Below are 288,358 nucleotides of genomic sequence, written 5' to 3'. Positions count from 1 at the left end.
AAAATGCACATGAATCAATTATGAAAAAGAGAAAGTTTCTTTGAATGAGGAAAAGCTGATTGGAATTAAGATAGGCTTTGTTCATATCTGCAAGGTACAAGGAGAGGACTTTTCAGTGGAACAGAAAAGGGGGATTTGGGAGTGTTTGGCTGCTTAACGCTATAGTGCTTCAGAGCCCATGTGAAAATTTGCTGCTAGCTATTAATCATCATTGTGCCCCTGCAAAGAAGCTGTTACAATGATGACTATATGTCATTATATTCCCACTGTAAGTAACGAATCAGAGAGCTGGGAAAGTTGGATAAGAGCGGCTGGCAAACTTTTAAGCGGCGGAATCTATTTAAATAAATTTACATCACATTTGCTACTTTTGCTGGTATGGGAATCATACTTTAAAATGAAACAATATGCTGTGTTCGTGGGCCCTGGTCTTTTATTCTCCTGTCTCTGAGCCTACTTTCCAGGTCAGCCTTTGCCAGCGCTGACAGCACGCTTTTCTCATAGCCTCTCCTTCTCATAGCCTTTGGTTGCTTTCAAGTTCAATTTAGCACAATGAAGTTGTTATGCATGACAGTTTGGAGAGCAGAATAGGTGGTGTCTGAGCCCGCTGTGTCGCTACAAAGTGGGCTCATTCTCCGCAAGCCGGCTCAGTTACTGAAGCCTTGCTGGTGGGACACTGCAGTGGACTTCCAGACGTTCCCATCCTGACGAAAACAATTAGCTTCAAACTGCAAGAAGCCGCGGGGTCGCCCTTTCTTTCAGTGAGACCGCGCCATTTAATATGCTGCAGTGGATTTCAAATTCGTGTTGATTTATCCTGTTGTACTCTTCTTTTATGGTCTTTATTTACAGATGTGTAAAGAAACAGGGAAAGTTTGAGTCTCACACGGTTCAAGAGCTTTATTAGAAATCTAAACCATTGTTTTATGTTTATTTTATAAAGAAATAGAGTTGAAGCATGTCAGGCTTAATTCCATTAGGCTGAACTGCCTAAAAGAGAGCCCTGAGGTCCCTCGAACAGAACCTGAAAGTGTCTCTTCTGCTAACCATCAGCAGCAAGCCAAACAATAAACAACCCCAAAACGTTCAAGATGCCAACATGGTTGTCTGCTACAAGAATACCAAAAAGAGCTAAAAAATCATTTATAAATGGCAAATTGCACAAGTATTAAAAATAAGTTCATGTTGAGCCTGCGTCGAGGTACTGCAAGCCGCTTGTCTGTGCCAGGCACAGCTCGGCATGCCTGGTTGTCTTCCTTGCTAACGACATCGTGGGCCACCGAATTCAACAGTACAACACAGTTGCTACTCCGATGGGACAAATATTATTTTATTTTTGCACGTACTTAGCTATTAACACAATGATATCTTTCTTTTTTTTCTTATCAGGCACTACTAGCCTTGTCATGGCAAAGCAATTCGGTTGCACACTACCTGACTGTGTGCTGTTAACAGATGCGCTCAGCTTCCTAGACTCCCCAGTAGAAAAGAATCAGTCGTCTCGATTATGGATCTTGCTAATTGCTGGGTAAACCCGTCAAACAATTCTCATTCTAGATTAAAAATTAGCTCAAAGAGTATTTCAGCAATCCTTCCGTGAAAAACTGCATTATTAGAATAGTAAGGTGCTCCCACCCCCTTTGCCTCTTCTCTCGCTATCCAACCCCCCTCTTTTTTTTTTTTTTTTAATCTGCAAGAACAAAATATTATCTAAATTCCTTCTTTGTAAACTGCTCGGTTTGACTCTGTGCTGTTGAAAGGTAAAATGAAATTATACCAGCAAGTCTTTTATGTCTTAAAAATGATTTCTGTTTATCTAAAGAACCAGATAATGTAATTAAAATGTCTAGCTTTGAAAAACACAAAATGCATCTATTACAACTGCAAGAATGTCACAAGCTGGTCTGATTGCAGTTTGAGTTTCAGTAGGTTGATTTTTACTACTGCTAATTAACCTTCCTCCAACAATATATGAGTATGCCTTGGTGTATTTAGCAGGCTATAACAAAAATTAAAATAATCAGTACTAAATTTAAGGCCAGATGTAGACTTCTTGGTCAAAAAAGGGAGAGGGAGTTAGAATACTTGCTTTCTGGTACAATTTATACCAGTGTGTCAGACCACCAGAGCTATTCTTAACTGTTAAATACAGAAATTTTCTGTCATTTATTCACAAAAGGCCAAACATCATTATTTTTGCAATATTGATGCAGCTAAACAGTTCCTTTAAACATTATTTTTGCAATATTGATGCAGCCAAACAGTTCCTTTATTAACGAATGGCCTCATGTGAAGAATGTGTGATACATGATGGTTTTTATTCCTTATTTAAGAGGAGTGCAAATAAGTTGTGTCACTGAGAAGCCAAGTTAAATTATAAAAGAAAATGGTGCATGAACCAGCCTTTAAAATCACAAGAAGAACCTTTGCTTGATATACTTTATCCAAACAATATGGCTTTGTTGTACTTCTTCAAACATCAGTGATATAGGCCTCACCGATTCTATCAGTAGCAGATTTAGGTCTGCAAAATGGAAAAGAGACGCTGAAATACAACATTTTTCAGGACAAAATGGAATACAAAAAGAAAAGAAAATAGGAAGAATGAGAAGAGAACAGAGTCTTGAAACCAGATTAGTCCCAATACACAATCACCATGAATCAGGAATGCTCTAAACAAGAATGTACATGGTCACGTCAATCAAAAAATGGAAGCTAATTTTATGCCCATAAAGACAAAATGTTTAAATTCTGTAAGTCAATTTTATCATATTTTTTTTGTGGTCGTGATGGCCTCAGTGCAAGAAGCAAAGTTTACAGGAAGAGTTAATATCTCTTTTGAGGCTGGGATGTTGGGAAGTGCTCATGAACCTGAAAGTGTCCCTGTTTTTTCCAACACGTCGGTTGCATTAACAAAAGATTTTACTCCTCCTATAAACTTGTTTAGGGGGTTGGGAAAATTTTACTCCTAAGTAACCCAATTTTCCAAAAACTGATTGTTGCAACTCCTCTTGATGCTAGTAGGAATTGCTGGTTTTACAGCACATCCAAAACAGGCAAAATCAGACTCAGAAGCCTACTTTTAGGGTAATTCACTCAGAAATACAGATGCTGATGCTAGAAAAACACCCACACATACACTAGTTAAGTAATGCTGTGATGTTGGTGGCATACTTGTGTTTGCACATACATGCATACAAAGTGGTGGAAAATTTGTTATGCAGATAACCTTGCTGTACTACACTGATTCTCTTTGCTGTTGTGTTCTATTATTTCACAGTAATTTAGCACTGGTTTCTCTTTCTTAATTTTCCCAACAAACATAGCACCAAGAGTAGTCAGAGCAGATTTATCTGGGTCTAAGATCATTGCTCTCTCCAGAATACCTTGGAGAGCCACGGTGCTGCCTCAATCATCTCCTGCAAGCAGATCCAAAAGCGCAATGTAGCTGGTGTTTCCATCGCCTTGGGATTCAAAGTGGTGTTCCATGCGATGAAAATGATTTTTTGTTGTTGTTGTTACCTGTTTCAGAGTGGTTTGGGGGTGGATGAAGCATGAAATATCACTTTGGCAGTGTATTAGTATCCTCACAAGAATATGGTATTTACTCCTGGACTTTAAAGGATCCAGGTTGCACTGTAATCCATAAAACTGGAAACTACCCAGAAACACATATTGTTCTAGTTAAACCCGAATATTTGGCAAGGCTGAGCTGCTGAAGTTGACTAACTCGTTCTGGAGCAATGGGAACTCAGTCAATGCCTAAGTTCAGACATTGACTTTCTTGCAAGCTGCAGGACATGCTTGGCTTCATCTGTCCACCAAGAGGCATTGGTTTAAAGAAAACTGAAAGAAGTGGAGAAAAGGCTCAGTTAAACCTTCCCAGCTGCATTGGCATGGTCTGACGTGGTCAAGGTTTACACATTTGTAATCAAGTGGTAACGAACTTGGGAATGTTTGAGTGCATGATCATGACTGACTACAGGAACTGTTTCACTGCCTTGCATGTACAAGGGAAGGATCACACAGACTAAGTGGGATCAAATAGCCTCAATTTTATTTATAAGCACTGTAAAGGAACCACCTACTACCAGAAACCATATGTCTAAGGAACAGCTGGTTTAGCTTTCAACTGCACTGGGTTTTGACAAGTTAAAGCTGACCTCTACCTGAGCCATAACACTTAAAGGAGTTAGGCCTCTGGCTACCACGCCTGTCCTGTCATAGCTGTGAAGGAGGCAAAAAGCCCATCAGCCACAGCCAGACCTTTCTGGACACCCCTCACGAAAATCTCTCCTGACGTCCTTCTAAGGCAGGTTATGAGGTGTCCCGTCTGGTTATTTTAAAACCTGCTAATTGACCCAGTGACGATGGAGAGGTTGGGGTTGCAGCTTTCCAGATTAAATGAAAAAGCCCTAGGTGAGATCTGGTGGGTCAAATGTAAGGCCAGCTGGAGGTAGGTGAGACTCCCAGTGGCAGGGTCAACCAGTGGAGACCTCACCTGGAGACAACCACTGCCCTCCAGGGCCCTCTCACACCACCACCTGAACATCAGCTGTTACCTGCATTGCAGTACCTGTTTTTATGGGCCAAATGCAGTGCTTCACCATTGCCAATGACACACGGCCTTCTTCTTGCACAGCCTAACTCACACCCTTATCAGGCCAGTTCAGATAACTGGCGTGTAACTGGAGACAGTCTTGAGCTGGTGCCTGTTCACTGGTTTCTGTCAAATTAGTTTGGCGGTCTCGGGCTGGTTCCCAATGGACAGGTGTCCATATCAGAAAACAGTGGCAACAATTGACACTAATTGGCACCCCTGTCGACTGTCTCGGCAGCTTGCAGCCTCTAGAGGTGGTCCCTCGCCATCAGATGAGGCACGCTGGTGGGGAGTTTGCTCTGCTGCAGCCTCTGCCGCACCAGCACTGTGACAAAGGAGCTTGGGCAGTACAAGGAAAAGCAGACATGAAAAAAACCATAGAGAAGTAACTTTGTATGGTAAAACTTGTATTTTTGGGTAAAGCATATAGCAACCAGGAGCTTTTGATATGCAACTGATGCAATGGCGAAGTTTACTGTGGTGGTGAGGTCTGGCTGTACACGGTTCAAGTCCTCGATCAAGCATCAAGACAAACACCAAAATAAATGTCTCCTAAGCAAGACCAAAGAAAACAAACTTTCCTCTGGCCTCATTGTGAAAACAGCAGTAAAAGGAGTTTTAAAGTTCCCTCCAGCACATAGTGCCAGGCCTCACATTTTACATTTTATCCTCTGTACATTGGTTTCCCAAAATCAACGTTTTCGATTAAAGAACTGTGGTTACAGGTAAAACACATTTTTGGAATGAAGAATGATAGCAGTCTTTGGAGGACTTGTATGGGAAAGCAGTTAATAAAGACGCACATTTGCTGCTTTCTGTATCAGCAGACTTCACTACCGCATCTCAGAGCAGCACCACAACTTCAGTTGTCTTCCAAAGTTTGGCAAGCTTGAATAGATTCATTAGTGTTTTTTTTCTTTAGGACCAACGAAGCTCAAAGAACCCCTAACAATGGATCTAATCACTGTCTCTTCCCTGACCCAGGCTTATGTTTTCCCCTTTTTTATCTGCAGACTCTATTTCTGAGCAATTGGATTTCAGAACAAATAAATATCTGCTTTTTTTCCCTTGCTTGCATCTTTTGTGTACATTTTTTCTTTGCAGCCGCCTGTATTTAAACCAGCATGGTAAATGGCAGGGTTCTTCAGGTAATCTTTCATTGGACACAAACGGCCTAGCATTAAAATGCAGATAATGTTACCTCAATTAGAGAACACCGTGCAAAACTTTAAAAAGACATAGCTAAATGTTTGGACTAAACAAGCAAGCCCGCGTTGTTAGGAGCGGCGTTGGGCGAGCCGCAATTTCAATGGCTCCGCTAATGAATAAACGTGAGACTGTATCAACAGTGCCGAACAAACGCCCGGTCTGTGCGCGCGGGGAGTGCAATGGTATCAATTGACTGGTTCTTTGTGGCGGCGATAAAGTACCCTTGAATGTGTCAATGGAGGGGAGGCATGCGGACAATGAAGCCGTGACAGCTGAATGTCAGCAGCGACCTTGAACCTCAACTGGTCCCACCATCCCGGTGACTCCAGCTGCAGCGCGGACATGCGCGGAAGGACGGACAGACGGACCTTCGGCACCGCCTGTCGCTTCCTCTGCTCCAGCTCCCTGCACTGAAATGACAATTTCACCACGCAGCCAGACCCTCCTAATAAGCGCCGGGGAGGGTTCACTTATTAGTGATGTTGCTAACGATATGGTCAGCATCCTAATCAGGCCCTCGCTGGCATTTGCACAACAGAAAACAGAGAGCAAAACCAAAGTCAGTCGCTGCTGATCAAATGCTGCCTATCAGCATCTGCAGCCAAAGGAGACACAAGATGCTCCGCTGCAAAGCAAGTTTTTTCCTTCTTGATTTGAGTGTTGTGTTTCAGAGAACACTTCTTTCATTGATGTAAATAACACATGATTGGTTAAAACACTGCAAGGAAGGGACAATTAGCATTTGTCATGTCGTATTTTCTAATGGAAAACAACGGAATCTTCCTAAAGATCAGCCTTGTGGATTACACATTAGTAATATGCCATTGGGCATACACAGGCAGACACGCGCCCTACACAACGGAGACCTGCAAAGCTTTGTGGCAAAGCACGTCAGTACAGACCAGGAAGAGCATCCCTTTGCTATATGTAAATAAGTCGGCAACCTCTATGGAGGATATGCTTTGGCCACTCCTGCCTTCCCCTCCCTTCCAGGAGGGAGGTCAGGACAAACACCCACGCTGAAGAAGGCAAAGTCCACCTCCTGGCTCCTCACTCCCATCTCATGTGGTTACACTGATGACATGGCAAATAACTTTTTAGAGTGGGAGGGGATAATATACAAACAGTAGGGTTCTTCTGTTTGCACTGAATATTAGTTTGTTAAAAAATTGGTGCCAGGAAGACATTTTCATGGCGTAGAACAAAGACATTTCTCCTTTCTCAAGCATCTGGCCCACCACACCAAGCCCACTGTGCAGTCACACAGAATGTCTGTAAGTTAGGATGAAAATGAATCCAAACCTGGTTTTGGTTTACCGTGGCAGTCCTGTCTTATTTTGATCTTGTCCTTTACATACGATGAACAGCAGTGGAGCATGGTTTTTGGAGAGATGGTATAAACGAACACAACTCAAAATGAATCACAGGCCATGAGCAACTTCTGGCTGGGACCAGGTCTTCCATAAAGTAGGAACTAATGGGGGAACTTTTGCTGACTGTTAGGGGGAGTAATCCAATCTCCTCTTTGGCTCTGGACATGAAGAAAACAATAATGGGGAACTCTACAACCGAAAAAAATTCAGACTTGTTTGAAAAAAAGACTTTTCAACACTTGTACATTTTTTCACAGAATCACAGCATCCCAGACTGGTTCAGGATTGTAAGGGCCCTCTGGAGCTCCCCCAGTGCCACCCCCTGCCAGAGCAGGGGCACCTCCAGCAGTGGCACAGGACATGTCCAGGAGGGTTTGGAATGGCTCCGGAGTGGAAGACTCCCCCCCCTCTCTGGGCAGCTGTGCCAGTGCTCTGCTGCCCGCACAGAAGTCCCTCCTCGTGTTGAGATGGATCTTCCTATGCTCAAGTTTTTGCCCATTATCTCTTGTCCTATCACTGGGCACCACTGAAAAAAGAATGTTCACACCCCCCCGGCACCCTCCCTTGAAGGATTTTATAAGCATTGATAAGATCCCCCCTCAGTCTTCTCTTCTCCAGACTGAAAAGGCCCAAGTCCCTCAGCCTTTCCGCGTAAGAAAGATACTCCAATCCCCTCATCATCTCTGCAGCCCTATGCTGCACCCTCTCCAGCAGTTCCCTGTCCTTCTTGACCCGGGGAGCCCAGAACTGGACACAGTGGCCAGATGTGGCCTCACCAGGGCAGGGCAGAGCAGATGGGGAGGATGACCTCCCTCCACCTGCTTTTCCTTTGTTTCCTGTGGAATTTTTATTATTTTTTCAATGAAGAACCAAAGCCAAAATCAAAAAACATTTCCAGGGTTTTGGTTTTTGTTTTGTTTTGTTTTGTTTTTTTTTCTGGCTACAATTTTGTTCTTGTGGGGGACTTCAACTTCCCGGATGTCTGCTGGAAATACAATGCAGCAGAGAGGGAACAGTCATGGAGGTTCCTGGAGTGTGTGGAAGACAACTTCCTAACACAGCTGGTGAAGGAACCAACTAGGGGAAGTGCCCTACTGGACCTACTGTTTGTTAACAGAGAAGGTCTTGTGGAGGATGTAAAGGTTGGAGGTCGCCTTGGGCAGAGTGATCACGAAATGATAGAATTTTCAATTCTTGATCACGTAAGGCGGGGAGCCAGCAGAACTGCCACCTTGGATTTCCGAAGGGCAGACTTTAGCCTGTTTAGGAGCATGGTCGAGAGTGTTCCTTGGGAGGCAGTTTTGAAGAGCAAAGGTGCCCAGGAAGGCTGGGCATACTTCAAGCAGGTGCTCTTAGAAGCACAGGAGAAGGCCATCCCCTTGTCTCGAAAAACGAGCAGACGGGGAAGACAACCAGCCTGGCTAAATAGAGAACTTTGGCTGGACCTCAGGAAAAAAAGAAAAGTTTACATTCTCTGGAAAAGGGGGTTGGCAACTTATGAGGATTATCAAGATATAACAAAGCTATGTAGGGGGAAAATGAGAAGGGCCAAAGCTCAATCAGAACTCAGCCTGGCCACTGCAGTTAAAGACAATAAGAAGAGATTCTTTGAGTATATCAATAGAAAAAGGAAGACTAGGGAAAACGTAGGCCCACTGGTGAATGAGACAGGTGCCCTAGTGGTGGAGGACGCAGAGAAGGCAGAGTTACTGAATGCCTTCTTTTCTTCGGTCTTCACTGCTAAAGCTGTCCCTCATGAATCCCATACTCTGAATGCAAAGGGGGAGGTCTGGAGAGTGGAAGATTTTCCCTCAGTTGAGGAGGACCGGGTCAGAGACCACTTGGCCAAGCTGGACATTCACAAGTCCATAGGCCCTGATGGCATGCATCCGCGAGTGCTGAGAGAGCTGGCGGATGTTATTGCTAGACCACTCTCCATCGTCTTTTAACGGTCATGGAGAACAGGAGAGGTGCCTGAGGACTGGAGGAAGGCCGACATCACTCCAATCTTCAAAAAAGGCAAGAAGGAGGACCCAGGGAACTACAGACCGGTTAGTCTAACCTCTGTCCCTGGGAAGGTATTGGAGCGACTCATTCTGGATGTCATCTCCAAACACGTTGAGGAACAGGAAGTTATTGGAAGTGGTCAACATGGATTTACCAAGGGTAAATCGTGCTTGACCAATCTGATAGCTTTCTACGATGTTATAACTGGTTGGCTGGATGAGGGGAAAGTCGTGGATGTCATCTACCTTGACTTTAGCAAGGCTTTTGACACTGTCTCCCATGACATCCTCATTAGGAAGCTGAGGAAGTATGGGCTAGATGAGGTGACAGTGAGGTGGATTGAGAGTTGGCTGCGGGACAGAACTCAGAGGGTTGTGATCAGCGGCACAAAGTCTAGTTGGAGGCCTGTAACCAGTGGTGTCCCCCAGGGGTCAATACTTGGTCCTATTTTGTTTAATATATTCATTAATGACCTGGATGAGGGGACAGAGTGTATCCTCAGCAAGTTCGCTGATGATACCAAACTGGGTGGGGTGGCTGACACCCCAGAGGGCCGTGCTGCCAACCAGCGTGACCTGGACAGGCTGGAGAGCTGGGCAGAGAAGAACCTAATGAGGTTCAACAAAACCAAGTGCAAGGTCCTGCACCTGGGGAGGAAGAATGCTAGGCACCAGTATAGGTTAGGGGTGGACCTGCTGGGAAGTAGCTTGGAGGAGAAGGATCTGGGGGTTGTGGTAGACAGTAAATTATCCATGGCCCAGCAATGTGCCCTTGTCGCCAAAAAGGCCAATGGAATCCTGGGCTGCATAGGGAAGAGTGTGGCCAGTAGGTCGAGGGAGGTCATTCTCCCCCTCTACTCGGCACTGGTGAGGCCACAACTGGAATACTGTGTCCAGTTTTGGGCTCCCCAGTTCAAGAGGGACAGGGAACTGCTGGAGCGAGTCCAGCGAAGGGCAACTAAGATGATTAAGGGCTTGGAGCATCTGCCTTATGAGGAAAGGCTGAGAGAGCTGGGACTCTTTAGCCTGGAGAAGAGAAGGCTGAGGGGAGACCTTATTATGGCGTACAAGTATCTAAAGGGTGGGTTGAAGGAGGATGGAGCCAGGCTCTTCTCAGTAGCAACCAATGATAGGACAAGGGGTAATGGATTCAAGCTGGAACACAAGAGGGGGTAATGGGCACACGTTAGAACACAGGAAGTTCTGTTCAAAAACACGGAAACAGTTCTTTACGGTTCAGGTGACAGAGCACTGGAACAGGCTGCCCAGGGAGGTTGTGGAGTCCCCTTCCCTGGAGATTTTCAAGACCCGCCTGGATGCAGTCCTGAGTAATGTGCTCTAGGCAATCCTGCTTTAGCAGGAGAGTTGGACTAGATGATCTCTAGAGGTCCCTTCCAACTCTGATAATTCTGTGATTCTGTGATTCTGTGATTTTTGCATTAGTAATGTAAAACATTGACTCAGTTAATAAAGATTGTTGATCACCATCCTCAGTGACACATTCTGGGAAAATGGATTAGTGCTTTTCTAAAAATTTTAGTTTTTAAAATACTGTTAGCGTTTGAAAAAAGTACTATACCGGAACATTATCATAGACCATATAATATTTGTAATTTGACAGAAATATTTCATGTGTGGGTTGAAATGAGTACCTTAAATTCTGGTCTTTTCTGACCATAAGCAACACAAGCTGGCTTGCCATTTGACTGCCAAGTACAGCTGTTAAGAAAAAGAGAATTTGTTAGACAAGGATGTTGTGAACTGACAAATTGGAGTCTACACTTCAAGAAAAGAATTCATAAATACCGCAGAGTAAGCAAATTGTGCAAAAACTTCACACTGCGATCAGGGCAAATGTTTAGTCACAATGAAATCAAAGTATAATGCGCCATTGCTTTTCTAAGTGCATGAAGTAACAAGTCAGCCCGGTGCTTTTCTCCCTTACATAAACACCAAAAAGTAGGATGGCAGCAAGTATGACCAGAAGATTTCCCCTAAAAGCCATATGAGCAGCCTCCCTAAAATGGAAACAAGGAAGGTGGAGGGCTGGGAAACCACACGAGCCTCCACAGCACAATTTCCTTGAGGTTTTCCAGACAATTCTTCAAGGAATTGCTAATTTATCAGTATCAGCTTCCATCCTCAACTTCCAAATGGCCCTATGAGCTGTTTATCATAACACCAGGAGAGGCTTTGCCAGCACGACCTCAAAGCCACTTGTGGTGTTGCGCACCCACAGGACTCTGCAGCCAGAGCGCTTTCTACCTGTCCCTGGTTTGAAGGATCTGATGGACCCACAGCCCTGATCCCATTCCCTCTGCAGGGGATAGTTTGTTCCCTTAGACAAAGAAATGGAGAACCTTATGGCACTCTCAAGGTTCTTCTCCCTCTTAAGTAAATTTTTTTTGTGAACAGAACACCGTAGCTTTGTACTTTTACCCAATAATAATTGCACGTGCAGTGTTGGCACAAAAGTGGTGTGAATAAAGCAAAATCTGCAAATTGTTTTATCATCTAGTGAGAGAGAAAATATTTTATTTGGCTCTATCTACTTTATTTACTAACAGAAAGTCTGGAAAAGAATTATAAAGGGTGATCGTGGCATATAGGTAAGAGCAGTTCTCAACATCTGCGTGCCATCACCCCGCACCTCTCTAGCAGGTAGAACATGAGCTAAGCACAGGGGATGGACAACATCCCCCAGCTCCCCCGCAGACACGGGGATGCAGGGACTGAGGGGTAATTTACTACTGGAGGAGGTCACCTGCAGATTATAATTCTCTGGAGCAAGAGGTGAGCAAAAGAAAAAATAGTGACATCCTAGAAGTCTCTCTGACATGAATCAGAGCACACTACTCGTTGCTCGGGGGTGCTGGGCAAGAAGTTGAGCCCTAAAAGAGGAGGACTCCATTAACAGAAAGGCACATGTGTGTTCCCTTATAAAACGAGAAATTCAGTGAACTACTCTGTGGCTTTGCCTGCACCGGTACCTCAGCAGGATCTCTATTCTTTTTAAGGGGTGCTAGTGCTTTTCATGAGAGAGAGAAGACATTATTAGAACACAATAAAGCGAACGCTTAGGAATACAGGTAACTTTCATCACATAAGTAGTCCCACAGAACTCAACAAAGCTTTGTGTGCTTCACTGTTTGCAATTCGGGCACTTGGTGCTATCTCTTTTTATTTTGAATCATTGAGGTTTACGTGAATTATGTTCGCTCTAGAAATGTATTATCTAAAGATTTCTTTATATTTATATTGACACTTACAATATACAGTTACGGTATAAATTTTATGAATGCCAGAGAGCAAAGTACCTTTTCCAAATATACTGACATTCATCATAAACTGACATCTCTGCAAACTGCTTCTGTTTCTCTCATGTTCACATTTATTGTATTTGGGCTTAGTCCTGCAAACAATTACTTACCTCACTAACTTTATCCATGGAAAGATTCTCATGGTGGGCTGAGGGTCCATCCTTGCCTCTCTTCTCTCCCTACAGAAGAGAGCTTTCTGAGTAATAATTTCCACTTGAGGGACATTCACATGACACTTAAAACTAAGAATAGACTCCTTTGTTCAAATGCGTCACTTACTCTTTCACTGGGAAGACACTTGAGCTAATAAACAGATAAATAAAATAAGAATTAATTGGCGGAGTGTGCAGGTCGCTGAATTAAATTTTAAGTACAGAAAGATTTAGGAATTAAATTCAGGCTAATGGGTCACTGCAATGCCTACAGCTGGAGCGTTCATTTTTGTTAGCCCACATATAGACACAGCGGAGTTGATTTAACACAAATGTATGTGGTCTCGTATGAAAATACACCAGCCTCCATAATATAGTAAAGAAGCATTTTTCATGAACTGGAATGGCGGGTCACCTAGAGAAACCTAGTAAGGCCGCAAAATATCTCACTTTTAGACTAAGAACGCTTAGCGGGGCGAAGCACGTGACCGTGCACAAGCAGCTGAGGATGAGACCCATCCCTTCCCACGCGCAGGGTAAATAAGGTTGGCACCGACGGCTTTAGGTTCGGAGCACACTGCCTGCGTGGGGCATTCTGCCCACGGCATCCGCACCAACAGGAACAAAACAGCCCTTCCTCCCCCCGCTCATTCTCGTTTCTCTGGGGTTCTATGTGAAAAGCGCTGTGAAGAACACAACGCGGCGTCTGGGGTGTGCAGCCCCCTCTGCGTCACGGCTGTTCTGCGCACTCCAGAGGGCAGGCAGCTTTCCGTACGAGCGCGGGGATCCTCGCAAGGGACTTTCACGGAACGTGACTCGCTGGGTTTGGTGACGGCACACGGTGCAGGTCAGCACAGGATTTGGGTCATGTCACGCTTCTAACAGAGAGATATTGAACAACTGTGTTTTTATAAATCACAAGTATCGAAATAAGAGAGTCTGTCGAGTTGAAAGCAGGAAAAAATGTTGTTACAGCAGATACATTGCTCAGAATGTTAAACAGTGTATGTATAATTACGTCTGCGATTAATATTTTGCAAATAAGAATACAGGTGACAATTTTAAATCCACCTTTAAATAGGCTTTGTGGCAAAGCTGGACTGGGCAATTTGAGGGTGGATAAATTCCCAGGGCTGCACGTGGGACTGGTGTCTTCTCTCCACCATCACAGAGCTGCAGTGCATACCACCTGAAGACAGCGTTCCTGTAAGGCAGCCTGCGACTCAACAGCAGTCTTAGGCTACCTAAAGGAAGGGTGGCCTAAGCTCGCCTGATAAAGAGAGTTTTCTTTGGCCCTCTCGCACCCAAAAGAGCAGCCACATGCATCTACGGCACTTCTCCGGAAAGAAAAGTGCTCTCCCAATTAGACTTCAAAGTCCAGAGATTTGCACCACCCGACCGAGTGCCTTATTGCGTCCTGCGCAGCCGCAGCGAAGCCTGGCAGGGCGCAAGCGAGCAAGCCCCGGCTGCAGAGCGAATACCGGGGACCCGACGAGAGCATCGGTGGCTGCGGAGGCAGGACAGCTGAGCGTGGCTGCATGAGCAGGGAAAACTGGAGGGCGACCACAGAAAATGAGAGTCAGAAGGATGGAGGGAGCCTTCGACTGTAGGGAAGTGGGAGAAAACGCAATGGGAGGAAAAGAAGAGGGTAGGGGAGGCAAAACGAAGAACAGGAGAGGCAAAGAATGAGGGGAACACCTCTGAAGGTAAAGCGTGGATGGTGCTGGCAAAAAAACAGCAACAGAGAGCAAGAGGAAACAGACAAATCCATGGGAAGTAATAAATTACATCTGTAAAAATTAGTAGAAACTTAATAGAACCTAATAGAAAGATGAATCATACACACAAAGCTGTGTGGATGGACACGTCTGTCACACCGGTCAGTGTTTAGCACTAATCTTTTTGTAAGAAAGCTGAACAGCAAACTTGAAGTCTCTGCTGGAAGACAGAAGGTCTAGAGACAGATCACGTTACTATTTAGATTCCTCTATTGGTGCCAAATTTGAAGGGGGAGTGGGAAGTAAAGATATTGTGGCCTCCAGTATTTTATGTCTCTCTCTGTAAATTTCTAAACCAACCCTGACAGGGTTGACTTTTATTCCTAGCTCATGAGGAGTGATTGTTTTGCCTGAGGAATACACTAAAAATCAGGTATTTCCAAATACCCTACAGGCAGAAACATTGAATTTCTTCAGGGGACTGCAAAACCTCTCTACTTTGCACATCAATTAATATATTATTTGCTGAGTAAAATACACAGCTGATGCTTTTGGAGTTGGCCACCTCGTCCTGCTTTGCATTGGTTTGAGCGGAGCTCATCGGGCGCGGACAGACCCAAGCCAAACCTTCCCAGCACTGTTTCCCTTTCTTCACCCAGTGCTTCACCTACCCTGTGCAGTAGGTGGGACTGGTGAACAGACCTCCTCTGGATAATATCAGTACTATCCTGTTCAGAGCCTGCCCAGGACATCCTCCCAACCATTGCCTGGTGATCACCAGCTCTAGCTCCACGTGTATGGTTATCCCACCTCATCCCACAGCACAACCATGTGTGGTCATTGTTACTTACATGAGGACTTTCAACGTAATCATAGAATCATAGAATGGTTTAGGCTGGAAGGGACGCTGAAGATCACCCAGTCCCACCCCCCCGCCCTGGGCAGGGACACCTCCCACCAGACCAGGTTGCTCCAAGCCCCGTCCAACCTGGCCTTGAACACCTCCAGGGATGGGGAAGCCACAGCTTCTCGGGGCAACCTGCGCCAGGGGCTCACCACCCTCAGAGTGAAAAATTTCTTCCTAATATCTAATCTAAACCTACCCGCTTCCAGTTTGAAGCCATTACCACTCGTCCTATCACTACATGCGCAAGCATTAACAAATTAAACACTTGGACGGTCTTGCAAGGCAATAAATATTACTGTTTGCATTTGTTTCACTGGGCATTGATCTGATTAACCAGATTGAATCTGGTGTCATAAAGCAGACCTTCTTCACAAAAAGGTCTCTGGCATGGCTGAGAATAAAACCTAGATCCTATATCTTTGTTGAATGATTTTCCTTATTCTTATTCAGCGGGGGGGAGGGGGGGGGGCGGGGCTGGGGAATGTACATGGTATGTACTTGGAAGAAAATAATTTGTTACAATAAGTATTGCACATTTCAGAAAATCCATTTGGAACACTTTCAGCAAAATATTGCTCAAAAACCCACCAAACCAGGGCAAAAAAGTTCTGTTCATTTTCTCTCCCACTCAGCAAAGCACTTAAACCTGTGTATATCTTTAACTTTGAGAACACACTTTAAGTTTATCCTGCTCATGAGTTCATACCAGATTAGCAGGAAAGTACTCAGTATCTTGCAGGATTGCTCCAGTGATTTTGCTAGGATTTTTAATATTCCTTTCAGAGTCTAATTCTGCAATTTTCACTCACCTTACGTGTCATTGACTAAATAAGTAGTGCTGGTGAAGACTACTCACAGGAGTACTAGAGAAGTAAGTAAAAAATGGCATATTCAAAACCTTATTAAATGATTCATTCTAACCAACACAGTAATATTTTATCTTAGTGGGGTTTTATTCTGTTTTATTTATTATCTGTCCTAGTAAAGAAGGAGAAATGAAAACTCAAACTTTATAAATTGTTGCTGGGGGTGTTTTTGCTTAAGCTGTGTAAGAATGAGCCTGTTGTTCTATATTATGCTTGACATTTTGCTGTATATTATTCATTTTTTATAGTAGCAGTGTAATAATACATGAAAACCGGAAAATGTTACTTATAGACACAAAAATTTTGAGGATACTGTGTATATTCATATGCATATTTATATATAACATAGTAAGTATATATCAAGAGATAGGTATGTGTGTATGTGTATGTGTGTATATTCATATATGTACTTGGATACTGCATATATACATATCTATGACTATACAATGATGTTAGTAAGCATGTGTGTGTATATTGGTATGTATATATGTGTTTTTATGTATACGTACTTTCTTTTTAAAAATAAAAAATCTGATTTTTTTTAAACACATTGGAACAGATCTTTTTGACTTCAAAAAACCATAGAGCTAGAAGGGAGACATTATCACAATATTTATTTTGAAAACATTTCAAAAATCTCTTCAAAGGACTTCACGTACACAATCTAATTTTTCTCAAAAGCTACTTAAAGCACAAAAGATACAGTAATTTGGGCTAATTCTCCCTGGGATTTGAAGGCTGCAGTACTGCTGACTGGCCAGCAACAGAGTTTTCAAACAGTGGTTCTCTTCATATTCTCTCTACAGAACTGGCGCCAACAACCACGTACATAAACACATGAAATACATAGATGATAGCACTATATAAGGGCACGACACAAAATATTTAATTTCTATATGACACTAATGTATGTTATAACCTCACGACAGACCTGTGATAGTTAGCATCTGCTAAACAGCGCTTTCAGGTGCTGTTTTTATCAATCTTATAATTGTATATATAACCAGAAACTCTTCAAGGGACAAATAATCACCTATGAAATAACGCAGCTGCACTTTGCATAATTCTCACATATACATGATTGCATTAGCTATAGTTCTAACAATATATTTAACTGCCCTGCAATTGGTAACAAATTTAGATTCTGTTATTACAAAGCTCACTTATTTGTGTGAAGAAAAATGCGATCTCGTAGTTGCAAACTGCACTAATATTGGCCTTATGCCATTGTACAGCAGTACTGGCTTTTAGCAACATCCTTTGGGTCTTTTGCCCTTCCTTGAAAATAACTGAAGGGCTGCTGCTTAGTTTGATAACAACAACAGCAACAACAAAATCATCTATTTTTGGGTGCTGAATGAGCAGCTTCGCAGAAATAGCACAAAATCACAACAGTGGGCTTCTGACTAGTAAACACAGTACCAAATAATATCGTGAGGATTATTACTAAAAGTAGGCGCTTTTTGCCTGTAGTCTCTCTGAATCTGCAGAAGCATTTCTCAAATAAAGATGTTTCATTTCAGTCGGTCCTAAATCGCAAAAACCTGACAAAACACCAGGCCATTATGTGTGGAAAAGGTAATGCTAACCCTCGTAATAGAAAGGTACTTTTTAATTTTTGTGAAAGAAAATAAAAATTACGATGTGTGACAATGACACTAAAAACTGGAAAAATGAAATAAGGCATACATTCTCTGAGATCCCAGGGGGTGGAGTCTTTGTGAAATAGGTATTGTTTTTGCAATTCAAATGCACGTTAAGCACTTTTTCTTCTTTTTGCCACCTAGGCAGGAGAGAGTCTGTATACAGAAATAAATATACTGAAATCAAAGTTTTGGTGAATGTAGCATAAAAACAGTATCTTAGCCTGTTAGGGACTTGGTGTTACAAGCCAGCATTCATAAAACTGTGCGTTGTTGTATACTCCAAATATTTATGCATTTTGTTTCTGTAGCAGAGCATACTTGGAAAGAAGCTGAAGTCTGCAAACAATTCTCAAGCCATCCTTGTACAAAATTTGACTGTCCAAAGCAGCAAATATAAAGGTTGCTTTTGCAAAATACTTGTTTAAAAATCAGTTACTTCTCTATATGAAATACCGTCTACATCCTTCTGCATCATCATCTTCTAGCAGTAGGCTACCTTCATCAAACATGCACCTGAGGTTTCAAAGACAGGGAATCATTATGGATCTTTCTTGTTCGGGTTCTGCACACGCCTTGCAGCTCGGCAAACAGATCATTCAATTAAGGTCCTCGTGTTTTCTTTAGGGTGTTAACATTTAAAATATACTCTACCGGTATCCTATGGTTGACAGCTAAATGCAGCATAAACGAAGAGAAGCTTCGTGTTGGGTCTACGCACAGCACACCCTTCTGCAGATGACTGATTACTTACAACAGTGAAAATAATTATAGCATCATGCCTGTCAAACTTCCCGGCCACTTTCAGGTAAATATGCACACGTGCCTGTGCAAGAAACGCCTGAGAGGTGTTTCCAGTGTTGAACTTCTTTTCACGTATACTCAACTACGAAAACATTAAGTCACCGACACTGAAATAAAAATATTCATATGTACACACATATCTACCTATATCTTCACACTGGTATGCACATATCTTATGAGTTTAAACATTTAAATAACCTCCAGCCTCCAAATTATCTATTGATACAAATTTAGCAAAAAGCTTTATGTGTATTTTCCCCCCAATTCATTGTTGTGGTGATATACATTCAAGCACACAAGCTCCCACAGGTTTAAGTGTACCTTTACATTAAAGCATGTCTAATGCAGGGCCAAATCCCGAGTCCCTGCTGAGGACGTAATTCTACAAGCTACTTTACACAGATTCCCATTGTTTAAAGCCAACCTTCCCCTGCAGACAGTGCAGTTCACAGGCTTGCAGATCAAGGCCTTAATTCTTCGAACTCCAAACCCAAGATTCCTGTTGGCTCCACCAGAGATGGGATATGTGGAAGGTTTTTGGGTTGGGACTGATTAAGGCCACCTTGCTCTGAACGCAGAGGGGTGAAGCAGGACTGGAGGACCTGCCCATGAGCCCCGTGTTCATGCTGAGCAGCCTTTGGACCCATCAGAAGCACTGCTGAAATCAGGAGAACTGCTCACGGAGGAAACCACTGTTCACAGAGAAGACCTCCTAGCCTGGTCTTAGGAGTAACATCACATGCTGGCGTTGGTCTTGAAGAGTAGACTGAGTTTGACAACACACAAAGGCCCACATGACTGTTCATCCAAAAGTGTGCGATTGTATTAGTAGAGTGTGTAAGTGAACACTTGGGACAGGAGCGGTGTGATATTGTTAATATCAACATTTTCAAAGTACACATTTGTGGCCTCTGGCAGTGGCCGTTGGCAGAGCTGTTGCAAATGCAATTTTTGACAATCACACTTTGCTGGGTTACCACTACATCATCGTGGCAAGATGTCTAAAAACCCACAGAAAATACCACTTCGCCCACATCACTCTCTCCCCCTTAAAAAAAAGAAAACAAAAAAAAACCCAACTGGAACGCCCCATGCAGCCGTCCCTCCATGGCGGGACCTCGTTGGGGGAAAACGAACCCACGTGTTAACGAGGCCTAATCTTCCCTTTTGTGTTTGTTTCTTCATTAGGCTCTAGCGGCGCTTCTGCCCCCACACTGAAGGTTTGATGAGAAGATGGTATGACAGGCTTGGCTTCTCCTCGTGCAGCTGGCACCGCCGATGCCAAAAGCCGGAGCCGGCTGCGGCGGGAAGAGGAGAGGCTCCTCCGGAGCGCGGTCTGACCGTCAGTTTCCCACCCGCCTCCCAGAGCCTGGCTCCCTCCCCGAAGCCCCTTAATGAGAAGCGGAGGACAATGCCAGCATTGTTGTTTCTATTCGGGATCGGGTGGAAAGAACAATCGCTGTTTACCCAAGCATCCACGCTGCCCAAACCCTGGCGATAATTACTTCTAGAGCCTCTGATTAACTCTGCTCTCCACTTTGGGCACAAAAAGCTATTGAGCCAGGGGCAGGACAACCTTTCTGTCTCTCCTGGTCTTTTAACAGTTTGCTTGAATAGCGCCTGGGCCTCGTCCCGGGCGCAGAAGTGAGGACGCACTTGAACCCACGCCGGGCTCACCTGCGTTGGGTGAGCAGATGAGGAACCTGCACTGCGGTACGGCGCTGGAAATGTAACCCTTCTCCCCCCCCCAAAAAAAAAACTGATTTTGAAAAAGCGCTCCTCCAGTTTCTCATTCCTGGTTTTCTTTACAACTGTCAGTAATAAATAAAAAAAAAAAAAAAAACAACAACAAAAAAGACGACATTCTAATTAGCACGGGCATCTCCCCACAATTTATCCTCGCTAGATTTTGGTGGCTAAGTGTGCAGCGCAAAACAGCCAGCAAATCGTGAGCACCACGGGACTTTGTTTTGTTTCTGTGAACCAAGCAAAATGGAACTGTTGCTGAGTCTATTTCTATGATGCTGGTATTAATTTTAGTCTGTCAAACCATTCGGTCTTTCCTCGCCCGCCCCCCTCCACAGCCCCCCCATGCAGTCTGCTGCTAGCTCTATGCAAAACACCATCATGAATATGCGTAATTATGGAGATTCATGGTAATTTTTCAGGGTTATCCAATGTGACGTTTATAGGACAGCAGCATACATCAATTTAAACGAGAGTGACAAAGATCTTATCCTTTTTATTCCTATAGTATTTTTAATATTTCCTTGGTCTCTCCTGGGAGCAGTGTGAGCTGGTAGGAATTTGAACAAAATATTTTAAAAATCAAATACTTTACTAGCATGCTACTTTTTAAAGCGCCGGGTTTTTTAATGTACATGTGGTGTGTGTGCATGCATGTAAGAATGTCTTACCTGAGTGCCAATTATTTACGTGAAATGAACAAAAGTCTTCCTGTAGATATTTTACGTGTTATTATTCAGTTAGCTACAGGTAACAATGGACACTAAAACCTCTCTTGTATTGGACTGCTTTCTGAAAATTAGTTTGATCTGTCTAATTATTTCAGTAATCTGATTACCCACCTGATAGAGTGATTTAGCAAGCTTTTCCTCTCATTCTTATTTTAAGCAGAGACTTTTAAAACAATGACATTAAATGAATTGCTGTTAACTATGGCGAACGGCAATTATGTTCCAGATCTGTTGTACTTCCTAGAGGTTTGGCTACGCTGTTTATTAGAGAAATTAATGGCGATCTAGTCTAAAAATGTCCTGTTTGTAATGATTGCTGACTTTGGGCATTTTTCTTCTTCATATTTTGAGTGGCTAGCACATTTGCTAGACCTTCAAATACATGACATAATTTCATTTGAGGTCGGTAAACTTATAGAGGGAGGTGCAACACACCACAAGGCCTCAAAATATCAGTGGATATTCACCACACATTAATATGCAAAAGTAAGACTGAGAAGTCTAGCTTTGTAGGAAAAAATAGTAAAATTGCCTGCTACACTGCAAATTACAATATTGCTGGATATTGCTACAGAGTTAATTAGAAAATTAGAAAAAAAAAAATCTGTGCTATTTACACTGCCACGTGCCTCAAAATATTCACAAAATATGCAGCATCACTACTTTATGAATCCTTCAGTCTTAACAGAAATTATTCTTTGGTTATATACCTAAGCAGAAAAAATGTTGCAGGCCACATTAAAAAGAAAACACAACGCTCTAATTTTAATTGTGTATGTTCTTAGTAGAACTTATTTGATCTTCATAAAATTTCAGAATACATTTCACCCTCTCTCTTAAATTCATAAATACACCACTGCATTTGCACTTAGGAAAAAAAAATGTATTTTTTTGTTTCGTATATCAAGTTTTCAAATGATATTTCTAATGGACGTAGGATCAATCCTGCCCTCCATGAGTAACAATGTAGTGGCAGAGGAGCCCACTGAAAGTCCTGTCCTTCATTGTTGTGCGAGACCTCAGATTGAATTGGGGAAATTAGCCAGAAGGTAATGAAACAGTGTGGGAAGCCTTCGCTTTGTATAGCACAGGGGTGCCAAATCTAGTGGTTTACATTTATTTGTTTCAAGTGACTGTATACACACACAGTGCAAACCTGGCTGTGACGCGCTGCAACATAGCTCACAGCTGTGTTACTGTATGGGATCCACAGGGACCAAATGAGTGTCTTAAATTTTTTTTTTTTTTTTTTTTTTTTTCCCAGAAAACGTGTGTTTGCATAGGCATAAGTGTTTTTTCCGTTTGCTGTGAGTGCGTATTTTGCATTTGGCAGCTACAGAAGGAGCGGCTAAGGTCTACCACCACCTGCCCCATGTTCACAAAGGGTCTATGCCTGGAGACCCCCACACACCCACCCAGAGATGTCCCCCCAAAGGTGCTCAGCACCTGGCAAAACAAACATCGGGGCATGGTTTCTGTTTTGTCTAAATCATCACAACCTCATTGAACGCAACATTGCATGCTTCGTCCCTATACACTCTGCATATTTTTAATGTCAGCGTACCCTAACTCCTGTAGGATCAGCCGTGAGACTGGGCTCGCGTTTGTCCCCTGCTCTCACTGCTCAGACCAAACAAAGTTTCAAAAGCTGCTGAGGGAAGACGGGAGATTTGGGAGCCACCTTTAAGTGGATGTGCCCGCTAAGGCCCTCATCCCGAAGCCGCTAATCAGCTCAGGGGCGGCACCGGCACCCTGCGTCAGACTCACTGGGGGAGACGTCTGGAGAGCAGCAACTTGAGAAAACTGAAACGTCTTCCTTTAAAGTAGCGACAAGTCAAAGCTTTGTACGAGCTCTCATTGAAGGTGATGGCCCGGTTTATTTAAAATTGTATTAAAATACGGGGTTGTGGGGTTTTATCACAACCAGCTATAAGACTGGAGTGCTGAGCGTCACCAAAATATTTTAGGAAGATATTAGGTGGTGAAAACGGGCCAGTGCTGTGTTGTAAATTCGCTACATGCATGCACACACGTAGCAGTTTCTTGCATTTTTCATGCTGCTTGAAAAATACTAATTGATGCGTACAGCAGGTAGAAAATTGCATCTCCCTACGTGAAGACAGAAAAGGTGTAAAATCTTTCTTACGTAGCTTTTCAAGGATTGTTTTAATTTGCCTTTGAAACCGTGATCTATAATTTTATTTATGGGAAGCAAACTTCTGGAATTAAACGGCCAAATTTTGCAAAGGCCACGCGGTGCATGTGATGTATATTTTTCTTTTGAATTGCTGAGGAACAAAATACAATAATTTGGTGGCGAGCATCTGGCTGGTAATCACGTGAGATAAATTCATAAGAAATACAGGAAGGATATTTATTTACTGCCGCTGCTAAACCAGCCTTTATTTATCTTAGGAGATTTTTCATCTATGAGTGGAAAACAAACTTTCCTCCAAGACGTCTGTGAACCGAATAATAAATGTCAGGTCTAAATCCCGTATGGAAATCCATCGGGTTTAATCCTGGATATTCTTCAGGATGCAAATGAGGACGGGAGGTTTCCCCCGGTCCCGCTGTCATACGGGCAGCCAATTTACAGGCGCGGGCGCACACTGTACATGCTGCGGGCTCTCCCGCACCTCCCCCTCGCCCCAAGACTTGGTCTCAGCTGCCTGCCTTTCACAGAAAACCACAGACCAAGGAAACGTATCAGCAATAGCACCCTGTAAATTAACTTGACATTTGATGAGGGGGGGAGAAAGAAAAAAAAAAAAAAAAAAGGAAAGAAAAACAAACAAACAAAAAAAAAACCCCCCACCAAACCCTAAAAAGCTTACAAAAGACATTGAAAACAAAAGCCACTCAGGACCCGCACTACACACCGTGTGGATTATAAGAGATCTGGAAGGTGGTTGTTCTCTTGCAAGCAACACGCTCGGCCCTCCTCGTCTTTGTTAAGACAACTCAGTCACCCTTTGTTAAAGCAGCAGCACCCGTCAAATAAACAAAAAAATACCCTATACTTCCACAAAACAGCCACCGTGCAGCCAAATAATGCCAAGGAACTGCATTGCTAGCTGCGGGCTTGGCTTCGCCTTACGTCCCTAAAACTGTAATTTTAAAAAATACGCTGTTGTTAAAAGTTAAATTGGAACTATTAATATTAATTTACTACTAATAAGGTGTGCTGCATAACTAAGACATAAATAATTTAATGCTAGTATTTTGTGATCGGCGAGCAGCCCGTTAAACATGTGAGGCGTGCAAACACTGCTGTATCTTGAAAATATCATTAAAGTAAATATTTTATTTTTCCCTGTACTTGAAGCTACAAATCTTTTTTCCTCCTTTTTTTTTTTTTTTTTTTTTTTTGTGGTCAAAAAAGTACTTGAATCGAAGACCAACTATTGATGGAGTATTAACTGCTTCTCTGACTCTGCTTGCAATATCGATAGCAGTAGGATGCAGAGAGACGGAGCATATTTAAGCTATTAGACATGCAGGAATGTTATTATGCTTTATTGTGTCTGCCTGTCCCCACCTCCCTCCTTCTCCCCCCTCACCTCTCCCTCCTCCCTCCCTCCTGTCTTTCACACACACATACATACACGCACACATACATACATACATACATACATACATACGGACACACACGCTCCCCCCTCTGCAGAGCTGGCAATACTGCATCTCGCAAATGTCTGGCCTTGTGGTTTACAAGCAAAGGAGTGTACTGGTGAAATGCATAATCTTAGCATCCCTGCTTCTTGATATTCATGGATTTAGTTACAAGTCCCTGTGTTCTACCTTTTCCCCCCCCCTGTTTCTATGGTTTATATCACTGGCGTGCCTATGTTCTTGTGGGAATTTCAAATAGGAATCAAGATATAACTGGCAAATATTTTGTTATGCAGCCTGCATTTCCATAATTTAGCTGTTTGGGTTTGGTTTTTTGTTTTGTTTTGTTTTTTTTTTTTAAAGAGACAATTTTAAGAGGTTTATGGACTTACAGATATATGAAGAGTATTTTGATTGGCTTTTTTAGTACTTCAACTACTTAAGGTTCTGTTTGTGTAAAATGGCTGTAATAAAATGAATTTATGTACACATATATGCTTGTGTATATGTAAATGCATTTGGAATGAAAAAGTTCATAAATCCTAGTCAATTGTGCTGATTAAGCCCCACACTCTGACATTGGGAGTGTTAAGATTCTTCACAAAAGAGTTAAAATGCTAAAGAAAGAGTTATTAGTTTTAGTTTTTCTTTTGGTAGCAAGTAAAGAAAGGATTTAACCAGTTCAAAGGAAGTCATTCATACTTAGCTAATTTTCACTTCTTTAAGAAAGCCTTTCATTAGCACATTTTACAATTGCCAAACGGGCATTTCCATCTTGTAGACAGAATGATATAGTCCATTTCATCAGTGAATTATTTCCTAAATATTACAGACAAAGGCTTGATTCTGCAAGTTCTTGCACACCAGTAACTACACTTGTGTAAACCTCTCAGAATCAATGGTTGCTCGTACAAGCGGTTTCTTGCAAGTAAATTTGCTGAATCAGGCTACAAAATTAAAAAATAATTTTAATATACTTTTCATTTACTATTTCAGTGTATTGTGTCCCCCCCCTTCTTTTTTCTCAAGATCCACTTGTGAAAAAATAATTGACAATTAATACTTTTCCAAAAGCTGATATAAATTACCTTTACCGGGCTACAAAAATAAAAAATAACACATGTACTTGTCATGTGTAGCACCTACGTTTTTCCCCCTTTTTCATTTGAAGCAACACAATATTCCTCATAAATTCACCGTTGGTAAAATACTATTGCCCTTAATGTGGGCAGGCAGTCCATATTATTAAATGAGAATAATATCTTTCAAAAGGACAGTTAATTTGCAGTCAGATGCAAGACAATTCGTATTAGCATTATTCTGTCTGGGGTTTGAGGTTTTGTTTTCTTCTGTAAGTGACTGTAGTGTTTTTGCAAGATGTTGCCTCAGTAGTAAAGCAATTTAGAGCGGAGGATATTTTTAGACTACATTCATTTAAAGGAGGGGGAGGGAAAGGCTGTGCCGTAAGATATACATGTATTTGTAATTCATATTGTTGCTGTGCTTCTATTGTACTCTGAGCTTCCATCATGGCTGAGATGGGGAGCTGGCATCCAGACAGTGCAGCAGGGCAAGAAAAAAACAACGCTCACAGAAAACACAAATAGTGGGGCTTCTTCCTCCATTATCTCCCTCCCGTTATCCCCACTAATTATTACCGCACTGCTTCTATTTTAAAAAATAAAAGTAAATAGCTGTAGGCTAGGAAGGTATATCGGGACAGTCTGTTAAATAGTGTCATTAATCCTTTTGGTCCAAAACACAGATCTTTTCATTCTGGTCTTTCAAGAGCCTCAGTCTACACATTCAAAAAGATGACAGAAAAATGAACTGGAATGTACGAGCATTAAACATTTAAATTCTCAACTCCTTGGTCATTATACTGATAGCCATATTTTACATCTTCCCCTCCCCCACCATACTTTTGCTGATTTCACCTCATTTGCATGGCCTTATCATGCATATAGCCTTTGTTCTTCTGATATAGAGTACAGCACGGTGACAAAGCAAAACCTATATACAGAGATAACCTTTTCTCTTCTTTAAAATAACTCCAGCCATCTGATATTAGCATTCGATTTATCAATATAATTCAACATTAAACTGGATGTGCGTTCTTGCTTATAAAATACTAACAGATTTATTGTTGTTTAAGAAAATGAAAAGTCAACATCTAAACTGCCTCCAGAAACCTTTCACTTTAATAATACATTCAGGTTTTCGGTTGAGCGCAGTTTAAGCGAACACACTAGCTTAGCAATTAAGAAGTACCTCTTTATTTATGACAAGTTAAATATCAGCTATATGTCTAACTATGTGGATCTTGATAAGGTGATGTTATAAAATACTGAATCTGGCAGATAAGGCTCGACATAGACAGCCAGCCTTCGATTCCAAAGGTTCCTGCTTGCAGCACATCTTAAAACAAAGAGACTGGATTCCCTTAAGTGTGTTATTACTTTCTGGTTGTTCTTATGCTGTATCAAGCGTATTTTGATGTTATGGAAATTTGAGGGTGATTCATCCAGTTTTATCCACTGATTTCAGTGGATCTGCCAACCAAAGGGAAGGTTTCAGAATCAGTTCCGTGGTTTCTGTCCAAAAGTAGGTGACAGAGGGTTTAATGTCCTCCCCTTGAAAGGGAAAGGTGAACTCCCGCTGGCTGTGACAGGAGCATGACTGGGCCCAACTTGAGAGAAACATGAATTCATTAAAAAAAAAAAGAAAAAGAAAAAAAAAAAAAAGTCTTTGCCTTAATTTGACTGCTTGAACTTTATCTTGCACGATACCAAGTACCTCCCCTTCTGCGAGATTGACCATTTCTTTAATTTCTAAGATCCTGTGGAAACAATGGAACTAATCAAATACAAAATCATTAAACTTCTTTCTGCACAGGAACGATTCTAGTGGTGCTAAATTGTTACAATACCACCATTATCACCTTCCTGCTAGAAACCAGAAGCCAAAAATTATTCTCTTTCTCAAAGGAGGGTGTTCGCATGCTAGTCTTAAAGAACACAATGCTGTCCTCATCACCTTGTTTCAGAGCATCTTCCAGCAGCAGAATTGGTTATACCTCATCAGTATGATGCGGCATAAATAAAATAGCTCCATAATCCAAGGGAGGAAACGTCCTCAGCATTACCTGTAAGAATGTGTCTGTGCCTTCCTGGGAGCTGCCACCATTACCCGATTCAGACAGCTGTATTCGGTGCACAATTTTGGATAAAATAATGAGCCGTGTGGTGCTTTTAATTGTTACTTTCACTTTGTTCCAAATATTTCTTGCACTGATTAATCAGGTCATCTTTAATACGTAGGAAGTAGCAGTTGTTTCTGTTCTTATGGCATTTATTTTGTATGGGCCGTAGTCCATAAAAACTGGAAGACACAGCCTAGGACTATGCACGTGGGGGCTCAGAGATGTCAAAGCTCTGCACACACGTCTGTGCCAATGCCCCATGTGTTGTCTCTCCCGAACTAAAACCTTGTTCTCCACGCAATAGTTTCGCAGAGTTTATAAATGATATTTAGAAAATATAAGCCTAAAGGCTTTGTCTTTTCATGTGTATTATTATGCTGGCTTTTTGCCTCGCGGTGCGTGTGGTTGGTGGAGCGTCCCTCCACAGAAAACACCACACGGAACCGGCAGCCAACAGACTGCCCTCCTCTGCCGAAGGCTGGAGCTCCTTCCTGTTGGCTGCCTCATATGAGCCCTCACCAAGAACCAAGAGGTGACCCTCAACACTGCCTTGCTTGGCTCTGGTGTCTCCCAGGAAGTCTAGGCGTGTTTGTCATCCTGGGAAAAAAACAAAAAACAAACAAAAAACCCACTTTTTTTTACAGAGCTTTATTCTGAGATGCCTAAGAATCCCTTCTAGATCTCACCCTAGACATTTTTCCTATGTAGGAGAAACAAGACCAAACTCAAGCGTTATGGCTAGAGCTTGTGGGAGTGGGTTTCCAACTGATTAAAGTCAGCAGGCAGGTGAATATGTAAATAACTGCAGAAGAACCCAGCCTATGACAATTTAAATATTGTGATACTTGCCCACCTTCTGCCAGTGGGGGATACACGGACCTTATCCTCAATTGACTACTTATGGAGAACTCTCGCTACAAAAAAAAACTCGGTAAAGCCATGAGGTGTCTTGGCATTGCTCTCAGGGTCTGAGGATCCCTGTCCATCACGTGAGCTTTCCACCAGTGAACTTCCCGCTCCTAGACATTGAAAGAGACATGCTCCAGAGTTTCGAAGGTGAACCCATACTCCATAACACAATGTTTAACTTATGTGGCCTTTTGCAGTGGTGCTGTTTCACGCAAATATGCTGTCCAGGATGGCACATCTGCGAGTTTAGGAGGACCAAGCTCCTGGGAACAATGTCGACAGGGTGCTTTCCTTCCATAGACACTTATGAAGCTGACAGAAATCAGTCAGCTGAGGAAGATTTTTAAAGAAAACATGGCTGTGAGTCATCACACTCTTCCAGGCTGACAATTTTGAAAATAAACCAGAGATGAGGAAAGCAGGCCTAAAGGTAAGCCATGCACTCCTACACCTTGCCTTCCCATACCCATCCCCACCACAAACTTACGAAGTAGGGAAAGCAATTGCCCCTTCCACTAGGCATACGATTATGAAGACTTTCCCAGAAGACTGTCAGGTGTGGGAATGTAGGAACAGAGGGAAAAACATAACCTGTAACAATACACCTGCTCAGGGCTTCACCTGTTTGGGAAATACTACATGTGTGCACAATGCTTAACAAATTGGGTAGCGCTACTACAAAACAAACAGCGAGTTACAGGGATGGTAGATAAAGGGTTGCGCCCAAGGGGGTGTCATCTTTCCTTGCAGGGATTTGAAGGGGATGAGAGAAGTCAGTAGAGTTCATGCAGCCCAGAGTGTAGAGGTGTAGAGCAGAGCAGAACATAAGAGATAAAATTTTATATACATATATATGTTAAAACTGATATAAATAACTATCTTTGCAAAATGTCTTACATCGTCTTTGATATATTAGTTATTTAGTCACTCAACAAATAACTCCAATAATTATTTCTAAAATAATTATTTCTAAATCAAAAGCCTTATTTGGCTATATAAGTAACATAAGGTGTTCCTTGTCTCTAACTGGGCTAATGCTACTTTTGGAATGGGGCTTTTAACACTCATGACAATGAATTAAAAGTTTTCATATCGTAAGTGTTTGGTCATATTTGTTTAAAATGTTCTGTTACAGTGACTGCTTCCTCCAGTAAACTACTTTCTTGGAATATTCACGCACAGGAGAGTGGAGCCAATTACAGTGAATCATTCAAAAATACGAACAAACATTTCTGGACAATGATGCGAGGTATTCGCCAGCCTCTAGTGCAGAAGGGAGGTAACAGCTAGAAGTCATCTCTGAAGCTTTCAGTAGCTTGCAAAGAAGGAGATAAATCTCTTTGGGCTAGGTTTGGTTTATTCATCGGGTAAATTCTTTACTTGGACTGACTGACCTGCTCTGGGATTGTTGCTGTTAGTTTTGGGAGACTCAGCCTTGCAATCGCTTTCGTCCTACCTTATGTTGTTGGCAATAGAGGTGACAGAAGCACTGTTTGAGTTGTAGCTGTCAAAATATGATCTTTGTTTATATATGTAAAAATATTCATCCAGAAGCATACATTTTGACGCGTTACTGTTATAACCGAAGAAATTATTTTCTCTGTTTCTGAAATTTGCCAAAAAAGAAATTTGTACTGCACAATGTATTAGAAAAAATGTTGTATAAAAGCAAATGGTACTGATTTTTTACAAGTAGATGCTAACATTTTTCTAAAGGCAGAAGTAGGTATTTTTATTCACAAAATGCTGCTGTTTCCCTGTAGTGATAAATAAATTGTAGCCTGGTATAAGCTTGAATTCAAACTGGGCCTTTAACACTTCCATTTTCATTTTTCAGAAGTTCAAATTGATGGTGGCTGAGCTATCAACAAAAACATGGTGCCGCAAAACTCAGGTCATTAAATGGGCTTGGAATTAGCAAACATCCATCAATGACTTTTCTACTGCTTTAGCTTTACACCATTTCTTGAGCAGGATATATAAACAACACAAAATTTTTAAGTATCTGACAAAAACATTGTAATACAGAGAAGGAGATAATACTGACAACCGTGTCTCTGGAAATAAGAATCGTTCTTGCAGTCTTCAGACAGAGCTCTCCAAGGGTATTCTTGTAGCCCCATGCTTTAAAATGCACTGTATTCTGTTGTCTCCTAGTTTTATTTCCATACACACACATATATATTTATAACACTCCCACTGTGGCAAAGGGAGTTATATATAGCATCCAAGGGAAAAAAAAAAAAAACAACACAGGCTTTAAAAAGTTGATTTACAAAGGGAAAGCACACTTAGGTGAGATTCAGGAAACAAAAAGTTTGTTCTCATTTCTTTGCCGCTGTGCTCAGAATTCTGCTGGGTTTATAGCCCTTATTTCTCAGTATGATGCTCCTCTCACAGGTAGCCAACAAATACCCACTTTGCAAAGAAAATTCCCATAGGTTTACAGCTCTTGTAGGGCTCCAGAGCTACCAAGCCCACCCCAGCTCAGATCCAGAGCCCAGCAGTGCCCTGCCCTGTAGTCCACCGCTGTCTCTGCTGCGTAACTTGGTGGCAAAATATGTGTCATCTCGCCCTCCCAGAGCTGCCCACGTGCAGAAAGTTGTCTGACCTCAGTTATTGGTTACTCCTCCAGCTCAAATGAAAGAAACCTGCGCTACGGCTTTGAAGATCTTACCTTCAAACTCCCCTGATTGAGTGAGTGAGAAAAACAGTATGTGACAGTATCAGAATGGCTTCAAAGGAAGCTTTAATTCTTACACTTCCAAACTTTCAAAAGCTCGACTGCACAATTCTCTTCTAGTGAAACTTTTGGTAGACTTACAACAGAACTCCCAAACTTATACATTTCCAAGGTTTTCATGCAAAGAGTAGGGCTTGCCTTTTTATCTTTGCTGTATATAGTCCAATGCATGACACATCTTTCCTGTAAAATGATGACAAAAGGAGTGCCTGTTCAAGCAACATGTAGACCCTGGAAGAACTATGATACCATTTACAACTGATAAAACTGAACAGCATTTATGATGTGAAACAACAGGTAGAGAAGTGATTTGGGGTTGCTGCTGATAGGTATTTTACCATTTGCTTTCATCCTGCTTACTAAAACCTACCCCTTTCAGCCCAGGAGAGGCCACTTCATTTTGTTTCATAAAGGAGCACAAAAGCAGTGAGTAGTAGGTTGTAGTGGTGGTGGTGGCAGGAGAGTGGAGGATGCTGTTGACGACCTTTTTCTCATTTCCTTCCTTTTCAAAAAAAAAACCCCATACAGTAGTCTTATTTGGGACACACTCATCTCTCCATACATGTGCCTATCACAAATTCACCACCAGCGTCTGACCTATTTGGCAGAGTCAGAAGAGATGTCAGAACAAACGAGTTAGGTAGATTAAGCTGGCCTGGACCCAGCCAGCCCAAGTGTGCCCCTCATTATTGGCTGCCTCTGGGTCATGTGTCTGCAGAGAAAGTCAGAACTAGCCCCCCCACCACCAGGAAGGGGCAGTTCCTGGGTGAGGGCACTCACTCCTCACTCCTGCTGAACTTGCAAATATCCAAGGTTTATTAGGCCAGAGAGAAAACAACTTAAGAGCAGCTTCAGCTGCTCCTGTAGGCATTTTATATTATTTAAAAAAAAAATAAAAAAAAAAAAATACCTGCTGGTATCATATTAAAAAATCTCTGTTCTTCAGAAGATGAACCGATACCACATCAACTCCAGCCATCTTACCGATCCGAGTCAGCCCAGCTGAACACAAAATTTGTCCTGTCCAAACTCTTTTGCAGGGATAAGGCAACCTAGATGCTCTTAGCTTTGGTGATTCTCACTGTATCCTCAACAGTTAAGGTAGGACCACATTGGAATTCAGGTGAAACTTCATCAAAGCTTTCCTAATGAACAGTTGCATAGCACTGCAAGGTAGCTGGCATTCCTGTGTGTAACCTGTTCTTAAATAAAGGTATTCTCCACTTTCGAATAGGTTAATTGTTATATGAGACAGTCTTTCACCATGTTCTAGATATGCTACTGTGTCCATTGTCTTTAGTTTGTACCAGAAAAGACCAGAACATGAGTTGCATATATTTAAGAAAAGACCAAGGTGAGTAACAAGAGTCTGATACAAAATGATTGCAACCAAAACCTCTTCTGGTGTACACCAGTTTGAAGGGAAGCGAGATTTGTGTGGTTTTTCTAGCAGGAGGCTTAGGCCTGAGCAGTCTGAAATATCATTAATGCTTTCATAGAGTGGTGCTACCATTAATAACGCTGAAGAGATGAAGCATTTTCTTGCATTTTAAATTAATAAAATATTTTTTTTAATTAAGTAAGAAACGGAGAGGGCCTTTGTGTTACAGAATAATGTACACTTTAAGGAAGCAACTTGAAACAACACAAGCATTTCATTTACTTCTAGCATTAGAAAACACCAGAAATTATAGGGGGGTCTGCATATATATGTACATAAATACATAATTATGTGCATAATTCCTCTTAATGAGGACTGTGTATGTGTATTGTGACAAATTTTGACTTGGCAGCAAGTATGCAATTGGGACAGTTATTAGGAAATGAGGCAGCATTTGTCTTTAAGAGATGTTAAGACACCTATAAATCTCACAAGTGTGTTCTGGTACATACGACATTTATTACCTTCACATCAACTTGTATGTACATGAGTTTTGATAACTGAAAGAAATAACTGACAAACTTGTGAAAAACATCTTTGTTCAAGCTTTTTCTTAAAACGTGTTTGATTTTTGTCATCTGTATTTTTGGCATCAGGATTTCTTTATTACTAAGAGCCTAGATTTTCAACCTCCTGTTTACAGAGCTCCCACCGAAATCAGGTCAAACCTTTGAAGTAAATGGAATATCTGAACATGAAGGATTTTTGCATTGTTTGCAACGTGTTTAGGGATATTTTAGTGTGTTATCTGATAATAATTTGAGTGCCCTATTGAAGGTTTTTCAGGTTGCATAAACAGCAGAAACATTTGAAGGTTATTCTTCCTCCCAAAAAAGGCAGCAGAAGCATAATATACCCATGACAGAATCACGGAGTTTCAGAGTTGGAAGGGACCTCTAGAGATCACCCAGCCCCACTCCCCTGCCAAAGCAGGATTGCCCAGAGCACATCACTCAGGACTGCATCCAGGAGGGGCTTGAACATCTCCAGAGAAGGGGACTCCCCCACCTCCCTGGGCAGCCTGTGCCAGTGCTCTGTCACCTGAACCGTAAAGAAGTGTTTCCGTGTATTTGAACGGAACTTCCTGTGTTCTAACTTGTGCCCATTGCCCCTCGTCCTGTCACTGGGAACCATTGAAAAGAGCCTGGCTCCATCCTCCTTCAACCCACCCTTTAGATACTCGTACGCCATAATAAGGTCTCATAATATCATTAAAATTATACTGACTTTGTCTTGCTGAAATTATTAGCAGAAGCAGCAAGTATTTCGTTCTGTACTACAGACATCTTAACAACCATTCATTATCCTTTACTATTGTCAACACAACCAATTATTTAAATACTCTGAAGGGAGAAACAATTAGTGAAAGTTATTACATAATAATTAATATCTTTCCGAGACCAGACTGTTATCCAAAGTGAAGAGGGCATACATAATTTATGTAACCCCGAGGAAGCAGAGTGAGACAGATATACCTCAGACCTGGGTGTATTTTCTGTCGCTTTTAAGCTACGGCCATTTAAAGAAAACATTTCAAAAGACCATTCCAGAGCAAGCAAATTAGTTTTCATGCATATGACTCATCAAATCGTGCTTGCCTTACTCATGTGCGTACGTCCCAGTAGGGGTGATTCTGCCCTCGTTGTGTGTCAGGCTCACCCTGACACAAAATGATTGCCACCAAAACCTCTTCTGGTGTACACCAGGTTAAAGGAAAGCAGAATTTGCACGGTTTCTCTAGCAGGAGGCTTAGGCCTGAGCGATATCAAACTATATAAGGTTAACTGTCTACATTCTCATTTTAATTGTCTGATTTTCCTCTAGTGGAGTCTTGGAGGTTGTAAAGGCTCTACAAATTAACCAAAAAGGGACAACATATTTGCCGTTACACTGGGTATTGCTGGTAAATAACTAGTTAGTTAATCTTCAAGAAGGTGCTTCATCATGGCATAAGTCTGGGCTCTCACTGTTAATAAAACCCACCCATCGCCTAGAGAAGCTTTTGGCTCCCATGACTGACTGTCCCTCAGAAAGGACTTCATGTTTACCATGCCTCATAGAGTGATGATGTCCCCAGGTTTACCCATTTTCCTGGCTTTCTTTTTTTTTTTCTTTGCCTCAGGCATGTGGAACTTTTGCCAGGGTTGACATTGTCAATGCACAGTCAGTTGGACACACATCACTTCGGATTTCTTGCCTTTCAGCAGTATTACCTCAGAGTGGTAGAGGAGACCTCATGCTGGTCTAATTCCAGGAATAATTCCAAACAGACATCTCGGCCATTCTCCTCGGGAAGATAGGTCACTAGCCATACACTGCTCTGAAACATAGAATTATTAAGCGCATTAGAAAAAGGTGTTAGCTGTAAAGCGTGCTCATTTTTCTACTTTAAATAAAACTTTAAAGGGCAAAACCACCTCTCTTTCATTCTATGTGCAATACACTGATGCAGATGTGCACTCATCTACCAAGAGAAGATGAATCATTCATTTTACAGGTAGCATGACACAGAAATAATTACACAATAATGTTTTGTATATTTTGCTCTTTAACATTCTTAACGAATCAATTTATATTAGAGTAAAAGGACAAATAAAGTAGCAATATCAAGCACCCCAAGTGTACGAACAGCACTGGAAAACCCCTAGTTTTAACCTCAGTTCTGATAATATCTGGTAATTGACCTCTAGTAAACTCTTTACCTCTGTGTATACCTCTATGCCTGTGAAAAGGGAATAAAAAGATAATTTACTCTTTGCCACAGTGACTGATTGTGAGACTTATTACCTCAAAGTTAGTATACTGGTTTAAGGCATTATGTAATATGTACTGCTATTAGTGGAGGTTCATGCAAGAAATTTCTTTCTGAAATGTATTTACCGGGCATAAAATCAGCTTAGAGCATGATTAATTTATAAGATAATTTTGCAGGACAGAGCAGCATCTGTTTAGCCCAGAATTTTTTGTACAGGGCTTGTACCATTTTACCATCTGAAGCCCCAAACTACCTGTATCTAACAAAAGAGACCAGAATAAACTCTTTTGAGTGCACAGGTACAAGCAGTCTAGATATTCTGGACTACACTGGAACTGTCCCATTGTGTCTTGAGTTCGTATTTGAGCTCAGACTTCCTTGATCTTTTCCAGGTGACAGTTTGCAGCCTGATTTGGGGCTGAAATCGTCTCATTGATCCATCACCAGAGAACATCACACATAGGACGGTGGCTGAGTCGTGCCTTCAGGCAGCCAGGACATGGCAGATCAAGCACACATAGCACAATATTTAGTTCCACTCTCACTGGGACAAGTATCCATAGACCCACATGAGGCTTATCTGCCTTTAGCTCTAGACCTAAAATATCAATAGTCTTGCAGGCAGCCCCCGCAGAACTGGGAAAAAGGGATGGAGACTTTGGTGCAAGCATATGGGCGCCCAGCTTCAGGCAGCGTGTCCATCTGATGGCACCAAAACTCCTTTCCAAATCTGACTGCATTCATCCCACACAAATAAAGCAGAATCTCATCAAGACACTTTCCAGGTAAATAGAAGAAGGAAGCAGGCTACTGAAATGCACCTGCAAGCTAGCTGTGGTGTTTCAGTGCAAAATACTCAGGTATTATGTAAGTCTTTATATAGGGAGCCGTGAAGTCTGGTAGATATACCTTGCTCCTAGACGAAGTTTTGGTTTCTCTGATTTAGAAAAATCACATGCTTCAATTTCCTTATCTGGAAAACAAGAATGATACCTTCCTCTGGAAAGAAGTCCAAGAAGCAAACTGGAAAGCTGACATAGGAGAGCTAAGAATAATTAATGTCTATGATTTTGGTGTACTGGGGACAGATTCGTATCTGAGTACCAACTTTATACAGGAAAGCACTTGATGCTTTCGGTCCACTGCAGAATTTTTAACACAGGAAAGCATGGAATCACGTATTTATGTAGGATAGATGGTTCTCCCCTGCTTTGTAGATGCAATAGTGTCCTTTTTCCCCCCATACTTTTAATTTTGCCCTTTCTGAGGTCATTTCCTTATAACCGCTAAGTTAGATTAGCTCCATTCATGTATACTGAATCAGCACACACAGAATCAAAAATATCACTGTTAACTGTGGCCCAGCATTGAGCATTAGAAAGACATACTACAGAAATATAAATATGCAGGAAAATTTAGGGTTGAGAAATATTCTTTTCAGAGTTTGGATTAATGTAAGTGATGTGAGAGAGTATATTTTCCCAGCATTCATTAGATAAAATTATCAGGATATGTGACATCACATGAGAATATTGCCTTAATGTAATAATTGTATGCTTTGCATGACTGGGTAAAAAAATGCACTTCTGATACAAGCGGTGCTGAATTATTTTATGACTGTGCTTAGCACAAGTTGCCACTCTGAAGTTGTGACAGAGTTCAGACTGTCTAAAGAAAAAAGAGATGGAAAGACATTTATCATTTATAACTTCAAGATAGTACCACTCATAATCTCAAGACATTAAATGAAGCTATGTAAAATATCTCTTTTCAAATTTCAAAGATATGTCATGTAATATAGGCGATGACATTTCTTGCATTTTAAAATTATGTAAGTATATAAAGTACAAAAGCACATTTTTGCAGAAGTTTCTCAGAAGTGCTTTGCTAATGATTTTAAAAACATACTCATTGCTGTCTTTATTTTTTTTTCCTTAAAAAATAAATCACATCCAAAAACTGCACTACACATTTAGGAGCTGCTAATCCTTCGCCACACTAATTCGTTTCTAGATTAAAGTTTCTTACCCCTTGGCTCTGTCTGTCGGGTTGCAATGCAAGACGCGTTTGTTGCCCTGTGTTAGCAGAACTGCCGTAAGAATAATGCATTGTACATCCCTGATGTAGCTATTCCATAAGGTCACCTCCCCCATTTGAGTTCAATGGCATGACTAATGCACGTGAAGTTCAGCGTGTGCGTTAGGCCTTGAGCCAGCAAACATTAGCACAGGGGCAGGGAAGCGAATCCATGCAGAACCCGGCTCCTTTCAGTACGGGAACGCAGAAACCTGCCGCTGTCGCAGCCAAAGCATTTATGGGACAGGGGCCTTTGAAAGCAATTAAAACACAAAACATTTCAACTCGTCTGATTGCATAACAGTCCCTTAAAGAAACAAACCAAAAAGAAGGACATGGACCTGCTGGAGGGTGTCCAGAGGAGAGCCATGAGGATGATCCGAGGGCTGGAGCACCTCTCCTGTGAGGAGAGGCTGAAAGAGTTGGGGCTGTTCAGACTGGAGAAGAGAAGACCTTATTGCGGCCTTCCAGTCCCTAAAGGGGGCCTACAGGAGAGCAGGGGAAGGACTTTTTACTGGGGCACGTAGCGATAGGACGAGGGGGAATGGCTTTAAACTGGAAGAGGGCAGGTTCAGATTGAACATTAGGAAGAAGTTTTTCCCTGTGAGGGTGGTGAGGCACTGCCCCAGGTTGCCCAGAGAGGCTGTTGAGGCCCCATTCCTGGAGATGTTCAAGGCCAGGCTGGACGTGGCCTTGGGCAACCTGGTCTAGTGGGAGGTGTCCCTGCCCATGGCAGGGGGGTTGGAACTGGATGATCTTCAAGGTCCTTTCCAACCTAAACCATTCTATGATTCTATGATAAGCTGGTTTCTCCATTTTACATGTTTTCCCTGTACTGTCATTGCAAATAATGACAAAACAATCAGATTGCTCTGTCAGTCAGAATGGGAAACGCCAGCTATGCTTTATATTGGAAAACAGAGGACCATTCAACAGGAGCACCCCAGACTAACTCACACTTTGGAAAGCAGCTTGGAAATACAGGCAAAATCACAATCATGGCTTTCTGTTGTTTTGTTATGTTTATCCTTCTTAAATAATCCCTATCAATCTATCAGTCTACACAGACCACCGTCTGTCTGCATCCCTCACCAACACGCTCCACTACTCTACTCCTCAAAATAAATTATTATCTCATTGGAGCAAACGCTTCTTCAGGCCGAGCTGTGATGGGTTTACCCCTGTGCAAGGGCTATCCACAGCGACGCACAGATGTGACCAAAAGGCCTCGTAAGGGGAATTCAACAAACAAGACCTCAGTGCTGCAGTATCTGTGTTTAATGTTATTCATGTGAGTCATCTAACGACCCTGAAGGGGATTCTCGCATGCATAAGTATTTGCAAAATGGGAAATGACATATTTTTTATGCACTAGAACAGAATTCAGTTTATGTCTCAATCTCCTATAGCTGTTTGGGGTTTTTCTCCGCTGCTTCACGTGATGTTACTCCTGATCTTTAGTCTGATGACATAAACTATATGACCAGGACAACAGGGCTGATTTGGGTTCATTCTTTCTACCAAAAATAAAAAGGAAAGAGAGAGAGAGAGAAAAAGAAATTCGGACCATTCAGTAGATCAGAAGATACATACGGTTAAGAAATTTCAAAGCTGATCTTTTATATGCTTATATACATAAGTGTAATGTGTATATGTATTCAGGTTCATACATGTATACATTAGCTGTGTATGCTAGGTTCCAAAATCCTAGAATTTCTATCTCGTGTAAAGGAGAGAAAGATGCATAGAAAAAGGCTTATTCCACTTACTGGCAGTATTTAAGGGATTGCTAACTTTTTATGACATTCTCCTGCTATGTACCAAGTGAAGAAAATTAAGTTTCTAATAATTTTTCTTTAGAGTGTGAAAATCAATTTCTTGAGAAGTTAAATTCTTATTACAACTTCAAACTTCTGAAAACACAGTGCAGTCAAAATCAATATTTTCCCACAGATTGTCAGGCTTTTTAAAGCAAGTGTTTATAAAGCTCCTTGACTAAATATGAAAACAATTTTTACAACTTCATTCAGGGCACCCAAAAAGGCTGTCTTTTATTAACAATTTTTGCTGCAAGTGCCACGTGACAGATCCTAGCAAGAAAGAAATGATAAATAAGCTGGAACCGCGACTGTTAGAAATGCAAGCTTGTAATTTTTAAGACCGATTTAAGAAAAAAAAATGAGTATTTTCCATACCAAAGAAACAACTTTCCCATTTCAAGGAAGACATTAAAAGAGCCCTGTCCGGGCTGCTTAGCAAGGGGCACTCCAAAACCAGCAGGTTCAGGAGAGAGTTACATGACTCACATCTCCATCCCCAGGGCAAAGGCCCCTTCAGCATCCTCCTGTATGTCAACACCCCGCTGCTGCTGCTGCTGGAGTCTCTGAGCCTCCTCTGGAGCTCGTTCCTGCTCTGACAGCAGCCTCAGGCCCTCGCTGAGCTCCCCGTCTCCAGTTTCCACTGCTTTCCACAGCCCAGCTCCTGGTGAGTCCTGTTACCCAGGAGAACCAGCCGTCACGCACCGCGCATCCTTTCCCACCGTGCCCACGCAAAACCACCCTCCTCATACTCTCCGGCTTGATGCATCCTTGCTTTGCCCTCCCTCGAGGCAACCCGCTGCGAGCCGACTAATGACCCCCAGGACATGACGAGAGGCACACTCCCGAACTCACCCTTCCCAGGTGATGCTCACGGGTGTTAGTGATGCCGCAATCATTCCCCCGCCACTACCACAGCCTGCCGTGGGGAACGGCTGTGTGATTAGATGCCCTCCTGGCCCAGCGGTGACACAAGAGTACCACTTTTATCAGCAACACGACCCCTTCCAGCAATTCCATTGAGTTACCAACACCGAGTCTCATTTTAAATATTTCTGTCCTTCCTCCCAGATGCCACGTGAAAACATCCCTCTTTTTCATTCCAGCTTTCCAAAATGCATCTTCAAGGTGGCACAGCAAATACTCATGCAAATAATCCCTGCAAGCACCCGTGCCACGTTCTGCAACTTCGCTTGTCTCCTTTCTCTGAAAATGCAAGAGAAGTGATCTTAAAAACCGTGAAAATAAAGTCTCAGCTCCTACTGATATGACTGAGCTTATTTTTTTACTATTATTTCTACAGTAACATTAACAGCAAAGTAACATGAAGCATAGATAATTGCTGTAAGGAAAAAACAAGCATTAATGTATTAATGCCTGAAAACCAGGTTTCTACAACTTCTGTGTTCTTCCACTTATTTCAGCAGCAAGAAGAAGTACTTATCATTTCTGAAAATATGGATCACAGTGGACAAGAAGTTTGAAGGAAGATTTTCATTGCAATTTGGCAGGAGAAAAGGAAAAAAAAAAAGCTGTGCTATCTTTAGCTTGCCACAGAATGTCATCAAATCACAGGCTTCAGAAGTACGGTGTCTTTTCTGTGTAGGATGGAAGATACTAAAAAATTGTGTGTTCTCTACCAGAAGATTTCAAATAACTTTAAAATAAAGGACTGTATGGGAAAAGGTTATAATATCTCCTGTAAAAACAAGGATTGTACCAGGGAAATCAGACTAAAATTTTAAAAGTTGTAACCACTAGTCTAGGAAAAAGGCTGTTTAGGGATGTGTACTTATCTGCAGTCAAACAGAGAGCTTGTATTTCATAAACTAAGTAAAGTTGGGCCATGTCAGTGACTGAGATAAGAGATAGGTGAGACCAGAGGTTGTTTTTATGCATCAGCACTGGCATGCTTCTGCATAAGTGAGCATTAAATTAAACATTCAAGTGAGCAGCCAGCTGCGCTACCTTGCCAGAAATCTGTCTTTGCTGAGAACAAAATCCAGGTGCTATCACTCTGTTGGTTAAAAAACCCGTAATAATGAGTAATATGAAAGTCACCACCTGGTACGAATATACCTAATACTCTGAATTTTTCCTATTCATCCAGTACTTACATGAATTATAAGCCTAAAATTCATGTTTTGATTTCATGAGAATACGTTTTAAGTCACATAAATTTTCCCATCACAGAGTCCATTGCAAATGCTGACTGGGATTTCGCGGTTCCTCACAGGATCCCACAGCTGACAAATCAGTCCCAATTCTGATCTGCTTCCTAGACTCAAAACATCTTCGGGGAGGGTAAAAAACAATCGGTGTTTAACCCGATAAGGTAAAAAACTGTCCCTTTTTGCCTTGCGATGCAACAGCCTGGAGGAGAAAAACTCTTCAGTGGTTGACGATGAACTCCTGTGCGAAAGGTGTGGATGTTGCATAGACCCATTCCCATAAGAAGAAAGTGGTTGCATGTAGCTGAGTAGTAGCATCCAGTACGTGAAGAAACACAACCACGAATGTATGTGAAGAAAATAAAACAATGTTGTTGCTATCTGGCAATGTAATTGGCAATGGCGAGTGTGTGTGTGCACGGGATTTTCTCATTTTTCAAAGAAATAATATCAATCTGTTTTAAAATAAGAAAGAGCAGTTTGGGATAATACAAACTCGCCTTCTCAATTAAGAGTTTGTAGAAAGGCATTAAGGTAGCTAGGAACTATGGCAAGAGAGGTTTCTCTATTCCATATACAAGGATATCATCACACCTGAAACAAAGTTTATGGAGGAAAGTTTTGATATAAATTTCCTGTAGGCTCAAAGAAAAGGGAAAGTTAAGTAATAAAGGTGCTAAAGTGCACTATTTTGCCAAATTCACTTTCAAGTAATCATGATTTTGTTGGAGGCTGATTTATGAGTGGGTGGATTCGGCAAAAATATCAAAGCACAAGGTCTTAAAAATAATTGAATATTAAAACAATTTTTTTTTTCATCAACCACATAAGCTACCAAATTGTATATTTTGTTAACATTTATTTCACAGTCTAAGGACACGGGAGAATTCTGGTATACAAATAACTGTAAAACAAATTGTTTTCCCTTCTAATAACAGAGGACTCTTTTGCCAAACTGTTAAATGATGATAATTTAAAGATATTGCTCACAGACTGTGGAAGCCATAAGAGTGCATAGGCCTCTGTCCAGAGATAATACAACACAGGCCTGAGGCAAGCAGCAGAAGAAAATTTAGATATCAGTGAAACAAATAAATGTCTTCTTGTAAAATTGAGAGATACTTATGTCAGGTCAAATAAAAAATAAACCCAAGACAGTTCCCAAAGGAGCTGAAGATGGTAATAAAAGGTAGCAACAGAACTAGGGCTAAAACCAGGAGACGATGTTCTTCCCAGATTTGTTTCCATGCAAGATCAGAAAGAACATGGAAAGTAGGCGGGTTCTTTTTCTGATAAATCAAATGAAAGTGGCTCTTGACTGAACTTCCCCTCTTGTCATTCATTCAACCCAGGATCACTGAATGCACCACCGATACTTCTTCTACGTTACTTTCCTCAAATAACCTTTCACAGCAAAGCAGACTCACCTTCAGATTCAATATGCACATCAGCCTGAAGACTCTGAGAATCCTTTCAACAGAGATCAATAGATATACACATATACTTATCTAGCAAACAGCTTTGACAGAGCTTATAAAAAGGCACCCATAACACTTGAGCGAATTACTGTTAATTTGCAGGCGCAGTCCGAAACCCAGCCCAGACTGATTGCAAATACTTCTGTAGTTCATCTCAAACAGGTCAGTCATCGCTAGGCTTCACCATCCTAAAGCATTCTTTGCGCCTACTTTTTCAACTGAGCAGTATTTGCACATACAGGGGAATTCTTGCTGCTTCCTCCACTCAAAATGAAGCCTTCTTCTAATTAATTTCTATTTATTAACTTACTTGAAGCCCAGGCTGCATTCAATGTTGAAGTACAAAGTGTATTGAAAATTGTAAATTTTTCTTCTCTAGTGGAATTTCAGAATAAAACTACTACTACTACTACCGTTTTTCTACTACAAATGCATAATTTCTTTTTTTCAGGTAGGCATTGTACTTCCAAAGTAAACATCTTCTTTCCCCAGAGAAGTTTACTTTTACTACAATCTCAACACAAGTTTGAGAACCAGATAAAAATGAGAGGAGAGACGCAAACCTCATGGCAAAAATTAAATAACTGCAGTTATTTAGCAAAAGCGAGTTTACCTTAGGGCTGATTATTTCAACCTTTACAACTTTTAAAATAAATATACTTCCAACCATCTGAAAAGATCACCCACATTGCCTTGACTGTAATGCTGAAAGCTGGAGTTTAGCCAGCACTCCTGCTGAGGAGTAGGTGGGGGTTTCATCACGCAGTTCTCCGAGGATGCTCTATGAAAATGGAAAGGAGGAGACAAACCGACGCAGGCGAGGAGGGCAGCAGACAGCCAGGGCACCACGGGTAACGCCGTCAGTAGAAAAGAGAGGGCAGAGGCAGGTCAAATGTCTAGGTCAAATAAGGTGGGACAATGTTATGGAGAGGGTTGAATACAAAGGCGAAAGGCTTGAATTTAACCAGGAAGTGCTGAATTTGAGACATGCGCAACACTTTGCAGGACGTGCCCTGCACCTTGCAGAACTGTGTTTGAAGAGTGAATTTTCATCAATGGTGGGACATTGTGCATTAGTAACGACTGCAGAATTAGGGTGCAACCTTTTGGGAATGTATCTGGAAAGACGATACAGTATGATTGTCAGAGTACTATCATAAAATACAAGTATCTGAATCAAACAAAGTAAAGGAAAATGTATGCTGAACAAAAGGAAAATGTTCCTAATGGTGAATTCTATTACACCGTTGAAATGTTTCCCAGGGGAAACAGTGGACTCCTGTTCTTTGCAAGACAAAACACTGAAGAATATACTTTAAGGAACAATCCTACAGTGGCATAGAAAAGCATGAGATAACCTATTAGGTCTTCACCATCTTTGATTTCTGTGGAGCTGAATAGAGCCAGAGCAATAGAGCAGCAGTAAGAAAGCACAAATATTATGCTAGCAAAAAACCTTAATCCATTAATGTTGGTGTGGCCTGTGAAAATGCAGGTAGGTAAGTCTTTGTTACCTTGGCACAAGTGGAAGTACTGTAAATGTTAATATTGGTACTTTTGCTAATATATATTCATGCAAGTGTCTAGTCCCGAACAAACCACACATCTGTTTTGAGAACTCCTACTCTTGTGAAATAAGAAACAAGAGGCCATAACATAGGTAAAAAACCAAGATAGCAAGATAATACTGCACGCCACGTAACACAAGTATTACATCAGAATACAAGGCATTTACATGAAAGTACAATCAAATATCTGAGAGTTAACTTTGTGCAAAATATTGTTTTACATTGATAGTGACCCTGAAGAAAAAGCCCTAACAAAAACCCTATCCAATCATTATTGCGTATGGGTTCTCTCTTGAGTATCTTCTGTGTAATTTTGAAAATTACTTTGTCACAGAATACAATGAAAAAATATTTTTAAAATATGTCTGTGCTAATTAATATCAATTAAAATAGTTGGTCAAGTGATACAACACGAAGCAACAGATTATCCTTGGTGCAAAGCCCAGTAACTGGAATAATGTTATTCTTGCATCTGCGGGTTCGCAACCAGAAGCCTCAAACAGAAGAGCAAAAAGTGTAGAAAGCAGCACCGCTAAGCCACATTTCATCACTGCCACTGTCCTGATCTGTGAGAGGAAAGTTGCACTCCGCCTTCCGTCCTCCAAAAATACAAACATGCAGTATCGTAGGGGGCAAAGAAGTGGCTACACAGAACTATTACCACCCTGTTCTTCAGGTTTTTATTTTGATAACACTCTTCCCGAGAATAATGTCAAGAAGGTGAAGTAAAACTCGTTTGGTCCCGTGCCTGCTCTCAGAACGACAGGGGTACGAGCCGGGAAGGGTTATGATCAATAGGACTAAAAATGTCACACAAACAGCGCAAGGGCCTGATTGCTACTACAGCTGGAAACCTGCACAATGGCACCCCGTGTGCCATTCATCCCGCGCCGGCCTTCTCTAATAATGCTTAGACGTGTCTTTCCGAAGAAAATTTCAGGGATCTTCCCCGTAAGGGGGGGCAGATGCCTTCGCCTCCTGGCACTGCTCCATGTAGTGCATCTGAAAACGGTAGCTGATAATTTGCATTTAATGGGACAAGTTCAGCTCTCTTCCATAGCCACCGAATTTCATTTTCAACACCTTCTTTTAATTAGAATTTTGCAGGTAGCATGGCGGTGCCCTCCTGATTTGCTGTAGTCAATTTGGCAAGCATTAATTTTTGCCCTTGCTGATGTTCTGTTTATATTCTGCATAGTGGCATAGAAGCAGGGGGAAAAAATCACTTAAACCAGAGGCCCAGACTAAATTTTTAACATACTGATTTTCTTATTGCTGTTATGTTCATTGAAGGTATTATTCATGATCCCAGTACAGTCCCATAATAACAGCTTCTGTAGGGCAAAACTATTAAAGAAATATGCTGTCAATTTTAGTTTCTGAATTCCTTTATTGTTGGAGTCTTGTATTTTCATTTCAAAATACTTATCTATGCATTTAAACGTATTTTTGGTTTTAAGAAGAAATACCTAATCCCTATGCATAGAGCAAAACTAGAGGCCAGAAACGGAGCCAGAGCAGTTGAAAGAATTTAAATGGCATATTCTAGTACAACACCTGTTATTGGCTCCCTCCATCTCCCACCACGTAAGTTAAAATGCTTCAGAAGAACATCTTGCATTCAAGAAAAATTATATAGCAACCTAAAAGGTCTTTGGCTTATACTGAGACTCCGTTGGCCTCTGTGGCTAAATGTCTTTCTGAAACTCTTCTTCCACCCTTTTGAGGCTGAGCAAACAACCATCTGTCCACATTCAAATCAAAATGAAATTAACAATTTTGGTCAAGAAAGGATAGTGAATGTAGATAATACAGGGATAACAGATTTTTTTTCATGTTAAAGACATTTTGCTTCACTTTTTTTCTATTACATGACAAGGAAAAAAGGAAAAAAAAAAGAGAAAAGATTGTAACACTCCATCAAAACATTGGGGCGATACCACGCTGAAGCAGGACTTTGGGACTCTTAAGAAAGGATTGGTTCAGATAATGGTTCTGCTTTCTGGTGTGTGCACACTGTATGCATTTGACTGTCTGCTGGGTCAGAGGTCTGAGATCGTCAGCAGACACCTTTAGAAAGAAGCACTCCCTGTGTTGTCATGGAAAACTTAAAGCTATTCATTCCTCTTTTTTTCTTCATTTTTTTATTTAGCATATAATGCAGATAACCCAGATCGAAAAAAAAAAAAACAAAGGTGTTTACTTCTTGATGAATGGGAAGCATATAGTAACAATATTTCTTGGGTCTTAAAATGAGCCCAGTTTATTCTGATACATGACTTTGGAATTTAAGTCTAATTAAGAAAGAGCAAGAAATGACATCCTAAAGCTAGTGATGAGATGGCAATAATGTTCTATTAGTGTGCCTATTTGTGCGTAGGCAGACATGATTAATAAACCTCAGGTTTATATACCTTTTTATTGGAACTGAATTTTTAAAGATTCCTGGGAACTATAACAGGATGTTAAGAAAAGCCTTTTATGACATTGCTACCGATTCATTACGTTATTTTGATAACAAAAGAGCTAAAATGATTTAGCCCGCCTTTAAAATCTCCATATTCTGTAGTTTCAGAATGCATATGCACATGTCGAGATGATCTTGAGATGTTTTATACTATGCAGGGTTGTAAATTTGTCTCACCTTTTACTGCTTCTATGATGGTTAAGCATACATAAAATGCACTGCAATTTTGGTCTTGTGATTCTTGTCGCAACTGGAAAAGTCTTTAAATAATGATTCCAGCAATATACAGGTTTTCCTGTTCACATAAAGAAGGGCGTGATTTTCGCATATTTATGCCAGGCTGTTTATTAAAGGTACTAAGCCAATTTGGAACTGTTGGCTGGTGTGACAGATAACCGTATAACCTCATGGCACCAGCGATCCAGACTCAGAGACACTTCACTAACTTAAGAGAAAGATCATCCGCCAGTACTTGAACGAGAAGAGTGGGAAAGTCAAAAGGTGTGCGGAAGAAAGAGGCAGAAGAGCTTCACTGAGACTCCGGGAGAGGGCAAAATGCATATTGGAAGACATAAAGAAAAGAGCTATGTGAAAATCAGACCAAAAAAAACCCTCCAAACAGTAAAAGATACGTGCAAAAGGCTCGCAGGAGTCTTCCTCTGCCTCAAAAAAGAGTGGATTAAATTTTACAGAAAAGGGCTATAGGTGCACAGCTTACATCAGATTTTACAGAAGAAGGGGCTCTATGCTTTTACAGTGCTCTTACAGATGAAAAAGAAGCTTCATTTTAAAATTTCAGTGGAATATTTGATGTATCAAATAGTCATATTAAAGAAATATGCCTTGAAAGTAGCCTAAAGAAACCTTGCTTCTATCACATTTGCTGAGGTTTAAAACAGTGTCCCTAAAATTATAAAATTATCGATGTCCTATGAAATACTTTAGTTTAAGATATCTTCAATTTTTACAACAGAAGGACCACCCTGGTTTATGTACTCTATATTAATATAATTTCTCTATTTATTTTTTTTTTCATACAAAGCCTTTAATCACAATCCTAACAAATTGCTGTCCTGGATGCAATTTCCATTAGTTCTGTGGGAATTACGTATCCAATGGAAAGAAGAATGGGAACTGATACCCTGGATCACATCAGCCTGGCTCTGTGGCTGGCTAGCATTATTTACACAGAAGAAAAATCATTTATACACAAGAACAGCCCATGATGAAACTACCAGTCCAGAGGAAAAGGGCTTTTTTTTCTTTTACTTCTTGTTTAGTTATCTGTACGTCATACCACTTCTTATAAAACATAACAGTGGCTACTCAAGTTGTCCATAGCATATCTAATATTTTGCTGGAGCATCATCCTGGTTATGGCTTATGAAAGTGAGTTTCACACATCAATTATGCAGCTTAACTTAAGGAATACCATTTCCTCGCCTCTGGTTTAAAACATTCCTTTCAGTTCTGACCATGATTTCATTCATTAAGTGTAGATTGCCTTGCTTTCTGTGGCGGGAGTTACTAAATAACACCTGTGGCTCAGTGTGTTATTCTGTTTATACTGTAAATACTACATCCACTTTGAAAAAATGTCAGTTCTTGCTGGATGCATCCTATGATTTAAATAGAAGATGAATTTTCTTCCTGAAACTTGCTATTTACAACTTCACAGGATATACTCTTTCACTCTTGCAACCATACACGGGTATTTTGAACAAGGTTATTTAAAGGAGCAGTAGAGCAATAGGATATATTAGCATTGCTTTGGAGTTTGCACGTCAGTAGGTTACTTTAAGACAACTATAGGACAACATTAGTGGATAGGCCGAATTGACAGTTTTTACGTGTAAGCTAAGGGAATATAATCATGAAGCCAGGAAAGTAACCGTTGAAATACCGAGTTATACGGACTATGAACTACGGTTCATTCCAAAGCATTTAATCTGTATCATCTATAGGTAAAATTTTAATACCAGAAAAATACAAAAGTGTTGCAAACTGTAACTGAAAGTAATAATGTGAAAAATTATGTTCTACATTTATTATGTAAATAATACAAAATTGGTGCAAAATACATTTTCATAGCTTACAAACAAAGACTTGGGTGCTCGTTTCGGAACCACGTTAAATTGGCCATATGCATTTCAGTAAGCACCACTCATTTTAGTCCCTAGCAGACCCATATTCAATACATATATTGTGTTTTCCTCGATTTCTTTGCTAAAAATCATTCACTTCAAAATACAGAATCCTAAAAGCTGTGCTTGAAAAACATCTCTGAATCTCAACTCCATTTACATTATCATTCTGTAATCCCAGTTCATTGCCAATTGGGTTAGTTGCCATTTTTATCTGCCAGAGCATTTTCTAGGCACTCCCCTTATGTTTGCAATGTAAACCCACTGTAAGCCTAATGCCCCAGCCAGTGACCCTCTCCCCTACAGGAGATTTTTGTTATCTCAAAATCTATAGTACAGTTCTATTCGGGATTATAACTCCCACTTCTCATTTTTCTCTGGACTGCTGTATCTATCAAATCATTTTGCCTCCTCTTTTGAAAACGGTTGCTTCCATATGTTCCAAGAGTGTTGATGGGAATTTTTTTTGTTGTTGTTTCTGTTTTTCTCTTCCTGTAAAATACAGCGCTCAGTTAAAAAGCCTGACTGCTCTCTGCACAGCGAGGACTTGTGTTTACCTTACTAAAGCAAAGACAGGACTCCCACTTATATCTTCTTTTATCAGCACCTACTGCACCTTTGAAATATCTTCCAGGTTCATTTCATAGTTTGGTCACTAGTTCATGATGTCTTACATGCTTGGAAGTCTACTTCAGCCAGCCGTGGACATCTGAACATGTACTATCTTCATTAGTATGTTTCAATGCCAAGAAAAAACACTTAACTAGCATGATAGTAATTTACCATAGAAAAAAAAAATGACATTTTTCCATCCAGGACGAGTGTTGAATAGGTAACAGTTGCCTACCAGAATTTGCTCGTGCTGAGAAGCTCCATACTATGAAACTTAGCTCTTCGGGATCCCGGCAGAGATTGATGGTGGATAAGAAGAACTGGAGTGGGGCTAATGAATCCTCTTTATGAAGCTGCTATTTCAAAAGTACGTAGGATTACAATAATCACAGCGTTGAAGAGGTAGTCTGTTACTATTCCATCATGAGATGGAAAACATTTAAAAAAAAAAATATTCCCAGTTAAACTAACTGAATCAAATTAGGCTCAGGAGAGATACATCCTGTCTTCTGCATTTTACTCTGCATATTTTTGTTATGGAAACACTCCTGGCTTTGTAGATTTTGCTGTGTTTTGTTCTCTGGCACAATTTTCTTCACTGGTATATACTCTATTATTTTTTTTTTTACCCAAAGCCATGGCTATACTAAGCAGAAAAGACATCATGTCAAATCACCTATCTCATTGATGAATTAGTTAAGGCTCGTGCAATGTGGTGACAGACCGTGGTGTAAATGTGCTAAGCATTATTTTTTGGCCATTCCTGTAACTGTAAACAATAATATTTTGGTTTCTTGTGGAGGCTGCATGTGCTCCTACAAAGTCAGTGTGATTCCATCACTTTATTTTGAGAAAACCTGAGAGCTGCATCCTCTGTGTTTTAGGCTTTCATACATTATACCCATGAATGTCACAGCCTCTGCATGCCTAAGGCCACATCTGTCAAAGGCAGACCCATTTTTAGCAGAGCACGCTAGCATATATACTACAGGAATGAGTCTACTTGAGATCCCCGTGCGAAGAAATGAACTGCCATTCCCGAGCTTGAAAAAGGAGTTAATATTTTCACTTTCCCCCCAATACCTCCTCAAATTCAAGGACAGATTATTTTTAAAGAGTTTACATTTGCATACTAATTATAAACCAGTAACTTACAGGAAATGTGTAAATTAGGTAGGCATGCAAAACATGACATGAACGTTGAAATTTGTATCTTTAAGAGAAAACCTGGGTGCCCAAGCATGTAACCTTTACAAGCATAAATAAATCTTATGTGAATATACCCTATAAGCTTTTACTTACACTGCTGTAAATCTGAAGTAACTCCTCTGACCTTAATAGCTTTACTCAAGATGTACCCCTTGTACAGATGAGATTAGAATTTGGCCTTTTAACCTCAATGAAACTCCGTGGGCAAGTAATATCACACCATGAAAGTCAGGATGGCTGAATCAGGTCCTCCGCACAAAACACCATCGCTAGGGAAATGTTTAGACAGTGATTTTCAGAGGAATGTTTAGATCTATAATTGGGCTTAGTTAAGTCAGTAGCAGTCTTAATTATTTACCAGCAGTGTCCCTGGACAGAATACTGAATTTAGAGTAACTCTGGGGGTATAGTTCTCAGAGTCTGTTTAGTTAAGAAAAATAATGGCCTTTTTCTTCTGATCTACCCTATCGCTTTTGCCCAAACAACATTCCTCTAGTTTTTAAAATACATGTTGGAACACAGAACAAGGTTAAAGGCAATGCGCTGTCTTTGAGGCCTTCCTGAGGCTGGAGGAGAAATAGAAAAATGCTGGTTTTCAGCTTATGGCCTGAAGAAGACCCAACAGCCAAAACATCACCTTTAACTCGGCTTCTATTTTTGAGTATCATTTGCTATCAACTCTTCTTTCATTTTCCAGCTTTCATACCGCTGCCACACCATCAGTACTTCCACTTATCCTATTTTTATGAGACACCGGGTTCTTTCTTTCAGAGGAATCTCACAGTGATCCCGATCAGGTGATTGATTTTTTGGCAGAATCTCTTATTAGAGCCAGTGGGGAATTCTAGTTAAAAATCAATGGCGCAACCTGATCCAAAATGAGTGAATAAGACTTTGAGAAGAGCAAGAAATGAATGGCACCTTAATGACAAATTGGATGTTTTGCATAAGCCTGAAAAAGTGGAACACTGAAGCATGCACATTGTCTTCATTTTTTGACTACTTTCCAGTTACACATGGAAAAAAAGGTCAGATTTTCAGTGGATTGCAAAACAGAAAAATTAAACCCATGTCAATTACCTGTTATGAGGTTTTTGCCACATTCCTTTCCATACATTTCTTGGTTAGCAGAAGAATGTAATTATCAATGAATATTCCTTTTTTATTGTTATCATTTTAGAGGTATAGTTTATATTTCTAAATGTTCATAGAACACACTTCTCATTTCAAACAACTCTTACACCATTGGCACACTGACAACATCATATTTACTGGCATTTATATTCATATTGTATCTTTCTATTAACTATCATAAAAACACGACCTTGTTTGAAGTATTATTTTGATTTCCTTTTAAAATTTGAAAATTAGATTTATGCATTTATTTAGGTATATTGCAGTTTCATTTTTAGATTTTTAAGATCATCTTAAAAAAATCATTTTAAGACTACTTTTTAAATTGGAACAACTGTTGATACTTGTGAAAGTTACAAAACTCACAATAATGTAACCACGAACTTTCTATTTTCCGTATTATTAGATTAAATACAGTGAAAGAACCATCAGAATACCTAAACCACTGCTTTAAAAGATGAATTGGGAAACTCAGCTTCGATACAAAATATATCCAGAAGCAATAAATTTTAAAAACGTATGTTTAACTTCTACACTGGAGCACCTATAATTTTAAATTACCTCTATGCTAGACACTGAAAAAAAAAAAACTTACAAAAATATTGTGATCCAACTGGAAAAATAACTCCTATCCTCAGTTTAGGCTAGCACACTTTAGTCTTAGATGAACACATTTCTGATTATATGTTTCCCTTTATTAAGTTAATTGATCAAGCAAATAAGCAGGTTTGGGGGTTTGGTACTTGTTTGGGGGTTGTGGGGTTTTTTTTGTAACTGAGGTTCAGAAGAAGTTCTTTAACAAGTAAAAATGATCACATTTAATTGCCACAGCAATTTCAGACTTGCAATTAAAAAATCTAGTGACGCTGTTCTTTGTGCCAAAGTCCAGTGCAGGGAAAACCAAATGTTCTCAATGGAGGGATGCAAGCTTAAAGCTAATGCAGAAGTTGAGGTCTGCACTACTATCTGTATAGAATAATAGATGGGGTTTTGGAAGTGCAGGCTTGAATTCAATTTCTGCTTATACAGATTACCAGAAACCATTGCTAAAATTGATGGTGATTATTGTGACTAAAATCACTTTTTAAAATAAACTGAGACTTGATCTTGGCTGTTCATTTGTCTAGGCTGAGAATCTGCCAACTTTCTGAGCAGCAGAATCAATAGGATTGCTCAAATTACTCATTGTCATAGTAGAAAGAATCTTGCTTTCCATTACTCAGCCACATTTAATCTACACTAGTCACTGATCTTGATTTTATTTCTATTGTCCAAACTGATAAAAGTGATGTTTGAAGTGGATATGTAAGTTGGGAAAATGAAAAATAGTGCAAAATGGCTCTTAGATTTTTGTTTAACCTAGGCAAGAATACATCTGCTCAAAGAAATTAAGACTGAAGTCACATTTCATAGATTATCTCTAGATAAAGATAATGTTTTCTTGGGTTTAGAGGTTATGATATTACAACTCAGATAAAGCTAGTTATGCCAGCTAGCATGCTCAGTTGTCGCTTAAATTTTTGTAATTTTCAACTCCTGTTGATTTTTTCTTCCGTTTAAATCCATCCCTGATTCTTTTCTCTGTGAGAAATAAGGGTAGTTTCTGTTTTCTAGAACACAAATGCAACCATAAAATAATCTATCTAAATTCAAAAATTGTATACAAAATTTAGTTTCCCATTATTTATTATTTTGGCTTCTTAAAATCTAATTGCAACACCCATATTTAAATCTCGTGCCATGTTTCCTTAAAAGTCTTGTAATTCTGTCAGGGTTTTCCTCCTTTACGCACCAGGTTTGTTTTCAGTGAGCAGGCACTTGCAACTACGCGACCCCAGTCACGCATCTAGGACTTCGTTGGACAGGAGACGATATTGCGCTATTGATATATGAGGAAAGGAATCCCGCCTTCAACACCCATGAAGCAATATTAGAACATAAAGAGATGTAATTCAGTAACAATAAACCCAAACATTTTATTTGGCTTTTTTTTTTCCCCAGAAGAAAATCAAAACGTTTCAGCAAACATGAAAGCTTTCAACAGTAATTTTTTTTTTTTTTTTTCAATCAACTTTGTTCTCAAGCTGTTCCATTCCTGTGTTCTTCTCTTTTGGCCTGATTCAACAAAGACACAGCACATGCCCTCAGCGATAGCAAAAATCCCTCAGTAACAGGCAGGTTAGAACCACACACAGTAAATATCCAGAATATCTGTACTGATACCCTGCCGGTTCTGTGCTTGGTTGTTTTACCATCAACGTTGCAGCAGTTGAGATACCCACACAGCCCATTTCAATCTGAGGAGAAAGAAAAGCCACTGCACGGTTCACTAGTAAGCAACCAAAGAATAATATTTACAAAAACCAAACCAGATGCAAATCTTGCCATTTAGAACATGTCCAGGACAAGTTTATGCACATACAGAACTCAAGTGTGCAACAACAATCACAAATAAAAAGTAGAATTGTTTGGGTATTTTTATATGATGTCTGGTAAATTAAAACGTAAGAGTATTTCCTTCTTACTCTGGCAAGGGTTTACTCTACTGTGCAAGAATTTTTATCTCTCTGTTGTGTTTAGGATAAAAGGTTCAGCGCCAGGAAAGAAACAGGAATTATAAACTTGATTCAGTTGTATGACAACACTGCGCTCTGCCTCCGTGGGGAGGGCACCAGCTAATCCCTCTTGGATTGACGAGAGATTTCACCATCCAGTGACACAGCTGATTGATTGGCCACCCTGTACATATTTGGTCATTTTTGTATAAATCTGCCTCTGCTGACAGCCACCTGCAAATCTCCCCCCTGTCTATTTTCCTGGTCTTCTCCACTGGTTCTGGGGTTGCCATTTGCCTCGGTATTAACGCTCAGAAAGTAACATTCAGGTTTCAGATGCAGCTTGTTCTGTCAGAAATTCCTGATGTCCTACACTACATTTCACTGACTGCTAGATTTGGTTCAGAAAGGGAATTTCCTCAAGGGCACATTGACTCTGTCTTGAGATTTTACTTTCTTGTTCTTTCCTCTGCATTTGAGAAGGAAATGGAAGGTCTTTGAGCTGCTGACTGTCTACTACAAGGTGCTGAAAAACCTCAGCTTCCATAAAAATTAAAATGAGCATATCACAGAAGGCACTTAGCTTTTTGCTGGGTCCTGTGGGGGGAAAAAAATCACCTGACAAAATGATAGTAGTTTCAAGAACTTCAATATCTACCTAACCTCTGTACACCGTGATGTTGGTTGGATTCTTTTCCATTCATTACAGATTTTTATTTAAAAAAAAAAAAAAAGAGAGAAGGAATCCTTATAATCATGTATAAAGTATTTATTATTACTTAATTTAAGAATCTGCTTATGCAGATATAAAACCCTCAGCTGAGTCCATCAAGATTAAATTAGAACACGTCAAAATGGGACTGGCATTAAACTGTCAAACTTGGCAATGAGGCAGTCTCACGCACCATGAGACTGATTCTTTCCTTAAGAAAGTTCTTTCTTGATTCTTGTTTTTGAAGATGAATCTCCTGGATAAACTTGCCATAAGAGTTATACTACATAGGCTTTCGATGAAGGTCAGCTGAATGCTGTGCTCAACCCCAGTGACAGGGAGACCCAGCACTTATTTGCTTTGATATTTAACTTACTGATAAAGTTGTCGCCCTTATCCTGAAATCCAGTTTCAGTTGTGATCTTTACTGAAAGGATGATCACACAAGTTTATATTCCTGAAAACCTCCACTGTATGTCTCAAGTACAAAATCCTTTTCCCAGCTGCCTGGAAGTGAGGTACGCTTTACAACAACCTTCGGGTTAAGAGTTCTCCCTGCCTGCTCCAATAAATTTGCTGAAATTCTCCAGAAAAATTATCCTTTGTAGATTTTTTCATTTAATTAATGTTTTGCTAAAATAAGTGATATCAGGGCTTTCCAAAAGTTGATGGCCTTTCCAAGAATTATTGCAGAAAAATATTTGAATTTAATTTTATCTTTAAGTAAATCAATATCTACAGGACAGTACATTGCCTTCTAAATGGACATTCATCTAATACTTCTTGATGTTATTCAGATCTCCAGTCTTAAAAGATGCTGCTCTGGAATGAATTTCAGGATAAGATGCTTTGAGAAGCCTTAAAAATATTTTTGATCAAATGAGCCACTGACACACAAGATTGGCTTCCATAAGCTTTAGTTTATTCGAAACGTACTGAAGATGATCTACTTAATTAGCAGTCAATCACCGATGCAAATCAGAAGTTTCAATTTCTGTGAATACTTATCTAATAAGCAGCCCTTGGACTGAGGAACACTGTTGCTACAGTTTTCACATTTTACATGGGGTTGGACAACTGCCTCTCCTGTGCCAAAACACTATGACCAGGAGGATGAATATCTAGTTCTCTATAGTTCTGTTAAAGAATCTCTTGAAATGCTGCATATGTCAACTCCTAGTTCAAAAGTCAGAGATGCCTCTTCTTAAAATGTGCCTTAGTTACTGAAATCAGCTGACTTCTCCAAATAAGTAAGAAGGCTGTGTGTAATTGATTAGAATTTATTTTCCTTTCCCAGTTGCCCTGCTTTCAACTCCTTCACCCTTCTAATGTCAACGTGCTACCAGCTGTCAAGTTGCTGTAGGTCTCTCTCTTCCCTGAAGTTAAGCCGGTTGTCACCTAAATGTGCCGCTGAGATGAACAAAAGATTCAGTTGCCAGTGCTCAGAAGAATAAAAGACGTCACCTCAGAGGACAGTCCAAACTGGCTGCCAAGTATGAGTATGCTCTTGGTCCATCTACACTTTCCAGTCATGTCTAAACAGAAGACTGATTTTGGCAAAACAATTAAACCAGACGTGCACTGGTTAAAGCGTACTGAACACCTTCGTTCATAAACAATACTGAACATCAGCTCTTTCTTTAAATATCCCTGTATAAATAAGCCCAAAGTTAGATACCTGCAGTATCAGCTGAGCTGTGCCCATTATTGAGTCAAGCTGATGGCAACGGATAAATTTCCCAGTGAAAATATGGGCATTTGGATTCTTTGGGGAGAGCAGCATTTACAATTTTTTAATCAAAGATCTTTTTAAAGGATAACAATTCTCTCAGGCCTTCTTAAAATATATAATTTTAAACATATATATATATATATATATATATATATAATTCTGGTGAAGTAAGATCCCCTCTCAAGGTCTTGTGAAAGACAATGTTTACGTGGTTGAGAGAATTCCACGTTTTCAAAAAAAAAATCCAAGCAGTCAGCCTTACAATCAAATGTACCTTAATTTAAGAATAATTAATAAATGTTTATAAAGGATTTTATATGTGAAGTGCCCTGTCTCTGTATACCTGTGCCTACAGAGAGTATACATAAACATAAACATATCCACATACACATACATACTGACATACACACATTCATGTGCTACATGATATGACAAAAATGCTGTATTACTTGGAATGTCTTTGGAAATAAAGATAGGAAAATGGTTTTGTTTTCATCCTGATTTATAAGTCAAGATCAACAGGACTGGAATTTTTTTTTTTTTTTAATTTTAGAATACTCCATAATTTTATATTTTATTGATTTACTACTTGAAATTTATATTTTATGGAATAAATAATAAATCATAATGAACGTACGTCGACAAAGAGATCAGAATTCTCAAACCATAACTGGTTAAGGTAGAATTGACATTATTTCCTTCAATAGGTTTTCTGCCTTTGTATAAAAAATAAATTAATTATTTGTTTTGTGAAATATTGATTAAATTATAGCTAATCCTTCCGTAATCTGCCCCAAACTTATTGTAAAGGCTCATTATTAATTCATGCACACATTCTGTATTTAACTTGGAGACAATGTAGCAAAAAAACAAATCACGTCATTTTGTTAAAGTTATTCAAGAAATGGGAACCGATAACTACTAACTAATTAAGCTTCAGACCTTAGTATTTTAGAGCAGCAGTCTCAGAACTCTACAAGCTTTGTTGCAATAGTCCATTTCTAGCTACATTCACATGTTAAATACAATTTCATCTGGAATTTTAACATAACTATGAGAAATAAATTTCACAAATACATAGCAGAATGAGTTTTCATAGTGAAATTGTTATTAAATTTATTTCTTATTGTAAATTACTCTGCTGATTTGCTCAATTACTGTATAAAGTTAATTGTTAGCTTTGCAATGCTTTACATTCTGATTGGCTGAAGAGTTTCTAATTTTCTTAGTCACTGCACAGTTATTTCTCTTTAACTATATACCCTACAAATCCATTGTACTGTTTGGCAGAGAGTTAACCAACCAGAGAAGTAGCATGTACATAATAGCTATGTGGTTATCTTTCAATAATCGTACTTCTACCATCACCTACCATACTTCTTCTTAGGTTGGCTCTGGAATACAAACTTTTCAGCTTGTCAGCCTCAGCTTATCACTTATTTAAATACTGCAGAAATGCTTAGAGGAGGAATCCTTCTTCTGTTCTTATTGCAATGCAAAGGAAAAAAAAATAAAAGGCAAAACAGGGCTGGCAAAAATGGAGAAAAAAAAAAAAATGTTCAATTCTGATCTCATATTAAATCATGGCAGATCTGAATTAATTCTATTAACCATCACTGGAGACAACCAAAGTCAGAAGGTCAGAATATGCTCTGGCTCGTAAAGGTTCAGTTCTAGCACTGACGCCCCTGCTGCAGCATGCTCTTCTCCTACACTTGGCTACCCTCAAGGACAGCCAAGCTCTCACCCCAAAAGCAGCAGCTATGTATTTGCTCTCTGTCTTTACTTCAGATAGCAGAACCCTCCTCTGCACTCGTAAGGAGGAAAAGACGGCAAGGATGGAAAACGGTCTGAGAGGGCAGAAACAAGGAGCAGTGGAGTGGGGAGGAGTTTTGAGGCGTAGGTCCTGTGAAGAAGGCTATACCCTCACCCGCAACAACCCTTTGTGGCATCTCATCCACACCAACACCCAGCTGGGGTCATGAAAGTCGGCGTGGCAGCGTTACAGCAAACATGACCATACGAGAAAACACTGACACAACCCCCAGACCCAGGACTAGACCCAGGTCTCCCCGCCGCATGTCCAGACCCTTAAACCAAAGAGCCACACTCCTCTGTCCTCCCTCCTTCTCTGCCCAACTGAGCTTTCAGTTGTTTCCACAGGCAGTTGCACAGCTTCACCCAACCCGTAGCTGACACCTCTGGCTCCGCACACCCCTGAGCCTCCCCTTTGGATCAGCTAGAAAACGGAGCATCCAAAAAGAAACAAACTTCCCCCAACAGCTTCCAATGAACATGAAAAATTCTTTCCAAAGGTTCTCCAAATGTTTTTCATGGTTTCATTGCCTCATGTCTTTTGCTGTAATTGTCCTCATTTTATAAACGGAAAATTTAGAACACTAACAAAATACTAATGCATCAAACTGCTTCTTCTACATATTTACCCTCAACGTGGATTTAAGGCTAATGTATATTATTGAATGTTGGTTTTATCAGCAAGACGTGACCCACTGACTTTGTCATGCCTAGTCATTATTGGAAATTGTCAGGAAAAAAAAGTTAAAATGGAGTTAGGGTTGACAGTTTATGTTTTTTTCCTTTCATATTTTTTTAAATTTTTTTATTTTTAATGTTTTTTGAAAAATCACATTTTTTTCTCTCTAATCACAGTATCACAGTATCACAGTATCACAGTATCACAGTATCACAGTATCACAGTATCACAGTATGCTAGGGATTGGAAGGGACCTCAAAAGATCATCTAGTCCAATCCCCTTGTTGGAGCAGGAACACCTACATGAGGTTGCACAGGAAGGCGTCCACCAATCTACCAAACAAAGATACCAAGAGATTCTACACTAGGGTAAACTCTCTCTATATATTGTTTATCTGTATATCATATGTATAGTTTACATATATATACATATTTCCGTATACATATATATGTATAACTATAAACTGTGCATAAGCCAATAAGGCACCTAAAACAACTCAGAGACTTCATATCAGCACTCGGGTCATACTGCAAAAGTGCTTGAATTTGGCAGGCTGGGCTACATTCTTCCTATTGAACAAGGTGGCTGAAGGCTTATGCCATGTTCAAACCAAAATTTAAGGATTAAATCAGGACAGGTGCCTCTATAATTAACTTGGCCTGGTGTCCTGCCAGTGTCTGTTCAGAGACAGTAATTTATAAATGATTTGAGACTCAATCGGTTTAACTTCCTACGGACATTCATAAAGAGATCTTGATCTCGCACAAGCACAAGTGTTGCTCATCGTCTTCAATGGGAAGACGCAAGGACAATGCAAATTCTCTACAACATTCTCTAGGACATTAAAAAATACATGTTTTTAACCATTATATTTATAAAGATGTGATATGTTGCTATAGACCGCAATATAATATATAATACAATATATAATATGATATATTTGTACTTCACCTGGTCACAGAATAAAATAATTCAGATACTGTCTTACAGAAAACGGTAAAAAAGGCAAAGGCAGTACGTATCTATCTATGTCAAATAAATGGAAGGAATGTGCCTATATCTAATATAATTATACCTTTGGGATCTTCCGCATAAGGCTGTGCATCTTAAACCAACCTTTTTCATTTCTGATTTTTAAATTTATATTTCAAGCCAATGTTTGTATTCCTGTTACTCCCACGATGGTAGCCGGTAGCAAATACTATCACGATAGGTCTTTATCATGCGCTTCTTAAAACGAGCATGCAAGTGAACTATGGAGATTTATCTTTGGAAAACATTTTATTTGAAGATTTATCTCTAGGCAAATGAATCACCTGGAATCAAATGACTATATAATCATAAAAATTTAGAGATGAGAAAAGATCTAAGAGCTGATCTAGTCAATCCTCTTAAGTAGGCAGGATTCTAACCTGCAATGGGTTCTCTGGAGTATTCTCCACTCTGGGCTTAAATGTCTTCAGCAATGAAGTCACTGTTATTTCCTTTGAATCTGCCCCACCATCCACCTCCTTACTAGGAATTTTTCAAGATATTCAGGCAGCGGGCTCCTGTGCTCAGTTTCTTCTCATTTACCTTTCCCAGGTACACAGACCATCGTGTCAGCACTGCTCCGATATTGCATTCTGTTTTGGGTTACATTGGCCAGGTTTCAGTCAACATCAGAGAAAATTCTGGACGCATACAAAGAATGACCAGTTGACACCATGCAAGCCTTCGGTAGCTGGGATTACTCCCTGTCCAAGCACACACTCACATTTGCTCGTGACCATAGGTTAGTTCAGTCTCTTCTCTCAAGCTTTCCTCCTGAATCAATCCCTCCAGTCTGTCACTTTAATGGTTCTCCCCTTCTTTTCTTGTCAGTTTGACTCATTGCAGGTGGTTTGGGTTTTTTTTTAATGGCATGCCGTATTCTAGGTCGTCTAATACTGCTATGTGGAAATTATGCTTTCCCAACATGGTGCTTTTACATATATGATATAAAAGTCATTGCTGCTATTTTCACAATTTTTTAAACCGTATTTTAACCTTGTAACTAATTGGTTGTTCACTTTCAGTCTTAGGCCTCTTTCTATTACGTAATGTCTGCTTCCACTGAATATTTCTTTCTGTTTCGGATATTTTTTTCCTCCTATATATTCATTACCTATTACTTTCCATGTTAAATCTTCTGATTTCCAGACAATATTGATAACCTGTCGTGATTAGTCTTATTCTTTCACTTTTGCCACAAGTATTTATAGCATCTCCAAAAACACAACTTGAGTTGTTGCATTTGCACCCTCCAAATTATTAGTAAATTTGTATATTCAGATTCTAAGTTCAGTATTCATTGAACTAGATACTAAACTTCCTTAAAATCACTAAAGTGTGTGCAACTATTTAAGCATTTTGGGGCGAAAAAAAAAAGATTATTTTTTAAATTATCAAAACATTAAAATTACACATTCCTTTGCTCATTTTTAGGTGAACTGATCATATTACACCTGGCAGTTCAAATATCCTGTGGTCTTTAACATTCTGTGTAACTGATGGTGAGTTAAGTGCAGGATTTGGCTGCAGCTGAGGGAGCACAACCACAGGGATGAAAACATAGAAAGAACAGGCCAAAATCCAGTTTAAAACTCAAAATACAGAAGATTGCATCCATTAATAAGAAATTTTAATTTTGTGTACGATAGGCCCAACGTAAAGCCACTGTTTGTTTTAGCATCTCTTATTTATGGGAGCTGACTCGTCTAAGAGACACCATAGGAGAGTAACGGCTGCCCAAAACCGGGGACCTTACAGGACTGGGCTCAATACATGGCTAATGGTTTGTGCAACATATTTTGATTTGACAGGCATTTTGGCCTACATTCCTACAGATACTTGAATATTTGCTGCTTGTGAAAACACTCATTAAATACACTGAGGTTTATTTCTTTTCCTAGGTGAAGGTGGAATCGTGTTTTAAACTAAATTAAGAAATTAAGAATTTGTGTTAAATACAGTGTCTTATGTTTATTGTGCGTATAGCAAGGGAAGGTGTCTGCATACTGTACGTTATTAGAAAAACGTGCTCAAATGGCTGACTATCATTTACATTAACTGGCATATCTTTTTTCCTTGCAGTGATATGCTATTTGTTTCGCAGATGTTGAGAGACATGAACAAAACTGATGAATATTTCTAAGCAAAATGCTTCAAAATGGTGTACTTTCAAAGTGACAGAAATCTTTAATTTCACAAATGTATCACATTTACACTCAAAATAGACTATTTCACTGGGAGAATTTACATGTTTCAGCATCATCCATCGAGAGTGTTTAGAACAGGAGTGGCATCTTTCAAATGCAGCATTTACAAGTCAGCACTTGTCATTAAATGTAACTGTATGTTCAAGAGGTTTGTAATAATAGCCTTTAATTAAACTGGGGACTGTTAGAGGGTTTCTGTTGCCCTTTGAAGTTCATAATTATTAGTTGTATCCAGCCTTTTATGGCGCAGTTAAGGTTAAATTAAATAATTAAAATATACCTCCAAGATAAATCTAAAGACTTTACATCTTTTAATTAAACTTCTGAATTTCAAGGTTTTTAAAATAATAACATATGTTTTGATTTTCTCACGTTGGCAAACTAGAATGCTACATACATTAAACAAAAAATCAGTGGCTTTTTATGGGTATAATCACTAAGCATGACGCATGTAAATGAGCTATTTTCTATGCATGGCTGGCAAAAGTGCTAATTAAATAGTTGGTATTCAAGGCTATGCTCGTTCATTGTTTAGTGACATACAAATCCAGCGATGTGTGCCAGCAGACATTTTAAGTTGAATGTTTTCTCCTCTACGCTCTTTGTCATGAAATGGTGGCACCATGATGAGAACACTAGTGTAAGCAAAACACTGAAATATGCTTTAATAATGTTTTAACCATGTAGCGACACTAGTCTAGTTTTCTAATGAATTTTTAATTTCTTTCTTCCTATGAGGATGTTAGGAGTTATCGCTGATGCATATTAAATCATATACATGAGTCATTTTCCCACTAAATTTGCATAAAATGGCTAAATGCTAATGCACCAAATGGGGCTTACTATATATGGTACAGTAAATATGCCCTTGCAGGTTTTCTGCAATCAATCTCCCGTGTTTCATTAGCAGCCAGATAAAGGTCTGGTCTGAAAAGGGGAAAGAAAAACTATTGTGTGTACGCTGCGAACTTATGATGCCTATGATGATTCCTACCTGATGATTAGAACCCAGTCTAGAATTAGAATTTGCATGAGACTGAAAATGAAGTTCCTTGGCAAGCGCGGCTAAATGGTGCCCCTGAAAGCAGCCTAGTGCTGCTAATAACCACCAGGCAGTTCACTGGGACTTTCCACATTCAGCAGTGAACGCTGGGTTTAAAAACCACGTAGCCCATTATTTTAATTTTGCAATGCTGGATATATCTCTAACGCTCCTTGCTAAACCTGTAGCCACCAAAATCTTGCCAGATCCTCACTATTTCTTAGAGCAAGTTAAAAACGATGTTTTTCTCGTATTGTTACATACATTCACCTTCCACCCACGTTAACTGCTCCCTTTTTGTCTTCCTGCTAATAGAAATTACATATATTGGCCAACTTATATTTGAATTGATAGTAAGAATGGTGTCACTGTTGCAATATTATTAATCTAAACAAACCCCTTATATTTACTGACAGAAACTTTGTTCTCTCTTTTTTTGTTTTTGGCATCTGGAACATTTTTGTACCTGGTGCAAAAAAAAAAAAAATGCTACTTAAAAATAAATGTATGCTTTGCCCTACAGTTATTTTGAATTAGTCTTGATAAATAATTAAGTAATGCATAATATATTATTTAGATGCAATGGCCTTAAGAATTTGAGTGGTATTTCAACTACAATTATAGTAATTTATTTATCAGTGAAAAATTTACATAATCACACTTCAAAATCCAGTGGACTGGAGAGATATCAGAAGGACACCCAGGAATGTGCGTAATGACTCTGGGCATTAGATTAACTTAATAATGTAGTGATGTGCAAGATGTTATAATATCTAACATAGCTATATTTGGTGAAACTTTTTTAAATTATGAAAGCTAAACATTGTTTTCTTTTTTCAGTTTTAGTTTAAGAAAACAGCAAATTTTAAACACAGAATGGGAATTAGGCCGCTCCATAGGAAATAAATTACTGTTTCTACTAGAATGGAAGAAAATTTAAAGATCATTTACAATAAAATCCTGTAGTGTCTCTTCTTCAACTGTCAGAGGAAACGTTGATTTTATTACAATGTCATTAAATGGTTACTTGATTTTGTGTAGTTATTTTAGGCTATCCCATTGGTCATCAGTGGTAATGGACACCGCAGGGAAGAAATGGAAGATTTCTGTCTTGACAGAAGGCAATCTGCAGACAGACTGGTGACAAAGGTAACTCACTGCTGGCAACTGTGTCATACTATGGATCTTCCCTCCACCCGTGAAGTCTTTTTGAGGCAAATGAGGTAGAGCTTATGGGTACGATGGAGTGTAGTGAACTCACTTTGTGATGATGCACATGCAGATACAGATCACAGGTTTTCTGGATTCAAAGTTACATGCACAGACACAAATGCACACGCAAGCCTGCATGTGCCAATAGTGTCCGTGTATATGCTACTAAAATAAAAAGAGGATCTATGCAGCTGTCATACGAACCCATTTTATGCCATTTGAGAATTATGGGAATTTAGAGGAAGACATAAAATTAATATTCATATGTTTCCCAACAATTTATTTATGCCCACTGGTAAAATATTTGTAACTCATAAAATCCTCAGTACTCAGCTGAACAGTAACCTATATTACACGTGCTTACACCGATTACCACCATAGAGAAGGAGGTTTTAATGGTCTTTTTGGAAGCAATCTTTTAATATAGAAAAATAAGTGAAGAATTAGCCCTGGCTCCGTTTCAGCCTGTGCCACCACCAGGTTATACTTTCCCATGCACCTATAGCAAATTCTGAGATGCTACAACAGCAATTGCCTTCTGTGACAGAGAACAGCCAAAGACAATAATTCATACTTTATACAAAAGAGTGCTAATTTTACATTTTCTGATGTACCACAACTGCTGCTAAGTTAGACAGGTGAGAAGAAATTGCCTATGTGTGATCTCATCCTTGCTGTGCAGGTTTTCTGTCACTGACTCCAACTTTCTCATGCAAGGTTATTGTGTGTTAGATTCCAATTACATTAAACTATTACCATTATTCTCATGATAATGATATTATTTTATAACACCCCAAACTCTTGTTTCCCAAAGATAATATTCTACATGACAATGAGAGTGGAGTATTTTTCATGTTAATGTCCCTTTCAGAGAACTGAAATTATTAACAGAAGAAATGTGACTTACTTGAAAAGACATCTCTTTAAAACAAATTAAATCAGATTTTAAAAAACAATTATATGCTCTTTTTCACTGGCACAGAGTTTATTCCAGAATTCAAATGATCCCTCTCAGACCATACAGGTCCTTTTAGAAAGCGTGAAACGCTGGTCCTATTTGAGTCTGAAGATAGACTGACCAAGCTTTGCCCCAAAGCACAAGACATTAATTTTTCTCAACAAACTCTTCTTAGACTCTAAGGAAGACAAACTCGTGACCATTTCCCATAGTCCTTTAATTTATGAAGTTCGTTTTGACCTAGCTTCTACCTTCTCCGTGACGATGTACAAATTGGAAGTCAAAAGGCAAAGCAGAAGGTGGTTCCTTATCACAGTCTACTATGCATCCGCAGTTTCCTTACTTTCTTTATGGCATTGGTCTGCTGATCCTGCTCACTGCTGCAAACTTGCTCACATGCCACATGGCTTTTGGTGCCATCAAAGCCACAATAGTCTACAAATCATTAAGCAAATGCAAAAGACCTGTGTTCTTATCACACACCGCGCTTCAGCTTAGCTATTTAAACCATCGGTGTTTAGTAGAACTGATGACCCTTCACCATTAGTTTCCAATGCTACATGCCTCAGATTTCAGTAAGAGCTGAAGGACTTTAAACAGGTGGCAACAAAACACCTATGCCTGGAGGAGCAGAGCAGTTTCACCTGAACTCTGTGCATCCAGTGATTGTTCTCACATTAAATATATGTGTATTTACCATTCCAGTATAAGCCATTTTAGAAATACGTCCTTATGGTGTAGTGCAGGCACAAAAATTTCAAAGGCAAGTGGTGACAGATATAAAAATGAATATCATATCAATGGCTGGCGTACCAAAGAGTGCTTTCCAAAACGTTACTCCTTTAGTTAACAGGGGCCTGGAAGCATCCACGCTTGTAAGCAAGGCACTCAAACTCATAACAGCGTCCAAAAATGGGCCTATCCTTACAGCACCAACATGGAGATGACCACTTCTGATGGGGTGCTGTCCCATCTTGCCAGAAAATTAGTGTACACAAACAACCGATCCAGGATGGAGGGGAAAAAAAAAAAAAAGAAAAAAAAGGCAGGAAAAAAAAAGAAAGCAAGCCCTGGCTACAGGGTGACAGCAGGGCCCTCCAAAGGGCAGCCGCCGGCAGCGACACCACGGTGAGGGGCGAGGGGCCATCACCATGACGGGCGCATTGAGCTCCACCTGACAGCGCTCCGCAGACAACACACTATCATTAGCCCCGCGCAGCGTGATTTCTCCTTAATCCTCTCTGCAATTTACAACAAGTTTAAATGTCCGTGCATGATGTTATTAACTGGCTTTAGTAACTGCTTAAGACCCGGATTTTTTTTTTTTTTCCTCTTTTTTGGGGGGTTTGGTGGTTTTTTGGAGCTTCCCCCAGGGGATGAGCACACCGGAGGACCAGTAGCGATAATAACTCAACTACTCGGCAACGGGGTATCCGGGGCGCAGGGAAGGGGGGGGGAGGAGGGGGAGGGGGAGCGGGGGGCTGGGGACTCATCGTAAGGCACGCAGCGCTAATTAGCTGACAACAATTAACAACCGCCCGTAGCAACGCGGCCCCCGGGGCTGGAAGGGGCGGGCGACGAGCCGGGGACGGAGAGGGGTGCGGGAGGGGACCACAGGCCGGGTACCGACCCCGGCCCGCCGCATCCCAGAGCATCCCGGTCCCCGAGCGCGCCGCCGCCGCCGCCGGTCTCCGGGGAAACACCAATCAGCGCCGCCGGTGGGCGGGGCTGGACGGGCGATGGCCCAACCGCAGGCTCCCAGCAGCCCCCGCGGCGATCGGCCGCCATGTCGGCGGGAGGCGGCGGGGCCGGGCTGGGCCTCGGCCTCGGCTTCGGCCTGGGCGGTTGTTGCCTGTGGCTCCGGGCCGGTGGTCGGGGCTCGGACCGGCGGGGATTCGGCTCGAGAGGAGGCGTGGAGGGGTGGCGCAGGCTGGCGGTGCGGCCGGCGGAGCCCCCGGGCCCGGCGCGGCCTCCCCATGTGCCAGGGGTGTACCCCCAGGCCTGGAGGCCGCAGGGCCAAAGTAGAGGCCTTTTCCTTCCGCGGGGGGGTCGTGAAGGGGCCTTCCCTTCTGCCCCCTGTGTCCCTGTGCTGTGGACAATATGTGCACCACCTCCTTGGCAAAACAGCCTGTAATACTGAATTTTTCCTGTTATTGCTATGGGATAAGGGACAAGATGGACATCCATGAGGCCTAATGATAGTTAATTTGTTGACCTGTTCTGCTTCCAGAATTGTACAGAAGCAGGAGTGGGCAGCTGGGTCTCCAGGTGGCACTTAGGAAGACAAGCACTGCAAGGTTTGTCTCATAGCTTTGCATTAGTTGTATGGAGTTAGGGGGAAAAACTGATTTTTAGCATTAGATTCAAAGGCACAGACTGAACACCCCGTACCCTTCCCCCTGTGTTACATATATATCTAAAATCTGGAGGTCAGCAGCCTGGCACGAGGCTCAGTCCTGCTCCCGGCAAAGCCAATGGGACAAGCTCATCTGTGTTAGACACTGGCCTCTGGCAGCTAGTCTCCATGCCAGCTTTAAACCATGCGCTATGCATGTTTATGCATGCATACATACACATGTGTATGTTTATAATTAGTGCACAAGTGAGGGCTTCATGAAGAACAAAATAGGTTACTGTTGATGGACAATGGCAAAGCCAAAGGTCTCCTTTCTCTTCCTGTCCTACTCCTTCCCAGAAAGGCCAGTAAAAAATGCACTAATTTTTAGCTCATGCAGTTGCCATTTAGTTAAGAAATTTATTTGTCAAGGTCTGATGTTTTCTTTCTTCTAAATTAAAATAATAGAGCAGGAAAGGGGTTATTAACGAGCTCACCCTAGGGTAAGCAATCTATAGAAGTGGTGTAAATTTTAAAAATCTAAATGGACTTTTTTCATCGTGCCTCTGTGGGATGGCTGTGCACCTACCCACCCCCCTTCTGGAGGAAGACCACAGAAATCAGAAAACAACTTTTAATCCATGCAGGAAGGGTGGGATCTGCCCTAACGGCCAGCACGCCCTTGGCTTCTCTGCAAAACGAAATATTTCACAACGTCTGTTTTAATTGAAACAGAAGTAATGAATCTGCCCTATGCTAATGCATATTAATGGCAACTTTAGGGAAGGGGGAGATGTGCTCATGAATATCCCCATTCATACCAGCAGCCCTTTCTGGAGGAGTGAAGGCAGAAAAGACCCATTTCTCTGGCACCAACGCCTGCCCAGCCACCACGCCAGCATCCCCGGTGCCGCAGGTGATGGCCCTGCTGGGAAAGGCGGGCAGTGGAGTGGCTGAAGGGGTGGCTTATTCAGCACAAGGGTGGTTACTCCTTGTTTTGCAGCTTTATGCCAGGAGCTGTACAGCACTTTATGAAACAGACAGGATGGCAGTCACTTCGGTTTAAAACACATTCTAATAAAGCACATACAACTGACTCCTCACAATGTCTTTGAGCTGTTTCTTAGTCTGCACTATGCATGAAAGCTAAGCAGGACTAAACTGAAGAGCAATCACAACAGAAAACGGGGGGGGGGAAGGAATAAAAAACTGAGAGAACTGGAAACATCCCTTCTGGTACGTGGCTCCAGCACCTGGAGAAATACATTTCCCACTGCTTTGCTTATTGGTTTCAGCCGTATTTCTGCTAAACATTCAAGAAGAAATCTTCCCCTAGATTCAGAAGAAGCAACCGGTGTACTATGAAGTGCACTTATTAACATTTTATCAATCCCGAGCTGGAGGGTTGCAGTAGTTGCCGAATACAAGCTTGTTAGCACATTTTATTTTCCTAATTACATAAGAAGCAGTCTGCTAACTTGAACGTCTCAGGAAATGATTAGCCAGTTCTACGCACTGAACCCTAGTTCCCATAAGAAAATTAAAATGTTTATCTGGCTAAAATAACTTGTAAATGAACTCATTTTTTTTCCCTCGCTTCTTTTTCTATTTCGTGTATTGTAAACCCTAGCAATGATATTAGTTCTAGTGTGGGAAAATATTATAATTGAGATCTGGTAAGTTATTTGCAGACTTCAAGTTTTTCTTTACACTGTGCTGACATTTAGTACAGCCCCGGTGAGGAAAACAATGCTGCCATTCATGGCTCTAGACGTAGATTTCAATCGACTTAAGCGGGCACAATGAAACTTGGTCATTCACTGGTTACCCATATTGTGTTCTCAAATTTTCTCTCAGCAAAAGTATAATGACTCAGTATTGTATGGTGGCATAGACAAGGGCTCAGAACAAGAGACACTAGTTTTGTCTGACGGTGTGAGAAAGTCGTGAAGGGATCTTTTCTTCCAGATGGTGTTAAATTCAGCTGCCTTTTTAACATTGGCCTTGCACAGCAATCTGCTGCTCCCTTTTCACAAAGAATAAGCCCGGGTCCCTGCTAGTTAACATGCATACTCACGCAACCTGCAACTTCACTCCAACTGTTTTACAATGCGCTGGTATGCTAAATAAACTTGATCTGGTCTTTCTAAAACTACCTTTCAAAGAACTGCGCCACTGATATTTACACTTTTTTTTTCCCTGTTACATAAACCTGTGTATGGTTATTTTTTCCACAATTTAAGGAAAAGGCACCTAACAGATAGATAATCCTAGGAAGCATTACTTGCTGCGTGAGCCACTTAAAGCATAAACTTGGAGGGCATGCTACCACATTTCCACATTTCCCAAGTCAAAAGTTAGACGTTCAGGACAAAAAGGGGGGGAGAAACGGGGCACTTCGCTCCTAAAGCAGTGAAGGAGTAACAGTAATAATAGTAATAATAGCTAAAAAGTATTTTATTGATTGATAGTCACGTAACATTAATAAGGTACAAAACAATTTAATGTGACAATGGCCAACAAGCGATTATAATACTGATGTTTTTCTCGGGTGTTTTCCTTCACGAATTTACATCAAAGACCAAGACGCAAGCAACAGCTTAAGGAAATTGACCCCATTGAATGCCTAAGTAAACAATGGGTTTCCCCAGAAAACAGCTTATTGCCTTAATTGAAGCTCTTTGAGAAATAAAACCGCGTACTTTGTCATGTAAATGTTAATTGTAGTAGACAATGGCTCTAGGTAAATAGCACCCCTGGACGGGCAGTAAATGAGAGGCGTGCGGGCACTCTGCGGTGAAAGGTTGGTGGCACAAACACGGTTTCGGATGTAAATAAACAAGGGTCCGCTCACCGGTCGCTACAGCAGTAAAACTTTGGCACGTGCAGCGCAGCCAAAACGGGGATTTTTTTTAAAACTCAAAACAGCCTGGCCGGGGTCCCGGCTGCCACTGCCAGCAGCCACCGACCCGAAACTGCGGTGCGATTATTTTTGCAGCTACGGGGAGGATGGGTAACTTTTGAGGCCGAATTCTTTGTGTTTATGTCGACAGCACGCCTGCTGCTGCCAAGATCTGCTCGTATTCCCACTGTAAGCCCCAAAACAGTCTTTTACATAATTTCAAAGTGAAAAAAAAAAAAAAACCAAAACCAAAACAAAATTAAAAAGCAGCGCGCAGAAGGTTGAGAGCCCCGCTCCCGTGTCTCTAATCTTATTTTAATCTGACGTTGGGCTTCTAATACAGTATCATAACGCCAGTGTGCCTCTGGGAAAGATGTTTAGGTCAAGTCCAAAGGAAAACGTTAACCCTTCGCAATTAATCCCGCTCGATTTCACTGCAAGAGGTGTCTAAACTGGGGCAATTAGCACCCCAACTAGTATTTCTTAAAAAACGGGGGTGTTTGCAAGGACAGCCCCCCCCCACCACCACCACCACCCGAGAGCATTTCCCACTCGCAGCCATCGGGGTGGGAAATGCTGTCTGGTGGGGGCGGGAGGGAGCGGGGGAGGGAGAAAGGGAGAGGAGCGCGGTTTGGTACCGGGGGTGGGCCTCCCCCTCGTCCCCTGTCCCCATCCCCGTCCCCCGCCGGGCTGTCTGTCACCGGGCTACCGGGGCACGGCGTTGCCACTTGGCCCCGAGCGTGGGAATGGGAGCGCCCAGCCGTTCACATCTCCTGCACGCCGTTTAACGGAATCAATTAGGCAAGACAGACCCTCCGCTTTCCCCACCCCCCCAACCCCCCCGCACCCCCCCCCCTCCGGTTTTTTGTCAGGTCTATATACGTCCTAATTATTTCGGTTTGGGATGCCAGAGCTGTTTCCTGGATAGATCTGATCATCCTTAAACAAAAAGAGAGGAGGCGCACACGTGGGTTTTGGAGTAAATGTCACTTTCATTTCCAATGCTAGGCGCAGAGTAAGACACAGAACATTTTTTAACACTTTGACAAGGGGGGAGGCGATCTCGTCTCCATCATGTCTTTCTGCTTCAGTAGCTTCCTCAAGGAAACCCTCTCGGAACAGAGAAGCATCTGTGCCCGCGTTTTGAATAGAAGAATAAAAATCGGCCATCACTTTTTTTTTTTTCATCTTTGTGCAGCTCCGCCGAGTTCTCAGTAGATATCAATTATTAAGCTTGCCTAGACTTCAGTGTAAACTTTTTTCTGAAAGCCTGCTTTCATATTATTTGAAATAAACCCCGATGCTTCGTCTCAGATGCACACGGACAGATTTTGGCTTGGTTTGTTAGTTTGGGGGTTTTCGGTTGTGGTGTGTTTTTTTTTTCCTCAGTTCAGTCCACATTGTTTCATCACCACCACCGTCATCTTCATCATCTCCAGCTACCACCTTTATTTTTAAGGCCATTTCATTGCAATCAATCATTTTGCAAAATAAAACTTAGCATTTCCAGGTAGCTTTCTCAGAGAAAAAAAAAATAATCCTCTTAGCCCAGTAAAACGTTAGCTGGTCTGGGTTTCTCCTCATTTATTTATTCAACAGCAGTAGTTGCACATGCATTGTTTACCATCGGTACCGTCCCCTCTGTGCAGCGTCTGGCTATCCGCTCGCTCTGTGCCATCATCTGACAACTTCATATTTTTGGAATAAGTATGCCATTTAATTTCCTGCACTCCCACCTTCAGCTGTAAAAATGTTAGATTCAATAAGCATTCCTGACCTTTCTCGGGTTTTACTGTCTCTCGGAGTAGTCTTTCATTTTCGCACGCTGTACGATGATGATCTTGAAGGAGTTTTTACTTTCGGTTATCTAGCTTTATGAAGACCAAAACACTCATACAGCTAGATAACCAAAGATAACAACTCGCTTCCTTCAAAGCTTTTTGTTTGTTTGTTTGTTTATTTATTTTCCTTGCTAGAATCCAGATTCTTTCTGACAAACAGGCGTGTTGTTTCCTCCAAGAGTACTAGTGCTGCTTTAAAATATTCATCCTTTTATGCAGTTGTGACCTGGTTTGTGTGTCTGTGTGTATGGGCAGCTAATAACATCCAAAAGAGATCTGTTGCCTTCAAAGTTTATTCCGAACTTTTCATTTCAGCCAGTAATTTCCGGTAGCGATACCCAACAATTCGTCTGTTAATACTAGAAAATAAAACCAGCCATTAAGGTGCGTCAAGCTGCGTTAAGAGTGAGAAGCATCCATCCCTTCACAGGCCTCTATTTGCATTGTAAATCGCTTCGTTCTCACGAAAGACTCTTTAGCCTCTATGAAGATGTAAAGCCATCGGCAATTTCCAGCGCAGTGTAAGGAGGAAGAAGAAGGAAAAAGAAAAAAAAAAAAATAAAAAAGAAGAAAAAAATCCCATTTCAGTAGAAAGTGACAATATGATCCGAGGATGCGGCTCCTGATCCCTTTGGATTATGCACGGCACAGAGCTTTTTACCAAATGGTGGCAGCTTGGTTGCAAATATCTTGCGTGCCATGTGTGTTATAGGGGGGAAGATCCTCGCTTTCTCGGGGCTCCTAGAGCTCGGGAGAAGATGCGGTCTTGCCGGCTTGCTGCTGCCCCCGGTCTGAAAGAAGGAGAAAAGGGCCATCATTGGAGGGCTTTCAGTGCCAAAATGTAGACCAGCCCGGCAAGGTCAGAGGTCCTGGACCGCGGGAGACCAAGGTAATGATGATGTCATGAGAAATCTCAAGTACACACGGCTATTGATATGCATGAGTGACCGGCCCCAGCCCCGGCCGGCGGGACCAGCATCGCCTCCTCCGCCGCTCCCGGAGATCCGCCCGCCGCCTTTACCTTCCTCCTCGCCAGCGCAGACCGCTCTAACATCCACGGGATGGAAGAAAGCTCTCTCTAAGGACAGATAAAAGCGTTTTCAGGCCTGGGGAGCGCCTCTGCCCTGCGTTTCTCTTCTGGCAGCCTCCGCTGGTGCGGAGCGAGGCGAGGTGCGCTCCGCCGTGGCCGGGAGCGGGGCCTGGCTGCCTGAGGCCGGGGATCAGGTCTGCGCTACGCAGTGAGTCGAGGTGTAATTACATTGACAATTTGCTCCTCTGTGTTGTGGGGGGGGTGTTGGTTTTGGGGTTTTATTGTTTTTTTTTTTCTTTCTTTCTTTTTTTTTTTTTTTTTTTTTTTTAATGGCTCCGCATTTCGGTGGCGTTTCGCGCCTATCGTGATTTATTTGCAGGTATTTACACCGGGACGGTCGTGCAAGGCGTTTTCCTCTGCCTGTTCTGTTGGGAAAGCTGCGAGCAGCAGGCTCGGCGTATTTTATAGCATCTATACCCTCTCTCTCCCTCCTCCTTCCTCCCTCCCTCCCTCCTTCCCTCCCTCCCTCCCTTCATCCCTCCCTCCCTCCCTCTCTCCCAGCCTCTGTGTGTGTGTCTGTCTCTCTGTGTCTGTGTTAGAATGCAACACAGGTGAACATTGCAGCAATATTTATCTAAGTCTATACATCATCTGGCGAAATGCCTTAATAAAAACGCTGATTTATCGTTTATTTTTATTAACCTCGTACTTAGAGCAAAGAAATGCATGCTGACGTTACTCAAGGAACCGATGGAGGCAAGTCTTTCTAAACTGTTAGAACGCGTTATGTACTGTTTTAGGATTTAAGTCTCACGGTTCCCCCTCCCCCACCCCACCCCCCAAAAAGAACATTATACTTTGAATTATTTAACAGTATAATTTGTATAGGATTTTTCTAAAAGTCTAAAGTGCAAACATTAAAGGTCTCTCGAGTATACGTGATACAATGAATCTCCTCACTAAGATCTACTGTATTTACTGTTGAAATTAATAAATGCACTTCAACAGCTCGTGCATGCCGCAGTCGGTATAGGATGCACACTGAAAAATTCAGCACAGACAGAATATGGACTGCTCTGTGCTCCTAAACGAATTACGCCTCAAAATCCATGCTGCTACTGTTCTTCTAAGGTGCAAAATAAGCCACAACATATCATACTCTATCTTCCAGTCCAGTCATAGTCGACGTACCACACTTCATTTAAGTGCATTTGTCTGTAAATTAACCTGTGTTTGCATATGTTGCTATTTTTAGGGATAAATTTTTAAGCGCACAGAGTTACACTGAAGTTGTTGTTGCTCTGTGTTGGCTACATAGCCCGCTTACATGATAAAGCATACATGTGCTTATGTGTACATAGGGGGACTGTATGTACATGTGTCAGTCTAGATACATGTGTGTGTATGTGTTTGTGTTAAAATACAGATGTAAAATGACAACTGTATCAACCAGTCCATTTTTATCATAAGTTATTATTACAAAAGCATGAAAATGCAGAAGCAATCTCATGTGTCAGACAAGGCCCAAAATGAATACTGCCACCAAGAAGTAACACATATACATTGCTAATCTGCCAAATCTCAAAATCAGCAGCGATATTACTAACAAGGCCACTCAGCTGTGCTTTCAGATTCTCAGCCTTTGAAACCAAGCATTTATTTTTTAAACAGGTATTAGATATCCTGGCATAGAGAGACACGGCAATTTACCACCAGTGCTTTGTACCTGAGAGACATAAGAGCTAATTGTGCCAGTGTTCTTTGTGGAAAATACAGAGCCTGGCACAAAATGGTTATAATTCTTATAATGCTGCATTATTAGTTACTGAGCTTCTTCATTACCTCTCAGGCTGTTCAGGCACAACAGGGATGACCGAATCAGACATCTGATGCATCCAGAGGCACATGATCATTTTGATATTATGTAAAATTCTAATGAGCTTTTCTGAATTGGCAGATCGACAGAAAGATGTTTTTTTCTGGCAGTAGCTAGGGGCAGCAGTGTTGGTGATCAGGCATGTGTTGCACACGACAGGCTTCTGAGCTTTTGCATTAAATTCTTTCAGTCAGAGGCATGAAAATTCAAGTGCTCCTCCTGTATGTGTGTGTGTGTACATCTATGATTATATAGGTATGCGTATATATAATGCATATTAACACAGACACGTGCATACATGTTAATGCATGCATATAGAAGATGTCACCATGTCACCAGATTTACAGTTAAATGCAAGGCGTATTACTGCAAATCGGTATGTTTCAAAGATGCAAGATATATCTTTAAAACACCGAGCCCTGTTCTCACGACCACCTCACTTATTTGCTGACTTGGGAAGTAACTGCAACACACCTGGCACATATTGTTGATTAATTGTTGGAGCCTCTCTAAGTCAAAGGAGCCAACATGACGATGATGACCTAGCTGTTCATTAGCCATATTACCAATTACATTTTCTAACTCTCAGACATCCAGTAGGGCCTCAAATTCGACGGGTGTCTGGTAAGACTTGCTCAAAAGTATTTGCTCATTCCAAGTATCACAAAAATGTACACAGCGGTTATAAAATACATTTCCAAGACTGCAGTGTTGTCTAGCATGTGGCAAGTTTAAACAGTGTGTAGTTCTGAAATTACTGCCAAAACTATCACCTGAACTGTTAAAAGCAGCTGTTAACTCTGCCTGCTTTCTTCCAGTTTACATAATTGTATAAAACTGATTTATTCCAAAATCACTGTGGAAATGGTCTGCATATTGGAAGATATGGAATCCAAACATGTACTTTTCCTCCTACCTCCCTAACAAATTCCCACTAATGGCCTGCAGATTAGTATGTGATTGCCATGCTTGTTTTCTAATCTTTTTATAGGTCTCCAGATGGCTGTGACGTAAAGAAGAAACATCCTGCGTGGATTTCTTAAGAATAAACAGTCTCCATTGACTTTAGAAAGGAAAGCTTATGATTCTCTAATTGCAATCAGAGCCCTTTCCTAATGCCAGCACCCTGTTTGCCGCGGGGAAGACACACAGGAGCCCCCCTTCAGCTACTGTGAGGTACATCAGAAGGGTGTAGCATTACATAAATCCCCTTTTCGCACTAAATTAGGATAGAATTCACATAGATGTAAACCATGGCAAACCAGCAGAGCCCAGGCCAGCTTTCCCTGCAGAGCATCCCTTTCCTCCCAGACAGGTAAGTCACTTGACTGGCTTGTCTTCTGATAAAGGTGCCTCATCATTTCTTTTATGACCACGATGTCATTGTACAGGCAACTGCAGGCTATACTTCTGTTATTATGAACATATGGTTTGCAAAGGAATATCAAATACAAATCCAAATTGTGAAATAAGAAAAGGCAGGCTATCGAGAATTCAAAATCTCGGGGCGTGGGGGGGTAGGGTTGGAATTAAAACCGCAAACAGCCAGTAATTACACATGGAAACACACTGCGTGGTGTTAAAGAACATATATTCATATCTGTCAGTAATGCATATCATACCATCCGACTTTTATTAAACAAAAATAAAATAAAATTACCGTTTCTTGTGATTGTCACTCCCTGAGGTATGTCTGCGTTGTCTAGATCTGAAAAATAGCCAGGAAAAAAGGAAAGGATCATAATTTAAACACTTTCAGTGTTTGGTTCTTGTTCATGATATATATGTGAACAGGTAAACCTACGTGTGTTCAGAAGGCGCTGAGTATATTAACTTTTGAGATTATTAAATGAATCACTAAAATGCTTGGTCTAGGTTAAACTATATATATAACTAGCCACATTTCCTGCAGATGATCTAATGTGACACAAAACAGATATGAGTAATGTACTCCGGTATCTGCAGGGTTAACTCTGATAATCAATATTTGCAGGAAATAAAATGAATAATATAATAATATAAAAAAAAAGGCAAATTGCATCACTATTTCTGGAGAACTATGCTTAAAAAATAAAAGGTTAAGAATATTAGCTGGGGCTGCTGGGCAGAAGTGGCGAAAACTACAGAGACAGATAGAGGATTTGCATACTATAAGCTGCCAGTTACTTAATAAAGGATGGAGGCTCCACCTAGCCTTCAGTTCAAAACATGCAAAACACATTAAGCCAGCGTTTCCCCGCTAGATTTCCCAGCTCTTCCAGACCGCCGGTGTCCTGAAAGGGGGATCACCGGGAAGGCATGCTCTCTATTTACAGCCCTGCCAGGTTCGCGGGGGTAAATAAAGACAACGTAAGCCACTCGCTTTCATTGCATCATATCGATTACATCAGCCTCAGTTAAAAAAAAAAAAAAAAAAAAATCCCCATCCCACATTATTATTATTATTATTTCCCAGGGAGTAGCCCAGTTCTTCTATTTTTGCGGTGAGGCAGTTTCACCCCTTTCACGGACCCAGGCTGGACCGCAGTTACGGAGGGATGCTACTTTTGGGGGGGCGGGGAGGGATATGGATGCAGCGGGGCACCCCTGGACGAGTCCCCCGCTCCAGTGACACCCGGGGCCGGTGACACTCGGCTCATCGTCCCTCCCCGGGCTCCGGGGCAACCGATGGCCCAAAAACCTGCGCTCCTGAGGCGGGCTGAGCCTTGGCGCGGAGGGGAAGAGCGACAGGAGCATGACGGATTTATCAACCATCCCCCGGTCCGAAGGGTGCGTGTTTCCACGGGGCTGTGTTTTGGGTAACCCGGCAAGCGATGGCTGCGGAGGCAGCGGGTGGGATAACTGCAGCGAGCGATCCCTTGCATCCCGGCCAGCTGCGCGATATGCCTTCAGCTTCTTTCTATTTTTCCTTCCCAGCTCTCCTTTTTCTTTTCTTTTCTTTTTCCCCCCTCTTTTATCTCCCCCTCCCCCTTACCCCCCCCCTTTTTCTTTTTATTTTCCTTTCTTTCCTTTTTATTTTTTTTTTAAGCTCGAATATGTAGAGGCCACAGGAGTTACTTCCTATACTCCAGCCCTCTGAGTGTTTGTTCCTGTGCCTGCACAACTTCCCAGGGCACCCAGGCAGTGCCAAAAAGCTGCCTGAAAAGCCTCAGCTCTGCTTTCGCGGGCATCCTGCCGGATAATTAACAGTTCCCGCATCTAAACTACGCCCCACGACCAACAGGTTTAGCATCAGACACACGAAATCCGGCTAACCGGCGTAAGCCGCCGTGTCAAGTCATAAACTCTGCCTTGTTAATCAAATTTCCCTCGCCGTGGGCGAGTGGAATTGGCCGGAGCCCCGCCGAGGCGACCCGCTCCGACTGCCCGGGGAGAGGCGGCCCCAGCCCGGGCCCACACCGACCCGGGAAACCCCGACCTGCCCGGGGCTCAGCTCCCTCAGTTTTGCAGGGAATTCAGGATCGGTCTACCCCCGCCACCCACAACACACACACACACCGCGATACTTACATTTCTTCGTCTTTATCAGAGAAAGATTTGACCCCAGATCTAGAGGGTGAGCTGAGCCTCCGGTGGCAAACAAAGATCCCCACGGCCGAGCCCCCTTGGAGCAGAGAAAGCTCTTTCATGTCTCCAGAAATTCACGTCTTTCCCCTCGCCATCCCTGTTTAAAAGTGCCGCTTAGCTCCACGGTGTCATTCTTGCGCGAACGGCTCAAAAGAGTTAGAAATCTTCCATCCAGGCAAACGGGAGAGAAACGCAGAAAGTTGGCTTGGGCTTGGCGCTTATTTTTTTCGTTTGTTTGTTTGTTTTGTTTTTCCATTTTCTTTTCCCTTTTTCCATATTGCTTCCTACGTCCCGGAGTAGAAAGTGAAGTGTTGTATGTGAGGCTCTGCAAGTTTTTTTTTTGGGGGGGGCTTGGCCAAGGTCTAGTCCAGCCCTCTCTGCTGAGGAGGACGTGCTCTGAAATTCAACCAATTTCCCGAAAGCTTTTGTTGCTGATGAACTGAAGCCCTATTGTTCATCCATTGCCACGGTCTTTTTCAGTTCCTACTATACGTTATGCGTTGCCAGAGATAATGACTTTGCACCAAAACCTCTCACAGTCCCATTCTGACAGACGGAACAAATTAGAAATGTCTAGTCTAAAGAAGAGCAATGGCTACCTTTTCCTACAGAAGAAGGAAGGCGCACATTTCTTTGGAAACTTAAAATAAAATTGCGGCAGAAGGTCAAGTTTTATAAGATGTTTTCCTCCAGCTAACTTCTGAAGAATAGTTTCTTCCCAGTCTTGTTTTTGGGAGGCACTTCCATTTTGTGCAACTTTTGACAAAACCAACCAGCCGGCCAACAGCAGAAAAAGAAGAAGAAGGAAAAAAATTAGAAAAATCACGGTACTAGCAAAAAAGATTCTCTTCCCATCCCTGCTGTCATGCAAACTTGTAGCGTGACCTCTCGTCGCTGGAAGGAGGGTGTCCTAAAGCACTGCCGGTCCCTTCTGTCCCCTCTCGTCCATCGCTCCGGGTTTGGAAACAGCGTGAAAACGCCCGCCAAAGCCCCGGCTGGGTTTTAGGGCGCGGGAGGCGGGCGGGGAGCTGGGGGGGCGGGCTGGGTGAAGTTTGGGTGTGTGCCGGAGCGGGAGGTGTGTGGGGAGGGGGGGGGTGTTGGGAGGGAGGGATGGTGGAGGGAGGGATGGTGGAGGGAGGGAGGGATGCACGGCGGCTGCAGGGAGCGGGGAGGCGCTCCGCGGTACCCGGGCGAGGATTTCGGGAGGAGGGGGGTAGGGTGACGACACAGCGGGGACAGCCCCGCCGCAGCCCCTCGGTACCCCGGCATCCCCCGCCAGCACGGGTCCCGGGGATCCGGCGGACAAAGAGGGCTCTGTGAGGAGTCGCGAACGGAGGGAATTCAGGAGGAGCCCCTCCGGCTGAAAAAAAAAACACCACCAACAAAAAACCAAACAAACAAAAAAAAACCCCCCAAACAAACAAAAAAAAACACACACACACACAAACAGCAACAACAACAAAAAAAAAAACAAACAAAAAAACAAAAAAAAAAAACCCAAACCTGCTGAGAGGATTTATAAAAGTCTGCACCGCCCCCCCCGGCCAGAGATACACTCCCTGCCGGGGGCATTTAAGTTTAGTTGAGGCGCTTTGGAAGGAGAAGGCAGTGCGTGAGCGTGCGGGGGGGGTTTGTGTGTGCCGAGGTCCAGAGAGATGCTCTGGAACATCTCACAGCAGGCTGTCAAATAAATAAATAATAACGCCGGGAGAAAAGGAGAGAAAATCGGGCCCTGACAGAGAACACCCCTCGTTTCGAAGCCGTCGGTTGCATTTCATCCTGCCGCCTTGCCGGCGCTAAAAGTTCTCCGAGCATCATTATACCCTTCGGAGTCTCCAAAGGGAGTGGGAGCGGGGGGAAGAGGAGCCCAAACCTCTCTCCTCCACCCTCTGCCACCCTCCTACTGGTCACTTTCCACCGCCAGACACCCGGTCCCCGCTTATACCGCTTCTTCTCCCGGTATAAATATATTTGGGCGGGGGGGCAAGGGGGGCGGAATATCACTGCAACCCGGCGGAACACCGCTGGCCGCCCGGGGGGATGCTTCGCCTGCAACACCCCTCTGTCATGCAATATTTTGGGAAGGAAGGAAGGTGGGGTTTTTTAAATTTTTTTTTTTTTCCTAATTGCACGGAGTTTTCTATTTCCCGCTCGCCGCCTGACGAAGATAAGCAGCAAATAATAATAATAATAATAATAATAATAATAATAATAATAATAATAATAATAATAATAATAATAATAATAATAATAAACAAACAGGAAAAAAAAAAAACACAAAAAACAAAAAACTGGCAGGACGGGTTCGGCGGTGCTCCGGGGAGGTGGGCTTTGTTTTAGGGCCGCACGGGGGGGGCGGGCTGCTGCTGCTGCTGCTGCCGCTGTTGCCGCCAGTGCTCATTTTATCGGGCAGGGACGCGGAGCGGCGCGGCAAAGCGCGGAGAAACGCGGAGCGTCTCGGCGGCTGCGCCCCCCGCCCCGCGTCCTCCATCCCCGCTTCACGTTCAAGGTTTAACGACGAGGTCACGTCTACTGACGTCAGCTCGAGGCATACTGTACGTCCGGCTACATTTACATACATCAAGGAAATTAGGGCATTAGAAAAAAAAAAAAAAAAGGAATATGCAAATGCCGCTTGCTCGGAGGAGATACCGCGGATTCCCGGAGCGATCACCCCTATTGCGGAAGATCCTAATTAATGGAACAAAGAAAAAAAAAAAAAGAAAATGGGCCGCCCCTCTTCTTCCAGACATCATCATCATCATCATCAACAACAACAAAACAAACATCCCCGAAATGAGCAATCCGGGCCGGGCCGTGCTGCGGCGCGGAGAAGAGCCCGGCTGGAGCGGGCGACTCCACCGCTGCGCCATTCTCCTCTCCTCCTCCTCCTCCTCCTGCTCCCGTTGGCTCCAGCGTCTATTATTTTTAATACTGATGCATATGTAAAGGTATATTTGCATTTTTTTTAATTTACTGAAGGTTACAGGCTATCGTTTTTCCTTTGATCTCTCCTTTCTGTCCTTTTTTTTTTTTTTTAAACCAACGCCCTCCCCCTTTCCCTTTTTCCCATTCCCCCGGCTTTTGGCGAGGCTCTGCTGTGTATGTGTCCTCATATTCCGTTTCCTCTGCTTCTGTTTGAATAAGGTTACAAAATATGCACAGTGCTAATATACCAATCGAGGTGCACCAGATGATTATTGGGCATTAAGAGGAGAGGAGGATCTCATTGCCCTGCTCAGCTATCATACCGCCAGCTCGATACTGGAAGTTTGATCGGCTAATTAACTTCTCATTAGGAAAAAAAAGAAAAAAAATTATTTAAAGGAATAAGGCGGTATAGATAATGCATGTAATGGGGAGTGTTTCCAAGGATTTGGAATATCTCATTGCTGTATTACGGCCTGTAAGTGCATTTGTATCTGCCTTGATTTCAGGAAGCCTTTATTTCAAAATCTTCTCTTAAAATGTGCAGACCCAGGTACGGAGAGCTTTCTCTGAGGAAGACATTTTGTATGTTCTGTCTTAAGTGCTACATTATTAAATCTATTGCATCTCATTTTAGCATAAGTAGCTGTTAAACCCGCTACTTAATTCTTTACAGAAAAAGCATTTTTAGAGGCTATTTTAAAATATCGCCGATAGCGTTACATTTGCTTTATCCGACAATCCGCAGGCCTTGAATTGCATTACAAACAGCGTGAGCACATTTCGGTTTGCCTTAATGGGGAAATTCTTACAAGACAGAAGAGTAGTTTAACTCTGGTTAAAAACAGAACATTACACTCTTTATAGTCCAGGCATGTTATGTTTTTAAACGAGAACGTTATTCCATAAAAAAAGCAACACCCGCCCGTACACGTATATTTTCTTTCTTTTTTTTTTTTCTTAAAAAAAAAAGTCCAAGTGCATGCACAGATAATTAGTTACGCTATGAATTACTTACCTGCATGAACGTATAGGGCAAAAGTTAGCCCTCCCCAAAGACTGTCATGCATGTATTTTTTATTTTTATTTTTTTTTTAAATAAAGATCAGGGTGTCGTGCTCGGTCTGTATTACTCAGTGCCTGTTTCACCACATGTATACTTTAATTCTTTGGCGTTTCTTCGGTATTTCCAGCTCTACCTCTCCCTCCAGTTTCACAAGCCCTACACTGATATGTCACCCAATAAAAAGTGGTCAGATGGCTACACGTAAAACACTAAAAAAAAAAAAAATGCAAAAAACCCACCCCAAAACGGAAACCGACACCATCACCCGTTAGGTTAGCGCTTACCTTGCCACATATAGCAACAATTCATTAGGGAAAACACCATTTCTACACGTTTTTACCAACAGCGGGTGCCCGGCCCGCGGAGGCAAACCCAGCCTTCCCCTCCCCCCCCCGCCTTTTAATTAGCGCACGTGCAGCTCTCGCTCCCCTGCGGACCCGCATTACCGTATGCACAACGCGGAGGTGAGCGTGGGGGCGTATGCCTGTCTGTCCGTCTGTCCGTCCCCTCCGCGCTCTTCCCTCCCCCTCCGCCCCACCCGCTCCCCCCCTCCCCCCCCCCCGCCGGTCGCCTCCTCATTCGCTCACCTCGCCGCCCCGACGGGACGGGGAGGGCCGCCGTCGCCCCCAGAGCACCCCCCCGGCCGGGATACCGGGGGTCCCCACCGCAGCATGGCCCCCCCCGCCCCCAACACCACCCCCCCTCCGCCCGGCGTTACCGTACGGCAGCCCCACGAATCACAAAATTCCCCGAGAGGGGGAGGGAGGGGGAAAGGCGGGGAGGGGGGGGTCGCTGCCTGCGCCACGGGCAGCGCGAGGACCTCTGTCTCCCCCCCGTCACTTGCCACTTGATCGCCAACTCGACGGGTGGAACAGGAACAATAAATACCGCCCCACCCCCCGCTACCCCAGCACACGCGTTACCCAATATCGGCCTTTTCCAGCTAAAAATACGGGCGCGGATATTCCGCGGCGCATCTGCACGGCTCACCTGTGGTATTCAAAATGCCACCAAAGTTGGCGGTTTCACGGATTTCGGCCAAGGTTAGATAAATAAATAAATGAATACATGGAAACGCTAATAATGCTCAGATTTGGGGTGACGGCCGCAGCCACGGATGAGACAGGGCGCCGAGTTAAAAATAAATGCATGGAATAGATCCAGTCCCTCGTCTTCTTATTTCCCCCCTCCGTCGTCGTCGTCTTCTTTTTTTTTTTTTTTTTTTTTTTTTTATCCCAAATCCTTTTAATACCTAGGTTCCTCTAAACCAAATCCAACATTTTGCACTTAAATTTCCTCCGTTGTCTCTCTGCAGCCCTCTCTAGATGTCTTCTTATCAAACTGTAAATACTCAGAAATACGCCGATACGGTCTACACGTGAACATACATGTTTTGGCATTATTTACACATTATTTTAGAAGAGTGGAGATGCAGGTATAGAGGAACGCCTATTTTTTTTTTTTTTTCCGCACAAGATTTAAAGACTGAAACGAAAAGATGTAAAATGGCAAGCATATCATACCAGGTGAAGTAACCGAAATTTGGCATAAGAAAAATAATTTTTCATTTTTCGGTAAGGAAAAAAGCTGAATTTAGAGCTTTCTGCCTACACGCACACACATAAAAAATCACAATTTTAGTTCCTTTCACAAAAGCTTCAAGTGCTCACAGTGCACCTCTTTCAGAAATAATAATAATAAAAAAGAAAACAACAAACCCAAAGCCATACCCTTTTTCTCTGATTAACATAATTTCCCCTGATTAGAGGTAGAAAGGTAGAAACCAAGAGGAGCGGCGGGGGAAGCGGGGACGAGAACTGCAGTACTTTCATCCAGGCTTCAAATACTCGCCAAATGGTGAGATTTCCGGGGAGTGACGTACTGCAAACTCTTTGTTAGGGGCGTTTTAGTTCGCGTGTAGAACGTCAACTTCATCAGCATCCCGGCATAACCGGCCGAGGCAGCCGAGGTCCCACGCACGCCGTTATTTTGGCTTCCAGCACCGGCAGAAGTGTGACCAGCCCGGTTTTCGCGATGGCTTTTCTGCTCTTACATTTTCGTAATCAGTTTACACCTGGTCATAAAACAACCTATCAATAAAGGTGAGGTTTGAAACGCGCGGTTGTTCGGCAGTTTTCCGCAATTACGGCCCCTCGGAGAGGAGGTCAACCTGATTTTATTTTAAATTTCGGTCTGGAGGAGCGGGGTTTATTTACTCCCTTCGCACCCCCTTCGGACCCCACTCGTGAATAGGGGAAAAAGACAGGCAGGTCGCGCAGGGGGGACACCCCACTCGTCAGCGGGGCCTTTCCCACCCCCCGGTCTCCCCGCGGCGGCTGCGGAGGGCGCCGGTGGTCGGCCCCTGTGGCCCCGGTGGCCCCGGTGGCGGGGGGACAGCGACACCTGCCGATGCCCGCCCGCGGGCAGGAGCAGGCAGGACCCCTTGCTAACCCCAAATCCTACCCCTCTCCGCCGCATCTGGGCTCTGCTCCACCAATAAAATAAAATAAATTAAAAAAAAATTAAAATAGATACTAAATAGTGAATACATAAATTAAAAATATTTAAAATATAATAATAATAAAAAATAAATTGAATTGAAATGAAATGAAATGAAATGAAATGAAATAAAATAAAATAAAATAAAATAAAATAAAATAAAATAAAATAAAATAAAATAAAATAAAATAAAATAAAATAAATCCACCTGGTGGGAATAACTATGAATGGCTGTCTGCAGGTAGAACATCCCCCAGGCGATGGGCAGCACCTCCGGCCCCCCGCCCAACCTGCACCCCTCGTCCCCTTCCACACACGAAGGGGGAATAGTGTGTGTGTGTCCCTCCCCGCCCCCCCCCCCCCCCCCCCCCCCCCGTCGTCCCCGCTTCGCATGTTAATTGCCGGGATCAAAATACGGTCTCGCTCCGTGGGTGCCTCTTTGAAGAAAAGCTTACGAACAGCGGGGGGGGGGGGGAGGGCGGCTGCAATACCCCAGAGAACAGTAATATTTCAGCATTTGTCCCTGCAGAACGGCCCCATTCTTTATTTAATTTGTACCGATGCTGCGTGGAAAGACCTTTCTCGGAAGCATTTGCTAGCTGATCACAGGAGGCTTTACCTTTCCCCGATTCTCCCTTCCTTTTTTTTTTTTTTTTTTTTTTTAATAGAAATAATTGAAATGAAAGGTTTGATGTTACCGAACGGCAGTTTTTACGAGCAGGAATGGCGGTGAGGAGCTGTAATCGCGGTAGGTTGTCAGGAGGAAGACGCACTCCCGAGAAGTTGGAGGTTACGTTTGATTGGATTAGCCGCCACTTTTTTTTTTTTTTTTTTTTTTTTGTTATTGTGGTAGTTCATTAGCCCAGCTTCCGCCAAGTCGGTGTGCTTGGATAATTGATTTCCCAGATCTCCTTCGAGGAATTTTGGTTGTCTCGTATCTCAACAAGCTGCGGGCGAGGAAAGCATAACCCGGCTCTTTCGGAGGGCGCCTCTCCGGCACCCGCGGGACTTTATTTCTTCTTGTCCGAAAAAATAACAAACGTGCTGGGCTTTTTACAGTGAGGGAAGGCTGTGTGGGGCACGACTATCAAATATTTTTATTAAATGGTAGCGTGGCTGCTGTACACGGTTGCAAAAGCACGCGTGGCGAACCAGAAAAATTCGGCTGCATCTCCCAGGCCGCAACCCGCGAGTATAAATTATTCCCCCCCCCCCCCCCCCCCCGCCTCCAACGGCACCACAAGCCCGAGCTGTCCTTCTGCACGAAGGTATCTCTGCTAAAGGCCCCGGTGGTTTATCTGAGCACCGTTCCCGCTCGGGGCGGTGGGAAAACACGGATTAAAACCCCCTCCCCCGCCGCACCGGGCCGGGCTCGGCTGCACCGCATCTCCCCGCCGCGCCGTGCGGACGGACGGACGGACGGACGGACAGACGGCCGGTTCCCACGCTCCCCGCAGCACCCCCTGAGCCGTGACCATCCCACCTGCATGAAAACTTTACCTGTTGACAAAAAGTTTCCGAGCTCTCCCAGCGCATCCCCCGCGCCGGGTACCGAAGGCAGCGCTTGTGGGGCAACCCCCGCCCGCTCTCCCCCCCGTCCTCCCCGGGGCACCGAGCAGGGCAGACACGCCGAGCCCCTTGTCCTGAGACCCCCCTCCCGCCCCGGTTTGCTTGCCCAGCTTTTCAGTAGCCACGAAGGGAGCCACGAAACGGAGCTGCGGCTGAACAGAGAGGTGCAAACCCGCCGTCCCCCCGCCGGCTCGGTGCCCCGGCACCGACGGACTGGTGCGGAGCGATGGAAGGGTGGTCACCCCGCCTCCGCCTACCCTTGCAGGACCCCAGTCCCCCGCCTCTTTCCTTTCACACCCCCCAAAAGACCTGTACCTAGGCTGTAAAACCTCCTCTCCCTCGCACGGTCTGTGCTGTGCTCCCATCCCGTCTCCAAGACAGACCCGAGCACCCCCAGCAACCCCCAGAACGCGCTCTCCCACCCCGCCCCCCCCCATTTAGTTTGATTTCTCCCCAACGAGGTGGGGGCACCTCGCTCGGCCTCTCCCCCCTCCATACCGTCCTTCCCCCATGCTGGGTGCCCCACGGACCCCCGTGGGTGTGCGTGTTCGGCGACCCCCTCATCAGGTGATCAGGCTTGTAATCCAATAGCCTGTAGTCGTGTAAATAAGATTTGTCACTGACGGTAAGAATTTGGGGGGGGGGGGGGGGGGAAGAATCCCCCGCCCGGCGGAGACGCCCCCCCATGTCGCCCCGTCGCCGTCCGGGGATGCTGCTCACAACCCCCCTCCCCCCGCGTCGCATCCCCTTCGGCCCCGACCTCAACTTCTCTCCCCGTGTTTTCAGGAGGTCGGAGAGGGGGCGGGGGGCCGGGGGGGAGGTGTGCCTCGCCTCGCCCCCAGCCCCGGACAGGCTTCTCACCCCGGGAGAGCCCCCCCCCCCCATTCCCATCCCCCGCCCAAGGTACTCACCGCGCTCCCCCCGCTCCGCGCTTCGCAGCAGCCCGGGAGAGACTTCTCCAAGCCCATCCCTGCTCGCCCGGAGCCGGGCGCGGAGAAGGAGGGGGGGCAGGGGGGGATGGAGGGGAGGGAGGGAGGGAGGGAGGGATGGAGAGAGGGGGGAGGCCACGGGTGCTGCCCCACACCGGGCTGCGACTTGGCTCCCCCCTCCCCTTCGCCCCGGCATTTCCCACGCCCGCCCCCAAAAACCAGACAGCCGCCGGGGACGCATCCCTCCTTCGGGTCCCCCGTCCGGCGCAGGGGGAACTCGGTTTTTGGGGCCATAAGAGGGAGAAAAGGGACTCGGGAGCTGCCCCACGCCTGGAGTGGGGCTGCTGCCGGGGCTCAGGTGGGCTGGCGGCTGGGGCGGACATCGCCCCCTCCCCCCCCCTCCGCCTGGCTTCACCTCCCCTCCTTCCTCTGGTGGTTGTTATTAATATTATTAATATTATTCCTACTGATAATTAATGAGGAGGGAGGGCGATGGAGCCGGGCAGAGGCTGGCTGCTGCAGCGCCGGCGGTTCCCGGGGAGATGCCATACCGCAGGCCCTCGTGTTTAATTATGAGGCAGGCTTGATGAGCTGCAGCTCCCTCCCTCCTTACGGGGGCACGCCGGCAGCACACCTATGTCCGAGGGGCTGGGGTCGGCGAGGGGCTCGCCCTGGACCCCCTTGGAACTTACACTGTAGCAGAGGTACTAATTGCCCCTCTGAGTCCATGGCTGAAGATTTCTTTAGGGATTTTCTTCCGGAGGTTCACCGAAAATGTGTTCGCGCTGGTACCCGCCAGGGACGGTGCAGCATCGACCCCCCGCCTGGCACATCTACCACCGTTTGTTAGAGATTTGCGCGCCAGACATGGCATCACTCCGAGCCTTCTTCCCTCTGCAACGCGAATGAAGGCGAAATATGATTTGCCATGCAGCTAATTGGAGCGGAGTAGAGTGCGTGAGCAAGGCTGTGCCTCCTGTACAGACGTGCAAGTTTCGTGTTTGTACAGCGTGAAAAATAGCAAACGCGACTATTTGACGACGCGTTTTGAGATGACTATACCTTATCTATAGTATATCCCAATAAAAAAAAAAAGTAGTGACAGACTGTATTAATGATATCGAAATAAAATTAATAAGTAAGAATTGCGTTATATTTTAAAACAGATTGCACTAAAATAAAAATTAATCCTTGGTGCTTTAGCATGAACAAGCAAACAAAAAGTACTGTAAGCATCCTATATCATGTTCAGAAATTGTCTTTAATTTCCTATCGATTTTGGTGTTATCTAAAATGATTAATGTAATAAATACAAACAGCTAAGTCAGACTAAATTGAGAATTACTATTATTTAAATTATCAAAATAAAATCCATCGAATAATGTTGTTCATCCTAACGAGCACGGAAACGTTTTCCTTTTAATTTACTGATTTCCAAACCAGAAACTAAACCGCGTTAGAACTGACTTCATTTCAAGTCAGAAGGGTTGATATTAGAGCAACCGTCTGCATACTCTTGCTATAATATGCCACTACCTGAAGCACGCAAAAATGAACAAGCAAGCTTCCGAATTTGCCTTTTTTTTTTTTTTTTTTCCCTTACCCTGTCTATAACTACTGTTATGGATTACATGTACTCACTTTCTCGTACGGACCATCCGTTCATCCGTTCTCTGGTGTCTGCGTCATTCCGAACACATTCATACTCAGGTTTATTTTTCTTTAGAGCAGTTACTAGATACACTGACAACGCCAGCATGCTTTTTTTTTTTTTTTTTTTTTTTTTTTTTTAAATAGGGACACATGAGAACTGTTTTCGACTTCAAAAACCAGCTAACCTCTCTCTGGGCAGATCAGCTCCAGTGATGTTAGGCATCAGTTGCTGTCGAACTCTAAGAATTCAAGCGGGAAAAAAAAAAAAAAAAGTGGATTATTAAGCATGGAGTCACCACCACATAGATTCTAAAGCCATTGAAATCGGTGCAATTGATTTTAAAGGGGTAGAAACTGGCCCAGTTCTTCAGGTTACAGGAGTATGTGGCTGTTTGTTTTAAAATGTAGCTCTCAAACTCATCTCTAGTGAAACTTACACACATATATATGGCAGGAAAAGGCAAGGTATTCAGCTTTTTCGAAGGAATTTGAGGAGGGCGGTGGGATCTGCCGAAGTCAAAATTGTTTATTCCCAATTTATTAGATTGTTCCAGTACTGCAATTGAACGGAACGTAATTATCAGAAGAAAAAGTCTGGCCAAGAGGTTGACGCCATACAAATGGGGATAAAACATTTAAAATCCTGCTTAATTATTCCGGCGAAGTGAAACGCTTTAATTCTATTTCCGTCTTTCCTCTGATGATTTTCCCTCCCCAAAACTCTCCTCGCGAACAGTACACCTGCGTTTCTCGGCAAAAAGTAGGCCACTCTGAAAACCGCCTCTCGGGGCAGTGGGAGCCCGAATCGGGGTGCGCGGTGGGTCCGTGGCACCCCCTGAAGAGAATTCGGCTGAACGCAGGACACCTTTCGTCCTCCTCTTCACTAGAGGAGGATGTGTTTTATAGTACATCGTAAATATAAAATGTATTACTTTTGCCTTAGTTATTTGAATAACTGAAGGCAGACTCCAGCCCTGCGGCTGGTCCTCACGCAAAACTTCCATCAGGCGAGGGGATGCTTTTCCTGGGAACGGTCTCCAAAATGAGGAGGTAAAGTTTGCTGCGCTCCTTGGAAGTCTATTTTTTTAAAACCCAGAGTGGAGTGTTGCTATAAAAACGAGCTTAAATAATTAAACGGGAACTTCTGAACATACCTTGGCTGTGCACGTTTGACTTGAACTCTGCAAAATCGGGCAAGACGCCGACTCAGCGAGAAGGGTCCTTGAACTGCTCTGGTTCGCATAGAGATGCAGTTCGGGTCTGCTCCCCCCCCTCCCCCGAGGGACACCCGAAAGCCGGGGCTGCGGGGTGCCCACGGCGGAAGGGACACTGTGACACCTCCGTGTTGTCTGTGTGAGTGAAGAAGGGGATCGGTGAGCCCGACCGGCCCCCCAAAACAGGTGGAAGTTTCCCCGCTAAAAAGGTCGGGTAAAAGGAGCATCAAACGGTTCTTGCCGGAGCTCCACTGTCCTATATCAGCTGAGATCCCTGTTCTCACCAAAGGAAGACGAAGAGTTATATGAATTAACCTGAATTAACCTTTTTGTTTGTTTGTTTTGTGTGGGCGGAGTGGGGGTGGGTTTCGCTTTCCAGACAAGTTTAAGAAGATAATTTCCCCCAAGAGATGTAGAAACGACAGGAGAAATTTTCAAGAGTCCACTATTTTCCTGTTTGTTGTTGTTTTTTGTTTGTTTGTTTGCTTGCTTTTTTTTTTTATTTTTATTTAAAAATTATTTATATTTTTTTTTCCTCCATTCACCAAATGAACAACTAGACTCGCTGAACACCGGAGGTGGGGGGAAAAAAATAATAATAATAAAAAAGAATTATGTTAAGGAGTGGTTAAACCCAGAGGTGTAGTGACCGTGGCCCCGCGGCGGTAGGAATCACCCAACCTGGAGGTGGGAATCAACAGTGTGTAGACGCAAACCTGCAGCCTCCCCTTAGGTATAGCAACCCCTCCTTGGGTGTTACACACCACCGCGGGGATTTCGTGTCCCTATAGACCTGCGGACACCCTGTAACATGCGATATAGCATATCTCTGCGCCTTATTAACCAGATTATTAACCGGATTATTAACCAGAGGTGCTGGTAAGGACGGAACCACAAAACGCAAAGCTGCGTTGAAGAAGCGTTCCCAGCTGAAGTTCCTTCCAGGTGAGGAACCTGCTTCTTGCCTTCCGTTCCCAAAGAAAACACCTTTTCCTCACACACGGGTTTCCCAAAACTGGGACGGGAAGGAGCGCAGGTTGCAGGTACACTTCTTCCAGAGCAGTGAAAAAAAACACACCTTTTTGCTTTGGGGTTGTTTTGGGTTGTTTTGGCGGGAGGCAGCGCCATCCAGAGCAGACACCTGAGCGGGGTGATGGAGACCACTTCCCAACTCTCCCCACCGGGACCCCCGCGATGGGCAGCGCCAGCGAACTTCACCGCCCTACAACCGCCAGCGTTCAGTAAAACAACAAAAAAAGGCACTTTTCTCCCCACCATGGCCGGGTTAATAACGGGTTTTAATTCCGACAAAAGTGTTTCTGCCCGGTTTTCAAGACGCCCTGAGCGGGTCGGTGCCCGACCCCTGTACGCACCTCTCCCCCCGTGAAGGCATACATATATTAAATACATAATAATAACAAAAATAATAGTACATTACATTATACTTATTATTATTACTATTATCAATATTATTAATAATAATAATCGCCACCATTATTATTAAAAGGAAGGACAAAGAAACCAACCTGCGGAGCCGAGGGGGACACGGACGGACGGACGGACGGACGGACGGCGATAACCCCCGACGGGGGGGGGGGGGGGGGGGGGAGGGGAGGGCAGTGGCGGGGGTGGGGGGGGGTGGGGGGATGCAGCGGCGCGCGGAGCGCTGCTGCCCCCTGGCGGCGCCGCGCGGCACCGCACCGCTCCGCACCCGCGGAGCTGCGCGGAGCCGGAACCAGCGACGGGGTTACAACCCACCCCCCACACCCCCCGCGGGCATCCTCGGGGCTTCCATCGCACACGTCCCTCCTCCGGGGGGAAAAATATTAAAAACAAAATAATCAGAAAAAGCCTAAAAATAAAGGAAAGTTGCTACTTTTAAAAAGTTGCCCAAAACTTTGGAAAAACACCCGGAAATGTGGCGGGGTGGGGGGGAGGGAGGGGAAGGGGGCCGAGCGGCGCGGGATGGAGCGAAGGGGCTGCAGCGGCCGGTGTCCAAAGAGAAAAATAGGGGGAAAAGGGCGGAAATTTGGAAACTGTGAGGGGAGAATCAGAAGGGGCGAGGAAAGGGGGGTGCAGAAATTGTGGAGAAACGCGGTGGAGTGAGGCCGAGGAGAGGGGCGGCACCAAGCACCAGCTGTAAAAAACATGAAATGAATGTGAAAAATCACCAGGAACAGGGCAAAAACCCAATTGTGTGGGTTCTTCACCCCCCCCCCCCCTTTTTTTTTTTTAAATGTTTTTTGTTGGATTTTATCTTCTGTCGGGTGCACCTGTCAGCTGGGGCAGATGCTCCCCAGTTCCTCCCCGTCTCCCCTCGCGCTCCACCATGGGAGTTCCACTCTTCTCTGTGGGAACATCTATCTCTGGGATGCAGTGGCAGTGTACAATTTATTGAAAAGTTTGGGGGAAAAAAAAAAAAGGGTTTGAGGAATCCAGTGGAGCTCTCAGCACCATGTAATGACATTCAACACTGTTGGGATGTGGGGGAAAAGTTGACCCTCTGAACTGGGCAGCTCTGTAAAGTTAATTAATAAAACCCCAAAGGGGCAATTTATTCCAGGCTTTATTCTAACCAAAATTTATAATCTCCCCCCACCCAGACTCTTCTCCCCTTGCAGGCAGGGCAGAACTAGCTGTGGGAAAACAGTACCGGGGGTGGGTGGCTCATGGTGACAAATTGCTGCTCAACCTCTCCTGGGCCCAATCCTGCCCACAAAAAGAGGTGAGACTTTGTAGACTCAGGTGTCTGTACGTGAGAGCTGTCTCGGTGTAATCAGTGCCCACCGTCCTTCGGGAAGCACAACCTGAGGAGTAAGTTCCCCCCAGACGTCCCTTTTGTCACTGGTCCCCCACTCCTGCCTTCATCAGAAAGCACCAGGAAAACTAATCCTCGAAGGGGAATCCATGTCCATTAATGGAGATTTAGCTGTACTGAGCGTACCAGGCCCCTCTCGGTGGCAGAGTTTTGCTGCTACTGGGAGTAAAACACCAAATTTGGGACATTAACAGAAAATAGCTATTTCAGATGTCGGCCGACCAGTGCAAAGTTGTTTTCATTGTGACTGTGATGAAGAATCGGGGTCTTGTTCCTGCTGCCAGGCCCTGCTTCCCACACAGCCCTTCTTCTGCTTTGCTTCTGATTACTCATGCCAAAAGATGGCAAAAAAAAAAGTTTTTCTTCCTAAAATACAGGGGGTTTTTGTTTGTTTTGTCTGAATTTTCAGACAAACCTATAAACATAAAAAATGTTTTATCCGGTATTCAGCAAGTGACATTAAAAGTCAAGTACAGTGAAAATAAAGCTCTAAATACCTGAAAACCAAATCATCTTTCATTTGCGTAAGGATTGTTGTAATCAAGATTATTTTCCAGGATAAACTTTTATTCATCCGCGCATATGGGTACAATATGGTTATGTGTTCAGCTGCTTCTCCTGAACTGTATCAAAGTGCCCATTGCATAAATTTGCCAAATAGAAATCAGACCATTAATAAAACAGAATTCAAAGTCCATTCTCCGTTAAATGCTTTTGAAAGAGAAAGATCAAAACGGATAGAAGTAACATGCAGTGTTTTTTTTCCTGCTGTGTCCAGAGCAGTGGAGGTAAATGTTCGATGCTGGATGCCGAAAGGCTGCATTAGGGCTTGGAGATACCTCCTCTCCATCCTTAGATATGGTTTTAAGGGTCCTCAGCTTTTCCATATATTTAGAATAAACTTAAAACTGTTAGACTGCAATATAGACATCCACCTTCTCAGCCTGAGTCGCTGCAACACATAACGACGTGAACACTGTTGGTTTTGTTATATATTAAATTACTGATCAAATAAATTAATATGTTAGAGGTACAAACATGAAATATCAGAGTTAAGTTTATGAATCTTTTTCTTTCCATTAATTTCATTAAACTTTTATGTTTTGACTATTTATCTTTCAGAAATGTTGAGCAATATGGAGATCATGTAGTTTTTTATTTTAGGATTAAAATGTAGAACCAGAATGTATTCAGCTTTGCTGCCCCATACAGATATCATGCTATGACTCTTTCTTACAGCACGTTGGCATCCGGAGAGCTTCGCTTTCTGACCCAGAGGTGGTCTTGTAAGATCACCACTTCTCTTAATGCCGTAAAGCCTCTTTCACCCGGGGCATGAGCAATTACAAGACTTCCACTAAATTTCCCAAAAGCAAGAGAGGATCTTCAACCCACAACACTCACTAGAGATGAGAATTACGGACCAGACCATAACTGCGATGATTTCAAAGCTAATACACGCACTTTGCGCACATTTATAAGATTTAAAAATTTATTAAGCACACAGTTCAAAATTCAGGTCATGTATTTTGTGATTTTACGAAGCGGGTGAAAGCAGCAGTTGATCTCTGAGGCTGATGCCCAATGGGAAACAGAGAGTCTGTACAACAGAATGACTCATAACACCTTATTTCATCAGTGAAGAGGTGAATACTTTTGTTGATGGAATTAGCTTCAGCGGAAGAAGGAAGCATTTTAAAGAAAATTACAATTACATTGTCTTTTGTACTCACTGATACTTGTTACAGTTCACAGTTACAAATATTTGCTAGGCCAGAAACTAGCAGTTAGTCCCTCTCTGAAATATCAGCTGAGTATTCCTGCAAATATTACTTTTTTGGCTGCACCAGATAAAAGAGTATCTATCAAATTTCCAGAAGAGATTAACTGAAAGAAGAACCTGCCCCTAGAAATTACAGCTTTCTTCTTTTAAAAACATTTTTATCAACAAACTGATAATCCTTTCAATTTCCTAAAAGTGATCGCTTGCACCCCTCGCTGCCCCTAAAAACAACTCAGCCTTTAAAACTGGAGGAAAAGAATGCAATTAACTAAACAACAGCAACCAAAACATCAAACTCTACTTGCAGTTCTTGCTTGCAAAGGGAAGAGAGTCAGGCAGTCAAATAAGAACTACGTTATTGCCTTTTTTTTCCTACGAAGAAGTTCATGCGCTATGGTGATAGGCAGCAGTACAGTAAGACAGTGCTGAGTTGAACGGGTTATTCTGTAATTTATTTAGTAAAAGAAAAAAAGACCGTGTTTACAGATAGGCCTTTTTTGCCCCAATCGTAGACATCTCCTGCTACGTGCATTGTCTTTACACACTGACCTCAATATTTTCCAATGAGTCTAGCATGAAGAACAGAGCTATTTTGGCATCTCTGAAGAATCTCTAATTTCTGCATTGAATGGTTTTATTCCTGGCAAAGGGGCGGTGGTCTTCCATCAGCAGTGAATTCGGTACCGTTAGACGGTAGAGCCGCGTGTGAGCCGGGGGCACGGCGTAGCAGGGTCTGACGGCCGGACCCAGCCTGCCCTTGGCGCCTGCGGGGGGTCCCAGCAGTGACGGCAGCCACCAGGGGGTCTGGCAGAGAAGCCGTGAGCTTGCTCCCTTCGGCCGCGAAAATAAACGATCCAACTGAGCACGCATCCCTGATACCTAGCAATTACTGATGGGTTTGTGAGGTCTCGCAATGCGAGATGGTGGGTTGTTTGCAAACCCTCCACACCAAGCGAGGGACATGACGTGTGTCGACCCCTATTTCCTCCCGACGTCCTTTTACGTTTTCCATCCTTCTCAGACGCTGTTGATGAGTGGGTTTTCAGATTAAGACTAGCTGTTGACATTCCCCTACAAAACCTTCCTTCTCTCAGCATATTGCGCTTGTGACAAAGGCAGCTTTTCACTACTTCCCACCATATTGTAGCCATCCAACAGCAACAACAATCCCCCCCTCCCCGCTGAATTGTCCAAACATTGATTCTCACATTTGCTCCTGCTAGGTTATTATATCATGTTTGTTTAGCTTCCAGCATGGGATTTCTTTCCTGCTGCCCACAGCTTGTCTGGAAGGTGGAGGTGTCCCAAGTAAATCACGAGCATCTGTCCTTGGATCACCCTTCTGCCCTCTTACACGAAGTACCGCGTTTCTTCAGTGAACTGCTGGCAGCCCGCCTCCTCACCTTCACCCGTCCCAACTAATTAAGTCCATATTCCTCCGTCCACTCTGCTGAACCTACCTTCGCTCACTGACAGGTTTCCCCTTAAGAATTCTGCGACCTCTATTACACGCTCCCTGATCTGCTTCTGTCTTAAACACTACGTCCTGCCTTCTTTCTAAATCCCACCTCTCAGGTCACTACACCTTCTGGCTTCTTCTTATTCAGACAGCCTTTATTCAATGTTTCTTTCCAGCTACACCCAACCTGATGAGCTCTTAGTGCTAAGACATGACCATCTTTAGCAGCATAAAGTGCATAATATCCTTAATTCACGCTACCGTTGAACTTGTCTTTTTTTTTTTTTCCCCAGAAAATCAAATGGAAAAACACTGCTGTTAGTTGCAGATACAAGAAAAATGGCAATTTTCTTCAGTGATACATCATTAACACGATAAAACTCACAGAACTGTGTGGATGAGAGTAATAGGAATAGTATTGAGTCAGGTTTTGTTTTCTCGTTGTCTTTCGTATTTAGGTAGCAAGTTTAGTTCACTGTACGAAATGAAGACGAACAGTAAGATCTTGGCTTTTGATCCTGCGATCAAAGATGAAAAGGGAAGATAAAGCCCACTTCATACGCTATCACCCTGTGTAACCTTGCTTCTTTGTGAAAAAGAAGCAAGGGAAGCGTACTTACCAAGTGCTAAAATCGCCACTCTCTCCAGTAAGGTCACCGAAGGGTCTCTGTAGTAATTTGCATTTTTGAAGAAGATGTCAAGTTCAACATGGCATTTGGGCACTAAAAATTAATTGCTGTGCCTTGAAATCCGCTGGTGCCGTTGTTTCCTCAAGGGCAGTGTGCTCGCGGAAGGTACGTTGTGCATTTTTCAGCATGAGGGGGAACGCATGGCCTTCCTAACGCACCCTCGAGCTGATGGAAAACAGAGGCAGCATCACAGCTACTGCCTCCCAAGTGCCAGGCAACGCAAGGAGCCGTCTGCTTGTCCTGTCACCACAAGGTCTCTTAATACGGTGTTCCGATTCTTTGTCTTTTCAGCGATTTATTGATGGATGTTGCAGCTTCGCCACTTAGGAATTGCAATGGCTGCAGACACAAGCTCCCTTAGCTGGTTTGCCAAACAACAAATCCGGACCACAGTTTGTAGGAGAGAGTCAAAATGCAGGCAAAGTTAGTGGATGCCATATCTAAAGCTTCTTTTTTTTTTTTTTTTTTTTTTTTTTATAAGAGCTTTCACTCCTCTCATTAATTTCTTCAAAATCCAAACTTTTGTGACTGGCAAATCAGCTCTGGAGATTTATACCTCAGCCAACACATCATCTATTATCCACCTTTGTTTTATCATCGATTTCTGCAGGCTGAAGACAATCTTTTTTGATGGTAGTATTGTGCAAGTGCTCTTAGGGGAAAAAAAAAGTAATTTGTTCCTTCTTTTCCACTGGATGTTGCTTTTTCTCCAGCCTTGCACAAAACCTGAACTGTTGACACATTTCATTAGTTATTTATTGGACAACATACTCAGGCAATTTTGAATAGTTTTGCTTGTGTGCTATGCTTTTGGGACCGTATTTATTGTCTACCGTGTCAACAAAGACACACCAAAAAATCTCGCCCATCATACATTTTGAAATGAGTAATTTTCTGGGACAGCATCATGACCGAAAATTGATGTTTTGCTGTGAAAACTATCTGATTTTATACACAGACTTACAGGTCTTTTCAGGCTCAGAACAAGGATGACACTGACTGCAAATAGCAGAAGAGTGGCTGTTGCAAAACTCAGTGCTTTTTCTGCATTTTTTTTTTTTTTTTTCAGGTATATCAGGTGTGTGATTGAAGCTACTCAGGACTATTTTTCAGCATGATCTTGAGTTACTGTGAGTGACAATTAATTTTCATTTCTCAAAAGGTGTGCATTACTGCTAGTAACAACCCCTTCTGTACTAAATGAAGTACCAAGAACAGTTCTGAATCACTCATGATAGTTTCTATCTTTCTGTACAGTCCTAAATTTTTTTAGAACGTCATGTTACCCAGGAAAAATTAAATAATGAATTTAACATCAGTCTGAGACAGTATAATGAAGAAACTGATGTATGATTAACGAAGAAGAAACTGAAGGATGGCAGTGCAGTTAGTGCCAATCCACAGTTTTACGGAAAATGGTTTTAATAAAGGAAATGTGACTTCAGTTTTTATGAGATAACTGGGTTGACTGGTAATAGTAACTGCATAGTTCTGCACAATGTTGTTTGGTTTAGAAATGAATGAGAGTCTGACTGAAGACTATCAGGCTACCAATAAAGCACACATTATTATGAATTAGGAACTGATCGACCAGTAGATCTCAAAAAATCAGTGTCAGTGGAAAAACTGCCAAACGAGTGTCTTCCCGACAGGATTCCCACTGATCAATTGACGAATATGTTCTTTCCAATATTTTAATAACTGTGAAACTAAATAAAACATCACAACCGGCAGTATTTGCAGATGATAAAAGCTTTGGACAAGAGAGAAATAATGTTAGTTATAGGGGAGACATACAGCGTATTCTAGGTTTGGAGCTAATTTGCGTAAGTCAAAGCATTTTCTAGTCCACGCAAGTCAAATGCAAAGTCATGCATCATGGGACAACAATTACAAGCACCTGCAGAGTGGTGGTTCTTTTGAAAACCAATAACCTTGTAGAGGTTCAGAATCTACGGGCAACTTGACGGTAATTCTCATCTTGAGAGTGCTGAAAAAAAGACTAATCTGTTCTCAAACGGTGATAAGGAGTTAGTGTGTACAGAAAGATCATGTCGCGTTTTCGTACAACTCGGGAACGGTGTGTCACAACCAGGACACTGTCTCATGTCCACACATTCTCAGGTCCACCTTTTAAAATGGAAGGTGAAAAACTGGACAGCACGCCTAAAAACTATTTGAATGCTGGGGAAAACAGAAGTGTAAGTCAGGCACATGAATTTATATCTGCTTATCAAGAAGAAAAAAAAAACCTCGCATATATGACATAAGTAGCTTTAAAGGGAGAAATGCATTAAAGGGGTCTTCCTTGGAGGAGGGGAAAAGCGCAGATGAAAAGCTGTAGTTGTCGAGTAGGTACATATCTTTAATGGACAGAGGGCATGACCAGGACAAGGGAAGAGAAGAGCTGCCCAAGCCTTGCTATCCTGCCTCAAAGGTGTATTTTAGCACGTTTGTAAGCTCAGTGTAGGGTGTCATGTGAAAAGCTACAGCCCACAAGACACAAGAAGTCAGGCGAGACGTTCTCAGGTTCAGTCTGGTTGTCTAACCTGAGGGGATCGCTTAAACCACCTTACTTTAAGCAATTTAGAAGGCTGTTCCCTGTAGGTACTCAATAGTCACTGGAGGGAGACAGAGTCCTCCGTGAGAGCATTTAGGGACTGTTTTCAGGAGGAGCCTTTTTCTTTCAGCTGCACGGGGTGTCCAGAAAGAGAACAGTTTCCTGACACTGGTGGTAAGTCAGGGGTGGCGTGTGCTGATGTATGTATGTTGCCCCTCCGTCTGGTGCTCCTCGGCAGCTGGAGGCACCTGGGAAGCAGTACTTACCCAGGCAGGGAGGGGAACAGGACACCCCAAAAGTGTTGTCCCAGGTGTCCCAGGAAGCAGAGTGGTCTCCAAGAGGAGGATGGTCCAGGAGCAGGTGGTCTTTCAGGCGCAGCGTCTGCGCAGAAGCAAACAAAGACAGTGTAATTGAAGGGCTAAACTCTCCTCCGGAACCGCGGCAGATGTCAACGTGAGTGGCGTGCCTGGTGATTTGGACACACGGCATAAATTTCTGGGACAGGAGTGTCAGACAGCCGGCTTGTGAGGCTCAGTTTCATCTGTCTCTGCTGTCTGGGAGGGAGAGGTGGCATTCTGCTGCAGGCGATGGGAGCCAAAGCGGGGGGGACAAAAGCTGGCAGCACAGCAAGAATCCAGCTTTTCTTCATGCAAAGACAAGATGCAAAATTATGCTCCTGTAAAAGCAAAAAATCCAGCTGCCAAACCACACGCTCCTCTACACAGCAAAGAAAAATCAAAACATGAGTATGCTCATGGAGGAAAATTCCCGTGCTTCCAGTGTACAAGCAGCCCAAGGAGAGGCATGCCTCTCCCTCTCTGGTCCAACTGTGAAATAAAGGTCCCCAGGAGCTGTCCCCCTTCCGCTGAATCATTTGCATCCGAAACATGGTGTCCAAACCGTGGTCCACAGTTTGGGACTGAGCCCGCACAGTACCTTGGGCAGCCTGATGACCACTCCAACAGCAGGACCCACTGGAAGTACTGTCCATGGCGACACCAGAGCTGGTCAGCTGCCCAGTGAGTAGGTGACCCGTTAGCACCAGCTCCCATCCTGCTCTACTGAGACCCACAGCAGCTCAGGTCCAGGCTTGACAGCGTTCCACGAGGTGGTAATGAAAATGCTAAAAGAAGGTGACAGTGGAAATAAACCACCCCTTGGGAATTGCACTAGACCTTCTCCCTCAAGATCGCCCTTCAATATAAACTACCGCTTTCTAAAATTGGGCATATTTGAAGAAGAGAGTCTTGTCGTCTTCTTTTAGACCTTCTTCACTCTCTTTTCTTCATCTTTATTGACTCCTTCCAGGTGACTCAGGCTTCACAACTTTTATTTATTTTATACTGTCACTGCTGTCCTCTTTTCTTCTCGTGCAGGAACTTGCCAGATCCCTCCACCTCTCCCTCCACATCAGAGCACAGTGGAAAAATGCCATTGCAGCGCCCGTGATTTCAGTGCCTGTGATTCAAACTAGTGCTGTGCTGTGACCCAGCTTTGCCCTGAGGAAATGCACGCAGCCATATGCTCTCATGTTTTGCTTACAGAGATGGTAATTCAGATCGTTAGTTGATTGCTTTATTTAATGACATAAAATAATACAAGCAGGTGAACAGCCTCATAGATTTTCCCTGTGGCCGGCATTTTTTTTGATAGGGATTGTCTGGCATGTTGTCTTAAAACCCTGCTCTCACTAACACTATGGCAGTAGAAGAACAGACAGACACCGATCATAGACTTTTACCTGCTGCTGATTTCACACAAAGCTGGGGCTTTTGTATTAAGCTCATAAAGTCTTCTAAACATTTATGTTTAAGTTCCATTATTGTGTATAATGAATGACAAATTTAACTATAACATAACTCTATACTTAAGCATAGCTATATACTTGATTTGTCTTATGCAAGATTTGTAAGTTATGGAAAATATTCACTACATATTGCTTAATTGTGAACCCAGATATAATTACCAGTGATCTTCAAAGCCTTTTCAAATAAGCCATGAGCTTCTCTGAAGAGAGAAGATAATGTCAGCTCACAGAAAAAAAAAAATAGCGTTTCTATCTCTGCATTCAGAGATTTAAGGTCAGAAAGAACCATTTGTATCAGTAGTCAGATATCTCTTATTTCCAAGCTGTGGAAGTTCTTGCAGGAAGATAATGTGAGTGATATTTTTACTAAAAACTTGCCAACTGCGAGCAGCAGAGCAGCGGCAGTACGTGTTTCTGTAGCTGCTCTGCCTGGTGGGAGCTGCCGTCGTGTGTCTGAGGGCAGAGCTGGGCCCATGGGGACCATTAACAACCTGGGGTTCTACCTGGGGATCTATCAAAACACAGAGTCATTAACACAACCACACGCAGAGAGAAGAGCTCACAATTGCTTCCAGCAACGCCAAACTTAGGGACTGTAGATCACACAAGCAGCGGGGCAGTGTCACAACACCTGTCCTCATCTCCCCCACTTTGACACGTACCTGCTCCTCAAGAAGAAAAGAGTCTCCTGCTGCTCGCCCAGGAGCTGGGAATGGGAGCGCTAAGGAGGGATGCAGAGTTAAGGTCCTGCCAGGGGCAAGAGGCTTGAAAATCACTGCTAAACTGCTTTGCCAATTTTCCTTTGCGAAACTCTTGCAGCAGGAGCAGGGATCAGCAGATGGAGGGGAAGACCATGCTTTTAAGCACAGCTTAGACTAATGGGGTCTGCACCGTGAAACCAGCAGATGCCCAAGGGAGACGCCGGGGTGCTGGCATGCAGAGTGCATGGTGTCTGCCTGCAGCAATGGTCAGGCAGCTCCCGAGGCCCCCGATGAGCCTTAGGGAAGTGTCTTTGGACAGACAGGTACTGCTCCAAAACCCGCTGAAGGCAATCGGAGCCCTTCCAACACCTTCGGTTAGCTTCAGCTTCAAACATGCACTGTAGACCTGTCTGGCCAGGTCAAGCAAACCAGTTATATAGCTTGAAAAAAACCCTTGATCAGACTTGCATTTCATATTTCTTTGTCTATGAAGCTGGATTGATGGTCACACAAGTGGTGCCAAGCCACCAAGTCTCTCTGTCCCTTTGGGGAGACGGAAAAAACGAATTCCAACAGGGAGGTTTCTCCATCCCAGCATGCAAGCCAAGGCGAGCCTGACATCCTCCCGCGCCATGAATGCAGTGTGTATGTTCACATTCGTCTTTTGCTCACTCGGGGATTCGCAGTTGAAAAGGTCCTGAATGGATCAGGAGTCTGTTTGAGACAGGAGAAGACTGAGACACAGATAGAACGGCTTGCCTGAGAGGAATTGCGGAATATTTATTCATTTAAATCTAAATGGTAATTAAGGTGAAAAAAAATGCCTAGACAAGTCTCTAGGCATCTAACACACAGTTAATAATAATATAAAGTCCTAGCAGCAAAAATAATTATTTGAAACAGTATCTTAGCCAGCCAGTTACAAAAGCTTTGTGGCAGTCCTACATCACTCCAGGAAGAATATTCTCATTGCTCTCCAAAAAACCTTACTGAACAGATGTCTTTTGCAGCATGCCCAGAAGAGCGACAGCCCTAAATCATACACATTACACAACAGAGAGGAGGTTAAGATTATCTGTGCAACTTTAACTTCGACATAACACCCATACGCCCTGGCTTGGCATGCCTTTGCAAACTCCCAGTCTTTTAACACAGACTTTTAAAAGTATTTCGGTCTTGTTGTCTGTCTATTCATTAATGCTGTTATTAAAATTAAAATTTTAATCTCCTAACATCCATAAAAAAATATTTTGGAATTAAAAGCTGACAGGGTATCAGAAATGAGTGGCAACAAAAAAAGAATTAATTTTTTTAAAAGCAATGCAAACCTCTTTCGAACCCAAGCTTTGGGTTAGGAACCTTTATTATTGTTTTTTTAATAAAAAGGCAAAAGTCAAGAGTTTGGTAGACAGTTTTTTTTCCTCTTCTGTACCACACAGGCAGGTAGGCGGTGCAAAACTGAGATCCAAAGCATTTTGTTAGCTCTGATGTAGACACTAACACTTCGGAGACGGCCCATCCACCAACAGTCTGGTCCGGCACAGCAAGGAGACCTGGACAGCACGTCCCCGTGTAAAGTCTAAGTATCACAGCCCTGACACAGGGGATCTGGATAATCTTTGGAGAACCTCTGCTTGACCCAGTCTCGGTCAAGCCTGTGGGATAAAACGGCATTAACCTCCGGGAAATAAGGTCTCCCAGGGGTGAGGCTGAGCCACGGTGCAGCTCTGCAAAGGCTGTGTGGTCTTCGTACCCCTCTCTGCCAGCTACAGGGTTGCCAAACCTGGTGAGCAAACTGCAGGAGTGGGACCACCTGCTGATGGAGAGTGTGATTGCATCAGTTCTCCAAAAACCAGAGGAAATTCAGGAGGGCAGTAGGTAAAGTATGAGGTTCCTTTAAAGTAACTGGATCTAGTCCAACGAGCGGAATTGGCTCTTTTGGTAAGGAACTGGGGTGACTGCCTGGGGTCACTGGCTGCCACGGGGCAGGATCAGAGGAAATCACCAAACTCCTGGGAGATGGAAAAGAAGGGTCTTCCTGAAGCCTCTCTAAGTTTAATACTGTGCATCTCCAAAAAATAGGGCAGAAAACCTATATAGGAGAGACTGGTACATCTCTCTTCTGGCAAAATTAGCTTCCTTGTAATTTAGTAGGCTGGAGAAATCTGCTGCCGTTCAGAAGATGGGAAGAGAAAAGGTCTGGCTAATGCTGTCTCTTCAGCAGCTATTCATAGATTGCTTGAAGGAGACTGATGTTGGCGTTAGAAAAACTATCCATGCTCAGCTCCGTGGCCTGACCCCAACTGGCAGCAGAACTACAGAAGTTTCTCAGACACAGCAGTTGGTCTATTTGGCTTTGTCAGAGGAAATCAGTGTGAGTGGGCAGCTCACACTCTTACAGCTATAAAAACTTTTATGATAAGAGACTATATTGGATAAAAAAGATTGAGAGGGTTATACTGTCTACTGAAAAATTATCCCTAGTTTAAGGAAGTTTTACTGCCTTTTACACAGTCTTATCTTTCCATGCTTGGCAAACAGGCCAAATAATTATAAGGCAAACTAGTTCTCCATAGGATACACAAATTATTGTGTTCTTTCTTCCAGCTTCTGACTAGGAAAATGACATTTTTTTGTTAGTCGAACCAGAGGAGGACTTTACAGTTCGACACAAAACAAACCTTTTGGTACAGCCTAATTATTGCTTGTTTGGGCAGCCACAGTGGCCTAGAAGCTGCATCCTGATATCCTCAAATAAGTGTCTGATGAGAGCCTCCGCCGAGCTGAGCTTTGAGGCGATGCTGTCTGACTTTTTCTTTCTCTGAGCATCCTCACTAGCGTTCTCTCTCAAGCAAGGTTTTCTTAAAATGGTAATTGCTAAACACAAGAAAACTTTAGGAGTGGAATATCAGGTCTGCAGGACAAGATAGAAACTGAGAGTAGGGAAATTAACTCTTATCTCCCTGTTTTTTGTAGACTTCATTACTGGTCTTGTGTTCCACTCCAGCAGCCTCTGATGGCCTCTTTCACTGTACAATCTTCAGACAATTCCCCTCAGCATCCTAGGAAATGTTCATTCCCCCTCTCTTTCTGGTCTTTTCTGGGGGAGGACATTTCTCACCATGCTCAGTGCCCCACTCCTGCTGGGTGGCTCAGCTTGTGATTATACATCGTTCCAGAAACTCCCTGCTCAGTTTTTCCCAAGGAAGGTTCCATCTTCCTGTTTCTCCAGAGGACTTTGCCTGCCTAAAATAGTAAGAGCCATCGTAAAGCAAACTGGTTGGCTTCCAAGACACAGCCTTTCAAACAAAACATACTGCGGGCATGCAGTAAACTGTAAACAGATAAAAAGCCCCTTCACAACGTGGGATACACGGTACAGCAACAGAAGAGAGAGCCCAGTCAAAGACATAATCTTATTGAAGACGACTTCATTACATAAAAAAACCTCAGAATTATAAACAGTTGATTATAGCTTCCATGTTTCTTCCTTCAAGACCCTCATTCAGCTGTTAGTCAGCCTGTGATTTTCAGTTAGGGTCTTCTTACATGGAGCGTAAGTAAAATCAGACAAATCATTAGCCCCGAGGAGGTGAACACCTCCCTCGTTATCCTGGCTCGAAGTGGGAGCCTTGATCTCATCTGAGAAGGGGACACTACACCAGTCTGACTGCTGCTCCCCAGCAGATAAGTGGGTGGGAGAGGGATGGAGGGGATTAGTGATTCTAATTATTATTAATCACTCAGGAATGGGCAAGCCAAAAGTGCTGAACCCGAAGTAAAAAGTGCGATCCAAGTACTGCTGAGCAGCTACACAGAGGAGCAACGAAACTCCCTCTTATGCAAAGATGTCCTCAAATTAGCGTGTATTTTCAGAAACCATTTCTTCATGGTGAAGTCTTCCTGCATGTGTAGACACACATTTAAACAGCACTGTGTAAACTGACCACTAATTCTCAGCTTAAATTTTCTGATTAAAATTATTTGTCTCACTAGAAACATACAATTAACTCTCTTTCTAATATGATATCATTCCATCCTAAATTCTGCTAAGTTATATTAAAACAACCAGCAGAAAGATTAAAAAAGAACAAAATGGCACCTCGTATACATTGCATATTAAAAAAAAAAGAAGACATCATGACAAGTCAGGAGAAATTTGGGATATCAGTTTGCATATGGAAATCTTCTGAGAAATGAATCCACACAGATATGCTATTGCATTAAATCATCTCTCTTTTCTGTCCCCCACCTTAAAATGTGTCAGAAGGAGATAAGCAACCCCCGAGGTCCCATACAAAAGAAATGTGCTTCCGAGTCTTCCTTCTAGCCAGAGCACATCTAAGGCAGTACAGCAGAAAGGGGCTGTGGGAAGGAAAGAGATTTTTCTCCTTTTCCTGTTACCCATCAGCAGTGGGAGAGAGGGACAGATGAACGTTTGCTATGGCGTTGCCTTCACTGAGTATGGAACTTGTTGGAGCATCTATTTTTTCTGTGGTGTTCCTGTGACTGCCTTTCCCTAAAATTGTAATTCAGTTGGCACTGTGTTTCTGAAGCAGAAAGAATTTTGCTTTCTCTGAGCCATATTGATGCAATGATGGGGTTTTGTGTGTGTCCTCATTGTATCCTGAAAGCATCTTAGAATGATAAGAACTAAAGAGAGGAAATGTTAGATATTTAATACACTGGCTCAGGAATTTAATTGCAGTATGTAATAAGTATTTAACAGGTGAGAGGCTCAAAAAGCCTAGTGGTGGAAAGAAATTTCAATGAAAAACTCAGCAGGTATCACAGTATCACAGTATCACAGTATGCTAGGGATTGGAAGGGACCTCAAAAGATCATATAGTCCAATCCCCCTGTCGGAGCAGGAACACCTACATGAGGTTGCACAGGAAGGTGTCCAGGCGAGTTTTGAATGTCTCCAGAGAAGGAGACTCCACAACCTCCCTGGGCAGCCTGTTCCAGTGCTCTGTCACCCTCACTGAGAAGAAGTTTCTTCTCAAATTTAAGTGGAACCTCTTGTGTTCCAGCTTGAATCCATTACCCCTTGTCCTATCACTGGTCGCCACTGAGAAGAGCCTGGCTCCATCCTCATGACATTCCCCCTTTATATATTTATAAACGCTAATAAGATCACCCCTCAGTCTCCTCTTCTCCAAACTAAAGAGACCCAGCTCCCTCAGTCTTTCCTCATAAGGGAGATGCTCCACTCCCTTCATCATCTTAGTTGCCCTACGCTGGACTCTCTCCAGCAGGTCTCTGTCCTTCTTGAACTGAGGGGCCCAGAACTGGACACAATATTCCAGATGCGGTCTCACCAGGGCAGAGTAGAGGGGAAGGAGGACCAGTAGAGGGGAAGGAGGACCAAAGGAAGGAGGTGATTGACAGGTGTCTGTTGCATGGTGGAAGAAGAAAAGACCCCCAAACTGTACCAAACCATAACATACCTCACGCATACCCACATTTCATCCTGCAGAAACAGAGCGACCCACAAACACTGGGTCAGAAAGACCTATGCTTTTAGGAGGCAGACTGTGCACTTCCTCTGCTAAATTAAAAAGTTCAGAAAACAGTAGCCTAATGCCTTGGAAATTCTTGCTCGCATCACGCTCCTGTGTGTGCTGACCAGCCATCTTTGTTCTTCTGAAAACCCAGAGTAAAGCCATGCTGTTCTTACTCTTCTCAAGGTCTTCTACCTCTAAAAGGGGATTAGAAGTCATTGCACCTGTAACTTCCATTGCTTGAGGAATGACTGAGGGAACTGGGATTGTTCAGCCTGGAGAAGAGGAGGCTGAGGGGAGACCTTATCACCCTCTGCAACTCCCTGAAAGGAGGGTGTAGAGAGGTGGGGGCTGATCTCTTCCCCCTGGTGACAAGTGATAGGATGAGAGGAAATGGGTTCAAGTCATGTCAGGGGAGGTTTAGACTGGATATTAGGAAGCATTTTTTCCCTGAAAGGGTTATCAAACACTGGAACAGGCTGCCCAGGGAGGGGGTGGATTCGCCATCCCTGGAGGTGTTTAAAAAAAGGGTAGATGTGGTACTGTGGACACGGTTTAGAATGGGTTTTGTCAGGGTAGGCTAATGGTTGGGCTTGATGATCTTAAAGGTCCCTTCCAACCTCCGCAATTCTATGATTTTATGATTCTGTGATTGATCTGCAGGTTGATTCTTGTTCTGCAAACTCCCAAATAATTGCCATGTACCCTTGTGAGCGACACCAACACGGCCATATGAAAAGCTAGATCAGGATTAGCTTTATAACTATTTAAATGTAACTTCTATTTTTTAACCATTCAAATATAGAACAGCTGAGATTCCAGACGGATCTCAAAAAGATGGCACTGAAATGATGTTTGCAGACTGTTTACTCTTCTTGCATGCTTTTTCATTTGTCCAGCTATCGTCTTCTATATGTCTTCTATCTTGGGACAAAGCTTGTTTTTCTGCAAGAATCGAATGACTTGATACACTGAATTGTTCAGATCATATTCAAAGGGTATAAATAGAGAAGAAGTCATTGCAGGAGGCTGTGTTTGACAAGCACTCCGCTTCCGTCTCTACATGTTAAGATAATACAAGATAGATTTTTTAAAAATTATTATTATATTTATGCTGCATCTGTTATGAGCATTCCTCATGAGCTGCTAAATTACACTCACTAAATGGTTTCATGGTTAGACTACTAATAAACTTGACTAGTTCACAGTCTCACAGATACAAAATCATTTTTGGAAACTCCTAAAATACCTCAGTCTACACTCAAAGATACTAGAGGCAACAGAAACCATAATCTGGGAGCCCTTGAGTTTCAGCTGCATAACGTATCCATGGAATTTTGTTTAGGAGTTTCTGCACTTAGCCCTGTAATTTTGATTAAAATACAGCATATCCTTCATTAAGTTAGTCAGTCTAGATAAGAAAACGAAGTCTGCACAGGGATGGCTAATCCAGCATGTCCACTTGCACACCGGTCCAACGGGCTGCTTGCAAAAGCCATCTTCAGGTCCTGAGCACACGGAATACACTTCCTGATAATGCCGTTCCAGGGAATTTCCTGCATAGCTGGGTACTCCGACAGCGAACAAAGAGTTCATTATTTATCCTGTGCGTGTGTGTGTTTTATTCATTAAAGTTTGTTGCCTAATACTGGCATATTTACATATGCAAGCGATTTTTTTGTCACGGTGGGAGCAGTCCCAGTGTGTTAGCCGGCACTTTGCAGACAACTACAAATCTGCCTTTTGAGCAAATTTCTGGTGCTCAGTTGAACAGCAGGTATGCGAAATTACAGGCCCAGGTCTGTATTTGTGTCACCTCTCTGTTTTTGTTTCCCACCCCCACACTTACACACTGATATTGTCTCATTCCTGTATGTGCACATTAATTCTATCAATCACGCACCCTTAACTCATGCTTCCGTAATTTATGCAGTTATTAATTTTTTTCCCGGCTGTCGTGAAATAAATAAACACGTGCTTGTTTGCACTTAAGTCAACCGGGTGTGCCTCGCCATACTGACAAAGTGGAGCCGTACTAAATGGAAAGGTCTGACAGTTCCAGCTCTGGGCTTACTATGCATGCCGACTGCTTCATTTGCACTGTATTACTTTCTAACACTGTAAAATCAATATGCGTAGTATGAAAAAATAAAAGGTTTGCAGGGAAAAGAAGGATGGTTATATTATCTAGACACAAGAACAGCCATATGGGATCAGATCAAAAGTCCATTTATCTCATTATCTTCTCCCTTACAGTGGTCTGTAGGAGATTTTCAGTGGGAAGAACATAAAAAAACCATGGCATATATGAATTCTCCCCTAGGATAGACCTGATTTTCCAGAAATAAGTTGTGGAAAATCTTCCTTTGCTTCTTCAGCTGGGAATGTAAGTGTATCATCATGCTTATCAGGACAAATAGAGCTAAAACAGAGCTACATCCTGCTAACTTATCTACCCGCCTATGAACTCCTCCAGGCTTTTAGCTTCCATGATGTTTTAGGGTCGTAAGTCTTACAACTTAATTACATGTAATGTGGTCACCATGTGTTCTTGTCAACCTGCTCTCTGATGGTTTCTTTGGACATCCCTCACTTCCACTATTTTTGAGAAAGAGTACGTAGGTGTTTCCTGCAGATCTGCTGTCTCCATACCATTCACATAAACATACACTCTCTCATTCATTTATTCTCCAAGTCAAAGACTCACATTTTATATAATTTTTCCTTTCAAGAAGATTTGTCCCCAGCTCATCTTGTTCTCTGTTCTTTTTGAGGTGGAGCAATGTGTATCAGACCAGGGTTTCCCACCGTAAGAAAACATCTGCAAAGGATGCCACAATGATATTTTCTAGTTTAGCTCTCAGTTCCTTTAAAAAAAAGAAAAAATCCTAACGCAGTGTAAAAAGTTGCAAAAACGTGACTTGGGCCTCTGCCGAGCGGAGATAAATTTACTTCAGATGACTAAGTGCCACACGGATTATATTTTCACAAACTTGCCTTTGAAGGTGTAGAGTGCTGCTGTGAGGCAACAGCCACAGTGCAATATCTCCTCCAAGTTTATGTCTTAAACTTTGCTGACTGAAAGTTCAGTACCCGTAGTCTGAGAGTACTGCTGTAAACCAGGCTGCTTTTCCTTGGCTACAGCTATGAACTAAGCACACGTAGGGCAGGAACCTCTTTTCAGCATTTCCAAGTTAACTAATATATAATACAGAAAATGCTAGACAAAGCGATGTTTTTCCTCATAAATAAATGTCAGAGGGAAACAAAAGGGTTTGATTTCAAGCACCATTCTTTTGAGATATATTCAGATATGTAGGCACAGAAAGGCAGAAATTTATGTGATTTTTTTTTTTCTTTTCTTCTTTAATATGAAATTCCTTCCTTTGAGATGATTTTCTCAGTGGGCTGAAATGCAACCTGGTAAATGCAACTGATGGCATTTCTACCGGCCATTCCGGTGGTCTGCATGCTGTACCTGGGCTTGTCAACTCTTTGTAGTCAGATTCCAGCCGCGTTTTCCTTGTTTCCTCCTTTTGACTTTTGGTGATATGACACACTTTTGTACATACTTGTCACAGGATGCTGTGTTTTCACTGTGAGACTGCACGACCTATCCTGAGCAACTCTCCTAAATACAGAAAATAATTAGTTACGTAATGTACTGTCATAACAAAGTTGTGGTTTACACCAATTATGTTTACAATGCAAAAATACTACCTTTTAAGTTTTTCCCACACAGTGAAATGTTCCATTGAATCACTTCTTGTCTTCAGTCAGAGAAACGAAACCTTCACAGCCAACAGCGATCAACCACTGCCCCCCAGAATGATGCAATAGGTTTTCTCACTTAAAATAACTTATGGGTTATTGTCCAGACAAGTACAAACAGATACCTGAAACCGAAAACTGTGCAGGCTACAAAGGAATCACAAACAGAAGCACAAAGAGTACAGAGTATAAAGAACAATTAGAACAGTGCAATTTGCAGCTTTCAGAAGCAATGTATTAATTTCACATTCATCGTTTGCACAAGCATCCTCATGTTAGCTTTGAATTGTCTCTAGCAATTAAGGTGACGCAGAATGGAACCAAAGCATCCTGTGAAACCTGCTGGAAGAGGAGGAAGAAAAACCTTCATCAGTAGCAATACTACCGTTAGCCATAATGCCTGCTAACAACAGTTAACGTCGCCTCCGTCGTGTTTACATGAACTGCAGAGAATGCAGTATCTACGCGCCTAGTGCAGGTGCTCTGAATACTCCATGTAAAGTGTCAAGTGCAGTACATGAGTACAAGGTAAACGTAGCTTGAGTTTGTTATGGGTAAGCAGTCTGAGCTTCCCAAAATCAGGGACTCCGGAAAACTGGAGTTCCATTTATATGTAGGTGGGAACGTTAATGGAGCAGGTAAAGCTTTGCTGCGCTGTTCTGTATTGGTAAATTTCCACTGAATTGATGAGGAATGGGCTACGTTTGTCACTAGAGGCAGGAACAATGTCTTTCTGTTGTTTACAGACTAAATGGTCTGCTTGTTTTAAAATCTCACCTCTTTGCTGGACCCTCTCACCCCCAGCATTTCACCCGCGGAAAGGCAGGCATCACCCCCGATGAAGGGCTGGGTATGAGCGGGTCACACTCACAACAAGCAAAGGTATCAACAGAGCCGACAGTCTCAGATCTCTTCTGTGAGACACGCAACAACTCTCTCAGCATAGTTTTCCAGTTCTAAAAAGATGCTACAATGATTTTTGCTAAAGAATAAAAAAAAAGTAAGCCTTTGGAAGGAAAGCAAACACTTTGGATGTAGAAGGTAGGTGGCTTAGTAATCTCAGACTGCACGCTTTACAATTGCTCTTCAGAATGACGTATGTGAGCCCAAAGTGAGAAAGCTTATTTAAAGGACTGGTGACCTCCTCACTTCTATTGCAACACACAATTTTAAAAATTGTTTAAAAATATAGTTCACAGAATCTAAAGCAAAGTAATCAGTTTGTATGTTTTTTTTTTTTTTTTTCTGGAGTAATAAATAAGAAAACAGACTCTATTTGCTAAAGAATTCCTTTTCCAGTGCAAGTATACCATTATCAATATTAATCACACAGATGACTGATTGCAGAAGCGAGTACTCCTAGATATGAATTTTCTAAGATTTCAGAGAGTATTGCACTTCTACTGCATTTCCAGAAATATTTTGCTTATCCTTGCCAATGATGACAAAAAGAGATTTACTTGAGAAAAATGTATTCTGTAATAAAACCAATGACATTTAATCTCAGTTTTTGCATCTAATTATTATGCTGTGTCCAACACTGCAATATTAGAAAAGCTTCTGTTTAAAAAAGATTGTCATTAAAAGCAACAGGTAAATAACGGCACAGCTGTTTTCTTTCATAAACATATTTAGAAACTAGGCCTCGTAATGCTATTTTTGAAACCGCCACATTCACCAAGCACCTTAAGTTATTAATAGCTTGTCTGCCTCTGGCATGAAAAAACATCTTGTTGAATTAAAGTGATTCTTGTACTCTTAGACTCCAAAACTATAAATGTTAGCGGGGAAAAAATTCAGCAACAATAACAGCAAAAGTACACAAAAGGGAACGGGTTAATTCTGATGCAGTTCCTATGAAGTTTCCATGTTAAAGAATATATATAAAGCATAGAACCAATGATACACGATTTTGACACAGAACATGTTTTTTTTTTTGTTTTTTTTTTTTTTTTTTAGGGTTTTTGCATGGGTAGAATTTACAGGACATGTATATACAGGAATCTGTATTCCCTGTCAGGGACCAAGCACCTAAAAGCCAGGCATTTTCTCACCCAGCTCCTCTGCCAGCGCAGACATCGGGGCCAGATTCAGACGGCCTCATTCAAAATCACACTGACTTCCAGAGCTGTAAGGGAGTTTCTCTAGCTTGGTGGGGTGATGTGTGGTGGGGCATCAACATTTGTGAGGTGCCGATATGCTCGAGGCACCATAAAAAGGTGCCTAACATTCTAAGCAAGCACAAGCGACAGGTAGAGGTACCTGGAGGCAACTGCTGGTTGTCAGAGTGCTCATTCTTTCACATGTTACAGTGCAAAACAGTGAAAACGGAACATTGTTTAAATTAATAAAAAAATGCACCACAGACACCGTATCACTAAGAAAGCCAGTAACTTTACTGATTTGTCTGCAAAATACAAATTATACCTTATTTCCAGCAGGAGAATCTTTTGAAATTTTCCCATTTTTGTTCACTACAGACAGCTGAATTAAGTCCCTTGAGATACACAGATGTGGTTTAACTTAGTTATAACATCTTGTCATCTAGTGGCGACAAAGTCCAGCTTATGCCGCTGTGAGCCTCTACTTTAATATTTGTTGCAAATGCTTGTATGCTCCCATTTACAAGCTATTTTGTTATCACCATTGTTTTATGGAAGCAAATCCCCATGAAAGAGAAGAAAAAAAAAAAGAAAAAAAGGATACAACAAACCATCTGAAGCAATCCAAGTGTAATGCCTGCGGTAACCCAGGTCTGGTGTTCGTTACTCCACAAAAGACTCTGGTACTGCAATTTTTATTTTTTTTTTTTTTTATTTTTTAATGAGTTACTTAACTGACCTTTTTTTGAATCAAACTGAGGTACGGATCAGTCTGAGGTATGAGCAGGGAAGGTAGAAATGCAACACCTGATTATGAAAATAATCAAACAGATATTTTTGATGCAGAAGGTCTGTGGCTCAAAGCTTGGATTGCTCCACATCTTTGGTTAAAATATATTAACAAAAGCCTTTTATTACATCTACAGTCTGAAGCATTCTAACAGACACCAATGTTCCATCAGTCCTTCAAGAGACCTGTAGTGGCAGGAAATTAATGCCATATAACTGACGACATCACAGCAGATGGCACAAACAGGAACAGATGAAGTATGCCATGTTTAGGCAACAGCCTTTATTGAGGTTTCAAGTGGCTTTTAAAAAATTACAAAGCATTTACCTTCAAGGCGAAGGAAGAAGGAAAACAAAACAGCTCTGTTAGGACTATAGATAAAAGAGGGTATATAGGATAACACATACAATACAAAAGGGTTGACATCCTTGAAAACAGTCTATGAGTTCTTTTATTCTTATGCTAGCTTTACCTGAAAAAGATCTGAGGACAACAGATATTTTTATATTATTCATTAAAAACTGCTAAATTCCTCTTCTGGGAAAAATATAAGCCATTTTGTTATAAAACACAACTTTCGAAAAACACTGAAATGACAAAAGCTTTACTGCGAATGGCTCAATGCATACAATATACAGGTTGTGCAGATAGGGTATATCATATAATTGTCACCAGCAATTAAACACTAACTGACAACACCTTTTAATAGAGGTTAGCTTAGCTATAACAATACTTGCAGTTGTCTAGAATGCCACTTCAGGTGTTTGAACTTACAATTAAGAATGTTGCCTAAAACATTATATAGCATGGGTTAAGGTAAAGTAAATGTTAATACTCTTTCAGGGCTCTGCCCCAAACTCCTTAAATACAAAGGAATCACACAATAAACCCAAATTAGCTTTGCAAATACAATAAATGGTAAGGTACAGATAAAGGAACAAGAAAGGTAGACAGTTATAGTTTACAGAAAGTGACTTCACAATCAAAGTTGTGCTTCTTATCATTAGATCAGTTTGCAAATATGCATTATCCCCCACAATTTTGCCAGTATATGTTAGTTGCCCTCTGCAGCAGGAACAAGAGGGACGACTGGCATTTATTTTCACGTGATTCTGTTCTACTTGTGTTTATATAAAAATCACTGTCAGAGTTAATATAAATTGCCCAGGCAATACGTTTCACGCTACTTTCTGCTTAGTTACTTGCAGTAATATATTACACTGCATCTTCGTTAAATACGATATCTTTCCTTTTTCATGCGTTGCTGAGGCAAATCGCAAGGTAAACTATTAATATGGCTATTCTTCATATATCAATAGACCAAATCCCCTTCCCCACTGACAAGTTTCTACTACAATACTGATAAAGTTGTATTTTTTTTCTTGAAATGACAAGGTACATTTGTGATATATTTGCATATTTTTGACACACCAAAGTTTAAAATTCTCAGAAGAGAATACGAGTATAGGTTCATCTGAAGGTGAAGAAAGTGGTTTCAAAAACAGTTTTTTTGTGTTTTAAAACTAATTATGGGCCCCATTTTACCTTTTTTTTTTTGTTTTGTTTTGGTTTTTTGTATTTTTTTTGGTCATTTTTTGTTTTTTTTTTTAAACATGCGTATCTTTTTCTTTACCCTGCAGATCGCTACACAAGATAAGATGGATGCATTAGTAGCACAGTATTCTGCTTAAAGAGTTTCCAGATTATGCACTAGCCCCTGCACGGCTGAGAGTGCCTGTAAGGCAGGCTTCTATAAAGTCACGATAAGTGAAAAGCGTATGTCCTAACGCACGCTGTAGCCTGTTCGTCGTTCTCTACTACAGAGAGGCACACTCTGCCACTAAGCAGTGCACAGCAACTGCATGTATAGGTGGGAAATAGAGTGTGGATTTCCCTTAACAAAGTATTCCGTGTTGATGTTTAGCTGTCGCAGCTATCCTTCATCATAGTGTCAATGTTCGTAGGTGAGAGTGGGAAGGACTCTTGGAAAAAGGAGAAATACTACAGTTTTACTATGGCACTAACATGTTGCTTAAACACTTTTTCCCTTCATCAGAAAGGTTAAACTGAAAGATTCGAATATACCATTTTCTTCTAATAAACAAGAGGGACAAAGAGGGACTTGGAGAAATGATACGTTCCCTCTGGTCAAGCTATTTTAGTCAGAGGGACAATACGAGGCAGGAGAAAACGTGGATGCCATATGCTGAAGCAAACCTTGCCAGGGTGCAACTGCACCGGGAGCGCTGCTCAACAACGTGCCCACTGTGAGATGACGCGACCGCGGAGGTCCATGGCAACCAGGGACCCGATGGCCAATATTGGCTGTCTAAGACCAATCGACTTCTTGAATGGTCCTTTAATTGATGATCTCTCTAAGAGTTATAAATCTGTGAGAGAGGGGAGTAATCTTTTTAACAGGCATGTTCGTGCCGATCCCTCCCTTTGCCTCTCCCTACTGCTTCCGCAAATATTCACCTGCGCTCATGTAACTGACAGCCGTTAGAGCTGTACATCCAATTCTGACAGGCAGAATACCAGCTTCATTAATGAGAAAGGGCCAAGTTATGCCACTTCGTCATTTAACCCATGGAAAACTACAAGATACGCAGGACATTAAGTAATAGAAGGGCCCTTAACTTGTTACAATGCACAAAACAGCATGAAAGAACTAATCAGTATATACAATGGATCGCAGTTCACCCAACTGATTGTAAAATGCTGTATTAAAATGATTTAAGTTGTTACACCATGGGTAAATTCTAACTTTTTACAGATCAGTCTTTCAACAGCTGACTTCGATCTGTAAAATGTATACCCAGTAAAAGAAAACTGAAAGAAAATAGTTAAATGTGCAACTGCACAAATATAATTCCCCACTATTAAGATAACAAAAACTTCTGCTATTACCATAATTATTATATATATTAGAAAGCTATACACAAGCATGTTAATTTCACAGATTTTTTTAAAAGATTCTTAATATTTTATATAATTAGAAATACACATTTCAAAAACAAAACTTCTGCAAAGAGAAAACAGTTATCTTGGTTAGCAAAGCATGGAGTTCTTCATGGCTTAGGGTAGTGCTTTCTATACAAAAAGTCCTTTTTGTTTGTTTCTTCAGGACTGTTTAAAAGATTAGCGAAGCTATCAAGGAAAAAAGAACACATTTTGGCTTAAGGAAACTACAAAAGCCACAAATGCTTTGCAAACTCTGTCTTACTTTTTAATATGAAAATAAGCAAAATGTAATGTACATATTTTTATATTTTTTTTATTTAATAAGTGATGCAGACCCAGAATTTTTAAAATTAAATATGTTAGCCCTCGAACTCAACATTTTTACAAGTATGGTCCTCTTTAAATGTTTTGATCCTTTTTAACTGAGTGCCATACTCTAATGATATGCCTGCATGTTTGTGAAGCATTTTCGGTATGTTAGGTGGCCCCGTCTCTTTCTAGCATCAATTCATGGCCACCCAACCACTGGGTCTGTCAAAACATCTGTACATTTTCTATATGTTGCATAACAGCTGCTTTCTCTCTCAGTAAAGATCTGCCATTTCTGGCAAATGTTTTCCTTTTGTCTATTTACATGTAAATAACGTTGAACCTGCAACATGACACTATCTATTGTAACATACATTTTGCAAGGGAGCACAACAGTGAAAAGAAGTTAGCCTTAAAATCTATTTTGTACAAGTGTTCTGTTGTACAACTCAAGTGCTAAGCTTATCTCAGCATTTCTGTTTATCCTTATACTGTATCACTGAGGCAATTTAAAAGTACTTTTACAAAACAGAGTACCTGACTTTTTTTTTTTTTTTCCACACACGGCACATATAATGCATATCGACCCCCCCCTCCCCCATTAAGGTATAGCACACACACACTGCAAGAAAAAAAAAAACCTAATAGGTAATAATGTTATCATGTCGCCCATCCTTCAGAGAGCCGCATGCGCTTGACAGAGGGGCTTTCCCTTTCGTCCGGCGAAGGTCTGGTGAGTCCAATGGGGGAGTGGAATTCGTTCCGGTGATCTTCTCGGTCACTTCCATCGTAGGAACTGCTACAGCTGCTCAAACTGTCAACAGGAGATCTCCCCGCCTCATGGCGCGTGTGCTGTGGGTATCTCGAGGGTGTGGTGGTACGGTCTCTAGGAGGAGAAACAGGTTCTGACTTGATGTTGAGGCTTTGAGTAGAAGGCAGGGAGAGATTTGTACTCTGAGATAAATGAGTGCTAGTGCAAGCTCTGTAGGAGGAAAGGAAACCCAGTTACAGACGGAGGAGGCATGGAGCCCCCAGATATGCACAAACACTCACACAAAACACCAGTGTAAAGGCTCGCATAGGACCAGCCCATGCGGAGAGCACGAGGACCATTTTCTGGGTGGAATTCACAAATTCAAAGAGATGAAAGCGTCACAACAGACGTGGTTGGCTTGAGCAGGACATGCCCTGGGTTTGAAAGGAGGTCTCGCTTTCAATCTCTCTCTCTCTCTCTCCTTTCTTTGACTTAAATGTGTCACAACAAATTTTGGAAGGCGAGCCTTTGCACTGTTGGAACCACCTGCAGGTTTCTTTATAACTAATGCTTGTGTGTGTGTATGCACCGGCTGAGACAGGGGAGGCATGGACTTTCTGCTGGGACTAATCCAATTAGTGTGAATGCACCCAACTATTTTTATCACTGTTCATTCTGACATGCGACTTCAGATGCAAAACAGAAACAAAAATTTGGGCCAGGTACGTTTTATACCTTTCAGAACAGAGTTGAAATGACTGGTCGTAGGATTGACATCAATAACACACCACAGGCAGGCAAGGATTTAGATCTGATTTTATGGTTTAAATCTATGAATTCATAACTCAATCCAGAACGCTTTTGAATAAACTACCCAAAAGAAGTTGAAGGTAGTAGAAGATGTCAGAGGATTGTACTGTCTGCCTGTATAAGAGCACAGCTCAGAGGATGCTGCAAGCATCAAGAGACACTTTAACGCTAAAACTTTTTCAAAGGCAAGCTGTATAACTGTCCTAAGTTAATTTTATTTCTGTGCATTTTTGTGGGCAGGCAGTGGCAGAGGGAAGGTGAAACAGGCAGGGAGGAGAGTGAATACTGAGAATGAGCTTTATCTTTATGGGACAAATGAGATCACTTGCATCTGCAGGATGTTTTGTACAAAAGCACCACCTCCTGGTAAAATTTGACTTTTCTCTTCGTTAGTACAATACAGTTCTCAACATGCAGTTCACATTATGTTCCACTTTAGGGATCATTTGCTAGGCTAGTTAGCGTCTAACCCCAGAGACACAATTTCAAGGTTTCTACTTGCGAGTGTTTATACATAGGGAGATTGACGGCAGTAGGGGCAACAGGCCACATGGCCTCAGAGGACTTTAAACCCAAAGGGATGTGCAGGCATTTTTACTGCAAGCAGAAGAAATACTTGGATTTGGAAGTAATTTTTAAACGTGCAGAAGGAACAATTAAGTTTAGATGTGGTCTTTTCATTTATTGGACTATTCCACTTTTCTTGATATCTCATTAACTGGGAGTTGAGCTTCACTTAAGCAACATTTACTATAACTTCGATGAAAGGCAAAATGTTTTCTTCTGACAGATTTAAAATGGAGCTATATGGCTTCAGTATTGAATGATATCAGCTGCTTTTATCAGGAATTATTTTAGTCTTTAATAATGGATGCATCTTGTTAGAAAACAGAGAAAACAGGATGTCTGCCTCCAATTGCTTTTATCTCCCTTTCATTCCTATACAGGTGAGTGTATCAACATTTGCAGTGATCCTTTACATAAGTCACAGAGTTAGTGGGTGATAGCCCCCACAGTAGCAAATGTAGGCTTTTTTTTTTTTTTGGCAAAGAAGACATTTTCTTTGCTTTGTAACTACTAAATTAACACATATCACAAATTGTAATTATCAGACTTCATTTCTCCAATTTAGTGAAATGTTTCACTCTTTTCCTAAAAACTTGTTGAAAAGGATCCAACAAGAATAAAAAAAAACATTCCTGGAGTTTTATTTTGCTTTTCATTTCCAGTGACTTTATTTTGCAGTTGCTTAGGAGATGCTAGGACTTCACCTGGGAAAACAGGCTGCCAGTTTAGCATGTATGAAAAGATTACGAACGATTTTACATGCCAAGCTTGTAGCTAAACCGGAAAGTCCCGTAATACAGGACGGTGGAGCTTGGGGATTTGATTTAGAAGTGTTTGATATGAGCAGATGACATGTCATTTTGCAAAGCTGGGGACAGCTAAAAAAACATGCTAGTCAAAACCAACCATATTCAGTCAAATTTGCTCACATGGAACATACTTGCATCCTATTGTGTGACAGCTGCTAAAGGAACAAATCTAGAGGGGTAAGCTGCATTTTCTATGAAATAGAGCTAGTGTTGCTACACTGCAATGTTGGTTTTTAATAGCATTTCAGAAGTGAGTATGAGAATGCATCTTTACAGACTTTTCTTTAGATTCCGTGTGAGTCATCAGTTGGATTATGTAAATACCTGGTATACAAATTAGTGGCAGTTTTAAAAGTGCTACAGGTTGATCTGCATTTTGAACACTTTTTTGTAAATTGAAAAAAAGATTAAGAAGTCATTTTGGCAGGTCAGGACTAAATTTGTGAGGTTTAAAACAATATAAAGAAATCAAAGCAATTATTTTGTGTCACCATTCATTTTTTTTCTTTTCAGACATAGTCTTTTTTTTCTGTTAAAACTATTTCTGAATGTTAATAATCTGTTTTTTCATGACTATACATTATTTCATCAAAATTTTTTGAAACATTTTTATGAGAATCTCGTGTAAGCTAAAATGGTCAATTACAAGGGAAATTTATTGTTACAGATAGAAGTGAATGGTGAAATAGTACATACCCAGGTGCAGCCTTTAGACTGGTATTCTAAAGAGAGGACTGAACTCTATTTAGAATAGAGCTGCGTTATAAAAAATGAGGATTCTGTCTGCTACAGAATGATTTCTTTTCATGTATATGTGTGTGTGAGTGTAGAAACAGCTGTTTCTATCTACATGTATCAATGTATATTTTACACTGTTGCTTGATATAACCATGCAATTTTGGTCCAGGCATGCCCTGTTTTCATTATTTGAAACCTACACTAAGTTCACTGAAAAACAAACAGGTTTTGAATACGGAAAATCCACAGAGTAAATAAAGCAAGTGACTTCAACGTATTGTGTATAATTAGAAGCACTCAATAAGTGCCACGCAGTCCACTCATGTTGATGTAATCACCTTTTTCCATATATTGCTTTAGAACATTTCAGTTTATGGGGACAGCGGAGAAAATTCATGTTTTAATTTTACACAGCAGTTCAGTTCCTATTGAGACCAGTACAGTGAAAATGTGATGTTTACTTGGAGTACAACAGCCACGTGGGAGAAATGCCGGTTGCTGTCTGAGTTCCACGCTGAACAACTACACAGCTCTGCTGCGTAAGTGGTGGGAAGCAAATCGGGGTTTGCAACACGCCTGCCAGCGGGTTTAGACCTTGCTGATGCCACTGAGATCAGTTCTGCCTGTGCCTCTGCCTATTCAAAGCCCCAACGGGTATGGAAAGCTCAGCGTGCACAGACAGAAGTGCAGGTCTGAGTAGGTGACGGGTGAGGACATGAACACGCACCAGAGAGGTTTTTACAGAGGGAGAAAGTGGTCTACTGAAGGAAGAAAGCGCCTCACATACCTTTTCTTTTATGCCCACACCTGCTTCTCTAAATTTGTTTACCTCCTCACTTCATATACTTTTTCCCCATCTCTCTCTATATATGGAGCCACAGAGAATTCACTGCAAAATTTAGTTACATAACTTTAGTTATGTGCTAGTCTGTAACTAGGAGAATAGAGGATATTTTTGACTTGCTACCAATGCAAACTTCCTCCTTCCCCTCTGTTTTCCTTTTAGGTAAAAGCAAAGTTGTTTTTCATATTTTTTCATCAATGTAAAAGCAGAATAAGAATTTCTGTGTCAAGATATTTTGATCAGCTCTCACATGTTAAGGTCTATACTTTAAAAAGAAAATTCTAAATGAAGAATAATATGAAACGGAATCACTGGAACATCTTATTTACAATAGTGGCATAAGAAAAAAAGGCTTAATCCTAAATATATAAGCCTTTTATTCAGAACAAGGAAGTTGGCAGAACTGATACAAATTCACAAAACATGATGTCACTGCATCTAAATTTTTCAGCAAAAACAGTTCAATGGAGACCATTTGCCCCTATCTAGCTATGGCTAGCACCTAATCAAAATTAATTGTTGCTAAGTAATAAGCTTGCTATGTAAGTGTCACAGAAGAAGTCAACAGTATGCATGAATTTGGACAATTTTTTTGTTCAGGTAGGTAGAAGTTTGGAGAAACTTCTTTTATGTAAACCATTATCTATATTGAAGATTCTTCAGATGACATAGTGTTTATGTTTGCACTTATATTTTAGGAAATCCAAAATTTCACCTGTGGATGATACTTAAGGAAGAAAAGATACTCTTTCAGACTGGGCAAAATGGATGAAACAGAACATTTTTCCGTGTAATGGGCTTGTGCCTAAAAAATTTAGATTATTTATTTTAAATTTTGGAAGGGACCTCCCTTCTGGTTAGAAGAGGTTAACTTCTGGCAGACTCTTTGCTCCATGTTGAATAAGCAGTAACCCTCTCTGTAAGAGGCATTGCAGCAATGTTCAGACAAAATCCCCAAGTTTTAGGAGAAAATGATTTTCAGTAGAATTTGTGTGTACTTTTTCCAGATGTAGACCTAGTTAAAAGACCGTGAAAGTACTATTTTTGGTTTTTAACCTGAAATGCTGAAAAGCCTGACTTGTTTTAATGTCCCAATCATATCAAAACAGGCTCTATGTTGTTATCCTGTTCACCAGCCTCAGCAAAAGGCCAAAAGTTGCGCAGACAGGGAAAACAAACTACTCCCATGTCCTCAGGTATTTCCCCTCAAGCCCACTAGCACTAGTGTGGTTGCCAACTGCAGAGTCAACATGAAGAGATAAGACTTAGGTTGTAGAGATCTCCAATTATCCTAAAGATGGTTTTGATGGCGCTGCTGAAATTGGGGACTTATCTGGAGCAAGATGATAGGTCTAACCATATCGTGTTCTGCCATGCATTGAGGAAGCAGAACTGTTTTTCACCTTTAGGCTTTGGTGAAAAACAAAACCTGCTGGAGAACTAGGATGTCTCTTCCAGTAACTCTCTTTTTTCTCACAGGTCTTTACAGCCTATTGTTCTCAACAAATATCCCACAGTTGCCAAATCTTTCCAGTATAGGACCTCACTCAGCACAGGAATTTGGGTTGTCACACCCTTTCTAGACATATTTTCTCAAATACCTGGGGATACCTATAATTTCCTGTGATCATTTTAATCTTCCTGTAAATTCTAGCTCAGGTTGACATGGACTGAATATGTTCTAAATGATTTCAAGTTCTTCAAAAAATCCAAAGTTTAGCACAAGTGCTTTTGCATGTAGAACTTGGTGACTAAAATAAAATAAAGAAATGCTTATGATTTTCTGCAGAGATAGAAGACTTCTCCAGAACTGTCAGTGAAGCAGCTTTCATAGCTGAATTCATTTACAAATCACTGAAAGAATAATAATAAAAGTAGAAACTCAGAATGTATTCCACCAGCCACAGCCATTACACTTCAACATTCTGTGATATGAATTAGAAACAGATGATGATGTGTGACATATCTGAAAAGGCATGTAGTTAGTTTAGGATTTAGTTTATACGTTTTTGGTTAACCAAATAGCATTATTACATTCTTTGGTACACCATTGAAAACAATCAGCTTATTGTAAGTTTATACGTTGATATCTAACATGTGAGCTTTCAATTTATTTGAGACTTTGTGTCTTTATGGAATCATGGAGTTTTCAGAGTTGGAAGGGACCTCTAGAGATCACCTAGCCCAACTCCCCTGCCAAAGCAGGATTGCCCAGAGCACATCACTCAGGACTGCATCCAGGCGGGGCTTGAACATCTCCAGAGAAGGGGACTCCACAACCTCCCTGGGCAGCCTGGGCCAGTGCTCTGTTACCCTTCTTAAAGGTTAAAGAAGTGTTTCCGTGTATTTGAACGGAACTTCCTGTGTTCTAACTTGTGCCCATTGCCCCTCGTCCTGTCACTGGGAACCATTGAAAAGAGCCTGGCTCCATCCTCCTTCAACCCACCCTTTAGATACTTGTACGCCATAATAAGGTCTCCCCTCAGCCTTCTCTTCTCCAGGCTAAAGAGTCCCAGCGCTCTCAGCCTTTCCTCATAAGGCAGATGCTCCAAGCCCTTAATCATCTTAGTTGCCCTTTGCTGGACTCGCTCCAGCAGTTCCCTGTCCCTCTTGAACTGGGGAGCCCAAAACTGGACACAGTATTCCAGTTGTGGCCTCACCAGTGCAGAGTAGAGGGGAAGGATGACCTCCCATGACCTACTGGCCACACTCTTCCCTATGCAGCCCAGGATTCCATTGGCCTTTTTGGTGACAAGGGCACATTGCTGGGCCATGGATAATCTACTATCTACCACGACCCCCAGATCCTTCTCCTCAGAGCTACTTCCCAGCAGGTCCACCCCTAACCTATACTGGTGCCTAGCATTCTTCCTCCCCAGGTGGAGGACCTTGCACTTGCTTTTGTTGAACCTCATTAGGTTCTTCTCTGCGCAGCTCTCCAGCCTGTCCAGGTCACGCTGGATGGCAGCACGGCCCTCTGGGGTGTCAGCCACCCCACCCAGTTTGGTATCATCAGCAAACTTGCTGAGGATACACTCTGTCCCCTCATCCAGGTCATTAATGAATATATTAAACAAAATTGGACCAAGTATTGACCCCTGGGAGACACCACTGGTTACAGGCCTCCAACTAGACTCTGTGCCGCTGATCACAACCCTCTGAGTTCTGTCCCGCAGCCAACTGTCAATCCACCTCACCGTCACCTCATCTAGCCCATACTTCCTCAGCTTCCTAATGAGGATGTCATGGGAGACAGTGTCAAAAGCCTTGCTAAAGTCAAGGTAGATGACATCCACGACTTTCCCCTCATCCAGCCAACCAGTTATAACATCATAGAAAGCTATATCAGATTGGTCAAGCACGATCTACCCTTGGTAAATCCATGTTGACCACTTCCAATAACTTCCTGTTCCTTTAGTTGTACAGTTAGCCTGAATGTTGCCCCAGAAGAAGTGCAAACTCAGAAAGAAAATAGAAGTGTAAGATAAAGGTATTAAGACTATTTTTTCTAGCACAGCAACTATTTCAGTTGTATGTTTTTATGAAGTTAGCATCTATATATGATTATTTATATAGAAATGGGGTTTAAAAAATTCTTGTTTCCTCTGAAACATTTGTATAACTGTCCTTTAAAAACCCAAACTGTCTGTACATGGTAAAGAAATTACAGTAAGTTACAAAAAGTGGTCAGATAAATTAGAAATAGAATTGTGAATTTTAAGCCACATTTATAGTATTAAATAGCTTCACATTATGGCAACCATTTTGCAAAAAAAATTAGTGCATATGTGCAACACCTCTTTCTGGGGAAAAATAAAAAAGTTTACTTTTCAAATGCATGTGAACGTATGAAGTTTCTTCTCATAAATGCGCTCCAGCTGTTTTCAGTTTCTATTTCTATAAAGGAAAGTTTTTAAATTCACACGTGTCTAGCTATACCTTAGGCTAAGTGTGGCATGCTGGTGAATGCCTATGGTCTTAATAGAAACTGCAGATACCAGGATTTTTGAAATTCATACTCTTAAAGTTCACTTCAATGAGTCAATAGGTTGCTTTTCCAAGAATGCATTAAGTAACTTCCCTGTGTCAATTTTCATACTTTTAAAAATCCTGAAATGATTTAGCAGCGTTTCACCAATCTGGAACAAATGTCTTGAAATTAGCCACTAGAGGGCACGAACACCTATCCTCCTCAGCATCGGCAAAACACAGTGAGTTTTGTGGGCCTCCGGTTCTTAGGCCTAATTATGTTATTTGCTTGCAGAAAACATTTCCAAAGAAATGAAGCTTGAATGTCAGAGCTGAGCAGACTGGAGTATGTGATTATTATTTAAGGTTAAGACTTAATCTCAGGTCAAATCATTACATCACTCTTAATGAAAAATGTTTAGAAAATTGCCAAGTTTACTATAAATGTTTGTGCTATAGTAACTGGAAATAAAAAGCATAAATGGCAAAATAAAGCAACAGCACAATATAAGTGTTTGGGTTGGTCTTTAGTAGTGAAATAAAATGCTATTTAAAGAAATAAAGAATAAACCATGAACAGCAGTCTTTACTATACTACTGAGAAAATGTCATGGACAGAGAATATTTCATTTTAGCTACCTAGCAAACTTTTCGTGAAAAACGTTATTTCCAGTTTTTGGAAATGGAGCTCTTACATATAGTAAATATGTGCTGGTATGTTGTCTTGATATATTTCAGATTTGGGATTACTGGGGAGACTGAAGTCACTGCAGAACAATAAAATAAAGAAAACATTGCTTACCCCAGCTGACTGAGGGCAGACGGTGGCATGTTATGTAGGTGTTGCTGTTGCCAGCCAGTCACAGAACCAAGATGAAGAGCACTGGCTGTATTAAACCCAGAGAGAGATGATATATCTGCACTACTCAGAGAATATTCTAGATGTGAAAACAGAAAAGACAATAATTAAAAGAGAATTAAAGAGGAAGCAATTAAACAATAACTAGCATCATAATTTTCACGTGTCACTTTACAAGCCTTTTAATTTTAATTACACCAATCACATTAAGTTGCAGCAGAAAAAGTAGACCTTCCTCTTCCTTCAACTCATTAACTTGGGAGCAAATAATGCACTAATAATTATTCTGTAATTTAGCAGGGCTTTTCTGGATCTGGAAGATCCAAAGCATTCTTAGCCTGTATATCCACTGTAACTACAGATTTGTTCTCACACAGTTAAAGACTTGAAAAACCTAATAATATTTTGGTTACAGTCTTCCTTGCAGAACCCAGCAGGCAGCCTGTGTCTGAACAGTGCACGTCTCCTGTACGAGCACTGGATCCATTCACCAGCATGCTCTATGCAGCAGCAACGTGCAATGGGAACTGGAAAGGATCTCTTGAGGCTTCATTTCCAGTCCCTTCCAGGTAACTATGTGGTAGCTCACAAAGTTATTGAGCTGTGTTTTGAAGTCAAGTTTCTCCCACTGCCCTCCTGACTTTAGTAAGGTGCACTCAACTACATGAAATTACCTGTTGCATTAAGAGGATTAAGAAGTGTCTTTTAAGTTACAGCTTTTATTAAAGCCAATGAAAGAAAACTATCAAAGCAGTTTTCCATTTGAACAAAACAGCCAACTTTTAAATAGATATGTCTCAAGTTAATGACAGATACAGAATAAGTAAATGAAGTGCAAAAGCGCATCAGCTATGAATTTTTCAGTTTCTCCCAACAAACATTTGCTAATTCATTAGTACTCAGATAGACATTTGCCAGCATCTTGCTCCCTCCCCCACCCTTTATGCTTGCACCCATACTCACCAGTACCATATGTTGTTGAGATGGCTGATGGGTATCCTCCCATCCCTTGCCCTGGTAGAGTAGGAGTTGCTACGGAAACCACTGGAGTAGCCAATGACTGAGCAGACTGGGAGTTATTTATCCTCTGATTCTTTTAAAGTAAGTAAAATAAACATATTATTGACTAGTTTTAAGTCAGTCGAGTGTATTAGTTTTCTGGGTATGTTTTGTGCACGAGAAATACAGGCTGATACAAATTTATAGAAATTAATCATTTAACATGTGGCTTTTATGAACTCTGCCAACCCTATCATTTACAAGCCTTCAAGAGACCAGTTGTCACCATAGTAACCCATTACATCAGTATCTCCTAGGTAACTGAACTAGTAACAAGTAAGATTGCATTTATTGTGGGTAGAAGAACAGATCAGATCGTGTGAAAAACTAATGAAATATGCAAAATCTATTCCCATTGTTTTCCTTTTCACTCAAACGAAAAAAAAAAAAAAGAAAAAAAAAGGGCGAAAGAAAAAACCTCAAACCCCGTCCTACTGGGTTTTATGCTTTGAAAGTGAAGGGCATCCCGAGATTGCTGAACACTGAGCTCTTACCAGCAGATGGTGCTCTGACTACTTCGTTTTTGTGCCATAAAACAAACTTCAAGAGCGTTAGGTAGCACAGCAGTTACACGTTTGTCTTTAACTCCGGGGCACTAGATGTTGCACTGTAAAAATTGCACTAGAGAACTCTAATCCTGTGAGTGGCAGGATAAAATGACCAGAGAGCCAACAAAAAAATGTCATCAGGCTGTGCCGTCTTCAACAGCACAAGTTTCCATGCTCTCAAAACACCAGCAACAGGAAAGCTTTATTGTAGCATGCATAATTTGAGTATTTGCATCTGGCCTTCCATATTGCTAAATTTCAAAACTTGTGATGACCTTTTTGTCCACAAAATAGTTATGGTAAAGTTTTCCATTTTATTTCAACCAACAATTCACCTACACAAGTATCGATCATACAAAATAGCTGATTTTCTTTTCCTAGTTATTAAGATGAACTTCACTACCACTTACCAGAAGCAGATCAACATCCTCAGACTGAGTGCATAGGAAAGGAGCATTAAAAATTAGTGAATATAAATATTTACCACGATGCAGATTTCTAGCCTAGGGAATAGCTTCACCTGATAAGGGCAGCAAATTAAGCACCTTCTGAGCATAGTTTGGCAAAATAACACTTCACAGATCTCCTCTTTGTCCTTCTCATAGGATGTTTATTTCAACTGCGAGGACAATCTATCCAGTTTTCAGAACAAGGCTTTCTGTAGGAATTCATTATTTCCTCCACAGCCCTCGTGGCTGCAGACTGTGTTGCTGTACCTGGTTTCAGGAGACCTGACCATTCACAGAATCCCTTGGAAAGTATCAGTTTTAAGGACCTTGGAATAAATCATTTGATGCAGACAGCTTGTCACTGCCTTGGTCGACTTTGAGCATTGCCCTGTAGGAGACTATTTGTTACTTATCCTCTCAGGAGGCAGCATCACATTTGCGTGGGGGGGGGTTAGTTTCATGTTCAAAGTTAATTTATTATGCGTCAAGCTAAAGTATCCAGCTTGGACGTTGTTTTAATAGTGTCTGTTACATAATGGAAAAACGTGTTTATAGTGTCACTTAAATTTACCATCAAGATCCTTTTTAAATTAAGCTCACTTTTAATGTTAAATCACTCATGAAAGATTTACTTGCAACCACTAACCGACTTTCAGAAGGGAACTACAAGATACGCACATGACACCCTCACGATTCAACCCTCTAGCATAACAGCCTGCCTAAATTTTATTAATCGTGGCAGGAGATACAGCAGTTTCATGCTCCTTTTTATCCTGCTCTATCTATTTACTACCTCTTATCATGATAAAATTTGGAGCTCACAGCGATAGAGTTCAGAGTAATTTATTTGTAGTTAATCTGCCATCTGCTGAGAGTCTGTGTGGCTAAATATTTAAGAAAAACATAGTAGGTCAGGAATACTCAGGGTTAAATTCAGCCTTTATAACAACTCCAGGAAAGGGTTATTCCAGCTACTAGGAAAGAGAGTGCAGAAGTTTAGACTGTGCAGGACACAGTTCCTATTTTGTAACTCAACAGAAAAAAGGGAGGAAGTAAATATGACTTCATAAAATCGATTGAACAGGCTCTCCCTACATCCTCAGCTTGATGTCAAGCCTTAAGGTTAGACAGAAAGACCAAACGGGCAAGAATGTGGAATGTAATTCTGCTGATTTTAGTTGCTTGAGCAGGCCTCGGAATTCCTCAATATCTCTTATCTGAAGGACATAAGAAAAGCTTTGAAAATGCATTACCACTGATGGCATTGTGTTCTTGCTGCCAGGTGGAATAAGCACACGGAGATCTGGTTTACGGTTGTTCATTCCCAAATTCATCGGAGGCGGAGATTTTGCTTGCATATTCTTGTTCAAGTTGCCAGGTGAGACCAGCAGACCTGGTGAGTTGCGGGGGTTGCCATATCCATTTCCTGTTATGGTAAAAAAAAAAAAGAAAGAAAAAAAAGGAAAGAAAAAAAAAAGAGAGAGAATGATTACAAACTCCACTTTATTTCTTACAATTGAAAACTAAAAATGTCCAGTAAAAAAATTCAATGTAAATACCTGTCCCATGTAATGTATTTTTAGAGGAAAAGATAACACATGCCATATTTGGAACAACCGTTCTCTCATGGCAGCCGATATCTCTGTGATATGCTGAAATTAACTCAATTATACGATTCTCTTTAGAGTACTGTGGTATGCAGCACAATATACTGCGCACTCAAAGCAGCCAAGATCCAACGTTTGCCTTACAAGAGAATCAGGAAAGTCAGACGATCTTATGGCTTAAAAAAATGTCAAAGCTATGCTCTGTTTTCTCGACAACTACAGAGGATTCTGCCTTGCCTGACTCAGCCCTTTCCAGGTCATGATTTTGTTTTGTTTTTAAACAAAGGATGAGTATAGCAAGGCTATAATTTCCAGAAAAGGCAGGGGGAGGGCTAGGAAGATTCCTAAATGTTTTTGGCTCTCTTTCACCACACTTTTTGGACCTGATTCTGTCAACACTAAAGTCAATGGGAGCAAGAGCACAACCTTATTTGGAAAATACCACCGTATCTTTCATCTTCATCTCTCCGCTGCTTTCTGCAGGCCCCAGGAACAATTCCGACAGGCAAATGCTTCATTTGCCTTTTTTAGAAAAGGGTTTCCTTCTCTCACTATATAGTAATGACAATGGTATACCCGTAAGGTTACTGACCTACCATTTCACTAACTCCACTAAAAATAAGACCTTCCTATTTCATCCACCTAATTTCACCTCTTACCCACACAAAGTCTGAGGAAAGAGATGACTTTTCTAGTGCAGCCTTGAAATTCTGTCTGCACGGGCTCAAGAGAGAACAGAAACTGCCCAGTCATAGAGAGGGAATAGTACGAAAACTAGTACAGAAGGAGAAAACTTTCATGGATAAATACCAAGAAAGCAAATGCTCGGGGAGAGTTTCTCTTCTGGGTTCACCTTTTGTACACAGTTTGCAAGCTGCGACACACAACCTAGAAATAGCGTGGGAAGACAAGCTAGTGAGTGTGGCAGAGTCCTATGAGTTAGATGCCCTGGACCTTCAAATTTGCTTTGTAATCCCAAAGTCGGTGAAGAACTCAGTATCTCAATTTTGTTTTTCACACATGAAATGTGGTTTACAGCCCTAAGGGACATAAACAGATTGTGGAACTTAATTTGATAAAGTCTATGAGGTGGGCATAAAAATGACAATCCATGAAAGTGGATTTGTCTTCTAGTTAGGATAATCAAGTGTGTCCAAGCATGACTAACATTCCATCATGTTTTTAATCCGCAACCACATCAGCTAATTGTATTTATCAGATCAGCAAATCCATGGAAAAAAAAAATATCTTGTCAAAGGCTATTAAATACAGAAACACCACTTCAAGCTCTGGGAGATCCTGAACTGTGAACACTAGGCTTAGGACACAGGAAAAGTATCACAAAGTGCTTGAATTCCATATTTGTGAGGTACCTGTAGTCACAGGTCTGACCTGGCTTGTTTATTCTCATGCTTTTTATTATAATGAACTCCCAAGCCTTTTGCAAAAGGGAATTGGGATGAAAACTTAGAAGCACTCAGATGACTTCACAGATTTTGTGTTAAAATATTTTTCATAGTTAATCTTGTTGTCTATTTCCTTAATAATATCATACAGTTAGTGAGATAAAATGAGCTAATGAAAAAAAGTGTATTTTACACTTATCAAGCTAAAATAGCAGAACGCTGTCAAGAATTTTGCATTTTGTCTCTGTAGGCTATTTTTTTTTAAATGAGCACTTACTTTCAATATGGGTTTGCTACATATTATGCTCTCGTTAATGCTGTGTGTTACGAGAGGCAGAGAAATTAGAAGGCGCATTTCAAATACACAACAGTATTTTCTTCTAGAAACTACAGTGCCTTTAAAAAGTCGATCTTTAACAAACTGAGCACTGAAAGGCAGTAATGGTGTGGAGAAGTGATCGACAGAAGAAACTGAAGCAACAGTAGAGTTTCTCTGGCGCTGGTTTCATACAGGAGCTATTTTACCAACAGGAAGTAGGACTGCCTTGTGAAATCTGTTGTATGACAAGCATTCGTTCAGAGAGTGAAAATGAACCTGTTCGAGGAAGCAGTGTGTTTTTTTTTAGTTCTACAACATAAAACCTGAGATATTTAACAAAACAGCATGCACTGTAACCTATATGTTTGTTTCTATGGGTGTGATTTTCAGAGAACAGAAACGCTTAGAAAAAACAACTCCCATTTTCTACAGAAGTTTTACTTAATGTATTTTTCTATTAAAAATTTAGAGAAAGAATGCAAGAGAAATTAAAAATTTAGAGAAAGAATCAAACTTTTCAGAAACTTTCGTCTGATCTTTACATTATTTACCTACTGATGTAAAATATTTCGAACTTTGATAACATTTCTTACATTTATATTTTTGGAACGTCAAATTATTTTTAAGAACTACTGCAATCTTCTCTTTACCAGTAGATTTCTGCTGTTCATGGCATATTATGCCAGCTAGCATTTTGGAGCCATATAATAACCATTCCTCTTTCCAGCCATCAAATTGTTATTCTTTGGTATAATGTGGATTCAGGAATTTAAGACTGTGGACTTTAAACCAATGATACAGAAACCCATCATTTGAAAATCAATGATGAATGCATGCATGCGGTTTGCAGTTAAGAAGAGTCTGCATTTAAACCAGCTCTTTAAACCGTATCCTCTTTACTCAGAAAGCTGTGGCCTGCTCTGAGGCAGCTGTCCCACCTTCAAATAAATCCACCGAAGAGAATGGCCTCATTTACATTCAGAGGCAAAAAGATGTATAAGACTTCTAATATACAAATTAAACCTTCCTTCATCCTATACTTTAAAATTACACTCTGCCCGGACAATTATCAATTTAGATGTGACTGTATGCAGAACATCGCATTCCACTATCCACTTGAAAGCGCAAAAATTATATGTCATGTATGAATGGATTTCCTGATTATAGATTATAAGAAAATGAAAAACAGATGGATTTTAGAGCAAGTTGGCTTTACATTTTTATTTGGTTAAAAGCCATATTTTTGCTAGAATAGAACATTTTTAAACATTACATATATAACTTGTAATGTATAATGAAAATAAAAACAGTAGATGCACAAGTTTTAAAGGGCATATGTCAGAATTTGTAAATTTACAGCACTTTCAATTCAAGAAGTTTTCAGAGAAAATAATTCTTCCTCATGTTGTTTGTTATACTGACTTGAAAGAATAAAAATATTTTACACAGAAAAGAGCTTGTTTCTAGACAGAACTAGTGGAGCAGCACGCGTCACGAAATGCAGTGCCAGACTTTGTATTTGGACTAATGGCAGAATATAAAGACAAACGCTTTCTGAGCATAGAATGCTCCTCTTTGGCACGTTCCCACATTCTGCAATTAGGCACAAGTGCCATTGACTTTAGAAGGAATTCTGCCCAAGTACAGACTGCATGATTAATCCCTGCAATATCACTTTTTAAAAACATCCAGAAAAGTTATTTTTGTGCACCAGTAGTTAGTCAGTTAAGAAGAATTAGTAAAAAAAAAAATTCATCTACTCATGGAAAACTACGATTTAAACTACTTTACAAATTCAGGTACTACTCTCTTAAATGGTCACTTCTATGTTTTAAGAATTTAAGGGTACGAGTAGGGCACAGGTTTATTCATGACGGGACAGAGAGCAAAGTTTACTTCTCTTCTTTCAGCCACCATTAGTAAGACCTGTACCTGGTGTGTAGTTTTGGTCACTGGTATTACAGTCATTGCAAAGTGGCTGCAATTCTTGATATTTTCAAAGTTAGGGCAAACTGAGTTTGCCCTAAAAGTTACTGAGCATTTAAGCCAGGAAACTTCCCACATGTTAAGATAACACAAATGAGGAAAGAATAATTTACTTCCATACCTCTCAACATTCTTGAAGAACATTGTCATGATTTGAAGTCTTTAAGTCTTGAAAAATTGGAAAAATTTGATTTCTTGAAGTTTTGAACCTGCCATGTCCCTACTTGCTTCTTTTTAATTTGTGATTTCAAAGGTATAAAAATATACTGAATGAAAAAAACCTCTATGGTAGCCCTAGAAGAGTGAAGAACAAGACACACAATTTATATGTCCTTTCTTTGATCTCTCATTTACTTTAATGCTTTTCACTGACCGTAGCGGTTGAGAATTTAAGATTTTTAAGAACCTCGGATGCCTTCTTCCCATTAATTCTAATAGGAAAAGAGCTTTCAAATTCTTGAAGGAGTTTCGATAAATATTAATGGTAATTTCAAGTTTCCAACAAGTGTATGCTCTTACTTGTGGAAAATATCATAGTTCTTCCAAGAAGAATACGTACATTCTATTTCATGGAGGATTCCTGTGTCTTACCGGGTTATGTTAAATGCACATCCCATGCATATGACATTATGACTGACAACCAAGCTTCTCAAAAAGGATGCTAATTTTAGAATGAATCTATATAAACATGACAGCTAACTACGCTACAATTTACCTCCACTTCAAAATAAATAAAAGAATCAATGCAGTAATAGAAATTTTGCTAAGTTTACACCCAGTTTTGCACTATTCACTCAGTTTATTTTCCCACTTTCTGGAGGAATGGTAATTGTTCCTAAGAGCAATTAAAAGGCAGTGAAAGCGTTCCTTTTCTCTCTTACGTCTTATGTATAATTTTTTTTTTTAATGCATACACAGTGTTGGAACAGGCTATGGTTTACCACCCCAACAAAACAGATACCAACAATAACGCAGTAATGCCCGGAAGCTGTAATGGTGTTCACCTAAACATAATTTTTAAAAGAGATAACTGAAGGTTCTTGCTCACACGTCACATGCCAGTCATTTCACAGTACCTGACCTCTACTAACTGCAAGCGGTAGAATAAAACCAATCTGCAGATATGCTTACCCAGAAAAAATAAAATCTTTACATTAAAGTAGCTGCCCATTCCCACAACATTACACTAATGGGCCTTTACTGAATTACCGGGAGCCAACTCAGACAGATGTGGTATATAAAAACTACTGACTTTGTGTGAAAGAATTCTCAAGCATCTTGTGAAATATCAGCTGCTTTTTAGACTGAAATAGGATGAAAGTGTTGTGAGCTCACAGATATTTGGAAGAATGGGAAGAGAACGAGGAGAAAACTATTTCAGTAACTCTTTGTTACGGTTTTAGAAACCAACCGTTTAGAAATAATGTAAATAAAAAGGCTGAGATTCCTACAACAATATAAGACTAAGTTGATAACCAGGTATTTCTCTAACTCACTCATCTTTGCCGTGCAGGTTGTGTAACTGTTGGTGGGAAATTCTTGCTCTGTAAGTCTAAAGCTATGTAAAGGGCTCTAATGGCACTACAGCTGTCCGGTGCTCGGAAAAAAAAAGATAATATTTGGGAATCACTAAAATACTGCTAATATTGTACACAATTTAGGTGTACATAAGGGCCACCTGCATGTCAAAAAGCTAAATGGCACAATTCTAGGCTTAGTGAGATCTCATCTTGGAAACCAGGAAAATAACCACTGCTTCCACCGCAGTGGAGGTAAATGGTCTCACAAAATGTCCCAAGGAAAACTGTGTTGATGATTTGCTTATATTTGTAGTATACTATGAAGAAAGTTACTTCTCTATTCTGCAGCTCGTATTTTTCCGTTTTGCTATGTCTCTGGGCTGGCTCAAGTGTTTAGGCTCAGATCCTACATAGTTAGATAGTATGGTCTCATCACTACATCTTAAGTTTAGTGTCATTAACAGTCCTCTCACCAGTCCTATGGTTCCCCTCACTGGGCCTGATCCGGACCCCCACCCATGGGCCGACATCCCGGCTCATCCCCGTCCCCATGGAGGTGCCTGATGGCCAGGGTTGGGTCAGTCCCCGGCTGCCCCCTCGCCTGACCTGCTCCCTGGCTGGGACAGTGGAATGGGTACCAGCTGAGAAGCCCTGACCTGCCACCCCCAGGAACCTCCACCGTTCCCGGCCCTCAGCTGCCCCCAGGGTGTCCTGGCGGCACGTTCCTCATCATGAAAGAATTAAAACCCAGCTCTTTCTCTTCAAATCTTCATGCCAAGTACTGCCATCTACCTTAATGAACTGTTTACATGGATGAAGTAGACAAAATTGTGTCTAACCCTTGGGCTACTGCCATGTAATATTTGGAACATCCTTAAAATCTGCTCTATATGGAGTATTTGCAGGTGCACGCAACTACTGCTGAAAAAGGGCACATGTACTGCAGCAACTGGGCTTAGATTTCCCTTGGGACAGAGACGATGCTTCTCCAGCGGAAGCTGAAAGTAAAGAAGTGGCTCTTTGGCCATTTGACAATGCCGAACACGTTACAAAACATTTCTGGAAATCTAAGGACATGCCATGAATCAAGCAGGCTAGAAATCTGAGATGCTTTTTCAGCCAAATGGAGAAATAGATGAATTCATTTAGATGCAGAGTGAACGTCCATGAGAACAGAAACCTGACCTGTGTATCACAGACCATTACATTTCATGCAAATACTTTACTGCTGAGTCAAGTGCATAACTAAGTACATGGCAAACTAACCCGATCACCAACACTGCGGTTATGTGTTTGTGCTATAATAAGATCCATATTCAAATGTTTCTAAAGCGGTTCTCGCACTAAGTATTCCCCCACTTTAGTCTAGGAGTTCACGCCATAATAAAATAAATGTAAAGGTGGCACCTGACTGTCTACAGAATTAGCCTGTGGCTACCCACAGAAGGAACTGTGAGCAACCCTTCAAAACATTTCTTACTGCCATTAGCTTTCCTAAGCTGCAGGCAGACACTTCAGCACCACCCTGGACTCCCTCCTTGCAACCTTTGGAACAGGGGTACATTCACTCACAGGCAAATTTGTTATACACTAAGAGAAGGGGGACCGCTCTTCCTTCTTCAAGAATGATCATCCTTATTCCTCCATTTTTTGCTCAGCAAAGAAACAGAGCAATAAGCAATCCAAGTGCAGGTACTGTTTGTGGTTTTTAAATTTTTCAGTACAGTTACTACTGTCAGTATGCTTATCTTCTTACATTGTCTGATCGTAGCATCCTACTATTTACTTTCATAATTCTTTAATGGCACCTCATTTCAGGAATCTCAGAGCATATAACTTTAATGCAGAAATAATATCTTTCTCTTTACTTCTGATGGTATGTTTGCACTTCCACAATGCTATTTTGTTTTAACATTTTTCTTTATCAATAGCTATGCTCATCTCAAACCCCATATATTTCAAGTTATCTTGTTTGGCTTGAAGCTTCACCTAATCAGCACAGTAACTAAGTTGTAATTATTGAGAACAATCACTTAAGAAAAGTACACAGTGGTCTTCCGTTTTGCGCTTTATAAATATTACAGATATATAGTTCAAACACATGGGCATTGCTTAATGAGCACCAGACCCATACTCCTGCGTGTTATAAATTTTTAAGGTCCAAAAAAAATGTCAAGGATCATACAATCACTTAAAAGTGGCTTACCATGGTAAAGCAGCCACCCTGCCCCTGCCACTGGCTCTGCAGCTGCTGCCAGGAGGAGCAGGCACAGCGCCATGTCCCCGACCTTGCGCAGTGCTCCCTCCCCACTCCCTCTATGTTCAGTACATTACTGAAAAACAGAAACTTTTCTGAAGACATATAGGGAAAAGATATGAGCCTGGGAAAGGTAGAAGACTTATTTCTCCTTCGGACTGCCTGAGTGAGAGCCTTTGACAAGTCATGTGCTTTTAATACATTACTTCCCGATAACAAAAATAATTTCCTTTTTTGGGTTTGAAATAAATTATCATTTTTGTGAAAACTGCTGTTTTAATGAAAAATATTTCAAGACAAGATGTAATTCCAATTGTAAACTGAACACATTATTTCAAAAGGTATTTTCTTGCTTTCCCAAAGAAATTTTAGAAATAACTGTTAACTTTTTTTTTTCATAATCATGTAGCTAAAGTTAAGTTAAGTTGTTGATTTTTGTTAAATCCACATTATTTAAAAATGAAGAATGCATAATTTAAAATCCAATGTCAGGAAAGGTTCAGGACTACATATATTAAACATAAATGATATGTACTTATACTTTTAACTTACCAATGTTATTAGAATAGATATATACAGAACAGGAAAGCGTTTTGCACATAGATAATACTACTTGGATTTGTTTTGAAATTTAAGCAGTTGCACGTAAAAGGTCAGTAACTAGCTACCCCTGTCTCCTGTGGCTTTTATTTCTGGGAAACTGTTCCAACTGTTATCAAAGGAAAAATCAACTTTCAAGAGATTTGGAAAACAAATGGAATCTATGGATTGAATATCATCATTGTGGAATCTCGTTAAAAGTTAAAGGGCAGGGGTTACATTAACTTAATACTGCCAGGAGCTTCCATGTGTGGCTGCAGTCCCAGCTTCAAGAGGTTAAATGCATTTCTTGCCTTCTTTCTCAGAGCAAACTCATTGCTGCATTCCAGATCCAGGAGGCATCAACTACCTCTTTCAGGACTCAGGACAGGCATGAAATCCAGATGTTTGCTAATTTGCAATGCCTTCTTATATTTTCTGAATTTGAACAAGAATATGAACTTCACTGTGCAACAGAAGACATAGCGGTGTCTTAATGAGCAGGAATGTACAGACAAAAAAAAACAACGAAATCCCTGTCTCGCTGAAGTAAAGCATAAAATTCCCCCATACTTCAGTAGGAAAAGGATTTTATCTAAAGAATCCAAATTATTCTTGAGGAACATTTGAAACTGCTTGTCATAAAGGAAAAGAAGTCAATCACGCCTGTCTTTAAAATCCCACTTACAAAGAACCACAGTTTGTATGACTCACTTAATTGTTCATTACATGTGAACTTAGGGCTTTCTCCCTTTCAATCCTTTCAAGCTGTCTTTTTATAAATACAAATATTGAGACACTGCTGATTAGAGAGATGATGGGACAGAGAATAACTAAATAAATTACTAAGTCAGCACTAACACAACTGGTGGAAACCTAATAAAGGCCAAATTCTCATAGATTTTCATTGCGGTCTACTCAGAATGTGTTTATGCGGTTCTCTTCAGTGGTAAGAGGTCACATGAGTTAGCTGAAAATACACGCATCCAACCTTCGCATGATACCCATTACAAGATTTTTTTGATTTTTACACAGACAGCAGTATCTACCCTTTCAAACTTATTCTTAAAGTTTCACTGACATGATTTTATCTGTATGAAAAGAGTCCGAATAATCTGTATAAAACAGAAGAGCTGCTTAGGGCAGAAATAGGACTTTTTGGAATTTTGGAAAGGCCTGTGTTGACTGCCTAGACAGATACAAAATTCAGGTACTGTTAGATAGACTATTTCCTTCATATTATGTATCAGAGCTGTCAAGCAAGTTCCAGGGTTCTTCCTGCTTTATCACAAATCTTCTACCTGTAGGTACTTCCCTTAAAACACTGAAAAAAAGATAATATATCCTCCTTATATAGAGTAAAGCTTGGAAAAGGAGCACTTAATGGCATAATAGGAGTGGAAAAAGAGAAAAGAAAATGCGAGTTGTTATGTTTTTCATTTCTTATCCCTCTCCGTGGTTTTAATCCAACCTGCCAATTTATGATTTCTTATTGTTTGGATTTGGCACTATTGCATCACAAACTCTGCTATGAATGACTGCATGTTCTTTCTTTTGGACTGTGAACTTTCTTGGACAGGAACTATTGTTTACTATACTTTAATGCCGCATCTTGCCCAGTCTTTGGATCAGAGGTCTGTGGGTGACGGCACTCATCAAGTAATAAGGGAAGGGCAGCAACTTATCGTGCTCTCTCCCTGGCAAACCCACTCCTCACAGGTTGCCCATAAACTGCGGTTCGGGAATCATTGTTCTAAGCTCACTTGTTTATTTAAGATATTCCATGCTTGCAGCCTAAGAATTATCTTCTCTTGACTATGACAAGCATGATTTCAGGGCACAGTGGAGAATATTTATGTAACCTTTTAATTTTTAATTTTTTTTTTTATTATAGTATTAGTTTGTTTATTTATATTTATAGTTTCAAAAGACACTAATGCAACTAGGTGCCTTTGAAATCCTTGCTTATTTTTGGTACTGCTTGTAGGCTTATTTGGGCAGATTGCTTCTTTTTAGTAAATCACTCTTTTTTGAGAAGATACAATCCAGATTGCCTCTACCCCGAGGGTTTATAAATTAAAAAAACCCTACTATTACATATATTCCCATGTGGCTTGAAATTCCAGCAGAATATATAATACATTCACCCACAGTCAGTACACGACCAAGAAAAGAAAAAGTAGCAGGAAAGCACCAGCAAATTATGATATTGGCTGGCAGACCCTGGACCTCACCCCTCAGAAGATGAGAAGGCAACTGTTATCTTGTGGTTAATTTCCAGAAGGAAATGACTAGCTGCTGATTTATAGGTAAATATGGGATTCAGTTATTAAAAAGACATGGGATGAATTTTTCAAAATGCATTAGTGAACTTTTCAGTTTCTAATGACTTTAAAGAACAGGTTTAAAGGTAGTTTGATTTAAAGAGAACAAACACTTAGGCCCTCTGACAGCATTTACAGAGTCCCAAGTACTTTTGAATAACTCGATCCTTTAGTTTAATATTAATGTTAAGATGGAGGCAGTACAGAAATCAAATAGTGAAATAAACAAATCACAGGAAGTGAATAAACAATTACAGCAAGTATATTTTTTATTATATCCATCCTGGATTTAAAAGTTGAGATTGAATTTTTCCTTTGATTTTATTCTTTATTGTGGTTTAAAATGTAAAGGAATTCTGTTGATTTAGATGGGCTTATTCCATTCCAAAGAAAACTTAATTATGAAATAGAAAATCTCATAATCTGAAAAACACAAAAAAATTTAAAAATATAACTCAATCTAAAAATATAACTCAGTTTGAAAATCAAAAGTTTAAGGTACAGATGCAAAGAAAGACATCCCCCAGTACCGTTGTATTTTGATTTTAAAACAACTGCAATATTTTTTAAATTTTAATTTTTTATCAGGCTTTCAACATAAATATTGAGCCACTGAATAAAACTTGTGTTCAGATAATTTACAGTACTAAAACTTCGTAGACATTATTCATTTCTGGTCACAGAATCACAAAATGGTCAGGTTTGGAAGGGAGCTCTGGAGATCATCTAGTCCAACTCCCCCGCCAGAGCAGGGGCACCTACAGCAAGTAGGTGGTCAAGTTACTGTTAAGTGGTTTTGTTAAATACTGTGGTCCCTAAAAATTAAAAGAACTTCACATAGTCTATTATGTAAACATGTAACATGGCACTTAATCTAGAATGGTTTTAGATCATATTGATTTGGGTCTAAAAAGTTCTTGTTCTCTCTTTCAATCAAAAGCCTCTGGTTTGAGAGAATAGTGCCAAAGACATTGCTGTATTTATAATTCAGCAACTCTACTAAATGTGAAGTTCACTCTGATTTTGTTGGCAGTTGCTAATATCACATGATAGAAACTATTCAATTAGTGTTTGGCTAAGAACAAATTTACTTTAACAAACCTGAGATAACCTTGGTTTAACTTAAAAATATCACCAATGGTATTTAGTTGTGTAGGGTAATAAAGAAATAGTCAGCTTTTTAAATTTCTATTTATGTCTTGGGTTGACTCCCAAGGTAAATTGTGGATGATTTCAGGGTTATTACTTGAAATAATCCAAACCAACAAAATAACATACTTCTCAAAACACAGGCTTAACTAATTTTTTTCCATTTCTGATATTGCAGTTAAAATGTAATTTGTTATAATGTAATTTGTTAAAGTAGTGCAGAAACTGAGGCCTGGAGTTAGCAATCAAAAGTAGTTTCATTTCGTAATGGCAGAAATGAAGCTCTTTAGACTCTTCTTCTTGGACTATGTTATTTTGAATATATGCTATTTTCAGACACTGCAGAAAAATGCAAATTCATAATGTTCTAATTTGGCCAGATATATGAACCCCAACAGATTAAACCACATGATCATGCTACCAGCTTCTAAGATGCCAAAGAGAAAAAAACACAGAGGTCTCTGTTTCTTGTGAAGAATGATGAACAAAGAGAACTTTTGATGTTTATTCTTCTGCACCCTAAAGAAAGAGGACTGTCCAAAATAGTGCCATTGTGGAATGATGCAACTAAAGCAGAGGATTCAACCTTATAGTGACCTTTTTCATCTTCCTTCAGCCCTGTATCAGATTCTTCCGACTGCTCTGCATTTAAGAGATTTAGAAAACACTTCTTTAATGGTGTTTAAAGCTCTTATTGCCAGATAAAGAACAAAGACTATTCATACAATTAAATATTTATGATGCATTCCTAGCAATGCCCCTCATATATATGCCCCTCAAATCAATTGCCTACTCCAAAGTTACATTGCCTGAGAGCTTAATGCATAACACTGCACCCAGGAAATACAAATTCTTAATTTGTGAGTAAATAATCAAGCTATTCCTTTTCCTATGCTTATATATGCTTTTAATATATTTCCAAGAAAAAAAATGTATTTAGTAAGAACATAAATTTTCAACTGGCATATTGATATACAGATTTTATTAAGAACAAGGATTATTAAGGCAAATGTATGTGTAGAGGAACTTTTATTTTAGTATGCGTGCCTTTTAAAAGAAAACATTGACTCCTTTACTAACTACTTTCCAGCGTCTTTTTAAAGGAACAGGGAAACCAGTAACGAGGCAATGACATTTCTTAATAAGCCAGAAGAGGGAGCCCCTTAATAGGGCAATCAATTTTCTATCAGAGTCCCTCCGTTGCCGTTCCTGAAGTTTCTACTGTGCATAAGGTTAAAGTGAGATGAAATGCGAACATCGCCAGAATGAATCTTTCTTTAGCTGAGTTTCGCAGGCTGACAAAAGATAATTAACAAAACTGTAATTTTCTATCACGCTTTCTTTTTTTGAGAACAAAGGAGACTAATGGCTAAGTTCCCGTGGTCTGCCTTCTCTACTCCTAAATTAATACAAAATGACCCCTCAAAGCTTCAGCATGCCTTTAGAGTGCCTTTCTGATACAATGCTGTGCAGTTTCAATTTTACTACAAATGCATCACACAAACATCTGTGACTCATCTATGTGTGAAGATAAAAGGGGGGTGGTCTATTGCAGGCTGAGAAGAGCCAAGAAAGGAAAGATCACTGTATCCAGAATTTCTTTATAATTTATTTTATGAGACAACGTCAGAATCGGCATATATATCAGGCTTGGTTTATAGTGCACAAAAGGGATCTTCCAACTATTTTTCCATACGGTTCTTTCTGAGAGCAGTTAACCCAGCAAAATTGGATGTGCTCCATGTTTTACCACTCAGCTTATTTTCTTCAAACATATGTGTTTACTTCTCAAACTGAAACAGTAATCTTGCCATTGTCTTTTGTAATCCGTATTTGTAATAATGCAACATTGCTGACATTGCTAACAAACCACTGAGTTCACTGAGCAAAGGGGACTACTCTGACAACATTGCTTTGATAACACAGACCTTAGCAAGTACAATTCTCATTAGTTCTACGGGAGCAGGACTAAAGGGGCTAATCTTTTTCTCTGCATGGGTATTTTGAAAATCCTTTCCCTGTTGTGTACCAAAGCACTTAAGTAAATACATAAAACTAAGCTTAAGTTAATTACTGATTATTTAGGTAAATGCTAACAGATTCTGCTGACTAGCAATGGTCTTAAAGCAGGGGCTTGAAATCAAATCTCTGCTCGGTAGACTGAAGTCTAACCATAGACTCAATATCGAAATCTTTACTCAAGCTTAAATTCATAAAACAAAACCCCAATTCCACTAAAGTCAATGGAAAAAACCTCCCTGTGACTTAAAAAGGATCAGAGTTTCTGACACTGGCCTCAGTAGGAGTTTTGCCTGAGCAGGGCTATTCAGTGGACCCCAAAGTTTTTATGGAACAGCTAATGTGAAGGAAAACAGACATTTGTATCCGTGGAATTTGTTGAGGTGCAAGATTTTCGACATGACTGAAAACAAGCCTCTTCCTACTAATAAGAGAAACACAAATATCAACTCCTCACCCCCCAGCCTGGGGAAATAAACCCATGCCAATCACTTTCTAATATCCCACCTCCAGGACGGAGCTATTTTAGGACTCAGCCTTTGAAGGAAGTCCTTTGTTCACTTGGAAAAATAAATATAAATTCTTTTCTCCTTACCTGCACTGGTGCCTGCACCGGTTGTGAGGTCCCCACCCATCAGGCCACCTAGGGGGTTGAAACGAAATACTACAAATGAGCACGATAAATTGTAACAGGCAAACATTTGAAACTTTTTCTCTCACTTCAAACAGCCTGGTCCAGTACCCACCACAGTTTTCCTCTGACTTCAACGGGCATCGGATCAGACCCACAGTCATAAAACGGTTTAATGTTACCCCTGCAAGATACTTGCCGTTCAAGGACAAACGAAATATGTAGTACACAACATTCCATTATTTTCTTTTCATACTTACACATCATATGAAAAATAAATTATATTTGAAAGTTGTACATAGTAGTCCTTCATTTGAAAACTATATTTAGTTCTGTATCAGTCAGAAAAGCAAAGGCTTCCACATAGAATAGGGAGGAAGAGACTGAAAGTTCCTGTACCAGAACGTAACTCAGAAGCTATAACGTATGTTTACATAGCTTTTCATTTGAATTTCCTCAGCCTTTCACAGACATTCACTCTAAGGATCTTTAAAACTTCTCTTTGCACTTGGGTACCTCAAATGGTTCCTTGAACCTGGTATACTTAAGGATCCTGATGTTGCTTCAGCCAGACAGATTGAATGAACTTAATCCCCATTTATCCTATTCAGAGGTGAGCCCTCATCATCACCAGAGCAAAGCACAGCCTCTTACTATACAAGGCACTCAAGTACAGAGCTCAACTAACATTTACCCATCAAGGAACCTGTGAACGCATATATAATACTAAACTCTGCGTTTAGCCTCTAGACTGATGACTTAAGTAACGAGTGTCCTATTTGACTTGCTTCAACTTGTTTGCGTTGGCTCCATTTTCTCCCCTGCCCCCTTAAGCTTTATGGTATAGTGAGCTCTTGCATGAATTAAGTAGACAAGCTGCCTTTTTATGAAACAGCAAATTGTCCGCCCTTTTATCCTTTATTGATTTCCTTTAATCTTAGTCAATATTCAGCCTTTTCCAGAACTTTTTTTTTTTTTTATTTTCTAAATTGGGAATAGAAACTCCTTTGGCTCTTCTTTTGATTTTTCAACACAGCAATTTTGGACAAACTGTTATGACTGGTAAAAACAGAGTTCTTGTTTCTCAGAGTACAGTTTAAAGTGACCTAAGGCACACAAGCAGTTGATAAAAGAGCATTTAAAGGGATGGGATTGAACAGAGCCTACCTGTGTTACCTGCACTCGGAGGCCGATGTGTCACGCCAGGAGACATGCTATTTCTTTGCAAAGAAGGATGAGCCAGCGGCAAAAGGTTGGGGTTTCCCAGAGAGCTGACTGGGTTGCTGTATACCAGACTGTTGTGGTTGGACACTGGGATAGAAACTGGCATCTCAAAGTTTGGTGGTGGAACAGCCTGTACAAGCGAAAAAGGGAAACAAAGACAAGAATAGTACAGAAGCACAACACCCTTCAAGTACAGTTACTCTATATTTAGTTCAAATATTTTGTAGTTGGTGGTTAAAATATTTATGCTTGCCCCCTCCCCCAGGAGACAAGAGAAGAGTTTCAAGAGTTACCAAGGCTTTTAAATATGATTTTTCAAGTAATGATTCCGTCTTCCTTTAATGCAGCTGGAAAGATTTTTTCACTTTTTTCTGTTTAAAACAAAACCCTGCTTTATGTGGCTTAATTTTCTTTTTCTTTCATTCCATGAAGTCGTAATTGTTCACTTGTGACATCTTAATCTAGTGTCACAGATGACTGCAAGATCAAAGGTACATGATTATGATGACTTCATTGCATGGAGAAAAATTAGAAGGTGTGGAATGCAAAAGGGAAAGCTTTAATTTCATCTTATGTTGCTTTAGCAACCAGAATGATCCCAAATCATGTTAAATGCACCAACACGGTAAATTACTTCTTTTAAAGGTTCTGTCTTAGCTTGGAGGGGCTTAAAAGAAACAAAGTTCTACTCAGGGACGGGTAACAAATACAAGAACTTTAGATGCACACCAGTCTTTGGGTTCTTTGTGGCTTTTGTTTAGTTTGGTTTTTTGGGTTTTTTTGAGAGGGATAGGGGATGATGGTGTTTTGTGACACCTTTTCAACAGACAGACTGTTTCCATACTGTAAGGCAGCATCCTCTCCTGCGCCATTTTCCTTTGCAAGAATCCCTCTCAAAAAAGAACCAAATTATGGACCATTTTGACAGAAGGTGTGCGAAGAGGCAATACCTGATTCTCATTATGCTCTCAAGAAAGCCCAGCTCAGGTTTTCTTGGTTGTTTGGTGGGTTTATCGGTTGGGGTTTTCTTTGGTGGCAGTTGTCTGAATTTCTCTAATGTTTATGGCTTTAGTGGCATTCAAATACACTAGAACTCTATATTTAATTTACTTGTTTTTAAAATAATTCATTTCTTGCCTTTGTGAACAGAAAGAAAACTGTTTCAGAATTACCTGACAGTATTTTACATATTCAAATACCTGAATGCAAATGAAGTACCCCTTAATTTGCCGTTTAAAAATCTTATCAGCTTCAAGAGTCTAAAAATTCTTTAGACCAGCCTTGTAACATCTTCAAAGGGAGGAAATCACAGATTTTAATTTTGTTCTTGGCAGCTGATAGTACTGGTAAGTCTTCAAGGACCTAAAGGGAGTATGTTGAGAGCCAGACAGATAATCTGCTGTGTCAGGCAACAGAGGCACCCTGACCTTGTGCCGCCCACGTCTCTTCTCCGGCCGGCCAGAGCTGTTGGCTGTGCCCTGCGTATTACAGCGCTGGCCATCAAATTACAGTTATCCCTTCAGTTTTTTTCTTTGTCCTCTCCCCTTTCTAAAGGCAGACATACTTTTGCTCTAAACATAGAGGAATCATTTTGGTTCACCACTGAAACTCGCAGCAAGATTTTAACTCAGGGTATGATGTGAAGGATATGTTACACAAATGCCTCGGGACTTATTTCAAGGTGTTAATTTAACTCTGAAACCCTCTAGGGAGCCGGTGGCCTGGGTTTGTAAGAGATGGCCACAGCGCAACGGCTGAGATCAGGTAGGGCTCTTGAGCAGACAGATCTGCTGGCATTGCTCCCCAGATGGGGCTGCATGCTGGGACTCGCTTCCCTGTGCGGAGAAGCTGAAGTGCACCCCAAGGGCTGTATTTTCTGTAGAGCTGATTGGTTTAAGCAGAGGTGGGAAGGGGAGTAGAGGTGTCTTGGGAATCCATGTGTTCAGTGGGTAAGGAGCAAAGCTACACACGCTGCTAGCTCTGTGTAGGGATCCCGACACATACTAATGTTTGTGTCTCACGAATAGAAAAAAGAGAATAAATGATGAAAAATGCATTTGATGAAGTATGTATGTTCTTCATTACTTTCAGGAGCAGCCTTTTTTTTCCTGAAGATGTTTTCACAGTTGAAGTCCAGCTCACTAGCTGCATGTGCAGCTTGTCATTCAAAGGAAAATTCACAAAGTACATAGCACAAGCAGTACCAGTGTATGTCACGACTGAGGTTTAGGCTCCTTGGAAACAGGTTCACATAGCATAATCTGAAACATTTTATCAGCCTGAAGGTATGTTTTGAAGCAAGACATTCTCTTCACTGGCCGCAGGAGGATCCAAGAGGTTCCCAAATCCCATGTAAGCCAGAAGTGCATGGCTGCTCGTGGAGTTCGAAGCCAGCTGCTGCTGCTGGTTTCTGCCTTTTCAAAAGATTTTAGCCAGTGAATTCACATGAGGATAGATGTCTTAGCTCCACCTCCAGCCTGATGTGAGACATGAATAAGCCTCCATGAATGGAGTCTCTTGTTATCGCAACATTCAGGGCTGTGGTGGAGATCTGTCCGACTGGTGGCTTCAAGCACATGATCCTGCCTGCTTGAGTGCCAGCCCACGTGAGATTGAGTGTCACCCACTGAGGAGCACTTTTCACAGTGTCTTCTTCACCTCTGTCATGAGATCTGTGAAATCTGCCCTCTGAGCCCGGATAGACAGCTGATGACACCAATATTGTCTCTACTTTCTCAATTTACTCTAATCCCAATCTCTGTTGAGCTATCTAAACTAAAACACGGGTAAAAATGCAAATCTGAAGGTCTTGCCAATCCTCAACAGGTTCGTCTACTTTCATCATTATGCTCTGCATTTCTTCCTTGTACAAACCAAACCCTTCAAGGGCTGCAGTCTTCTTTTTCTACATTAGTACAGCACAAAAGAGCTCCAGTCTTGGTTGCTCTTCTGGCTACCAGTCTCACTAGTCATCACTGAAGCATACAAATACTGCTGAAACAGTTACTTAGCTTTCCTTTTGTCATTTTAAAAATATGTTTTTAAACTAGTTAAGCAAATTATTTTCCTAATTTCTGTAGTAATGGTTTCATTTTCACCATTTTACCTACTGTCTGGATATACTTACATCTATTTACAGAGTGCTTCATAGGCAATTTTATCAGGGCAAAGTCAGTTTACTCTCTGCTTTGCAGCACGATACACACTATATCTGGAAAATAGTAGTTTTTATTTCTTCTCCTCAGCAGTTGAAGGTTAGAGAGAGAAGATTGTCTGTATGAGCATCAGTATTACATAGTAAGTCTCCAGCTACAGTTTTGCTCTGGTTCCCCAAATGTTGTTACAGTCTTACTTGTCCTTCCCCAAGAATTGCAACCTACTGCAGATTCCCCAGTCATTCTTGGTAAGTCACAGGGCATATCTATTCCAGCTAGGCCTGATGGGCATTAAAGCTTATGATGCACTTGCGTAATATCTATATTAGTAAATTAAACTTGCCTAGGAAATGAGGCCATCTGAGGCCACCGAGCAGTCCATGTCCACACTATTAAGCTTTCTCAACCTCAAAACCATCATGACTACATATAAACTGACAATCGGGAATTGTTGCCGGCCTGGGCTAACTACCAAACAGAGCTAAGAAATTATCTTGGAGAGCGTTATTTGGCCAGTGCCAAAAGCATGCCAGTGACGGTTCAAACAATTCAGGGCAGAGATAAGCACCTCCTGCTGCGTCGGTACATTCTTTGCCATTTGCTAATTTACTAACATAGACGCAGCCTTACTCTAACGCATATGCAGCTTGCCACATTTTGCCTTTTTTCTTTTTTTTTTTCTCTGTCTTTTCTCCTTTAAGCACAATTGCCAAAGAGGGCAGATGGTTCACCTGAGAGGAAACCGCCAGTGCACAGCACACACTGTGTTAGATGTGCGCTCTGCAAGCTGTGGTATGTTGTGCAAAGCAAAGTGTTGGGGACTCAAAACCCTTGGAAATTAATGGGCCAAACATTCTGTGTTAAATATTGTTTTTATCCTTCCCATGTTCAAGCAGGCCTTCATTTACTTAGAGACAGAGATACTTATAGCTCCCTTCTAGTGGACTATTTCTGTCTCCTCCGCTTTCATCACTCTTATGAAAACTACAAATAAATGTCTAATTATTATCAGATGTTTTAGAACAATATAAATACTTATCCCCAGAAAATTATCTGAGGAAACATTATTGGCCTTAGCTGTTAGGAGCAAAAGCCAATTTTGTTTTCATTTGGCAGCAGTTTTATTCTGTTACAAGACCAGGCATAGGCATTGCATTGTTTTATATATTTTGTAAGTAGTGATTTAATGTCTTGACTTGGTGACTTTTTTTCAATTTTGCTTTCTTCCCCTCAACTTTTTTGGCTACCTTTGATGATCACAAGTAAATAAATATAACTTCCCTGAGTTCCCTGAAGTTACATTAATTTGTACAGTTAAGAGTATTATTGCATAGAATATGATATTTATTATATATATTAAAATATATAATATTTACAGATTTCCATTATGTGCTAGCTTTAAGCTCTGTCTTGCCCATTACATCTCAGCTTATGCCCAGAGAAGGAGCTCCTGTTGCATTAGTGGAGAACACCTACTGATTCTTCCTTTTGTGGTAAGCAGCTTGATGGAGTACACAGACCTTGAGCTCTGCGTGTGAAGTATTCAAAGAAGGGATATCCTGTCTTACATTAAAAGAAACGCTAACATTTTGCAATTCTGTATCTCTGAAGCATGTCTGAAGTAATTTCACAAAAAGACAGTACATTGTACCTAGTAACATCTCTGCGAGGTAGGACGTTACATTATACCCAAAATACAGCTCAGGAAACCGAGTTAGTTACCAAGTCAATAGGACTACGTTTGATGTCAAAAGGTTAAATTTAATGAAAGCAACCAGCACAAAATTCCATTAATTTTGGGGAGGACAAAAGTGATGTACCATGTTTATATTAACTGCGTTGTTTCTAATTCCTAAAACTTTCCTAGTTTTACAGAAAAGACGTTTTTCCCAAATGCTTATAGAGGTAAAGAAAGTGATAGAACTCACTACCACAGGAATGAGTTTTTTCCAAGTGTTTTTTTCATGTCTTAAGATCTCAAATGGTTATAACATGCTGCTTTGTTGGAACAAAACCAGGTAGCATGACAGAAACAGAGGATCTGAAGGACCACCCCAAAGACAATTTTTAAGGTAGAAAAGTAGGTTGGTTAAATACTATCTGATTGAAAATTCCGTCACTTTGATTTGAACAAGCCAAAGGTCATCCTCGAAAGAGGAAAGGAATGGCAATTGGTAAGTTTGATGTGAAAAAGGGTTAAGCATTCCAGCTTATAAATCACCCTAAACGTTGTAGTCATTGTTTGTCAAACTGAATTCCATCCAGAGAAACCAAATTCATGGTGACGGCTTTAGAGCTTTTTTTTTTTTTTTTTCTGAGAAAAACAGCTACGCAAAAGAAGCAAATAAAAAGGGAGGTAAAGAAAAATGGAATATATATGTGTGTCTCCCTGATATTTTATATATGTGTTGGGCATCCTTAATCATCCATTCCAAATACTCATTTATCGAATCTGGTGCAATTCTGGTCTCTGGGAAAATCTTTATTTATTTTTTTTTTTGTGCAAAAATATGTTTGACATGATGCGAGAACTTCTCCAAATTTTAATTAACTTGAGTGAAAATCTTTCTGCTGAGAATTCATGGAAAGAACACTGCATGAGATAGAATCCTGAAGAGGTATCCTCAGCTTAGGTATCACATTTTGCACACACAATTGTCTAGCACTACAGAAGAGACTTCGCTCATTCTGGGTATGCAGACACCCTTTTTGGCAGCTAATCATACAACCTACACGTGGGAATGAGGAATGAACGCATCCAAATGATCTCTTCTAGAAGCAATCAGTTACCTATGCAAATTCAGATGCTTCTTTGGACCTGGGCAAGTCTTTGGTTTGTTATTTTCTCTTCCACACACATTTGGAAGGAGGACCAAATATAACCTCTAAACCTCCATGTTCTTTTTGTCAGCTTTATAAATGTAGTATTAAACATAATGACAAAGTATTCTCCCCTCGTATGTCTTGTGAAAACGAAGTAGCACATGCAGAGTTATTTCTCTTAGATATCTGGCAAGGCATATGACTGATGGTTAGAAATTTTGACTTGGTTAAAACAAAATTTAGCTCATGTTAAAGCATTAAAGAAATGCTGATGAGGTCAAAGCAAATTCTCTGATAAAGCTGTAAAATCACCCCAACACACAAACATGTCTGAATCCTACCATTAGGCTCTCATGCAGTCTGTTTCTCTGCAGCGAGCAAGTAGCTGTAACCCTTCAGTGCTGCAACTGAGTTTAGCAGAGACACTTGAGAACTGAAGCGACACGCACAGGATGCATTAATTACTATATATAAAGGAATTTCAGTTCTACATCATTTTTTCTATATCACCACAGAAAGTATTCTGTGGGTTTGTTAGCCTGTCCACAAAGAAAGATTTCCATCGTTATTTTTTAGATATAATTTGGGCGAGTGGTGTGGTAAAACAGTTCTGTAAATCAAGTGAATATAATGTATATATGTATATTTCACTTCCTTCTGTAGGTTTCACCTATAGTAGGCTTTGTCTGTGTGTCAGAGGTAGAGACTTGGAAGAAAAATATGTCATGTGAAATTTTCTGACCACAGTGTTTAATTATATATTGGGCTATGAAAGCCCGTTTCCAGCTGAAATGTTTTCCTTAAGAAGCCAGAACTGAAAGGGTTATGGTTTGTTACTGCAGCAGTTATCAGCAGACAGCCATCTAACCTTTGGTACTTACAGGTATTTTATGGCTCTTGATCATATTATCAAATTCTTCATTAATTTTTTTGTATTTTTCTTCAGTGCGTGGGGTGAGAGCGTAAGAGGAGTCAGGATCGGGGCTTTCACAACCTTTGTTTTCTTTCTTGTTCAATGCCTGCCAGGTTCAGAGAAATATCAGAAAGTAAAAAAAATGAAAGGGAGCTCAGAGTACTTACACATAATCTTTGCCTGCTGATCATTAGATCAATATCTTCATTAATTTTTCTGTACTTGTCCTCAGACTCAGGGCTGTGACCTACTGAATCGTCTGCATCGGGGTCTGGACTGTCACAGCCATTAAGTCCTTTCTTTCTCAACGTCTGAAATACATAATTTGGAAAGTTCAATCCTTGACACAGGCTGCAAGAAAGACTCAGCAGTGTTACAGTAACACAAACTGCCCAGCAATGGAAGGTTTTACATTATAATTTAGGGAAAGAAAGTAGTGACCACAGATTCACCACATCATTGATTCTGTAGGTCCCCAATTACGAGTGGCAAGAAAGGATGATACAGGCGTCTTTCTTCTGAAACTGGAATCAGTCAATAAAGAATGAAGCTGGCGATCTGGCAAAGTGCCTGTGCTCGTACACCCCCTCCCACCGTATCAGATATCATTAACAGGTTAAGATAACCACCCGGAATGCAATTTATTTTAACACATTTATCCGTTTGAAATGAGTGAACGTTAAAAGCAAATGATGCATACTGTTTACAGTGGAATACCCCAGTGTTTTCCTTTTCTCTGAAGAAATATACAGGAGGAAGAAATGAAAAAAAACCTGCAACAAATTTAAGAATTCATGTTCTTCACAGAAGAAGAACAAGGAGTACCTAAATTGAATTCTTCCTTTGAATTGCATGTAAGGGATGACATTAGCAGTGCCCTGACGTTCCTAAGTACATGCTTTTGATAGGACAAGGGAGAGGACAGAGTTGCTAATGTGGCTGTGGAATAACGGTTAAGAGCTTCTAGACATGGTGTTTACTTTTTGTTGACTCCAGTTTCAGTGCTACAAATGCACAGTGCCGAAGCTTAATGTACGAGAAAAAGCAAGGCTGAAACAGATGCTTATGAAAAGTCAAAACAAATGAATTTCAGGTTCATGAGCTCAAATCAAACCTTGCAACCATGATCATCATCACCAAGGTAAATAACGGAGATGAAAAAACTCAAAACCAGAATGAAATCAGTAGCTAACAATTTATAATGGTTGTCTGGCCTCAAATAGGTTTTAACTGATCTTGACAGAGCACCAAAGAACAGTCATTGGATTCATTAAGGTAAACCAATATGAGAAGCAAGTCTTTGTGGACGCCCCAACTCCAAGCAATAGTACACAAAGTCAATATCTGTAAGATTTTTCAAATTTAGCTTTAAGAATTTCTCAATCAAAAACTCTTCGAAGAGTCCATTTGGCTCTTACTGCTTTATTAATCAGATTGCAGTTAATTCTGAGTTGAAACCTGGCTAAGCAATCTCAGTTACAATATACAGGTCACATAGCACTCTTGTGTTAGTAAGTGGCTACGCTTGTGCTGTGTGGGATGCTCCAACTGGTTTCTTTTTGTCTTCTCAGAATGACTGCCTCTCATATGAGTTTTTTTGTTCTTTTTGGAAAAGTACATTTCCTAATTATTTTCTTTATGGCAATGCCCAGTTTAACACCAGTAAAGCCCTCAAGTATTATAATTGTTTCTGTACTATTGTATTTATTTATTAAAAATCAGACTTCATTTTCTGCATTTTACCTGAGGCTTGAGAACAGAGACGTCTTATTCCTGCAAAAGCTATAAATCTGTTCTCCTTGTGAAGACACACACCTTGAACCTCACATTTTCAGCAAGTCAGCAAAGTGATGGTGATCCGCCCTAAGAGATCTGAGCCTTCCAAACTCATGTTGTGGACCTCTGACACAGATATAGGCAACTGTGGAAGGCTGGCTCAATGTAGATCTTTCTTTTCAAACTTTGTATCTATAGAGATTTCATATCTAATCCCATGAGCTACAACTGACACACAATTATAAATCCATTTGAATCAAACCTTAGGAAGGTAAAACAACCTGAACGATTCTCTACACCTCTCCGCTCCCTCTTATCTCTCCTTTATCTTTTAAATGTTAACTAGCAGAAATGACACAGTCATGTATGATTTCTACTGCTACTAGCTTGAAACGAGCCAATTATAGAGAGGGCTTTTGCAATCAACTGTTGTTTGACAGATTTAATAGATAAATTATGATATATTAAAAGTGAATTTTCTCTTTTACATCTGAATAACTAATCTCAACTAATGTTCTTCTCTTCATATAAGTACAAAACGGTTGTCCTCTGAATACATAAAATATTCTGTTTTCAAGATCCATTGGATCAAGCTGTCCAGACATGAAATCCAGATCAGCGCTCTTGGGACCTTTTCTTGAGCTCTTTGGAGTCACTGATGGAGTCCTGCTGATTCACATGGAGTCTCTGAGGAATGATGATGATGTGAGTTGGATTAGATGGCATCCTCAACTCCAAGCTTTGAAACAACAGTCCAGCTCCTCTATTTACAAATGACTATGACCTCTTTTTTCCCAGAAGTCAACACAGCTGCAACTGAACGGACATGGATGTGAGGGAAGGGAGCTGCACAAGCGTTATCCTACCAGATGAAGAGCAATATGAAAAGACAAGAGGGGGAATGTTCTGCAGCCTCTTTGAATCTTTTCCTCTCCCATCATTCCCAAATCCTTGTCTGCTGCATTCACAAGACCGTATCTGGGTAAAAGAAGATACCCCTTGTCCTCAGCACACTCATAATGCCATAAAGCTCTGTGTCTGTCTCCTTAGCACTCATGTGAAACAGTCACTTCTGTGGTTTGCAGAAGTTCAGGAATGCGCTGCTATCTTTCAGATGATCAGAGGAAGAAAGGCAATGTAACCCAATGAATGTCTTGCAGCAGTCTCCGAAAGGAGACCAGATTCCCTCCCAACATAGTAATGTTTTTATTTCCACAAATATTTCTTTTTATTTTCATATCATTACAAAGCAGGTTGCTGCCACATCAGGCAGAGAAGAAGCTGTCTGTGTATTCACCAGAAAGACCAAATTTAGTAAAATCATGTTGGTATTCTTCCCAAAATTAACGTTAGCCCTAAAGAATAGAGGCAAACCTTTCCCTTGCAAAACCCATCAGTCCAGTGTGTTTGGCTGGTACCTTGGCCGACATCACTAATCAAGATCACTAATGCAGTGCATTTCGTTCCTGCCCTGAACCTCCACCCCCCTCACCCCCCCCCCCCGCCCCAAAAGAAAAAGAAAAAGAAAAGAGCATGTTTCAATGAGTTGGGGTAAAGTTATGCAATAGAAATTTCCACGAGTGTGCTTCAGTCAGAGGCACAGCTCCTAGCCCTCTGAGTGCTGCAACTAATGCCTGGTCCCCTGTGAATTGCATTTTGGGGTAAAGTGCAATATCCAGAGAAGCCTCCCGGTGGCTGGGTCTCTTGGGGCTTCTCTTGCCCCCTAGCCATCCTTCTAGTGATTCTTTGTTCCTTCTGTGTGTAAGGACTCATGCTGCAATGCTGCCTTCAGCTGGGAGTCTTTCTGGGAGTAATTTCTGGGTTTTTTTTCTGTACAAGAACATATAATTTTCATGAAACTTGTTGGAATTTCATTGTCTGTAAGACGCCTCCCTTTGCACCAGATTTGCTTGACACTGAATAAAAAAAGAACAGTTTATAAGGGAAAATACAGAAGAACAGACTGATAGACTGCGCAGGCACATGAACACACACACACACTCACATACACAGTCCTCCTCTGGAGAGGAGAGCAGGCTGAAAGTGACATACTTATCCTCTGCACTAAGGTACTGAGTGGCATTCAGGACAAATATAATGATCCTGAGCACCTTAGCATCATCTCTGGCTTCTTAACATGCAGGCTACAGTTTTGCCTGTTCTATTGCCTTGTTTGTTACTTTACTCTCCTCCGCATCACTACCTACCATGTTATACCTCTCACAAAGGTCCTTTATTGTTGTGCTTCAACACATCCACTACCTGTTGGTACACCCCAACTAAAAGTGCCACTGACCAATATCTCACTGACCCATCCTTATTCACAAGCTCTCTGGACTCTGTGTCTGTTTTTCCTCTTCTCCTCCACGCTCTGTCACCTCTTGAAAGGAGAGGCTGATTCTGGACATCAGAGAAGACTGGAGTCATTAAGAGGACCAACTGGGTTTCAGCAGGCTTAGAGTCTTTGACCCAGTCTTGCAGCGATTTAGAAACCATTTTTCTTACCATGTTAAGCTGTCATAGCCTCTTGCGAGCCCTGGAAAAGAGCCAGAGCTATCGCATCCTCCTAGAGATTAGCTAGTTTCCAAAGATTTAATGACTATTCAGGGAATATTTAAGAGGATAAAATTACACAATTGTATAGTGCATTGCATTCTAGAGAACCCCAAGCCAAATTTCAGTTATTTTTAAAGAAAATAAGCCATTTTTGAACTACGGAAGCTCTACTTCTTCCAAGCAATTAAACAAGTAAATATATTGGACTCCAATAACCTAAAATCAGCCAAGGCATTTGAAAAACAAAATGGTTAAAGGAAAACAACCTTTGGCTGAAATCTCATATGCCAGCAATTTAGCCTAAATCCTGCTCTATAAATCTCGGAGGAGAAGTGCTGACTTAGTGACATACTGGCTGCTGTTAAATGAAGTATAAACAACTATTTACTTTCATTTCATGCAAAATTTATCATCACTACAAAAGCACAAAAGAAAATATGGCACTACCAGCCGGGTCTGATTTTATGAAGGCAATAGAAATCATTGCAATTTGAAGGCTTTTGAGGAAGGAAAAGCCTTTCATTTTCCTAATCCTGCCTCTGTTTCTGCAGTATTATTTTCTTCTTTCAGCATTTCTTTAACAGGAAGAGTGGTGAAGGTTAGAAATTCAACTTTTTTTTCATCCTATCCTTTAGTTTGCTCATCTTTGTAGAGGGGTATCTCCTTTCTTCCCAGTAGGTTAATCTGCTGTGGAGCTGCTCCACACTAGGGCTTGAGAACCCACAGATACTTGGGCTTGGAAATGCTCACAGTATAGCCGCCAAATTAAAAAGACCAAGTCGGTTGATAAGTTCCCCAAAAGGTTCAGACCAGCCCGCTTTGTCTGTTCCATTTTGATATCCTCTGCAACAAAGACCTAACTATTGCAAGGTTAATCACTATCTTCATGTGTGTAATGAAAAGTGCGATCTTGCTGGCTCTTCCTCTGCAATCAAAATTTACAGTATGGAAAAATTCAGAATTACAGGTCTACTTCTAGAAATTCCTGTATCTGTTATGTTGTCTAGAAGTCACCACAATGATCTCTAACTGATAACCCCACTAGCGACCAGGACAATCCACAGAGTTATAATTTGGTAAATTATTCCACTGTCAGAAGACAAAAACCACAAGTGCCCTCCATTTTCCACTATCACTTTCTTTCCTGTATCTGGATGGGATAAATCTTTTAGCCACAAATGAAAAATGGTTTGGTATCTTTTTTGCTTACTGGAGCCACATATCTACGTGGCAAGGCAGACAATAGTCAATTACAAAAGAATGATATGCTATTGTGTTCAGCTGCTTTATTATTTATAGCCATTGCAAAGAACCCAGCCAAATTTATGAAGGCCCCCCAGAAAAGAAGAAAATACTTAAAACATGGACCCAATTCATTTAAGTGTCAGTTTGCTCTCTGTGCAACAGAAACATTAAAGTTAAAAAGTGTTGAGTGAAGACAACCTTCACTCTCTTCTCTTGCACAGTTATATAATGATGAAATTTTATGATGAAATTGCACGATACAATGTATGGTGCAATCAAGTAATGAAAGGTTCTAGTGAAATGAAAAACACAAAGAGGAAGAGATAGGTTGCTATGGGAACCGTCCATCTGAATTCCCTGACTTCTGTGTAACTAAAATCTCAAATTTTATGTTCCATTAATGTAGAGTTCTTAGATTTTTACATTTAATAATGAACATAAACTAGTATGCTGGTACTAATGTACTTTAATTGCATGTTTAGGAGAATCAGATAAAACATTATTATACTTACTGTTATCTAACAAGCTCCAGTCAAAAAAAAAAAAATGTATACCAGTAACACAGAAAAATGGAACATTTCTTACCTCTTTTGTATAAATCATAAAATGCTTTTGTGGTTTATATGCTTTTTGAAATAAGCTACAGGGCTTATATAATAGCTGAACTTCTATAACCACATGTTAACCTTTTTGTTACTATTTTATTTCCACTGAAGTTTTAAAGAAAAAAAAATTTCCATTGTCTGCTCCTGTACGTGTCTTCTTCGAATGAATACACATAAGTGTGCTTTTCACAACAATGCACCAAACCCTCTGCTTGGATTTGCCTCTCATTTTTGCATGCCAAGTGATTATTCTCTCCTCCTTCAAGTACCTTCTCTAATCACACCTCTTGTGAAACCAAACAATGCCGGCACCCTTTGCCAGTAACATCTGCTTCTCTTTGCGTACCAATGATGGACCAGCGTGTTATGAATGTTTATACGTGTGTGCTGCGAGCTCATCAGGACACGAGGTTTCCACCTGCTTACAAAATTCAGTCTGTTCTCTTCCACTCCCGCTTTTGAGATGCGCCGAGGCACATCTATGATATTTTGTGATGCAATAAAAGCAAATCAATTTTTTGAAAGGGCATCGGGACAGTGGGATTTTTGCTTCTTTTTTCCCCGTGGCCGTGCTACCTAACTTGGGGAAGGTGGAGCTCTGCGAGGCAGTGCAGCCGGTGCAGCCCCTGAACCTGCACGTTCCGGAGGTGCGGTCTGTTGGCTCTGACCTGGCTGTCTGTAGCAGACCGGTCAGCCTCACCACATCTCCTGCTGCCTCTCTGCAGCACGTCCCCAGCATCCGTGTGAGGGAGCGCACCTCGCTGCCCGGCTGCTGTACCCTGCTGGAGAGGGGGTGAGACTGGAGATGGGGAGATGGCAGAGGTTTGCTCTCTGAAAGAGACCAAGCACAATCCCTTTCTTTGATGTTCAGTCTTACCCACTCGCTAGTGCTTTTCTATTTAGTATTGACATAAATTACACAGGGCAACTTTGGCTTTATAAGTATAAATAGATGAAGGATATGTCAGAGTCACAGATCTCATAGCAGTTAATCTAAACCAAGCATCTTTCTGGGCTCTCTCAGAAAGAAGCAAAAGCAAATCACATGAAGACTCCAGCATTAGAGCTTTGTATTAAAATTTCTGTTAATGCATGCAACTAAGCTTATACCCTCCTATGTTCACAATTATTTCATGGGACATGCAAAAGATTTCTGTCCACCACTGCACATGTAAATTGTTGTGTTTTTTTTTAAAAGAATTTAGGTCTGAATAATTCCCAAGGTTCTAAGTAAGGATATTTCCTCATCCTTCAGGTTTATTCCTGTCCATCGTCGTGGCGCAAAAGGTCTGAAAACCCCACAAATCCCCCCTCAGGCATCTGATGTAGGATTCCTACGCCAACCCTCAATGGAGGGGATCGTGTTTCCCCGGCCTTGACAGAGGAGACGGGTGGCAGCACCCGCTGAGCCCAGCCGCCCCAGGGAATCCACGGGGGGAGCGGAGCATCAAGTGACCGGCGTCGCTGGCCGGCACGATGCGGGTCCCCGGCCTGGCTGCAGCAATGCCACGCATCCCCGCCATCTGCACCTGTCGGCGCCGGCACTTGCTGCCCCATGGCCATAGATGGCTGTCCCCGGGGCCGTGGCGCTGACTGGGGATGCTCCTCTCATGGCCCTGCCGGACGACCGGTTTGGGACTTTTTGGTTCTTTTTTTTTTTTATTTTTTTTATTTTTTTTTTTCTTCACGGGTGCTGCTGTCACAGTTCTCAGCTCTCATGTGGTCGCAGCCTGCAGGAACGCTGCATTTGTGCTTTACAGCTATATATACATAAATACATGTGTGTATATATATAGATATATCTATGCATATATTTATACACACACACACACCCCCTCTACTAGATCACTTCCCAGCACCTTTTTATTCTGATCTAGAGGGATTTTTCAGAAGTCTTCACACATAAGCATGACCAGCCTCCCTTTGCGATGATGCAGTATAATACAGGCTTAATATTGCTGGTGTGTTGGATTAACAGAGATAAAGGGATGTGCTTTTCCAGACAAGATTGGCATTTCCTAAATAATGAATTCACGTGCGAGATTAATTGGAGGTGATAAGATTAGTGACATAAATGCAATGCTGACCTAGTTGTGATGGCAGCTTCTGATAAAATCACCTCTAAAGATACATGAGCTTTAAAAAGAAAAAAAAAAACTGGCCTTGGACTAACAAAGTTCCATTTAAACATTAGTCAGAATTTACTCCACTGTCAAATGCACCCTTTAAACTCAAAGACTGTGTTAAAATGAAACTTCTGTGCAGCTGTTTTTAAAACCTGTACTTTGAAAAGATAGTCAAATTCTGCTCTGTTGTGTTGAAATAAATCAACAGTTTTCCAGATACTGGCTGTCAGTGCTTCATGCACAAAATTAGCTGATTATTTACTTAAATCAGAGGTATTCTCAGGCTATTTGTGTCATAGGGATGGAATAGTTATTACCACTTCTTGAGGACTCCAGTGATTATAACCCCTTACTGAGGGTGCAAAGGCCTCTCACAGACACTAGTTTTGAGTAATGGAAATACAGAATATGTAGATAAGAACGGAAAACTTCAGCTCCCTCTCCTGTTCTTCCCACCACTCTTTATACATGCTGCCCTGCCCATAAATGTGTGCCTTCTCCTGCAGAGTGAAGGTTAGCACCACAGTCTAGAGGCAAATACGTCATTTTCCATCCACTATCTTGGAAGACAGATTTAAAGAAAATAGAATTCCACTATTTGTCAAGGCTCAGTATTTGTGGAACGATTCCATGAAGACAAAACCTCTATATTCTGGCTACTTCCACTAGCTCACTGGCAGGAGCAGCACCAGTCTTCAAGAAGACCCAATCTGCCATGGGGTGCAAAGATGGCCTAAAGCCAGAACAGATGAAACCCTGACTCGCCTTTTGCCCCTTGGCCACAGCATAGTATCAGTCCATTATATCCTTTACTGATTTTTCAAAAACGTTAAAGTGTATGAAGTATTGAAGTGGCCAAGTTTTCTCTAAGCTTTATTGAGCATATTTAAAATAGAAGAAGATATCGGTGAGACATAGTGTATTTGATTTGTACGAGGTTTTGCTGCCAGACACAAAAAGAGTATATGAATGGAAAAACAAACTTTACAGTAGTTCAGCAGAATCATCTTGGCTTCTTTAGGGAATATGAGGCCACTTAAAAATAAACACTGTAATCATCAACAGGTTGTTATTTCCCTCCTTCTTTTTATGTTCGTCTATCTATAATCCTTCTCCACTGACTACAGCCCTTCCAGATGGAGCACTGCCCTCAACATTTTCATTTGTGTCTAATTTAGTCAGACATATACACAAATACAGGGCTGAAGTCAGATCTCATTTACACTAGTGTAAATCTGTAGCTGGATTTGGAACAGCTGTAAAGACACCAGTTGAGTTATTCTGGATGTACAGTGGTGTTACCAAGTCTCTTACATCAGCGTTACTATCTCTTCAAACCGACAGTATTTGAAATATGCAGGGCTTAATATAAATGACTGCAGAAACAATTAACTATTTCAAAGGCAGCTGGTGTTTTTCCATGATATAAATGGGAACCTTTAATACTAAATGCCATATTCAAAATACTTGAGAAATGTGACATAAAAAGTAACATGTATATTTTACAGAATCTTTTGTCACAAAAACATATTACAGAAAGAATGGCAGCTAAGAGGAATTATATTTTGCACATATTTTGAGCATTATTTATGTTCTAAAAGATCCCCAAGAGATTCTGATATTATATGTTTAAGGACTGCTTCACACATCATTAAAATGCAGCCATCCTGGGGTGAATATATTGTCAACTTGTGTAGCTGTGCTAGCCGATGAAGTTTTCAGGAGCAGAAATGATAGGTACTTCAGAAAATAAAATTGTAACATATGACATAAGTTACTAGGGATGGAATTTTTCCTAGACCATGGGGCCAACACCTTCACCCTTAACCATGGGGCCAGGGAATCTGTGATGACCACAACATTTCACTTTTCCATTTCATCTAAAACAGAGCACCATCCAGCACCACTGAACGGGTGCAGTACTGACTCAGCAGTGAAAATGCCACCCACTGAGACAAGAACACCACTTCCTTCAGCACCTGGGTTTTCTTTGGATGTCTCCCATAAAAATTTTGAGTGTATCAATGTTCTGAACAGATTTTTTTTTTTTTTTCTTTTCAGATTTTGAACATTTATTTTACAGCAGATCAAATTACAGGGTATTACCAAAAATGGTACCAATATGACAATAAGCAAATGATGCTGAATAGCAGTTCCTTTTAAAGGAAAAAGAACATTCCCTTTTATTTTTATAGTACCATAATTGTTTTATCCATTGGTAAAAATGCCCAAATCAATATATTTTTAAGAAATGGTGAATTATAATAGAGGTTAGATCTCTGAAACACTCGCCTCCTGTTTCTTTGCTGGATGGAGGCCTTAAATAGCAACAAAGCAATAACCATCAACTCACGGTTCTGCTGATAGAGTCAAGTTTTCACCAAGGAGAAAGAGAAGGAAATCTCTCCATGAAGTTTAGAGTGAGCAAGCACTATTCGAGAAGAAAAATTGGCCCGTGTTTTTAACTATGAAAACAGATGACTCAAAAGATGCAGACTTTCACACTTGATTTAAGATGGCTTTGTTTTTTCCTGTTAGACCAACAATTTATATAAGTTCTGTTATTTACCAGAAACATTTGTGCGAATTGTATCTATCTTTAAGCAGCTGCTAAAATTTCTAGACTATGATATGCATTTGTCTGCTTACCAAAGTGTCATCTGCTAGAAACAAAGAACTGGGTCTTGTTTTCCCATGGAAAATCCTACAGGAGCGGCAAGATTCAGACAGAAACTTTGCAAGCTGAAACTTGCAGATAACTCAGCTAAACATTAGCCAAAAAAAGGGGTGAGAGAGTACAATCAGGAGTTGTATGGAGGAGCTGAATGAAACTCCAGAACTGCATGATTATCCTAGAAAGTTCGTCCTCAAGCAACTGTTTTCCTGAAGCATAACTAACTTCTTCAAAAGTTATACTGCTCCTATCATTCTGCTCTTCCCACAAGAGGAGTAAGCACTTCTCTCAAAAGGAAAGAATCAGAAATGACGAAATTAGCAAAATGTGTTCAGATTTTAAAAAGATTTTTGAGAATTTAGGAAGCTTTCCACGCAAGGGAATTCTGAATTTCCATTACTGCAAATTGTGCCATCATGGAGGCAAAAGATTAGCCTCTATACACAAGATTATCCAAGGGTTAAGCTGCTCCTGTATACTCCAAGAAGCACAGTTTAACTCCCACTTCTGTTACAAACTTCCTGCATGGGCTTTGTTAATTCACTTTTCTATAGTTCTCCCTCTATGAAAAGTTGAATGATAGTAGCTACCGGTATAATTGGGGTGCTACAAGAAGGAAAAAAACAAGTCAACTGTAATGTACTCAGTGAGGAGTCTAAATTTAATATACACAGACAGATCCTCACATACACCTGCAAAAACTGGCTTGCATGCTGCCCTCTGTAGCTTCGTTGAATAGAGGCTAAGTTAAATTAACAACATAATGGTCACTTTCAGTGCTCTGTTTGTGAAGGAAGAAAACTTGAGAAACAGAGCAGCTTCTAGTTCTTATCACTGCTTGAGAAAGCAGAAGTGGCAGATATAGTCAGAAATTTTGACCAGAACTGAGGACAGAGTCTACAGAGATACTAGAAAAATCATGGCTGAGAAGGTAAAATAGAAAAGAAAAAAGAAATAATTCAGAAACTAAGCGTCTTTTTTGAAAATTTCAGCTTCTGCCAGAAGCAGCTAAAACACATTTTAAATGTTAGGGTTTTTCATTGTAAAACTGGATTTCTTTTTTTGGACAAAATTATAGTTTTGTAAAGAAGAATTGGTATATTGGCCTGCCAAAGCCCTACTGTCTGAGATCTTCAAACCTTTAATCATATGGTATTCCCACACAGAGAATTTTGTGGGCTACAAAAGCTGTTTCTGCTTGGGTCCTCTAGTTCTGCAGGAGAGTTGGACAAATGGAGCAAGATTTCAGCCTATTTAATTTCTTCCAAGACTTGGTGGAGGTGGGCACAAAGGATGCTGTGAACACGGGGATGACCAGTACTGTCTCACCTGGTGACGCCTTAGTGGTGGGCTGTGCCCAGATTTGGTGGCTCTCCCCGCGGCAGTACAAATCACCGTGCAGGGCTGCCTGCTCTGCCCTGCCATCCGACATTACTTACCCCGTCCCAGAGCTGCAGAGGTGGAGCGGCCGAGGGGTGGGCATGCATTCCCTTCCTCTGACTCTGCTGCGAAGGTGGTAACCTCCAAGGGAGGAAAGGCAATAAATAGCTTGGGGGTACTCACATCTCCAGATACCACAGCTGTTTCCTCAGGCAGCCTCACTCGGAGTCTCTCAGAGCCATGTTACATATAAGAAAGGGAGCTTTTCTAATTGGGAATCCCAAACCCAGAACAGCCTGAAGGACTGTACTTGTTTTAAAGGACCGACCTCCTTTGTGATTTATCACTTCACAGTGTTTTGCAACGTGGACGCAGGTAGTGTTTTGAGGACTGTGCTCCTGAGAAAAAGGTAAATCTTCTGGCTACCCCAGAAAAATGTTCAGAAGTCAGTAACATTCTGGCTTTTTTTTTTCTAACAGGCTCAGCTTGTGTACAAGGAAGAACCCTACTGGACCCCTACCCAATGAGGAGCTGAATTCCACAGGTGCACAAGCACAACTCCCAGTCTGAAAATCTAGCCATGCTAGAGCTGCTTGGACCAACTACAGACTGAACCTGAAACCATTATGCTGAGAGACGGAACAATAGTATTTTCTATCGACATTACTGTGGCAAGAAAACCAAGTTCATTTACTTATTCCATTATCTTGGCTATCTTCTAAGCTGTTTGCAGCCATCAGCCTGCTGCCACAGCAGCGAGAGCTCTTTCCTAAGCTCTGCAGAGCATTTACAATGCAATAAGACAACCTAGAGGAAAGGTAAAGAGTATTACATGGAATAATAAAGCAATACTTTAGGTTCTCTAACATTTATTTTATGTTTGAATATGAAAATTCAATTTTAAAATCAATCAGAAGCTGACTGTGCTAAAGAAATCAGAGACTGTGATAAGACTGAAGATGAGATTACCTCAAAATACATGTGGCTTTCCCTCTTACTATTAACATACTAAAATCAAAGATCTGGCAAAGAGATCCTGGCTGGTTTCAATGGGCCCAGGCTTTCACACAGCACTTACAGCAGCAAAAGGCACCAGCAAAGTCCTAAATAACCAAAATTTCAGTGAAAATCGCTAAGGCTACAAGATCCTTTCCATGAAGAGACCAATCGGCATATAAGCAATGAGCATATAAGGATTTCTCCAGAAGTGCACAATTGTGTTCCTAGTATCTGCAGAGAGGTTCACAGTCCTGAGGTTTGCCTGGAGTTTCTCAACAAAGAGAAACTTTCAAATAAATGGCAGCAAAGCTTACTTACATTGATTCCAAAGTTTGGCAGGATTCCTGTTTCTGCCTGGGGTACACTAGATCGCGAGGCCCCAAAATAAAACAGCAGTAGCAGGAATGGATGACTACTTCTTTCATTCCTGCCACTGAATTGGTCATGGAGATCAGTAGGAAGCAGACTTAACTGCAGAATGTTTAGTCAGCTCTTTTGCTCCATCACTCTTCTTGAAGGAGGAGGTGGAATTAAGAACATTTCTCCCACGAAAAAGACTGTACAGAAGGAGTAGGAGGATTTCTCAGACTCCTTAACAGGAAGGGAATGAAAAATTTAGTGTGTGGGAGAGACAAGAGAGGTTTCTATAACCCGTGGGGATCCAGTGTTTCACCTCAAGTCCAAGTCCAGATGCATCTTACTCCTGTTCAGGTTACAGTTGTGAATCCCTCATGGGTATTGGTATCAGCTGAGTTCATTCCTACTAAACAAACTCCTTACTGTTGATGCAGGTCAAGTCAGAATTGTCAAATATAGTTATCTATGGGGATCTCAACAGTTCAGGGGTTTTGCTAATGAAGCCAATTAGGCAGAATCCCCTATACCTCCCAGTGTTTGAAAGCTATAAATGAAGACATCTCCGGGACAGAGAAATGACAGCACACTTTTCTAAGCATCCTTTGGAACAGAAGCATTTTTTAAAGTGTCAGGGTAGGAAAATGGTCAATGAGGAGCATTCCCCTTCAGCCACATTCTTTTGAGCTCACACTGAGACCATGAAGAGCAGCCTACACCATGCTGCAACTTCCCTGCTACAAGGAAGGGCCTTGTGACAGGGGAAGGCTATGGAATAGGGCCAATAAAGCAATACTTACTATTTAGGCACCTGATCTCCAGAGTGGAATTTGCACTGTGTTAGGATCTGAGGCTTCCTATGCAGGGCACCGAAGAGTTTGGTGCTGCAGAACAGGATGCAAACCTACCAGCATGTGATGAAGTTGTGAGTGACCCAGACCAAGCAAACAGGTTTTCGGAAATCCTATCCCTCATCAGAAGCCAGACTGCTTACCCAGGGCTGCAGAGGCACCTTCATCCACAAAGCCCTACAGGGCATTCAGGCATTGACTCAGGTGTACTGTCTCCTCCTACAGCTAATCTTTCAAAGAGTTGAGGAAGAGTCACTCTTCCCTTGTAAGAAAAGGCTGCTGTTGCAGATTTTCTGTATAACATGTAGGGGTTAGAAACCTACTACAAAAATGGAAACACAGGTTCTGTTTCTTCTTTGATCTAGATGGGCTCAAATCTGTTGTCTCCCATACCCCTATAAGGGACAGGATTTACCCGGCTTCCCATGCTCTGTGCAGTTCTAGATAGGTTTAATCTCTGTGCTTCCCTGTAATATTTTGGTTTTGCACATTAACAAACGCAGTGTTTGTTGGGTCAGAGAAACAGAACTCAATAGGGAACAGAACTCTGTGGTTTGTTACAGCCTTTTTGTTTGAGGCAGGAGTTTGCTGAAATCTGATTTCTGCTACAGACCTGGTGTTTGCATTTTACCTTGAATAGACTCTCAATAAAATGCAGAGAGAATCCTTTAAGAAAGGAATTAAACTGAAGCCTCTGTCCCTTTGATAGCACATAATTACCAGCAATGTTTTCTGATCCTGTTTTGTGAAAACCTTGATCCTATACTTGTGCATTGCTTTAGGAATTGCTTGCCAAGGGGTATTTTGTCCATGAAGGACTGATAGTTCCTACATCTTTGGGGGTTTAAACTGGGAAGAGGCTCTCCATTTTGGCCCAGATTGAGTTAATACTTAGTAAGCACAGTGCAGGCCCCTAGGAATCTTCAAATAGCAAGATCTCTCACAAAGTTCATGTGCCTCCAGATTAGGCTTTTGGATAAATGACCTTAGTTGCCCTATTTTAAAGTTTATGTTTAGTCACTTCTGTGAAACACTTTCAGATATAGGATGGAAAGTACTGAGCATAATTATGAATTTTTATTCATGAGTTAAACAATATATGTGGGTTGTGTGAAAATTTACATCTGAGAAGGCAAGCTCCTTTTCACATAGGTTACAAAAATACAGATTAAAAGCTGAGGTACATACTGGTAACTGCTGGAGACAGAGGTGTAAAGCTTCCATTTTACCGATGTATCTTTGAACATGCTAGAAGTATGTAACAACCAAGCCTTGGATTATAACAATGAAAGGAAAAATTATGTGTTTTTCTGTTTTTCATGTTATACCCATGATTCTATTGTAGTAAGCTAAATATAATTTAAACACCATACACTCCACTAGGAACTGCATCTTTGTCAAGATTTTGATCTCTTTTGAATCAATCTATAGCAGCTGTGTGTTGTTTAAAGTACTCTTATTGACTCTTCTATAATTTGCTTTCTTTGAACAGCCTGTGAGCCGTAACATTTGATCAAAGAAATAAACGTATACTTTAACAACCCAAAGTAAAGTGCATGCACATTTTTATAACTCTGCAGTATAAAATGTAATTATAGTTGTCTATAGATCACACAGGCTGATATAAATAAATGGGTTTGAGATTTATTTTAATGCAAGCCTAGCCAATATATCACGGATTTTTCCCTTTAACACCACTGCCTATCATGCAAAAGCATTAATGAACTGTTTAGAACACAGACAATGCAACTTCTTTTAATAGAAGTTTTTACTCCTCCATTGAGCGATAACCATATATAAAACCACTCATAGCAAAATTAAGCAAGGAAAACACAACAACCTAAATTTGTGGATTTATAAATTCCCGCATAAGGAAAATGTTGATTGAAACTTTGTTTTAAAGACTCTCTTTTAATTCAAAGAACAATGGGTATTTAAGATTTAACTACATTCAACAGTTCTGGACTATGGGCATTAATTCACAGCTGACCGCTAGACTTGCGATTATTAAAAATGTAGGACAATAAAGCATATGTGTTTGAGGTTTTATAGCCCTGCAAACTTGACAACTTACATTAATTTCAATTGTCTTTTATATAAACAAACACACAGAGGCCTCCCTGAATTCAGGGCAAATGGAGTCTAATCAATATGAACTACATAATACATAAAGGATGGATGCAAATTTTATAGTACACAAATAAATAATTAATTTATACCTTCTTACTGTAACAAGGAAGAAAGTCAGCATATTTTGAAGTTTAACAGAACTTTTGCCAGAACTATGGAAACTGTGGAAAGGCATCTTAAGAACAGATAGTGTTATCTCTGCGCAGTCCAGGGAAGGAGAGGTACAGAGATATTTTGCTTCACGCAAAACGGAAGAGTAAGGTGCTCTGGCCTGAGCAGAGCATTTGAAATGCACATGGAGTGAAGGAGGCAAAAAGCCAGGATTAGAGCGACTTTTTTGTATCATCCCCATCCTCTTGGGTGATGAGGTTCCTCTTGCACAGTGCCTTTGCCACGCAGGGAAGAGGGTTCACTTATTGCCATCTCTCTGTGGCGTGGAAGGGAAGTGGACATTTTTAATTCTCAGTATAGATACAAAATGCTACTCACGGTATGAGCTATTTAGGTCCCAATTCTGCCACCATAACTGACACTGGAACTGCTTCAGAAATAAAGCCATGATTCTGCAGATATTTGCAGGAGCATTCAACTTTCTTCTTGTGAATAGTTTCACTGTCTGGAACAGGACTTCTATGAATCTTTGTAGAAATAAATCCTATTATGGTACGGCTTACTACAAAAGGTGACAGAATCTGTAGAAATTGGTGTCTGTGCTAGAAACCGTAACCAGAGAGTTTTTGAAGTTAGTCAGAGGGCTCCCATTGACCACGTTAGGCTTTAAATCAGGGGTCTAATTGAACATGAATGGTGGACATCACATATCAGAGTTTTATGGCTTTTGATAGGACTCTTTTTATCTAATACAAGTGTGAGCAGTGGCCCACATCTGGAAACACTTATACACTAGAAAAAAATTTGCGCATGTGTAAGCATGAGAAGAACTGTGCATCGTTTGCTGATTTTGCTAGGAACTCAGTGCTGCATAATCAACATTGGTTTGATAAAGAATATTTACCAGCTTATGGGACCCTAATAAAAGAAAAAGTCTTGGGGGAAAAGGGGGCAAGGTCAGTAGTTTGCATTAAAGATACTTGTGAGGTAAGAGAAAATGTGGTATTTCTACACGTGTGATTACTCCTACTGTGTAAGAATCCAGGTAAATAACCACATTTTGTATTTAACTTACAAAGCAGGGATGTCTCAATGATGAAAACGAAAAACGGGTTTGCTCACAAAAACCTTTGTGTCTGGAACATAGCTATAAGTAGCTCACTATCTAGGTTGAAAATGGTAATGCAGGGTGGTGTGTCCTATTTTTCCATGCTTGCAGTGAAGATACAATACGGGAATTCAGCCTTGGTAATTACTAATACACCACACAGACACAATTACACCCTGTGTACTGCATAAAGGAATCACTTGTGGTCTGCCTCCATTACAAAGAGCAGTAGGAGGCCAACATGCAAGAAGACAAAATGCTTTACAAGGAGGAAGGAGACCAGAAGAGTCGATGTACCCAAATACAAGGACCTTGATTCTTTTTGGAGTGATTTAAGTCCCTTTCCATCAATTATCGTCCTTTGTCTCCAGAGTCTTATCACAAGCAGCATTACAGGAACTGAACAAAACAATACTCAGGCTCAAATAACCCTGTGAACTGTGCTGACATTTCCACACCCTGTTGCTGTGTTTGACCAGGGTACTCAGATTTAAAAAAAAAAAAACAAAACCAAAAAACAAAACCAAACAACCCCCCCAAAAAATCCGTGCAGAACAACAACAAACATTCCTGTTTTAAATAACATGCTCAGCCCTTCCTGGTGTCTTTTTTGCTGTCTAGTATTAGTGATACCTCGCACTGCGATACCACAACATTGATGGGATATAAAAACCTCTGTAGCACAAAACAAGATTGACTTTAATGTGACAGCTTTTCAAATGAAAAGTTCCTGCTTTGCAGGGTTCTCAACAGGTTTATTTTTAAATTAATTAGATCCTGCCCTTTGCCATTCCCATCTCCTCTATCCTCTTGGTGAAATCTGAGTTTCAGATAAATGAAGGATTACAAATAAAAAAATTCACTTATATATATGCAGAAGCACTCTGCAGCTAAAGTTTGATTTCTCAGTGAAATAAGTCAGCTGCCTACTCATTCTACTTTTACTGCTCAGAATTAGAGTAATAAATTTTTCTTTCTTACTGATATGTGAAGTTTTGAGGGCACAATTTTAGGTGTGTAATCAATGAAAAGCATCTATTTTTTTCATTCATTCACACTAGATATGTGACATTTCATGGTAATTCTTGACAGAACATTGCAGTCATTACTCATCTGAAAATAAATTAAAAAACATGTGGAAAGTCAAAAAAAAGGACCTCAGGAAAGTCAGCTATTTTTGACAGTAAGTTAGCTTCTGTGAAACAAAGCCTTGTCTTTCAGAAAGTGTTTACGATCTGAGAAAAAAAAAAATATCCTTGGGCTAAAATGTTTATTGGCACCTTGGAGTCTGAAGAGAGCAAGTCAGGCCTGTGGTTTTTTGAGGGCACTTTATCATCGCCTGCATTCTCAAAGGGATCTGTGAATGAATAGAGCTGGATTACTCAGCCTTCTATTCCACGCCTATTCCTCTCCATTTTCCTTGGCAAGACTGAGAGCCAAGCTATTTTTAGTTAGGCAGTTTTCTATTTTTAGACAAATATCAGTTAAGAGACATTTGTTAGGAAAAATTTAAAAAAAGAAAAACACAAAAGGGGGAGGGGATGAGGCTTCCCATCTCATATTGTGAAGCAAGCCCTTCAACCTGTAACTCCAGGCGTTTCAGCTGCTTCCAATCTTGGAAAAATAAAGAAAATTCAGAGTTCAGGGATTTAAAAATAAACCTACCCTCTGGCAAACAGACCAAAATACAACAAGCTGTTACTATGTGAAACAGTGACTACAAAAACAAAGAACATTCTCCAATGACTAGATTGGGATAAAACTTTGGAGCTATTAAGTTATAAGAATGTTACACAGACATGTAAGATTTTTCCAGCTTCTAAGCCAGTTATATAATGTTTTGGAGAAAGAAACAGTGATCTGTGAAGTAGACCTTGCTCTAAGAAACATAGATTTAAATTCCCAGTTTGACAAAGGAAGGAACCATGAACAGAGTTTAAAACACATTTATATTCTGCATTTATTTTTCACCATAGCATTTTTACAACAATCTGTCCAAAACACTTCCTAAGTTATTAAAATATTTTGTAATTGACTACTAAGAACAAAAGAATAAAAGAAAAACCATATGGGGAAATAACCAATAACAAGAACTGATCCTTAACAAGTAAAAATCAGGAGGTCCAGAGCTCCCTCAAAATATACTCAAAAGTAGCTTTTGCTCGACTATGTGCTTCAGAGTAACTAACTTTGCACCCATTCAACTTTTCTCTGTCCCTATTCTCCTCTTCCACGTATGGAAAAAGAAGTTATTGGGTGAGCTACTTTACATTCATTTGTGATACATTAGGATTACAAACTATGTTTCAGGTCAACCAAATGCTGATTGCAAATAAATCATAGTGGAAAACTTTTTTTTTTTTTTTGAGAGAGAGAGAGAGAAAGCAAAACAAAACAACTAATTATGCAACTTTCCCTTAGCTGCATTTTTCACATACTGGATTAATTTGAAATATATTAGAAAAAAAAAAAACAACAGTGTGAACACTTGACCCTCTACCTTTCTTATTCTAGGCTGCAAAGCATCAAAAATCTATCACTTATTTGAGACACAGCAACAAGATGCTGCAGAGTTATCAAGGAGAGCTTAAACAATAGCCTGTGGATGGAAAGAGAGAGCGTCAAAAATCTCATGTGAATAAGTGGGAGGAAGGGAATAAATTGCTATCTATTGGGTGTAGTAAAGGGAGTAATTTTGAGAGAGTCTCACTAACTGGAACAGCAGTCCCATTGAGGGACTACTTTGGACAGAACAGAATTGCCTTTCAGTGTTTTCCAGCTTTGAAGTTTTTCTTGTAGTCTTATAATAGCTAATATTTACATAAAGCCCAAATTGATGGAATAATAAGATTAGGTAAGAATATCAGCTTTTGCTTAAAAAAAGATGTATTTCTAAATTAATTGCTTGAAAATATGAAATTGAGATTGAAAATGTGGAGAGTTTTTTAGTGTTTTTGAAAATGGGATATTTTCCCCTCCAAGATCTTCTTGTTCTAACCGTGGCTAGGAAAAACATAGAAAAAACTCACATGAGGATATTAGGTTACAATCACATTTTCCGAAGGCTCAAAACTCAGAAGGGAAACAAAGAAAGACGAAAGAAATATTAAAAAAAGCTGAAGATCTTGAAGCCAATCCCATGATTTTGTCGTACATAAGGTTAGCAATAATGGTTTGGCTCATATTTACTAAAAATGAAAGAAGAAGTAAGCATTTAAAAAGCCTAAATCATCATCCAAAGGAAACTCTTCGGCCAGTTGACCCTGTCCAATCATCTCCTGGCCTGTGGAAACTGGTAACAGTAGCTGTTTTTTAAACAGGCTGGTCTTCAACCAACTTACAAAGGAAATCAATAATGTATCCCCATTTTACAGATAGGGAAACTGAAGCATTAGGAGGAAATGTCACTTGCCCAAGGTCACACAACAGTATTTGGCAAAGCTATTAATAAAATCCAAGTCTCATGAGTCCTGGTCCAGGGCAGTATCCAATAGACTGTACTGTCTTTAGATCACCCTGAATAACCTTTCTTACATACAGGCTTACTTTCTATACTGTCCCAGATCTTCAGCCCATGGTAGCTGAAATAATTCCCCTGATTTCAAGAGCTGAAGAGCTGACTTGATGTGTATTTCACAGCTTGTTTATATGCAGTATTATGTTATGATGAGAAGAGAAGAAAATACACTTATTACATTAAACAAGCTACAACAGTTGCCTTACCTTTCCTAAAAAGAGCACATTTAGAGAGTTATATGGGCTTATTTACTACAAAATATACAGATAAGAGTCTTAATTGATATGAAGAGGCTTTCAGAATCTAATTAACCTCCCAGCTAGTCATTAGCTCTGTGACCTTTAGAAATAATTGACAGAAGGAGGTTTTTTTCCTCTTCATCTCATTCAGAACTTCCACACCAAGTGACTAACCCTACATATGCCATAGGACCCACAGCACACCTGTAAAAACTGCTGGGACAATATGCAGGAAGTCCATCAGCAAAACAGGACTGTGGCATTCCTCTCAGGCACAATGTACTGCCCATGTAACATGGCACACGCATGAACCTTTTGCTGCCTGAGTGTATCCTCACCATCTCCAACCTTCCGGTGTGCTACAGCCATATTAAGATTTAAGTCTCAAGTCCCTCAAGCCTGTAGGAGGTTCAGCGGTATTTCATACCAATTAACACTCCGTTGCTGGTCATACTAAAAGTGATCGGATTTTCAATTCAAGCTAGTTCTTCTACAAACCTGCGGAAGTATTCACTGTAATCTATCATCAGTTGCATGTTTTCACTATACACATTTTTTTAGAGCAAAATGCTTTTTTAACCAGCAGTAACATACAAAAAGGCAAAACTCTGAATCCTACCGTCCTATAGGGCTTGGTATTATTTTGCTCCCTACCAGCTTAACATTGAGTTCTGTAAAGTTATGTCTCCGTGTTGTAAAATTTCACATGTCCGCAAGCTCACTCCTTCCCCTTGGGGGAAAATGCCGCTGCAAATGGCACTCATCTCTCTTGCCATGTTCAGTTCATTCTCCCTCAACAAATACAGGAGTCCACTAGGGAAGGGAAAATACTCTGCAAAAGTTCAATTCATCAGCAGTTACTAGGGCAATCACAGAATGATAGAATACCAGGTTGGAAGGAATCTCAGGGATCATCTGGTCCAACCTTTCTTGGCAAAAGCATGGTCTAGACAAGCACACTGTCCAGCAGAATCTTAAAAGTGTCCAAAATAAATGATGTATGACCCTATGCAAAACAAGTTAAAAAGACAATGCTAGATGCTGATTATCTATGAAAAAGAATCTATAATTTGTAAATTATTTAAAAATGTAACATATTATTGCAAAGTAAAACGCCTTTTTTTTTCCCACGGCCAACTAGCATTCCCATCACAATGGCCCTAGAATAATTAAAGTTTCCTGGAGTAGCTCAGGGTAATTCTTGATGAAGTCTTCTTCAGTATCACTAAATGCAAGAGTTTACCCAATGCAGGTTTCTTCAAACTTACCCAATTTCAGTGAGAAAGGAGATGGAAAAGAGGATGGATTGGTATCAACTGTAATGGAAAAGCGACCCCTAACAGGCAGACTGAAGGAGCAGGTGGTGAGACGAGAGACAAAGGAGAGAACAACTTAATGACACTCTCAGGGACAAGAAGACAGGAAAAGAAGTAAGTACTGGCAATTGGCAAGAAGTTAAGAAGGATGAAACTGAGGATGAGTTGAAGATGACGAGACACTCAGAAATGGTTGAAAGATGGTCCTCGGTATGAGAGGTATAAACAGAGTTTGATGGAAACAGGATTGATGTATCTTAGATGGACAATCATGTTACTGTACCATCATGACCTTATTTTGCTCCCTGTTCTTACTGTGCCACGTCTGAAGTAGGGCTGTAAACGCTTTGAGGTAGGACCTGTTAGTGTGCATTAGAATACAGCAAAATTGCAAGAGTGAGTGGAGAGGTGGGTGAAAGGGCAGAGTAAGCTTGATGATAAAAGTAGCATAGTATGCTTGGGGGTGAAAAAAACCTCACAGAGTAAGACAATGTATAGCTGAGAAACCAAATGATCATAAGGTTTTATTGAAGCCAGAGGATACGACAGTATATTACAAGAGCTGACATCTTCCTATATGTAAAAGTCTATGTCAAGGACCTTGAACTCCTTCTCAGTGTAAAAACAGAAAACAAAACAAAAAAAAAAAAGAGAAAAGAAGGAGTAGTTGAAGCCAGACGCCAGTAAAAGAGCCAAAGACCCAAAGGCAGATAGCAAGAGAGATATTTCAGAAGAGGAAAAAACACTGAGGTCATAGAAGAGTTTCTTGTAAGAAAAAAGACAGCTGCAAAGATCAGACAGATGTGTGTGCATGCATGCAAAGCAGCAGTTTTAAGTAGTGAAATTTACAAAATTCAGAGATCTGGTGGGTGATCAGCATTGATAACATAGAACCTCAGTTAGCAAAGAGGAAAATGGAGGAAGTTTGTGTTGTTCCTCTTTTTTCTCTACCAGTGATTAGTGGTATGGCAGAGGGGAACTGAGGAGGTGGATGCATGTTGGCCAGAAAATGGAAGATCTAGCGAATGGGATGAATTTGAAAGGGCTGACCTAGAAGGAGAACTTCAGTTAAGGGTAGTGACCACTGAATCAGCAGAGGAATAGAAGCCAGTTGGAGAAAGAGGGACAATAAGAGCAGCAGGGTCAAAGGAATTGATGGATTGAGGGCTTTAAAAGAGCTGAAAGATGAAGTGGTTAGTGATTTGTGGAGGAATGATTTATGTGCACACAGAGCAAGGATCAGCGTATTAGACTCAGTGTCTAAGAAACAGAATTAAAACCAGGACTCAGAAAAAACTCACCAGAGGTCTGCTAAAGCTGAGGCAGTAGCTGATGCTTTGACATGAAAGAAGTGACAAGGAAGAAGGGACAGTGAGAGAAAAAAGCAGGCAGGAAGTTTCACTGTAAATCAGCAAAGACTTGATGGCTTAGCTGAAAAACCAGACCAGATTTCTGTAATATCGTTAGAGTTGTAATCACATTTGCAGCCAAGATGCAAAACATTTCCCTGTATTCCTGCTCTGAAACATGCCCCCTACAATCAAAGGGTGATGTCCTTTCTGAGCTCCTAAGCTGTAGGCTTACAGGATTCCCATTACTCACCGTACTGTGGCAGTGAAATAAGTTGTGTTACATGCACTTCTGTTCTAAAGAAACAAGGAGAGGATCCGGCTTCATTTTAAATAAATGCAAAAAATGCATCATGCACATACTTGTCTGTTGTAAAACTGACATTTACTCTTCCCCATTTCCTCGTTGCCATAAAAAAAATATTGCCTAGTCCTATACAACTGTGCTGATAATGTTAAACAAGAAACCCATAAGGTAAGTTTTTTTCTGATAGAGCAGATAGTAATTGGGTGTATTGACAAACTTCTAAGGACAGATTGGAACTCTAGTTGTGAAAGCACTACTTCTGTACCAAAGATTGTGTACCAAATGCTACAGGATTTTGTAATGAGAGAAAATGTAATTCCATTTTAAAGTAAAGAATTACAAATCTTCTAGTAATTATATCACAGGATTTTAAATGAGAGCTGCTGAATATGTTGTTGTTGGTATTTACATACAGCACTTGGAAGTTAGCATAAAGATGAAATTAATCTTTTTTTCCTCAGTATCGAAGGAATCTTGCATAGGTTCCGCTATTCCTTAAAATAAGTTACTATATCCAGCAACTAACATGCACTTTTTAACTGAAGCAAAATTGAATGAAAGACCGTGGTGTGAGTGGTTTGGTGGGTGAGGACATAAAGGTTTCGGTTTTAAGAATCCAGTTAACTCTAAACAGAAGTCTCAGAATATTTATTTTTTTTCCAGAACTAATAAATATCATAAAACCTCCACACAGATTTTGGTAAGACTCTCAATAATTGTTGCTGTTACTTAAAATGGATAAACCTGAGTGTGGAATGCAAATATTCATGAATACACATTGTTTTTTAGTTACCTGTGGATGTTGTAAAGCATATTTACTGGGTAATAACTGAAAGACATTCAGCTGGTAGATAATTTTTGTGATCTGAATAACTCAGATATACCAAATTGAATGTTAATCAACTCCATTTTGAATGAGGCAACTGGAAAAAACCATCTCAGTTATATTTATTATATGTAAATAAAATTACTGCATGTGTAAAGGAAGTATAAGCTATTTGTTTAAATCATTAAACCAAAAGAGCTCAGCAAGTATCAGTAACTGAACTTTATAGTTCTCTTAATATTAGCCACTCCATTTTACATCATGGCAGATGTAATCAGATCATATACCTATAAGTTGGTTAGGGCCAAATTGCTTGATTTGCAGTAAAGTAAGTACTTTTAAGTATTTTTAAGTATTAAAATGAATGTAAAATATTTTTTCCCTTGAAAAACAGTGTAATGTTTGTTGATGTATGACACTTGGTGTCTTCTGATATTTTGAATAACAATTATGGCCTGAAGACTAATTCCTTCAGAAATGCTAAACATAATTAATTTCAGTAATTAAACTGAAAACGTCTGCCTAATAAAATTAACAGTTTTAGCCAGACCTACATGAAAATGCATGTAATTTTTCCATTTGAATAGCAGTGGTTTAACTTCAAAGTAATTAACTACATATTAGAGACCCACTCTTCTGATTTTCTTTGAATACAGATTGTTCAAAGAAGCTATACCACATCCTAATGACTGATAACACAGTTCTACCACAACCAAAAAGTAACTAAATAGTTAATATTATGCCGAATGTGAACAGAAATTGGATTCTAAGTTAAAGACCTTTATACGGTTGACAGTTATATTTAAAATTTTCATGTCTACCTAAAAAAGTTTTCTTTCTCTAATACTGTGCAGAAATCTGTGAGCACAGTGATGCCCTTTTCTTCTGCTGAAATATAGTTATTGAACAGTCATTCAGTTGCAAATGATCAGATTTAATAATACTGTCTGATTCTCAGCTGCTGTTGATCGCTCTGGAAGAACAAGATTAAAAACTTGTAAGTGTGAAATCTAGCTGTCTGAAAGCAAAAAAAATGGACTCTGTACAAGGAAAATATGTGTAATGTAGTCAGTTTAATTGATCAATTTAAATATTTAAATGTGTAGCAGATTTATATCCTGTACCTAAAAATATATCCAAACTACACTGAGAGTCAAGCCATTTCTCAGATTGCATGCTTTCATGGGCTCTATTCCTCTATTGTACTCATAACTGTGATGTTAATTATCAAGTAAAGGCACGATAATATGAAACCCTTGTTCAAAACCTACATCCTGCACAAGTACTCCTTTGATCCTGAAACACTGGTGTGGCTCAAGTATTTTGCATTACAGGCAGAACATTGAAAAACGTAACAGGAAAATGATCAAATGCCTGAATTCAGAGCTGACAGAACATACAGAAAAACTATAAACATGCACTTCATTTGGCCTTTTCTGCCTATTGTTAGATTACTCCATTCAAGTAATGTTTATTTCAATTACCTACTTTTATTTGGCTCCTTTTATATGAGTGAAAAGGGATGCCCACCAAACTTTGGGTATAGCCAGAAAATTACATGTCTGCATGCAAAATTGCCTATCAGCTTATCCAAGCTGGCATGCTATTTTTGCAAGAAAGTGACTTTGCTGGTGCAGAGTGCTCTTTCTGAAAATCGCAGACTTACAAGAAAATAGACATTATTTTAAATTTTACATTTTCACTCAAGTTTCTTGAAAAACCATAGTCTTCATGATCAAAAGTATTCATTCATTGTGAAGCAAGTAATAAATCCCTAACTACTGGCTTACTCACCTATTCCCACAAGAAAGTCTGCAGGAAGAAGTAAAGATATCACAGGAAACTTTTCCTGCTAAGAATATTCTGGCTTTTTGCCACTAGAAGAGGACAGGTCATTATTTTGGGGACAGAATTTGAATTCTGCTGGACAGGACATGGGCTTAGCAGAGCTAGGTGACAGGAAAGGCTTCATGTCTATACAGGAGATTGGAAGTAAGAGAGGAAAAGAGATGATGGAGAGGAGGAAGAAATTATGTACTTTCCTCTTAGTCTTAACTCACATAAATTTTTGCTCTGCTGTCAGAACCTCATCCTCTCCTAATGGGAGAAAATCTGAAACATTCCAGAAAATCTGCTGGAAGATCATGAAGGAAACAAAACAGTAACATCCCATATGTTGACATAAGGATAGACAGAAAAGGGATATATGTTTCTGCGTTGCAGTCTTTGCCAATATACAGTGGTGTGACTGTGACATCTCATAACAAGTGTAACAATGGCTATTATACTGGTACTTTATCAAAAACATTTTATATGTAATTCACACACTTAGGCTCTTCCATTGCTAGTCTCAAATACATGACTAAGCCAGGTGAAGATCCCAAAAGCACCAAAGTCTTATTTTAGACAATATCGAGATCATTTAAAAATCTGAAACTAATACTTTTAAAAAGATCTGAAGAAATCTAAGTGTATAGGCCAAGGTATTCAGTAGAATTTATGAATACTTTTTCACTGATCTTTAAGACATGACATCATCCTTCCAATACTTTTTTAAACGATACTGTCAGATGCTCAATCACTTAGGTGCTTTGAAAACAAGAGTTGCGTAAGTCACATAAGCAATTTTTTAGATATCTCTATAAGTGCTTTGCTATTACAAAAAAAATCATTGAAAGCTTCATTTATTTTGCATGGCTTGAATCTTAATGAGATTATCAATTAAACTGACTTTTCTGCAAATATTAGAAGCTTAAAATTGAAACCCTTAAATTTTAATTAATAATTTTTAGTAATTGTAAATACAACTTGCCCCATATAATTAAAAAAAATAATAATTACAAGGTGTCTCTAGCATTCTGATCATTCTGATAGTATTGCTTTGATACTGTTATTATTAAATTATGGTAAGAGCATTCTGTGTGAGGTAACTGAAACATTTGTTATTGTGCAGCTCGTAAGTAAAAATTTCTTGCATTTTATTAAACCTCCTTCCTCTGTAAATAATCAAAATGCTACACAAGTCAGTTGAATGCCTTAAAGCAGTGATTCTAAACCTTTTTCTTCCACATCTTTTACGATGTATTTTTAGTTCCTCCTGGATGGGGGACATTATAACTTTTGGGGTGAGGAGACAAGGCACACAATGTTTTCTGGACAGCATGTCACGGGGAGCAACTAGGAGACAAGAGGGAGATTTAGCTGGGAGGTAGTGGCCAAGGCATGGAGAGGACTAACAAAGCAGCAGAGAAAGCTGGACGACAGGGAGCCAGAGATCCTATTGCAGGAGTTTCTGCTGAGCATGCAAGACTCAGCAGGACAAAACCTAGAGCTCAAAGAAGACTGGATTCTCTCCGGCCTCTGCTGCACCATCTCCAACCCCCAAACCAATACTCGGTTGTCCTTGTTCTGCTCTCCTGCTGCTGTGTACGTTCTACAACCCTTGAGAAAGATGATCAGGCCTCTTGCTTTGAGTACCTCCGTCTCAGAGCAAAGTCAAAAAAGAATCCTCACAGAACAGAAAATCTTACCTCAACAATATCCGAATTCGTTCGACTCTCATGCGGTTCATTGTACTCGGTATATTTCAGCAACACCTTGTCCATGTCAGTGCTGGCATACTGGAACAGTTTGTTGGTGCTGTTGAAGATGATCAGAGCAATCTCACAGTCGCACAGAACACTCAGCTCATAAGCCTTCTTCATTAACCCGAATTTCCTCTTTGTAAATGTCACCTGGAAAAAAGGAAAAAAAAGTCCATCAAAAATCCCCAAGCTGGTCTTTGTAGTCCTTCTTTTTTTTGAAATACAACATGTAACTGCTGTAGTCTTTGAATTGAACATGTTCAGAAGGCAAATGCATAAATATAAATATAGTTCCAAAACAGAATATAAGTACTTGTGTGTGTTATGTAAGTGGGGAAATATATCTAATTCTCACTGCAAAAATCTGGAGGTACAGCTAAAGAGTGTGGGACATTTTCATTAAGTACTCCAATGAAGTGTTGATCCTGCGTCTTTCTCTGTAACTTTTTAATTCGTATACTCATCATATTGCATACACCTTTCCCATTCAATATTTTAAAACTGCACCTCAGCTTTGCAGGTGTAAATAGTTCGACCACTTGGAGTCAATTCTTATTTTTGACAGTGATTGACTTTGATTCCATGCCCCCCAAACTCCTGCTAGGTTTTCAGTGGAAGAAATTATTTCATACAAAATTCAAGTTGTGTGAAACAGATACATTGTTCGTACAAACACACTAACAATAGTTTTGAAGAAATATCTAGTGTCAAATGTTCGAACACTCACATGAGAAATGAGAAATATAAAGCACGCATAAAGAATAAACAATAGTTTTTCAGTAACAAATATCACCTTTGAAACAAGGTCTTTTCTAAACAATGATGTAGCATACTTTATTTCATTTCAAATTAGACGCTTAGAAATAAGAACTGGCATTTTTAAGTACAAAGGACTTTGGGTCATATTACATAGGAAAAAATAAGGACGAACTTATATGTTCTCAGTAGGCCAGTTAATGCCCTGACATCATGCAAAACCTAGGCAGTATGAAAAATATCGTTACTCTGTACAAAACCATAATTTTCCACAGGGACTGTTTTGACAACGAAAAACCTGCACATCAAATACTGTTTTGTTTTTTTTTTTTTTTTTATCTCTTCTTTTCTTCACTAGCTTACAAGTTCCAGTAAGACATGTGACTCAGAATAAGAAACTACCAAGAGCTGTTTAAGGTAATTGTATGGTTGAATTTTTCTTCTCCTTCTGTTTCTTCACATATGCAATTTCCATTAAGTGTATACAATGACTGTGATTTTTTTTTACATCTATTTTTTTCCTCTACTAATCTTCAGTGACAAGAATTTTTAAGATGAAAATATGGTTTTGCTAAGCCTATTATTAATCAAATTTAACATGCAGTCAGGGTATTTGATATGTCAGGGACAGGCACGCCACCAAGTTTATAGGTCTGCCTAACCCTGCACTTGTTGCTCCCATTCCTTAATACCCATAAGCAGTAGCACCTTTGCACTTTAATGCTGAGGCGAGAACATTTGTCTGTACGTGGTTCATACGGCTGCTATTTTATCTTGTCACACTCCTAATGCAAGTTAATGCTAACCGCGACCCCAGACTACCTTGAAATCCCAGCACATCAGGCCACCGAAAACGTGACCTTTAAGTATCGCTAATCCCTATTTGCTAGTCCCTCTCAGAAAGATGAGGCTCTGTGCCAATACTATGAACGTTTATTCTCCCAAATGTGCACTGATTGTTACTCCTCTTATTGTCATTTCAATCTCTTTAGCCTCTCTCAACATGCTGTTAAGAAAAGATGGATTGCCGTTAAATACAATTATTCAAGTATTTTAAAAACACACTTTCCACAGCACTGGTTCATGTATGCATAATTGGTAGCAAGTTCTTTCTAAATTTGTCTGTCTCGATGGCTTTTGATATTTGAAATGAATAACGAGATAGGTAACAAAACTTCATTCCAATTCTGAAAAAAAAAAAACTAGTCTTTCAAATATTCCTTTTATGTTTTCTCTAATTGCAGAAAATTGCAATGCATTTGTTGAAACGTACATATATAAAAAAGCATGTTTTAGAAAAAGATAAACATACAGAAAATAAAATGTACTAACTCAACATATTTTTCTCTATCTAAAATGCCTTTCAATCGACTTTTTGACCACAGTGCTGTAGGTGGAGTGTCTCTGTACAGTATGGTTTCTGTTGCACAGAAACCTCAGAATTTAGCATGTTACAGCTTCTTACCATCAAAGTACACTCCAGTACAGAAATATCTTTAAAGCTACTGTTTGTGTTTACTGTTAGGTGCTCCTGAACATTTAGAATAACCGCAGAGCTGTGCTGCATAGCACATACTTATTTCATAATAGTTATCACCAGAATGATACTGGTTAGAGTTCCTTTTTGTGGAAAGTGAAAAAAAGAACAAATCAGCTAGATCTTTTTTTCTTTCTTTAAAATACAATCTTAATTGCTCTGAATTTGATTTGGTTTTAACTCCTTGATCTTTCTAATATTTTCTAAATCTAACAGATAACGCTCTCTGTCACTGCTCATAAATGCATTAAAAATCTGTATCCACTACTGTTTCTATGGTGATCTGAAATATTACTTTTCTTTTTAAATATGCCATTCATTGTGTATTATCTTTACATATATATATTACATATATATACGTGTATGTAAATGTATCATGCTTTTACAACAGTTTATAGTAGGGGTGAGAGTCTATTTTCAAATGCATAGTGAGAAGTCAGTAACTTCAGGAAAGATTAAAAATACTCTTCAAGCCATTTAAAAAACATTATATTTTTTCACACTTTCTTCTATGTGGCTACATAAGGAAGTTGAATATACTTATCTTCCATATGCTAAAATATTTTTGTGAGCAATTTAAGTGGACAGCATCTTTATTACTTAACTTTTGGGTCTCAATTTGTTAACCCTTTGTTACGTTAACCATACTGACCCAAACTAAAACTATCTAGTAAATATTGTCTCAGGTAACAGATAATATTCTAGTATTGCAGAAATTTTGCTGAGTGGCAAAAATTTGCATAAATTATTTAAAACATTTGGTCTCTTTTGTCTCAGTGGAAGGCAGTGCGCAACCTACACTTCAGAAGCTTTGGCTACACTTGAACTGACTCGTGCTGAGAATGAACAAGACACACACACACTCCGCATGAACAGAAGCTTTTGAGTAGCTGTAGCTACAGTACCAAAAAATCCAGGTGGTCACATAGTCTTATTGTCATATACTGCATTAAATTTCTCAGAAATGATAGCATCATGTAACAACAGAAAATGTAATTTTGACATTTGACATAAAGAACACTATGAGACTGAAAGAAAACACACATACAGTGAGACAATCCATCAATGTATTTAAAAAATTACATCCAAAAAAGACCATCCTTTTCAATACCTGTTTAATATTTAACTTTTTTTCAGCAGCAAGAATCAAATCACTACATTTTCTTTCCTGATGATATCAGTCAAGATACAATTAATTAACCCTGTTGTCTACACCACTGCTAATTTGTAGGTGCTTTTCTGTTCAGAAATTTTCTCCTTGTCAGTAGGATGATAGGCAATTTAGGAAGTCCTTCTCTTGTGGGGGTATAATATTTTATAATTAAAGTGTGAGAATTGGGGAGAACGAAAGTGGAGCGGAGGGAGGAAGTGGAACAGATAAGAGGCCAGCATTCACGTGTCTTTAAAATCTTTTTAAGCATGTGTATCTAAAACACAAGGTTTGAAACACTGACATATTTTCTAAATGTTTTTATGAGGTGTTTTTATGCATAGTTTTATATGTATTGCGAAAAGAGCAATGTGCAGAGTAGAATCATAGAATCATAGAATCATAGAATCATAGGGTTGGAAGGGACGTCTGGAGATCATCTAGTCCAACCCCCCTGCCAGAGCAGGGCCACCTTAGAGCAGGTTGCACAGGAACGCGTCCAGGCGGGTTTGGAATGTCTCCAGAGATGGAGACTCCACCACCTCCCTGGGCAGCCTGTGCAAGTGTTCTACCACCCTCAAGGTAAAGAAGTTCCTCCTCATGTTTAGGTGGAACTTCCTATACTCAAGTTTGTGCGCGTTACCTCTTGTCCTGTCACTGGGCACCACCGAAAAGAGCCTGGCCCCATTCTCCTGGCACCCACCCTTTAAGTATTTATAAGCATGGATCAGGTCCCCCCTCAACCGTCTTTTTTCCAGGCTAAAGAGACCCAATTCCCACAGTCTTTCTTCAGAAGAGAGGTGTTCCAGTCCCCTAATCATCTTGGTAGCCCTATGCTGCACCCTCTCCAGCAGTTCCTGTCCTTCTTGACCCGGGGAGCCCAGAACTGGACACAGTACTCCAGGTGCGGCCTCACCAGGGCAGAGTAGAGGCAGAGTAGGCTGAAACATACCAAAAAATAACCTAATTCCATCCTTTCATATTAATTGAAAACCCAGTAGTCTACTACTATTTGTCTTAGCGCTATGGTTATTTTACTTATCTAAATGTTATTTTTTAAAAAAATTAAGAGCCAAACTGCCCTCATAACAGGAACGGTGGTACTGAGAAGGCAGGTGACTAAAGCCTGCAGTATTTTCGTATATGAAGAATGCTGGTGACTTTATAGGCTGTAAGCAAATCAGATGCTGCTCCCAAGTATTGGGAAAACTAAAAAAAAAAACCCCAACAGCGAAGTAGCCAGCTTCCAACTTCCTTGATATAAATCAAAGCGAGCTTTTTATGTATTTTGGATGAAATTCTGACTAAAGGTGAAGCCCACTGTATGTGCTAAAGGAAAGGCATTGACAAAAGAGGATTTTTAAAAGGACGTTTTTCCACTTCAACTCTGGCTGTTCTTCAATACCATGGAAACACCTCTCAACTAGCTCTTCATGCATAAAGCCACAAGAGTCTTCTGAGAGATGGTTCATGGACTAGTCATTGCCATGTCTGCAAGTGGGGCTGTAGACAGCCTGAATTCAAGTGTGCATATCACACACTGTGATATGCTCCACTTAGAGGGTAATTTGGCCCAGAGAGCAGACTCGCTTAATTGCTAGTAGGTAAAACTTACTTAAACTAAATAAACTAGAAGGTAATGTTGCTTGGTTGCAAGCATAAATTCTTTCATGTGCTGAAATTTCAATTTAAATGCTTATATGTGTAAACGGTGATAGTGGCCACTGGTAATAGTCTTTATTTAGCTAAATTTATAACAACAATTATATGCTTCTTATAGATGTTAGTACATCAGTGGAGGAACAGAAGCAGCCATAAATACTCCCATTTAATGACTACAGCCTTCAGGATACATTATTTGTCTTTGTCACAATGTAGTCTTTATTTCTTTCTGTATTTTTTGGTGGCAGTTGGTTTGGGATTATTTTATTTTATTTTTATTTTTAATTCATGTCCTTCTAGTACTTTTTCTGAAATCTCTCGCACTCTGAGAGCCTTAGTCACAACAGCACTCTGTATTTGTCACTAACAGTCACAGCATATGTGCTAACATTTTATGTTTTCAAAGTAGCAGTCCTGTGATCTCTCAAGCAATTCAGTCCAGCCAGTGGCAAAATATCAGTGTTCTCCTTATGTCTTCCTATCCTGATTATAAAGATATATAGCTGCTGACATAGGAAAATGAGAGAAATGGGGAATTTGCACATAATCCTTCCCATATACATTTCCTGCCATTAAATGTGTATGAGTGACTAGAGAAAATCAGGGACCACTGATGCACAGAAGTATCCGATACAGTCACTGCCTGGTCAAGAAGAAATATTGTTCTGTTTGTCCTTATTTCATCTGGAATGTCTAAGTCTCTGACTCGGGGACTACAGCCAGCATGGTAGATACGATATGTGTGACAAATAGAAGGTACTATGTGGGCAATCTCCCTAACCTCAAACATAACAAATTCAAGTTGGCCATGTGCAAACCAATGAGCTCTTGACTAAAATGTCACCGCCAGGCACCTAGTCCCACCATATTTTGAAACCCCAGATAACTACTGGAAAGGCAAGAGTTCTTGTCATATTCTCTCTTCCCCTTCCTCCTATTTGATTTCTGTTTGGATCTGATTGTCTTATGAAGAGGCACGGCTGCAAGAAGCTTTACCATAACCCTCAGTGGGACTGGGAAGCAGCACCAGTGCAGGACTCGCTCTAGACAAACCTTCCTTTGTGCAATAGCTGGGCATGAGATATTAAATGAAAGACCCTTTAAAGAGCAGTGAAGGACCTTCAGCAGTCTGCTTCCATGTTCCTATAACCCTCCAGCATAATTTACAGGGATGAGACAGCAGTGATTTATGTTGGTAAAAGAGCTATTGTCCTGGAAAGCCTCGAGCATATCGAGCTACAACTTGCTGAATAGTCCAGATAGAGAGGAGTTCTAAGCAGGATGCCCTAAAATTACAGCTATAACAAATAAAATGTTCATGATCAATCCGTATAAAGAGGAATGTTTTGTACTTGTGTGTTACTCCCCATTTTTAGCATATTAGTACATAAATAAACGATCAAACACTTAAAATAGTGATATTATTCAGTCTGCCCAAGTTTGACACATGATGGTGGGTCTCTCGTACAAATTTTTTCTTTGCAAGTAAACAGAGGAGGGATAATTGGAACATGTGTTAATTAACAGATGATATAGCAACTCAGAAATTAGTAGGTTAGGCAGTATCAATATGCTTCCCACTTTAACTTACAAATGAAGGTCTAAAAGCAGACAGGGATGCAAGGATAATAATGGTTAATCTCTGACACTTCATTTCCTTTTGTTGAATCAGAGAGATAAGATTAAGTCTATTATATATAGATGTACAGATACATACGTATTTTAGGCAAAAAAACATCACCTCTATCAAAAACACAGTAGCTAATACAATATACAAGAAAACCGACTTCTTTTTTTCAATATGCTATCACCAGTTCTGGCAGGTACAAATAGATGTTTAGGGTAAAAAACATGTTTACTAGTTCTGTGCTGCTAAAATGTTCATAAGGTAAAGGTCAAAGAATATTTCATTCCCTGCTGAGCAAATGGTCAGGAAGCACATTTGTCTGCATTTCCTGTCATAACAGGAAGAGTGTAACTTCTTCCTCTCCACAATGGCTTCGGTTCTGCTTCCCACCTCCAGCTCTTTCTCCCCCAGGGCTTTCCAAACCATTCCTTGCAAGACATCAAGATTGTGCCTGTGTCTGCACTGGTTTTCAGCTCTGCTGTGTTGGCAGATGCCTCATTCACTACTGCACTCTCTTTACTTAGGCTTCTTGCTCACACTTCAAATTAAAAGTAATTTGACCTAAATATTTACCTTATGCTAATTCACTCTAAATTATGCTCAGAACATACATGCTTGTAATACAAGCACACTTAACCTTAAATATAATACATTCTAGAAATTCATGGTTCAGTTGAGCAGCTCTCCTAAAACTTTAGTTCTCAGGTAGTCTGGCATAACGTGTGAAGTGTTGCCAGAGTTGTACAGATCACTGCAATTTAGGAGTCATGAAAACTTCGGCTGTATTCTTTGCTTACAGAAACCTAACTTTACTTCTGAAAAAAACCTAAAACAAAACAGCACCAGGGACTAACTGTAATGCTATATTCCAAGTATATGTCTTATTGTGTGCAATTTAATCTAAGCAGGAGAAGGAAGTAAAATATGTAAAAAATAAAAAGCATGTGATGTTTAAGACAAAGGTTCATTGAACAGAATGATGCTTAGTTGCATAGTTAAGCAGTTATGTTTTCATATGAAAACATTTCCCTGGGGGAAAAAAGGCACAAAAGCTCAGATCTTGGATAAAATGAAGACACCCCATGAGGGAAGACTGAAAATATCAGGAAATTGGTGGAAAAAAAGTTTTCTATCTGTCTAACTTGTGCTCATTTTAGCACTAATATGCAAGGCTCTTCTCTCTTTCTTCAGAGGAGTTACTGATTCAGCTGGTAGTCTCTTACTCTTTCCTTTTAAATAGAGCTGAAACACAGATAAAAATAGATACACGAGGCTGAAATTAGTTTTGAAACTAGCAGCACTAGGTATCGAAGTCAGTAGAACAAATCTAGGTCTTCCTGCAAACGGTCATTTCCCTCCAGGATATTCTTCCCCTGCCCCATAACCTCACTTTACTTATCTGCTTTAATTTGTTCTCTATTGAGCTGATAACTGCAGTAAGTCTTGGTTTATAGCTTTACACATTTGCTGGAATCAAAGAATGATGAAGTCTGTGCACAAAAAAGTTCAACAGCAAATGTTTGTTGCTGTTGTACCCTGTAGAATTGCACAGACGTGATACTTTAAAAAGAGTGTCTACTATTTAAGCACCTTAATACTGAAGTGTATATTTCCTATGGTATTTAATAACACTTAAGCTCCCAGCAGCTCATTACAAATTGAAAGAGATGTTTTAAACAGTATGCAGAATCATTAGCTAAGCTCAACTCAGTTTTAACTGTGAATCTGACAAAGGCATGCTTCACAAGCAGCAAAAAAAAATGCAGAACTAATGAGCAAGATGATCAGGGGGATAAAAAATGGTGGATGGCCATATAAGACTTGATATTTCTTAATACTAACTAGAAAAAACAGTGGATTAAAAGTAAGAGGGTGTTCCAGACCCGATATCAAAATGCCATTGGGTCAATATGCCCTCTTTCCTGGGTCAATGTATCTCTGGCTTTAGCTCACAGACCGTGGATTTAATGAGATATTTTGTAAGTGACCTTGTATAACAGTAATACAATATTGTTTAGGTCATTACACCTGTTTATTTTAGGCCAGGGTAGCCCTGCCTGGGCTGTTGAAAAGAAAGTTTCAGATGATCCCAGTCTACAGAAAACCACAAAAGGCCCTCGTCAAAACTAATAAAATATTTCAAGCAGATGAATAACAAACAGAAAAGATACAGGGACTCTTCTGAGGTGGACAAATGCAATTTTTCCTTTGTGCATTGATCATAACAGAGCTTCATTAAGAAAACATGAAAATAAAGTTCACCCATGTTTTTGCAAATGCCCTTCCTCTTTTCTTCTTTTTTTTTTTTTTTTAAACAATGGAGAATTCTTCTCGGCAGCCTTCTCCAATCTGTCCAACTGAAATTTCTGCACAAAGAACTTGTCACAGTCAGAAGCTTCCAACATCAGATGTCAGTGCCAATGTTTTTGGCTATTGGTTCTATTGGTGGTGCAACTAATATCATGTACGCAGTCTACTCGAACAGACTGTCGACAAGGCTACCACGTTCTCATGAGCCTGAGCAACACTACCAGAGATTCGTTCCACATTTATGAAGACTGTATTATCCAGCGTTGCAATAATAAAAATAAAGTCTCTGGTCACGTCGTCTTATAACACAGTTCTTTTGAGAATTTTCATTTCCATTTAGTATCATGATGGTAACTAAACTACACAAATAAATACACATTTACTCTAGCCCTAGCAGTTATTCATACCCCTTCTCCCTGTGGCTTAAAGCAGAGTGAAAGGGAATTTTTCAGATAGGCTTTTCTGAAACTTTCACAACCAAAGAGAATTTGTAATCATACAGAAGATTCAAACATCCTTGCCACCTTTGTCACCGCATGGTAACTATGAGGGCTCGGGAAATACAGCCAACTGGCAGCCCACATGAAACAACATTAAATTAATGGCTCCTCCTAGTTAAAAGCCTGAATTCTGCACTCACTTAAGTCAATGACAGAGCTCTTATGCAGTCCAGAATAAAAGGACTGGGCCTCTAACGTCTAGGTTGCAGTAGTTTTCCTCTTACTTACCCCAAAATGTCAAAGTTTCAAATAGTTTTTGGAAAAGTGTAGATCATATCCCCATATTGCACATTTCTCTGAGATTTGCAGACAGACATCTGATTCTGAACAGCTTCAACTTACATTTATTACCAGTATGGTCACTAAAGTACACAAATCCAACCAACTAGACTTGCTCAAAAGAAATCTTCTTGAAGGGAGGTCAGCACTATTTTTGTCTTTCCCAATCCATTCATACAAGCACTTTGGACAGTAGGGGAGTCTCCTACCGTAGCGGACAGTAGTGTGGAAGAAAAAAGCTGTTCTACCAACAGAACAAATACTCCATTCAACGGTTAACGTAAATAGCTAGTCAGGACACTGAGCAAAAGTGGAAAAGCAATGACAAAAATCACCCTCCACAGACCTTGTAACAACTTAAACCCTTTTCAATACACCCTTTTATCCAAACAGATTCACCCTTGCAGTGAGAGAGGGCAGAAGAATTAAACTATTGCTGTATCCCCTCGTTCGATACGTGTTCCAACCTATTTTTCCCTGCATGTGCTGTCCTGCAGAGAACTTATGTGCTTGAAAACAGCTGGGGATGCACTATTCATGTGTGTCACATTCCCATCTAACATGCCTTGTGTTGTGAAACCACATTGAGTTTGAATATAAGCAACAAGACGACAGTTTCAAGTCAACAGATTTGCTGCTGTTTTTGCCAACATCTTTCGGTAAGGCAGTAAGAGGGAAAAGAAAACCATCTTGTAAACTGAATAGTCCTCTATCCATGTAAATGGAGCTACAAATAAGCTTTGTGGAGCCATACTTCAGCTGTTATCTTCATTTTATTAATCAAAAACTTTTAACGCCCCCCCTTTTTTTTTCTCGGTGCAATCTTTTCATCTTTTCTATGCATTCACATATTCAAATGTCATCAAACAAAAAAATAATACAAGAATATAAACCAATTACTATTTTAAGACTACTGGAAGTGTGTAAGTTAAAAAACAAACTGATGCAGCTTCACTGAAGCAGTGATAGTTCATGGAATATATTATAAGAAACAGTAAGGCTTGTGAAAGGGTACTTCTCATACAAATGGTTAAAAGAACTATCAGCTACTAGTGAAAATCCAATTGTATTTAATCATATATACATTAAAAACCCTGATCCCACAGTCCAAGTGACTCAATGGAAATCTTTTCATTGGCTTCACTGAGCTTTAAATCAGGGCACTAAATGCAAAGAGGATAAAACCAATAGAAACACTTTCTAAATTATGTTTCAATATATTAGTAGAAATGAGAAGTAGAAACAAGCCAATTATGCTATGTGGAGGGTAAAATGTAATGTAAATCTATACCTTCAGCCTCACAGTGACTAATCAACATGATGAATATTACCAAAGACAACAAAAGATAAATTCTTTCTTCACTAACACTACAGTTGTTAGGATTCCAGTGTTATAGTTTTATTCATAATTATTAATTCTGAAAGCTGGTGCTAGAGGTGTTGAAACTACAGTGAATGAATTGAGAGACTAGCTTTCTTAATTTTTTAAAGTAAATTTAGCCTCTTGAAAGTTAACTCTTTGACAAATTGGGGATTAAGTTCTCCATAAATCCTGTATTTGAGTAAGCAACTTGACACTGAAGGTATTGTATAAACTGATGTTACTAATGGCAAAAATTTTGTAGTATCATTTACAAAATAATTCACATTCACTTCAAATAAAAGCCATGGTAGTATGTGAAAGTTCCAAACAACTACTGTCTTAATGTTTAATGATAAATTCAGTTCAATATTTCAAATCCAATTTTGATTCCAACATATAGAGCAATTAAAATAAATATGATGGTGGTTTTACATTGATAGAATTACAGCTTTTTGGCTTGGCCCACAGCAATAGGCAACCTTTAGGGAAAATGCAAAATGTATCCATCATAAATATAATTTTGCTGATTTTCTGCTGTGGAGAACACAAGTGAGTACTAACACTACAGAATTTAAAAATTCTGGGAAAGCATATTTGAAGAGTATAACTTGTTGTTATGCCTAGGCTGAGTTTTTTAAGGCTTTATAACATCCTTGAAGACTAACAACATAATCACTTCTTAAAAAACGATTTGAATATATGAAGAAAGTTACAGATCAAATGAATAGAACTAGTATATTAATAGTAATGCAGTGTCAAGTTCTTAAAAAAGACCTACTGAAGATTACTCCAAAATGACAGTCGTGTATGAAGAACACTAATCATGGTGTTAAATAATTGTTGTTTCAACAAAACATCCATCCGTTTACATCAAATGTAAACAGCAGCAGCTTTTCACTGATTTCATTTTAAGATGCCAATTGTTGAATTTTATTTTTCTGAAAACAGGAAAGCAGTTTCTCTAATTTATGACCATATTTTAACTGGCAGAGATAGCATTGATAATATCTGACAGCCACTCAGCTATTTTATCTAACGTAGTGATAATAATTAATTAACCCGTCCTGCTGGACCTATTTAGCCATAGCAACAGTAACAGAGACTTTGTTTCATAACTACAGCATGACAACATTATTGTATGTGGGTTTTAGAACGTGTTAGGCTATTCAAATTCTTTTTAAAATTCAGGCAGGAAAAGATGAGATTTTTTTACGTAGTAGTGTCGTTTTATATGGGAGGTAAAGATAAAAACACTGCAAACATGTAGAAACAAAAATTTGGATCTATGAATTTAAATGCAAGTCCTCCTGCAAATAAACTGATATTATAATAGCTCACAAAATACAGTACTGAAGGCCTGTATCCTGTAACAACTTGCAGATGTGCTTAACCATGTATACTACACGCTGAAGTCAAAGCGAGCGCAGAGGGGCCCCAAAGTAGAGCACAGACATCAGTCTTTGTAGAATCAAGGCCTCAAGTAATAAATTCCTAACTACGTGTGTTACTAGACTTGAAAAAACTGCGTGTGAGGTTTCTGGTTGTTTCCAAAAGTACTTTTTCTTTGATAGTCCATACATTGTGTATATGTATACATATATGTACGTACATGTATATGGACACAAAGTTATCAACTTTTCAATCACCTAGGAGAATAATTCACCTTAGAAATATACTATGATGTTTTGCTACTCACCTGTCTGTTACGTTCATCCATAATCCTTGTAATCTGAATCTTTTTTCTCCCCATAGTCCCCGTTTTTTTTCCTCTCCTTCTTCCTTAAAATTATGTATTTTTCCCTTCTCTTGTCTTCCTCTTTCCCGTTTCCTCAAAACAAACCTCCTTCTTCAGCACTTGCACTACTCAGTTCACAGACTCCTGCATCCGTTCCTGCTAAACACAGAAAGGAAATCAAATGTTATTAGAAAATTGATAACTAGATGAAAGTTAATATATGGAGCTGACCAAGCATCCTTATTACAATTTAGTGTACAAGTAAATTATAGTAAAAATTTACTGCATCTATAAAGTAAGTAATGCATTTAGAAATAATAACTTAATTGGAAGGCTTCTTTTTATGAACAAACCCACCAATGTATCAAGACATGAAGAAAAGGACTGAAAAACACATTGCCAAAACTTTAACAGAATTAGGTGTCTCTAGTTTTAAATATCACTCACTGCTCTAATATGAAAAATTACCTAAATCAGAGAGTTAATGAACCTTTCTGTACCTATGTATGCTAAGTAGGCCAGCTAATTCATTTCTGAAAGGGAAAACAATCTTGTGTTTTGACAGCAGAGGTGATAATGTCCCTCATTATGCAAAGAGGATGGACTTTTATTAAAGTGTTACTTGATATATGAGAGATGTCACTTACTTTAAATCCAAAATTTTTAACCTTATTCTTTAAGAATACATATTAGTGCAAATATTACTCAAGATACTTGGAAAAAAAAAGAACAGTAGTGCATTTTCTTTCGTTTTGATTTCAATATAAATTCTAAGAGGTTCTGACAAATGATTTATAACTAGCAAATACGTATATCTTTTCTTATAAAAATTCTTGCACCAAAAGCCAAGCTATATAGCAGAGAATAACAGGGACAGATGATAATTTAAGAATGCTTTGAAAAATATTTTCACAGTTTTACTAATGCACCAATACTAAGTCCCTAAACTTTACAATACTGGTTCTATTGCAAAATTACGGACACTTAGATGCAGTATTTAAAAATACATAACACGGTAGACATTCAGTATTTCACAAAATGTCACAAATCAGAAAATTAATTTCTATTGTATGCAAAGTATTTTTAGCAATAAAAGACTTGACAGAAATAGAATACATAAATTATGTCCAGCCTAGTACTAAAGTAAAAAATGCAATTTTTCCCCTTTTTAACCTTCGCTTACTCTATTTTTTTACGTACATATTTTGAACAGAACAGCACAGGGTTCATTTAAATACAGAAGAGAAAAATCTTAACAAGATTCGCGTAAATGGATTTTTAAAAGTTTTTATGTTAGATCCATAGTGTATTAAAAGTATTGCCTTGGAAATAAAAAAAATTAGTAATTTTAGAACAGAGGCTGGTGTTTCCTTATTTATTTTAAGCTCATAGTCTCGCAGCCAACCTGATCGATTCTCACAATATGTTACATAACACTAAGCCGATGTCCTGGCCATTTAATCCATTATTTGGCTCTGATTCAAAGCTACTGAGGTAGAAAAGCTAGACCTCACTCATTCTGATCTTCGATGCTCTCTTGGTTTCCTTTGCATACATGAAACTTTAAGCTGCTCAAGTGTTTTATCCCTCTAAGAAAAAAATAAGTTAACAAATAAGCAGTCAGTCTGAGTTTTCTAACTAGCCACTATGACATAATTAATCTGCTGGGCAAAACAAATTTTCAGGTATAATACTTATTAGCTTTCTGTACATGAATGCCTTTTTACATTATTTGCTAGGCCTAAATCATTACCGTAATGCAGAACATGGAACAATTCGTATTGCCGATATAATAAAGTGTAAAGGCTGCAAAACTTTTTTGCTGCTTTTTACTTCTTTGAGAACAGTTCAGCTTCTCACTGCTTGCTTAAAAAGACACAGAAGTGCTTGATCATATTTACAACAAAAAATAGAAGTCCAAACCTTTGAAATAAATAAAGTTGTTTAAATGTATTTATAAAACTTTTTTCCCCAACAAAGCCAGGAGACAGTCTTATCTGATATTCACTGTTGACAAACAAACCCAGCCTATTTTTAGAAACCGTTTTAGATTTCCTCAGACTGGGTTTCTTTCCTGTTTTTCCTATAGCCTTACCTCGGATACAAAGAGCAAGTTAGAATGGTGTTTCCCATGCACATGCAGGACCCAAAGGAGTCTAACAGGCTTTCTCTGTAACAGTAAGCCAATACGCTAATCCACAGCAAATGCATATGGAACAATTTCCTTTCCTTTCATTCAGCTGAAGCCAGTGGCACTATCGGCTTACAGCACTACGCCTGCCTAAGCTCTTATTCACTGCAAGGTGGAAGGTCAGGGTGGACAGATTAGAGCAGTGGTGACAGGTTAGCAAGGATGAGAGCTGCTCTGCAGATCAAGATGCTGATGCTGAGCGAGTTCAGAAAAAAATCACTGAATACGGAGAAAATCTACCAGGAAGGACAAAAATCTTAGTGGAGGAGCAATATGTTGAGTCCCTCCCACACACTTCTCAGTTCCACATTTGAGACCAGTCTTCGAACAACAGGAGCTTTTATAGGCAGTTTAAAGTCAGAATACTTAAAACTCCTATGATCTATACAAAATTATCTTAAAGTAATTCATGCAACATTTGATGAGCGGAATTATGTTCTTCATTACCTGTACTAATCCACTAACTACACCAGTTTTAAGTGGAAAAACAGAGGTGCAGGAAAATAAAGTTGATGGGGAACAAGGAAGATTTTGTCATTAAATATTATCATACAATCTGAGAGAACCTGAAGGAGAAGACAGGACGTGTTAGGTCATATGTATCCAACATACAATTTGCAAGAAACATAATTTTGCTTCAACAGGCAGTGTGTTAAGTTTTCTTGCCCTGATGAAAAAAAATCTCTCGCCTGTTTGCTTTTGCTCGCCAGCCTAATTTCAAACAAAAGCTTTTCAGTTTTTCTAGCACATTTATTTCCTTTTTTTTAAAAAATAATTTCTGCTATTTTTACTACTACTAGAAACAAATTGGGAATGCTGTGGTATTCTTTATATCTGTCTTACTCTTTTACACACATATATATATCAGCACATACTGCTTCACATGCTATTCTTATTACGTGTTTGCCTATAGTTCTATTCATTTCATTAGTATATACACTTGCACACGTACCTATTTAAAGAAGATAGCTGGACTGATTCCAAATCAATTAGATTCAGATGAGTAAATCAAGGCATCTGATTCAAGGGCTATAACCTTCAAAGGCTGGTGACTTCCAAGTCAAACAGAACGTAAAGAACTCTGGAGAGCAACAAATCCCCATGGCTGCTTTAGGAGTTCACCAGTGTTCTCAACACTTTTGGAAAGATCTTGCAGGATTAAATATTACAAATTAAGTATTTAAAGTTCCCCTTAACTGATAAATTGTATTTCCCTAGCACTAACAAAGCACACTAGCAAGAAAAGCTGAAGGTACTACAAAACTCAAATAGTACTACAGGCTTTCATTATCCAAGAGAATCTAAAAAAGAACTTAAAGTAATTCCAGAATCTTTGTTGAAGTAACTCTCCACATAAAAGAAGCCTTCCAACTTAATGACATGGTTACATGCAAACAACTTGCACTTAAAGAAACACATAGTTACATGCTATGGTGTTACAGTCTTCAGCATTTTTTCTTTTTGCAAACCCAAACATAAAAAAAAAAAAAATCAGACTGCTTACAAAAAGAGGAACTTCATTTTTGGCGGGCTTCTGTTCACTATATGATTTGGCAGAGGCAGTGGTAGCTGACAGAAGATTGATCTGAGCCTTGAGAAGGGAAAAGAGCTAATGGACTAATGCAGCAGATCACCGGACCGCTCCTGTCTCTTTCGTACATTCACACGCAGACATACACGCAGGCGTGCACATACACACACACACATGCACACCCGCTATCCCTCCTCTGCAGCACAGAAGAATCTTGATAGAATGGCAGGAAACACGCACAGAGTGGTCAGGGAAGGATATGATGTCAGCAACCACGAACAATAAAAGGTGTAAAGGTGCTTCCTTCCCTAAACTGTTCCAGAAGTGCAAAATGGGAACCAAAACTCTCCACTTCCTTCTCCGAGCAGAACTGTCTGAATCTGCTCTGCTGCAACACCCCAGACAGAGAGTTCTTTGAACAGTCACACCAGGGGCAATACGGAGTATCAAAACAGGAGAGTCAAAATATTTAATTTATAAACAAGAAGGCAGCCAGAGAAAAACTAAGTTAAAATGTGCTAGGGTTTAGCATTTTCACGGTCGCTTTACAAAAGAAACAAACTTGCCATAAAGATGTCCCTGTTCCATTTAAGCAGCTTGCATTCTGAGTGGACTAATTAGGTTAGAACCAGAGAACGAAATCGAATTTTTTTATTATCCTGATGTAAGGAAGCAAACAAAAAAATAATGCTGTCCCCATTCTCCTACCATTTTACATTGACAAATAAAAGTAACTTCAAAGATCTATGAAATCTTTTTATGCAAGTCTGTTTACTCAAAAGTTTTGAATCAGAACCTAAAAATCTAAATGTATCGAGTAAGAATACATCAGCTACTTTTCTGACGAAAAATTGGTTGCAAAAACTGCAACATAACCATGAAAATCCACAGCGGGGAACACGTATTCAAATAAAATGGTCACTGAAATGTTTTCTCTAAAAGCCCTAGCTGACTATGTGCCATATACAGACAAAGGCAGCCACACAGTGCAGAAACAGCTGGGCACACTGCATCGAATAAAGGCTCTGATCATTTTGAGTATGCCACCTTGAGCTGGATAAAGCTGAAAGAAATCCAGAAAAGGGTGAAAGTAATGACCTACTCTCGTGTTATCTGACTGAGATCAACTGACATCAAAGATAGAAGTGATCCTTCACATTTAATGTGGTTTGGTTGCATGGTCATTAGAGAAGACACAGTTTGGGCCATTACAGAAAGGTTATGATAAAATTATATGTGTCATCACCACGGTAAAGCAGAAATGGCATGATCTCCAGTATGGTTATCCAGGCAGAAAGCCACGCAACAAATGAATCTGAGTCATCTTAAGGTTTCAAACATCTGTCCACAACACTCTGAGTTAGAAATTAAACATAACCTACATTTATGTGTTTTGATCTTATGGCCAGGCTGCCACATGAAAAGACTGGAAGGGAGTTTGTCTCGATCTACTAAATTTAACTCTCAAGAGATCATGCATTTTGTTACACGAAGTATGAAACAAACATTTAAGCCATAATGGATATAATGTAACACATGGAATACTAGAGACTGCTAGAGAAAGTGTACGTCAAACTGAAAAAGGCTGTACATAAAGACAATATTTGTAATTTTTAACTACAAAAGCTTATTCATCTTTTCATTTATCTAACCTGATTCATGGCATGAGTTTAATTTATAACAGAGAACAATTCAAGGGCAATGAAGTTCTGCATCAGGGATGGAATAAAATGTTTATAATCTTGCAAACTGCAAAACCATTGCCTACGTTTAAGTTGTTAATTAAAATTTTTAGAGAAAACTTGTATCATTTTATCTGAATTAATATTTCACTAATTTTACTACTGATTTTTAAAGCATATGCTGAATTTGTAAGATTCCCTATTCCAACTGATATTCCATTTATTTATTTATTTGTAAAGGATAGCAGAATGTGTTTATTTTTAAGTCTGAGCTTCAGAACATATATCTTATTTGCTTTTCACATTTATATGTTAACATATTCCCATTACACTGACAATATAGCAATGAACTGCAGAAAATTCCTTTCTTTCAGCCTAGTTATTGTCTTGTAATCCATACTATTATTTGTATGCCTAGGAGGAAGAGATATGAGAATATCCAGAACTGCAAATTTTTTTGAATTTGGAGTTAAACAGTTCTGAAAACTAGTAAGAATACTTCATCTCCCTTGAATCAGAGAACCGTATTCACTGTAGCTTACAACTCAAATTCAGTACCAAGTTATCTCACAGAGCAAGAACTTGTGCAACGTGGGTGGAAGAGCTTCACTTGCTGTTGTTTTTCAAATTTCCCCTGAAAAGTTTTTTTGGGCAAACTAAGTACCATTGCCAAAACAGTGGAGAAGATGGTACTTCCAAATAGTAGTCCTACTTCATTATGCCACAAACCCTGCTTTTCAAAAGACTGAGCTATCCAGATGTGGAATATCTAGCCTGTAGCCACCTATCACTTGAAGCTGATCCATGCCTACAGGAAAAGGAAAGGAGTGACTTCCGCTTACCTTCCAGAGGATGTGCTGAGAGTTGTCCACCAGGCACAGTGAAGGAGGATTTTCTGAACAGTACATACGTATTATACCAAACCTGGACGTGCTGATAAAGATCCATGATAGGAGGCCAAAGGCCTTCCAAGTGATTGTGGAATTTGCCACAGATGGCGAGTCATTCCTTGCAGCGGTCCACCAAAAGAGGAAGCAACCACCGGCAATCTAGATGAAAACTGATTGCCTTGCAGCCCAGTAAGAAGAGATATGTGCCTGCTACGCTTGATGAACAAAGGAAGACTTGGCTAATTTACAACATTTTTGAAGAACAGATGAAGAATAATATATGATTTGTAAAGCAAAAATCCAGAAGGTAATGCATATTTTAAGGAAAGCAATTAAGTGAAACGCTAGTATACTAAAAAACATACCTATGAAAAGTTGCTTTTAAATCTGCAATGACTAGCAGGTGATATTTCAGTGTCTACCCATCACCCACTTGAAAAAAAATGGAAAGCAAATAGTTTGAAGAAAAAGTTTGCAGGTTTATGATTAGGTTCATGATGTACCTTTGGCAGCTGGATATGAACAATGTGAGTCTGACCAATAAACATGGAATAAGACCCTTGAAGTGCTTGGGAGACTTGCTCAAGCGTAACAGTTTATTGAATCAGACAAGCTAATAATACAAGGGAAAAAATAAAGGACTGAAAACTGAATCATGTAATTGGTCTGAAATGGAGACAGTGACTAGGGATGGGAACCTGTCTGAAAATGGAGTAGGAAAATTGGACTGCTGCAATTTCACCTAGGAGTCTCGATAGTTTTGAGATAATAATTTGATTTGGATTACATTATAGTTAATAGGCATGCAATAAATATAAGGAAAGGTGTTTCACAAATTCAGTCTGTCATTTAATGAGCTGGAGGAGAAGGGGAAGCATTTCAGCAGTCAAAGAGAGAATGATTTACCGCTTTGTGTGTTGAAAAGGTGTCTTGGAACTACTCTGATCCTGGCTGAGCTATATTTACAGTCATCTTTCATACCACATAAGATACTAGAGCTTACAGTTTGGGAGCAGTCTTACACACAAAGGACTTTGGAGAGTGCTGGCTTATTCCAGAAAAAGCCTAAGATCTCTAGAGTTAAGTCACTGCATCACCTGAAAGCAGTCTCTGGTTGTGGTTACATCTAGATTTACAGATTAGTTACTAGCTTTCGTATGTGAGGAAGTCTGTGGTGAGGAACATAAATCCCCACAACGGCTTTTAAGAATCAGGGATAATTCCAGGTATTATTGGAAAAAGCTATGTACTGCAATATCAAATCACAGGCTGAATCTGGGCACAAGTGCTTGGTAATGTGAATACCAGTGGTGGGCAATTTTAAATTGTCCTATACTGAAGAAATGAAGGATTGATTCTCAAGAGGGTTCTTTGTTACCAGAGAAGATTTTTGATTACTTTCTGCTTATAATTTGCTGAATTGCAGAAATGCAAGCAAGCTTGGTACATGCACTTAGACAAAAGAGCTGGAGACAGCAGTGTCTGAACTATGGTCAATGATCAGACCTGAAGCAATAGACAGAATAGACGAAGAAAAGAATTTAATTTAGCATAAAACAGGCAGACTTGTTTAGATCTACACAGACCTGGTCTCATTCAACTTCATCCAACCAGCTCCAGAGGAATTTTATACACTGTGACCCAGGATCCTCCCTTTTCTCACCCAAAGGGCACTGTAATCGTGCCTATCTATGTTTAACAACACGAGCCAAGTTCCACTATCCTAGGTTTGTGCTGCACCACCATTTCATCTCTGTGAGAAGGAACAAAGGTTTGGACTGTAGAAACCTAGTAATCATGTTTTGAAAAGGGATATCTTAGACTTTTGCAAATGAAACTTTTCAGGAATTTTTTAGAGAAAAGAGAAAGAAAACAGGAATTTTGTGGCATGAATAAAAAGGACAAAACATAATAAGAACCCAAAGTCTCTTTAAAGTACTGAGCAAATAAATGAGTGAGCACTGTATTTGGGTCAAAGACTAAGCTTAAAATTAGGAAGGATCATCTAAGGATGTCGAATAGGGACAAAACTGAGGATGAATGTACCTTAAAATTGGGAATATAAGTGTAGAAATTAAGAGAAGAAAAACTGAGATGTCAACACGCTCCTCATAATGGAAATGTGTGCTTCTGCCAGACAACAGATTCTATAAAAATACTGTGAAGGGGTTAATAAAAGGAATCCTTTCCGAGATGACCAAAGTAAGTAACAAAAATTGTCAAGGTAAAGCTTGAATGAAAGTAAAACTATTTTGGGTTAGTGATGGGAAATATCTCGACAGGAAAACTGTATAAATATGCTAAGGTTGTGTAAGATTTTTTCTGGTTGGGAAGCGTTGCTCATGGTGTTGCCATTTTAAGAGTATTTTGAGTAACGGCTGGAAGATGAAAGAAGGTAGCATAACTCGCGAGCCTAACTTCTGTGATCATATAGAATTGGATACCTGAATAAAAGACAGCAAAGAACTTTATTAGGTATTATTTTGTGGAGGTTTGTGATTTATGACCATGAAGAGAAGCTGAAAATTGAGAGACATTGGGAGAGAGCTCTGTTATAGAAAATATAGGTGGTAGAGCCCTGAAGTAAAACTGACACAGAGAAATGGCTTTGGAGTTACTACTGATGGGAAAGGGAACCCAAACATTAATACTTGATGATGGACATTAATTCTCAAGTCTTGTTACATTTACAGATGTAAGAAATCTTTGTAAAAAAACAGTATCAAGGAAATAAATACTTGAGTCACGTGTCAGTTTCCGTGCCCTGATGGAAACAACCTGTTATACCCTGAATTTGGCTAGCTACTCAAGCCAAAAGGGGGATATATCTCTTAAGCATATCCCCTAACATGGTTCTGCTTCCTACAAGAGAACTAGAGCAATCAAATGTAAAAGACTTCAGGCAGGCGTCCCTGGGCCACAGAAGTTCTTCCAAATCTGACCACAGCTTGGGAGATCCATGGAAGCTGTACGTGCCAGTCTCTCAAGTTAAATAGCTAGTAGTTTGCTGTTATCCTAGGGAGGCTTGAAAAAATTGATTCTATATGGATCTTCTATTACTAATGCCTTAGACATTTATTTATTTATTTATTTATCACTGATCTATGATGCAACCAGTCACCCAAAGCAAAAACTGACTCGTCAAAGATGGACTGAGTCTCAGGCTGATGTAATTTTAAATCCAGAGAATGTCACTGATTTCTGTGGAGCTACTCCTTAGTACTAACGCAAACGTGAGAACACATCCATCACTAGTACTGAAAAAGGAGTAAGACCAGCTTTGTAAGCATATGTAATATCTAATATAGATTAACCAAGCTGGAAAAAATAAATCGCCTTTATGGTGTACAAGCCCTTCTTTGGAACCTCAGTGTACCCAAGAGCTCATCCTCTTTTCCAGCTATAGAAGCTGGTCTAATGAAATATATTGCCTCTGCCCTCTCATTTGTGATGTTAGACCATCTCAGCTACAACAGAAACAGAAAGTTGTTTTTCCTACAACATAGACCTAAACATGTAACTTTCATATTTAAGCACCTTTATTAGTTTCGTAAAGCAACCTCAGATCAGTACATCCTTCATCTGACAATTCACTTCTTAGAGAGGAATGATTAGATATAGAGATGTTCTGCTTCTCTCTTTTGCATACCCAGTTCTAGAAACACATCTTTTTCCCTTTAATTCCGGACCTTCCCAGAAATGTCAAGAATTAAATATAGTTCTTCTGAAATGTAAAGTAGACTGCACAACATGGTGGAGAGCTGCTGAGCTGCTAACTGTTCATTCATTCTGTGTAAATGTTAATATGATAAATATAGGTATAAAAACTATGACACTCCCTGAACTCAACTGCTTGCCCAGAGACAGCTGCAGGCTTAAAATGAGGAGGAAGAAATGGGGGAGAAGGGGGGGGGGGGAAGGCAAGGGAAATATATCAATCTTCCCAATGACCATGACAGCTGAAAAGTCTACATTAATGCTTCCAATCCCAATCTGACATTTTTTTCCCAAGGACAAAAGGAGATGAAATGTATGTCAGGTACATAATAAGGCTAATAAAAAAAATGAAAACACCTGCATTTCACTGAATAGGGGTGAAGAACTGCCTCTGTCTGTGAAATATATATCTTTTTCTAATGGCAAAGCTCATAAATTAGGACAAGTTGCTGCTGTTATACAAAATACACACCATTTAAGTAGAAACACATGAACGCAGAATACATCTGTTCTAAAAAAAGGAAAAAGAGAAAAGTATAGTGGCATCATAGCAAAGACGCACTTATATTGTGATTACAAAGACCTGATACCTCTTATAAGCCACATGATAGGAAACCCTGCACATATATTGTCTGGTGCCTCATGTCTGGAATTTTGCATGTTCGCTATGAGGCATCTGTTAGAAAAATGGAAAGTTCTGACTACCGGCAAATAAAGTACATGGCTCTATCTGCTTGTGCTAGCACACCATCACTCCTTTGCTAGACCTACTTGCTTTGTACCTCCTGGCTGTAACCTGACAAGAGGCATCTCTCTATGCTGGAAGATCCAAACTGGATTCCCACTGGTTTGGAACTAGGAAAAAACGTATAAACAGACAAGGCTATATAGAAACGGGCAAGGTGCCTGAAACAACTGACTTACGTTGTATGTTGAGGAAGGAATTTTCTGTTTTTCTAGCTTACTGGGATATTTTGTCCATGGTGGTGGAGAAAGGGGCAAACAATAGATGTATTTCTGTTAACAATATTCACATGAAAAGAGAGAAAGAAAGGGAATGGAGAAACTTAAGATATACAGCACACTGAGGAGTTATGCTTTGATATGAAAAAAAGCTAAAAGGTCTGCACTTTAGATACTAAAGGTCCATCTTGAATCAGATACAAAGACATAAATAGCCCCATCTAATTTAGCGTGCTGTTCAACCATATCGTAGTTCGCATTCAGTTTTTGAAACTTGTATTAGGTAACTAATTCATACTTTCCACATGAGGGTTTGTTCTTCTAATTTTTCACAGAATCAGAGTCTAACAGCTCTCACCTCAAGACCTGTAAAAGCAAATTTTCTACTGAAACGGAAGGTGTTTACCACAGAGGTACACCTACCACTGTCTTCAACTAAAAAAGCCACAAGTGAGCATCACACCCGGACTACTGAACCTCAGCTGTAACCACTCCATTAGCACATGCAGCTGGATTTATTTATTTTATTTCTTACACATACAAAACATTGCATTTGGCAGTAGCCAATGCAAAAAGTCGACATACTTGACAAATATCCGAAAAAAACAGACATAAAATGTGCTTAATTTGCAGAGGGAAATACAGTGCAATTTGCTTGATAGTCTCCGTTCCATCTTGAATGAGCATTTTTTTTTTCTAAACGGATCATTACCAGCATTGCTCATTTTATTATTGTCCTAGAAGCATGCTGAAAAAAACCAAAACATAATCAATACAAAGATACATTAGCTAAATCTTTTTGTGGCCTTGAATGTACATTATGTTTTCTCAGAAATGGCACTTTCGAGCTCTATTGATAAGCAAGGTGATTTCTGACAAAAAATATTCTTAGAAACAGACAGCTGCGTCAAAAGTAGCAGGCAGCATAGCGTAAAAAATTGCATCTAAGGTTGGGACGCAAACATGTCTGAGATCTGCTCCTTTTTCTGCCAAAAATATTTCATGCCACCTTAATTTCTTACTCAGTTTCTCTGTTGGAAACCTGGGGACAAGAAACCTGGGGATTTGTTCATGCAAGTGTTCTGAGAAGTAAGTACAATGCGTATATATTACACAATGGAGCTTCCAGTGAATATACTATAATTCTCATCTGGTACAGCCAGTGAGCATGTAAACAAATAGAGAAGATCATTTAACAGATTCAAAAATGTATAAGACTAATGTTAAGGGCAAGATTATGATCATAAAAATATTAATATCTGTGCTCAAAACCACTGATTTCAGAAAAACACTGATTTCAGAAAACTAGAATGATCTTGTATATCCAAAGCATTTCTAGACACGTTGTTCTTGCACTATAGGCCTTTACGCTAATGTATATCTTCTTGAAATAAAGATATTTGACAGTACTGTCATATAAGGTCCAACATGGTACATAGCAGATTCATCAATTTCCTGTTTCTTACCCTCTCTCTCTTACAGCATCCTAATCAACCTAATTAAAGCTTCGTTCATTTGAAACCTCAGATGACAATTTGTTTAACTCTATCCCACTGTGGTCTTTTTATAAAGAGAATTAAATTTGATCTTCTGACAGCAATTATTAAATGATCCCAACTGGCCCCAATTAAGACACATGGCTCACAGGCCTCAAAATCCAATAAAGTGCCAAGCCCTCTCTTTCACTTGTACATCTTCCTTTACCTTGCTTTATTTTCTTAAAGCCAATTAAGCTCATCTTATCAAGTGGAACTGAATGCCATTGTGTAGACTAATTCAAGATACAATGCATCATTTTACTTTTACAGACATACTGAAGTAGGGACAACACGCTCAAAATCATCCTTTGAAACCCCTCCCCGATTCAATTCACCTAGCTTTAACGCCTTTCACTGTGCTGCACATGACCTACATATCCTTACTGTTAAAACACTGCCTACAGTGAGCAGTGATTAGAGAAATATATTAAATATCCACGGTACGAGGTTTGCACTGCTTACAATTCTCCTTATAGCAATACGTCTCTTCTTTAAGCATTTCCTCTCGGCTATCATTTCTTCATTTCAGAAATGCAAAGAAATGTGACACTCATGTAACTTCTGAGGGTAACCTTTTTTTCCCTTTAATTTTTCCGCACATGTTCAGTAGTATGCCGTGAAGCGATGTTCCCAGGATTTTATGTAAAGGCAGGTAGCCCCAGGATTTGGAACTCATTGATTGTGTGGTACTCTAGGGAAATAGCTGAATTAAAACCAGCCTCGTGAGACCAAAGTAGCTTCCATACACATCTGGCTCTTCTTATTCTAAACTCTAACACCTGCCTGGAAATTTAACCCCCATCTTTTCTCTGAAGAACAAATGGGACAGATTTATCCACCGCCATTTGGTTTAGGTCAAAGCTGAGCTGTGTGGTGTTCTGCTAAATTAATTGCAATGTAATTGATATTGTTTGACACAGTTTTTGAAAAGATGATGCTCCATCCATTTTATGACCAGACCGCTCTCTCTGTATTAAAATATGTAAGATTTCATATTTCTGCACATTGACCCTAAGTACAGCTTTGAGTAATAACATATTAAAATACAGCACACATTTTCTGTCTCAATATTTCTAATGAATTGCTGTACAAAATAAGATTATGTGCACAATTATCATCGAGAGTAAGTAACAAGTAAAAAAAGCTCAAAGCAATACTACTTCCATTGTGGTGAATGTTTTCTATATTTCTTTAATTTACGAACCCTACAAATGTAAGCACGATATTCCTTAAACACAAAAAAGATAGAAAGACACTAAATGTCAGTGCAACATTTTCTTTACTAACAGGAAGATGTGCAAGATTATGTAAAACATAATTGGATACATTTCCTGTCCAGCTGGGAAACACACTTTTCTTTGTAAAAATTTTAGAAATTAAAGTGATGCCAACCACTTCTTAAGAAGTAAAATGAATTCATTTTTAAAGAACTTGCAAATGTTGCATTTAGGAATTAAAAAAAAAAAAAAATTACTTCAAAAAGCAGGCAACAGTTTTACTCCCAGAAATGCTATATGACCATGGTAAATTTGAACTGTAATATGCAATAACAGCTGACAGAGAATTTCTAACAGTGCATTGAAATTTCTGAAGATTAAAAAAGATTTCAGTATACTGTGCTGCAAATTATTTCTCATTGTATTCTAATAATCCCATACAAGATGTTAATTTTAGATCATTCTTTTCTAAAAACAGCAAACCCTGTAGCAGATTTAGTGCAAAGAGCTGAAAATATCCTGTGGAAAAAAATCTGTACAGAAATCAGATCAACCCAAATCCTGCCATTACTCAGCACTGCAGTGACGTGCAGATGTTTGTAGTGGTTTAAGGAGCCAGCGGGGGCTGGAAACTCTACATACTCAACTCCAACATGATTGCAATTGAACCTCATCAAAGTAAGAGCTCATAATTTGTCACAGAAAACAGCCAATTAACATATGTTAGAAAAAGGCTCCCATAAAGATAATATATGATTAAAGATCCAATGCAGCTGTCACAAATCAAAATTTTGCATTTTAAAAAGAAGTATCACTCTGGATTTCTGAATGTTTCCATTGATAATGGATACTATATTAAAAAAACAAAACAAAACAAAACGAAACAAAACACAAAAAACCTACAGAAAAAAAGCGCCCCTGATTATAGTATTTCCTCCAGGTTTGGAGTTACAGCTTAGGGAGGTTCGGGTACTAAAGCACTACTTACTGTTCTGGCTGTTGTGCTGTAAATAGTTAAGACCCTTGCCAAAACACAACCGTTATTTTGTTTTAGTGCTATTTTAAAAGACAGACCTTCATTGTGAGCGAGGTGGCCTTCATTGATGCACTTTGTTGTCAAGACATTCCTCTGAAAACACAGCACGTCCTTCTTGCTACAAAAAATACAGTACTGTGGAACTGTGTACTATAGCCCCAGGGGCAACCCTGTGATCCCAGCTATTCAAATGCCCTCCCTGAGTAAAGCTGCACTGCAGCCAGTTCCATTATTTCACATTTACTTTGGTGAAAATGAGATCTGAATGTAGCCTGCAACCATCCTTTAAATAAATACATTGATTAAAAATAGTTTTCACATATATATGCGTGGAAAATGAAGCCTGTTGCTTTATTAACACAGAACCCTGACTGTGATGCCTATTCAGAACAATAATCTCTATTCCTTATATTTGGCACAGCAATATTTTTATTACTGAAACACTGCATAATTAAGCTGCTATTTTTTACAAGCCTTATGCATTTTTCCTGCATTTTTCATTTAGGATCCTGTGTGTCAGTCAGTAAACTCTGAGGCAATTTGAATAGTACCTTGTTTGTATGTGTGTGCATATGTGAGTGTGTGTGTCCTTGTCTTGACATCGTGTTGTAAAAGGAAGTGCTTCCTCTTTTCTGTTTGAAAGAGACCCAAGAAAAACAAAGTTTTGAAACTCAGTAGTCTGACTGGACATTCGTCAATGTATTTTTAAAAATGCTTTAACCCCTATTCAGTTAAATACAATTTTATGTTGATGGATAAAAGCAGGGACAAATTTTAATCAATGCTAACAGAGAACAATATAACGGAGATAGTATTCTCCTGAAATGCAGTGTGATGATTTTTAAAGGTCTTTTCTCCCCTCTAAAATCTTTCAATGATTCAGAAATGCTGTTTCCATTAATGCTGTAGTTTGTGTCATCAGCACAAAGCTAATTCTCTTAAAACAGCTCTTATCATATTGGTACTGAAGTATCCGGCGACTTTAAAGTTATGGTTTCAAAAGCCCTGAATAGGCTCAGATTTCTGAATACGCTAAAACTTAATATGATGAGAGGTCAGAAGGAAAACTCTTTAAGTGTTTAAAGCTATGCATGTGTGTAAGACTCAAAATGATCAAAAGCACTGAACATTTCTGACCCATTTCCTAGGAGCAAAAATTCCTAATGTTTTTTAATATTCTACACTACATTACATTAAGATAAAGAAATAATCATTATGAATCATTGTCCCATTGTCACAAAATACTGTGAATAATGTTAAGGTTATGCTGCCTTTTTTTTTCCTCAGGAGTGTGTTCATTGATTCCCAAGCAATCAGTAACACTTTTGATTAAGATCTCAGAAATAGCTGAAAATCCCAAGGCTTCTCTACTATTGAAACTTCGCATGTCTTTGACTGTCCCCAACTAATGATAGTAAACTATGCAGCCTCAAGCTAAAGAGATTAATTTCCATTTTGCAATGAATAGACAAAAAGACTGGACAAAACCCTTTCCATATCAACTACATTGTTATGTCTATTACAGAAAGTACACTTTTGGCCCTAGAGGCAGTTTGGGAATAATAAAATTCAAGGTGCAAAACAAGTAGTACTTAACAAATGATACAACAAACAAGAGTCATGTGAGAACTGTATTTTTTTTCTCATACTTTTTTTGTTTAGAATACAACTACATGTTTTGGATAAGCCAGCTTCAAATTTAGTATTTATTCCTGATAACAAATCTGCTTTAAAAAACTGCTGCTAACAGTAACAGCAGAATAATTAAAAGCAAATTCTACTTTGTAAGGAAATATTGTGTCACACTGATTTCCTAGTCTGTAAACCTAAATTTCCTCTCTTCATAGGCAAAATCAGATAATTTCACAATTAGATGCATAAGTGACAAGTAAGTATCACTCCACTGCTATTAAGCAACATATTTTCCAAGCATAAGTATCAAATTGATCTGCTGTTTACTTATCACAATATCTCTAAGAAATCTCCAGGATTCTTTTTTTTAACCTGAGATTTAACAAAATATGCATGATGAAATACTTTAAAAATGTTCATCATCCTAACTATCCACATTGTGCTGCAGAAGTGAAAACCATCTGAGTCAGTAATGGCTTCTACTAAATGGAAATATTGATGGCATGTCATAAAATAATTCAAGATGTTACAGTTTTTTTTACTATTATTTTAAAAATCTGGTTGGAGAGCTTGGAAACAGAGTTCCTGAAAACAGTACCCCACTTTCTGATTGCTTCTGTGCATATGGAAGTTAGTGGCAACTTTTCTATTTACTTTAACCACTAAGACTTTGGAAAAAAGTTGAGACTCTTATATTAAACGTCCAAGACCACTCTAGTATCAAGGCTGCAGTCTCTATATGGTCTTACCCATACATCTCTATGGCTTTATCCTGTTTAAATAAAGGAAAAATATGCTGATGCTTCTCAGTGTCTCTGAAGAGTCCACTGGGTGGTTCTGGAGAGGAGAGATGAGTTACCATGATGTGGAATGCTATAAATCCTCATAGGTTACAGCAATGCTATACAGTAACAAAGCATCATAAAATGAAACACAAAACTTTCAAAGTAAATAATAATAATAATAATAACAACAACAATAATGACTACGTACCAGGCATGTTAATACAAAGGTGTTAGTCTTGTATGATTCCACTGAGGAATCAAAGGCTCCATTTTGCAATTTTGCATGAAACAAATGTAGAATACACCGAATAAGTTCAAGTATAAATTAAGAACTTTACAACTACAGCTTTTGCTGTTAAAATTTCTAAGTTACTGAAAACTTAAAGGGATTCTTTCAAGCCATTTTAATCATCCAACATTTTCCCATACCAGCTCATGGCTTTACTTTTCAACACCAGCAGCCTGAGACAGGAACAAACTGATTTATAGCCCATGCTAGAGGAGCTTGCTGCTCAGTTGTCATTTTTTTCTTGGCTCCAGTAGATGGAAGCAACTCTCTTGCTGGGTTTTAAGTTTAGTGTGGTTTTGGGCCTGTTTTTTAGGCCAAAATCTTTATTTTTATATTTATTTTGTTGTCTGTTGATCCTTTGATGTTAGATTCCCAGATAATTTGTTCCAGTTCCCAGAGCAGTTTCTTCAGATGAGAGCCATGCGTTAGTAAGTCTGTAGCTCCCGCTGAAACCTCTTGCAAGGATAAACAAAGCCTGTAGCAAATCTACATGAGCTTGTTTCTGGAAAGCTCACTGCTGCATGGTTCTGTAGAAATAACCACTGACAAGACACAAGCAAAAAAATGTGGTCTGGATTCAGGTGCGTACAGTACTGGTAGCTCTCAGTCTAACAGTACAATACCTTGTCTTATAAAAAGCATGGAGGCATGGACACCCTGCATTCTTTTGCTATTTCGGTGAAGCCAGTGCATCACTTGTTTCCCTTCACCGGTCAAAAAGTATGCTGACTGTGACATTCAGCGTCATGCCCATGATAGGCAAGCATTGGAAGGATTTCAAGCGCAGGATTTTAGGACCACCCTGCTCAACATGGCTTGTCTGATGAAAAGCAGAAGAGCAGCAAGGGCAGAGGGTCTGGCACTACCTGGAGCAGACCCTAAGGGTTTCTTCACAATTAAGCAGGCTCTGCATCTGCCACAGACAAAACATATTCCATATCAAGACAGACGTGCATGCAGCGGAGTATTTGCCCATTTCCTCAACCCTTCAGTCAGTGCCATGTGCTTCTGTCATATAAGCGGGTGAGATTAGATGTTCATCTTTTCAAAGACTTGTCACCCTCAATTAAAGAGGTGTCAACTACTCTTAGCCTGTATGGCATATGGTCACCCTGGTTAATGAAAGAGAGACTTCCCTGAGTCGCTGCAGTCAAACCAGCACGTGCTGTGATCCTGTTGATTCTCACAAGCTAATCAGGGTCAAGCTGGGTCAGATTTATGTACTGCAAATTCTTCAGGACAGAGATAGTCTCCTCCTATAAGCTTCTCTGGTACAAAAAGTAACAGGTAAAATAATGAGCCTTGATTCATAACTAGAATATCAGGATATTACTGAACTCCTTTACATATTTAACTGTAGTTACCAAAAGACCTCCGACATGTGCAGGTAATACATGAAGTTAGAGAGATTTCAACCAGTGCTGTTTTGAAAGCACTGTGCTAACAAAAAAGAGTGTGTTACAACTGAATAGCAAAACCAAGATCCTGATCACAGAGAACATTAAATATTTCATGACAATCTTTACAGCATGAATTATGTCTAATGTCCTGGCCAAATTCCACCTCGGATCATTATTCTGCCCATATAAATTCTAATGCAGTTGAAGAAGGCATTCTTTGCTTTTTGGTTTCGACAGACTTGGTGGCGATGTTTTGTCCTGTTAGAAGTGTTAACGTTTCACCATGCCTTTGTTTTCAGAGTCAGGTGAACTAATCATGTTCCTTTCTTACATTTTCCCTTCAATGGGTTGTATAGAGACCTATTTCATACTATACAATCAGAAAGCATTTTCAGTAATAGAAATCTCATCACGTCTGAAGCGAGCAAAGTTTTCATCTCTTACCAGCTTTTCCAGAAAAGTAATACAGAAAGAAGAAATAGAAGAACTTCCTTTCAGATTAATGAAGACATGAACATTTTGCATCCAAAAACTCCAATGAAATTAATATCTACATTTCCTCTTCTCAGATAAAATTGTTTACAACATGGAGTTTTTGGAAATACCATCTCATGGATGACTAAAGCAATGCCATGAAAGAAAACCATGGACTGAACCTAAAGGAATGATGATACTTAATTCTTGAGTGCGGTCTGAATAAACCTAACCTAACTGATAATATTTTCTTAAGAATTGTACACAACAAATAAATCAGAGAAAGAACAGCTTGATATCATTCAGGGCAGCTCTTCTCATCACAACGGCAGAAACACACATTCCTGTAAAAGTTGTAATAGCATAACTGCATTAGTTTGCAAACGGAGTGATATAAATCAAACTGGTGGACATAATTCAGTCTTAAACAGGCCAAGGAGTAAATCGTGACATAGTCCCTGGGGTGTGGAGATCTTTATTAATACGATTTTTAAAAATATATATTATTTTTAAATAAGGTCAACTTCTCTTGGAAACTGGTTTTAGTACTCACTGTTTTCAACAACCCATTTCTAACTGTTTTAAAGTTTTCACAGAAAACAAGTATCTGAAGAACAATTGTTTTAGTGGTGGTATTTTCAACCAGATCTGTGGGAAATTTGATAGACTTTTTGTGCAGTAGCCTGTTTTTTTTTAATCTAATTTTAGTAGTGTTATGGCATTGATTGCATTTCATGGCAAACATACCACTTATTTCTTAAAAAATCAATGCCCCAATTTCATATTAACCTGGAGATGTCAAATCTCAGTATTTGGTGGAAAATGTTTAGAATGCCCAACTTCCAGTGGCAGAAAGGTTGGGGGGCTGGGGGAGAAGAAATGTCTTGATTGTGTGACTCTTAAATTGGATGACCAAAATTTACCAAGAAATACAATTTTTAACCAGAAGGCCAGATCTACTGCTCAGAAACAGGGAGTGGCAGTCTCTATGAAACAGGTTCTTAGTAAAATAGGAATGCATCAAAAAGAAGCATACACAGAGGACATGAAAGTCCACTCTACGCTGCTGACTTGGCATCATGCGAAAGACAGAACAGAAAGTTCTCCACACAAAAAATACTATGTAGGCAGAGAGGAACAAGACTCCTTCTCTTTAAATATGTTTACAGCTTAATCTAGTCAAAGATGGAATTTTATATATTGTATATAATTTCTTTTATACTCCCCAGTTATTAAGTTTTATAGGTGACATACAAATTCTCTACACTTTTTTTTAGATGGAGAGACCAAAAATGTCTGCTAAGTAAGAAACCATCTCTATTATCAATTCTTCCTACAAGAACTTCTTAGAACAGAAGTTTTCCCATTGTGATGAATCAGAAATCAGTGATCAGCAGAAATGTTACTAATTACCAGGAGAGATACTATAACGTGCTATAATATGATAATGTTGGAGGCACTTCTATTATTGATACTAATAGATCGTGTTTCCTAACAGTGTTCTGTCACATACAGGGTAGCTATTCTTGGTGTAGAGATTTTATTCTCTTGCCAGTGATAGGGGATACATGATTTAGGTATTGTCCATGTGATTAAACAGGTTGAGAAATTCCTGAAAACTTAATTGCCTACAAATTCTATCATTTGAAAATGACAGAAGGAATGTTCTTCTACACATGCATAGCTGCTTACTGAATTGAGGCAAATTTCTACGGGTATTAAATTTGCTTGCCTGCTCTCCTGGAACAATGCATGGAATAATGGCATTTAGCCTTGTTGATTTTAATATGAACATAAAAAGAAAAAAAATAAACCACAAAAGAATTATTTGTTCCTTCTTATTATGCGTCATATTAAGGAACCCTACATGAGGGAACATATTGACAGAGGAATGGACAGAAAATATCAGAAACTAAGTCTAGATAAGGGAGAATGATAGCTATCAGCTAATCTCAACACTTCCTTAAATTCTGGATAGGCAATGCTTTAGCCTAAAGTCGGTCTTTACAAGGCAGTATCTGCAACATATCAAACAATTCTGAACAAATCAGACATGATGTCAGAGGCTTACTTTGTGTTTAAGTGTCTGCCACAAAAAACAGATGACACCATCAGCTTTTCATGTGGTCAGACTCTGCCTGCAATTGGACTAAGAGTGTCGAAGGACCTCAAAAATGCCATAGGTTAGACTTGTAGCTCGGCAGTCCTGGGACAGACGCATCAGTCAGAAATAGTAACTTTCCACGGTACAGACGTTGAGATCAGTTGAGACTAATCTGAAGAAAAATTATAGCATATGCACCAATTTACTTTCTATTGAATCCTATTAAAAAAAAGAAAAACCTTCGAATTCTAAAGCAGACTGTATTTTAGTGTGTTACGTTTCCCTGGCTGATTGAATTCAACTGTCTTTCAAATGCATTTAAAAAAATCAAAAGTAGTTAAACCTGATAAAGGTGGTGCTGCAGTGCAAGCCTGAATTTCTTAGCATTCTGTGTACAACAGTTCCAAGGGCAAATCTTCTTTCCAAGGCTGAGTCTCAGTCCACTTTTGTCAAATGCCAGCACTGACTTGGAGCAGATTGTTTAATGTTTGCTATCAGCAATAAGATACTTCTTAAGCCTGAAAAGTCTATAATTAAAGAAATTAATCTTACATTTTCTAAGGTACAGACTCCAAGATTCAGTCAAATAAAATCACTTATCATTAAATTTAGGAAGGACGTTTTAGATTCCAGTTTGCTGTTAAATCTGCATTGAAGAATATAGTGATATATTTATTTATACTTTTATGGGGTTCCACCCCCCCCACCACACCCCCCCAAATTTTGGCCCTATTTCAGCTAAAACGCATGGAGATTTCCACTCGACAGGATAAAAATCATTGTGGAATACAGTAAGACCTAAAATTAAGTGTAAACAGGGTATAATACATGCCTAGTCTCACTGAAAGAAAAGCACCTTGTGAAAAATACGACACAATTTACTCAGTACATTAAGATCATTAGCAAGTAATTACATATATTTTAATCAATATCTATTGTGAGATTGATTTTTTAATAAGCATTATAAACTTGAATCCTTTGTGAACTACAGAATGAATATTAACATAAACTGTCACATTCTTTTTGACTAACTGCATGACTTTTTATGTTTTACTGCAGAAAATTGGCCCACTGTCATGGCTGTGGGGTTTGTATCTGCGTAGTAGGATTACGTGTCACGCACATTATGAAACCAAGAAGTGTGAAGGGTAAATATGTGCATTGCGTGGAAATGGTGCCTCATCTCAGCAATGCTGTGCACCTGTTGCGGTGTCCTCTTAATTTTTCCCTGTTCATAACGATCAGTAACAATAAGTAATTTAGTTCTACATTCTTCTCTTCTGCCAGCTAGGTAATAATGAAAAAATTCATAGTTTGCATTTTAAGACTGACTGCGTATTCCCTGTAACTGAAAATCTGGTGATGCTGTAGTACAACATTTTGCCCTTGCTGCCTTCAGTAAATCTAAAATTATTTTTAAAGATTTGCTGTAGCACAGCCCTTCAGAAAATACACTCTACAACTTCAGTTCACTTTTAATCTCTTGCTGCTTATCGATGATTTGATCTCAGATTATGAAGCAGGTTCCCTTGATTGTATTATAGCCTGAAGTCTCCGTTCTGACTTTTTGCATCCATGCACATGTATCTTATTTCCCTTTTGCCATCCATAAAAGATAAATGCATTAGTTACATAAAATGGAAAAGGAAAACACTTTGAAAATGTGTAATAATATTCCAACTCTCACATATATTTTTAAGGAAAACCGCAGTGTAAATGAACTTTATATGCAATATCCTGAAGAGATGAAGCTTCCATTAGAATCAAATACACAGAAATTTAAGTAACAGAAGAGCTCCGATTTGTTCAGTCATCTGACTTATCTAATGTCTGCCATCTTAGTGTCTGAACCCATGGTAATGCCCACGGCATGACTCCCTTTACCTCTGCTTTGTCTGTGTGCAGCAGTGCAACTTCTTTGATGACGGGGAAAAGTTCATCATTTTAGTTTTTCTTATGCCAGTAGACTAAAACTATGTCCCCGCTGCCACCTTGTTCATTCTTACGTAATATTCCAGCTTTAGGTCACTAAACAACACCATCTGAACTTGTCAAAATTAACAACAGGAGAAGACTCCAGAAGTAACCTCTACTTATGCACTCCATCAAGTCCCAGGTTTCTACAAAAAGGACGGAGACAAAATGAGAAACAGAGAATTGGAGGTTCTGGGCAGCAGCTTGTTTAAATACATTTCTTCAAGATAAGAAGGAAAAAGAAAATATGCATTCCTTTGTTAATAGGAAAGCTTTTTTGTGTCTACTCTGTTAGAGAAATTGTTCAAGAACAGTTCATCCTCACACAAGGATTACTTGTGCAATGCTGCCAAGGTCACAGTCAGCCTGGGTTATCAGCCATGGACTGGTAAGTGCCAGAAAAGCAAGCTAAGCTGCCTTGATTCTCCTTTCTGCACTGCATAACGGCTAGTTTCTAATTGCATGCTGAGAAACAGGTAGGTGAAGAACAGTTTCCCTCAATTTAGAGATAAATGTTGCATTCTGACACACTTCTTTTTAGTTGTATAAATTCAGACATATGTAGGGCATAAATCCCTGAAGAACAGTGTCCTAAGTATCCAATCAAGAGGGAAAAATCATATAAATTATTCCCATTCTTTAAGGATAATTTTGAGTCCGGTCACTGTATTTTTCTAGTACACAGTTGCAACCACCATTGAAGCATGTTACCTGTTATTTAATGTAGCAATTTTATGCTTTTGATTTACAACAGCGTTTTGGGAAAACAGTCTGAAACAGAACAACGTATTATTTAGCAATGATCTGTAAAATGCGCTGCACGTCAGTACCTGTAATGATCAATATTCTTACCATGAGCATCAGGTATAGCATGACTAAGAACAAGTAGTATGTTCATATTGGTTATTCAATCCCTGAACTGTAACAGAGCTATTTCTGTACTTTGAATAAAAATAGATTAACACATCTCTTTTACATTTTTGTATCTAGGGAGAATAAATCATAAAGCAAAAGAATGCATGGTATTCCACGATGCCACAATAAAATTTGCTCATAGGAACCAGTGTTATTAAAAACACCATATTCTGCTGGGATTGTGGTTCAAGGCCTAATGATTAAGAGTAAGAGTTACCCTGAAGACTATCCAGTAATGAGCATTTGTAAATTCCCAGCTTATAATATGCAATACATTTGGACTCTTTCAAGAATTTTTTCAGCTAAAAAGTTCCTTGTTATTCTCACTGACTGTAATCCATCAGAACACTACTAAAAATAACAAGGCAAAAAAACAGGTTAAAAAAATCATTGATTTCGCTGACCTAGCAGAACAAGGAGTTTGCACTGAAGTTAAATTTAGAAAGGTCTAAATATAATGAAGTTAGCTTCAGGTATGCATGTCAACTTCCTCCATTTCCGTCTTTCTTCCGGAAATAACTAATTTGTAAAATTTGATTATAGAAAAAAAACCCCACCAACAACTTCCACCCCCCCCACCCTCACCCCCACCCCACCCCCCGACTAGGTTTCATTTTGCAATAATACATACACTCTAGAAAATGTTCTGAATTCTGATCTTTGATTTAATCAGACTATTTAAGTAACTTGCATCCACAGAACACTTTAAAATTCAAAGGTTTTAAAATAATTTAAAAGCACACCATCACACCAACCAGTCAAATGAAGGCTTAATGGGGCGGCATTTAACTTGATGAAAACAATTGTGACATCGGTATAACACCCGAAAATAGTAAACTTGAACAAATGTGTAAGTTTTTGCAGTACTATGGCTTGTAGCCCCAAAGCCACAAATATGAATGTATATGCCTAATTTGAAACACTTGAATAGTTCACTGAAGGCTGCAGAACTGTTCATGTACCTAAAATTAAGTACATATGTAACGGTTAATATGAATGAAATCACGGACATTGTTACTGCATCCCAATGAGTGAAGCAAGCCAATGAAAATCTGAAATCAATGAGTACATTAGTGATGCAAAAGCAAATCCTTGATGCCGTTCATAAACCTTTGGTGGATACAAGCTGTGTGCAGGTAAATACGGGCACTGTATTCAGGTGAAAGATGGTTCTATCAATGCATGGAACAGTATTCAGAGCAATTTGGTAACAAGTGTCCCAACTGATTCCACAATTGAATTCAGGTGTGAAAAATGCAATTTATTATTAGACTGAAAATGCAGACACGGCAGTGAAGGAAAAAGCCTTAGGTATTGCACAAAGTACTTTATGAATGCCCAAAAGTGTAGGATCCATCTGACCTTGTTGAAGCCATCAACATTTGGCATCTAGTCTAAGCTTCTTTGAACACAGGCCTACTTTATCATCAATAGAGAAAATTAAGCACAATATAAACACGGCTGTAAACATTTCACTGTAGTTACAGGGGCTGTAATAGAAGTAGCAAGACAAACAGACTGCAAGACAAGCAAACAAAGACGAGAATTCCTTTCCATCTAAAGCTTTGTGCAACTGAAGCCTAGTGACTTAGATCGCACAATGGGAACAAGAAAGGAACAACTCCTGTAAGGAAGAGGAATAAAGATTCAAAAACAGTTTTTAAAATATATTAAATGTAATAATGGCCCGTGTGTTCTATTTAGTAAGCAATTATATTGACACATTAACATGGAAGAAAAGCTTGTAGTCTTATTGTGCTACGTGAAACTCATCTTTAAGAAGTTACTATCAGTAACTACACTACTAACATGCTGAGATTATCCCGCAAATAAGGAAACAAGAAAATTTGAAATAACAACTACAACAAGAATTATTGAAAGCAACCATAATAAATATGGTATTAATAGGTATTACGCTGAAAAATAATAACAGAGAAAAACTAAATAGCCAAAATTTTAAATTTCATTTTAATGTTTTCTGATAAGGATATATGGTTCAAGACAGATTTCCTGGGGGAGTTCCTTAACTGAAGGCCTATCACAGCAAAGGACATAACTTGCCAACCTTAGATGTGATGCTGAAATTCCTAAAATGTGCTATGGGGGTGGTGATATCTGTCAAGATGATATTTGTGGAGGAGTTCTTGAAAATAGCCAGGATCTAAACCATTAAGGATTTCAAAACTAAGAGAGCAAACTTTAAAATCAAACAGCTACTTCATAGCCGACAAAGTAAATGAGTTAAGGCACAAGGGGGACAATCATATTTGCTCAAGACAGGACGGGAGTGTGTCACTGCATTCTGAACAGGCTGCAAGTGACAGTGCTGAGCTGCTGGAAGCCTTTCTGGGAGAGAATTACAATAATCCTCTCCATCAAGAGGGCATGTGCTGCTGCTATGAGGTCATCACAGGATAAATAAGGGCACTGTCTGCATCAAGCACATCACTAAAAAGACATTTTTCAATCTCATTCACTGCAGAAATCTCCACGGAGGAGAGGGGAATGAAGTGGACAGCAGAATTTCTACTACAATTTCCTACTGCACTCAAATCCCCCAAATCAGAGTGTAGTGACATGTAAAAAGAGAGAGCAGTCTCCTAAAGATAACAAATACGCACTGGTAAGATTTGTGCTTTCGCTGTGGCTGAGGCAGAGGTAGCTGGCAATCCTGCCTGTGTGAAAACAGAGCTACACTTGTGGAATCCCTGGAGTGAGAGGCACACAGCTCCTTATCGCTCAAACTGGGATGAAGTCTTTGATATTTGGCATTCCTACAATACCAACCGCAAGCACGCACTTCATGACACGATTCTGGTGTCTGCCAAACTAACCTTGAACTTCAGCACTGCTTTGAAGAACCATAAAATATTTTTATCATTGAAGTCTGCACAACAAAATAAGGCTTAGCATTTGGAATATGAAGTACTTGATTTCCCCATGCTTGTGCAAACTAAGATTTCCTTGCATTTGTGCATGTTGAATTGGCCTATAAACTGAAAAATGTAAGTAATGGCACACAAAACCTCCTAGCGTCCTTAAATCATCAAAATACTAAATATGTATACAACTACAATGTCAGGGGTTATGGGTTCATCAAATTGAATTACGGTAATAAAGCATCATTACATACTTTTTCTAATACATTTCTATAACAGTTACATCTTGTAAGCGTATCAAATTATTCGCATTATCTGTGAATTAAAGTATTCAAAATTAAGCACTTGTCAGCCCGCAATGAACAATAAATAACTTTCCTAAAAGAGAAAGCTTATGTGAAGTATACAGTATAGGAAACTTCTAGTAGCATGATTATTAAAAGTAACAGCTTGTACCACTATAGCCTGACCGAGTTTGAAAGAAAGTTCAGAATGAAGTGGGGGAATTAGCTGATGAACTTCTGTCAACTATAGCAGTAGCCTTCATGAATAATTCAATATATGCCCCATCCCCTCTATGTCTCAACAGACTAACAGCTGCAGCTCTCAAATGACAAGTGTTATTTTTTCAGAAGCTGCTGAAAATAGTATACTGATTATAAAATAACATATATAATAAAGTTTTCCCTTCCCACTTTTCAGTTCTGACTTAAAGTAACTAGTGAAATTTTACAGGAAAATGAGGATTTTTCAAACTGACCGTTACGAGTTATGCAGCAGGTCTACAGAACCAGTTGGGAAAAGAATTCAGATCCTCTGCTAAAGATTCGGTCCTTTACCTTAACACAACCATACAATTCACTTAGATTACTGTGTCCCCAAAACCTTGTTAAGAGCAGCTTCGCACATAAAAGCTACAAAATTACACTTTCATAACATGGATCTTTTTCTTGGCTTCATACAAACAGGAAGAAACTTTCTGGTTCCAAGGTTTTTGTATCGAACATTTTCTGTAATGTTCTCTACTTCATAGTGAAAATTTGGCACTGCAGGATGTCAGGAAATTGACCGAAAATGTTTGATGAATATTCTGAAGTGGAATGGAGTTTCTCTTGGGCTAACAGGACTTCAGGAAAAGGGGAGAAAAGCTTAACGAGATGGTAACACAAGTTTCCTTGATGACAGTGCAACCGCCTGTACCAACAGTCCAGTTTAGGAGGAGAAATGGCTTTCACAGAATGTCTTCTCACACTCCAACAATTCAGAATAGAAACTGTACAAATCTGCTTATATATTTTTTATAAAGCAAGGTAGGCAAAGAAACCAAAACTAGGCAAACTCTAATCACCCAGAAAAAGACATTTGTAAGGAAGGGATCTCTCAGGTAAGTTTGTTTAAACAATTTGAGCATTTTTCAGTTTTGTCAAAAGATTTTTCAGTGGCATTATGTAACAGTAGTATTTAGGGAAGGAAAACATTAGCTTAATGTAATGCTGAAACAGCTACACACATAGATGTTTCCTGATTTACTGAGAAGCTACTGTGTGCAGCACTTCTGACTGAAAGCAGTAGTGGACAACATCTTTTTGATGATACAGACTGAAAGATCAGCTTGCTGCTTTGCATTTTTTTTTTAAATATAAATACATAATCTTTCTGTCCATGAGCCAGCTTCTGTTTATAGGAAATATGCTCTATGCACAAGAGAAGAAAAATTCTTTGCCGTGCATGCCCCACATGGATATACACCATAAAAATAAAGCAAATATTGAAGATTTGAAGGTGATCTTGTTGCCAAGAGATAAGCTGAAAGGTTTCTTAAACATCTGCTTTACCTTCTTGTAATGAACTGTTTCTCTTCTCAGCTCCAGAAATGCCCTGGCTCTTCTTGTTCTACAAAACAGCAAGATCCTTCAGTGCTTTAGTTGCCCAACGGGTCTGGTCTGGGCATGACTTTAATTGGGATGCAAATTATTTAACTGATCATTTGAATAAGAACTTTCTTGCACTTAATTTTTTTCAGAATTTGAGTTCTACCTCCTACCGATGCACTGTCATAGAAACATTAAAAAAAATAGATTTATATGATGGATTGCAATTTATATTGCTAATTCAGAACTACTGAAGAATTACAAAATACCGAAGACAGAAGTTTCATTTCATCCCATCAGAGACATTTTCTATACAGTAGGAATCTGCACAACCAGAGAGTTATAATGCACATTATATTTTCAGCTGCTTACATTTCATATTTTAACAGTTAAGTTTTCAAACAAACTCAAACAGAATTATGAGACTTTGGAAACAACAAAGCTATCTGTCTGTTCTTATTTTCACATTTTTTAGCTAACAGAAATAAAAAATTGGAACAGTTATTGAGATAGTGTATTTGAAAACTTAATAACACTGCCAATTTTTTAAAAAATGTTAATATGGTATTAGATAGCTTTGTCAGTTGAGCTGTTTTGAAGATAACTTAAAGTGCTACTACCAAAGGACTGCTTCATCCTCAGCCATCTTAAGACAGCTAATGTGGTTAATTTTTCTGAATACTATGAAGAGTACATTCAAAAATACAATATTTTCTTCAAAATAGTAAATTCATAATTAAAGCACTGTCTGTATTTTTGCCAAGGACAAATTGTAACAGAACTGGAAAGCCATAATAGAATCGACCAGAGAATTGATTACTGACATTTTTGTTCATTGAATATAATAATATATAATAATTGGGTTCAAAGCGAATCATTTCTAAGTTATCTCCTGCACTATATAAATACCTGCAACTTCTACTTATGAGATTTATGTAGGTGGAGTATGATTGCATACCACAGCCAAATCTGTGTGCCACTTAAGAGTCAGTGGTCAACTCTGACTCCAACCAGACAGTCCCCTTCTCTCTTAGATTGTGGATAAGTATAATTTCTTCTTGAGTAATGTGTGGGTCCTGCATCCTGGCACAAACAGATAAAAAAGGGTAAGTGTATTTTTAAAAATAAAAAATTCCCCAAACAAACAGTGCATTCACTAGAGGCAGTACTAGCCCAAGAAATCCAAGCTATCATTACTGGTGAAGAGCCCTGCTCCATGAATAATACATTTTTGGGGCCAGCTCACATCACAAAAATAGGTTGTCTCTGCTCATGAAAGGTCCACATCTAGGCTGATACAGGGAAAAAATCTGCTTCATATCACTACAGAGGGTGGTTACCCTATCGGAAACAGGCTACTGGCATGGCACTGGAAAGTATTTTCAAATGAAAAAGCCCATACCGTTCCACCTTGTGAACAGCAAGAAAATGCAATCAAATTAATCCCTTTCATGATGTTTTCCAGTTCTGTAAGTTACAGTTAACAGTGCTCCAAATCATAAAATGCAAATATATACAGGATTTACCAACCTATTTATATATTTGTTTATCTGAACATACACTGATATCTTCATAATATCACTTAAGTAACTATCAATATTTAGACCCGAAACATTACTGGGAGACTGAAAATACTCATCCCAATCCAACAGAGATGAAAGTAAGGGGAATACAAAGCTAAGTGCCCTACTCTATCTAAACTAAAGCCAGCAGCATCTATGGAAAAGCAGCTCCCAGCCTATTGTTTTTCTGTTAATTGCTTGATCAGCTTTCCATACAGATTTTTTTTTTTTTGGATGGAAGTTATCAGCTACATACAAAATGAGAAAAAACCCAACAGTCTTGACTTTACATTTTCTCACCTGTGATACATCTACAGCTAAAATCAGCACTGATGTCTGAAACAGACCCTGAAACTGGTAAACTTACAGAATGGAGTTCTATAGAATGTCTTCAGCTTTGGAATTTATCATCTGATTTGTCCAATCTGGATGTGTACAAATTTCATGTTTTTACCATATCAGGTTCCAAGTAGGATCGTGAAATATGAGGCAAACAGATTTGAGATTCTTGTGCTTAGCATTTGGATCTAAAAGGAATATATTTCTATACTGAACTGCAGTTCAGTTTATAGCTTTTTTTTTTTCTTTTTTACAAAGAAAGTGTAATTAATATGCCTAAGTTTAAAACAAAGTGCATTAAAAAAATATAAAGATAAATACAGGTTGATGTAATGAGAGGGTGTTACATTCCATAGTCTTTTGTTTGGTCTTTGCCCTCTTTCCTGACAGTTTGTAGAAGCATCAGTTCTTGTGACATATATCAAGATATAAAATCTACCTTGTTATAAATGTATTAAATTATCCAATTCGCTTCTCGCTGCCTGACTTACTAATAGGTGTGCTGGTCCTGTTGTAATCTTGATCTTAAAAGTGTAATAGCTAAGTCATAACAATACTTCTGGAGTTGAACTGAGCCCAGCAATCGAGGCAGAGGAGTAGCAAAAGAAATCATTTGAAGACGCTATTTCCTCTTAGCTTTCTTTTTACATGAAGCGTGATCACTGATACACTGAAAACATCTGTCTCTTAGAGATACACATATTAATAATTCCCATCCAAATACAATTTTAGGACTAATTTAAAAAGTCAATATTATTTGCAGAAACCCTAGAAATATCTAGCTTGTAACAAAAATAATATTAAAAATATGGTAATGGAAGCTAGGGGTTACAGTCATCTTCTAATCTAACCTGTCTATAAAACGAAGAAAAAGTTATGTTTGGGATGCTTATATATATCACTCCCATACCCGCATACACAAACAACTATAAAAGTACATACAAAAAACCACCTGAAAATACTATATTTCTAACTCATAATATAGAGGGACTGTAAGTCTAGAACAACAGGAGAAAGACTTTCATTTTATATAGTAACTGCATATATGTGAATAAAGAGCACCACGTGTTTATGGACTGATTATTTTTATGAGGTCAAACTGTGAAGAGACATTTTGACAGTTTTATTTACAGTGTAAGGCATACCCAGAGGCATGCAAGCATAGTTTGAAAACCATATATATTTGTATATAAAGCACACAGATATATAGATATATGTACATATGTATAGATATATGTACATGATCATAGGAAACAATTTTACAGAAAAACCACAAGCCTAGCTAACATGGCAGTCAACCACTATAGCGTATTTCTAGATAGCTTTTTTAACATATATATCCTATCAATAACATGAACTCTGCAATTATGTGAGGTGCAAAAATACAAATTCAGAGTTTTAAGTATATAAAAGCACTCCCCAAAATGAAATAGTGTTTAAAAATATGTCCTAAAAATACTGATCAAATATCTGTAGATGTATTTAATTTATGTTAATGTATATATGCAGTTACTTCAAATGCAGCCAAGCCACTAAACTCATTAAACTAGTTTTTGATTTGGGGAATTAATGGAGATTGCCACTGTCAAAGATTTTTTTTTTTTTAGCTCTAGATAAAAAAAACACCCAGAGACATCAACCTCTCTGAACAAAGTATAATTCAAAGATAGATGTTAGATCATTAAGGATGAAAATAATAGGATTACAGGCAACATCAGCTTGTAAAACAAATTCTGTTCTTTAATAAACATCTAGTGCGCCCATGCATATTTAATGTTAACAGTTTTTTAACAGCTTGGGCTGTAACCTTAGTAGCCCAGTGTGGAATTTGCTATTGTCATCCCTGCCTTCATCGGGATAGAGGTAGAAAGCAGCAAAGTGGTAACTTAAATTATATTTACCAAATTTGAGCTGTTGATTAACTTTCCTCTGGCAAAGACAAAATGGGAACACCCCATCACCTCATAAACAGTATTATGTTGGTTAGACACCTTCCATAAAGTTTAACTAACACACCAAGTCTTCCTACTGAACACTGAGAACTGCAAGACATTCTTAACGGTAAAACTATCCACATTTTCTTTCCTTCTGCCTTCTTTGTTTACCCTGTTTGTTCATAATGTTAATGCCTTGAGGTGGAGGCTGTCCATTAATGTGTATTTGCACAGCATCATGCGTTATAGGCCCTAATCTCTGTTAGGACCTGTAGCTGTTACCACAGCACAACAGTAAGTGGTAACGTTAATTGTGTATAAAGGTTTCTTTCTGTAGACAACAAAGTCCAAAATAGTCAGATTTCATTTTGCTATTTGTATCTACTCAGCTTCTTACTGGACAAATACTTTGTGCTAGAAGGAACACATACTCCCTTATACAATATCCTTTTGTATGCTTCATAGGCACGCAGGATGCTTAAGACTCCACATTTCTGGATGATCAGCAATATTTATAAATTGAAATATAAAATTTAAAAGAAGTACCATAATATTTTCTAAATAAGAGTTGAGAATATTACATTTATTCCAGAATGCCAGGATAACGGGCACCACTTGAAACTGAGGTCTGTCGCTGTGTTGTGATGATTTCCTATATATATTATTGGCAAATCTATACTTTAAAAAATAGGAATAAAAAGAAAGCTAAGATGTTAAACAAATACCCTGTTTAACCTGGTGCAGAGTAGCCTGGGTATAACCCTATGACTGAACAATATATATATATATAAAAAAATAACTAATTTATTCTCAGTTACTTTTTAGAAAAGAGAATCCTGTATAAGTGACTACAGCAGCATGTTCTGTCACATTCTTTCCATAAACTGAGCCCTGTCAGTGACAGCAAAACAGATTGTGTGCATCTGCTGGGAATGAGCCAGATGACAGTGGAAGAAACACACATGGATACCTTGGCACAACAACTAAAGAAGTAGAAGAAAAATGGACAGAAAGAAGCAGAAAGTTCTAAACTTTAATTAAAATGGCTCTCTAACAAAAGTGAAGTTATCTAAGAGTCTGTTGCAGACTGTATGCTTTGCTTTAGGCTGTAACTTTCCAAAAGCAACTACATATTTATACTCTACGTTGTCCTGTTTACTTCCTATGGTACTCATATGGCCACCATTCCCACAGTGTCTAGGTCCCACAGAATTTGCCTCAGGGAAATACCATCCGTATTGTACAGATACGGAATCGATGCTCCAACAAAGGGAAATGATCTAAAATAGGTTCTGGAAGAAAGAGTTAAATCCACACTGTCCAAATCCAGGCTGCCATCCTAAATGCTAGAATATCCTTCCTGTGCTTAGCTCTGCTTTCAGACAAAAATACTCTTATACCTAAAACTGACATTAGACAAATAATCTGCTAGTGCTCTAGCGTTGCAGGACTAGTGAGCGTGACAAGTTAAATTAGCACAAATGGTGACTGTGTCAGCTTTGCTATTACTGCTTGTATCCTCTCGTTTTACTGTTGAATATATGGATTGAGAGCCCAAGATGGCTCTAAAAAGGATCAGTGAGTTACAGTCTTCAGTACAGAACTGCTACTCCAAATAGTGGTAGCTGTGTATTCTCGTATTAAAGGAGAACCTGATCGTCACTAATAGTTAAAAAGCACTCCCAGCTATTGACTCATCATGGCAGCAGAACTGCACGCTTATGCTCAGGAATGAATTCAGGAATTCTGTTGCTCTAAAATAAATCTTTTATTTCAGGTGAAAAGTAACTTAGATGATTTCCTTCTTTTTTTTTTTAAAAAAAAAAAAAAAAAAGAAAGAAAACAACCCCAGTATTCTGATTGCAAGGACATAAAAACTCTGCTGAATTTTGCACTGATGTTTTACATACCGTTTTGCTTTACATCTCAGGAATAAGATGTGACTGCCAGCTGAGTAAAGATTAGTATAGCACCTAATGGTCTGAGCAGCTCAAGTCATCTATTTAGAGCATCTGGAAGCCTCATGAGGCCAGCCGTCAAGGCCAGCCATCTCAGTCTGTTATGTATTCCATATGCAGTGACTATCTAATATTCCGATAGTACTTCAGAATCACATTAGTAAAAAGGAATGATTTGGTATTTATAAAACTCATATATATCACTACATAGTACAATTAACATCCAGCAGACAGAAGCTGACATATACTCGCCTAGTCTGAGAAAGCTCTAGAACAGCGTATAATGCACCTTCATATTCCATCTCAGTTCAGGATGTGTGAATGGCAGCCACATGTGTACAGACTTTAAACCCCAAAAAGGACTTTGAAAACTGCTTAAGTGTGCTTATAATGTTTTTGATCAAAGAAGTGGTAGATCTCTACCTATTCTTCCCAGTGTGGTCCAGAAGAGAAGATAAGGAGATCTTCTTTTGAAATGTTCTATTCAAATCGTACCTTTGTTTCTAATGAGTCTGGAAAAAGAGTCAGAGTGGAACTGAGAAAAAGAGGTGGATGTTAATTAACAGCATGAATGATAATTCTGTATATAAAGCAGTTTTTAGTAGGTCATCAAGTCAGTGGAGTTATGCTGGAATACACGAGCAAAGGACATGGTTTCGTATATTCTGTTACATCTGAAATACTGTTAAATAAACACTAATATCTGTGGATGTAAGTTCTCTTTGTATTTGTGAAATTGGAATTTCCCAATTATAGTCAAAAGAAAAGCTGTTTCAAGCTCTTGGATAAATACTGGTCAAGACTGAATATCGGCGCAACTTTTTAACCAGAGTTGTTATTCTTCTTCATTAATTCAAGCATAATAATGTGGTCAGGAAGTCAGGTTTGGATTCACACCCACATATTCAACAGGCACATTAACTGTACAAGAAACTGGCAAAAGAGGCATGCGTGCTAGGCCACAAGGTCTTTCCTAAAGGACCACCCAAGCTCTGCTGAAGACGACTGAGAACATGCACATAATAGCTATTTTTGAACTATTTGTTCTCATAAAGGTTTATTAAACACTCTTAGGTAGCCTGAGCAATTTATTGCACCCTGAAGCTGTACTTCCTGTCTCAACCAACCTATAATCAATCCATTACTCATTTACAGCATGCTCGTTGTCCTCGTATTCAAACACCTCTTCATGTTTCGAACTCCTACCCTAGATTTCAGAGCTTTGCTAGGTATGCTATGTCTCAGTTCAAGAAACAAACACAAATGAAAGAATGAGGCCACTAAAAATTACGAGAGACTGACACAGAGGTATTTATAAAAGATCTAGTCTCACATATTTAGATGAATATACTTGTAAATGTAAAGATAAAACAGAAGGCACTTTCTTCTTATACATTGTATTTTATAAACTAAAAGCAAACTTCTCAGACAATGCCATAGGAAAGATGGCATGGAACTGGTTGTTTAAACTCGTTTTACGCTATAGTGCAGACTAGAAACACAAAAAGGCTTGTATTTTTTAAGGAAGAGAGATAAAAGAGCATAAGAAACCAACTCAATAGCTAAAGAGCTATGGCATTCCAGTGAAACATGACTCAATTACAGCCCTTCGTTTGATGAATATTTAATTATCTATACAAAAACGGGATGGCCTCACATTTGGAAACGAAAAGTAGCTTTCTCCCAGAATATTCTATAGCCAACTGATTAAGGACCTTTCCAGAAAGACAGAATTGTCTTTTCTGTGAACTGCTCTAAATTAAGGGTAGGAAGTATTTCAAATCAGCTTTCTCAAATCCTGAATTTCTGCTATAAAAGTTAAAACGTGCTTATAAAGAATTTATAGACTTAATCTGGGGATGTGGATTCCAGTAGAAAACAGGACACAGCAATGTAAAACCTAAATTCCCCTTTCTCGTGTTGCCCTAAGTCCTTTCTAATTATGTGGATACATCCTGGCATGATGAATAGATTTTAGCTTTTACAGCATCTCAGTAAAGTTGCCAATTTTCATTCGTGTTTTGCCCTTGGAAAACCGAGACACTGCATAACAGACTTGCAGAAAGAAAGTTTGCAACTGCATTTAAAATTACGTTTAGGGGTTCTGAGTCCTTTTCTTACATTGTATGCATTGGACTGTTGTATAGCTTCTGCACTTTATTTGCAGACTTTTTTACTGGGCATCTGTTGCCTCAAATAAAGTACATCTGTCTTTTTAGGGATGATCATTAGTGAATTGTATGTTAAAGATTTACAATATATTTTTAAAATTCCCCCTTTATTTTTAAGTTTTGGAATTCCTATTGAAGTATTCTTCTCTCTGGTCTTGGGAATCATCACCGCCGGGTTGCGTGCGGTGCTGGAGATTATTATATTCAAGAAACTTTTTAAAAATTTGGAGTACACTTTGGACCTGAATGTGTTGTATGTTCACTTTTTCAATAGAAAACCTGTATTTTAATCTTAGATATCTAGTTTAGATGACAAAACATGCTCTGTGAACAGATACGATAGTGGGTATTTATTTAACTGTTCTGAATTCAAGATCAGCATTCAGACCAACATATGAAAATAGAACGCTGATGATTCTTTTTTTCGCAAGTGTCAGCAGGGGAATCTCACTAAACTCTATGTCTGTAGATTCCTTGTGATTTTAAAGAGGTCTTTTTGATATATCTACATTGTACTTTGTACTTTGAACTCATATCTATCGAACATGGAAGCTGCATTTTTAGGATGATGTTTAAATCACGGAGCAATCTTCTGATCCATTAGTGGAGCAGCTTCCTCTTTCCGATCACATCTGGAAAACAGTAGAGTGAAAGGATAGAACAAATACTTTCTTCCTGACCATCCTCAAAATTACTTTTTATCAGAAATCTGTAGAAGTGCTATTCCATGTCCTGTTTGGGGTAGTCAAAGTAGTGATGGTCTCACGACAGGTTTGCCTTTAATCTTATACAGAAAAATGTGGTAGAACATAGCGCTACTGCTTTACAGACGACATTTAGCGACTTGTAACAGAAGGCAGCACCAGAAAATCACCACTTGTCCAGATACATGACAAGTATTGCTCTTCAACACAGACCAGAATATCTTTCTTTCGTGTCATGCCTCTTTGCTGCATCAGATATTGTTTCATATTGCTATTAAGTGACAAAAAAAAAAAGAAAAAAAGAAGTTCGATAAAGAACACACTCTGCTTCCATTGATAAATCTTGGTGCTCTCAATTAAGTATTTTTCTACAGGATTAGAAGGAGGGGAAAAAAAGCATTCCTAATAGCATTAAAATGCCATGCAAAAATACCACTTCTTCTATTGCTTTCTTTGTATCTGTCATGAAGATTTGCATTATGTCTGTCACCACCGTATCTTATCCCTGATACATTTTTTTAAAAAACATGAAATTCCAGGAAAGATAGCACTCGGTAAGGATGCCTTCAAGATGACTGTTCTGCTGATCACCACAGAATGTAATACTGAGCTTGTGACAATGGCTACTGGAAACATAACTAAAGTAAATGTAATATTCTTCATGGGGATCTAAGTACTGGAACTTGTACTGAAGATATATTCTCATTTTGCTCTGTCAATATAAAGTTTTGGAAAAACCACAGAAATATGAGTCAAATTTTCCAATTGTATGACAAGAATATTATAGGAAATCTAGAAGAAGATTGTTCTGTTTGTGTCCTATGCATAATCTTTTTTATCACAGCATCAACAATAAAACAGAGACGCCAGATCCTATTGTTATCCCAGTGAAGATATGCAGATTTCCACCTACCAAGGATATAGGTAGGCTTTCTCCATTTCTGTACAAGTAATTACGGGCAGTTCTGCTTTAATTAGGTAGCTTGCCAATCATTCTATCATGTTTCTTTTTAAGAAAAGCCTGGAATATTATTTTCTAATTAATACACATTTTAGAATGTAATTTTAAATTATTTCCAATTGCTAACAACATGTCACATAAAAAAAGAGTACTAGTAATCCAACAAGCCCGGGTTGTATTTTTTTTAATGTGCATTCCCAAGAACATTAATGAAATTCTGCTTCATCCTACTTATTTTTAAATGAGCCTAACAATCCATAGGCTCTTACTAACATTTATGGTCATATTTCTGATCTCTAAAATTTAGGTATGTGTGTTTTGGATGAAGTCGTACATTTATATGCCACTGCAAGGATGCATTCCCTGGCTCAGTATTCTGACATAAAAAATGTGTCATGTAGAAGTTTGGTAAGTGTGCAGTTTCACACTTATTTCATATATTGCAGTAGGGTAATAAGCTGTTTTTTCCCTCATTCTGCTGCTATATCAATTCCTTGTCTGCATGTTATAGACATAAGCAAGATAAAGGAAAAACTGACCACTTGTCCAGGATTCTGAGGGGAAAACAGGTTCTCATCAAACACTGCTTCAAAGATTAACTCCTTATAGGTATAGAACACATTTAAACAATCATTGTTATTCTTTTGTTAAGACCATTACCCTACATCTGCAAAATTAAGGATTATTCATAGCAATGCAAATTCTACACACTTCAGTAGGAAATTCGTTTGAAAAACCTCTGCAAGATTAAGATTGTATGTTCAGCTAACATGTATTGTCCACTGTCTTCCATTTGCATACCATCTTACCAAACAGTCCGTAGCCGCGTTTCTCCTAATCTTTCTAAAAGCCTTCCTCCTTTTTTGCTGTTTCTCCCACTTCTTATATTCAGTAGAGGCAGGAGCGACATCCAGGACACAGATGGACAGAGAAAAAGCAGGCCTGAGGATAAGTGTAGAGGACATACTGTCTCCTGCTGGTTTCACAGAATATCCTCAAACTTTCTCTACGAACTGCCCAGGCATTCCCAAGGGTTACGGCAACCAGAGGGGAGTTCCTGGCAGCACAAGTCTGAAGCTAAAATGCCAGGCTGAAGGGGAAGCGTGGGCCAGCACTACGGGACGGTCACGGAACCGCAGTGTCCTGTCGTTTCTCTACACCACTCCCCCATCATTAGGGACAGCTTTTCCACCCGACTCCAATGAAATTATTTAAAACAATCTCCACTGAGAAGTCCATATGGAATTTTTAAATTAAAAGTGCCACAGTCTAGCTTCTTAGGTTGGTGGATACATTCTGGAACATCTTAATTTCCTGTAATGATTTGACAATAACTAAATAATTTGGATTATAATAATGCATCATTATTTTGAGTATAATGTCATATCGTAATGTATTTGTCACTAGGAGGAAGAATTTATTAGAAATCAAGTAAATAGCATATGCTACTATGCTACTTGTTATTTATATTACCAGAAGTAATGTTTCACGTGGGCAACGTTCTGCGTTATGTTTACTTTTGCAGATGTGTTTTATAAACAATTTCACAATTCTCCCTCCTTGTCCTTTGTACATACTTTGCTAACGGCTATTGATTGACTCTTAAAAGTAAATAGTGAAATTTAACTGAGCATGGGTTCCACAAATGGCATGCGTCCTGTATCTATAAAAGCAAACATATGTTATTTTTAATTCCGTTCATTTAACTGTACATCCTGTGATTACAGGATGAGAGATAAAAGACAGTGATGTCTAAGGTGGATGCCTGCACTAGCATTTGCTTAATAATAATTTTCATTATAAACTTCACTGAATCAATTATACAGTTGAAGAAATAAGAGGCAGGAAAGACCTGTTAGGTTGGATTCTAAGTTTTGTATCAGCAGTGCTTTATAACCTGGGAAATGGAGGCAGAGGAGCTTTATGCCATCTGTTCCAATCTGTCCCTAATCTGTGGACTGCCTTATGGTGAACTTAAGTGAAGGCAGCAGACACTGACTTTCCAGGACCTGCTGTACTGGCCAGGATCTCCGAAGCCCTCTCCGCTCAAACTCTTGCAGCCCTGCAATGTCAGAGAAGGTGGCAGAAGGCAGAGATAAGTACATCTACCCTGCTGAAGCAGGTGACTGCTAAGTCACCTGTTCAGGGAATTACAAAAGGGGCCCCGGCTACAGACCTCACTGGTGTGATAACTGAATCCACCTTGCACGAGAGCGTATTCCACACAATATTAAAATAGACAATTCTCAGATGATTGATCCGGACCTGTTTCTAAATAAGTCAGATAACATTCTTCTATAATTTCCTAGCACATATTTCTGCAATCCAAATATATTCAGTTGTAAAAAAAAAAAAAAGGGGGGGGGGGGGAATGCTCAGTGCAGTTCTGTTCAGCTGTATTTCAGAGAAATAGTCCTACATTTGAACTGCCTTAAAGATTCTTTTTCTCTATGCTTTCCTCTATTTCTCTTCCAAATTTACTTTCTCTTCACAAGGGAAGAAGCAATGTAACTATATCACTTTTGCACGTTAGCTTTCCTGGCTGAATAACGGGTGCCATTTGCATACTTTGAAATACTTTCAAGATGTGAGGAAGTTTAAAGGCTAGGATACTATCCGATGTTTAGTGGCTTAAATAAATGGCAGATCTCCGAAAGGTCTCTTTGCAGTTCAAAACTGATGGGAGAAAAATGTGACACTAACAGGGTTGATGGCAAAACACAATCCTAAACCCTGCATTTTTTTATATATACTAAAACCAAACACTAAATCCCATGACTGAGATCTGCATATCTAGACTTAACTCTCTGTATTCAGTGGGAAATAATTATTTTATCTGTAAGCAAGCACCTAAATTTACCATATGTGCCTTGAGAAGAAGTCACAATTTTTTATTACTCATATTAACTGGTAGACTTATGATTTTTTAATAAATAATAATTTCATTTCTCTTTAAAACTTCCTTAGTAGAATAAGTATCTAGGAATTCCACTGCTTTTCTTGAAAGTCTTAGAATAACAGGCTGTATTTCTGATGTCATCATTAAATTGATCTCAATACTTTACATAAAACTGTGTGACATTAAAATGTGCAAAAGTGCACTCAGCCTTGGTTGCTTCTTTATCATTGTAAGACCGTGCCTGACAGTTCAAATATACAGCTGGGGCCTGCAAGCTTTATTTTGTCACACTGACACTAGGTAACTTTTTGAAAATTACACCCTCCACTCAAAAAAATAAAATATTCTACTATTGTATGATATAAATCCAGTATAACTGAACGCTTTTTCAGTTATTCGTGAGTTATATGGCCAGACTTAACTTCTAAGAAAAGGACACTGTAATTCAGTCTTTACCACTCCAAGCTCTGTTTCAATATTTTATGCACATGAATTCCTTTTCAGAAGTACTGATCATCCACATCTACAATCAAAAGTGTAAGGTGCAGGTTTTGCACATTTGAAGACTGTTCTACTACAGTTTTCTTGCTTATAGAGCAGTAAAATAACTAGGAACAATTACAAAATGTGATAACTCAACTATTCTTTAAGGACTGTAATCAGCGAGCATGTATCAGGCTAATCTTTTTCATGTCATTTGGCCGTGAAGTACTTCAGGATATTCCAAACATTTCTATAACTGCATTTATTGCCTATTTCCAAGGGCTCACTTTTCGAAACATTATCCTACCAAAATTTGAAACATTCCCATTTGAGCCTCATAAAACATTGTTAAGAATTTAGTGTAATGCACATAGGAAACAAAAGGAGAAAAAGAAAATGTACTTTACATAGAACATAAACTTTTCAAAATACAGCTAGGCAAAGCTAAAATGAAAGAAAATCAAAATGTGCTTTCGGTGTCCATTAAGATGAAACATCTGAATTTACAGGAGTTTCCTTTCTGATTATAATAGCACACACAAAATTAAATACATAAATATTAATTTTATGTATCACATAAGATGAAGACAATGAAAAAATATGTTTACATTTATGGTTGACTCATTAGTGTTTTATTATGTGAAACACTAGGAGGCATCAGTTGGGTAAAAAAAAGAGTTCTTTTGAAAAATGGTAAGAAATTAGCATAGAAGTTATCAGCTTCCAAGTTTCATACTCACAAATGTTAAAGGCTGTACGTTATAACTAAATTATGCAAATAGCCGAAACTATTTTCACTGCTAAATCACATATTTAATAATATAGGGACAACATTTAATTTCCTAGCCATTTTCAAACCAGACTACTATGTTCACATATGCAACACAAAGTACAGTTTTACATCGTATTACATTTTGAAAAATAACAGACTAGAGGTAAACTAAGATGACTTACTTGTTCCCGAGTATTATACTTTTTGATAAATCTGCCAAGCCCTGACACATTTTACGCTTTCTCCTCTGCACATAAGCCCTTCATAGGGTAAATGCAGTGAATTTAGTACAGTCCTAGGCACTTTTAAGAACTTTTTATTGCTATTACAGGACATCATCTAGGCAAAAATGTTTTTAAAAAATCCCAGGACAATCATTACTACAGTTTATATTTCCCCAAAGCAGTGACTTAAACAGCTTTTTAAAAAAATTGTGTAACAATGCTACAAGTGGCTCTGCCTTTTATTATAAAGTCATATGAAACCAGTAATGTAAAAATTGAGTTTTCCTTTCTTCAAATTGCATTTAACAATGACTAAGCAACAGAGTTATAGTTATCTTAAAAAATAATCAATTGAAATTGAAGTGTGCCTTGCCATGCTGCAGCAATCAGCTTTTATCTCTGCCCAATCAAAATGACACGTGAACTGCCTAATCCTTCTTTTGTAAGGCACATAAGACTTTGTTGTCACTGTTGGTTTTGTGAATCGCCTCTATAAGCTGTTCTGATTTCCTAAAGATGACAGATCCTAGTGAATAGACAAGCTCTACTGCACTGCAGTCAATGAGACAGTGAGATTAAAGTGGAGGACTGAAGACACTAGCTTTTAATCACCATTAGTTCTGAGAAAATTACCTTAAAGCTGGTCAGAGGACCCAAATAATTCCTTTTAAAAACAGAAAATTAAAACCCTAAATTTTTCAATTTTTCACTTGTACCATCATTTGTGTTTGCTGACCATAGCTCTTCTAAACCCATTTTGTTTCTGAAATAAAATAGAAAACTCTATTTTCATCCTTTTCAAACACCAGAATGCCAACCATGCTCTTAAGCTTGAAGTTTTCTAGCTGTTCGGAATTACATATGTAATTTTTTTTTATTTTATACCTAAGTCGCTATAGAGCCAAATGAGGACGTAGCAAAATCTCTCTGCTGATATCATACAGCAAAATTTAAAAATCTTAAAATACATCACAAATATAACTGCTTTGGTTATTTTTCAAAATGCTGAAGCAGAGACTATAAACTCCTTGAAATTATATAGCACCTTATTTATGTTCCTCTTCATAACCAGTGTTTTCAAAAGAATACCACTACACCTTAGTTGATTTTTGGATAAATTATCATGTAATTTAGAATAATGATGTCCAACAGGTAAAAATGGAGTCTACACATCAAAAAACAAATGTTTACTTTTTCAAGCACCTAACAGCAGTTAATGACTTCTTGCTCAATGAGACGCAGAAAAATACTTAGCTGTCTCTGATGATAAACAGAATTATTCTGGTGAATAATAAATTAACCTGTTACGCAGAAAAGTGAAATTAAAAGACATGAAGTTGGCTAAAGTATTCTATTCACAACTCCTGCTCAGTTCCTAAGTTTCTATGTAGTTGTATTTCTCTACTAAGTAGTGAGCTATCAAAATCTCTCAGAGGTAAACTTTTGGGAAAAGCTTCAGAAAGCTTCATTTCTCTTTGTCTATAACATTTCAAATGTTTTAAAAACCATAACCATTTAAGAGAGGCATCTGTCTGGTTTTGAATATATATGTTGCAGGTACATAAATTAACGGTGTTTATTAAAAAAAAAAGAAAAATTTTCTGATCCTATATTGAAAGAAAATTCACAGTAATAAAGTATTTGTGTGAATTTTCTTACAATGCTCCAAAATAGCAGCTCAGGAGCATAACTCTAAAAGACTTAATCTCACACACTACTCATCATTTACTACCAATTTCTGTAAGGCTTTATAAGTCTAAGTTTCATTTTTTCTTGGTCAAGTAATCTTAAGAAGACATAGACATATCTGATTCCTGCATTCATTTATAGGACATCAAAAGTGACATTCTTTACATCTCTGTCCTAAGAGAGCTATGGGACAGGCAAGAGGTTTAGATCTCCTAGGGGCCTGATCCTGTCAATTCTTTTTCCTGTGACTTGTTAATTTTCACTCAAGTAGTTTCAGCATTGTCAGTGGGACTAGTTGTGTAAGTAGTGTTTGCATGAAAGGTTTTCATGTTCAGGTCGCAGAACTATCTCCTCATACTAGCTATGTAGGGCATATTAGTAAAAATATATATAAACAGCAAGTTTATAAAATAAAAGGATGTGTACTACGAGGAACATAAACACCCTGAATTAAGGACCATTCTCTTAAGTTCTTACTCAAAGAATTTTTCCGTTACTTCTAAAGGGACTTAAGTGTGAGCAGAGCCTTTAGTATTAGACTCGACATGAATTATGTATTCATTAACATAGAAAGAATAACGTAACATATATTTTAATAAAGCTGATAAAGTAAGGAAGTCTTGTGGGTTTTTTGACTTCATGTTACATAAATAGTTCACAAAATAACAAATCCCCAAAGTGGCCATTTGCCTCAGCGTTTGAACTGGAAATCAGTATGTATGTAACACAGAGGTTAGAACTGGTTCACAGGTGGTTATATCTCCATGCCCTGCCAAGCCTCTAGGGATTAGAGTTATTATACTCCATATAAACATCTTTACTCTTCAACCACAATACCCGGGAAAGTGTCAATAAAAGAAATCTAGTCACATTTACATCTAATATAATTGGTTTATCACCTATCTTGTAGTTCTTTTAAAGTAAAGATATGAAACTAGGACATTTGCCATTAAGCTGATTGTCAGGTAAGTGCTAGGAAAATGCTTTTTGTGTCAAGACAATTCTTTTCTGATCACCAGTAAAATACTGGCAAAGTGCCTTTCTCTGCTTAATTCTCCTAAATCTTTAGTCTTAAGTTGTGTATTACAGTATTTAACTTCAGGATACTGGTATTTGCTAATAATAATAATAATTATATACAATAAAGAAAATAGAACTCTTCTATACAAGACAATGCTTAGGTTCCCACAATGATTCATTAACTTTTGTTTTGCATTGTGCTGCTGCCTTTTTTTTTTTTTTTTTTTTTTTTGAAAAGGAGTTATTAGCTTGTCTTTATACTTGTTTTGCTTTTCAGGCTGACAGAAGGTCACATTTAAGTTCTGTGGGAAACCCTAAGTATTACAGTTACATAATGCACCAATAGTCTTATAAGTCTCTCATTTACATTAAACTTTATCTTAGCCTGTAAGTAACTACTGCAGCTAAACCAGCCAGTTTTGTAAGGCTGATTAGCTCTACACCCTTGTATTAAGAATGTAAAGATTACTCAAAGTACTACGTAAAGACTGAGGTATACTATTCCAAAAGAGGTCTGCAGCCCATGATTTAAATTACCACATCAATGCAAGGGGTCTTTCCATCTCAAATATAAGTATTCAAATGAAAGAGGCACAAAGTTAAACACTTGCAAGCATGCATTACCTAAACTCCAGAACTGAAGAGCCTTCATACAATGTTCTTCATACAATGAAGTTTAAGCACATTTCACTCAAACTGGATTGTTTCCTTAGTCTGATAAATCAGGGTGCAAGCACTACAAGGGCATAGCATTTGGTGAACTATTCAAATCAAACAAGCTTCAAGCACTGCACAAGATCAAGCACACAAATGATGTAAACTAACTTCATCAAAGTTTAAACGCTTATGACACTGATAGAGACAAGTCTGCAATAATTCACTAGACAGTGAGCTATGTTAATTGTCTAAAAAGTTACTTTTAAGCAATTGACAGTGCAATCGTACACTTAAAAAGTCTGCAAGCAACCTCAATCCCAGTCCACATACAATGACCGATGCATTCTTCAAACGCACTAGGAAATGTACATAGGGCTTTTGTACCTTGCCCGCTACATTTTATTCCGATGCTGAATTTCACATGTACTTACATTATAAACATTTAGCTGTTTGGATGATCAGGCTAGTCCTTGAGATATTTTCCTTTCATAGGAAAAAGAAAAAATCCCTTTACTTCTTCCAGCCTTAAATATTCACCACCTGGTTCAACATGCAGCCTCCTTGAATCACACACACAACCTTCAAAGTCAATCCAATAAGCAGCCAGAAGCCGTCTGGGGTGTGTGTGTGTGAGTGTGTGTGTGTGTGCGTGTGTGCAGCGTGGAGGAGGAGAAAGTGGCTGAGCTGCTGGTCGGATTAAAAGTAACCGGACTCGTCCTGAAAGCGTCCAGGAAGGAAGTGACAGCAGGCGAATGGGAAAAGGCGAGCAGCTCACAGCCTTTGTAACATCGGGAGGGGAAGGGGGAGGCGAGGAAGGGATTCAAACTACACGCCTGATGAGGTGTCCTTCTCTGCTTCGCTCCTTCTTCCTCCCTTTTCTTCTCCTTCTCCGTGTCTCTATTTCTCTCTCTCTCTCTCTCTCTCTCTCCCTCTCCCACAATCCCAAACGAATGACTCTCTCCTCCCGAGCTGGAGAAATAATCAGTTTCACTCTTGCAAAAAGGGGGCGGGATCAGATCCCGAAAGCGTTTTAATAAAACAAACATAGAGCAGCAGCAGCGGCAGCAGCTCCCTTCCTTGCCCCTCTAGTCTAAACTAGATTGATAAATTACTCCACTACACTACTTTAATTATGTATATGGTATGCAGAATAAATCACTGAACATCAGCACCTCAATCAAGCACTTTTTAAATGATAATTGCATCTTGGGTGAATCAATCTTTCCATTCCTGACATTTTGCTAATTTTAGTTTTACGGTGGGGGTAATGGCATATGCCACACGCAAACCTAATGACAATCCTTTATTATACCCTGGCGAAGACAACACGGCGACCCGATGCTTCCTCCCCCCCCCCCCCCCCCGGCGAGGTGCAGCAGCGTGGGGAAGGCAGGATCGGCAGCCCGGGTCACGCCGCCGAGCTCGGGCAGGGGCCGCCCGTTCCCCCGCAGAGTAGCCGCGAGGGCTCCCAAATGTCCCTGCCTGTCGCCGTCCTGACACGCCGGCGCCCACCCGCGTCCCGCTCTGCTCCGACACTTCCCGGAGCGGTTTGGGGCGGGGGGGGGGGGGAAGCAGCAACCCCGCGGCTATCGTCCTTGTTACCGCACACCCCCGCAGACCTCCCGCATCCTCGGTGGGGTCCTTCTCCCCGCAGCCCAACTTCCCAAACTCCGCCGGCTTCGCAGGGCGAGAGCCATCCCGAGGGCAAAGTTTGGGGCAGCACCGCCATCCCCGAAGAGGAACGCCGGACGGATGGATGAAATGCCACTCAGGTCCCCTGTCACCGCCGGAGAGGGTCTCTTGTCAGACTTGCCCACAAAAATGCAGCATTACCAGCACACTGTGCGTATAAAAGGACAGGAGTTTTTTTTTTTTTTTTTAATAGGTTCATTTGCTTTTAAAACCGTACTGAAAGGACCGTACTGTATGGGAGACTGAAGCCAAATTAAGCACATGAAATAATTTGTGAGTAAAACTGGACTTTGCAGATACTTCTTTTAATTTCTATGTAGATAGCCAACTTTTATGACCCTTCAAGAGCAGCAGGGGAGTTTATAAAGGCACAGACCATTATTTCTATGATAGATTAAGGTACTGGAAATAGGAACAGCATGCGTGATAAAACCAAACGACTGAATTCAAACAACAGTGATAAATATATATTTGGTTTATTTTAATACAAGTCCTTGGTCTCGCAGTCTTTTCCCCTATAAACATCTCATTGGGCCACTGACCTACTTCCAAAGTTCCGTATTCGACAGTGAATAAATGCCTTTTCAATTCAACTGTACTTCTTAAAACATGGATGCTCAAAGCATGGTCAGAGTACAACAAAGCTCAGGCAGCTCTAACAAGCACCCTGCAATTGCTCTCACTGCAGATCCCCAGAGAAAACCTTTCAGTGGCTGTGGGTCTCATCATGCCCTACTCTGTCTTGGTGAGATTTAGACACAGAGTGGTCACCTCTCAATGGACAGAAAGTTAACGTGCTACAAATGTCCCCAGAACAACAACAATAACAGTGACACTGATGTGCCCAGAGCCACCAGGCAGCCAGACACGAACCAAGCACACTGTATACGGTGGTGAGAGGCACATATGCTCAGCAGTGTCAGCAGCGGAGACGGAATAACGTTGGGGAAGAAATATTTTCTCAGCCTCAGGTTTGGCATGAAGTGCAGCAGCAAAGAAATAGGGAACAGTTACGGGTTGTACCCTTGCTATGCCCCTTCTGCAGACAATTTTGGTCTCCTAGCATGGCACCCAACTATACAGTAATATTCATGTTTTCTTAGTGGCAAAAATAGAAAATTGCGTTAAGACTTCACACTTTTATGCTCCAATTGAAAATGACTGTCATCTGCTTTATTTTGTGCAGGATACGTAAGTTTTCAGGTTTCTGGCTAGTTGGTAACACAGCCCTTCAACTGGCAAGACAGAACACGAGCACCATCATATCTTGAAAGCAATTATTACAGTAGGCCAGTATTTCAGAAAATAAAAGTATACAGCAGCTTAGCACATCTACTACACCTCCATGTGGGCACTTGTGGCCTAATCTTTAAATAGTTGTGACCTTCACATACTGGAGCACCTTAAAGCCATGCCAAGTTTTTGTCATGAGCACAATTCATCAAATCCATGTAAAGGACACCTCAAATTTAAAACAGGGTTCAGATGCTAGATGGACAAACAGATATAAGGGGAGGGATCAGGCTTTCTCACTCATATCAGGGTTAGATATGTCATGAATTTATGCAGTATCTTTTGAAGTGTTCAGGGTTTTTTTTTCTCTCTTTTGCTGCATTTAATTTTAAAATCTGGAATAATTTCAAACAGTGAAAAACCTTTGTTCTGGTGTCTGTACTTGTACTGATGCTCCACAAATGCACCCTTTTCAAATTTCTGGCATGAGACTCAAATCGACTCTTTTTTGCTGGTCACAGGTCATGTGTAGGTCTGCTGACAAAATTATTTTTTTCTTAATCCACCACCTGAAGCACGCACTGTTTTAAACAATGAAACGTCAGTCAAAATGTAATAATTATAAAATCAGATCTCCAAAGTTTTATCAAAGACTGAAGTGTGTATCCAAGTATCTCTTTCCCTTACAAGTGTGATTATCTCAAGGTAACATTCCTTTGAAGGTGATTATCAAAGTCCGTTTTTGTTCTTTTGTGGATGCAGAATGTATCTTTCCCTTAGGAGAAATGAGATTGGCAGCTTACATCTTTTAATGGTGTTTAAACTGAAAAGCAGTAAGGTTACTATGAAATGATCCACCTCCTTTGCTTCTTAACCCTGGGGCGGCTTGGTTTCTATTTTCTGTTTAAAGTTCTGCTCAACCCCACTCCACTCCACGCCTCGCTCTCTTCCACCACCTCCCTATCTTGTAAGAGCAACACAGTATAACACTTCTTCCCATGTCTGGCTGCTTTTAAACTTGGCCCACGCTGGGTGCAGCGCTTGAAGTAAGCTTTACAAAATTATTTTAAAGTGAGCTGGGGCGGTTGCCACAGCAACCCACCCTGAGAGAAATCGAGGCTATAGATTAATCTACCCCACAAGATTATTCAACAGTACTGTATTTGTTCTTCATTCATTCAGAATATTCCCTCAATCCATATGCCTTTATAATGAACAAAAGATGTAAACTCAGATAATTTCAAAGATAATAGGATATATATTCCAGGAGCACAATTTAAATGCTTTGTAAACCACTGCAAAGAGCTGAAATGTACATGATTCTTTGCAAAATCATTTAATTGCAAAAAAATATTTGCAAGGTAGGCACAGCTGACACATGAACTTTAAATAAAATGGCATGCCATTACTAAAATGGTGTTGTATGCATCAAGCAATGATTACAGAAAGCCTTTGTCACAGGTGTACCTGTAAGTACATAACACAGCAGAGCTCGCTCTCCAGGCTTTGCTTTTAACATTAAATCTGAAAACAATAAATAATACTTTGTAATATTAAATGCAATAAATATTAAACACTCACCACATACACCCTCTGTATTGTCAAAATCATCCGCCTCCAATCCTTTACTTAATCTTTCCCATAGTAGTTACTTCACAGTTTACAATTCTTGTTCGGCACCTTAGATGTTTAAAAGCACAAAAGTAGTGTATTATTAAAATGCAAACCTATAGTACTTAAATATATTTAAGGAGATTTATGAAACAATTTCTATGAAAAGAACAAGAGTCTTTACTGATGTGCACTTAGGCCTAAAAGGAATATCACTTGTAAGTAACTTGACATTTTCAGAAGCTGTAATAAGCGCCATCTGAATCCTACCTTAGGGATGCTGCACTATCAATAAAATTACAAAACTATTGATCTTGGACTGTGCTCGTCCTCCCATTGGTACTTAGAAAACTATTTATGCTTTTACATGCATTTAGGAAAACACGGCTGTCTCATTGTTTAATAAACGCCAATTTGAAAACCCGGACCAAACGCTAAAATGTTAAAAGCTTGACATATTCATGTCTTCCGTCTTTTAAGGACAAGCTGGATGCTGTGCCACTGCCCAGGGACATGTCTCCTCGGGCCTGCCTCGAGGAAAAGCAACACAGGGTAACACCGGGAGCACCTTTTTTAACCCAAACGCCCTTTTTTTTCCATGCACCTGTGGCTCTGTGTGTGTGTGGGGGGGTGTCCCCACAGCGAACAGACCAAGGGCTCTGGTGGGGCGCCCGCTCGGGTCTCTCACCCGACCCCTCTCACCCCGGACACACGTGGCCTCGGGCTTCTTCTATTAATTTATTTACTGATTTATTTCGGGGCGAGGGTCTCCCGCTGACTCCGGCGGTGTCCCCCCTCCACCCCGCGGCGGCAGGTAGGCCACCGGCCGCCATCTCCTCAGGCAGCGCGGCCCAACGGCCGCCGCGCGCGCGCCCGCCCGCCCCGCCCCCGCGCGGGCACCGCCTCAGGCCCCGGCGGGAGCGGCGGGGAGCGGCCCGGCCGCCTCAGCCCCGTTCCCCGCCCCCCCGTCCCCGCTCCCCGCTCCCCGTCCCGTCCCCGGCGGGGAGGTAAGCTGCCACGCGGGGGCGGGGGTGGTGACGGCCGGTGCACGGCCTCCCCCCGCCCCCCGGGGTCGCTCCGGCCGTGGCGGGGTGCTGCAGCCGCCGCCGCCCCGTCTCCATTTCGGCGGGAAGTCGCTGAGGCGGGGACAGGAGGGGTGAGTGGGTGGGGGGTGGGTGTAGGGTGGTTTTGGTGTAAATTGGAATAAATGAGAGTTTGGGAGACTGAAGTACAGTCTATGAAGTCCGTACTTTAATAGTGCTTTGCCCTCTCGGGGTGCAAATCGTGGAGGCAGAGTAATCTCGGGCGTTATCTGTTGCTTTCCAGGCTTTCTGGAAAGTTTTTTTGGTTTTGTTTCTTTTTTTTTTTTTTTTTTTTTGCAACGCCCCCTTTTTAAAAAAAAAAAAAAGATTTTTTTTTTTTTTTTGTGCTCCCTCGCCGATATTTTCAAGGGCCTTTGCAGGGAAGAGGGTGATTGTAGAGGGGAAAAGGCTGCCAAATGCACTAAGTCAACAATGAAAAGGAGGATCGTTTGTTTTGCTAAACTGATCCAATTCTAGTAATCAGAAGTGTTTCATTGTTACACAAGGCAGTTTCTGAAACTGTAGTTTGCAAGTTGATATTGTCCTTTAAATATCTCATAAACAGTTGCCCAAAGATTATTTTTATCTAAGATTTTTTTTTTTTACTGTAATGTTTGTTTTGTTTTTTTTTTTTTTAACAGTGTTTGAAAACTAGTGATATGTGGTAACTTCTTCATAGACAATTTTTTTTTTTTTCTTTTAAAGGTTAGGCATTACTAAAATAGTCCTAAAAGTGTAAATATAGTATTTATTACTTTGTGAATGACAACACGGGGTCCTATTAGAATCAGATCTGAAGCTAGTGATAACCACATGTGTATGCCACACATGCTTTTTAGATATAAAGTAATACTTAAGGTCTGGCATTTGCTTGAAAATGAGGCTGAATTTGCATCGGAAGGAGTTAACAGCAATACAAATGCTGAATCTGGTGCTTGGCGAGGAACAGGGATGCTCTGGAGCTCACCCACCGCATCCAAAGTCCCCTGAAGCCTGTTGAAATCCAATGCACTCTCCTAGGTTTCAAGTGAGACCCTAAAATGGAAGCTTGGCCCTGCGTCAGTGGCCACCCGGATCCTATTCCTGCCTCAGAATTAATCTTTGAATATGCTCTAACTCCAGTTCCTGTACCAGACACTGTCTCTCGGCAAGATGTTCAAATGTGCTCATCATCCTATGGCAACATTCCACCAAATGTATGTAGTTTATATATACACGTATGTATTTTAGGGGTACAGTACTTGCAGTCAATGATCTTACTTGAGTGTAACTAAAGGAAGAATTTAACCTACTAACCTTTCCCCTGTTGAGATTTAGGGACTCCAAAAATGTGAGTCTAGACTTACATGGAAGAAATGTATCAAGGGTTTTGAAGTTCTTCAGTGCTAGTCAGAAATCGGCAAGCAAAACTTTAGTCTCAGACAAACTCGAAAGCTCTGTAACTAGTTTTAATTCTGCCCCCTCCCCCAGTCTCTTCTGACATAAAGTTAATTAGGTGAAATTTCAAGCTAAATGGGCTTTTTTTCCTATGCAAAAATATAAAAATAGATCAAATATGAGCTTAGAGTGGAAATTTGGAATCAATTCCCCATCTTAATAGGGTTTAAGTACAGGAATGTATTTGAAGAATAATTTGGAAATGTTGTCATTTTCATGAACTGCTGTTCATCAGTCTGATTATTCTGCATCTTCATATGCCTCGGAAACATTAGATTTCTTTTTTTTTTTTTTTTTATAAAAGCAAGGCATTTGGTGGAAATGTAATTTACCATATGGTTTAATACAACTGTGATTAAAGTCTACCTAGATTATTAAGCAGCCTTCACCCAAGAAATACAATATCTTTACCATTCAGCTCAGTTGCCAGTACGTCAGAGCGTGCTGGAGGGAGTTGTGCTGTGCTTTGGTGACTCTTTGTTCTGAAGGGCCTATGTCCAAACAGGGAATAAATCAGAGCAGCTGTGGGGCCGCTTAAATTTACGGAAGGGATCAGGTAGGTTCCTGCCAACTGCAAAGTACAGCAGTGGGAGTCCCTGTCTTTAAAATTTTTATCTGCCTTGCAGTATCTTGCACAACCTCTACGCTTAATGAAGGTAACTTCGTATTTCATTGTTAATTTATGCAGCTTTAGAAAGTTTAAAACCTTTTCACCATTAGCTGGTCATTTCAAAAGAAGTTTCTGCTAGGACAGTGCCCCCTACTTCCCTCCAAGAAGAAAGGCTTCCAGAAATTGAGTTTCAGAACTGGATGACCTTGCTCATTCCTGCTACCACATTTCTTTGCCCATGTGATAGCCCCCAGTTGAATAAAGAGAATCTCCCTTCTCTTTCATTTTGGGAAAGGTTGGAGGAGGCGGGTAGGGGGAATAAAGTTTTTTTTAGGCCGTGCGTTCCTTCTCTTTTCCTGAAATGGAATTGCCTGACTAAGGTATTGTCATATTTTCAGATATTTTGCCAAAAAACCACACAACTCAAAACAAAAAATATGATTGCACCCCCTTGCTAATTGTGTGACACTCAAGTATTTGTCTGTCTTGCACTGCATGATGATGTGATACAGAAGCAGACAGCCATAGATGGCCAGAAAAGGCTTAATTAAGTATTCTGCAGCTGCTACAAATTAGATCAGCATCTGCATCTGTGTAGACAATGAAATTCATGGTAATTTTGAGGGCCAAGCAAAGTAGAGATTTGTTTTGGATAGACCCCTAGCCACAATTCAAACAAAATTCAAATCAAACCTGTTCTAAGGGTAGAAAAATGTTGGTCAACTTCATCTCCTTTTGCTGAAGGCCACTATGGTTCCCCATCCTGACTACAGATACAGATTCAAACAGACCACATGAAAGGCTGCTGTCACAGTATTCCCAACTAGAAGAGGAAAAGAGGAAATGCCCCCCTTTTTTTTTTTTTTTGGAGAAACTAAATTTTCAGGAGTTCTCCAGACTAGACTTTGAGATATATTTTAGATAAGCACCCAACATTTTGGCTGTTTCTCTGACAATTTGCCTCTATTTCAAATTGCATACCACTTTCTGGAACCAAAGTTGGGGTAAATGATACGCAAATTTTAAAGGTCAATTATCCTGCCTGTTGTAACGGAGTATGCTGTATGATATTTGCAGCATAAATTGAGTATAACATACCATAGCAATAGATTAGTACATGCGATGAGGGGATAAAGGTATTGTTGGCTAACTGTTTTATACAGATACGCTTGCATGCAGGTATCAAGAATTACTAGGTTAGTCTGTGGACATTTTGAGGAAGTGCACTGTTTTTAAGTGTTTGTAAACTCTTCAGTACTACCTGAGTGTTTTTGTTTTGCTTTTGAACAGCTACAAGCACAAGTGTTGATCCATAAATGTGTCTTCTAAGTGCTGCTGTAATACTAATATTTCTATTATCAAAACAATAATTAATAGAAGACTTGTATTAGGCATGTTAGAGAGGCCTTTTGAAGGTTGACAGCTCTTGTTGATAAGTGAAGAAGAACTTGTAACCTCTGTGGCCATAAAATGTAATTGCACAATAGTTGGGTCAGCTTTTAGATGTGCTTGTGCCACTTCTGTTCGTCTATATTAAAACTTCCATGAGCCTCCAGCTGTGATGTCATTGGTTATAACTCTTCCCATGGAAGCACTTTAAAAAGTTGATATTACCGAGGTTAAAAGGAAAGTAAGCCTCAGAGGTCATGTTTGGATGTGTACTTTGGTTTAGATGTATTTTGTCTGAAGTTACTGTTGCTGTCGTATGATCTAGTTTGAGCATCTTTGCACAGCTCCTGTATGATACGGACAGATTTAAGTCCCCATTTCATCTCTGTTACGTTCTGCAAGCCTGCACGAATTGGACCAGCAGGATCTGATTTCAGCAATGGCTTTACAGATAGCTACTCTGATGCGGTTAAAGGAGAAGAAACCTGGTTACTAAATCGAAGAAGTTCCTGAAGTTGAGGGTTGTGATTTTTGTCACGCAAATAAGGACCATACAGAGACAACTTCAGTTCTTATATTATTAACCAATTAATCTCCAGTCAAGTATGTAGTCAAACCTCTTGAACTGACCCGTCAACTGTGTCGTTACCCTCTCAATTTTTAAAGTCGTTAACAGTTAAATACATACGTTATGGTAGCTCTAGCATTTGTCTTTACCTTTCAGGTCTACATAGTCCGAGGGTCTGTGCTATAAAGCCTCTTTCTGCTAGTATCTCTGGTCATGACTTAGTTGTTCTCTTGGCTGTGACTCGGATAAAGGAGTAGGGGCTGGAGACCAGGTACATATTTGAAAGAGGTTACGAGATTTTCTAGCTCTTGAGACCAAAGGGTCTTTTGGGATCTAGGTATTCAGGTAGGGTGATGATGGGGCAAAAGGCATACGGGCAGAAATATTTTAAGAAGGACTGTCACTAATGGGGATAGAGAGGTTAAGAATTTCTGGGTTAAAGTGAGATTCAGTGAGGTTCCCACATCTTTTTTGCAGATTAAACTCAGCAGTTTTGAAACTCTTGAAAGAATAGTTTCTCCCAGGAACCAAGGAACAAGTACTTCTTTGCCCTAAGTGGGAGTCGTTTTTCTCATATTTCTGAGGAAGAACACAAATTAAAATCTCATTTCAGTGAGGTTGTATGTGCTTGGGATCTAAAGTGCTATCAAAAGCATAGTGGTTGAGGAGTGAATGGTTAATGAAGTCAGTCAGTGCAAGGACACATAATTAAATGGATAGCCATATCTTTCCAAGGGTAGGAACTATCTCCTGATATACAAGTAGATTATTTCACAATCTCTTCTATTTTTCTCAGCATTAGTAGACTTCATTAATTTTTATAATTATTGCACACAATACTAATTTGTTATCACCAATCATTCTTCTACAATAATTTCAAACTCAGGAGATGGATTGATACTGGGGAAACGGCTAGTTGCATATAGCTGCATTGGATAGAGGGTATCCTGCAACCACTTAAGAAAGCAAAGAAAAACAAATAAATGCTGCAGGTATATATAACAAAAACTATAGGAACTACTGATTTTGTATACTTCCGTATCATTGTTGGTATAGCAATAAAAGAAAGTAGAGAGAGATGAAAATTACTGGGGGAGAGCTTTTCTTTTGTTTTTTAAAAGAAAACAAAAATCAAACAACCCAGATACAGAAAGGTTTGTTTTGCTGAATTAATCCTTAGCAGCTGGGTATCATACTATTCAGCTTTTAATTTTTTGCCCTGACAGATGCTGTCATGTGTCAGGGTACAGTGCATTGGCTACATTAATATTAGATTGAACATTGTACGTTGTGAGCACAACTTTTAAGTATATATGTAGAACTAGCATTACTATATCTGTATTTATGAATGAAGCAGTAGTTGCTGTTTCTGTGCAATTATTTTACATTTCCAGCAAACTGGTATACCCTAGCTTAAATCTATATGTTTATCCTTTGTAAGCTGTATTTATTGAACTTGATTTAGAATCCAGTGCCTTTAGAGTTACACACAGAATGCACCGTTGCTTTTGTCTTTATTGAAAATTTCTTAAGTGGTGCTATTAGAACTTGCCTCATAATGCTAATTGCTGTCAAAGGAACAAAACCCAATTTAACTATGCAACAAATTGTTAGTACTTTTGTTGGAGAAGACAACTCAGTTAACAGTTTGTGTATCTGTACATTGTGACAATGTGTGCTCAAGGCCAGCCCACATTACCTTGTTTATGGTGAACTGTACAGTGCAACAGCATTTTTAAAATGAGACAGCAGGGAGGAGCTGCGAGCAGTCATGGGGAGTGGTATGGGAATGCCAGGGGTGTTTTCACATGGGAATGGGCCACAGTGGGGTGCAGGGGTGGGGAGCGGCGGCAGGGCAGTCCATCTGCGGCCACTACAACAGCTCAGGGGGGGTGAAGCCCACAGCTGAGGTAGTGGCTCCGTACTTTGCCAGTAGACTGTCAAGGAGGAGAATTCCCCCTGTTTCCTAATGTGCATGTGTTACTTTGATTTTCAGGAAGATGGTCTTGGACCAATAACCAATGGGTTTTTGAACAAAGAAATGAATTAATAAAAGTTCATGAAGAAAGTTATATATATTTTGTAGAATATGATTTTGTTTACTATACCAAGGGAAAAAAATTATACATTTAAAGTGTATATTGCATACTTATGTATACGTGCATACACACACTTCATATAAACAGGTGTAATATACATACACACACACTTTGAATTTATAATAGAAATGGAAAATGGACAATGCATGTTTTAAATGTTTATATATGGAGAATTAATTTAGGCAATTCATCCTACTTTTTTCCCCTAATTTTTATCATGCAGTTCCTTTTATCTCATTTTTAAATGCAACTTCAGTGGAAACTGTCCAGTTTTCACCAACATAAGTGAAAGGAGAAGGCACGATATGCTTTGAAAATACCATATAACACTGTATGAAAAGCCTTGAATTAACTTTTGAAGAACACAACATAGAGTCACTAAATTGCAATTTTTGCCAAAGCTTTGTGGTTGAATCCCATTTTATATTTACATGCACTATGGAATAACTAATATAGATGTCTTCCTGACAATAAAGCTTGGATTTATTGGAAAAAGACAAACATGTGGTTGAAAGCTGAGCTAGATTGTAGCTTTTCAAAATAAAAGAGATAAAAAGATAGTTGTAGAATAAACTGCCCTAGTTTATTCGGAGCTCTTAGTTAACGGGGAATAGTTGGTACAGAAATAACTGAGTGTACCAGGGATTTTAGGGCTGATTCTGTTTCTAACTGAAATAGTAGTGAAGTTTCAGTGAATTAAATAAGATTTTTCTGTTTCTTAATCTCTCACTATTTCATAAACAATAGAAAATTTTTAGAATTTCACTTAATGTGCTTAAGTGATGATGAGAAAAATAAGAAACAGACCAATAAAGGGCACTAATTTAAGGTTAATGATATGAATAACCTGGTGTGTAATCTCTGCCTTTTGCAACATTAAACAATCTTTTTCTAGAAAAGTAAAACATTCTGTACTGAAATTATATTTTACAGAATACTCTTTTCCCCAAAAGCAGTGAAACATAGACTAACTTAATAGGGATTTCATAAAATTAGCCAGGAGTTCGTAACATTAATTACTGTTTCTGAGCCTTTAAAATCAATACAGTAAAACGCTGATGAACTTACAGTATACAGAATTAAAGGCTGTAAACCAAAGGCTATATGTTTTTCTTGGTTAGTGTAGCACGTACAATGTCTAGTTAACTCTAGGAACTGCCGTTACTATTTACTGTCGTCGGATTTAACAGCGCTTGGTTTTAATGGCTGTTTAGGGGATTTGGTTTCCATACATTACAAATGTTACGCATGAAACAGCGATGTTTTACAGGCATTGCTTAGTTTAAAGGCAGCTGTAGTTTTGGAGGTTTTGTTTTGTTTTACATTTCATACTTGTATGAGAAAATATCTTTTGTATTTAGAGTTTTACTTTTTACTTTGACTAGTAATGTTTTATCATACTGGTCTTTTATTCTCACATAGAGTAGGATATTCTTGCAGCAAACAAAATTGTGATTATTTTCATATAGCACATTCCAGAAACAAAAATAATCTCTGCTGCGCTTTTCTTGTCTCCCCAAATGAAGAAAATGGACAAGAATTCAGGCCAGATCTACTGCTGCTGAGGTCAGAGTTCCCTGTCAACTGTACCAGTCCCACACCAAGCAGCCTAGCTAAAAAAAATCACAGATCAGGGATGTTTAAAAGGGCCTCAGATATTATTATTCAGCCTAATCTTAGGGTCCATTGCTGATAAATCATTTATTTTGACATACGGGGAATATCCACTACAGAAATAGTCTGACCGTATATTGACGTATGATTCTTTTCTTTCTGCCATTAGTGTCTTCTATGGTGTGCATGTGAATATGGAATCTGTTTACTCAAAAAGATTCATATGGTCAAGTTTTCTGTCTGTTTACTTGGTTAAATAAATGTTTTCAATTTAACACAACAATTTGTAATGAATACTGTGAAACAAAGTTAAAAGAATGAGTTCTTGAAATAGAAATCATAATAAAAATGCTTTTCTCCCCTCCAAAATATTTATTTTAACATGTGGTCACATTTTCCTACATTTTCACATTAATTGAAATCTTATTGTTCTAGAAAAATAAATCTTTTTTTCCCTTCGTGTAGTTTCTCAGCTCTTACGCAAATTAAAGAATACACACACGGGCATAATTTGTGGTTTTAAAATAAGGAAAATTGTGTAAATTCATGATATATTTAAAAAGCAGAATGCCAAGCCGTGCTCTCATGTAGCCTCTGTTTTGGAATTTAGCTTTTCACTTTAGCGAAAGGCAACAGTTCTGCATGATAATCCTTTGATTACTGAGTTTTGTGAAATGTCTGAAAGATTGTTAATTTCACTACCTTATTTATTACAAAGTAATCTCATGTGGATGTTCAGAAGGAGCTCCTAAGGCTCTGGAATGTCCTCTGAAGCTCCAGATACTGGGAAGAGTCTACAGACAACACATCCTTTCTATTTATTTGGAAATTAGCAGGATAACTCATTTATTTTAAAGGAGGCAGATGGGGGGGCACGGTGTACACCCCCACTGCTGTCTGGCTTCTGGTGTTGCTGTATGTAATCCTCTATGTTCTTCCCATTGAGATTCATAGAAACAGTTTGAAAGAAACCGACTATAAATACCCAGTCACTTTCAAGAAACTTTTCTTGGCAACAGAAGCTAAAATCAAGCACCGTATCAAATAAAATGCGAAGCATGCTACAAAGCTTATCTGCTTTCTCTTGAAGAAAGCTTTGTGAGCATAGCCACAAGCCTGGAGCTGAATCACCCAGTGCTGCGGCAAGCAGAACAACTCCAAAGACTTAAGAGTAATTTTTTAATCGTTTTCTCTGTTAAAACTCACCAGTGCCCTTCTTCTGCTTCTCCAGGAAGTTGTACCCGTCAGCACCTGCTGAGGGCTTCGTTGATCAAACTGGCAGGTAAAAAAATTCCCGTAGAATAAAGCCAGACCAGCTGGCTTTGAAGAGAAACCCCCCAGTTTGGGTTGTGTTTGCCTCACTCACCCTCTCCTCCGCGGCCCCGGGCTTTTTCTCCTTTGGATGTTGACCTGTAGGCTGGGTGATGCGGGCGCACAAGTGTCTGGCAGGCCAAGGGGCACCTGCTTCTGTCAGTCCCGAGTAAATTTAGCTGTAAAAGGTATCGCTGACAAGCAGACCTTTGTCAGCGCTGGCAAACGAACACAGCATTGCCATCCCCCTTCCAAGTACGCTGCGAGTTCAAATGGAAAATATCAAATCGGTCGTCTTATCCAGGAATCGCTTCTTTGAGAAGGAGGAAGGCCAAATTGCTTGCATGTGGCAAAAAACTTTCCTCCTTTACATAGATGTTAAAATTACAGTATTCCAAGAATAATCTCTGAACAAGACGGGGTTTTGTTCTATTAATTGTGGCTGGAAGGAAACTTTTTTTTTAATGGAAATGCAGCACACACATATTTCAATTCAGGTTATTAAACTGTGTTAAGTATTAAAGTTGATTGCCTTTCTTTTCACTAACTCATTGTGCTTTTTTACCCAAAGAAATATTAGAAGACTAAAACCTCTCAAATAGGAGGTATTAATCTCATTCCCAAAATTAGAAAGCATGCGATGTTGAGAGACTGGATGTCAAAATTACACATTCGTAGCACTTATGCGGCGAGAATCTAGGAACCAACCACTTTTAAAATGGGAGCTAAAGTAAATGGAGACTCTTCTGAGAGAAGCAATCAAAGGTGTTCTTGTCCTTATTGGATTAAGGTAAGGGTATTTATCATTTATATCTGTCCCGTGCTTTTTTTTACCTTCTTCCTGGAAGTGGCTTCTGGTGGTTGAAATAGAAAGATGTAATTTGCATCACTATGTCTTCTCTCAGAGTTGAAAAAAAGAGTCACCAGCGCAGGTTTGCCAGGATTGCTAGTAGCATACCTAGATACTCCATTTTCTGCTTGAAAAGTATGTCATAAACTCAAACAACTTTAAGGAAAAATTTCAAAAGTGTGTATTTCACTACAATAATGCTGTTTAAAAGGAGAAAAATGTTCCTTCTAAAAAAGTGATGAGGAAAAGTGTGGGTCAGGGGCTTTTCGTGAAATAAACAAGGTTCCTATTTACTTACTTGTATAAACAACCACTCACCAAGCTGTATGTCTCTGCAGGGGCACCCTTTCAGATAAAAACATGGACCTGATTGGCATCATCCGGTATCCATGGAAACGTTTTAAGTACCTCTCTCTCAATATGTACTTCTCTTATTCAGGGTTTAAAAGCTGAGTACCGAATAAGTAAGTGTTTTTATTTAATAATTATACAGGAGGTACTTTGTGGAAGCTTGGTTCTTGGTTTTTTTATCTGTCATAATAAAGATCTTACATTTCCATCGTATTTAATAAAATCGTTAATTTAATAAATCAAGCCTCCTATCAGCTTTCATTCTTAGATTAAAAACAACATTCACAAAGTCCTAATGAATGAAAATTCTGAAATTTTTGATGGTCCATTACTGTTTGAAAAACAATGATCATAGCTCATATTACCATCAGACTTAGGCACTGCTCTAACTGCATTATACTAGTCTGGTTTTCTGTCTTTCTGAAAAAGAAATAGGGAAAAAGACCAAGAAATCAGCCTATTTTTTCCTGTGGCAACAGTGATACCCACCTATATCTCTGTTTAGTGGGTCACAGAAGTTAAGAGCTTAACAATCGTCTCGAAATGGAACGAAATGACTGAAAATAAAGGAGATGCTTTAGCACAGAAATGAGTTAAATGAAAAATAATAATTTTCCTATTAAGATGTGTCTGCCTTGCTACTTAGTTAAAATATCAAAGCGAAGAACTGACAGAAATTAGGGATCTTGTGTCTCCATATTTCCATGCAGAGAAAGAAGCATAGGCATCAACTACATTGCTTTTCAAAACTATCGTTCTGAAGAAGATCTGCTGCAGATCAAATGTAGTTATTTCAGAGTCTACTTGGCTCAAATTCACAACTTTTGGAATTCCACCTATTAACTGGTACAACTGATGCACACTTTTAATGTAGTTTGATATACAAAGCATGAAAACGAGTGATTGCTATCCATTAGGGAACGTTCTGTATGTATTTTTAAAAAATCCTGTCTCGACTTTGTTGATGGAAAGCATTTTCTTCACCTGGGCCAAGTTGTGACACCATAATGCCTGGCTAATTACGACTGCTATCAGAAAAACACATTTCTGTCTAGCAAGATCCAGTAGTTCTCACTGAAATCCAACTGGTTTAGGGTCCTGGTTTGCTAAGTTTGAATCTCTGTGTATTATTTTCATTTACTGCTGTTGCTGTTTCTGTTTGCCACCTTGTCTCGACAGCCCAGTCCCTGCTGAGTGCAGATGGCAGAAATGATCTCTCCACTGATTAGGCTGGAACAGCCTTTGTAGAAACTCTGTAAAACTTTGCTGTTGAATGGAAGTTGTTACTTTTTCACGTGCTGGATTCTCCGTATCAGGCTTATACATTCTTTTTTTTTTTTTTAAATGTATATGCACCTACAAACGTGTAAAGGTTTTATTTAGCAGGTACGATTGTGGTGTGGGCCAGTTGAACCCGCTGGACTCTCTGTGGAAGCTTCGGCGGGTAATCTGCCCGTGGGCTGGCCCGTTCGCCCCGCCGCTTGCCACATGAGACCTAGGATTGTGATTGCTCTCGAGAACTTTTACTCTGAGCCAACTAAGCATATCAGAGAGGTGAAACTTTCAGCCTCCGGGGAAGGATGCAGCGCACATGACGATTTTGTACATTTCCCTTCTATCATGTGCCTGTCCTTGCTACAAGGTGAAGGTTGCTGGGGTACTAACCGGGCAAGCAGAAAGAGAGACTCGTCTCCGCTCAGCCCTCTCTGCATGCACGAGGAAGCCCTGACCTTGTTCACCATCCTGAACAAATAAAATTTCAGTTGCGTACCGGAGTGGCGGTACTGCCCGGGTGCACTGCAAAATGCAGCGTGAAGGCTGGGCTTGACCCCGCTGTGCTGAAATGGGGGAAACGAGATTCGTGCTGCTGCCCCCGTGTAACGGGCAAAAAACCTGATTCTTCCTAGCCACAGATCCCGGGGAAAGAAGGGGATGGGGAGAGTTGATAGTGGTATCACTCGGGCACATAAATCTCCATCTAAGTAATATGTTCTCAGCTTTGTGATTCTTAGCTTTTTAATCCAAGATGTCTTTTTTTCCCAGCATTTGTTAAAGAATCACTTCCAAAATGCTAGAAAGTCAGCCTGAGCATATTGCAGATAAAATCTGTCTCCCTTCTCCGTCACGTAAAATAGAGATACAACATTTGGCCTATATTCAGTTTTTCAGGTGCTAAAAAGCTATGACAAAACTGCACAGATCGTATGATAATGGGCATATTATACAACTCTAGATCATCATATGCCCAACTTATTATTACTATTTTAGTTTCCTGCGGACCACTTTTATAGCACCATCAACTTACACGGTACTTCACAACCGTGAAGTCTCATTGCATGCTTTTTCAATTTATAGATGAAATACAAATATGCGGGGAAGAAAACAGGAAAACATTTAAGAATACGGCAAAACATTTAAGAATACGGCAAAGATGTGGGGAGCGCCGCTGTGAAAAGAAATATGAGACGAGTTGTTCGAAGGCTTTTAAAGATCATCAGCAGACTAAAACCTAGACAAGGAATTCTCCGAGGAGCACCTCCTGTTATTTTTGAGCCATCAGAGCGAAAATGGGCCCTAAATTCTGACCCTTCCATGCTTGAAACGTACCCAGCTGAAAAGGGCTGAGAAAGAAGCCCGACTGACTGAAAAACAGCTGCATTTGAGGAACCTGCGCACAGCAAAGATGGCTCAAATTCGGGGTTGAAAAGGGTGTGGGAAAGCTGAAAACACCGAATCTGCTGGCACTGGTAGGAGCGGACAGTTTCCAGGAGGGAAACCCGCAGTTACAAGAGCAACGCGACAGAGTGTCCGTAAGCGTACTCAGAGAGGTGCGTAACTTGGAGTTGCACGTGGGCTTCCCGCTATCACCGCGCAGAGCCCCGCAGCAGAAAGAATGTAAACCTGGGTTTGGCAAGGGAGAGGGAGGGCAATGTCGTGTAGGTTTTCCTAATACAGAAGAGGAGCTGACGAGAAAGGGAAATGCGAGATACCCCGACAGTGGAGGTGCGGTAGGGAAAAAGTGAGTTTAGCAGCAGCAGCGTTCTGAGCAGCTTTGAGGGAAGGGTTAAGGTGGATGAGGTGAGATGTCTGTCCATCTAAGGGGCTGTTAGCGGCGGTGGGGAGCCACATTTCGAAGCAGAAGAACTCTATTTAGGAAAGAAGTTCCGCAGTAGAAATTCAGAGGTATGTAGGTCCATAAGTTCGGAAAGAGAATGGAGTAAACCCGGAGTGAGACAGGCGGCAGAGAAGGAGTTAGAAGGAAGAGGAGGTGTTTCAGTAGGAAGAATTCCGTTTGTGGTAGTGGCTGTTTGTAGCCAGAGGGAGATGCATGCTGCGTTGCAGAAAACAGTCAGATTTGGCATAAATGCAGCTGAAGGCAGGGAAAAAGATACTGTCTCTGAAAGTGGGGAAAAGAGAAAACTTTGGAGGGTGCTCTTCCTTTTTTTATGTCCGAAAATGAAAAAACAACTTTTCAAAAAGGAAAAGTAAAACCCCTGAAGGGGAAGGGTAAGCGGGTGAATGGGAGAAGAACCTGACCTTGCAGGGAGTTCCTGGTTCTGCTGAAACACCGTGCCTGAAAGAGCTGTACGCCCACCTGTACGAGCGCATCAAACGCCCCTTCCTCTGGATTTTCTTCACCAGATTCAGCAGAAACCGCGGGGAGAAGTTACTCATGTAGGCAGAGGAAGTAATTTCTGACACTCGCAAGAGCGCTGGGTCGCCGGTGCGCTTGTGTAATACAATATGCGAAGCTATATAGAGGCGGGAAGGGATGAGATGACATGGTAGGGCCCAAACTTGGCGTCGGCAGCTCAGCGCGGGCTGTAGCGCTGCCTCCGCCACGCCAGGTTCAGGCAGGGGGGTGAGGTGGTGGTGGCCGGCTGCCTCCGTAGGGCAGGCCCGCCGCAGGAGCGACAAACGCCTAACTCACAACAAACCCTCTCTCTTGATTAGATTTTTGTCGGGGTGGAACAATGAGGAGCGGTTCTGGGGTACGTGTGAGTAGATCCATACCGTCGCACCGAAGGAGGGGAGAGCGGTGTGAGCAGCTGCGGTCTGTGGGAACTCGGGTACGTATGTGCCGTTAATTTAAACGCGCTCCAGGGTTCTGTCAACCGGGGGAAGAGAGGAGAGCTTCCCCAGGAGTGTTTACTGCAGAACAGCTACGCCGATTATAAGTTACTTTAAAGTAATAAATTAATAGTGACCTTCTCTGCCAAAGCATGATTTATTACAGACCGATCTGCTGTTTTGTATAACTGTTTTACATACTAATTGCCAGGATAGTTGCCCAAGAATTGAAATATAAATATGATAGGGAGTGATTCATAGACAGTATCTAAAAGCAAAACCGAAAACCTCAAAATGTTACAAGCTCTTAGAACTAAAACATTTTAGTGCGAATCAGCAATATGGTGTATTGTCAAATTAATTATTTGAAAAGGAGTATTTATAATAAACATTGGAAAGGATTAGCGGAATAAAGGGTTTCGCTAAACAGTCCCAGTTTCATGTAAAAATGATTCAGCTCCTGTTCCTGCAAACCATTTCTCATACTTTGCTATTGTCTCCAAAACTCCTGCAAGCTCCGTTTTTATAAGTATGTTCTGTTCAATAGATAAGAGTTTTATTTTGCATTTGTCCGGGTGCCTCCAAAAGATAAACAAAGAAGTAAACGGACCTCCTCTTTGTTTTATGCATTTCATACTCTATGAATAGTTGATTTGAAAATGACTATTTTAGGTGGACCTGGTACCACAGCCGTACACGAGGCTGCCTAACAGTTCTCATTGAGATTTTTCATTGCGAGTTGCCAAATTTCAGCCATTAACATGTAAAGATACACTTTTTGGCTATGCGCTTTATCTTGGATTGTCTAGAATGATTCGGCAGTTGCTTGAAATGATTAGGAGGAGAGGTATTCTAGATCACACATGTCAAAAAAACATGTGAAGTTGTTTCATGGGCACCTACACATTTTGGAATAATGGAAGAAGTTCAGGGGCAGTCTTAGGAATGTAGCTGACGCCTGCCCAAAGAGAAATTCACCAGGAAAGTGCCAGGTTGCGTATGCTTGTCCGAGGCTTCATTTGGGAATCTGGCACCAAAGAGGGGGAGGAAGTGATTAAAAGCTGCTGGCATGCCTTTACGCGTAGAGCCAGCTTAGAGCCGCGTGGCAACTAATTCTCATATTTGCGATATTTTAAGCACTGGACATTATTTTATCGCAGAATCTGAGGCCTTACTAAAGGGCACGGTAAACTGTGTACGATTTGCAGTGCGAAGGGACAGATGCGTCAGCTGCCGTCCACTCCTCCTCTGCTCGGTCTCGGTTTCTAGTGCAAAAGGATGACTGTTTAGGTTGTTCTTTCTCACTTTACTCCTTTTTCCTGCTCCTTGGGATGACACAGGGAACTAACCTCACCTTGGCTTCCTCTCTCTGTCCCACCCTCCCAGCTCTTAGTATGGCTGCAAGCATTGCCCGCCCTTCCCACTGGTAGACAGAAAAATTTCTCGTAGCATTCACACATTCTGAAGGACCGAGTTTTGCAGTAGCCGCTTGTATGTACAAAAGTGTAATTCCAATCCTCTGTTGGTTTTTTTGGCATTAACGTACCATAGTCGTTGAGGCTGAGACAAAACTGCTGCCTCTGAGAGCCACTGATTTGGACAATTATCCAAAATCAGATTATAATAAATGGCAGTCTTCGGAATTTTGATTAACCTCTAAATAAATGTTACTTTGGAAAAACCCTGTCAAATGCATTAATGATAAGTTGTGAAGTAGTAGTAATTGCAGGCATGGCATTATAGATAACATAGTTAATTCATACCACCCTCTCAAACATGTATAGCACATCAGCTGCCGTGAAGCTGGAGTGATTATAATAGTATTTACAACAGTTTAAATACATCAGATAAGATATGTAAAATGGAAACTTAGGGTGCTTACTACAATCATCTCACTTGGTCATTTAATGACTTTACTTTGGGCAAATATTGCTTGGCCATTAGTGCTTCCAGGTTTCTGAGGAGGTATGTGTATATGAGCTGCTCTAGTTAGATTTTAAGGGAATGTCATATGGTCCAGGATGAAAATTGCAATTAGTCCAGACAGTCTGCACAGGATGAAGTAATCAGCCGGGTCCAGGGATCACCTGGAGAGGTGGGGGATCCCCTTACTGGGGATGACCGAGGAAGGAGCAGCAAGAGGTGGACCAGGGACAGGGCTGCAGATGAGTCTACAAAGTGGCTCCTTAGTCCATCCAGGGGACAGGGCAAAGATGGGGCTCGTGATAAAGATAGGGGACCTATCCAGGAGACAGCTACCCACAGCAAAGGTCTAGTGTCCATCCAGAGAGTACTACACATAAAACATAGCTCCAGCTAATTAAGGCCCTGGGCTGAGTTTAAGTGGAGCTCCTGGGTCTGGGGGCAGGGGTGTGGGGGGGTACGGGGGAGGCTTCTCAGGACCGTTACAGCCTGTTAGGGCAATCAGAGCCTTGACAGCTTCTTCCTTTCTCTTTCCCTTATCACTGCTTGCAGTCATAGGGTTCCCAAAGTGCATCTGCCTAGGTTATGATGGTCCCAAGGAACAATGTGTTTTGGATGAGTCCAGGTTGAGATTACAAATGGGAGTGGAAAACCTGTCCGCGTCTTGCAGGCTTGTCTGTAGAAATGCGGTAGAAATTATACATGCAGACTCTGGGGAAGAATGCCCTGGCTTTGGTTTTTTGGGGGAGGAATGACACACATTTGATGACGAGTCCTCAGTTCATCTTGTTTCAAGCATGGCTGCAACCCTGCAACAAGCTAGGAGAAAGTAAGATGTGTGTTGATGATATAGTTGCAACAGCTCCATTGAGACAGAGGGAGTCTTTTTCAACAAGGCGAAGGTGTTGGCAGAGTGAAAAACCGTGAAGCATGCAGAGGACAGCCAGCACCAGCCACTTCGTCGTCTCCCAGCACATGAGTCTGGGTGGAAGGGTTAGTTTTGGGGGGAAATTTTTTTGGTCATAGCATAGATGGCACAACAGTTGCATGACAAAAGGGAAGAAGAAGAACAGTGGATATGTGCATTTCTAACTCCAGCAATGGTGGAAAGCGAGTGCCATCTCCCAGGGCAGAGCATCAAAAAGTGACTTTTCACCCAGGAAACTTCTGTACCTGCAGCTGATCACCCCATATGTGGAAAGCCTTGTTATTCCATTGCCGTGGAAATCCATCTGTTTCATGACCTGGATAAAAAGTGTAGTCCACCACTTGGCTGGAGGCTTCTAGCCCACAGTGACAAGAGTGGTGGTCAGCCATGCCTGACGTGGACCTTCTGCTCCTGGTCGCAGGTTTTGCCCATCTCACCCCTCGGCATGCTAGGTGGCACAACAGTCACAATTTCCGTATCTCGGCCAGGATAATCACTCGCTATGACTCCCAGTATAGAGCAGTGACGGGCAGTGGGGTGAGAGCAGAGCTATCAAGTACAAATTAGACCTGCTGAAGTATGGCTTGGACATACCGGCTTCTGTCACAAATGAATTAGGGAGGATAGAGTGACAGATTTGACCCACTTGGTCCAGCGAATGCAAACCTAGAGCTACCAACGACATGTAAGCATAGCCACGAGTGCTTCAGGGCTCCATTCTCTATCCCTGAGATCACAGATTATGAAATATAATAGGACATCCTTTTCAGGAAAGAAATAACTTCAGCTTAGCTTCCTCCTGTAAGCGTTCTGGGCAAAGGCTGTGGGTGTAGCTGCTTGAGAAAGGGAGTTGGAATGCTGTTGGGAAAATAAAGCTGAGACTAAAACCTCAGGCTACAGAATATGCTTTGTAAATGCTGGGTTTTGAGGAAGAGTTTGCAGGTTAATACAATTATTTTGCTGGGTTATTCTGCCAATTTAAGGGAGCTTACTTACAGTACAAATCCATGAGATCAATTTTTGACCCTCTAGTTAGGGGTAGCTCTTGTCCATTTTCAAATGAAAACTACTAGTCTTGAAAATTCCACTGTTCTGGTAAGGGTAAAATACCACTGCTTAGCCCATAAGTATAGTCAAAATAATGTGAAATGAGCCCAAGTCCTGTATTTTCTCTAGGATACCTTGAATGGGGTTTTATAAAAGCAGTTCATAATTTCAATCAGTTTTTGTTTGTTTGTTTGTTTTTCAAGTGATGTGATGGGTTTATTCAAGTAAAAGATATCTTCTTTCTGAACTCCCCCCAGCCCCCACTCTGCCCCTTACCCTTCTTCCCCGAAAAACAGAAAAGCCAAAATCTCCGTAAGGAAGCAGAGCTGTTCTATGAACACTAATGTGTTCTTACCACTTTTGTCAATTATATGAATTTGTTTTCCAGTATTAAAGCCAGCACGAAGGACTACTTTGCAGTGAATGAAGTATTCCGTTTTAAATGCTACGAACAATTTTTTAAGCTGAAGGTTTTCTTTTGAGAGTTGTCCAAGATTTCATTCTATGACTTCTTCCTAAAGCTACGGCTACATAAATCAGGCCAGAGGCATACCTGTTTACACAGCTGTGCCAGGGGGATGGCGCAGGAACTTCACCTTGCCAAGGGAAGGATTGCACCCTGGCAAGGATGAACTCTCTCTCTCATTCCTAACTTATTTCTCAAGGTTGATGAGTAATAATTTTTGTCCTAGGAGCAGAAAATGGGGCAGTGCCCCAGTGCCCCTGACTGATCAACTGTGATTTTCATATCTGACTGAGAAGTAAACCTCAAGGAAAGGTGTTTGGTTTTTTTCTTTCTTTCTTTCTTTTTATATTTTTTTTTTTATTTTTTTTTTTATGAGGACGAGGAGACAGCCTCTCATCTCTTTGGGAACATAAGATTACTAATAGGAAACATTATACCCAGTTCCATCTATATTTTCCCAGTCGTTTTCCATGCACCAACCCTCAGCCAGCACAACTGGCATCACTCCCACTGAACAGACACTAATTTACACCAGCTGAGGTCCGGGATCTTATGTTACTGTTATATTCATATACTGTAGTCTGGGAAATGTCAATAAAGCACGCAGGTTTCCAAATGGGTAAGATACATGAGCGCAACATAACTATTTTACATAAGGACTTGAATCAGAACTGTTACTTATGGCTGGCATACCATGACATGCTTTCTGCATGACCCTATCTTATGCTGCAGCTCACTTGACCTAAATTCTGCTGCAGTTTTCTGTTGCAAAAAGATTGAGAATTCAGGCACTGCTGCAAGTAAATTTAAAAAAAAAATAATATGGAAGTCTTTACCAAAATGATAGGATGAATTCAGCATTGTATGGCATTTAATCTTATATTGCATCCTATTGATTTTATGCCAGGCTTAATTTTTCGTTTTCAGGCGAGCTGCAGACTGCAATATTGGTACCAAGGGTTGTCAGCACAATGAACAGAAGGTTTGGGGAGTAGATATGGGAAGTTGAAATTTATCAAATTTGGCAAGAATATGAAGATGGTCTGGGCAGTAGAGATTAGGATAACAAGCAGCTGTGAAATACTTAGCATCACTGCCCGTGTAAATAAGGGCTATCAAGTTTTCTGGTTTAATTAACAATTAGAATCAAGGGGCAGCTCATGCCTATTAGAGCCATTGTGTTCGGCTGCCTGCAAACTTGGGCATGTATCTCTGCATGACTTTATTTTCAGTTAACATCTGGAAGATTTTCTTCGGCACTAAAGGCAAAAAAAAAACCCCTCTTTTAGTTTAAAAAATGACAGTCTGCGTCCTGCAGTGTGCGTCTGCAGCAGTGGGTGGATTCTCTGGCAAATTTAATTGCCACAGAATCACACAGGGCCCTGACTATTACCAAATGGTGTGTGATAAACAAACACAGAAACTTATTTTACTAAAGCATTCTCTTCATTTAGTACTTTAATGCACTAGAAGTGGCCTTTTGAAAAGTGTAGGTCATGGAACGACAATTGCTTTTGGAGTCTCTGGGTTGCTTCATTGTTTATTTAGCTTGACAGCAGGCTAGCTACAGTTTCACAATTTAGACCATTTATTTTTATGGTCAAAATGTTTGTACAGTAGCAAAACGGTTTAGCGTATCTCTGCAGTGGAATAGTGCCTCATTCTGCAGCTGCTCTGGCTTTCCTTAGTTCGGGCTCCGTGCAGAGTGGGTGCTTCAGCAGCCTGGCAAACTGTGAAACCAGCACGGCTTTCCCTGCTGTGCCAGTACACTGTACCCACAGCGGGGAAACCTTGGGAAGCTCATTTCAGTATGATTTTCTGGTGTTTCTGGTAGCCCTGAGGGGAGAAAGACACGTACTCTGTGATTTCTCTTGAATAAAAGAGCATGCAGATATGAAGGTAGAATTCAAATTCCTCCTGAAGCAATGAAAAGACGAAGCTGCTAATGTGCTGGCGATATTCTTTGTGTTATACCGAAGTGCGTCAGTGAACGTGAGGTGTTAGCTAGTAATATGAACGTTTCACATTCGCGGAGACTTGGGGCAGCCAGTAGTAGATCTTATCTTATTCTTTGGTAGCCTTCTTCACTCTGATGGTTATGAAGGGCTCAGGCACTTTTCATGTGCGCTCAGAACATCTTTCTGAGACTTGTAAGTAACATGTAACAAATGAAAAGGAAAAATAAGGCCTCCCTCTGCTTCCTTTAGTGCACTTTCACCGATGTGCTAGGAGGATATGGGAAGAAGAACAGGAAGAAGGATGAAAGGAAGGTTATTTGTAGATGCCTTATTGGAAAGCATCTCATTTTCTCTCTATAGCACAAGATTCCGTGTCCTAGGGAGATACTCAGACTCCTCTCAAGAGCTTTTGCTAAGGAACCAAGAGTTTGAGCAATAGTGGGCATGCTGAACACAAGAAGAACACATTTGTGGTGGCCCTTTCCTCTGCTAGCTTCTCACAGATTTTCTGGTATCTCTGGGTATTGTTTCTCTCATCAGTGGCGAGAGGACAAAGCAGCTAAGTAGTAGCAAATAGTCACTTATCTCACTGGGGCTGTCTACAGACACAGTGAACCACACGTCCCGGCGGTAGAGAATGAGTCCTTGAGCAGTTCAGAAGGCGGTGAGGTCTTGGTTCCATGGGGCCGGATACCAGGTACCAGCTTGGCCATAGGTAAATTTTCCCTCGTTGTAAAGTCACTATTTGTTCAGGCTGTGCGTGCACTCAAGAAACAAGGGTCTGATTTTTTTTTTTTTTTTTTTTGCAGCTAACACTGGATGTTTTTCTATCCTCTAAGAGCTCCACAAGATTGGCATTATCCTGTAGTAGTGTCACAGCCTGCAGTCGTTTAATGCCTCTTCTTGTGGGGCCAGGATTCCACGCCCAAGTGCATTTAGTAGGTCAGTACAGTAATTTTAAATGTCTTTCTTTCAGTCTTTTGCCATCTTCAATTATACCTTTCCACCCTACTATTTGTGTAATTTTCTTCTGTCTGAAGTCTCTTTGCTGTTGTTCTCTATTGCACAGCATGACAAATTACCCATCAAGCCATATCTTTTCAGCCCAGAAATGCACAGTAACACAGAGTCATGGCATTATCACATGTTGTGCACTTTATTTCCTCACAGTTCATTCAAGTGTGTCACTTTATTTTCCTGCTTCCTTTTGTCATCATGAAGATTAACCGTTGTATTCTTCCTAAACTTTAGGAACAATTAGAAATGCATTACATCGCAAGCTCCGCTCAGCACCTATACAATTCTGTATAACTTAATGCTTCCCCTGCATGGCAAAGCCACGTCCGTGATTCTGAGTCTTTGCAGAAGCCAAGGCTTTCATCCTTATTATACAGCTGAGTAACCTTGGCTGTGGGCAAGAGAATTATTTGTAGCCTCTGGCCACCAACCAAATTAACTGTGAGACACCATTCACTTTGACAGTGTGCACTGGATTCTCTCGGGAGTTATGAAACTCTCTGGGCCTAATGTGTACTGTGCCCACAACCCCTCCTCTCCCTCCCTCTCCCCCCCACCCCCCCGCTCTTTAATTCAAGATAAATACCAGTAATTGTACAGCTTGTGCCGAGATATCTCCCAGGCATTGCAAGCATGTGTTAGAAAAATCAATTGGAACAGCTCAGAGCATCAACAGGGCTACAGCTGATACATACATAAAATGCATCCTTAGAAATCGTGATTAAGATGATACAGAGAAAGTTTGTTGTTAACGGCATCGTTTAGAGCCCCAGTCCCTCATTAGCATTCCGCAGGGACAGTGCAGGGGTTCAGGGGCCAGTAGCTCCCGCAGCGCTAATGCACAGCCTGAAGAGAACCACGGGAGTAAATGCAATCTGTCCTCGTAGCGTATCTGAGATGTGAGGCAGGATGTGTTTGGGCAAACGCACCCGGTTCTTCTTTACAAGCTATTTTATAGATCAATAGGAAGAATGGTTGATTGAGAGGGATACAAAACACTTCAGTAAGGCAAGTTAGAGGAATTAGGACTTCAGGTAGTCAGAAACAGCACTAAGCCTGTGGGATGAAGTTTGGTTGGAGATAACTTCATATACTCTCAGATTGTTATTAACAAAATGCCGGCTGTTTAATACTGCTAGATCTTACGATTTTTTAAAATACTTATACCCAGGAAAGTGTGGGAGCAGAATATAATAAGCTGAAAGTATCGCGGTGCCAAAGATGCCAAGAGCCATTTGCAGATCTGTGTTGGTGGTCCGGTAACTTGCAGAGCGGCAGATGCCAAGAGACTGGTCCTGAGATGCGCTGGAAGAGCTGAGCACTGCCGATAGCTGGTATAGGCACAGGTTAGGCACCAGTCCCGAGTCTAAGATTTAATCTAATCCGAAATAAGGCTTCTGTCCCACCCTCTGCACCATCTTTCTATATACTCTGTAGTATTTACCTGTTCCCTGCCTATTCTGAGCCTTTCATGTTGGCTTTTAAAAAATCTCAGGTATCAATTAGCACCCCACATAACTTAATTATGATTCTTATTTCAAACGTATCTCTACAGGTTCGAAGGCAATATTAGTATAGAAAGCAAAATGCATGAAGAGTTTAGAAAAAGACTGGCTTTTAAATGAAAGACAACATCTTTTTAGTTCAGCTTTTACAACTTTTTGTGAATACTCTCAAAATTGGTTTAAATGGGACTGGAAGCTTTGGCTGTTGCAGTTCATTTATCTTGTAATGTTTTCTAATCTATTTACTTTAGAGTGTCAGGTAGGCACTGGTAATAGAAAATCCAGCTCCAGCACGTTTCTCCATATATCCCCCCTTACGGAAATTTGTTACTGCAGCTGATAAACAGAATTACACAAGCTTTGTCACACAAATCACATTATAAAAGGTTCCAAAAAACTTGACAATGTTGACAGTTGTTTTCAGCAAATGGCTGCTTTACTGTAGCACTGTCAATGTTGATGTCCTTGTGCACATGTAAAAGAGCAATGTGATTAAGGCAAGCTTGTCCATGCTAGATATGAGCCAAGTTTTCAATCTCCTCATGGCACTGAAAGATTGCTCAGCTGTTGCAGATAAGGCAAGAATAGCTAGCAGATTTCTGCCATTAAAAAAAAAAAAAAAATCCTTCTCTTTGGGCATGCGTCTATAGGAATTTGTAACATCTGCTACTGACCTTAAGTTCTAGATAAGAACAGCTCGTATTTGTAACTCAAATTGATATTACTTGGTTTAGATGATGTACTTCTAAGGAGATTACTGAAGTATCTTTGTAAGAAGAGATTTGTCTAGACAGCAGTCTAAAGCATGATATACTTTCGTAAAGTGGTGCAGTAGTGAATTATCACCATTCCTCTAGTGCCACTTACCACTGCAATTTATGTCCACCTTATGTTGAATTTAATTTGGACAAATAATCTATATTGTCTTTTGTTCTGAGAATATATCATATTTATTTATGAAAATCGATGCATGTGCCCTACCTAGAACATCAGTCATCTTTTCCATTTTTTTTTTTCTCACTATCATGTAGATGAAAGGAGTGGAAAACTCAGTTCTTTAGCCAAAACTTTGTCAAGTGAAACAGGCCTGGGTTAACACAGTCATATCTTCCATCCTATTGACCCTGAATTCTTTATGTAAGATGTCAAAGCCATGGGACTCGGCAGATTTTTTGTCATGTCTGGGTGTGGAAATAGTGGGAAGAAGCCAATTTCAACAACATAATCTTATAACAAACCCACGGGGATTTTCTCATATAAATTAGTGTAGACTTTCTTAGTCTAAACATACTCAGATTTCCACTTTGTATCTACTAAAAACGCTTTTGAAAAGCCTGACAAGAGCCTGAAGGGGAGGCAGGCGCGGATTTCAGTTGGCTCAGGGTGACCAGCTGTGTGTTTCCCCAAACACGCAGTGCGATGCTCGGCACATCTTGGAATATCAGAGATAGGTCTATGCCTCTATGAGATGATGATACGGGAAAATCTGTGAACTGCAGCTATCTATTAATAGCTTTCCTGACAAGCTTGTACAGTGACAGAGTGAGGTACTAAAGGGCAGCATTTGATATTCTTTAATTACGAAACCATCCTTTCTTGTCTTGCAATCCAGCGATGTGTTTGTTCCCTGTTCTCCAACCAAATTCTGAAACAAACGTCTCGGGCAAAAGTCTTCTTCGCTAAAGAAGCCCAGTTCAAGCCCAGAAAACGGTCCACTCTCTGCACCGAATGAGGCAGGAGTCAGATAGAAAAAGAGGTTTATGATAAGGTATTCAAAGAGCATGACATAATAAACGCAACCGAGGCGGGAAGGAGATAATTTAAAGATGCACTCCTCACCTTAATTCTGGTATTTCCCTGTATTTTAAGACTTGATGCTATAATGTAAACATCTTTAAAAAAAAGAATCTTATTATGGGAAATCATGGGCAGCCTTAGCTATGGGCAGCACCACCTGTGCCTCCTATAATTACCAGGTTTAAAATAAAAGTTATAGCAAGTGTGACAAACAGGGCTTTGCTCTTAACATAAACCAGTATTAGTTTTGCATTTCGCGTCATTAGGGTAAAATTAGGTGCTGCGATGAAAGCCACATTGCAGGGGGATGTGCTCATTTTCGTGTCACCTTGTGAAATGCAAGGTGACAATACACTTCTTTCCTCCGGCAATCTCAGGTGAAGATTCGTACCCCAACACTCGGGACTCAGAGAGTAGCAGTTTGACTCACATTTCATCCTCAGGCTCTCTAGTTGAAAACCTAAATCTCATAAATGAAGGGCTGTAATTATCAGCTAGTAAATCTTTCTACCAGTGGTTATTCTTTAAGGTCTATTGGAGTGAAGAACGTTTCAATCTGGATGTATCACGAAGGAAAATCTTTCAGGCGGAATTGATGAAATGGGCGTGCTTCTCCCCGTACCCCTCTACTCTCTGCTTTTGTGTGTTCCTCCGCTACAGCTGCATGCATTAGCAGGCTGACTCCACTTTGAAAACCTTAAGCCGCATTCTTCGGAACAGTTGCTTGGTGTTGGTCGAATTTCTCTGCAGCCCTTTTTTCCATTTGGAGCCACCGAGGCTGACACATAGTTTCCAAGAAGTCCAGCGTGTCTTCTGTCTCCTGAATCGTCTCCTGAATCCCAAATATTTCTCAAGTGGCTAGCAAAGAATATCCAGATAATCTTCAGCCTGGTGATACAATCCTCGAGAAGAAAGCCAGATGGCTTTGAAAATGAATTGCAAAGTAATTATTTCGTTTTATGTTAGCTTGGTGTCTTTAATACATGTGTACCGTCATTGTTACAGTTAGAGCATTCATGAGATTTGAAGAGAATATGAAATCCCACTAATTCTAGCACTAATAACAGCTTTTGTTGGTCAGACTGTAAATGATATTGCACGATGATTCATTTGAAAAAGCAATAATGCAGCTTGAAAAAGTAAAAGATGAGCAATAAACTAAAACAAAAGAGCTTTTTGCCTTTCCCAAAACACTTTTTCATTCCTGACCTAGCTTTACTTTTGTCGCCTTCTTTAAACATCCTTTACATTATATACTAAAAATAAATGCATTCAAGGTTCAAACTTTAAGTCCAAAATTACTGCCTTTCAGATCATTTATTATCCTTTCAGGCATCTAAAAAAATAGGTCAAAGCAACACTGCATAATTTGGAAAGTTAACAAAATGTTGTTTATGGAACAAAAATGTAAGTAGATGTAATTACAATAACCTTTAAATGCATTGTTTCCCTTTGATTGTCAATTAAACATTTTAAAGAACTGAAGTTTTAAACTTTTTTTTTTTTTTTGGCTTCTTCTCTCAACAAGGTGAAGGGAAAAAAAATAGCTTCAAGTGACATGACGTGAAGTCCACCTGGGTCACTGTCCCCTTCCCTGCAATACGAGTGAGCTTTCGCTCACAACTTCGTTTTTTTCTTACTGAAAACATTGTGCCTAGGTACAACCGGGAGGATGAGGACTGATGACTGACACGCAGCAACTGTAGATACGAATGTACATTATGATAAATAAGGCCCCGATCCTGTAAGCAGCCTTGTCCAGACACAGCTCCCCTCCAGGTCTCTGCTCTAACACAGTCAGCCTATGTTATTTTTTTCTCTTCAATTTCAGTATTATCATGGGCTTTGACTTTCTCAATGCACAAGGCCAAGTGGCTAGCAGACATAACATTGATAGCACTGGATAATGGAGAAACAGTGTGCGAAGAAAAAAAGGAAATATTTATTTTCTGTCCATACCTGAAAATAGCAAAAGACAAAACATTCAAGAATTTCTATCCACAACTGATAACTGAAAGATCCAAATTTCCCTTTAATTTTCTGTTTTCTGTACACCGGATAAGCTAGGTTTCCCAAGCTTCGGGACAAACCTCTTAACATGTTTTGGATGAACCCATACCCTGCAATACAGATGAAGGAGAGAACTCCCTAGAGACGTCTGCGCAAGGCTTGCTCAGATATTCAACCTCTACAGTTCATTTCCACTGGCAGAAGCCACAGGCACAGTGGAAAAGGAAGCGGCCCACTGCTTGAATTTTGAGCCCACTGGGTGGAATTCTTCTCACCAGGTAGTTTTGAGTCTAAGCTTGTCATGTAAGTTCCTTTTCATAGTTGTTGGCGAGAGATGGGCATCTCATCACAATACCTGTTTAGAGCAGATGAAACCTACCCTGCTGGTGCCCACCAGTCCTGTGAGTGTCCAGGAAGTCCAGATAGCTTGCTTCAAGTCTTGAAGCAACATAGTACCAGGCACGAACCAGACAACAAGGATCCAAGCGCCAGCCAGGATTATTCCTTGCTGCTGTCAATTCATAGCATCATAGAACAGTTTGGGTTGGAAGGGACTTCTGAAGGTCCAACCCCCCTGCCCTGGGCAGGGACACCTGCCCCCAGCCCAGGTTGCTCCAAGCCCCGTCCAACCTGGCCTTGAGCACCTCCAGGGATGGGGCATCCATTAAGGGAGCAGCCTCAGGTTGTTCTCCCTCCTCAGCATTCAGGAGATAAGGAGCAATAGCTTCTGAAGTTTAGGAGTAATGTGCCACTGTTGAGTGTGTCTACCTGGGTGTGCCATGTAGGTGCTCTCCGTGACCCCCTTTCCTCTGCTCGAGTGCTTTACGACTTATGAAATTAAGCCTATCATGCATTTCTACACTTTCCACGTTTCCATCAGTGCTGCTCTTACTTTAAGGCTTAATCATAAGTATTGAAGATGCATGACATTTTAGGATTTTCTTCACACAGACTGTGCAATCCATGCACAGCAAATAATTGATATTAGTAAGCTGATTTTGTGCCCCTTCTTCCTACCTTGCACAGAAACAAACACACACGGGTGCACAACAACTAAATTGCTGCAGCATGACTGTCTTACTGGTTACAAATGTATAGGACGACCAACCTCTGATCTTTTATCAGATATGGACTGTCCATCAGATATACTACATGATTTAATCAAGACATGTTTATAAATCTGTTTCAAAAAATTATGGTTTCCACTCAGGGGTATCCACCCAAGAAAAACGAGGCCAGAATAAGCACCTCCTGTGGAGCAGAACCCCCCGTACGTATATATTTGAACAATATAGACTCGATAATGATTATTCAAAACATGGTTGGGAAAGGTGGAATTTCCCAGATTTAGCAGCTCTTAACTGGATTGTCCGATGTGGAAAAACCGGAGGATCTGAGAATGTTCTTTTGCACACTGAAGAAAAATTTTGCACACATTCAAAGGAATATTTAAAACACCGATAAACTAGATTCGGGTTAAGTGTCAAAAATCAATGAATTATGTGACCACTAAATCAATGTCTTGCAGACATGTCATATATTGATTTACTACTGTATGGATTTTGAGAGCCCTGGGCTCCTCATCTTTCCCAAAGTGATCGGGGAAAATGCAGCAGGCTTTCGGGATGAAGGAGCAGATTGTTTGATAGGGTATAAGAAAATGCTCCCTGCAGAACAATAGCATGAGTTTGTGTTTATGAGCTGGTAGTGAAAATAACAAGGTAATTGCTAAAATAATCCTGTATATTTTTAGGAGGAAGCTGGATGTGAGGCTCGTTTTCCCAAATTCTTTAGAAGCTTGAAAGGATGAAGTTTTAGGCAAAGTTTCAAAATTGTCTTTCTCCTGCTTGATTCTTTTAAATCTTGAAATAACACAGTTGTGATCCGTATCCGAAAATTATTTACTATGGAAAGCAGCGTCTCAGGCCTTGAAGGATATATCTTCCCTCCACCTGAAGAACTGTGGCTGTGATCAAGCAAAAACACATGAATTAGAAACCAAACATTAAAAAATGCAAGTTTTGCAGAGAAGGCATGAGTTGTGTGTGTGTGTGTGTGTGTGTGTGTTTGGTATATTTGCTTTATCTGTCTTTATTTAGATAGTTGCATAATTAATTGGCTCTCTGGTGCCTCAGAAATCTAATTGTACATGAAATGGGGGCTTATTCACAAGAACGTCTTTGGAAGCTTTCTTCCTCAAGTACCTTCATTTTCACATCCCGCTCTCCAGATTTATGAAGCGGTTCCAGACCCGTTACACAGCCCCATACAATGGGTCGGCTTTGCTGGTGACAGGTCCTCCGAACATCTTGGCGGTACTCAGGAAAAGATGATGCCCCTTGGCTGCGGTCGCAGAGAGCGCGGGAGCTGAAGCTGCCCGTGCTTTAGCCTACAGCCCATCTCCTGGGAGGTGGTAAAAACACACCTGCGCTTTGGACCGCGAGGGGAGGTGTGTGTTTGTGGGGCACGGGGTGCTCCCAGCCCCGCGGGGACGCTGGGAGGAGGTTTTTGGGGGGCAGAGCTGCAGAGCTCAGGGTGCTGCCGAATTATGCCCCGTGATGCTGGTGTTCGTCAGAGCCATGGCGACTCCAGGCTCCGTACCGGGACATCCAAGTCCGTCTGTTTAATGCTGTGTGGGGGTGGCATGTGACTATTTTGGGAAAAAAGCTGTGCGTATATCCCAGTATGGCTGGCTGATGAGAAGGGGGGAGAGGTAGCCGCTCCGCTTCTGTCCGGCTGTTCCTCTTTGGTACAGCTGATCCCCGTGTGGGGATGGCACGGATGCTGCCACCCGCCTCTGACCTGTGCCTCACAATCCCAGCCACATCCCCATCGCCTCGGGCTGTTTTTCAGACGATCTATCCACTTACACCCTGCTGTATCAGCTTTGTTAGGAAAAAACGCTTCAGCCCCAGGAACGGTACTAATAATGATGGTGTAGAGGATAATTTCAATGACACCGTCTTGGCTCCGGTGCACGGTTTCAGGGAAATACATCCAAGCCAGAATTCAGACCATTTTAGGACCAGAGACAAGTCATTTAGCTGACTCCCAGCTGATGGAAGATTCAGGAAAGTGCAGCACTGAGTCTCTTGACCTTCGCCGAGTCTCTTGGCTCATCGCTACATGTCATCCTGGGCCCTCTGCAGGCAACAGCGCTGGCGGGGGTCAGTTTCACGGAGCTTCACATTTTGCCTTTCGTACAAAGTTATGTGGTACTTTCCTGATCTACATAAATCGTTCTTTAGTAGCAAACAGCAAAGTGCCCTACAGACGCCTGAAGTCACAGCAACAACACAGAGTGGTTTTATGAGTTAACAGGTGAGTGGGTAGTAAGTAGGGGAAGGATTACGGTGGAAGATTAAACTTGAGTCATCTACCTCTGGCCTCCGAAAGGGGTATTATATATATTTTTAACTCCCTTTTTTTCCCCACGTGTGGCCAGTTGGAACAGACATTTTCTGAGGCTTCAAGCCCTGTCTCCCCTTTTACACTGTTGTATTCATTTTGCAGCTGGGGATCGGGGTGTGCGCTGAGGATGTGCTTTTTCCTGAACACTGCAGTTACGTTCCGTCATCGTTACCCATATGCAGGACTTGACGTGGAGTGATGGGTCCCAGCGCACCCAGTTTTGGTAAGGAAACTTAGCATTATCTGCCTTCAAAGACTTGCCTTACAAAGAACAGAAATGCTACTAATTGAAATGGAAATGATTTTTTATTTCAATTGTCTGAAAGGTTTGATAATGACTTTTTTCTTTGTTAAAAATGGCATGCTACAAATTTGTCTTTGTTGGCAATTTAAGACCTTGTGCCCTCACTTAAGATTTCAAATCTTCAGGCGACTTTGACAAAACTATGGAGAATCAGACTTAACATTGCTGATTTGGGCAAGATAAAGAATCACACATCATGCTGAACCCACTTTCCACTCACTAATTTTTTAGCATAGGTAAAAAACCTTTCAGAATATCTCCATTTATAATAAATCTGGGTTTTTTTTCTTCCCCTGTGAATCCCCATTTAGAAGATGTAATGCACACACTGTCTTAGTGCCTGATGTAAAAGTCCCTAAAGCCAATGGAAATATATCCGTGCGTTTCTCTAGACTGTGGTTTGAAAGAGTCCTGTGCAAAGAGCCTATTTTATGGCTCTGCATCACAAATATCATTTAGCGTTAACGGAAGCTTCGCTGGCCCAAAGTAAGGTGTTTTTATTAGTCTGTAGCCTGCATTTTGTTAATAAGAATGCAATTTAGCCTGTCTGTTAAATCTAAAACGTATATCTTGACTGTGGTATGTAGGACTCGATAGGGAAAAAAGGATTCTGTGGCAACAGCAAAACCTGCATTTTTTGCATGGCGACGCTATTTATTTTCATTTAAGATAATCAGCTGTTTGATAGAAAACTGGGGTGGCATCAACCATTTGAAAGAACTTTGTTAAAGCCTTTTTTCTGAAAGGACCAGGCAGAGTCCGGAAAGCCAAAAAGCTAAACTCTAACGGCCCAGTTCTTCAAACACACGTGTCAGCAAAAGTAGTTCCAGTGGATCGGGAGCACTGCTTCCTTCAATTACATTACTGGAGAAGACAGGCATTTTCAGGACTGGCCCTTGGCATTTAGTTTGTTCTTGCAATCCCAAGTATGAAAAACAATGTGATGTGCCTTTTTGATTTTATTATGGAAATGAGATTGGACAGTCTTCATCTGGCACAAAAAGAGTGGCAAGATTCCTTGTTTCTCCTGATCTCTGCTCGTGTAAGTATAGAAATTTGAAATCAAGCCATGCACACTATTGCCAGTTGTTCTAAGGCCACCACATTTACACCTTTAAATGAAAACCTTTAAAAGAGTCGTTCTAATTACAGACAGCAGCCTTGTTATTTAATTACATCCCAGTGTAGCCTCTGCAACTCAAAAAGTTTACAGGCAGTCTAAGAACTGAGAACTTAAATGTATTTTAAAATGTGTACACTGTGGTGCTTCTGAATAATTCCTTGCTACTAGTCGGTGCCAGCTCAGAATTTCACACCCTTGAACAGATTGACTGGTTTGGCTTGTGTAATAGGTACCCTGCTATCCTGGACTACTTGGTGGGTGGGTGGAGATGGGTGCTTTTGGAAATGCCAATTGATAGCTAACCATAACAAGTCAGAGTTATGTGTGAGTTGAGAAGGTAGAAACATCTATCTCAAGTAAAATGGATCTGCTGAGATGCCTAGGAGGAACCACAAAACTAGAAAGGAAGCTTTGCAAATCAGCCAGGAGCTGTTTTTGAGGCCATTGACAAGGTTTCTGGTGGAGGGTTTTGGGGAGCAGCCATCGGGATGCATGAGGTGGTTGGCTAAACCTGCGGGGAAACCCGCCCTGCCGCGGCGCCGTGTTGGAGGTCCACTTGTCATAAGGGAATCGCCCTCCATAACAGTACTGAATTGCCTGTCATCCTTTTGCTTTCTAAGCAGGGAAGAAAGGTACATGGGAAGTCTAGAAAAGGGGAATTTTAATTCAAAGGCTTCATATAACACCCCCTTCAAAATGCTCATTCTCATGGTGTAAGCTACTGAGAAAAGACCACTGTCTTGAATCAGTTACGCGTACTACGACTCATCGAATAACACTTGGTGGATTTTTGTCTTTCCATTTGGAGAGGAAACACAGACTGGTATCTTATGTTATTTAAAGGCCGACTTAGTTGAGGTTTGGGATGTTTTTTTTTTTTGGCTTTCCAAAAAAGAAATCAAAGCAAATTGCACTGATTTTTAATTAATTTTTACACTGGAAACACCGTTAGCGGTGCTCTCTGTTGTGAGCAACGTCTTTGTCTCGGAGTTACTAAAACATTTAGCAGTTGAAAGACTTAAAGACGGTCTTCGCTGTTAGCTTAACGAGCTGACTTGTGTCAAAGTCACCTTAGCCCAACAGGTCTGGTCAGGAACCTCTGCCGTCCTCCCGGGTCTTGGGAAGACAGTCCGCTTGAGATCCTATAGGGCACTGCTGGCAGCACGCAGCACATTCCGGGCTTTACAGCCCCTACACGATATTTCAGGCAGCTCTTGTTTCTGCGGCTATGACCTGTTGCTGAGAGTCAAGCCGCTATGTAAACACGAAGGACTTCAAACTCGCAGTGTGCCGCTTTCCAGAGCAAGTGGTCATTTGTTCCAGTTTCCCATGACCACATTACTGCTTGGGTTTGCTGCTCAGAAAAATACATCAATTTGCAGCGTTAATGCTGGACAGGGAAGAGGGGTTGGAAATACGGGCTGCATTAGTACATATTATTAAATGTGCCAAGAGGATAGTGTTACCTTATCCCCGGTTTCAGCACTTTAAAATGCTCTCCTTACTAAAATAAAAAAAAAAATGTTCAAACATTCAAACTTGTGTAGCCAAAATCCAACTTAGGAAATACATTATTTAGCTATTAGCAAGATGATCTGACTTTTAAACTCCATCCCTGATACCACTTTCTCCACTGATGCCATTCAAAATCATTTATTTTTCATTGCATTTATAACTATCCAGAAAGAGAAAGGAAAAGCCGTATCGGAGAGTGATTTGCATTACGCTGGATTTTACTGCAGCTTGGCGTTGTGAATGAGTCTTTGGAATACTTGAGAAGTATATAAGGAAAAAGTCAGTTTCTAATTTGCTGAAGAAAATATTCTGACACGGTGATAAGTGAGGTGACCAAAAAAAATCGTGGCTTAAAAAACATTCTGGGCGATTGCTGTTTCAGCTGTCCCAACCCACAAGCTGGTATTAAAAGAGACTGGTAGTAAAAAACACTCACAGCCTTTTTCTACCTGAGAATATTAACTCTCACTCGGCGGCTGTTACACAGAATTAATGTGGACATTTCCACTCGTAGGCATTAGTACCGCTTTTGTTTGCAGAATCAGAGATTTGCATTTAGTAGTGTGCAGCAATAAAATAGAGACTGATTTGACATCTTTAATACACATGTAAATACGAGGCGACTGCTCTGAAGTTAGTGAGGTTTCTTCGGATTTCTATCACCGCTGCTAAAAATAGAAGCTGATGGTCTATTTTTAGATAACCCAGAGCTGTTATACGTTGAAACCTTGCAACTGTGTTACCTACTCTGGTGTCTTCGTGAAAGAGCTCAAGCATGTTGGAAAATACAAGATTTATTTTAATACGGCTTGGACGCCTTCTTTACATGCAAATATGCCACATCCTTCAGGAGTCTGTCTACTGCTGTATCTAATTGCTGATGGATGAAGGTCCTTTCTCTCTGCAGAACCTTAAAGGCAAGCCCTGTTTATGGCACAGAAATTATTTTTTCAGACAACACTTGAAGAGTACCTAAATATTTAATACAGCTCATTTTTTTTTTTTTTTTAACTGATGGGAGATGTGTTGATTTTGCTGATTCTCTTTTGTCCCGGCTGCCTCAAAAGGCAGCAAAATCATTCCTCACCCAGAACTAGGAAAACCAGAAGTGTGAGCAACAAAGCCGATGGAAATATTTTTCCCTTTCAATAGCCTGCCTCGTACAGCAAGAAGAAAGAACCAAGTGATGCTCGGGGAAGGGAACGCCCCTATTCACGGGGGATCCCACCAGTGTGAATCCATCCGAGTGTACCCAGACAGAGCCAGTGGTCAGGGCAGCCAAGCTTCCCAGGACTAGCAATTAAGTATAAAAAGCCTGCCTTTATCCAAACAGACCGTCTATATTTTGGAAATTTCCAGCACGCTTCCTTCTGAAGTCCCAGTTTTCTTAAAGTGCAGAGCGGCACGATCAGCAGTAGCTGTGCTGGGATAGCAGCAGCCGTCAAGTCATCCATGCTGAAGAAGTAGGGCAATCTATTAAGTCAACATGAGTGATCCATGTCACTATCAATTTGTTTGCTCTTTTTAACAGTGGGTTCAGTGGGTTGGGCTTTTTTTTTTTTTTTTAATTTTTTTTTTTCTTTTTTAAATCCTCCAAATTTTCCATTGTCTGCCAGAGATCAGCTGTTGTCAGTGAAAGTTTGACATGGATGACAGTGGCCGTGGGTGGCACAGCCAGCATTTGGTGTTACCCCGGTGTTACTTGTAATCTGAGAAGACTTTGAGCTTTTAAGAAGTTGGTGCCTTTCGCTGGGGCTTTGGTCAGACATTCCAGGAATAGCGGGGAAGCTTCAGTGCTGGTCCTGGAAATGGGGTGGGCAGTGGGGGTGAGAAGGAAAAAAGGGGGAAAAGAAAAGGAAAAAAAAAAAAAAAAAAAGAAAAGGTGACCGGAACGCAGTGAAATGTTACTAAATCAGCAGCGCCGCAGTCGCCAGTTTTTCAGAAATTGAGAACCATATCCTCAAAAGTGAGGTTGGCTTCAAAATAAAAGAAAACCACCAACGACCAAACAAAAAAAGAGAGAGAAACCCTATCACTTGTGAGCCTAAGCCAGGAATGTCAGTGTTTCATTCCATCCATTCAACATTTTTTCATTTGTCTTCTGTTTTTTCATTTGTTAGGACTCACGCTTTTTTCGATGGTTATAAGGGACCGAGGCTTAAAAATACTGGATCTAATTGCCCAAGAAAAAGAGTGAGGATTTTACGGAAACCACCAAATATCCTGTGACTGGTGATAAAATTGCAAGGGCTGGCAATACTGATTAGGACAGGCTTATTATGGTATTAACTCAGTTAAAATAATTCAATAAATTGAGTATTTTGTTTTCTTTGATTAATGTTGTATATGATTGGAAGGAAAATTTTTTATCCTCGGTGTGGATCTCAGCCAAAGTTGTGATTAACAACTTCTTGTATCACTCAAGCATTGAAGAGGGGGAAATATTGAGTGTTAAAATGTATCCTACCTTCTAAAGATGAAATGAAGCTGGCAGAAAAAAAATAATTCTATTACCTACAGCAGAATAAAATTAAACTACTCAGTGTGTGTGGTATCTTTTATGTGGTATCTATTAAAAACTTGTAATTTTGAAATATTTTGTGCAGGTCCTTGTCTTTATATCTTAAAGTAATTCCATTAAAACCACCTCAACTGTAATAAGTTGAGGGACATCTTGCAAAACCTGAGAGTTTCAAGACCTCAAAGCAGGCCATCAAGCACATGAGGCAAGGGAGGTTTCACAACACGCATGCCAAGTCTGGGGTAAAAGGTGCTTTAGAAGACATGAACTTAAAATGTGGGGTTTTAAACCAATATTTTCAGACATATATTTTTGTACTTCCTAAATCTTGAAAAAGGAAATAAAATGGGAGGAAAGGGAACAAAGTCAAACATACACTTTTACTTTTTGGAAATTCATGTTCAGGTAAAGCTTATTCTGACAGCAGATATCCCAACTTTATGCTCATCAGTTTTCCCTGCTGAAGGAGGTTTCCCTCTTTACAGTCCTCATCGAGGTATGACACTGCCTAGCAAATTTGCAGGAAGGAAAGAGAAAAATTAAAATAATTCCTCCTGTTATTAGCAGATAATGAGCACTGTGAGAGTCCATCAAACTTGTGTATCTTAATCAATAACGAAGACAAATTAATTGATAGGCAGAAGAGGACACGTTATCCCCTCTTGCAGCGGGCAAGGGGAGGTGAGATGGGATGCAAAGGGTTTTGCTCGCAGTCCACCCTTTTGATGTATGGTGCTTTTGTGGCCAAGTCATTGTGCAAAAAAATCCAGAAAAAAAGCTGGGGAAAAGATGATTCTGCTCTGACTGCATCTGCCTGTTAATTCTTAAGAAACAAGTCTTCCTGGTTCAATTAACCATCCGGGGAAATCCCTGTGTGTCCTACTGAGCTGGAACCCACCAGCAGGACACGTCACAGACATCCAGCTTCTCTATTCCCTTTCCACTCCACCGCTGCCCACTCAGAGGTACCCATTACCCAAACATCAAACCTATGGTTAAGACGAAGGCAAAGCACAGGCACCCATTACTTCTGGCAGTTTAGGGTGGCTGTGCTCAGCACCCCAGCGCAGGGACCTCGGTGTGCTCTTGGGTTTGCCGTCATGCTTGCACTCATGGCCCTTGTCAGGTTGACCCTGAATCACCCAGCACAGCTCGTTTCTGGAGGACACACTCGCAGAAGAAATAGCTATTAAGGAGACAGAGATGTGAAATAATGAATAGAGAAAGTAGATGAACTAGTGAATAGAGAAATTGATTTTTGTTTGCTTGGATAGAAACGTACCCAAAAACTAGCTTGCTAGAGAGATGGTTGGTTTCCTGGGTGACGCCCTCAACCCATGGGTGGCAAGAAGGGAGAAGCAAGAGACAGCAGTTGTGGCAGCTCCGGACCAGGGGCCAAATATCTCATGGGGCCAAATGCTCCCAGTGTCTCCTGGAGGCACGAGGCATGGGCTGCATCCCTCCAGCCCGGTCCTGGCACTGCTGCCGGGGCAGGAATGGGGCTGGCTGGTTCAGACCCAGATCCTGGAAGTGAAAAAACCTTTTTGGCCTGCTGGAGTAGCTAAAAACAGCGAGCACCAGATATATCAAAGGATGTGGAAGACAATTCAGACTTCCAGCAGTTACTGTACTCATTTTAATAATTTTATGGTGTGTCATTTGCACAGCGTTGCCCTAAAGAAATGTAGCAGTTCTCGTTGTTTTTTACAGTCAGGTCTCCTAAGCCCTGCTAGTTTTCTAGACACGTATCACAACTGCAGCTAGCTACTGTGAAAAACAACACCTTCTTTTCCTCTTTTCCAGTGGTTTGGGATATGACAAAAAAAAAAAAAAAAACCAACCCAAAAAACAAAAACCCAACAAAAACCGTACTGCTAGTAACTGTGACCTACAACTGGAGCTGATGCCAGAAGCTGAAACCATGATTTCTTTAAGTTATGAAATGCTCCACATAGCCTCATACCACAGCAGTGACCCTACTGGGTCTTTTCTGAACACGTTAAAAAAAAAAAAAAAAAGAAACATAAGAGGGGGAAGAAGAAGGGAAGAAAACCAATGCTTTAAGCATCAAATTACTAAATAATAGAAATGGTATTTTCTGACTTAGATGTTTAAGAAAGGTTCATGAAAGAGATGAATATTAAGCCAAACATTTGTTTGGCTTTGCTGCAGCCGGCTGCAGGAATGTAAACTTTTTTTTCAATGACTTCAGCTCCTAATTTAAAAGCTAGGATTTTTAGCAGTGAGCAAGAGACTATATTTGGCCAAAAAATTCTGCTGGCTTTACTTAGTTACCCGGCACATTCAAAACAATACTCCTTTATCAAAAAACAATAGTCTGTTTTATTCACAGCACATGTAGAAGTTGGACCATCCACCAAATTCCACTTTCTTCTCTTGCAATATGTCTGTTGCTGGCTAATGAGCTGCGACAGTGCCTGTGCTTCATTTTCAGCAAATTAAATTTATGCCTCGCAGGAATTGTGGTCTGGTCGTGGCACTGCTCCTAGGTATGGGTGGGGTTTGTTTCTTCAACCAGCTCTTGGTTAGCCACATGGGTACGTGCTGTCGCACCACACAACAAAATCTTCTCTATAATAACTGGTTTAAGTAGCCATCCACCCCACAAAAGTGGATCCCATTTAATTTACTTTGTGTTTACAGCGCTCCCTTTCAAACTGTATTGTTGGCACAGATGGGTATTTATACAACTTTTATTTTAAACTATTTATTTAGAGTTGGGACTTCAGTAACACTCACTGTCAGATTTATAGTGCATGTTTAAAACCAAGGTTCTAAAAATGTAATATTTCAAAGAGGAGGAAGCAGACAATGAACTTATACACTCGGGAGTCTATTCTTTCTCTGGATGTGATGGGGGGTGTGCACCCTGCTGACGAAGGAGTCGGCCCCACGAAGCAGAGTGTTTGCATCCGTGTTTACACAATTGCGCTTGATCAAAAACCGTCGAGATCACGTGCGGTCCTCAGACTTGAAGAAAACCAGCAGGCTGCTGGGGGAAAGTAGACTTTGAATGGTGGAGCTCTGTCCTGCCTTGGCAGGGGCAGGTCTGATGGGATACTCGCTTGGCCATGGGTAGGCTTAGATCTGTGTTGATCTCAGAGGGAAATAAAGTGAAGAAAAGGAGGTGCAGGGAAAAAAAAAAAAAAAAAAAAAAAAGAAGAGAAAATGTCTCTTGCTCAGCCACTGAAAACAGGGTTAATGCAAAAATGGCTTTCAAGAAATTCTTCTTTCTTCACAACCAGCAGGAGAAAACCATCTTCCACTTTCCAGTGAGAGCTTTCAGGCTGGTTGTAGGGCAGTGGGAAACATTATTTGGTCAATAAATAAAAAAAATTCTTCATAAAAATGGATATTATGAGCTGACCATTTGCTCTGAGTACTACAGTTCTCTGCATTTAGCAGAAGAGTGAATGGCAACGTGGTAGGAGCACAGAGAATACAAAAGCTACAATTAATAAAGGCAAAACTTGGCCTAAAAAGTTAGGTTCATCTTTGTTATAAACCAATGTAATTCCTCTTGTCTTGCCCCCTGCAAAAGTAGTACCTCAAAGCTTTAGTTTAGAAAGCCACTGGTGTATACAACTCAGCACTCCCTGCAATAATTAAACAATGTGGAAAAAAGATGGAGAAAAAATCCTTGTTAAGGATTTGATATTTCAGGCTTCTTGCAAGTTACAATAACAACTATAAAATCACTTGGCAAACTCATGCCCCTCCCTTTCTCCTGAGATTCCAAAATTAAAACTTCAATTTTTACAACATGCCTGTGAAATAACTTGGAAACAGGTGAAATGACATAACCCCTCTTTACTCAGGAATTTGGTGAGGAAATCAACGGTAGATTTCAGCACTCTTCACTCTCCGTCCTGTGTTGCAGCTTCTAGGGCTCTAGCATTTAGAGAGCTTGCACTCTTAATGATGCTCACTACAAGCAGTTCTGCATGAGTTGGATTATTTGTTGTGTGAGAACAGACAAAAACTCGAGCAAAAGTTGGAAGGAAGCATGTCAACCTCTTCTGTCTCTTCTCTGCTACTAAATGCAAAGAAATGTTTAAATAAAATAATAAGAAGTGATGGAAAATAAATATGTACATGCCAACACATATAAGTATG

General features: G+C 40.1%; 1 protein-coding gene and 1 long non-coding RNA gene across 14 annotated transcripts; one reads left to right on the top strand and one right to left on the bottom strand.

Moving 5' to 3' along the window:
- Positions 1 to 115,238: 115,238 nt before the first annotated feature.
- MEF2C (myocyte enhancer factor 2C) lies at positions 115,239 to 257,483 on the bottom strand. Of its 13 annotated transcripts, none has more exons than XM_082497073.1 (12): positions 257,320 to 257,483; positions 247,285 to 247,383; positions 196,279 to 196,476; positions 183,345 to 183,548; positions 154,597 to 154,656; positions 154,314 to 154,451; positions 147,398 to 147,584; positions 146,195 to 146,242; positions 131,687 to 131,859; positions 129,341 to 129,470; positions 128,321 to 128,456; positions 115,239 to 120,009 (listed from the first exon to the last, which is right to left on the bottom strand). In XM_082497073.1, the coding sequence occupies exons 3-12, from the start codon at positions 196,330 to 196,332 to the stop codon at positions 119,688 to 119,690; spliced, it is 1,452 nt and encodes a 483-aa protein (XP_082353199.1). In that variant the 5' UTR covers positions 196,333 to 196,476; positions 247,285 to 247,383; positions 257,320 to 257,483; the 3' UTR covers positions 115,239 to 119,687. The 13 variants fall into 13 exon arrangements, with proteins under 13 accessions (XP_082353199.1, XP_082353201.1, XP_082353204.1 ...); XM_082497075.1 differs by having other exon boundaries at positions 115,239 to 119,913; XM_082497078.1 differs by having other exon boundaries at positions 196,279 to 196,473.
- Positions 257,484 to 261,651: 4,168 nt separating this feature from the next.
- On the top strand, positions 261,652 to 279,017 carry LOC309682920. Its single transcript, XR_014270168.1, has 3 exons — positions 261,652 to 261,808; positions 262,580 to 262,695; positions 278,861 to 279,017. It is a non-coding gene; the product is annotated as an uncharacterized lncRNA (long non-coding RNA).
- The last annotated feature ends 9,341 nt before the right edge of the window (positions 279,018 to 288,358 follow it).

Source organism: Vanellus vanellus (assembly GCF_965231255.1).
Source record: "Vanellus vanellus genome assembly, chromosome: Z".
Lineage (NCBI taxonomy): Eukaryota > Metazoa > Chordata > Aves > Charadriiformes > Charadriidae > Vanellus > Vanellus vanellus.
The sequence above is the reverse complement of the archived record's forward strand: the minus strand, read 5'-3'. Positions and strand labels throughout refer to the sequence as shown.

Excerpts from the sequence above, each read along its gene's own strand:
- MEF2C (XM_082497073.1), bottom strand. The coding sequence starts at position 196,332 with ATGGGGAGAAAAAAGATTCAGATTACAAGGATTATGGATGAACGTAAC. Across the intron at positions 183,549-196,278 it reads TGGATGAACGTAACAGACAG|GTGACATTTACAAAGAGGAA; the intron begins GTGAGTAGCAAA and ends CCTTTTTTCCAG. Across the intron at positions 129,471-131,686 it reads AGAACACAATGCCATCAGTG|AATCAGAGGATAAATAACTC; the intron begins GTAATGCATTTT and ends TTACTTTAAAAG.